This window comes from Carcharhinus amblyrhynchos, chromosome 16, assembly GCF_965287045.1.
Source record: "Carcharhinus amblyrhynchos chromosome 16, sCarAmb.v2.hapA, whole genome shotgun sequence".
NCBI classification, from domain to species: Eukaryota; Metazoa; Chordata; class Chondrichthyes; order Carcharhiniformes; family Carcharhinidae; genus Carcharhinus; species Carcharhinus amblyrhynchos.
Window position 1 is genome coordinate 60,046,277 of NC_137339.1, and position 288,358 is coordinate 60,334,634.

The 288,358-nt window shown below is 47.6% G+C and overlaps 4 protein-coding genes across 13 annotated transcripts; 2 read left to right on the plus strand and 2 right to left on the minus strand.

The window, feature by feature from the left end:
- Window positions 1–1,382: 1,382 nt before the first annotated feature.
- Window positions 1,383–98,513, plus strand: grik5 (glutamate receptor, ionotropic, kainate 5). Of its 7 annotated transcripts, none has more exons than XM_080205159.1 (19): window positions 1,383–1,510; window positions 20,847–21,011; window positions 46,765–46,862; window positions 48,326–48,491; window positions 51,945–52,123; window positions 53,590–53,643; window positions 54,398–54,559; window positions 59,393–59,545; window positions 62,572–62,676; window positions 65,960–66,067; window positions 68,829–69,032; window positions 69,543–69,656; window positions 74,819–74,928; window positions 82,390–82,563; window positions 86,068–86,233; window positions 89,949–90,174; window positions 93,812–93,940; window positions 94,549–94,676; window positions 97,874–98,513. In XM_080205159.1, the coding sequence occupies exons 1-19, from the start codon at window positions 1,429–1,431 to the stop codon at window positions 98,249–98,251; spliced, it is 2,901 nt and encodes a 966-aa protein (XP_080061285.1). In that variant the 5' UTR covers window positions 1,383–1,428; the 3' UTR covers window positions 98,252–98,513. The 7 variants fall into 7 exon arrangements, 6 of the variants coding, with proteins under 6 accessions (XP_080061285.1, XP_080061286.1, XP_080061287.1 ...); XM_080205160.1 differs by having other exon boundaries at window positions 94,549–94,670; XM_080205161.1 differs by having other exon boundaries at window positions 94,612–94,676.
- A 14,036-nt stretch (window positions 98,514–112,549) lies between these two features.
- On the plus strand, window positions 112,550–236,483 carry LOC145354049 (sodium/potassium-transporting ATPase subunit alpha-3). Of its 3 annotated transcripts, none has more exons than XM_080205166.1 (23): window positions 112,550–112,646; window positions 189,492–189,614; window positions 194,018–194,077; window positions 195,159–195,362; window positions 196,041–196,154; window positions 196,758–196,892; window positions 197,153–197,270; window positions 198,485–198,753; window positions 200,354–200,552; window positions 201,231–201,340; window positions 201,654–201,788; window positions 205,497–205,689; window positions 208,380–208,555; window positions 208,969–209,105; window positions 216,146–216,296; window positions 218,025–218,193; window positions 218,695–218,849; window positions 220,389–220,512; window positions 221,421–221,566; window positions 225,623–225,753; window positions 231,141–231,242; window positions 231,358–231,449; window positions 233,507–236,483. In XM_080205166.1, exons 1-23 carry the CDS (start codon window positions 112,605–112,607, stop codon window positions 233,533–233,535), a joined length of 3,114 nt encoding a protein of 1,037 aa, XP_080061292.1. In that variant the 5' UTR covers window positions 112,550–112,604; the 3' UTR covers window positions 233,536–236,483. The 3 variants fall into 3 exon arrangements, with proteins under 3 accessions (XP_080061292.1, XP_080061294.1, XP_080061293.1); XM_080205168.1 differs by lacking the exon at window positions 112,550–112,646 and adding an exon at window positions 125,473–125,573; XM_080205167.1 differs by lacking the exon at window positions 112,550–112,646 and adding an exon at window positions 174,418–174,570.
- Window positions 236,484–246,919: 10,436 nt separating this feature from the next.
- Window positions 246,920–260,486, minus strand: rabac1 (Rab acceptor 1 (prenylated)). 2 transcript variants are annotated; one of them, XM_080205169.1, is made up of 6 exons: window positions 260,425–260,486; window positions 260,050–260,150; window positions 257,732–257,944; window positions 257,035–257,132; window positions 250,194–250,295; window positions 246,920–249,788 (listed from the first exon to the last, which is right to left on the minus strand). In XM_080205169.1, exons 2-6 carry the CDS (start codon window positions 260,115–260,117, stop codon window positions 249,700–249,702), a joined length of 570 nt encoding a protein of 189 aa, XP_080061295.1. In that variant the 5' UTR covers window positions 260,118–260,150; window positions 260,425–260,486; the 3' UTR covers window positions 246,920–249,699. The 2 variants fall into 2 exon arrangements, with proteins under 2 accessions (XP_080061295.1, XP_080061296.1); XM_080205170.1 differs by lacking the exon at window positions 260,050–260,150 and having other exon boundaries at window positions 260,425–260,478.
- Window positions 260,487–270,918: 10,432 nt separating this feature from the next.
- On the minus strand, window positions 270,919–277,269 carry LOC145353747 (uncharacterized). Its single transcript, XM_080204518.1, has 3 exons — window positions 276,936–277,269; window positions 272,076–272,235; window positions 270,919–271,923 (listed from the first exon to the last, which is right to left on the minus strand). The coding sequence occupies exons 1-3, from the start codon at window positions 277,164–277,166 to the stop codon at window positions 271,103–271,105; spliced, it is 1,212 nt and encodes a 403-aa protein (XP_080060644.1). The 5' UTR covers window positions 277,167–277,269; the 3' UTR covers window positions 270,919–271,102.
- Window positions 277,270–288,358: the final 11,089 nt, after the last annotated feature.

Below are 288,358 nucleotides of genomic sequence, written 5' to 3' on the forward strand. Positions count from 1 at the left end.
CCAGGGCATTGAGTTTAAAAATTGGCAAGTCATGTTGCAGCTGATAGAACCTTAGTAAGGCCGCACTTGGAATGTAGTGTTCAATTCTGATTGCCACATTACCAGAAGGATGTGGAGACTTTGGAGAGGGTACAGAAAAGATTTACCAGGATGTTGCCTGATATGGAGGGCATTAGCTATGAGGAGAAGTTGGAGAAACTTGGTTTGTTCTCACTGGAACGAGAGGTTGAGAGGCGACCTGATAGAACTCTACAAGATTATGAGAGGTACGGACAGAGTGGATAGTCAGAAGCTTTTTCCCAGTGTGGAAGAGTCAATTACTAGGGGACATAGGTTTAAGGTGCGAGGAGCAAGGTTTAAAGAAGATGTACAAGGCAAGTTTTTTACGCAGAGGGTAGTGGGTGCCTAGAACTCGCTGCCTGGCAGGTGGTGGTAGCAGATACGCTAGTGAGTTTTAAGGGGCATCTGGACAGGTACATGAATAGCATGGGAATAGAGGGATATGGTCCCTGGAAGGGTAGGGGGGTCTTAGTTCAGTCGGGCAGCATGGTTGGTGCAGGCTTGGAGGGCCGAAGGGCCTGTTCCTGTGCTGTAGTTTTCTATTATTTGACACAAGTCAGGAGTGTGATGGAATACTTTCCACTTGCCTGGATGAAGGCAGCTCCAACAACACTCAAGAAGCTCAACACCATCCAGGACAAAGCAACCCCACTTGACTGGCACCCCAGTCACAAACATTCACTTTCTCGAACAACAACATGCAGTGAGAGCCATGTGTACCATCTACAAGATGCACTGCAGCAACTCACCAATGCTCCTTAGGCAGCACCTTCCAAACATACAATTACTACCATCTAGAAGGACAAGGGGAGCAGACACCTGGAAACACCAGCACCTGGAGGTTCCTCTCCAACTCATTCACCACCCTGACTGGGAAATATGTCAACTGTTCCTTCACTAACACTGGGTCAAAATCCTGGAACTCCTGCCCTAACAGCATTGTGGGCGTACCTACACCTCAGGGACTGCAGCGGTTCAAGGAGATGGCTCATCCACCACCACCTCAAGAAGTTAGGGACGAGCAATAAATGCTGGGCCTAGCCAGTGATGGCAAATTCCTAGAATGAACACTAAAAATCAGTTGCTACTATTGGAATAAGCTGAATGCTGACTGAAGAATATTAACTAGAAAGTGACTAAATTCATTAGCAAAGAGGTGTATAATGGAGGGTCAGAGAATGAAGGGTCTTGGTGGAAGGATCAGACAAGGATTGAGGGGGAGTTTATTTCCAACCTGGAGGTGGGGGGGAAACATGGGGGAGGGAACATTGAGCTGTCAGTTACTGATGGGAAGCGGTTGTTTTTGTGTTTTGTAGGTGGGTGTCGTGGGACTGCAAACCAAACAATTTCCATGAGGAGCGGACGAAGATGCAGCTTCTGCCAGCCCTGCTGCTTCTCCTAGTGATGTTTACCAAACGGAGCCGGCAGGTCTTGTCAACACTGCGCATGGGTCTGTGAAATCACCCTCACTCTCTAAATACCCGTCCATATCCTCACTACTCACTAATCACTGCCATGTACCCTCACTGAATAATCACTGCCATGTACCCTCACTGAATAATCACTGCCATATACCCTCACTGAATAATCACTGCCATATACCCTCACTGAATAATCACTGCCATATACCCTCACTGAATAATCACTGCCATATACCCTCACTGAATAATCACTGCCATATACGCTCACTTGATAGACATCCCATATAACCTCACTGAATAATCACTGCTATATATGCTCACTTGATAAACACACCATATACCTTCACTGAATAATTACCCGATACGCCCTCACTGGATAAACGCCCCATATACCCTCATTGTATAATCACTGCCATATATGCTCACTGGATAAACACCGCATATACCCCCACTGGATAAAAAACACATATACCCTCACTGGATAAACATTCCATACACCCTCATTGGATAAACACCCCATATACCCTCACTGGATAATTACCTTGTATACCCTCACTACCATGTACTCTCACTGGATAAACACCCTGTAATATCCTCACTGGATAATTACCCAATATACTATCGCTGGATAATTACCCAATATACCATCAGTTAGTAATTACCCCATATAATATTACTGGATAATTACCCTATTTACCCTCACTGGATAAGCTCTGCCATATACCCTCACAGGATAAGCTCCCCATATACCCAAACTAGATAAACATACAATATATCCTCCCTGGATAATTATCCCATATGCCATCACTAGGTAATTACCCCATATACCAATATTAGATAATTACCCCATATACTCTCGCTGGATAAGCACGCCATATACCATCACTGGATAATCAGTACCAAATACCCTCATTGGATAATCACCCCGTACATCCTCACTGGATAAGCACTCATGTACCCTCATTGGATAAGCACACAGTATACCTTCACTGGATAAACACCCCTTATATCCTCACTTTATAACAACCCCATGTATTCTCCCTGGATAATTACTCCATGTAGCATCACTGGATAATTATCCCATATATCATCTTTGGAAAATCATCCCATAGATCCTCACTGGATAATTACCCCGTATACTCTCACTGGATAACTACCCCATATACTATCACTGGATAAGCACCCCGTATACCATCACTGGATCATCACTCCGAATATGCTCCCTGATAATTACCACGGGTACCATCACTGGATAATTATCCCATGCATTCTCACTGGATGATCACTCCATGTACCCTCACTGGATAAAAACCCTATATACCCTCACTGGATAAGCACCCCGTATACTCTCATTGGATAAGCACCCCATATACCCTCACTGGATCAGCACCCCGTATATCCCCCCTGGATAAATCATATACCATCACTGGATAAGCACCTGATATACCCTCATTGGATCAGCATCCTTTATACCCTCACTGGATAAGCACCCAATATACCCTCACTGGATAAGCACCCCATATACTCTCACTGGATTAGCATCCCATATGCCATATGATGAGTGCATGGGACTTAATAGGATTGAGGGTTATAGATAAGCCTAGTAGGTAGGGATATGATCGGTGCAACTTGTGGGCCGAAGGGCCTGTTTGTGCTGTAGTTTAATTTTCTATATTCTATGTTCTATACCGTCACTATCCAGTAATTATCCACCCTGTATACCATCACTGGATAATCAGTACAACTTATCCTCATTGGATAATCACCCTGTATGCCCGCACTGGCTAAGCACCCATGTAACCTCACTGGAGAAGCATCCGATATACCTTTACTAGTTAAACACCCTGTTACCCTCACTGGATAAACACCCCATGTACCCTCAGTGGATAAACACCCCATGTACCCGCACTGGATAAACACCCCATATACCCTCACTGGATAAACACCCCATGTACCCTCAGTGGATAAACACCCCACGTACCCTCACTGGATAAACACCCCATGTACCCTCACTGGATAAACACCCCATGTACCCTCACTGGATAAACACCCCATGCACCCTCACTGGATAAACACCCCATGTACCCTCACTGGATAATCACCCCATGTACTCTCCCTGGATAATTGCAGCATGTAGCATCACTGGATGAGCACTCCTTGTACCATCACTGGATGAGCACCCCATATACACTCACTGGAGACATACCTCATACACCCTCACTGGATAAACACCCAATATACCTCACTGGGTAAGCATCCCATATACCCTCCCTTGATAATTACCCCAGATACCATCACTGGATATTTACCCTGTATACCATTAGTGGATAATCAGTACCAAATACCCTCACTGGATAATCACTCTGCATACCCTCACTGGATAAGCACCCCATGTGCATTCACTAGATAAAAACACTATGTACCCTCATTGGATAAACACCCCATGTGCCCTCACTGGATAAGTACCCCATGTAGCATCACTGGATAATCATCCCATCGATCCTCACTGGATAATCACCCCATATACCATCACTGAGTAATCATCCCACATACCCTTCCTGAATAATCAGCCCCATATATCATGGCTGGATAATTAACCCCGCTAAATCGCCAGGCAATTACTCCATATACCATTGCTGGATAGTTACCCAAGATATCATCCCTCACTAATTGACCAAGATATCATCACTTGCTAAAGCGCTCAGATATTATCACTCCCTAATTTCCCCCATATGTTATTGCTACCTACTACCTCTGAAACATTATCACTCATTAATTACTCATGTATGCTGCAAAATTGCCCCCAAACTTCATAACTATTATTGCAGTCCTATATATCAATATTCACTCATTATGATCCACGCATCATTACACTCCACATATAATTGTTGATTAATTACAGCCCTGTCTGCCATTTCTCTCTAATTACAGACCCATTTATTAATTGATGCCACATATAGCTAATTACAATCCCATATATCATTACTTGCTATTCTGAGCATCATATATTATTCATTATCCTCATGTTATGAGCTCATTACTACTCATATATCATTGCTCTTTAATTAGCCGATGTATCATTAATCTATATACCATTACTGGCTAATATCTTCCCCTCCAAATATTTGTCCATATGAGATACATTATCTTTCATTTTGTTTTGCTCTTATATCAATGTTTCCAATTCCCCTCCCTTATATCAGAAGTCTTTAACCAGAAAAGCCAAGCCGATAATCCATCTTAACCTCTTACTAGGATCCCTTAGATCACAGATATCAGTCTTCAGCCAGTTTAATTCACTCCACGTGAAATCAAGAAATAGCTGAAGACATTGGAAACTGCAAAGGCTATGGGTCCTGACAATTTTCCTGCACTAGTACTGAAGACTTGTGCTGCAGAACTTGCCATGCCCCGAACCAAGCAGCTCCAGTGCGGATACAGCACTGGCATCTGCCCAGCAAGATGGGAAACTGCCCAAATATGTCCTATACAAAGAAAAGGACAAATCTCCTCATAGCCAGAAGGTGTCAGTGTCAGCGCTATCAAATATCACTTACTGAGCAATAACTTGCTCAGGTTGGGTTCAGCCAAGGCCACTCAGCTCTTGATCTCGTTATATCCTTGGTTCAAACATGGACATCGTGGTGGAGTGAGCAATAAAGAAATAACTGATGCATGTAAAAATTGTATGGAAATTATCATGGGGGATTTTGTTTGGTCAAATCAGGTTGGTCAAACCAGCCTTGAGGAGGAGTTCATAGATTGTATCCGTGATAGTTTCCTCAAACTGTAACGTAATGTAATGGGTTGGCCCACTCAAGGATAGTGGAGGGATTGTATGCATGGAATCAGAGGAAATGGGCGAGGTAACAAATGAATACTTTGCCTCAGTATTCACAAAGAGAAGGACTTGGTGGATGAGGAGCCTTCTTAGGTCTGTAGATATTTTGGGTCATGTTGATGTCAAAAAGGAGGCGTCTTAAAAAGCATTAAAGTAGATAAGTCCTCAGGGCCGGATGGGATCTATCCCAGAACACTCAGGGAGGTAAGGGTGGAAATTGCTAGGGCCTTGACAGAAATCTTTGCATCCTCATTGGCTACAGTTGAAGTTCCAGAAGTATGGAAAATAACCAATGTTTTTCCATTGTTTAAGAAGGGCAGCAGGGATAATCCAGGAAATTATAGACTGGTGAGCCTTGTGTCAGTGGTAGGGAAATTATTGGAAAAAATTCTTAGGGACAGGATTTACTCATATTTGGAAACAAATGGACTTAGTAGTGATAGGCAGCATGATTTTGTGAAGAGGAGGTCATGCCTCACTAACTTAATTGAGCTTTTCAAGCAAGTGATGAAGATGACAGATGAGGCAATGGATGTTGTATACATGGACTTCAGTAAAGCCTTTGACAGGTTACCTCATGATAGACTGATACAAAAGGTGAAGTCACACGGGATCAGAGGAGAGCTGGCAAAATGGAAACAGAACTGGCTTGAGCGTAGAAGACAGAGGGTAGCAGTAGAGAGGTGCTTTTCTGAATGGAAAGCTAAGACTCGCGGTGTTCCGCAGAGGTCAGTTCTGGAACCTTTGTTGTTTATAGTGTATATAAATAATTCGGAGAAGAATGTAGCTGGTCTGATTAGTAAGTTTGCAGATGACACAAAAATTGATGGAGTTGCAGGTAATGAAAAGGATTGTCAGAATATAAAAAGATCGGCTGGAAAGTTGGGCAGAGAAATGGCAGATGGAGTTTAATCTGGATAAATGTGAGGTATGCATTTTGGAAGGTCCAATGCATGTATGAATTATGCAGTAAATGGTAGAACCTTTGGTAGTATTGACAGGCAGAGAGATCTGGGTGTACGTGTCCACCGATCACTGAAAATGGCAATGCAGGTGGATAAGTTAGCCAAGAAGGCAAATAACAAGCTTGCCATCATTGGTCAGGGCATTGAGTATAAAAATTGGCAGGTCATACTGCAGCTGTACAGAATCTTAGTTAGGCCTCATTTAGAATATTGTGTACAATTATGGTCACCACACTACCAGCAGGATGTGGATGCTTTGGAAAGGGTTCAGAAGAGGTTTACCAGGATGTTGCCTGGTCTGGACGGTATTAACTATGAGGAGAGGTTGGATAAACTCAGTTTGTTCTCAATGGAGTGATGAAGGTTTAGGGGTGACCTGATAGAAGTCTACAAGGTAATGTGTGGCATGGATATAGAGTGGATAGACAGATGCTCTTTCCTAGGGTAGAAAAATCAAGTACTAGGGGAGAAGGCTTTAAGATAAGTGGGGAAAAGTTTAGAAGAGATGTGCGAAACAATTTGGATGGTGAATGTCTGGAACGCACTACCTGGGGAGGTAGTGGAAGCAGATACAGTAGTGTCATTTAAGGGGAGTGGAAGGATCTGGACTCCATAGCTTCATACGGTTTTAGTTTAGGCAGTGCAGGCTGTGCTGTACTATTCTCTCTCTTTGAACCTATGAGGTACAAGCTATCCGAAACCTGGTCCTATGTAACGAGACAGGAATAATTAAGGATCTCACAGCTAAGGATCCTTTGAGAAGGAGTGATCATGGTATGATTGAATTTAAAATACTGGTGGAGCGTGAGAAGGTAAAATCCAATACCAGTGTCTTGAGCTTACGTAAAGGAGACTACAATGGGATGAGGGAAGTGTTGGCTAAGGTAGACTGGGAGCAAAAACTTTACGGGGGACGATTGAGGAACAGTGGAGGATTTTCAAAGCATTCTTTCACAATGCTTAGCAGAAGTATATGCCAGTGAAAAGGAAGAACTGTAGAAAAAGGGATAATTAGCTATGGGTATCTAAGGAAATAAAGGAGGGTATGAAATTAAAAGAAAATGCATACAAAGTGGCAAAGAGGAAACTAGAGGATTGGGAAATCTTTAAATGTCAACAGAAAACCATGAAAAAAGCTGGAAAGGAGAGTAAGATAAATTGAGAATAAACTAGCTCAGAATATAATAACAGATAATGAAAGTTTCTACAAATATATAAAACGAAAAAGAGTGGCTAAGGTAAACATGGTCCTTTGGAGAATGAGAAGGGGGTTAAGTAACGGAATTAAACAGGTATTTTGTGTCGGTCTTTACAGTGGAAGACACAAATAACATGCCAAAAATTGATGACAAGAAGGCTATGGCAGTTAAGGGCTGAGAAATTATCGTTATCACTAAAGAGCTAGCATTGGGCAAGCTAATGGGCTAAAGGTAGACAAGTCTCCTGGCCCTGATGGAATGCATCCCTGGGTGCTGAAAGAGCTGGTGGGCAAATAGCAAATGTACTAGTGGTAAGTTACCAAATTTGCTGGACTCTGAATGGTTCCGGCAGATTGGAAAACAGCAAATGTGATGTCACTGTTTAAAAAAGGAGGTAGACAAAAAGCAGGTAACTTGATTGTGGCTTGTTAGCTTAACTTCTGTAGTGGAGAAAATGCTTGGGTCACTGTCTGTGTGGAGTTTGCACATTCTCCTCGTGTCTGCATGGGTTTCCTCCGGGTGCTCTGGTTTCCTCCCACAGTCCAAATATGTGCGGGTTAGGTTGATTGGCCATGCTAACATTGCCTCTTAATGTCTTGCGATGCGTAGGTTTGAGGGATTAGCAGGTAAATATGGATATGGGGGTAGGGCCTGAATGGGATTGTGGTTGGTGCAGACTCGGTGGGCCAAATGGGTCTCTTTCTGCACTGTAGGGTTTCTATGGTTCTATCATCAAGGAAATAGCGAGACATCTGGATAGAAATTGTCCCATTAAGAAGACGCAGCATGAGTTCTGCCTCATGAAAGCAGGTCATGTTTACTTGATTTAGTGGAATCCTTTAAGGACGTTATGAGCGTAGATAACGGGGAACCGGTGGATGTGGTGATTTGGATTTCCAGAAGGCATTTAACCAGGTGCCACACAAAAGGCTGCTATATAAGATGAAGATGCATAGTGCCACGAGTAATATATTAGCATGCATAGAGGATTGGTTAACTAATGAAAAGCAAAGAGTTGGAGTAAATGGGTGTTTTTCTGGTTGGCGATCACTGACTAGTGGTGTGCCTCAGGGATCAGTGTTGGACCCGCAATTGTTTACAATTTAGACAGATGATTTGGAGTTGGGGACCAAGTGTAGCATGTCAAAATTTGAAGATGGCACTAAGATGAATGGTAAAGCAAAGTGTGCAGCGGAATAATTTGGTAGGAATGACAACAAAATGGACTATTATTTAAATGGTAAAAAATTGCAGCATGCTGCTATGCAGAGAGACCTGGGTGTCCTTGTGCATGAAATTGGTTTGCAGGTGCAGCAGGTAATTAAGAAGGCAAATGGAATTTTGTCCTTCATTGCTGGAGGGATGAAGTTTAAAAACAGTGAGGTTATGTTGTAGCTGTATAATGTGCTGGTGAGGCCACACCTGGAGTACTGTGTACAGTTTTGGTCTCCTTATTTGTGAAAAGATATACTAGCACTGGAGGGGGTGCAGAGGAGATTCACTAGATTGATTCCAGAGTTAAGAGAGTTGACTTATGAGGAGAAACTGAATAGATTGGGACTGTAACTCTTTGAATTTAGAAGAATGAGGGGGCATCTTATATGAACACACAAAATTGTGAAGGGAATAGATAAGATAGAAGCATGGAGGTTGTTTCCATTGGCGAGGGAAACTATAACTAGGGGGCATAATCTCAAAAAGGGGGAGCAGATTAAGGACTGAGTTGAGGAGGAACTTCTTCACACAAAGGGTTGTGAATCTATGGAATTCCCTGCTCTGTGAAGCGGTTGAGGCTACCTCATTGAATGTTTTTAAGGCAAAGATAGATTTTTGAACAGTAAGGGAATTGAGGATTATGGTGAGTGGACCTTCTTAATTACCTGCTGCGCCTGTAAATCAACTTCTAATGATTCATGCACAAGGACACTCTGGTCCCTCTGCACAGCAGCATGCTGCAAGTTTTTTACGATTTAAATAATAGTCCCTTTTGCTGTTATTCCTACCACCAAGTTATTCCTCTGCACACTTTGCTCAACCACTCATCTTAGTGTCCCAAGTGGGCAAGTGGAGCTGAGTCCATGAAAAGATCAGCCATAACCTTACTGAATGGCGGAGCAGGCTCAAAGGGCCAGATGGCCTCCTCCTGCTCCTAGTTCTTATGTTCTGTATTCCAGAAGTGAGGTGGGAGTGACTGCCCTTCACATCAAGGCAGCACTTGACTGAGTGTGATATTAAGGAACCCTTGCAAAGCTGGAGTTAATGGGAATCTGGAGGAATACCCTCTGCTGGTTGGAGTCATATGTAGCACAAATGAAGATTGTTATCGTGGCATTTGAGTTCAATCATCTCAGCTCCAGGACATCACTGCAGCGGTTCCTCAGAGCAGTGTCCTAGGCCCAATAACCTTCTGTCCAACATAAGGTCAGAAGGTCAGATTGCACAATGTTCACCATTTATGTCTCCTCAGATGCTGAAGCAATCCATGCCCAAATGCAGCAAGGACTGGACAATATCCAGGCTTGGCTGACATGTGCCAAGTAATATTTGAACCACGCAAGCGCCAGGCAATGACCATCTCCAACAAGAGAGAATCTAACCGTTGCCCCTTGACATTCAATGGCATTATCATTGTTGAATCCCCCACAATAAACATCTTGGGGGTTACCATTAACCAGAAACTCAACTAGACTAGCCATATATATACTGTGGCTCCCAGGGCAGGTGAGAGGCTAGGAATCCTGCAGAGAGTAGTTCACCTCCTGCCTCCTCAAAGCCTGTCCAACTCCTACAAGGACACAACTCATGAGTGTGATGGAATACTCTCCACTTGCCTGGAAGCTCCAACAATACTCAATAAACTCAACACCATCCAAATCAAAACAGCCCTGCTTGATTGCTGTTCTTTCCACAAACATCCTCTCCCTCCGCCAATGATACACAGTGGCAGCCTTGTGTGCCATCTACAAGATGCACTGCAGGAGCTCTTTAATGTTCCTTTGACAGTACCTTTTGACCCACAACCTCTACCATCTAACAAGTCACTCACACCCTGACTGGGAAATATATATACACTGTTCCTTCACTGTTGCTGAGTCAAAATCCTGGAACTTCTTCTCTAACATTTATTACCACAGAGACTGCAGTGGTTCAATAAGGCAGCTCACCATCACCTTCTGAAGGGGCAGCTGACAATTAATTTACACTTGCCAGTCGCTTTCCAAGAACAATTAAGAAAAAACTTGCTAATTAGCCACATATATCATCAACCTACTATATATCATTGCTCTTCAATTAGCTTGATGTATCATTGTTTGTTAATGACTGCCATTTATCATCTCTTGCTAATTCTTCCATATATTACTAATTTTGCCCCATTCACCAATCGTTATTATCACTATATCTGCTCACTTACTGATTGGTTTCTAAATGTATCATCATCACTAAATATCCCCTATTGCAGAAACACTGCATGGTCTCACAACACCAGGTTAAAGTCCAACAGGCTTATTTGGTAGCACGAGCTTTCGGAGCATTACCCCTTCATCAGGTGAGTGAATAGTTGGGTTCACAAACAGGGCGTATATAGACACAGAGTCAATTACAAGATAATGATTGGAATGCGAGTCTTAACAGGAAATCAAGTCTTTGCAGGGACAGGCAATGTGAGTGGAGAGAGGGTTAAGCAGAGGTTGAAGAGGTGTGAATTGTCTCAAGCCAGGACAATTAGTAAGATTTTGCAAGCCCAGGCAAGTCATGGGGATTACACATAGTGTGACATGAACCCAGGATCCTGATTGAGGCTGTCCTCATGTGCGAAATTTGGCCATCAGTTTTTGCTCGACGATTCTGCTGTTGTCTTGTGTCTTGAAGGCTGCCTTGGAGAATGCTTACCCGAAGATCAGAGGCTGAATGCCCTTGACTGATGAAGTGCCTCCCAACAGGAAGGGAACACTCCTGCCTGGTGATTGTCGAATGGTGTCCATTCATCCATTGTCGTAGCGTCTGTGTGGTCTCCCCAATGTACCATGCCTCGGAACATCCTTCCCTGCAGCGTATCAGGTAGACAACGTTGGCCAAGTTGCAAGAGTATGTACTGTGTACCTGGTGGATGTTGCTCTCACGTGAGGTGATAGCATCCATGTCGATGATCCGGCACGTCTTGCAGAGGTTGCTGTGACAGGGTTGTGTGGTGTCGTGGTCGCTGTTCACCTAAAGGTTAGGTAGTTTGCTGTGAACAATGGTCTGTTTAAGGTTGCGCAGTTGTTTGAAGGCAAGAAGTGGGGGTGTGGGGATGGCCTTGGCAAGATGGTCGTCTTCATTGGTGACATGTTGAAGGCTCCAAAGAAGATGTCATACTCCGGGGAAGTACTGGACGATAAAGGGTACTCTGTCTGCCGTGTCCTGTGTTTGTCTTCTCAGGAGATCGGTGTGGTTTTTTGCTGTCGGAACTGTTGGTTGATGAGTCAAGCGCCCTATCCTGTTCTTATGAGGGCATCTTTAGGTGTCTGTAGGTGTCAATTGCATTCCTCCTAATCTAAGCAGATCCTGTGTATATGGAGGGCTTGTCCATAAAGGATGGCTTCTATAGCATGTTTCAGGTGGAAGTTGGAGAAGTCAAGCATCACGAGGCTTATGGTACAGTTAAGTGCTGAGGTGACCGTCCTTGATGAGCATGTGTCCAAGAATGCAACCGAATCGGGAGAGTAACCCATGGTGAGTCCAATGGTGGGATGAAACATGTAGTTGATTTAGTGATTGTTCACTGTGAGTCCAAAGGGAAAAAATATCATTGATATATCTAGTGTATGACGTCAATTGAAGGTCTGTGTGGTGAAGAAGTCTTGTTTGAACCTGTGCATGAAGATGTTGGCATATTGAGGTTCGAATTTGGTCCCCATGGCTGTTCCGTATGTCTGGATGAAGAACTGGTTGTTGAAAGTGAAGACGTTGTGGTCCAGGATGAGGTAGATGAGTTGTAGAATTGCGTCTGGAGATTGTCGGTGTTGAGTATTGAGGCATTTGCAGCATTGATGTGAGGGTTGCTGGTGTAGAGTGCCGAGACATCCATTGTGACGAGAAATGTTCCTGTTCAACTGCTCCGTGAGTGCTGAGTTTCTGTAGGAAGTCCGTAATGTCGCGACAGAAACTGGGGGTTCTTTGTACAATGGATTTCAGGATGCCCTCGATGTAGCCAGAGAGGTTTTCACACACGGTCCTATTGCCTGATACAATGGGATGGCTGGATGGTTGGCCTTGTGTATCTTCCGGAGACAGTAGAGATTTCCAAGGCAGGGAGAACGTTAAATGAGAGCACCAAGGATGCTCTGAAGGTCCTGATCCAAGATCTTGATCAGTCTGTTGAGTTGAAGGGTGTGTTCTTTGATTGGATCTGTGGGTAACAGTCTGTAGTGTTCCTCGATGTTAAATGTTGGTACACTTCTTTGCAGTAATCTGTTCTGTTCATTTGGGCAGTGGCCCCTCCTTTTTCTGCTGGTTTGATGACAATGTTGCAGTTGGTCTTGAGAGCGTGGATAGCATTGCGTTGTGCTTGGGTGATGTTCGGGGCTGTCTTGTGAGTGCGGCTGGTGAATCTGGCATTGACGCACCTCCTGAGGTTTGGGCATACATGTTGAGCCGCAAGCCGCGCCTTCCAGAGGAGTCCAATTCGACCCTTTCCTCTTCATTTGCTGCACCACAGATCTTTCTATCGGTTCATTGGCTCATTGGGTTCATTGTTGGCCTCTTGGAATTTGTGGAAGAACTCCCGTAGCCTCATTTGCCTGATGAATTCCTCTGTGTCCGCTGCAAAATTGATGAGGCCCATTTTGGTGGTGGGGCAGAAATTGAGCCCTTGGCTGAGAACTTTGATTTCCTCTGGTTGAAGGGTGTAGTCCGACAAGTTGACAATGGACTTCCCTGGTACTGTTTTCTACTGTAGTATTGAGGGAGGCTTGGTTGCTGCTGGTGATGATGCCAAGTTTCTCAAGTTTCCTGTTCTTGGTGTGCATGAAAGTGGTGCAGTTCCATTGTCTCATCTTCTTGGCAGTGTTTTGCAGCTGGTCTGCTGCATCCTGAGTGCAAGTTGAGAATATGGATTCTACCGCGGTTTCCAGGTTGCGGTGTCTGCTGTAGTCCTGCTATATGAGTGGGTTGAGGAGTGTGAGAGAGGTGCAATAGGAAAGTCTCTCAGTGTAGTGTTTGTTATAGGATGACCTGAGTGGGTTCGTGATCTGTAGTTCTTTCAGTATCTTGTCTGCTTTTTTGCATCTGTGCAGAAACTTGATGTCTGTCGGTACGCAGAATCTTTTTGGACATCCTCTCCATTTGGAGCCGGCAGTTTGACGTGTCGGTAGTAGCCATAATGCGGAGATGTTCATAACACATCTCTACGTCATATCCCTTGTTATATAAACGAGCTGCATTAGTCCATTTGATTCATCAAGCGACCAGTTAGCAGCATCATGGAGATGCCTCTTAGCTCCATCTTCCTGATAAACATATCCCTTCATTTTCTATGTTCCCAAAAATCTATCAGCTGGAATTCTCTGGCCTCGCATGCTCCACAGCTGCTGCCAGCCGGAACAAGGAATTTAGTGCTCAGCCAAGTCTCCGTTCACTGCAGCGGGACTGGAGAATCCCGGCCATCAAGTTTTGTCTCTGTGTATTCAGCAACAACAGAGTTCACATCGCTTTGAGTTGCTGAATGTCACACGCCCGTACCCAATTCGAGTGAAGAATGTTCTCCTGCTCTTGGTGTTGAATAACTACATGTGTTGTAAAATGGAAGAGGGGATCACCTTTCCAGGGTTTACCCTGTTGGATCCAGGATGGGCAATAAATGCTGAGCCACCCGGTGATGCCCATGTGCCCTCAGTAAATAAACAAAACGAACCTGTTGCAATGTGCGTGCTTTAATTAGAGTAAAGGAACATGGGGGAAGGGTTAGGCTCCTTGAGCCTGCACCATCATTAGATCATGGCAGACATGCCTCAACATTATCGAACTGTAGAACCACAACAGTGCAGAAGGAGGCCATTTGGCCCATTGAATTTGCACTGACCGTCCAAAAGAGGTCCAGTGACGCCTGATCTCTGTTGGTGGAGATCATACTTGAGTCTCGTCGGGGGAACTCGACAGGCGAGATGGGAAAGATAAGTGAGCTTGCAGGGGAGCACCTGGGACTGCTTACCAGGGCCACACTGTCCCACCATATCCCCTCACATTTACCATAGACAATCCATCTTCCTGCTCCATCCCCAACTCCCTTAATGTCATGGGCATCTAGAAATCCATTGACCTCTGTTTTGGACATACTCATCAACTCAGCTTTCACAGACCTTAGGGACAGACAATTCCAAAGGTTCACCCACCCTCTGAGTGAAGAAATTCCTCCTCACCTCAGTCCTAAATTCAGAGACCTTTATTCCTAGACCCCTTCCCCTCCTTCAGCCAGGGAAAACAGCCTTCCTGCCTCTACCCTGCCAAGCACTGTAAAAGTGTTGTTGTGCGGTTAATGTTAAAATTATATGCACAATAATATCATCATTATTCCATGGAACTTGGCATATCACCCTGGCTTACTTACTCTCCCCTCACAGAGCAACAGCCTCATTCTAGGATGTGGTCTGGTGTACCTTTGCTGGGTGCCCCATCTTAGGCCACTTTGTCGCTTGAAGGTGATAGACTTGTACACAGCAGTCCAGCTGTGGACTTGCGTAATTGCAGTGGAATCTCTTTTGTCTCGTTCGATCCTCCTCTTGGAACACAAGCTGACATTGACTTGTTAATTTCTGGCTGTACCTGCGTGTTCGCTCGCTGCGATCCATTTGCCAGGACACCTAGCTCCCTCGCAACTGAAAGCAAACATTTCTCACTCTCTGTTGCAGTACTAAAAATATCCTGTTCTTTTGTCTTTTTCCTCCTAACTGCTTTCCAAAGTGTTTGACTTCATACTTCGCTGCGCCGCATCCCAGCTGTTGAGTTCGTGCCCGCTCACTCACTGAACCTGTTTGTGTCCCCCTACCGTACTGTGGATCTTGCCAGTGGTGGCGGGGTGGGTGGGGGGAGGCCGGGGGGGGGGGGGGGGGGGGGGGTGTAGAGTCTGAGCTTGCCAGGAAGCCGGCTGTTGAACGCTCGGGGTGCTAGTGCGCAGGCACCCCAAACTCCCCGTATACAGTGTACCTCATGAACACACCAGCATGGACATCAATTCTCCCCCACCCCCATGGACATTTCTCCCCCCACCTCCCCATGATAACTCCACCCCCCCAACTGATCGCTGCCCACTCCCCGCCAATCACCTACCATTATCCCCTAAATTTAGAATTGCCAACAAAGTTTGGATCCATTACAGTCAGCCCCCTCATCTCAGTGACGAATATAGATTGGAAATAGTTAAGTGCAAATTAAAAGCAAATTGTGCGGAGGGTGTGGAAAGTCTGCAGAGGGATCGAGATAGACTAAGCGAGTGGGTGAGGACCTGGCAGATGGAGTACAATGTTAGCAAGTGTGAAGTTATCCACTTTGGCAGGAATAATAGTAGAAGGGATTACTATTTAAAGGGCGAAAAGCTGCAGCATGCTACAGTGCAGAGGGACCTGGGGGTCCTTGTGCATGAGTCACAAAAACTCAGTCTGCAGGTGCAGCAGGTGATCAAGAAGGCAAATGGGATGCTGGCCTTCATAGTGAGGGGGATAGTATATAAAAGCAGGGAGGTCTTGCTGCAACTGTACAGGGCACTGGTGAGGCCGCAGCTGGAGTACTGTGTGCTGTTTTGGTCGCCGCACTTACGCAAGGATATTTTGGCCTTGGAGGGAGTGCAGAGGGCGTTCACTAGGCTGATACCGGAGTTGAGGGGGTTGAACTATGAAGAGAGGCTGAATAGACTGGGCTTATACTCGTTGGAGTTTAGAAGGATGAGGGGGGATCTTATAGAGACGTATAAGATGATGAAGGGGATGGATAGGGTAGAGGTAGAGAGATTCTTCCCGCTCAGAAAGGACTGCAGGACTAGGGGGCACAGCCTCAAGACAAGGGGGGGGGCAGTTTAGAACGGAGTTGAGGAGGAACTTCTTCACTCAAAGGGTGGTGAATCTCTGGAATTCTCTGCCCATTGAAGTGGTGGAGGCTACCTCGCTAAATATATTGAAGACATGGGTAGATAGGTTTTTGGTAGGCAAGGGGAATTAAAGGTTATGGGGAGAAAGCGGGAAAGTGGAACTGAGCCACGACAGATCAGCCATGATCTTATTGAATGGCGGGGTAGGCTTGAAGGGCTAGATGGCCTACTCCTGCTCCTATTTCTTATGTTCTTATGTTATATAGGGGATATTTATGAAGTGGTGACTTGGGGATATTTAGGAAGTGATATGGGTGTATTTATGAAGTGGTGATATGTGGGAGTATTCATGAAATGGGGATATGGTAGGGTATTTATGAAGTGGTGATATGGGGGGGAGTTATGATGTGGTGACATGGGGGTATTTATGATGTGGTGATATAATGGGGTAATTATGACATGGGGTATATTTATGAAATGGTTTATTGCAATTTTCCGGCACTGTCAAGTAGTCTTTCTGATGTGGAGATGCTGGTGTTGGACTGGAGTAAACACAGTAAGAAGTCTGACAACACCAGGTTAAAGTCCAAGAGGTTTATTTGTAGCAAATGGCACTAGCTTTTGGAACTGGCTGTTCCTTCGTCAGGTGATCTGTTGGACTTTAACCTGGTGCTGTGAGACTTCTTACTGTAGATAGTTTTTCTGACAGCTGGGAGCTTTGTGCTGGTACGGAGAAGGGTGGTGGGGAAGGAGGGAGGTTGATGGAGACGGAGCCTAAATACTCTGAGGAATATGGCTTCAGAGCGCTTGGGTGCCATTTCACAGGGTACCCTGATTTGCCGCTAAACTGGGAGACCACCTCCCTCCCCACGGACATTGCCAACCCCTCCCCACAATCAGCAGCTTTGTTTACCCTCCCCACTCTAACAGCTCACACACAACCAACCGGGGCTTCCAAATTCAACCCCTGTCAACACCCCCGCACGGCCATGGAGCAGAGCAGTAGTGATTCCCACCAATGTGACGCCTTGCTAGCAGATGGGAAGCATCCTGGAGGGGGGAAGCAGCCATGCTGGACTTCCTAATGAAATGAAGATATGAAAGGGCGTGAAGCCGTTCTTGTCAGTAAAATGGAGCTGGGAAGTTCGCAATTTAATTTGTACCGGGTACAGATCAGATTTTTGGTCCCTCATGCCATCATCCCAGTTCGCACCCCTGAACAACAGGCACGGCGAGCTGGGATGAGAGGCTAAAAATATCTTACCTTGGTCCTTATAGAATCATGCAATTATACAGTGCAGAAGAAGCCCTTCAGCTCATCGAGTCTGCACTGACACACACCTAACCTCCCACCTAGTCCGGTTTACCAGCACTTGACCTTGAATGTTATGACATGCCATCCAGGTATGTTTAAAGGATATGAGGAAATCTGCCTTTAAGCCCTCCCCCCTGCCGTCCCAGGCAGCGCATTCCAGACCGTCTCCACCCTCTGCATAAAAATGTTTTTTACTCACATTCCCCTGAACCTCCTGTACCTTACCTTGAATCTAGACACAGATACAACTGAGCTAATTTTGAATCCACTTTATCAAATTACCCCGTTTACACATGCATTTCTCTTTCAAACCTCACATATGGAACCTTGTCAAAGGTTTTGTTAAAATCCACATAAACTGCATTGACTGCACTTCCCTCACCTCCTCACATATTAAATGCTAAAATCTCTGCAAACCGATGACTTTTTTATAAACATTATAAAGCTCTTCATTTGATCTAGTGTTACCGTCAACTCCCCTTGTCAGCCACTGTTTTTGTCTCTTTAAAGGAATGTATAATAAGTGTAAATAAGGTACTAATCCTTTCAGTGTTTGCCATTGCATTTTTACTGTCAACTCTCTCCAGATTTGCCTGAACCAACTTGCTGTTTGACCTCACTGTGAACAGCTTTGAAAATCAAGTTTTGGACTTTGTTAAGTCACTTCCACACCCAATGCAACACTCTACAATAAATAAAAACAGAAAATGCTGGAAACACTCAGCAGGCCACGGCAGCACCTGTGGAGAGAGAAAGGGTCAAAGTTTTAGTCAAAGACTTTACAACGCTGCTTGCTTGCTAATTACCCACAGTTATCATCGTTCACAAGGTACTCCCCGGACATCAACACTGATTAATTATCCCCCATGTCACTACTAGCTCTGCGAGATCAGCACTCGCTAATTACCCTCTATATATCACCAATCATTAATTAACCCTATATACCATTGCTGAGTAATTAAACTGAAATATCCTCACTTGTTAACTCCCCACCAACCATAATCAAATCCCAAATAGCTGCAAGATACCATTTCATGACCACCCCATGTATCACTACTTAATAAACACCCTTATATATCGTCACTTCGTAAATACCCCTGTATATCACAACTTTGTCAATATCCCGTATATCATCACTTTGTAAAAACCCCCATATGTCACCATTTCATAAATATTCCTGTACATCATTTCATATATATCCCTGTATATCACCACTTCCTAAAAACCCCCGTATATCACCACTTCATAGATACCCCCGCCTATATCACCACTTCATAGATACCCCCGCCTATATCACTACTTCATAGATACCTCCCATATATCACCACTTCATAAATACTCTTGTATGTCACTTTTTAAATACCCCCATATGTCATCATTTCATAAGTATCCCCGCATGACATCACTTCCTAATCGCCTTCATATATGATCACTTCATAAATACCCCATATATCACTCCATCACATCTACCCCTACAGATTGTGTGTGGACATGCCAAACCAGACCTATCACCAAAGCAGACCATGCTTGAACCAGATGTACCTATACGACCAATTCAACCAGTCCATATCTGGATCAGACCGATTCAATCAGACTGTATCCAGACCAGACCGATTCAACCAGTCCGTATCTGGACCAGACTGATTTAATCAGCCTGTATCTGGACCAGACCGATTTAATCAGACTGTATCTGGATCAGACCGATTCAATCAGACTGTATCCGGACCAGACCGATTCAATCAGACTGTATCCGGACCAGACCGATTCAGTCAGACTGTATCCGGACCAGATCAATTCAATCAGACTGTATCTGGATCAGACCGATTCAATCAGACTGTATCCGGACCAGACCGATTCAGTCAGACTGTATCCGGACCAGATCAATTCAATCAGACTGTATCCGGACCAGACCGATTCAATCAGACTGTATCCGGACCAGATCAATTCAATCAGACTGTATCTGGATCAGACCGATTCAATCAGACTGTATCTGGACTGGACTGATTCAATCAGACTGTATCCGGACCAAACCGATTCAATCAGACTGTATCTGGACCGGACTGATTCAATCAGACCGTATCTGGACCAGACCGATTCAACAAGAGTTTGCCTGTACCAGACCAATTCAGTTTAGAACAAAGAACAAGGAAAATTACAGCACAGGAACAGGCCCCTTGGCTCTCCAAGCCTGCACTGACCATGCTGCCTGACTTAGCTAAAACCCCCTACCCTTCAGGGGACCATATCCCTCCATTCCCATCTCATTCACGTACATATTAAGACAACTCTTAAAAGTCACTACTTATCCGCTTCCACTGCTTCCCCCGGCAACGAGTTCCAGGCACCCATCACTCTCGGTGTAAAAAATCGGCATTGTCCATCTCCTTTAAACCTTGTCCCATGCAGCTTAAACCTATGCCCTCTAGTAATTGACTCTTCCACCCTGGGAAAATGTTTCTGACTATCTACTCTGTCCATGCCTGTCATAATCTTGTAGACTTCTATCAGGTCTCCCCTCAACCTCTGTCGCTGCAGTGAGAACAAACCAAGTTTCTCCAACCTCTCCTCATAGCTAATGCCCTCCATGCCAGGCAACATCCTGGTCAATCTTTTCTGTACCCTCTTGAAAGCCTCCACATCCTTCTGGTACTGTGGCAACCAGAATTGAACACTATATTCCAACACTAAAGTTCTGTAAAGCTGCAACATGACTTGCCAATTTTTAAACTCAATACCCTGGTCGATGAAGGCAAGCATTGTTCACTTAAACCATGTCTTGTTAAGACTGCTTTTCAAGGCGGGTACCTTCTGTCTGCCTCCAGTCTTCAGTCCAGTCTCTCCAGAACCAGAATCCCCACCTATCTCTCCCCACCCCGGCACTTATCAGGCACTCAGCAGTCGGGGTTGCGTTGCTACTGAGTGGCAGCAATGGTGGAGGAATTGTCCCCTGTCCCCCTTTACTTACTCCTCCATGTGTTTTGTTACAGCTGCTATTTTGGATGACCACACTACATGCGGCAGGGGAGAGAGGTTAGCACTGGCGCTCGCTCGAGAAAAAATCAACAGCATCATCGAAGTCCCTGCCAAAGCCCGTGTGGAAGTGGAAATCTTTGAGCTCCAACAGGATAGTCAGTACGAGGCAACAGATATGAGTATGTTCTACACTCACATAAATGTCTGTGATAAACTACAACTATCGAGCTAGCTCGAAACAGAGTGACTGTCTTCATTTGCATCTTATCAAAATGTCCCTGTCAATGTGTTCCAAACACTCTGTGCATGTCTATTGGTCATCAATTTGCCAGATTCTAATCAATCTGTGTCTGATTCAGATCAGTCTGTGTCTGTTTCCATTCGGTCTGTGTCTTATTCTAATCAGTCTGTGTCTGATTCTAATCAGTCTGTGTCTGACTCTAATCAGTCTGTGTCTTACTCTAATCAGTCTGTGTCTCATTCTAATCAGTCTGTGTCTGATTCTAATCAGTCTGTGTCTGATTCTAATCAGTCTGTGTCTCACTCTAATCAGTCTATGTCTGATTCTAATCAGCCTGTGTCTGATTCTAATCAGTCTGAGTCTTACTCTAATCAGTCTGTGTCTCATTCTAATCAGTCTGTGTCTGATTATGATCAGTCTGTGTCTGATTCTAATCAGTTTGTGTCTGATTCTAATCAGTCTGTGTCTTACTCTAATCAGTCTGTGTCTCATTCTAATCAGTCTGTGTCTGATTCTAATCAGTCTGTGTCTTATTCTAATCAGTCTGTTTCTGATTCTAATCAGTCTGTGTCTTATTCTAATCAGTCTGTGTCTTATTCTAATCAGTCTGTGTCTTATTCTAATTAGTCTGTGTCTGATTCTAATCAGTCTGTGTCTTATTCTAATCAGTCTGTGTTTGATTCTAATCAGTCTGTTTCTGATTCTAATCAGTCTCTGTCTTATTCTAATCAGTCTGTGTCTGATTCTAATCGGTCTGTGTCTGATTCTAATTGGTTTGTGTCTGATTCTAAACAGTCTGTGTCTGTGATTCTAATCAATCTGTGTCTTATTCTAATCAGTCTGTGTCTGATTCTAATCGGTTTGTCTCTGATTCTAATCATTCTGTGTCCTATTCTGATCAGTCTGTGTCTGATTCTAATCAGTTTGTGTCCGATTCTCATCAGTCGGTCTCTGATTCTCATCAGTCGGTGTCTGGTTCTAATCAGTTTGCCTCTGCATCTCATTCTAATCAATCTGTGTTTGATTTTAATCCACTTGCCTTTGTGTCTGATTCTAATCAGTCTGTGCCTGTGTCTGATTCTAATCAGTCTGTGTCTGATACTAATCAGCCTGTGTCTGATTCTAATCAGTCTGTGTCTGATACTAATCAGTCTGTGTCTGATTCTAATCAGTCTGTGTCTGATTCTGATCAGTCCATGTCCGATTCTGATCCGTCTGTGTCCGATTCTGTTCAGTCTGTGTCTGATACTAATCAGTCTGTGTCTGATTCTGATCAGCCTGTGTCTGATTCTGATCAGACTGTGCCGGATTCTGATGAATTTGTTTCTGCATCTGATTTGAATCAGCCTGAAGCTATGTCTGATACTCATCAGTCTGTGTTGGATTCTCAAGAGTCTATGTCTGTGTCCGATTCTGATCAGTCTGTGTCCGATTCTGATCAGTCTGTGTCCGATTCTGATCAGTCTGTCTCCAATTCTGATCTATCTGTGTCCGATTCTGATCAGTCTGTGTCCGATTCTGTTCAGTCTGTATCTGATTCTAATCAGTCTGTGTCTGATTCTGATCGGTCTGTGTCCGATTCTGATCAGTCTGTGTCCGATTCTGATCAGTCTGTGTCTGATTCTAATCAGTCTGTGTCTGATTCTGATCAGTCTGTGTCCGATTCTAATCCGTCTTTGTCCGATTCTGATCAGTCTGTGTCTGATTCTGATCAGTCTGTGTCTGATTCTAATCAGTCTGTGACTGATTCTGATCAGTCTGTGTCCGATTCTGATCAGTCTATGTCCAATTCTGATTCTAATCATTCGATGTCTGTGATTTTAAACAGTCTATGGCTGTTTCTCATCAGTCTGTGTCTGTGTCTGATTCGAATCAGTCTCTGTCCGATTCTGATCTGTCTGTCTGATTCTAATCAGTCTGTGTCTGATTCTCATCAGCCTGTGCCTGATTCTAATCAGTCTGTGTCCGATTCTGATGAATTTGTTTCTGTGTCTAATTTGAATCAGTGAGAGGCTATGTCTGATACTCATCAGTCTGTGTCGGATTCTCATGAGTCTATGTCTGTGTCCGATTGTAATCAGTCTCTGTCCAATTCTAATCCATTTGGTTCTGTGTCTGATTCTAATCATTCCGTGTCTGAATTTAATCAATCTCTGTCTGTGTCTGATTCTAATAAGTCATTGTCCTAATTCTAATCAATCTGTGTCTGATTCTAATCAGTCTGTGTCTGAGTCTAAACTGTTGGTGTCTGATTCTGAACTATTGGCGTCGGATTCTAGTCAGTCGGTGTCTGATTTTACTCAGTCGGTGTCTGATTCTGATCAGTCGGTGTCTGTGATTCTAATCAGTCTGTGTCTGATTCTAATCAGTCTGTGTCTGTGTCTGATTCTAAACTGTTGGTGTCTGATTCTGAAGTGTTGGTGTCTGATTCTCGTCAGTTGGTGTCTGATTCTGATCAGCTGGTGTCTGTGATTCAAATCAGTCTGTGTCTGATTCTAATCAGCCTGTGTCTAATTCTAATCAGTCTGTCTGATTTTAATCAGTCTGTGTCTGATTCCAATCAGTCTGCGTCTGATTCTCATCAGTCTGTGTCAGTGTCCGATTCTGATCAGTCTGTGTCTGTGTTTGATTCGAATCAGACTCTGTCGCATTCTGATCAGTCTGTGTCTGATTCTAATCAGCCTCTGTCTGATTCTCATTAGTCTGTGTCTGATTCTAATCAGCCTGTGTCCGACTCTGAGGAATTTGTTTCTGCGCCTGATTTGAATCAGCCTGAGGCTATGTCTGATACTCATCACTCAGTGTCAGTGTCTGATTCTGACCAGTCTGTCTTTGATTCTAATCGATCTGTGTCTGAATCTAAATAATCTGTGCCTGTGTCTGATTCTAATCAGTCTGTGTCAGAATATAATCGGTCTGTGTCTGAATCTACTCAATCTGTGTCTGTCTGATTGTAGTGGATCTGTGTCTGATTCTAATTGGTCTGTGTCTGATTCTAACTACTCTGTGTCTGATTCTAATTGTTCTGTGTCAGTGCCCGATTCTAATCAGTCTGTATCTGATTGTAATCAGTCTCTGTCCTTGTCTGTTTCTAATCAGTCTGTGCCCTTGCCTGATTCTAATCAGTTTGTGTCTGTTTCTGATTCTAATCAGTCTGTGTCTGATACTTATCAGTCTGTATCAGTGTCCTATTCTAATCAGTCTGTGTCTGATTCTAATCAGTCTGTGTCTGAATCTCATCAGTCTGTGTCTGAATCTCGTCACTCTGTGTCTGATTCTCGTCAGCCTGTGTCTGATTCTCGTCAGTCGGTGTCTGATTCGCATCAGTTGGTGTCTGATTCTCATCGATTTGCCTCTGCGTGTGATTCTAATCAGTCTGTGTTTGATTCCAATCCATTTGCCTTTGCGTCCGATACTAATCAGTCTGTGAATGATACTAATCAGTCTGTGTCCGATTCTGATCAGTCTGTGTCTGATTCTGATTCTAATCAGTTGATGTCTGTGATTTTAATCAGTCTGTGTCTGATTCTCATCAGTCTGTGTCGGTGTCCGATTCTGATCTATCTGTGTCCGACTCTGATTCTAATCAGTCGATGTCTGTGATTTTAATCAGTCTGTGTCTGATTCTAATCAGTCAGTGTCTGATTCTAGACTGTTGGTGTCTGATTCTAGTCAGTCGGTGTCTGATTCTGATCAGTCTGTGTCTGTGTCCGATTCTAATCAGTCTGTGTCGATGTCCAATTCTAATCAGTTTGTGTCTGTGATTCTAGTCAGTTGGTGTCTGATTCTAATCAGTCTGTGTCTAATTCTAATCAGTCTGTTTGATTTTAGTCAGTCTGTGTCTGATTCAAACACTGTGTGTCTGATTCTCCAGTCTGTGTCAGTGTCCAATTCTGATCAGTCTGTTCCTGTGTTTGATTTGAATCAGTCTGTGTCGGATTCTGATCAGTCTGTGTCTGATTTTCATCAGTCTGTGTCTGATTCTAATCGGTCTGTGTCTGATTCTCTTCAATCTGCGTCCGATTCTGATGAATTTGTTTCTGTGTCTGATTTGAATCAGCCTGAGGCTATGTCTGATACTCATCGGTCTGTGTCGGATTCTCATGAGTCTATGACTGTGTCCGATTCTAATCAGTCTCTGTGCGATTCTAATCCATTTGGTTCTGTGCCTGATTCTAATCATTCTGTTTCTGAATTTAATCAATCTCTGTCCATGTCTGATCCTAATAAGTCATTGTCCTAATTCTAATCAGCCTGTGTCTGATTCTAATCGGTCTGTGTTGGTGCGGTGCCCGATTCTCATCGGTCTGTGTCTGAATCTCATCAGTCGGTGTCTGATTCTCATCAGTCTGTGCCTGATTCTCATCAGTCGGTGTCTGATTCTCATCAGTCTGTGCCTGATTCTCATCAGTCGGTGTCTGATTCTCATCGATTTGCCTCTGCGTCTGATTCTATCAGTCTGTGTTTGATTCTAATCCATTTGCCTTTGCGTCTGATACTAATCAGTCTGTGAATGATACTAATCAGTCTGTGTCCAATTCCGATCAGTCTATGTCTGATTCTGAAGAGTCTGTGCCCGATTCTGATCAGTCTGTGTGTGATTCTGATCAGTCTGCGTCTGATTCTAATCAGTCTGTGTCTGATTCTAATCCGTCTGAGTCCGGTTCTAATCCCTCTGAGTCCGGTTCTAATCAGTCTGCATCCGATTCTAATCAGTCTGCATCCGAATCTGGTCAGTCTGCTTCTGATTCTGACTCTAATCAGTGTGCATCTGGTTCTAATCCGTGTGCAGCTGCTTCTAATCATTGTGCGTCTGATTCTAATCAGTCTGTGTCTGATTCTCATCAGTCTGCGTCTGATTCTAATCAATCTGCGCCTGATTCTAGTCAGTCTACGTCTGACTCTACTCAATCTGTGTCTCATTCTAATCAGTCTGCGTCTGATTCTAATCAGTCTGCATCTGATTCTAATCAGTCCATGTCTGATTCTCATCAGTCTGTGTCTGACTCTGATCAGTTTGTGTTTGATTCTAATCAGTCTGTGTCTGATACTAATCAATCGGTGTCTGACTCTAATCAATTCGCCTCTGCGTCTGATTCTAGTCAGTCTGCGTCTGATTTTAGTCAGTCGGTGTCTGATTCTAATGAATTTGCCTCTGAATCAAAACAATTTGCCTCTGAATCTAATCAATTTGCCTGTGCATCTGATTCTAATCAGTCTGTGTTTGATTCTAATCAACCTGTGTCTGTGCCTGATTCTAAACTGCTGGTGTCTGATTCTAGTCAGTCGGTGTCTGATTCTGATCAGTCGGTGTGCAATTCCGATCAGTCAGTGTGTGATTCTTATCAGTCAGTGTGTGATTCTGATCAGTCGGTGTGTGATTCTGATCAGTTGGTGTGTGATTCTGATCAGTCGGTGTGTGATACTGATCAGTCAGTGCATGATTCTGATCAGTCAGTGCATGATTCTGATCAGTCAGTGTGTGATACTGATCAGTCGGCGTGTGATTCTGATCAGTCGGCGTGTGATTCTGATCAGTCGGTGTGTGATACTGATCAGTCAGTGTGTGATTCTGATCAGTTGGTGTGTAATTCTGATCAGTTGGTGTGTGATACTGATCAGTCGGTGTGTGATTCTGATCAGTTGGTGTGTGATTGTGATCAGTCGGTGTGATTCTGATCAGTCGGTGTGTGATTCTGATCAGCCGGTGTGTGATTCTGATCAGTCGGCGTCTGATCCTGATGAGTCTTTGTCTGATTCTGATCATTCACCATCTGATTCTAATCAGTCCGTGTCTGATTCTAGTCAGTCCGTGTCTGATTCTAGTAAGTCGGTCTCTGATTCTTGTCAGTTGGTGTCTGATTCTAATCAATTTGCCTCTGCATGTGTCTGATCAGTCTCTGCCTGTGTCTGATTCTCATGAGTCTGTGTCTGAATCTAATCAATTTGCCTCTGAATCTGATTCTAATTAGTCTGTGTCTGATTCTAGTCAGCCTGTGTCTGATTCTAGTCAGTCTGTGTCCGATTCTAGTTAGTCTGTGTCCGATTCTAGTCAGCCTGCATCCGATTCTAGTCAGTCGGTGTCTAATTCTAATCAGTCTGTGTCTGATTTTCATCAGCCTGTGTCTGAATCTAATCAATTTGCCTCTGAATCTGATTCTAATTAGTCTGTGTCCGATTCTAATCAGTCTGCATCTGATTCTAGTCAGTCGGTGTCTGATTCTAATCAGTTTGTGTCTGATTCTAATCAGTCTGCGTCTGATGCTATTCAGTCTGCATCTGATTCTAACCAGTCTTTGTCTGAGTCTAATGAATTTGCCTAATCAATGTGCCTCTGAATCTAATCAATTTGCCTGTGCGTCTGATTCTAATCAGTCTGTGTTTGATTCTAATTAATTTGCCTGTGTGTCTGATTCTAATCAGTCTGTGTTTGATTCTAATTAATTTGCCTCTGCATCTGATTCTAATCAAGCTGTGCCTGTGTCTGATTCTAATAAGTCTGTGTCTGATTCTAATCAACCTGTGTCTGTGTCCGATTCTAAACCATTGGTGTCTGATCCTAAACTATTGGTGTCTGATTCGAGTCAGTCGGAGTCCGATTCTGATCAGTCGGTGTGTGATTCTGATCAGTCGGCGTGTGATTCTGATCAGTCAGTGTCTGATTCTAATCGGTCTGCGTCTGATTCTAATCAGTCTGCATCTGATTCTAATCAGTCCACATCAGATTCTAATCAGTCTGTGTCTGATTCTTCTCAGTCTGTGTCTGATACTCATCAGTCTGTGTCTGAATCTAATCAATTTACCTGTGAATCTGATCAATTTGCCTCTGCGTCTGATTCTAGTCAGTCTACATCTGATTCTAGTCAGTCGGCGTCTGATTCTAGTCAGTCGGTGTCTGATTCTAGTCATTCTGTGTCTGATTCTAGTCAGTCTGCTTCTGATTCTAGTCAGTCGGTGTGTGATTCTAGTCAGTCGGTGTGTGATTCTAGCCAGTCGATGTGTGATTCTAGTCAGTTGGTGTGTGATTCTAGTCAGTCTGTGTCTGATTCAAGTCAGCCTGTGTCTAATTCTAGTCAGTCTGTGTCCGATTCTAGTCAGTCTGTACCCGATTCTGGTCAGTCTGTGTCTGAATATAGTCAGTTGGTGTGTGATTCTAGTCAGTCAGTGTGTGATTCTAGTCAGTCAGTGTGTGATTCTAGTCAGTTGGTGTCTAATTCTAGTCAGTCGGTGTCTGATTCTAGTCAGTCTGTGTCTGATTGTAGTCGGTCTTCATCTGATTCTAGTCAGTCGGTGTGTGATTCTAGTCAGTCGGTGTCCGATTCTAGTCAGCCTGTGTCCGATTCTAGTCAGTCTGTGTCCGATTCTAGTCAGTCTGTGTCCGATTCTAGTCAGCCTGCATCTGGTTCTAGTCAGTCGGTGTTTAATTCTAGTCTGTCAGTGTCTGATTCTAATCAGTTTGTGTCTGATTCTAATCAGTCTTTGTCTGAATCTAATGAATTTGCCTCTGAATCAAATCAATGTGCCTCAATCTAATCAATTTGCCTGTGCGTCTGATTCTAATCAGTCTGTGTTTGATTCTAATTAATTTGCCTCTGCATCTGATTCTAATCAGTTTGTGCCTGTGTCTGATTCTAATAAGTCTGTGTCTGATACTAATGGGACTGTGTCTGATTCTAATCAGTCTGTGTCTGATTCTAATCAGTCCACGTCAGATTCTAATCAGCCTGTGTCTGATTCTTATTGGTCTGTGTCTGATACTCATCAGCCTATGTCTGAATCTAATCAATTTGCCTCTGAATCTAATCAATTTGCCTCTGCGTCTGATTCTAATTAGTCTGTGTATGATTCTAGTCAATCTACATCTGATTCTAGTCAGTCGGTGTCTGATTCTAGTCAGTCTGCGCCTGATTCTAGTCAGTCTGCGTCTGATTCTAGTCAGCCTGTGTCTGATTCTAGTCAGTCGGTGTGTGATTCCGGTCAGTCGGTGTGTGATTCCAGTCAGCCGGTGTGTGATTCCAGTCAGCCGGTGTGTGATTCCAGTCAGTCGGTGTGTGATTCTAGTCAGTTGGTGTCTGATTCTAACCAGTCTGTGTCTGATTCTGATCAGTCTGTGACTGATTCTGATCAGTCTGCGTCCGATTCTAATCAGTCTCTCTCCGATTCTAATCCATTTAGTTCTGTGTCTGATTCTAATCATTCCGTGTCTGAATTTAATCAATCTCTGTCTGTGTCTGATTCTAATCAGTCTGTGTCTGATTCTAATCAGTCTGCGTCTGATTCTCATCAGCCGGTGTCTGATTCTAATTAGCCTGTGTCTGATACTAATCAGTCTGTGTCTGATACTAAACAGTCTGTGTCTGATACTAATCTCTCCGTGTCTCTGTCCGATTCTAATCCATTTGGTTCTGTGTCTGATTCTAATCATTCCGTGTCTGAATTTAATCAATCTCTGTCTGTGTCTGATTCTAATAAGTCATTGTCCTATTCTAATCAGTCTGTGTCTGATTCTAATCAGTCTGTGTCTGATTCTAATCAGTCTGCGTCTGATTCTAATGAGTCTGTGTCTGATACTAATCAGTCTGTGTCTGATGCTAATCTCTCTGTGTCTCTGTCCGATTCTAATCCATTTGGATCGGTGTCTGATTCTAATCATTCCGTGTCGGAATTTAATCAATCTCTGTCTGTGTCTGATTGTAATCAGTCTGTGCCTGATTCTAAACAGTCTGTGTTTGATTCTAATCAGTCTGTGTGTGATTCGAATCAGTCTGTCCGATTGTAATCAGTCTGGGTCTGATTCTATTCAGTCTACGTCTAATTCTAATCAGTCTGCGTCTGATTCTAATCGGTCTGTGTCTGAATCTAATCATTTTGCCTCTGAATCTAATCATTTTGCCTCTGAATCTAATCATTTTGCCTCTGAATCTAATCATTTTGCCTCTGAATCTAATCACTTTACCTCTGAATCTAATCAATTTGCCTCTGTGGCTGATTCTAACCAGTCTGTGTTTGATTCTGATCAGTCTGTGTCTGATACTAATCAGTCTGTGTCTGATCCTAATCAGCCTGTGTCCGATTTTTATCAGTCTGTGTCCAATTCTAATCAGTGTGTGGCTGATACTAATCAGTCTGTGTCTGATTCTAATCAGTCTGTGTCCGATTCTAATCAGTCTGCATCTGATGCTATTCAGTCTGCATCTGATTCTAATCTGTCTTTGTCTGAATCTAATGAATTTGCCTCTGAATCTAATCAATTTGCTTCTGAACCTAATCAATTCGCCTCTGCGTCTGATTCTAATCAGTCTGTGTTTGATTTGAATTAATTTGCCTTGGCATCTGATTCTAATCAGTCTGTGCCTGTGTCTGATTCTAATAAGTCTGTGTCTGATTCTAATCTGTCTGTGTCTGATTCTAGTCAGTCTGTGTCTGATTCCAATAACTCTGCGACTGATTCTAATCAGTCTGCGTCTTATTCTAATCAGTGTGTGTCTGATTCTAATCAGCCTGTGTCTGATTCTGATCAGCCTGTGACTGATTCTGATCAGTCTGTCTGATTCTGATCAGTCTGTGACTGATTCTGATCAGTCTGTGTCTGATTCTGATCAGTCTGTGTCTGATTCTAATCAGTCTGTCTGATTGTAATCAGTCTGTGTCTGATTCTATTCGGTCTGCGTCAAATTCTAATCAGTCTGCGTCTGATTCTAATCGGTCTGTGTCTGAATCTAATCAATTTGCCTCTGCAGCTGATTCTAACCAGCCTGTGTTTGATTCTGATCAGTCTGTGTCTGATACTAATCAGTCTGTGTCTGATTCTAATCAGTCTGCGTCTGATGGTATTCAGTCTGCATCTGATTCTAATCAGTCTTTGTCTGAATCTAATGAATTTGCCTCTGAATCTAATGAATTTGCCTCTGAATCTAATCAGTTCACCTCTGCATCTGATTCTAATCAGTCTGTGTTTGATTCGAATTAATTTGCCTCGGCATCTGATTCTAATCAGTCTGTGCCTGTGTCTGATTCCAATCAGTCTGTGACTGATTCTACTCACTCTGCGTCTGATTCTAATCAGTGTGTGTCTGATTCTAATCAGTCTGTTGATTCTGATCAGTTTGTGACTGATTCTGATCAGTCTGTGTCTGATTCTGATCAGTCTGTGTCTGATTCTGATCAGTCTGTGTCTGATTCTCATCAGTTGGTGTCTGATTCTAATTGGTCTGTGTCTGATACTAATCTCTCTGTGTCTCTGTCCGATTCTAATCCATTTGGTTCTGTGTCTGATTCTAATCATTCCGTGTCTGAATTTAATCAATCTCTGTCTGTGTCTGATTCTAATAAGTCATTGTCCTATTCTAATCAGTCTGTCTGATTCTAATCAGTCTGCGTCTGATCTGAATCAGTCTGCGTCTGATTCAAATCAGTCTGCGTCTGATTCGAATCAGTCTGCGTCTGATTCAAATCAGTCTGTGTCAGATTCGAATCAGTCTGTGGCAGATTCTAATGTTTCTGTGGCAGATTTGAATTGGACTGTGACTGATTTGAATCAGTCTGTGACTCATTCAAATCAATCTGTATCTGTGTCTGATTCAAATCAGTCTTTGTCTGATTCAATTCAGTCTTTGTCTGATTCATAGAATCAGAGAAACATAGAAACGCTACACTACAGAAAGAGACCATTCGGCCCATCGAGTCTGCACCGCCCTCAATCCCACCCGGGTCCTACCTTCATATCCCTACATACTTACCCATTAATCCCTCTAACCTATGCATCTCAGGACACTATGGGGCAATTTTTTTAGCATGGCCAATCAACCTAACCCGCACATTTTTCAATTGTGGAAGGAAACTGGAGTACCCGGAGGAAACTCACGCAGACACGAGGAGAATGTGCAAACTCCACAGACAGTGACCTAAGCTGGGAATCGAACTCTGTTCCCTGGAGCTGTGAAGCAGCAGTGCTAACCACTGTGCTACTGTGCCACCCTGATTCAAATCAGTCTGTGTGTCTGATTCGAATCAGTGTGTGTCTGATTCTAATCAATCTGTGTCTGATTCGAAGCAGTGTGTGTCTGATTCTAATCAATCTGTGTCTGATTCTAATTAGTCTTTGTCTGATTCGAATCAGTTTGTGTATCTGATTCGAAGCAGTGTGTGTCTGATTCAAATCAGTGTGTTTCTGATTCTAATCAGTCTGTGTCTGATTCTAATCAATTTGTGTGTGTGTCTGATGCTAATCAATTTGTGCCTGTGCCTGATTCTAATCAGTGTTTGATTGTTATCTGTATGAGTCTGATTCTGATCAACTTGTGTCTAATTGGAACCTGTCTGTTTCAAATCGATCTGTGTCTGTCTGATTCTAATGAGACTGTGTCTGATTCCCATCGTCTGCGTCAGATTCTAATCAGTGTGTGTCTAAATCTAATCAGTCTGTGTCTGTGTCTGATTCTAATCAGTCTGTCTGATTCTAATCAGTTTGTTTCTGATTCTAATGTGGCTGTGTCAGTTTCGAATCAGACTGTGACTGATTTTAATCAGTCTGTATCTTTGTCTGATTCTAATCAATCTGTACCTATATCTTAATCTAGTCAGCCTGTATCTGTCTTATTCGAATCAGTGTGCGTTTGATTTGAATTGGTCTGTGCATGATTCTAATCGGTCTGCGTCTGGTTCTAATCTGTCTGCGTCTGATTCTAATTAGTCTGCGTCTAATTCTAATCGGTCTGTTTCTGATTTGTTGTCTGATTCTGATCAGTCTCTGTCTGATTCTGATTAGTCTGTGTCTGATTCTGATTAGTCTGTGTCTGATTCTAATCAGCCTGAGTCTGATTCTGATCAGACTGCGCCTGATTCTAATCAGTCTGTGTCTGATTCTAATCAGTACGCATCTAGTTCTAATCAGTATGTGTCTAATTCTAATCATTCTGTGTCTCTGTCTGATTCTAATTAGTCTGTGACTGATTCTAATCAGACTGCATCTGATTCTAATCAGTCTGTGTCTAATTCTAATTAGTCTCTTTCTTTGTGATTCAAATTATTCTGTGCCTGATTCAAATCAGTCTGTGTGCCTGATTCTAATCAGTCTGTGTCTGATTCTAATCAGTCTGTGTCTGATTCTAATTAGTCTGTGTCTGAATCTAATCAGTCTCTGTCTGATTCTAAAAAGTCTGTCTGATCCTAATCAGTCTGTCTGATTTGAATCAGTCTGTGTCTCAGATTCAAATCAGTGTGTCTGTGTTTCATATTACTCTGTATCTGATTGGGATCTGTCTGTCTGTTTCGAATCAGTCAGTGTCTGTCTGATTCTAATCAATCTGTGTCTCATTCAAATCAGTCTGTGACTGATTCTCATCAGTCTGCGCCTCATTCTAATCAGCCTGTGACTGATTCTAATTAGTCTGTGTCTGATTCTAATCTGTCTGTCTGATTGTAATCAGTCTGTACCTGTCCTCTTCAGATTATTCTGTGTCTTGTTCGAATCAGTCTGCATGTCTGATTCTAATCAATCTGCATTTTATTCTAATCAGTTTGTGTCTGATTCAAAGCTGTTTGTGTCTGATTCTAATCAGTCTGTATCTGTCTGATTCTAATTCTGTGTCTGATTCAAATCAGTCTGTGCCTCTGATTCGAATCAGTGTATCTCTGATTTGAATCATTGTGTCTCTGATTTGAATCAGTGTCTGATTTGACTCAATGTGTGTCTGATTTGAATCAGTGTGTGTCTGATTCTAATTAGTCTGTGTCTGATTCTAATCAGTCTCTGTATCTGATTTTAATCAGTCTGTGTTTACTGGTTCTGATAATTCTGCGTCTGATTCTAATCAGTCTGCACCTGATTCTAATCAGTCTGTGTCTAATGCTTATCGGTCTGCAACTGTCTGATTCGAATCAGTCAGTGTCTCAGATTCGAATCAGTGTGTCTCTGTTTCATATTACTCTGTGTCTGATTGGGATCTGTCTGTCTGTTTTGAATTAGAGTGTGTCTGTCTGATTCTAATCAGTCTGTGTCTCATTCACATCCGTCTGCGACTGATTCTCATCAGTCTGCGATTGATTCTCATCAGTCTGCGCCTCATTCTAATCAGCCTGTGACTGATGGTAATCAGTCTGTGTCTGATTCTAATCTGTCTGTCTGATTGTAATCAGTCTGTACCTGTCCTCTTCAAATTATTCTGTGTCTTATTCGAATGCATGTCTGATTCTAATCAGTCTGCGTTTGATTCTCATCTGTCTGTCTGATTCAAAGCTGTTTGTGTCTGATTCTAATCAGTCTGTATCTGTCTGATTCTAATTCTGTCTCTGATTCGAATCAGTGTGTCTCTGATTTGAATCAGTGTCTGATTTGAATTAGTGTGTGTCTGATTTGAATCAGTGAGTCTGATCCTAATTAGTCTGTGTCTGATTCTAATCAGTCTGTGTATCTGATTCTAATCAGTCTGTGTCTGATTCTAATCAGTCTGTGTCCGATTCTAATTAGTCTGTGTCTGATTCTAATTAGTCTGTGTCTGAATCTAATCAGGCTCTGTCTGATTCTAATCAGTCTGTGTCTGATTCTAATCAGTCTGTCTGATTTGAATCAGTCTGTGTCTGATTCTAATCAGGCTTGTGTGTGATTCTAATCAGCCTGTGTCTGTGTATGATTCTAATCAGTCTGTGTCTGATTCTAATTAGTCTCTGAGTGTGATTCTAATCAGTCTGTGTCTGTGTATGATTTTAATCAGGCTGTGTCTGAATCTAAGCAATCTGTGTCTGATGCTAATGAGTCTGTGTTTGATGCTAATCAGTTTGTGTCTCATGCTAATGAGTCTGTGTTTGATGCTAATGAGTCTATGTTTGATGCTAATCAGTCTGTGTTTGATGCTAATCAGTCTGCGTCTGATTCTAATGAGTCTGTGTCTGTTTGTAGTTAATGTGTGTCTATGATTCAAATTGTTCTGTGCCTGATTCGAATCAGTCCGCATGCCTCATTCTAATCAGTCTGAGTCTGATTCTAATCAGTCTGCGTCTGATTCTAATTGGTCTGTGTCATATTCTAATCAGCCTGTGTCTGATCCTAATCAATTTGTGTCTGATTCTGATAAGTCTGTGACTGATTCTAATCAGTCTGCATCTGATTCTAATCAAACTGTGTCTGATTCTAATCAGTCTGTATCTGATTCTAATCAGTCTGCATCTGATTCTAATCAAACTGTGTGTGATTCTAATCAGTCTGTGTCTAATTCTAATTGGTCTGTGTCTGTTTCTATTCAGTCTGAGTCTGATTCTAATCAGTCTGCTTCTGATTCTAATCAGTCTGCGTCTGATTCTAATCCACCTGTGTCATATTCTAATCTGCCTGTGTCTGATTCTGATCAGTCTGTGTCTGATTCTAATCAGTCTGAGTCAGATTCAAATCTCTGTCTGATTGTAATCAGTCTGTACCTGTCCTTTTTGAATTATTCTGTGTCTTATTAGAATCAGTCTGTGTGTCTGATTCTAATCAGTCTGTGTCTGATTCTAATCAGTCTGTATCTGATTCGAAGCTGCCTGTGTCTGATTCTGAGTGGAAAATAAGTGAGATGAGTGGAAAATCGAATTGCGGGATGGAAGTGTGGAGACATTTAAATAATAGTCCTTCCTACTGTTATTTCTACCAAAATGGATAACCTCACATTTGCCAACGTTGTACTCCATCTGCCAGGTCCTCACCCACTCACTCCACCTATCCAAATCTCTCTGCAGACTTCCCGCGTCTTCCATGCAATTCGCTTTTCTACTCATCTCACTCATTTTCCACTCAGAATCACAGACAGCTTCAAATCAGACACAGACTGATTAGAATCAGACACAGACTGATTAAAATCAGACACAGACTGATCAGAATCAGACACAGGTGGATTAGAATAGGATGCAGACAGATTAGAATCAGATGCAGACAGATTAGGATCAGAAACAGACTGATTAGAATCAGACTCAGACTGAGTAGAATCAGACACAGACACAGACTAATTAGAATTAGACACAGACTGATTAGAATCAGATGCAGACTGATTAGAATCAGACACAGACTGATTAGAATCAGATGCAGACTGATTAGAAGCAGACACAGACTGATTATTATGAAAAGCTGCAGCATGCTATGGTGCAGAGGGATCTGGGGGTCCTTGTGCACGAATCGCAAAAACCCAGTCTGCAGTTGCAGCAGGTGATCAAGAAGGCGAATGGGATGCTGGCTTTTATAGCGAGGGGGATAGAATATAAAAGCAGGGAGGTCTTGCTGCAACTGTACAGGGCACTGGTGAGGCCGCAGCTGGAGTACTGTGTGCAGTTTTGGTCCCCTTATTTGCGTAAGGATATATTGGCCTTGGAGGGAGTACAGAGAAGGTTCACCAGGCTGATATCGGAGATGAGGGGGTTAGCTTATGAGGAGAGATTAAATAGACTGGGGCTGTATTCGTCGGAGTTTAGAAGGATGAGAGGGGATCTTATAGAGACGTACAAGATAATGAAGGGGATAGATAGGGTAGAAGTAAAGAGATTCTTTCCGCTTAGAAAGGAAAACAGAACTAGAGGGCACAGCCTCAAAATAAGGGGGGACAGTTTAGAGTTGAGGAAGAACTTCTTCACTCAAAGGGTGGTGAATCTCTGGAATTCTCTGCCCGTTGAAGTGGTGGAGGGTACCTTGTTGAATATATTTAAGTCACGGGTAGATAGATTTCTGATAGACAGGGGAATTAAGGGTTATGGGGAAAAAGCGGGAAAGTGGAACTGATCCACTTCAGATCAATCATGATCTTATTGAATGGCAGGGCAGGCTCGAAGGGCTAGATGGCCTACTCCTGTTCCTATTTCTAATGTTCATATGATTCGAATCCGTCGGTGTCTCTGATTCGAATCCGTGTGTGGCTGATTCAAATCAGTGCGTGTCAGATTCAAATCAGTGTGTGTCTGATTCTAATCAGTCTCTGTATCTGATTCTAATCAGTCTGAGTCTGATTCTAATCAGTCTGTGTCTGATTCTAATCAGTCTGTATCTGATTCTAATCAGTCTGTCTGATTCAAATCTGTCTGTCTGATTGTTATCAGTCTGTACCTGTCCTTTTCAAATTATTCTGTGTCTGATTCTAATCAGTCTGTCTGATTCAAATCTGTCTGCCTGATTGTAATCAGTCTGTACCTGTCCTTTTTGAATTATTCTGTGTCTTATTTGAATCAGTCTGCGTGTCTGATTCTAATCAGCCTGCGTGTCTGATTCTAATCAGTCTGCATCTGATTCTGATCAGTCTGTGTCTGATTCTAATCAGTCTGCATCTGATTCAAAGCTGTCTGTGCCTGATTCAAATCAGTCTATGTCTCTGATTCGAATCAGTGTGTCTCTGATTCAAATCAGTGTATGTCTGATTCAAATCAGTGTGTGTCTGATTTCAATCTGTGTGCCTGATTTGAATCTGTGTGTGTCTGATTTGAATCAGTGTGTGTCTGATTCTGATTAGTCTGTGTCTGATTCTAAACAGTCCGTGTATCTGATTCTATGATGTGGAGATGCTGGTGTTGGACTGGGGTAAACACAGTAAGAAGTCTGACATCACCAGGTTTAAGTCCAACCAATTGTCTGTCTGTTTGTAATCTATCTGTCTGATTGTAATCAGTCTGTACCTGTCCTTTTTGGATTATTCTGTGTCTTATTCGAATCAGTCTGTGTGTCTGATTCGAATCAGTCTGCATCTGATTCTAATCTTTTTGTGTCTGATTCTAATCAGTTTGTGTCTGATTGTAATCAGTCTGTGTCTGATTCAAAGCTGTTTGTCTGATTCTGATCAGTCTGTATCAGTCCGATTCGAATTATTCTGTGTCTGATTCGAATCAGTCTGTGTCTCTGATTTGAATCAGTGTGTCTCTGATTCGAATCAGTGTGTCTCTGATTTGAATCAGTGTGTGTCTGATTTGAATCAGTGTGTGTCTGATTTGCATCAGTGTGTGCCTGATTCTAATTAGTCTGTGTCTGATTCTAAACCGTCTTTGTATCTGATCCTAATCAGTCTGTGTCTAATTCTAATCAGTCTATGTCTGACTCTAATCAGTCTGTGTCTGATTCTAATTAGTGTGTATCTGATTCTAATCAGTCTCTGTCTGATTCTAATCAGTCTATCTGATTCTAATCAGTCTTTGTGTGTGATTCTAATCAGTCTGTGTCTGATTCTAATCAGTCTGTGCCTGATTCTAATCAGTCTCCATCTGTGTCTGAGTCAAATTAGCCTGTGCCTGTATCTGATTCTAATCAGTCTGTGTCTAATTCTAATCAGTCTGTGTCTGATTCTATTCAATCTGTTTCTGTGTCTGATTCGATTCTGTTTGTGTCTGATTCTAATCAGTTTGTGTCTATATCTGATTCTAATCAATTTGTTTCTTTGTCTGATTCTAATGAGTCTGTTTGGCTTCTAATCAGTCTGTGACTGGGTCTGATTCTCATCAATCTGCATCTGTGTCTGATTCAGTCAGTCTGTGTCAATTCTAATCTGTCCTTGTCTGATTCTAATCAGTCTGTGTCTGATTCTAATCAGTCTTTGACTGATTCTAATCAGTTTGTATCTGTGTCTGAGTCAAATTAGTCTGTGTCTGTATCTAATTCTAATCAGTCTGTGTCTGACTCTAATCTGTCTGTGTCTGTGAGTCAAATTAGTCTGTGTCTGTATCTAATTCTAATCAGTCTGTGTCTGATTCTAGTGAGTCTGTGTCTAATTCTATTCTGTGTCTGATTCAAATCATTCTGAGTGTCTGATTCAAATCATTCTGAGTGTCTGATTTGAATCAGTCTGTGTGTCTGATTCAAATCAGTGTGTGTCTGATTCGAATCAGTGTGTGTCTGATTCTAATCAGTCCGTTTCTGTGTCTCATTCTAATCAGTCTGTTTCTGAGTCTGATTCTAATCAGTCTGAGTCTGATTCTAATCAGTCTGTGACTGGGTCTGATTCCCATCAATCTGTGTCTCTGTCTGATTCTGTCAATCTGTGTCTAATTCTAATCTGTTTGTGTCTGATTCTAATTGTTCTGTGTCTGATTCTAATAAGTATGTGTCTGATTTTTATCAATCTTGGTCTGATTCTAATCAGTCTGTGTCTGATTCTAATACACCTTTGTCTGATTCTAATCAGTCTGTGTCTGTGTCAGATTCTAATCAGTCTCTATCTAATTCGAATCAGTCTGTGATTCTATTCAGTCTGTGTCTGTGTCTGAATCTAATCAATCTGTGTCTGATTCTAATCAGTCTGTGTCTGATTCTAATCAATCTGTTTCTGTGTCTGTTTCTTATCAGTCTGTGTCAGATTCTAATCAATCTGTGTCTTTGTCTGATTCAATCAGCCTGTGTCTGTGTTTGATCCTAATCAGTTTGTGTCTGTCTGATTCTAATCAGCCTGTCACAGAGTCTGATTCTCATCAATCTACGTCTGTGTCTGATTCAATCAGTTTGTGTCAATTTCTAATCATTCTGTGTCTGATTCTAATCAGTCTGTGTCTGATTCTAATCATTCTGTGTCAGATTCTAAGCAGTCTGTGTATGATTTTGATCAGTCTGTATCTGATTCTAATCAGTCTGTGTCTGATTCTAATCAATCTGTGCCTGATTCGAATCAGTCTATTTTTGTGTCTGATTCTAATAATTCTGTGTCGGATCAGTCTGTACCTGTACCTAATTCTAATCAGTCTGTGTCTGATTCAAATCAGTCTGTCCGATTCTAATCAGTCTATGTCTGATAAGGTTCACCATGGAAGGCTTCTGCAGAAAATGCAGATGTATGGGATTGAGGGTGATTTAGTTAATTGGATCAGGAATTCGCTGGCGGATAGGAGACAGAGGGTGGTGGTTGATGGTAAGTATTCGTCATGGAGTTCAGTTACGAGTGGTGTGCCTCAGGGATCTGTTTTGGGGCCACTGCTGTTTGTAATTTTTATAAATGATCTGGATGAGGGCATAGTTGGGTGGATTAGTAAATTTGCTAATGACACCAAAGTCGGAGGTGTGGTAGATAGTGAGGAAGGGTGTCTTAGTTTACAGGGAGACTTGGACAAGTTGCAGAGCTGGGCCGAGAGGTGGCGGATGGAGTTTAATGCGGAAAAGTGTGAGGTAATTCACTTTGGCAGGAATAACGGATGTGTAGAGTATATGGCTAACGGTAGGACTCTGAATAGTGTGGATGAACAGAGGGATCTAGGTGTATGTGTACATAGATCCCTGAAAGTTGGGAATCAAGTAGATAAGGTTGTTAGGAAGGCATACGGTGTCTTGGCGTTTATTGGTAGGGGGATTGAATTTAGGAGCCGCAGCGTCATATTGCAACTGTACAAAACTCTGGTGCGGCCGCACTTGGAGTATTGTGTGCAGTTCTGGTCCCCACATTATAGGAAGGATGTGGAGGCTTTGGAGAGGGTGCAGAGGAGGTTTACCAGGATGTTGCCTGGTACGGAGGGGAGGTCCTATGAGGAGAGACTGAGGGTTTTGAGGTTGTTTTCGTTAGAAAGAAGGCGGCTACGAGGGGACCTTATTGAAACATATAAGATGATTAGAGGTTTAGATAGGGTGGACAGTGATAGCCTTTTTCCTCGGATGGAGAAAGCTAGCACGAGGGGGCATAGCTTTAAATTAAGGGGTGGTAGTTATAGGACGGATGTCAGAGGTAGGTTCTTTACCCAGAGGGTGGTGAGGGATTGGAATGCCCTGCCTGCTGCGGTTGTAAATGCGCCTAGTTTGGGGGCGTTTAAGAGATCCGTGGATAGGTTTATGGATGGAAAGGGTTTGGTTTAGGTTAGAGGGTCATTGCTTTTTAACTGGTTGGCGCAACATCGTGGGCCGAAGGGCCTGTTCTGCGCTGTAATGTTCTATGTTCTATGTGTCTGAGTCGAATCAGTCTGTGTGCAGTTCTAATCTGTCTGTGTCTGGTTCTAATTAGTCTGTGTCTGATTCTAATCAGTCTGTGTCTGCGTCTGATTCTTGTCAATCTGTGTCGGATTCTTATCAATCTGGGTCTGATTCTAGTCAGTATGTGTCCGATTCTAATCAGTCTGTGTCTCGTTCTAATCAGTCTGTGTCTGATTCTAATCAGTCTGTGTATGATTCTCATCAATTTGTGGCTGTGCCTGCTACTAATCAGTCTGTATCTATGTCGGATCCAAATCAGTCTGTGTCTGTGTTTGATTCTTATCAGTCTGTGTCAGAATCTGATCGTCAGGTTCTGATCCTAATCAGTCTGTGGCTGGGTCTGATTCTAATCAATCTGCATCTGTGTCTGATTCAAATAGTCTGTTTTAATTCTAATCTTTCTCTGTTTGATTCTAATTGTTCTGTGAATGATTCTAATCAGCCTGTGCCTGATTCTAATCAGTCTGTCTATTCTAAACCGTCTGTATCTGATTCTAATCAATTTGTGTCGGTGCCTGATTCTCATCAGTCTGTGCCTGATTCTAATCAGTCTGCTTCTGCGTCTGAGTCAAATTAGCCTGTGTCTGTATCTAATTCTAATCAGTCTATGTCTGATTCTCTTCTGTCTGTGTCCGTGAGTCAAATTAGTCAGTGTCTGTATCTAATTCTAATCCGTCTGTGTCTGATTCTAATCCGTCTGTGTCTAATTCTATTCTGTGTCTGATTCAAATCAGTCTGTGTGTCTGATTCTAATCAGTCTGTGTCTGATTCGAATCAGTCTTTATCTGATTCTACTCAGTCTGTGTCTGAGTCTAATCAGTCTGTACCTGTCTGGTTCTACTCAGTCTGTGTCTGATTCTAATCAGTCTGTGTCTGATTCTAATCAGTCGGTTTCTGTGTCTGATTCTAATCAGTCAGATTCTGATTCTAATCAGTCTGTGACTGGGTCTGATTCTCAATCTGTGTCTCTGTCTGATTCTGTCAATCTGTGTCTAATTCTAATCTGTCTGTGTCTGATTCTAACTTCTGTGTCTGATTCTAATCGTTCTGTGTCTGATTCTAATGAGTCTGTGTCTGATTTTTATCAATCTGGGTCTGATTCTAATCAGTCTGTGTCTGATTCTAACACACCTTTGTCTGATTCTAATTAGTCTGTGTCTGTGTCAGATTCTAATCAGTCTCTGTGTAATTCGAATCAGTCTGTGTCTGATTTTTATCAATCCGGGTCTGATTCTAATCAATCTGTGTCTGATTCTAATACATCTTTGCCTGATTCTAAACTGCCTGTGTCTTTGTCAGATTCTAAACAGTCTCTAATTCGAATCAGTATGTGTCTGGTTCTATTCAGTCTGTGTCTGTGTCTGACCGTAATCAGGCTGTGTCTGCCTGATTCTAATCAGTCTGTGACTGGGTCTGATTCTCATCAATCTGCATCTGTGTCTGATTCAATCAGTTTGTGTCTATTTCTAATCTGACTGTATCTGATTCCAATTGTTCTTTATCTGATTCTAATCAGTCTGTGTCTGATTCTAATCAGTGTGTGTCTGATTCTAATCAATCTGTGTTTGGAATCAGCCTGTGTCTGATTCTAATTTGCCTGTGTCTTATTTTCATCAAGCTGTGTCTGTTTTTGATCAGTCTGTGTATGTGTCTGAGTCGAATCAGTCTGTGTCTGTATCTAATTCTAATCTGTGTCTGTGAATTCTAATCTGTGTCTGATTTTCATCAGTCTGTGTCTGATTCTAATCAGTCAGTGTATGATTCTCATCTGTTTGTGGCTGTGCCTGCTACTAATTGGTCTGTATCTATGTCGGATCCAAATCAGTCTGTGCCTGTGTCTAATTCCAATCAGTCCGTGTCTTATTCAAATCTGTCTGTCTGATTGTAATCAGTCTGTACCTGTCCTTTTTGAATTATTCTGTGTCTTATTCGAATCAGTCTGTGTGTCTGATTCTAAACAGAATGCATCTGATTCTAATCAGTCTGTGCCTGATTCTAATCAGTCTATTTTTGTGTCTGATTCTAATAATTCTGTGTCTGTGTTTGTTTTTAATCAGCCTGTGTCTGATTCTAATCAGTCTGTGTCGGATCAGTCTGTGCCTGTACCTAATTCTAATCAGTCTGTGTCTGATTCAAATCAGTCTGTCCAATTCTAATCAGTCTGTGTCTGAGTCGAATCAGTCTGTGTGCTGTTCTAATCTGTCTGTATCTGATTCTAATCAGTCTGAATCTCATTCTAATCAGTCTGTTTCTGATTCTAATTAGCCTGTGTCTGATTCTAATCAGTCTGTGTTTGTGTCTGCTTCTAATCACTCTGTGGCTAGGTCTTATTCTCATCAATCTCCGTCTGTGTCTGATTCAGTCAGTCTGTGACTAATTCTAATCGTTCTGTGTCTGATTCTTATTCTGTTTCTGATTCTGATCAGTCTTTTTCTGACTCTAATCAGTCTGTTTCTGATTCTAATCAGTTTGTTTCTGATTCTAATGAGTCTGTGTCTGATTCTAATCAGTCAGTGTTTGATTCTAATCAGTCTATATCTGTGTCTGATTCTAATCAGTCTGTGAGTGATTCTGATCAGTTTGTGTCTGCGTCTGATTCTTATCAGTCTGTGCCTATGCCTGATTGTAATCAGTCTGTGTCTGCATCTGATTCCAATCAGTCTATGTCCGATTCTCATCAAGCTGTGTCTGATTCTGATCAGTCTGTGTCTGTGTCTGAGTCGAATTAGTCTGTGTCTGTATCTAATCGTAATCAGTCTGTGTCTGATTCTAATCAGTCTGTATCTAATTCTAATCAGCCTGTGTCTGATTCTCATCAATTTCTGGCTGTGCCTGCTACTAATCAGTCTGCATCTATGTCACTTCCAAATCAGTCTGTGTCTAATTCTTATCAGTCTGTGTCTGATTCTAATATTCTGTGTCTGATTCTAATCTGTCTGTGTCAGAATCTGATCAGTCAGGGTATGATCGTAATCAGTCTGTGTCTGTATCTGCTTCTCATCAGTCTGTGGCTGTGTCTGATTCTAACCAATCTGCGTCTATGTCTGGTTCAAATAGTCTGCGTCTAATTCTAATCTTTCTCTGTCTGATTCTAATCATTCTGTGTCTGTGTCAAATCAGTCTGTGTCTGATTCTAATCAGTGTCCGATTCTCATCAGTTTGTGTCCGACTCTAATCCGTCTGTGTCTGCTTCTAATCACTCTGTGGCCGGGTCTTATTCTCATCAATCTCCGTCTGTGTCTGATTCAGTCAATGTGTGACTAATTCTAATCGTTCTGTGTCTGATTCAGTCAGTCTGTGACTAATTCTAATCGTTCTGTGTCTGATTCAGTCAGTCTGTGACTAATTCTAATCGTTCTGTGTCTGATTCTAATTGTTCTGTGTCTGATTCTAATCGTTCTGTGTCTGATTCTTATCATTCCGTTTCTGATTCTGATCAGTCTTTTTCTGATTCTAATCAGTCCATGTCTGATTTTAATCAGTCCTGTGTCTGCGTCTGATTCTAATCAGTCTGTGTCTGATTTTAATCAGTCTGTGTCTGATTCTAATCAGTCCTGTGTCTGCGTCTGATTCTAATCAGTCTGTGTCTGATTTTCAGGTTTTCATCATTCTTGACAGTTCTTGATTATTTTTATGAATACCTCAACCTCCCCCAGCACCCTCTCCTCTGTGGCCCTTTTCTTCCTTCCTTCTCTGTATCCAGGGATATTTAGACTTCTCTCTGCCACCTTTTTGAACCAGTTCTCCAATGTCATCCTAACATATAACCTGCAGCCCACACTCATTCTTTAACTCACACCGGGTTCATAGGTCTTTGCTTTGAAGCTATTTTCTAACTGATTTTATTTCTGTTTTCTCTGTTGCCCTGATCCCACCCAGCAATGTACAATTTGTAATGCTAACTTTACCTTCCTCTCTCCGTCCGTTCTATACCTTTGCTTTTTTTTCCCTCCCGTCTGTTGGTTCTCATTCTCCAGCCAAATTTAAATTTCAAACCCTTTCCTATATTGTAACAGCCCCCAGTTGGTCCCAGCTCTGTTGATGTGGAAACCATCCAACCATTGTAGGTCCTATACCCTCCCCCCTGCACCCCAGGACTAGCCCTAATGTCCAAGGGGTCTAAAGCATTTCCTCCGGCGCTCTGACTAACCACTGCACCCCCCCCCATCCTATTTTGAGGCTTGTATCTGAGTATTGCCTGACAGCTTTCTTTCTCACTTGTTGATTGCTGCCTGTAGGTCTGTCAGACACCCCTCTTCCTTTGCCTGTGCAACATGCATGAAATATCGGAAATAGGAGCTGAGGATGGCCATTCGGTCCTTCTTGCCTACTCTGCCATTCCCTATGATCACGGCTGATCCTCTTTCTCAACACCATACTCCTGCACTCTCCCCATAGCCTTTGATGCCTTTAGATGCTAGAAATCTATCTCATTCCTCCTTAAATATACTCAGCCATTTGGCCTCCACAGCTTTCTGTGGTAGAGAATTCCACACATTCACCGCCGTCTGAGTGAAGATATTTCTCCTCACCTCAATCCCAAATAGTTTACCACACATCCTGAGTTTGTGATCCCTAGTTCGAGATACTCCTAGCCTTCGGAAACAACATCCCCGCAAGTCTGTCCAACCCTGCTAGAGTTTTAAATGCTCCAATTAGATCCCCTCTCATTCTTCTAAATTCCCACGAATACAGGCCCATTCCACCCAATCTCAAATGACATTTCTGCCATCCCACCAGCCAGTTTGGTGAAGAGTCACTCCTTGTATGGCGATAAAATCATTTCTCAGATAAGGAGACCAACACTGCATACAATAATCCAGGTGTGGTCTTATCAAGGCCCAATACAGCTGCAATGAAACTTTCTTTGATTTGATTTATTATTAGTATACAGCAAAAAGTATTGTTTCTCGTGCCCTGCAGACAAAGCATAGCATTCATAGACAAGGGAACAAGAGAGTGCAGAATGTAGTGTGACCGTCATAGCTAGGGTGTAGAGAAACTTAATGTGAGATATGTCCATTCAAAAGTCTGATGGCAGACTTCCTCCGGCCCCTACAACCCTCCCATCTCTGTAACCTCCTGCAGCCCCTACAACCCTCCCATCTCTGTAACCTCCTCCAACCCCTACAACCACCCCCCCATCTCTGTAACCTCCTGCAGCCCCGACAACCCTCCCAATCTCTGTAACCTCCTCCAGCCCCTACCACCCCCTCTATCACTGTAACCTCCTCCAGTCTCCACATCCCTCCCTATCTCTGTAATGTCCTCCAGCCTCTGCAACCCTCCCTATCTCTGTAACCTCCTCCACCCCCTCTATCTCTGTAACCTCCTCCAGTCCCTACATCCCTCCCCATCTCTGTAACCTCCTGTAGCCTGCAGAGATCTCTGCGCTCCTCTAATTCCAGCCTCTTGAGCATCCCCTGATTCCCATTGCACCACCACTGGTGACCATACCTTCAGCTGCTTGTGGACCCTGAACTCTGGAATTCCTTCCCTAAACCTCTCCGCCTCATCACCTTCCTCCGCTTTAACGGTTCTCCGTAAACCCTTTGTCCAACCTCTTGTTCAGCGGCCCTGATGTCTCTGGATGTGTTTTGGTGTTAAACTTTGACAGGTTCTGCTCCTCTGAAGTGTCGTAGGATGTTTCACTTTGTTAAAGGCAATGTATGTGTATAAATTCAAGGTGGATTTGTTGTTATTCAACCACACCGGACTGATCATATATGAGAACTCTTTATCATCTTCACCTTTATCATCCTCACCCTCACAAGATTCCTCTCCATCTGCTTACCTTCTTTTACAGTGTGCCAGATTCTTCCCAAAGGCGTGGCGGCCATCTTGGGCCCATCATCAAGTCCAGCGTCCGGATCATTCATTAGTCACATCTGTGGAGAGAAAGAGGTAAAGGGAAAATATGCGGCAAGGTCGGGGTAGGAGATGGCTGAATTGTGAGCAAAAAGCATGTGAAACGGATGTAGGAATGGTGCCTGAAGAGGAGGGCCAATCCCCAGGCAGGGAGGCAGGTCCATGCCCCGTGAATGGGAGGGGAGGGCAGCCCCGCGAACGGGAGGGGAGGGCCGCCCCGCAAATGGGAGGGGAGGGCCGCCCCGTGAACGGGAGGGGAGGGCCGCCCCGCGAACGGGAGGGGAGGGCCGCCCCGCGAACGGGAGGGGAGGGCCGCCCCGCGAATGGGAGGGGAGGGCAGCCCCGTGAACGAGAGGGGAGGGCCGCCCCGTGAACGGGAGGGGAGGGCCGCCCCGTGAACGGGAGGGGAGGGCCGCCCCGCAAATGGGAGGGGAGGGCCGCACCCCCCCCAGGAGGGAGGGGAGAGCTGGCTCATCCTTCCTGGGTGGAGGGAAGAGCACCCCCCTCACCAGGCAAGAGGGGAGGGCCGGCCCACCTCATCACCCGACTCGGGACAGGGCGGCTCACACCCCAACTTTGGGCAGGAGGGAGCGGCCCAACCCTGGACCGGAGTGGACGGCCCCAGCCCCACCCCCTCCGGGCGGAACAGGCGGCCCCACTCTCCGGGGTGGGAGGGGTGGCCACGCTCACACTCTCCCCCACACCCCAGGGTGGGAGGGAGCAGTCCACCCCCACCCCGGGTGCAATGGGATCTGACCACCATCCCTCCTCCCCCCCCCTGGGTGGGATGGGGTCTGTTGAAGAGGGTCAGGAGAGAGATCTCTGGGTGGGACAAGGTCTGGGCAGGATGGAGGTATTTCTGGGATATAGTGAGGGTGAGGGGCAATTTCTGGGAGAGGGTAAGAGTGACGGGCAACTTCTGAGTGAGAGTGAGGGGCAGTCTCTGGGAAAAGGTGAGGGTGAAGGACAGTTTCTGGGTGAGGGCAAAGGGCAGTTTTTTAGTGAGGATGAGGGGCAGTTTCTGGGTGAGGGTGAGGGGCAGTTTCTGGGTGAGGGTGAGGGACAGTGTCTGGGTGAGGGTGAGGGACAGTTTCTGGGTGAGGGTGAGGGGCAGTTTCTGGAAGACGGTGAGGGTGAGGGGCAGTTTCTGGGTGAGGGTGAGGGGCAGTTTCTGGGTGAGGGTGAGGGGCAGTGTCTGGGTGAGGGTGAGGGGCAGTTTCTGGGTGAGGGTGAGGGGCAGTTTCTGGAAGACGGTGAGGGTGAGGGACAGTTTCTGGAAGACAGTGAGGGTGAGGGGCAGTTTGTGGGAGAGGGTGAGGGAGAATTTTAAGCATGTGAGGTTTGGATGTATTTGAGGTGATAAATCGGGATTGGATCAAGTATTGGTGTGATGGTTAAGTTTCGGATGAAGTTTTGTCCCCAGGTTGGGGTGAGGTTAAGGTCGAGTGTTTGAATGATAGCTTGGTACTCAGTCCAATCTTTCCTTCTCTCCTGTGCAGATTCCTCACATTAAGGTTGGCCCCGAGGAAACACCAAAATTACAGTACCTGAGATTTGCCTCTATCAGCCTTTACCCAAGTAACGAAGACATTAGTCTGGCTGTGGGAAGTATCCTAAAGTTCTCCAACTGCCCCTCCAGCAGCCTTGTCTGTGCGAAAGCTGAATGTAAGGACACAGTTTTGCTGGCAGTGTGTGGTCACTCACTGTGGGCTAAAATCAGATATGTTTCTAATCTCTCTCATCTGCACTTACTCGGCGATTTCCATTTCAGAAACCCTGCCTGTTTCTTCACTCACTTTCCTCTCTCCATTCTCACAAAACCTTTCCCTCCCTGAAACTTCGAGCAGCAAATTTGCAGCCATCAGTCTCCCGTGGCAACTCTTCTACTGCCCACTCATTCTATGCTCTTGAGCACAAAATGTGTGGGTGGCAAGGTAGCACGGTGGTTAGCACTGCTGCCTCACAGCGTCAGGGACCCGGGTTCGATTCCAGCCTTGGGTCACTCTCTGTGAGGAGTCTGCATGTTCTGTGTGAGTTTCCTGCGGGTGCTCCAGTTTCCACATTCCAGAGATGTGTGGGTTAGGTGGATTGGCCATGCCGAATTGACCCTAGTGTCAGGGGGACTAGCTAGGGTAAATGCACGGGGTTATAGGGATAGGGCCGGGGTGGGTTTGTGGTTGGTACAGACTCAATGGGCCGAATGGCACTGTAGAACTCTATGATTCTATCTTATCTCTGGTTCCATCCACTTATCTCTCACTCGCCTCTTCCCTCCACCCTCTCTGTCTCGCCCTGAAATAAACCATAACAATTTGCGTTAGGAGTAGGCCACTCGGCCCCTCGGGTCTGCTCTGCCATTCGATAAGATCATGGCTGATCTGATCATGGCTTGAACCCCAAATTCCTTACACATCCTCCTGATAACTTCTAACACCTTTGCAGTCAGGAATCTATTCATCTCGGCCTTAAACGTACTTCCCAGTCTTTGCCCTCTCTGGGTAAGAAAGCTCCACAGATTCACAATCCTCTAAAAGTAAAATATCCCCCTCACCTCCGTCCCAGCCTTCCCCTTATTTCAAACTTGTTTTAGTCTGGATGTTTAATCTCTGCCCCAAGTGGGGCCATCCTCTCAGCACCCACCCTCTCGCATCCCCTCAGGATGCCCCATGTTTCATAAGATGGATTACAAGCCTGTCATTGAATCCCTACACTGCATAATGAGGCCATTTGGCCCATTGAACCTGCACCAACAACAACCCCATCCAAGCCACATCCCCGTGACGAGAACCCACCCATTTACCCTTCTAATCCCCCTAACCTGCTCATGGACACTGAGGGGAATTTAACATGGCTGATCTACCTAACTGGCACATCATTGAACTGTGGGAGGAAACCAGAGCACCCTGAGGAAAGCCACGCAGAGATGGGGAGAATGTGCAAACTCCACACAGAGATTTACCCAAGGCTGGAATTGAACCCAGGTCCCTGGCGCTGTGAGGCATCAGTGCAAACCACTGTGCTGCTATGCATTCCACTATCCAAACTACCCTTTGATTTGATTTGATTTGTTATTGTCATATGTATTAGTATACAGTGAAAAGTATTGTTTCTTGCATGCCATACAAAACATACTGTTCATAGAGAAGGAAAGGAGAGACTGCAGAATGTAGTGCTACAGTCATAGCTAGGGTATAGTGAAAGATCAACTTAATGCAAGGTAAGTCCATTCAAAATCTGATGGCAGCAGGGAAGAAGCTGTTCTTCTGTCAGTTAGTGTGTGATCTCAGACTTTTGTATCTTTTTCCTGACAGAAGAAAGTGGAAGAGAGAGTGTCTGGGGTGTGTGGGGTCCTTAATTATGCTGCCTGCTTTGCCGAGGCAGTGGGAAGTGTAGCCAGAGTCAATGGATGGGAGGCTGGTTTGAATCATAGAACCCTGCAGTACAGAAAGAGGCCCTTCGGCCCATCGTGTCTGCACCAACGACAATCCCACCCAGGCCCTACCCCCAAATCCCTACATATTTTACCCACTTATCCCTCTAACCTAAGCATTTCAGGACACCAAGGGGCAATTTTTTTAGCATGGCCAATTAACCTAACCTGCACATCTTTTGACTGTGGGAGGAAACCAGAGCACCTGGAGGAAACCCACGCAGACACGAGGAGAATGTGCAAACTCCACACGGACAGTGATCCAAGTCGGGAATTGAACCCAGGTCTCTGGAGCTGTGAAGCAGCAGTGCTAACCACTGTGCTACTGTGCTGCCTGGCACAGTAGCACAGTGTGTGATGGATTAGGCTACATTCATGACCATTTGTAGTTTGTTGTGGTCTTGGGCAGAGCAGGAGCAATACCAAGCTGTGGTACCACCAGAAAGAATGCTTTCTATGGTGCATCTGTAAAAATTGGTGAGAGTTGTAGCAGCCATGCCAGATTTCCTTAGTCCTTTCTTTAGTCTTAGTCTTCTTTGTCTTTGTAAGATAATCCCACTCGCCCCAGGAATCAATCATGTGAATTTTTTCAGAACTGAACTCAGCTCTGTCTCTCGAGCCGCCTTTGGTGGTTATCGATTAGCCTGGCCACTTGCTGGGAAGTTCCTGTGGTGATGTGGAGATGTCGGCGTTGGATTGGGGTAAGCACAGTGAGAAGTCTTACAACACCAGGTTAAAGTCCAACAGGTTTATTTGGTAGCAAACGCCACAAGCTTTCGGAGCGCTTGCTGCTCCTTTGTCAGGTGGGTGGGAGATCTTTTCACAAAAACGGCATATAAAGGCACAAACTCAATTTACAGAATAATGATTGAAATGTGATCTTTACAACTAACCAAGTCTTAAAGATGCAGACAGTGTAAGTGGAGAGAGGGTTAAGCACAAGTTAAAGAGATGTGTGTTGTCTCCAGATATGACAGTTAGTGAGATTTTGCAAGTCCAGGCAAGTCATGGAGGTTACAGATAGTGTGACATGACCAAGATCCCGGGTGAGGATGTCCTCATGTGTGGGGAACTTGGCTATAAGTCTTTGCTCAGCGACTTTGCACTGTTGTGGGCCATGAAGGCCGCACAGTGGGTAGTGTCGTGCCTCTGAACCTCAGATTGAGGGATCGAGTCCCAGTCTGCCGCCTGAGGGTCAGGGAAGGTCTGATCAAACAGACTGATTCTGCTGGAATGCTGGAGGTTCGCAGCAGGTCAGGCCGGCATGAACAGAGTTAACATTTCCGTCAAGATGATGTTTTATCAGAGCCCGTGTCCCATTCACTGTCACTGCTCTTCCAGGAATGTGGACATGAAACGAATTCTGCCCTTCCCTCCCTTTGTCTCCTTGATCTTGTTCAATTCTCAGAATCCCTCAGGCTCTCTCTTCATTTCTGTCTTCTATATTGTGCTTTTATAATTATATAATATCTTGAACTTATTTACTGCACAACACACAATGCACCAGGCGTTCACAGTGCCAGTCTCCGCCCGGGGTGCCGGTCTCCCTGCAGTGTTCTAGTCTGTATTGGTTTTGATGAAGTGGTTTGATCTTTTCCCATGCTGTTGCTAATTCTGCGAGTTACTGCACCTTGTTTTGGGTGGAAATAAGCGTGAATATTTCTGTTTCTATTGCCTTTCCTATCTAGGCTTGCTTCGCCTTGAAGAGTTAGTGCGGCAATTCCTCATTTCTAAGGAGTCGCTCTCAATACGAATGCTGGACCATTCCAATGATCCCACCCCACTATTGAAGGAAATCCGCGATGACAAGATCTCCACCATCATCATCGATGCCAACGCTTCAGTGTCCTATCTCATTCTGAAAAAGGTTACGTGTGGGTGGAGGGGTGTCCTGTTACATGGGGACAACATGTGAAGTGACTAGCTTTCCAAGATTAGGGGTTTAATAACTGCCCCCGGTAAGGGAAAGAAATTAATTCATTCTAGACTTGGTGCATTTGGGGAAAGCTCTATTTTCCAACAATTTTCAACATGTAGGAACCCAGTTCAGACTGAAGAATGAGGTTGAAGCCAGGAATATTGGTTAGAGGGGGAGCGAGAGATGGAGAGGGGGAGCAAGAGATGGAGGGGGAGCAAGAGATGGAGAGGAGGAGTGAGAGATGGAGAGGGAGAGCGAGAGATGGAGGGAGAACGAGAGATGGAGAGGGGGAGCGAGAGATGGAGAGGGGGAGCGAGAGATGGAGAAGGGGAGCGAGAGATGGAGAGGGGGAGCGAGAGATGGAGAGGGGGTGCGAGAGATGGAGAGGGGGAGCGAGAGATGGAGAGGGGGAGCGAGAGATGGAGGGCGGTGCGAAAGAGGGAGAGCGAGAGATGGAGGGGTAGCGAGAGATAGAGAGGAGGAGCGAGAGATGGAGGGGGGAGCGAGAGATGGAGAGGGGAAGCGAAAGATGGAGAAGGGGAGTGAGAGATGGAGGGGAAGCGAGAGATGGAGAGGAGGAGCAAGAGAAGGAGAGGGGGAGCGAGAGATGGAGGGGGGGCAGGGACAGAGGGAGAGTGGGGAGAGAGAGAGAAATAGTCACACAGGCAGAAAGAGAGAGAAAACCACACACACACACACACACACACAGATAGAAAGACTGATAGAGATTGACAGAGAGAGGGTGATGGGAAGTTCTCTTCACAAGACTTGCGCGATTTTGTCATTTGATTCTTGTCAGCAGCTCCAGGCTTTGACTGGTGAAAATACTGACCTCTCTGCACCTGACGTCTCCATAGACGTGGAAAAGTGGTATTATCACAGGACCCAGTAATCCAGAGGCCTAGGTTTAATCTTCTCGGGGCGGAGGGAGGGACAGGCAGTAGATTCAATTGATAGATGTGGAATTGAAAAGAAAGTCTGAGTGATGGTGACCATGTCCATTGGTGTAAAAATCCTTGTGCTTCGATGAAGGAGATCTGCTAGTTTTAACCCTAACAGGGCAGTCAGTTGAGAGCCAATTGTTAGTGCCTGATGGAAATGGGCAAACAAAGCAATCCATCCATGGGCAGTGAGGGATTGGAGGAATTGCTCGCCTTGCCAGCGATGAGCACATCCCCGGAAAGGATGAAATTCTTCCTGGAACTCCTCCTGAGACAGTAGATTGTGAGTTTGAGAACCGGAGAGGGGGAGCCATGTTGAATGCTGACATACCAGAGCAATACCAAGCTAATGTTGCTCCGTCACGGGACCCACTTTCACAATCTGCTGTGTTAAACTGAAGCTCTTCCTGTCAATCAGATTAAATGATCTGGCTAGTATCAATCAAATCACATGACTATTCATTTCCATTGCAGGCTGCTGACCTGGGAATGACTTCAGCGTACTATAAGTACATTCTGACCACAATGGTAAGTTAGGGATAACAGTCACTTAACATAAGCTAAATTAACCATCATCAGATGGTAAAAACACTGAACCTCCTGAGTAAGTACTGTACAGAGTCTCTGTGTATTAAGGATTACAGTACACATTTTCTGTGTATTCAGGATAAGGATTACTGTACAGAATCTCTGAGTATTCAGGATAAGGATTACTGTACAGAGTATCTGTATATTCAGGGTAAGGATTACGGTACAGAGTCTCTGTGTATTCAGGATAAGGATTAGTGTACAGAGTATCTGTGTATTCAGGATAAGGATTAGTGTACAGAGTCTCTGTGTATTCAGGATAAGGATTAGTGTACAGAGTATCTGTGTATTCAGGGTACAGAGTCTGTATATTCAGAGAAAGGATTACTGTACAGGGTATCTGTATATTCAGGGTAAGGATTATGGTACAGAGTCTGTATTCAGAGAAAGGATTACTGTACAGAGTCTCTGTGTATTCAGGATAAGGATTAGTGTACAGAGTATCTGTGTATTCAAGGTAAGGATTATTGTACACATTCTCTATGTATTCAGGATAAGAATTACTGTACAGAGTCTCTGTATTCAGGGTAAGGATTACTGTGCAGATTCTCTGTGTATTCAGGATAAGAATTACTGTACAGAGTCTCTGTGTAGTCAGGGTAAGGATTACTGTGCAGAGTATCTGTGTATTCAGGGTAAGGATTACTGTACATTGTCACTGTGGTCAAACCTCTCTTTCTTTCTCTCTCTACAGGACTTTCCTGTCTTACAGCTCAGTGAGATTGTGGATGACCATGCAAACATCATTGGCTTCTCCATGTTGAATCCAAGGCATCCCTTCTTCCTTGAGTTTATCCGTAGCCTTAACATGTCGTGGCGGGAAAACTGTGATACAGCTCATTTCCCTGGAGCTGCGGTAAGTTTTGGCAACACACACATTAGGCCGCGTAGCTACCTGGAGAAAGTATTTACATACATATGGTGACCCGGGGAGTAGCGTCACTGGGGTGGGACCTCTTGCACTCCTGCCAGCTCTCTCACTACACTTTGGGAATGATTGTGATGCCTCTGGAGATAGAAGAGATTCTGAGTGATTATGAGGAGGAGGGATTTTGGTTCATTTGGAGAGTTGGCTCGCAGTGGGCTGAATTCTCTTCAACCTCAGAAAGTGGAGAAGAGACTAAATCGAGCTTTCTAAATGGCCATTGTTCGAGTGAAGAAGGAGAAACCGTTTCCAGTTTTCCATTGGAGGGGGAGGTGAGGACCTCTACAATGAGGTGCTGTGATCTAGAACACACAGGGCCGAAGCAAATTCAGCAGCTGCTTCCGAAAGGGAAGTGGATCCATGAATGAAGGGAGCTGGATTTACCAGCTATTGGGAATGAAATTCATTGGATAACTCTAACAAAGAGCCAGCAGGGCAATAGTGGCTGAATGGCCTCCAGCAGTGATGTAAAATTCAATGATGGTACAATTCTCTGTCTCTCTCTGGGTCTCTCTGTGCCTCCCTCTTTTCCTCTGTCTCTTTCTGTGTCTCTCCCTATTTGGATCTCTGTCACTCTCTGTCCCACCCTCTCTCTCCCCCTCTCCCTTTGTCTATCTTTCTGTTTCTTTGTCTGTCTCCATACTTGCCTGTCTCTCTATTTGACCCTTGCTTTGTCTCACTACTCTGTCCACCTCTCTCTTTCGCTGTGTGTTTGTGTCTTCCTGTGTGTGTGTGTGTGTGTGTGTGTGTGTCTCCCTCTGTGTATGTGTGTCCCCCACTCTCTCTGTGTTTGTGTGTGTGTGTTTGTGTGTGTGTGTGTGTGTGCGCGCGTGCGCGCCACTCCTCCTCTGTGTGTGCGTGTACCACTCTGTGGGTGTGTGTGTCTCACTTGCTCTGTGTGTGTGTATGTGTCTCATTCCCTCTGTGTGTGGGGGCCCCACTCCCTCTATGTGTTTGTGTGTGTGTGCACGTCCCACTCCTGTGAGTGTGTGTGTGTGTGTCTGTCTGTCTGTGTTCCACTTCCTCTGCATATATGTGTGTACCACTCCCTCTGTGTCTGTGTGTGTGTGTGTGTGTGTGTTCCCCCCCTCCCTCTCGATGCGTTCCCCTCCACCACTCCCTCCCAGTGCATTACCCACGCCCCCACCTCCCTCTCGGTCTGTTCCCTCCACCTCCCTCTCGGTGTGTTCCCCCCACCTCCCTCTCAGTGTGTTCCCCCCACTCTCTCTCAGTGTGATCCCCCCACTCCCTCTCGGTGTGTTCCCCCCACCCACTCCCTCTCGGTGTGTTCCCCCCACCCACTCCCTCTCGGTGTGTTCCCCCCACCCACTCCCTCTCGGTGTGTTCCCCCACTCCCTCTCGGTGTGTTCCCCCCGCTCCCTCTCAGTGTGTTCCCCCCACCTCCCTCTCGGTGTGTTCCCCCCACTCCCTCTCGGTGTGTTCCCCCCACCTCCCTCTCGGTGTGTTCCCCCCACCTCCCTCTCGGTGTGTTCCCCCCACCTCCCTCTCGGTGTGTTCCCTCCACCTCCCTCTCGGTGTGTTCCCTCCACCTCCCTCTCGGTGTGTTCCCTCCACCTCCCTCTCGGTGTGTTCCCTCCACCTCCCTCTCGGTGTGTTCCCCCCACTCCCTCTCGGTGCGTTCCCCCCACTCCCTCTCGGTGCGTTCCCCCCACTCCCTCTCGGTGTGTTCCCCCCACCTCCCTCTCGGTGTGTTCCCCCCACCTCCCTCTCGGTGTGTTCCCCCCACCTCCCTCTCGGTGTGTTCCCTCCACCTCCCTCTCGGTGTGTTCCCTCACTCCCTCTCGGTGTGTTCCCCCCACCTCCCTCTCGGTGTGTTCCCCCCACCCACTCCCTCTCGGTGTGTTCCCTCCACCTCCCTCTCGGTGTGTTCCCCCCACCTCCCTCTCGGTGTGTTCCCCCCACCCACTCCCTCTCGGTGTGTTCCCTCCACCTCCCTCTCGGTGTGTTCCCCCCACCTCCCTCTCGGTGTGTTCCCCCCACCTCCCTCTCGGTGTGTTCCCCCCGCTCCCTCTCGGTGTGTTCCCTCCACCTCCCTCTCAGTGTGTTCCCCCCACCTCCCTCTCGGCGTGTTCCCCCCACCCACTCCCTCTCGGTGTGTTCCCTCCACCTCCCTCTCGGTGTGTTCCCTCCACCTCCCTCTCGGTGTGTTCCCCCCACCTCCCTCTCGGTGTGTTCCCTCCACCTCCCTCTCGGTGTGTTCCCTCCACCTCCCTCTCGGTGTGTTCCCTCCACCTCCCTCTCAGTGTGTTCCCCCCACCTCCCTCTCGGCGTGTTCCCCCCACCCACTCCCTCTCGGTCTGTTCCCTCCACCTCCCTCTCGGTGTGTTCCCCCCGCTCCCTCTCGGTGTGTTCCCCCCACCTCCCTCTCGGTGTGTTCCCCCCACCTCCCTCTCGGTGTGTTCCCCCCACCTCCCTCTCGGTGTGTTCCCCCCACCTCCCTCTCGGTGTGTTCCCTCCACCTCCCTCTCAGTGTGTTCCCCCCACCTCCCTCTCGGCGTGTTCCCCCCACCCACTCCCTCTCGGTCTGTTCCCTCCACCTCCCTCTCGGTGTGTTCCCCCCGCTCCCTCTCGGTGTGTTCCCCCCACCTCCCTCTCGGTGTGTTCCCCCCACCTCCCTCTCGGTGTGTTCCCTCCACCTCCCTCTCGGTGTGTTCCCTCCACCTCCCTCTCGGTGTGTTCCCTCCACCTCCCTCTCGGTGTGTTCCCTCCACCTCCCTCTCGGTGTGTTCCCCCCACCTCCCTCTCGGTGTGTTCCCTCCACCTCCCTCTCGGTGTGTTCCCCCCACCTCCCTCTCAGTGTGTTCCCTCCATCTCCCTCTCGGTGTGTTCCCTCCACCTCCCTCTCGGTGTGTTCCCTCCACCTCCCTCTCGGTGTGTTCCCTCCACCTCCCTCTCGGTGTGTTCCCTCCACCTCCCTCTCGGTGTGTTCCCCCCACCTCCCTCTCGGTGTGTTCCCCCCACCTCCCTCTCAGTGTGTTCCCTCCACCTCCCTCTCGGTGTGTTCCCTCCACCTCCCTCTCGGTGTGTTCCCTCCACCTCCCTCTCGGTGTGTTCCCCCCACCTCCCTCTCGGTGTGTTCCCTCCATCTCCCTCTCGGTCTGTTCCCTCCACCTCCCTCTCGGTGTGTTCCCCCCACCTCCCTCTCGGTGTGTTCCCTCCATCTCCCTCTCGGTCTGTTCCCTCCACCTCCCTCTCGGTGTGTTCCCCCCACCTCCCTCTTGGTGTGCTCTCCCCCCCACCCCCCCGGCCACCTTGGTGTCCCCCCCTACTCGGTGTGTTCACCCCCCTCCCCTCGGTGTGTTCCCCCCTCCCTCTCAGTGTGTTCCCCACACACTCGGTGTGTTCCCCCCCTCCCTCTCGGTGTGTTCCCCCCCACTCCCTCTCAGTGTGTTCCCCCTCCACCCACTCGGTGTGTTTACCCCCTCCTTCTTGGTGTGTTTCATCCCCCCCTTGGTGTGTTCAGCCCTCTCCCTGAGGAATTAAGTTTAGGAGTCGGGAGATAATGCTGCAGCTGTATGAGACCCTGGTCAGACCCCACTTGGAGTACTGTGCGTCTCATTACAGGAAGGATGTGGAAGCCATAGAAAGGGTGCAGAGGAGATTTATAAGGATGTTACCTGGATTGGGGTGCATGCCTTATGAGGATAGGTTGAGAGGGCTCGGTCTTTCCTCCTTGGAGAGACAAAGAATGAGGGGTGACCTGATAGAAGTGTACAAGATGTTGAGAGGTATAGATTGGGTGGATTCTCAGAAGCTATTTCCCAGGGCTGAAATGGCTGCCACAAGAGGACACAGGTTTCAGGTGCTGGGGAGTAGGTACAGAGGAGATGTCAGGGATAAGTTTTTCACTCAGGGGGTGGTGGGTGAGTGGAATCGGCTGCCAGCAGTGGTGGTGGAGGCGGATTCAATAGGGTCTTTTAAGAGACTTTTGGATAAATACATCGGACTTAGTAAGATTGAGGGTTGTAGGTAAGCCTTGTAGGTAGGGACGTGTTCGGCGCAACTTGTGGGCCGAAGGGCCTGTTTATGCTGTTTTCTAAGTTCTCCCCACTCAGCGTGTTTCCCCCCCCCCGTCTCTTTCTTTCTCCCTCTGTCCATCTCTCTCGGTACCTCTCACTGTTTCTGTCCCTGATCCATCTCTCTGAACTAAATCTCTCACTCTCTCCTCATCTTTCTCTCAGATTGTCACTTTCATGTTCTCTCACTCCTTGTCTGCTCTTTTAGTCAGTGTACTCCAGTTATATCTGTGTACTCTCAGTCAGTGTACTCCAGTTATATCTGTGTACTCCAGTTATATCCGTGTATTCTCAGTCAGTGTACCTCAGTTATATCTGTGTACTCTCAGTCAATGTATTCCAGTTATATCTGTGTACTCTCAGTCAATGCATTCCAGTGGTATCTGTGTACTCTCAGTCAGTGTACTCCAGTTATATCTGTGTACTCCAGTTATATCCGTGTACTCTCAGTCAGTGTACTCCAGTTATACCTGTGTATTCTCAGTCAGTGTATTCCAGTTATATCTGTGTACTCTTAGTCACTGTACTCCAGTTATATCTGTGTACTCTCAGTCAGTGTACTCCAGTTATACCTGTGTACTCTCAGTCAGTGTATTCCAGTTATATCTGTGTACTCTTAGTCACTGTACTCCAGTTATATCTGTGTACTCTCAGTCAGTATACTCCAGTTATATCTGTGTACTCTCAGTCAGTATACTCCAGTTATATTTGCTGTCTCTGATTGCAGCTTCCGTCAGCGCTGATGTTTGATGCGGTCCATGTTGTAGTGAATGCTGTCCGGGAGCTGAACCGTAGCCAGGAGATTGGTCTGAGACCTCTGTCATGTGCAACTTCCCAGATCTGGCAGCATGGGACCAGCCTGATGAACTACCTGCGCACAGTGAGTACAGGTGGCGTGCGCAGTGAGTACAGGCGGCACGCGCAGTGAGTACGGGCACGCGCACAGTGAGTACAGGCGGCACGCACAGTGAGTACGGGCACGCGCACAGTGAGTACGGGCACGCGCACAGTGAGTACAGGCGGCACGCACAGTGAGTACGGGCACGCGCACAGTGAGTACGGGCACGCGCACAGTGAGTACAGGCGGCACGCACAGTGAGTACGGGCACGCGCACAGTGAGTACAGGCGGCACGCACAGTGAGTACGGGCGGCGCGCGCAGTGAGTACGGGCACGCGCACAGTGAGTACGGGCGGCACGCACAGTGAGTACGGGCGGCGCGCGCAGTGAGTACGGGCACGCGCACAGTGAGTACAGGCGGCACGCACAGTGACTACGGGCGGCGCGCGCAGTGAGTACGGGCGGCGCGCGCAGTGAGTACGGGCACGCGCACAGTGAGTACAGGCGGCACGCACAGTGAGTACGGGCGGCGCGCGCAGTGAGTACGGGCACGCGCACAGTGAGTACAGGCGGCACGCACAGTGACTACGGGCGGCGCGCGCAGTGAGTACGGGCGGCACGCGCAGTGAGTACGGGCGGCACGCGCAGTGAGTACGGGCGGCGCGCGCAGTGAGTACGGGCGGCACGCGCAGTGAGTACGGGCGGCGCGCGCAGTGAGTACGGGCGGCACGCGCAGTGAGTACGGGCGGGCGGCGCGCGCAGTGAGTACGGGCGGGCGGCGTGCACAGTGAGTACGGGCGGCGCGCGCAGTGAGTACGGGCGGCGCGCGCAGTGAGTACGGGCGGCGCGCGCAGTGAGTACGGGCGGCGCGCGCAGTGAGTACGGGCGGCGCGCGCAGTGAGTACGGGCGGCGCGCGCAGTGAGTACGGGCGGCACGCGCAGTGAGTACGGGCGGCGCGCGCAGTGAGTACGGGCGGCGCGCGCAGTGAGTACGGGCACGCGCACAGTGAGTACAGGCGGCACGCACAGTGAGTACGGGCGGCGCGCGCAGTGAGTACGGGCACGCGCACAGTGAGTACGGGCGGCACGCACAGTGAGTACGGGCGGCGCGCGCAGTGAGTACGGGCGGCACGCGCAGTGAGTACGGGCGGCACGCGCAGTGAGTACGGGCGGCGCGCGCAGTGAGTACGGGCGGCGCGCGCAGTGAGTACGGGCGGCGCGCGCAGTGAGTACGGGCGGCACGCGCAGTGAGTACGGGCGGGCGGCGCGCGCAGTGAGTACGGGCGGGCGGCGTGCACAGTGAGTACGGGCGGCGCGCGCAGTGAGTACGGGCAGCGCGCGCAGTGAGTACGGGCGGCGCGCGCAGTGAGTACGGGCGGCGCGCGCAGTGAGTACGGGCAGCGCGCGCAGTGAGTACGGGCGGCGCGCGCAGTGAGTACGGGCAGCGCGCGCAGTGAGTACGGGCGGCACGCGCAGTGAGTACGGGCGGCACGCGCAGTGAGTACGGGCACGCGCACAGTGAGTACAGGCGGCATGCACAGTGACTACGGGCAGCACGCGCAGTGAGTACGGGCGGCACGTGCAGTGAGTACGGGCGGGCGGTGCGCGCAGTGAGTACGGGCGGGCGGCGTGCACAGTGAGTACAGGCGGCGCGTGCAGTGAGTACGGGCGGCACGCGCAGTGAGTACGGGCGAGCGGTGCGCGCAGTGAGTACGGGCGGGCGGCGTGCACAGTGAGTACAGGCGGCGCGTGCAGTGAGTACAGGCGGCGCGCGCAGTGAGTACGGGCACGCGCATAGTGAGTACGGGCGAGCGGTGCGCGCAGTGAGTACGGGCACGCGCATAGTGAGTACGGGCGGCGCGTGCAGTGAGTACAGGCGGCGCGCGCAGTGAGTACGGGCAGCGCGCGCAGTGAGTACGGGCGGCACGCGCAGTGAGTATGGGCGGCACGCGCAGTGAGTACAGGCGGGCGGCGTGCACAGTGAGTGCGTGTCGTGCACACACAGCCAGGAGCGCGCACGGTACGTGCAAAAATTGGCGGCTGATCGCACTGAGGGCAGAATACCGACATCAGTGACCACACTGAAATAATCATCCATGTTCTGTGTGTCCCTGGGACATCCATGTCCTGCTGTGAGGTGCGTCCCAAGTTGAGGCCTGCCCCCACCCATTGAGGCCTGTCCCTCATCCCCCCTCCACTTGGTGCCTGCCCTCCCACCCCTGCTAAGGCCTGCAACCCCCCAGCTGAGACCTTCCCCTGCTGAAGCATAACTCTCCCCTCCCCGCCCCCCGCTGAGGCCTCTGCCCCTCCCCCTGCAGCCTTCACCCCCAAGATTAAACCTAAGCTAAGGCCTGTCCACTGCTGAGGCCTTCCCCCACCGCTGATGCATGCCCCCCCCCCTCTACAGCTGAGGCCTGCAATCTGCCCCCACACCACACCCTCTGCTGAGGCCTGCCCCCCAGCACCCAGGTGAGGTCTGGCACCCCCTCCCCTAGCTGAGGCCTGCCCCCCACCACCCCCAGCTGAGGCCTGTCCCCCACTGCTCAGGCCTGCCCCACTCACCACCACCCCCTCCACCCCCACCCCCACTGAGGCCTGCCCCCTTCCCCCGCTAAGGCCTGGCCCCCTCCCTTCCCCGCTGAGGCCTGTCCCCATATGAAGAACGTTGATACATGTGCCTGTTGGTCTCCTGTGTGAGACAGGGTTAGTGGGTGCACATTCAGTCTGGGTTAATATAAAAGCTGTTTTTTGACAATGAGCAGGAACTGGTGAACACTCTGGGTAACAGTAACTCATCACTGATGTTTCACCTTCTCCCCAAAAAACATGTCCTGATTTGTCTTTCTTTTCTATATATTTTTGCTTTCCCTCTCTCTGTTTCCCTCCTTCTTTTGGCCTATGTCTCTGTTTGTCTCATTTCTCTCTTAATTGTTCTGTATCATTGTCTCTGCCTGTTATGGCCCACTCGGTCTCTCACTCTCTTTCTCCCTCTGCCTATTTCCCTATCTCTCTATCTCTGTAACTTCTCCTTGCTGTCTGTCCCCCTCTCTCCCTCTTTCCTGGATAGGTGGAGTATGAAGGGTTGACGGGTCGTGTGGAGTTTAACAGTAAAGGCCAAAGGATGAATTACACACTGCGGATCCTCGAGCAGGGAAGGAATGGTCACAAACAGGTAGGAGCAGGGCCCTGAGTGGGGGCCGGGCGAAATCACCGGAATGTCTACTGATGGATGGCGAATAACTTCCTTACTCATGTTCCCAGTGGAGCAAGAAACAGATTTAAGTGTAGAGCCCTTCCCTTGAGATGCTGATTCTCTCTCTCCCCTGAAGGTTCTGCCTCTCTTTCTTCTGTCCACTGAAAGTGCCGACTCTCCCTTGCTCCCCTGAATGTGCTGACTCTCTTTCTCTCTCCCCCCTTAAGGTGCTGACTCTCCCTCCCCAGAAGGTGAACGTAAGAACGTAATAATATTAGAACTAGGAGCAGGAGTAGGCCATGTGTCCCCTCAAGCCTGCTCCGCCATTCAGTAAGACAATGGCTGATCTTTTTGTGGACTCATCTGCTCACCATAACCCTTACTTCCTTTACTGTTCAAAAATTTATCTATCCTTGCCTTAAAAACATTCAATGAGGTAGCCTCAACTGCTTCACTGGGCAGGGAATTCCATAGGTTCACAACCCTTTGTGTGAAGAATTTCCTCCTCAACTCAGTCCTAAATCTGTTTCCCCTTATTTTGAGGCTATGCCTCCTAGTTCTAGTTTCACCCACTAGTGAAAACAACTTCCCTGCTTCTATCTCATCTATTCCCTTCCTGATCTTATATGTTTCTATAAGATCTCCCCTCATTCTTCTGAATTCCAATGAGTGTAGCCCCAGTGTACTCAGTGTCTCCTCATAAGCTAACCCTCTCAACTCAGGAATCAACCTAGTGAATCTCCTCTGCACCCCCTCCAGTGCCAGTATATCCTTTCTCAAGTAAGGAGACCAAAACTGTACACAGTACTCCAGGTGTGGCCTCACCAGCACCTTATGCAGCTACAACATAACCTCACTGTTTTTAAACTCTATCCCTCTAGCAATGAAAGACAAAATTCCATTTGCCTTCTTAATTACCTGCTGCACCTACAAACCAACTCCTTGAAATTCCTGCACAAGGACACCCAGGTCTCTCTGTACAACAGCATGCTGCAGCTTTTAACCATTTAAACAATAGTCCATTTTGCTGTTATTCCTACCAAAATGAATGACCTCACATTTACCAACATTGTAGCCCATCTGCCAGACTCTTGCCCACTCACTTAGACTATCTGTAACCCTTTACAGACTTTCAGTGTCCTCTGCACTGTTTGTTCTTCCACCCATCTTAATGTCATGTGTGAATTTTGACACTACACTCGGTCCCCAACTCCAATTCATCTACGTAAATTGTAAATAATTGCGGTCCCAACACTGATCCCTAAGGCAGACTAGTCACTGATTGCCAACCTCTCTCTCTCTCTCTGTCTCCCCTGAAGGTGCTGACTCTCCCTCTCCCTCCCCTGAAGGTGCTGACTCTCTCTCACTCTCTCTCACCTGAAGGTGCTGATGCTCTCTCTCTCCCCTGAAGGTGCTGACTCTCTCTCTCTCTCTCCCCCCTGAAAGTGCTGACTCTCTCTCTCTCTCTCTCTCTGCCCCTGAAGGTGCTGACTCTCTCTCTCTCCCTCCCCTGAAGGTGCTGACTCTCTCTCTCTCCCCTGAAGGTGCTGACTCTCTCTCTCCCTCCTCTGAAGGTGCTGACTCTCTCTCTCTCTCCCCTGAAGGTGCTGACTCTCTCTCTCCCTCCCCTGAAGGTGCTGACTCTCTCTCTCCCTCCCCTGAAGGTGCTGACTCTCTCTCTCCCTCCTCTGAAGGTGCTGACTCTCTCTCTCTCTCCCCTGAAGGTGCTGACTCTCTCTCTCCCTCCCCTGAAGGTGCTGACTCTCTCTCTCCCTCCTCTGAAGGTGCTGACTCTCTCTCTCTCTCCCCTGAAGGTGCTGACTCTCTCTCTCCCTCCTCTGAAGGTGCTGACTCTCTCTCTCTCTCCTCTGAAGGTGCTGACTCTCTCTCTCTCTCCTCTGAAGGTGCTGACTCTCTCTCTCTCTCTCCTCTGAAGGTGCTAATTCTCTCTCTCTCTCCTCTGAAGGTGCTGACACTCTCTCTCTCCTCTGAAGGTGCTGACTCTCTCCCCTGAAGGTGCTGACTCTCTCCCCTGAAGGTGCTGACTCTCTCTCTCTCTCCCTCTCCCCTGAAGGTGCTGACTCTCTCTCTCTCTCTCTCTCTCTCTCTCTCCCCTGAAGGTGCTGACTCTCTCTCTCCCTCCCCTGAAGATGCTGATTCTCTCTCTCTCTCCCTCCCCCAAAAGTGCTGACTCTCTCTCTCTCTCTCTCCCCCCTCTGAAGGTGCTGACTCTCTCCCTCCCCCAAAGGTGCTGACTCTCCCTCCTCTGAATGTGCTGACTCTCTCTCTCCCTCCTCAACGTGCTGACACTCACTCCCTCCTCTGAAGGTGCTGACTCTCCCTCTCCCTCCCCTGAAGGTGCTGACTGTCTCTCTCTCCTTCCTCTGAAGGTGCTGACTCTCTCTCTCTCTCCTTCCTCTGAAGGTGCTGACTCTCTCTCTCTCCTTCCTCTGAAGGTGCTGACTCTCTCTCTCCCTCCCCGGAAGGTGCTGACTCTCTCTCTCCCTCCTCTGAAGGTGCTGACTCTCTCTCTCCCTCCCCTGAAGGTGCTGACTCTCCCTCTCCCTCCTCTGAAGGTACTGACACTCACTCCTTCCTCTGAAGGTGCTGACTCTCTCTCTCTCCTTCCTCTGAAGGTGCTGACTCTCCCTCTCCCTCCTCTGAAGGTGCTGACTCTCCCTCTCCCTCCTCTGAAGGTACTGACACTCACTCCCTCCTCTGAAAGTGCTGAATCTCACTCCCCATCCCCAGAAAGTGTGAGGCAAACCAGGTTCCAGGACAGCAGTGTGTCTGTTTGATTTTGGGCAGCACAGTAGCACAGTAGTTAGCACTGTTGCTTCACAGCCCCAGGGACCTGGGTTTGATTCCTGTGTTGGGTCACTGTCTGTATGGAGTTTGCACATTGTCCCCACGCCTTTGTGTGATTCCTCCGGGTGCTCCGGTTTCCTCCCACAGTCTAGAGATATGCAGGTAAGATGGGCTGGCCGTGCTAGATTGTCCATACTGTCCTGGGATGTGTGGGGTAAATCTGTGGGATTGTGAGGATAGGGCCTGGGATGGGATTACTGTCAGTGCAGACTTGATGGACTGAATGGCCTCATTCTGCACTGTAGGGTTTCTATGATCTGTTACCCTCTCCCTCTCCCCTGAAGGTGCTGACTCTCTCTGTCCCTGTTGGGGTTCTGGCTCCTAGACTCTGGGTGTGAATGTGGGTGCATTGTTGATGGTGCTGGTTAATTCTCTCTCTCTCTGTTTCTCTCAGATTGGGAGTTGGCACTCAAATCGAGGCCTTATCATGGACGCTACTTTCCTCGATATTAATGTTTCTGAGACACTCATCAATAAAACTCTTATTGTCACCACCATCTTGGTGAGTTCACCTGCTCTACCCTCCCAGTCCCTGCCCCTCCCAGTCTCTGCCCGTCCCAGTCCCTGCCCCTCCCAGTCCCTGCCCCTCATTACTGCCCCTCTCCGTCGTGCTCTGACCACCCCTGTACATTGCAGCACAGTGGTTAGCACTGCTGTCTCACAGTGCATGTTCAATTCCTGGCCTTGGATCAGTGTCTGTATAGAATCTGCACGTTCTCCCCATGTCTGCGTGGGTTTCCTCTGGGTGCCCTGGTTTCCTCCCACAATTCAAAAGCCGTGCTGGTTAGGTGCATTGGCCATGCTAAATTCTCTCTCAGTGAACACAAACAGGTGCCAGAGCATGCTAACTCGGGGATTTTCACAGTAACTTCATTGCAGTGTTAATGTAAGCTGACTGGTGACACTGATAAATAAACATAAAAAGCCCATATCCAACTCTTAATTCTCCATTCCCCAGCACTTGCCCTATCCTGCCTGCCCCTATCTCCCCACACTCCTGGCTGCAAATCCACACCTTCAGACACAGCAGCCACCCTTTGCCTTCCCCAATCCGATGCCCTCTTACCCTCCTACCCCTGCCCGTCTCACACTCACAAACCCTCACAATTGCTGCCCAACAGACAATTTCTGACCTCTGTGAGCATGGAGGTGTGAATGGTTGAGTGTGAGAGCGGAAGTGTGAATCGGTGAGTGTGAGAGCGAAGGTGTGAATCGGTGAGTGTGAGAGCAGAGGTGTGAATCAGTGAGTGTGAGAGCAGAGGTGTAAATCAGTGAGTGTGAGAGCGAAGGTGTGAATCGGTGAGTGTGAGAGCGAAGGTGTGAATCAGTGAGTGTGAGAGCAAAGGTGTGAATCGGTGAGTGTGAGAGCGAAGGTGTGAATCGGTGAGTGTGAGAGCAGAGGTGTGAATCAGTGAGTGTGAGAGCAGAGGTGTAAATCAGTGAGTGTGAGAGCGAAGGTGTGAATCGGTGAGTGTGAGAGCGAAGGTGTGAATCAGTGAGTGTGAGAGTGAAGGTGAGAATTGGTGAGTGTGAGAGCAGAGGTGTGAATCGGTGAGTGGGAGAGCAGAGTTGTGAATCGGTGAGTGGGAGAGCAGAGGTGTAAATCGGTGAGTGTGAGAGCGAAGGTGTGAATCAGTGAGTGTGATAGTGAAGGTGAGAATCGGTGAGTGTGAGAACAGAGGTGTGAATCGGTGAGTGGGAGAGCAGAGGTGTAAATCGGTGAGTGTGAGAATGAAGATGTGAATCAGTGAGTGTGAGAGCGAAGGTGTGAATCGGTGAGTGTGAGAGCGAAGGTGTGAATCAGTGAGTGTGAGAATGGAGGTGTGAATCAGTGAGTGTGAGAGCGAAGGTGTGAATCGGTGAGTGTGAGAGGGAAGGCGTGAATCAGTGAGTGTGAGAGCGAAGGCGTGAATCAGTGAGTATGAGAATGGAGGTGTGAATCAGTGAGTGTGAGAGCAGAGGCGTGAATCAGTGAGTGTGAGAGGGAAGGCGTGAATCAGTGAGTGTGAGAGGGAAGGCGTGAATCAGTGAGTGTGAGAGGGAAGGTGTGAATCAGTGAGTGTGAGAGCGAAGGCGTGAATCAGTGAGTGTGAGAGCAGAGGTGTGAATCAGTGAGTGTGAGAGCAGAGGTGTGAATCAGTGAGTGTGAGAATGGAGGTGTGAATCAGTGAGTGTGAGAGGGAAGGTGTGAATCAGTGAGTGTGAGAGGGAAGGCATGAATCAGTGAGTGTGAGAGCGAAGGCGTGAATCAGTGAGTATGAGAATGGAGGTGTGAATCAGTGAGTGTGAGAGCAAAGGTATGAATCACTGAGTGTGAGCGTGAAGGTGTGAATCAATGAGTGTGAGAGCAGAGGCGTGAATCAGTGAGTGTAAGAATGGAGGTGTGAATCAGTGAGTGTGAGAGCGAAGGTGTGAATCAGTGAGTGTGAGCGTGAAGGTGTGAATCAGTGAGTGTAAGAGCGAAGGTATGAATCAATGAGTGTGAGAGCACAGGTGTGAATCAATGAGTGTGAGAGCAGAGGTGTGAATCAGTGAGTGTGAGAGCAAAGGTGTGAATCAATGAGTGTGAGAGCAGAGGCGTGAATCAGTGAGTGTGAGAGTGAAGGTGTGAATCAACGAGTGTGAGAGCAGAGGCGTGAATCAGTGAGTGTGAGAGTGAAGGTGTGAATCAATGAGTGTGAGAGCAGAGGCGTGAATCACTGAGTGTAAGAATGGAGGTGTGAATCAATGAGTGTGAGAGCAGAGGCGTGAATCAGTGAGTGTGAGAGTGAAGGTGTGAATCGGTGAGTGTGAGAGCAGAGGCGTGAATCAGTGAGTGTAAGAATGGAGGTGTGAATCAGTGAGTGTGAGAGGGAAGGCGTGAATCAGTGAGTGTGACAGCGAAGGTGTGAATCAGTGAGAGCAGAGGCGTGAATCAGTGAGTATGAGAATGGAGGTGTGAATCAGTGAGTGTGAGAGCGAAGGTGTGAATCGGTGAGTGTGAGAGCAAAGGTGTGAATCGGTGAGTGTGAGAGTGAAGGTGTGAATCAGTGAGTGTGAGAGCAGAGGCGTGAATCAGTGAGTGTAAGAATGGAGGTGTGAATCGGTGACTGAGAATGGAGGTGTGAATCAGTGAGTGTGAGAGCGAAGGCGTGAATCAGTGAATGTGAGAGCAGAAGTGTGAATCGGTGAGTGTGAGAGCAAAGCTGCAAATTGGTGAGTGTGAATGCGAAGTTGTGTATCACAAGCATGCACACTCACATTTCGGTTCTGTGTCCCAACAGGAAAATCCGTATGTGATGAGGAAGCGTAATTTCCAGGAGTTGACGGAGAATGATCGATATGAGGGGTTTTGTGTGGACATGCTGAAGGAGCTGGGAGATATCCTGAAGTTTAATTTTAAGATCAAACTGGTGGAAGATGGATTGTATGGAGCTCCCGAGTCAAATGGTTCATGGACTGGCATGGTTGGGGAACTCATCCAGAGGGTAGGTGTCCTGCACTGGGCAGGACAGGCACTGGCTAACAACGGCACATCAAACAGCTTGGAGTGGGGTAACTCAGGGCATAAGGAGGCCAATCAGCTCCTGGTACACAGGAACTGGAGGGGGTAATTCACCCCTCTTGATCCTGTTGGATTGAATCAGAGAGAGGACCATTCAGCCCCTCGGTCATATGCCATTTAGCCACTCAAGCATGTCTCACAGGAACAGCGGGAGACCCATTCACCCCTTAAGCCTGTTAAACAGATGGAGGCAGAGTGTGAGAGACAGAGTGAGAGAAGGAGACTGAGAAAGAAACACAATTAGAGCAATACAGTGAGAGAGACAAGGTAAGCAAGAGAGAGAGGAAAATGACAGAAAAACAAAGAGTTGTGGAGTGAGGGAGAGAGAGTGAGAAATACAGAAAAGAACAGACAGAAAGACAGAGGGAGGGAGAGAGAGAGAAGGTGCGAGATGAGAATTGTGTGGGATGACACTGTGTTTGTGTACTTTTAGAAAGCTGACCTTGCTGTAGCTGCCTTTACAATCACCGCAGAGAGGGAGAAAGTGATTGACTTCTCCAAACCCTTCATGACGCTGGGGATTAGCATCTTGTACCGAATGCACATGGTAAGAATGATCAGTCTTCAACACTATCTCTGGATCCAGGAAACTCAGGCGAGAATATAATCACAACATCCAGTAAAGCTCAATGGGAATTTCAACATACACAAGAACACAAACATCACTTAAAAAGTTGCCTACAAATTTGCTTGATCACAAAAAATAGTCTTTAAGATTTTATTGGAAGTAGTGCTTGATTTACAGTTAAAATTCAAGTAACAATGATAACTAATTTTTAGAACATGAGGCATCAATTAAACACACACCACAGGTCAGGGCCAATGTAATCACATTCTGACACGTAGAGGTCACACACCCTGTCACACACACACTGTCCCAAATTAAACATCACCCCATTCACACACACTGTCTCTAATTAAACATCACCCCATTCACACACACACTGTCCCTAATTACACATCACCCCATTCACACACACACTGTCTCTAATTAAACATCACCCCATTCACACACACACTGTCCCTAATTAAACATCACCCCATTCACACACACACTGTCCCTAATTACACATCACACCATTCACACACACACTGTCCCTAATTAAACATCACACCATTCACACACACACTGTCCCTAATTAAACATCACCCCATTCACACACACACTGTCCCTAATTAAACATCACCCCATTCACACACACACTGTCCCTAATTAAACATCACACCATTCACACACACACTGTCCCTAATTAAACATCACCCCATTCACAAACACACTGTCACTAATTTCACATCACTCCATTCACACACACACTGTCCCTAATTACACATCACCCCATTCACACACACACTGTCCCTAATTACACATCACACCATTCACACACACACTGTCCCTAATTAAACATCACCCCATTCACACACACACTGCCCCTAATTAAACATCACCCCATTCACACACACACTGTCCCTAATTAAACATCACCCCATTCACACACACACTGTCCCTAATTACACATCACACCATTCGCACACACACTGACCCTAATTAAACATCACCCCATTCACACACACACTGACCCTAATTAAACATCACACCATTCACACACACACTGTCCCTAATTAAACATCACACCATTCACACACACACTGTCCCTAATTAAACATCACCCCATTCACACACTGTCCCTAATTAAACATCACCCCATTCACACACACACTGTCACTAATTACACATCACCCCATTCACACACACACTGTCACTAATTACACATCACCCCATTCACACACACACTGTCCCTAATTAAACATTACACCATTCACACACACACTGTCACTAATTACACATCACCCCATTCACACACACACTGTCCCTCATTAAACATCACACCATTCACACACACACTGTCCCTAATTAAACATCACACCGTTCACACACACACTGTCCCTAATTAAACATCACCCTATTCACACACACACTGTCACTAATTACACATCACTCCATTCACACACACACTGTCACTAATTACACATCACACCATTCACACACACACTGTCCCTAATTAAACATCACCCCATTCACACACACACTGTCCCTAATTAAACATCACCCCATTCACACACACACTGTCACTAATTAAACATCACCCCATTCACACACACACTGTCCCTAATTAAACATCACCCCATTCACACACACACTGTCCCTAATTAAACATCACACCTAACACACACACTGCCCCTAATTAAACATCACCCCATTCACACACACACTGTCACTAATTAAACATCACACCATTCACACACACACTGTCCCTAATTAAACATCACACCATTCACACACACACTGGCCCTAATTAAACATCACACCATTCACACACACACTGTCCCTAATTAAACATCACCCCATTCACACACACACACTGTCCCTAATTAAACATCACACCATTCACACACACACTGTCCCTAATTAAACATCACCCTATTCACACACACACTGTCCCTAATTAAACATCACCCCATTCACACACACACTGTCCCTAATTAAACATCACCCCATTCACACACACACTGTCCCTAATTAAACATCACACCATTCACACACACACTGTCCCTAATTAAACATCACCCCATTCACACACACACTGTCCCTAATTAAACATCACACCATTCACGCACACACTGTCACTAATTACACATCACACCATTCACACACACACTGTCACTAATTACACATCACCCCATTCACACACACACTGTCCCTAATTAAACATCACACCATTCACACACACACTGTCCCTAATTAAATATCATACCATTCACACACACACTGTCCCTAATTAAACATCACCCCATTCACACACACACTGTCCCTAATTAAACATCACCCCATTCACACACACACTGTCCCTAATTAAACATCACCCCATTCACACACACACTGTCCCTAATTAAACATCACACCATTCACACACACACTGTCCCTAATTAAACATCACCCCATTCACACACACACTGTCCCTAATTAAACATCACCCCATTCACACACACACTGTCCCTAATTAAACATCACCCCATTCACACACACACTGTCCCTAATTACACATCACACCATTCGCACACACACTGACCCTAATTAAACATCACACCATTCACACACACACTGTCCCTAATTAAACATCACCCCATTCACACACACACTGACCCTAATTAAACATCACACCATTCACACACACACTGTCCCTAATTAAACATCACACCATTCACACACACACTGTCCCTAATTAAACATCACCCCATTCACACACACACTGTCCCTAATTAAACATCACCCCATTCACACACACACTGTCACTAATTACACATCACCCCATTCACACACACACTGTCACTAATTACACATCACCCCATTCACACACACACTGTCCCTAATTAAACATTACACCATTCACACACACACTGTCACTAATTACACATCACCCCATTCACACACACACTGTCCCTCATTAAACATCACACCATTCACACACACACTGTCCCTAATTAAACATCACACCGTTCACACACACACTGTCCCTAATTAAACATCACCCTATTCACACACACACTGTCACTAATTACACATCACTCCATTCACACACACACTGTCACTAATTACACATCACACCATTCACACACACTGTCCCTAATTAAACATCACACCATTCACACACACACTGTCCCTAATTAAACATCACCCCATTCACACACACACTGTCACTAATTAAACATCACCCCATTCACACACACACTGTCCCTAATTAAACATCACCCCATTCACACACACACTGTCCCTAATTAAACATCACACCTAATACACACACTGCCCCTAATTAAACATCACCCCATTCACACACACACTGTCACTAATTAAACATCACACCATTCACACACACACTGTCCCTAATTAAACATCACACCATTCACACACACACTGGCCCTAATTAAACATCACACCATTCACACACACACTGTCCCTAATTAAACATCACCCCATTCACACACACACACTGTCCCTAATTAAACATCACACCATTCACACACACACTGTCCCTAATTAAACATCACCCCATTCACACACACACTGTCCCTAATTAAACATCACACCATTCACACACACACTGTCCCTAATTAAACATCACACCATTCACACACACACTGTCCCTAATTAAACATCACCCCATTCACACACACACTGTCCCTAATTAAACATCACACCATTCACACACACACTGTCCCTAATTAAACATCACACCATTCACGCACACACTGTCACTAATTACACATCACACCATTCACACACACACTGTCCCTAATTAAACATCACACCATTCACACACACACTGTCCCTAATTAAACATCACCCCATTCACACACACACTGTCCCTAATTAAACATCACACCATTCACACACACACTGTCCCTAATTAAACATCACACCATTCACACACACACTGTCCCTAATTAAATATCATACCATTCACACACACACTGTCCCTAATTAAACATCACCCCATTCACACACACACTGTCCCTAATTAAACATCACCCCATTCACACACACACTGTCCCTAATTAAACATCACCCCATTCACACACACACTGTCCCTAATTAAACATCACACCATTCACACACACACTGTCCCTAATTAAACATCACCCCATTCACACACACACTGTCCCTAATTACACATCACACCATTCACACACACACTGTCACTAATTAAACATCACCCCATTCACACACACACTGTCCCTAATTAAACATCACCCCATTCACACACATACTGTCCCTAATTAAACATCACACCATTCCCACACACACTGTCACTAATTAAACATCACCCCGTTCACACACACACTGTCCCTAATTAAACATCACCCCATTCACACACACACTGTCACTAATTAAACATCACCGCATTCACACACACACTGCCCCTAATTAAACATCACTCCATTCACACACACACTGTCCCTAATTAAACATTACACCATTCACACAGTGACAAATCTCTAAACATCACACTATTCGCCAACATCCATCTCTAAACATCACAGTTTTCACAATCTCTTTTTATGGAATGTATTATTTACAGATATTGTAGGTTTATAGATGGAAGTATTTGCTCCCGCTGGTCTACACTTCCTGCTCTTTCACAGCTTTTCTGGTGACTGAATAATATTTGCTCCTTTCTCTTTTCCACTTTGGCTCACTCTCCCATCATCTCCCTCTGCTCTTTGTCACTCTTACACTCTCTCCATCTGTTCGTTACTGTGATCTCCCCTATCTTACTCCTCTCCTCACTCCTGTTACCTTTTGCCTCTTACTTCTTTTTCTGTTCTTTCTTCATTTTCCCCCTCATTCCTCTCATTCCTTCTCCTATCTCCCCTCTTTTCTCTCTCAATTCTCCAATCCTCACGCTCTCTCTCTCCACTCTGTCGTCCTTCTTTCTCTCTTCTGTTTGCCCCTGTTCCCTTCCCTCCCTCTCTTCACCTTCACTTTGCCAATGACATTTAATGCTCCCTTTGTCCTCACTCGTTGCCATGTATCTCTTCATCAACCCCCCTCCCTTTCCCACATCTCTGTGCCTTTCCCCCCTTACATTCCTCTTTCACTCTCCCATTCCCCTTTATCCCCCATCCTCTGCCCTCCCTCCTTCCCTCCCTTAGGGTCGGAAGCCGGGTTACTTCTCCTTTCTGGACCCTTTCTCTCCAGCGGTCTGGCTCTTTATGCTCCTGGGCTACCTGGCCGTCAGCTGTGTGCTATTCCTCGCAGCCAGGTAAGCTGTACAAGCTGCCCTCTCACCCCCTCTCCCTCACTGGCTCTCTCATATAATACTTCCCCTGTTTTACTCAATGACCAAGGGCAGAATCCACCTCTCAGTTTTCCAGGGCTTTGTGGGTTCCATGGGGATCGGGAGGAATGGGGTTGGGGATTTGGGGGGGCGGTGGTGAGATTCTTGCTCCTTGCCATTGAGGTTCCTCCACTTTTTGCCCACATTCTAAGGGACCAGTGAGGTTTCAGGAAATCGATACAGAAAGAAAGCAGATGTTAGAACATGATCATCGATCCAGTGCTGTGAGATTCTCTTTAATTCCCCTTCCAATCTCCATCATCTTTCGCTTTGTAATTTGGATTCAGGCATCCGGTTACCATAGAACCAGAGAACCCCTACAGTTTAGAAGGAGGCCATTCAACCCATTGAGATTGCACCAAATCTGCAAAAGAACATCATACCCAAGCCCTAACCCATACCCTACACATTGACCATACCTTTGGATACTAAGAGGCAACTTACCACAGCTAATCCACCTAACCTATACATCTTTGGACACTAAAGGGCAATTTTTCATGGCTAATCTGCCTAACCTGCACATCTTTGGACACTAAGCGATAATTTACTATGGCCAATCCACCTAATCTACACATCTTTGGACACTAAAGGGCGTTTTAGCATGGCCAATCTACTTATATGCATATCTTTGGACTGTGGGAGGAAACCGGAGCACCCGGTGTAAACCCGCGCAGACACAGGGAGAACATGCAAAGTTCACACAGAGAGTCAGCCCAGGCCAGAATGGAACCCATGTCCCTGGCTCTGTGAGGCAGCAGCACTAACCACTGTGCCATCATTGCCACCCAAAGTGCTTATGCTGAGGATAGGGCTCAGAGGACTTTGGGAGGGAGGGGAGTGCAACTAAGAGTCAAATCAGTCATCACGCTGGAGTGGGCTAGAGGGGTATTCACCTGTGGCAACGCTCCTAGGAACTGGCTTGAAGGAGTTATCTCTGTCAGGAGTGAGTTCAGAATCTCGTTCCTTAGATAATGGTGAAAATGAGAATGGACATCGGGGGGAATTTCTCAGCAGACCAGGCAGCATCTCCACACAGGAAGAAACAGATCCAAAATATCAGGCCAATGATCCGCTCTCCTGACAGGTAAAGGTGGGAGGTTGAGCAAGCGCTGAGCAAAATGGGAGGGAGGAGGGATTAACAGGAAGTGAGGACGTTGGAGAGAGGGCACAACCTCAGGCTGAAGGGGTGATTTTTTAAAACCAAGATGAGGAGGAATTTCTTCAACTGTGCTGAATCTGTGGAACTCTTTGCTTCAGAAGACGTGGAGGCCAGGTCGTTGAGTGTCTTTAAGACAGAGTTAGATAGGTTATTGATTAATAAGGGAATGAGAAAAATATCAGCTTTGATTGAGTGGCAGAGCAGACTCGATGAGCTGAGTGGCCTAATTCTGCTCCTATGTCGTATGTCTTATTGTCTTATAGGGGATTGCTGATGGCAACAGAGCGAGAGGGAAAGAAACATGCAGATCATAACAGCAGAATTATTACTGCTGCTGCTCTCTGAGAAAACAGGAGCCATGTTACACAAGAAATAGAGACAGGAGGAGACATTCAGCCCATCAACTGTCCTGCCCTGCTTTTCAGTAGGTTTATGACAGATTTTAGGGATTCAGCTCCATGTTCCTGTCCGCTCCCTGTATCCCTTAATTCCCAAGACACCAAAAATCTTTCTATCCCACAGCCTTAAATGTCTTCAATGATGAAGCATCCACTCCCTCAGAGGGCATGTTGTGAATGCACTTTGACTGAAGACATTTCTCCTCACCTTAGTCCAATATGGCCACCCCCTTTATCCTGAGATTTTGCCTCCGTGTTTTAGATTCCCCGATCAGTGGAAACAATCTCTATGTCCACTCTGTTGAAGCTCCTTCAGAATCTAGTAAATGCCAATGAGATCCCCTCTGATTTTTCTAAATCCAGAGAATATAGCACAATTTCCTCAGCCTCTCATCATAGGACAACTTTCTCCATCGAATCCCTACCGTGCAGAAATAAGGCATTCGGCCCATTAAGTCTGTATCCCATTCAGGCCATCCCCTCGCCCTATCCCTGTAATCCCGTGGCTAATCTGAACATCCTTGGGCACTAATAGGAAATTTAACATGGACAATCCACTAACCGACAAATCTTTGGACACTCAAGAACAATTTAGCATGTGCCACACTCATCCCAGGAAGCAATCCAGTGAACCTTGGCGTCCAGTGCAAGTAAATTCTCTTTTAAACATGGAGACCAAAACTGTGAAGAGTCAGTGATTCTGATAATTAGATAATGATGTTAACAAAGGTGTGATCATGACATTGAGGGAAATGGCCAAGAGATTCTAAGTGAGTAAGACAGTCTGCGTCCAGAGGACAATATACTTACCAAGAGATCTTACATGTAAGTAGTTGCAAATGAATAGTTTCAAGAAGAACTTAATACTGGCTTTCTCCAGGTCTGTCAGAGTGAATGAAAGGATAGGCCCTGTATAATTGCAACAACACATTCCTGCTCCTGTACTCAACCTCTCGCTATAAAGGCCAACATGCCATTTGCTTTCTTTACCGCCTGCTGCACCTTCAGTGACTGGATACACAAGGACACCCAGATCCCACTGCACACTCCTCTCTCTCAATTTATAGCCGTTCAGGTAGTAATCTGCCTTGTTTTTGCTTCCAAAGTGAATAACCTCACATTTATCCAAATTATACTGTAGCTGCCATTGATTTCCCCACTCACCCACTCTGTCCAGGTCATTTTGAAGGATCTCTGCATCCTCGTCACAGTTCACCCTCCCACCCAACTGGGTGTCATCTGCAAACTTTGAGATGTTACAGTTTTGTTCTATCATCCAAATCATTCATATATGTTGTGACTAGCTGGGGTCTCAGTCCCCTGTGACACCCCACTAGTTACTGCCTGCCAATTTGAACATCAAGCCAAGCTATGTTGGCTCTGTCCGAGGCTACAGTTTAAGAAAACGGAGACCACAGATCAGAACTGAGAGCACAGATCGGTAATCCATGGGCGAAGATCTAGGAGCAGCTTGACTTTGCAAAGAAGGTCAAAAATAAGATGTAGGGGGCAGTGAGCAAAACATTCGATGACGATAGTCATTGAATGGCCATTACCTCTTCCACAGCCTTTCCAACAAATCAAAGATCCATAGCAGAGACAGCAGTGGGAGCTCTGGCGCCGGAAGTTTCAAAGGGTTCTGGGCTTAACAGAAGGTAAAATAAACTTGTTCAGCACCCTACTATATGCAGTTGGGGAGATTACTGATGATGCCTAGGTGAGGCAAGGAGTCCAGAGCTGAGGAGGGGGGAAATCTCACTGCCTCAGTGTCCTATTACATCAACCCTTAAAGAATGCAGTCATTGAACAGGCGAGTTTGATCCAGAGACCAGGTGAATTCATTGATTTGTTCACTGCTGACCAGCCAATAGTTGCAGGTACAGAGGTTTAAAATGTGAGTTGATCCCTGATCGTGTTGTGTCAGGGAGGATTTGATGTTGGAGGAAGCTGAAAGTTTGCCAGTGCTTCAGGGAGACGGAGAGGCTTGGGTGGGGCCAAACCAATAAAGTAGGCCCAAAATCAGGAGCTGTGCCCAGCGAGAAAACCCCGCAAAAGAGCCTGCCAGAGGGACAGGAGGGGTCTGTCCAGCGTGCTTTAACATGTTCATTAAAGCAGCATCGCCACAAAGAATGTCCAGCAGGGGGAGCCAATTGTTTTCTGTGGCAAGACCAGACATTTTAAACAATTCTGCAGATCTCTTTGTACCCAACAGAATCAGTAATTCTGTCTGCTCGGCAGGGCAGTGTGGGATGATGGGCTAACACAGGACGATAGTGGAGCCGTATTTAGGATTGAATTTCCTGAGTTATTCCAGGGACTGAGAAAGTATAAAGGGACCATCATGTCACTGTCCTCCCAGTGTACAAAGCCATCTGCTTATTTATTTATCTCTGGGAGGGGGTGCCTCACCCACTGATTGAGTCACAAAGGAAGTTGACAGGATGCTACATCGAGCAGCGGCCTCTCCTATCACGGTGCCTACGAGAAGGTGCTTACATTTAAATGACTGTCCCTGAACCTCATGGCAAAATCCGTGTCAACCCGACAGGGCTAAATGAAGCCATTCAAAAGGGGTAACATGGAGTAAACCTTGGATGTTTGCACCCATGGGATAGTGTAGGACCATAGGGCATAATCAAAATAAGGTGGCGCTCATTTGAGATGGATTTGGGAAAGAATTTCTCTCAAACAGTGATAAGAACATAAGAACATAAGAAATAGGAGCAGGAGTAGGCCATCTGGCCCTTCGAGCCTGCCCCGCCATTCAATAAGATCATGGCTGATCTGTCGTGGCTCAGTTCCACTTTCCCGCCCTCTCCCCATAACCCTTAATCCCCTCTCTTATCAAAAACCCATCAACCCGCTTCTTAAAAATATTTAGCGAGGCAGCCTCCACCACTTCAACGGGCAGAGAATTCCAGATATTCACCACCCTTTGAGTGAAGAAGTTCTTCCTCAACTCCGTTCTAAACCGCCCCCCCTTTATCTTGAGGCTGTGCCCCCTAGTCCTACTGTCTTTTTTGAGCGGGAAGAGTCTCTCCACCTCTATCCTATCCATCCCATTCGTCATCTTATACGTCTCAATGAGATCTCCCCTCATTCTTCTAAACTCTAACGAGTACAAGCCTAGTTTATTCAGCCTCTCCTCATAGCTCAACCCCCTCAACTCCGGTATCAGCCTAGTAAACCTCCTCTGCACTCCCTCCAGGGCCAAAATATCCTTGCGCAGGTGCGGCGCCCAAAACTGCACACAGTACTCCAGCTGCGGCCTCACCAATGCCCTATATAGCTGCAGCAAGACCTCCCTACTTTTATATTCAATCCCCCTCGCTATGAAGGCCAGCATCCCATTCGCCTTCCTGACCACCTGCTGCACCTGCAGGCTGGGTTTTTGCGACTCATGCACAAGGACCCTGAGGTCCCTCTGCACCGTCGCCTGCTGCAGTTTTTCGCCACGTAAGTAATAGTCCTTCCTACCATTCTTCCTACCAAAGTGGACCACCTCACACTTGCCAACATTAAATTCCATTTGCCATTTCCTGGCCCATTCGCCCAGCCTATCTAGATCCTTCTGCAGACTCTCCACACCCTCCGCACAATTTGCCTTTCCCCCAATCTTGGTGTCATCAGCAAATTTCGACACCCTACACTCGGTTCCCTCCTCCAGATCATCTATATAAATGGTAAATAGCTGAGGCCCCAGCACCGACCCCTGGGGCACCCCACTAGTCACCAACCGCCAATCCGAATAGCACCCATTGACCCCCACTCTCTGCCTCCTATTTGACAACCAATCCTCTATCCACGCTAACACCCTACCCCCAACTCCATGTCCTCTGACCTTCTGCAGTAACCTCTTGTGAGGTACCTTATCAAACGCCTTCTGAAAATCCAGAAAGACCACATCCACCGGCTCTCCTCTATCCACCGCCCTAGACACATCCTCATAGAACTCCAGTAAATTTGTCAGACACGACTTCCCTTTAATGAAACCGTGTTGCGTCTGCCCTATCAAGCAATTCCCTTCAAGATGCCTCGCAATTTCCTCCTTAATGACGGATTCTAACATTTTACCTACCACAGACGTTAAACTAACCGGCCTATAATTCCCCGCCTTTTGCCTGGCACCCTTCTTAAACAACGGCGTAACATTAGCCGTTTTCCAATCTTCCGGCACTTCCCCGGAATCCAGCAACGTCTGGAAAATAACCACCAAGGCATCCACTATAACCTCCGCCATTTCTTTCAGAACCCTCGGATGCATTCCATCCGGTCCTGGGGACTTGTCCACAATCAGCCCCTCCAGTCTGTCGCGCACCACCTCTCTAGTAACAGTAATGTCATTAAGACCCTCCAGTCCTACCACCTTTCCATCGCTAACACCCGGCAAATTATTCACGTCCTCCTCCGTGAAGACAGAAACAAAAAAGTTATTCAAGACCTTAGCCATATCCCCATCCCCTACCACTAGGTCCCCTTTCTCATCCTCTAAGGGACCAACGTTCACCCTAGTCAGCCTCTTCCTTTTTATATATTTATAAAAACTCTTGCTATCCTTTTTTATATTAAGCGCTAGCCCAGCTTCATAGCTTCTTCTACCCTTCTTTATCAACTTTTTTGTCAATCTTTGTTGACATTTAAACCTTTCCCAATCCTCTTCTCGCCCACTGCTCTTAGCTACTCTAAATTCCTCCGCTTTTAATTTAACACTTTCCTTCACCTCCTTCGTTATCCACGGCTTATTACCTCTCTTCCTACTGTCCTTTTTAACCATCGGAATAAATTTCTGCTGAGCACCAAGAAAGATCTCCTTAAAGATCCTCCACTGCTCCTCAGCAGACCTACCTTCCAACGCGCTCCCCCAGTCCACATTCGCCAATTCTTCTCTCATCCTACCGTATTCCCCTCTATTCAAACAAAGGACAGATGAACAGTGGACGGCAGGGTGGCACAATGGCCAGCACTGCTGCCTCACAGCACCAAGTTCGATTCCAGCCTTGAGTGACTGTGTGAAGTTCGCATGTTCTCTCCGTGTCTCCTTGGGTTTCCTCTGGGGTATTCCAGTTTCCTCCCACACTCCAAAGGGTTATGTGGATTGGCCACACTGAATCGCCCTTTAATATTCAGCGATGTGTAGGTTAGGTGGATTAGCTATGGTAAATGCACAGGGTTACAGGGATAGGGTGGGGAGAGTCGGTGTAGACTCGATACACTGAATGACCTCATTCTGCACTGTAGGGTTGAACTTTTGGAATTCTTTACCCCCAGGGATGGTTGGATTTGATAGGCTTTTTTAATCAGTTGGAGGATTCAGGGTTACAGAGATAAGAAGGCACTTAATGAGTGTCAATTCAGCCACGATCTTATTAAATGATGGAGCAGACTCGAAGGGCTGAATGGCCTCCTGTTCCTATTTCTTATGGTCTTACACTGGGCATGTCACCGGGAGCAGTCCACAACAAGGGGAATGGTATCTTAAATTTGGAGCCAGCCCATTGCAGGGTGATGTCCAGGAGCACTTGCTCATACTAAGTGGAGTGGGAGTCTGGAACTCTGCCCTGTAAATAGCTTCAATGAGTTAACTGGACATTTCAAGGGTGATCAGTAGATTTTCATTACAAGAGTGATTAAGGGTTGCAGAAGCAAGGTGTGTAGGTGGAGCAGAGGGACAGATAGGCTGTGCTCGAATTAGCTGGTGGAATGGGCCCCAAGGGGCTGAATGGCCTCCTGTTCTTGTGCTGCCATGTCCCCTTGTCGCGCACACGGGGAAGCCAATCCATTGCCATCCCCCTGAGTTCTCACCATGTCTCCTTCTCTTCTCTCTGCAAGAATGAGTCCGTATGAATGGTACAACCCCCACCCCTGCCTGAGGGAACGGATGGACATCCTGGAGAACCAGTACACACTGGGGAACAGTCTCTGGTTCCCTGTCGGAGGGTTCATGCAGCAAGGCTCAGAGATCATGCCCCGTGCCCTCTCTACGCGCTGTGTCAGCGGAGTCTGGTGAGTGCTTGGCAGCCACAGAGGAGAAGAACCGGACCATTACGGCAAAGCTCCCATTTCCCCCAAAGACAGCATCACCTCATTTCATTTCCTATTAACACAATGAACAGATGAAGGGATCCCGGGCTCACCATCTGAAGAAATATCTTTCTGCTTAAATACATCCTCCGCCACATCTCCAGTGAGATCCAGTCGACAAGAATCATCAGGTCAAATGAGATTCTACGTTCCATCAGTCAGTTGATCCAATTGGGATCATATAGACAGGCGGACAATGGGTGTTCTGATTTTACATGATAGATGACTAGGTTTTATTGAGTAATTCCGGGTATAATCATGGTGTTCCTTAGACAGGAGATAGTTTGGCTCATTGGGGAATTCATTGACTGAAACAAGACTCAGACCCACATGTGGTTGGGGGAGTGGGGTTGTGGTTTAAGGTTTCATATTTTGGGGGCACTTTGTTCTCTTGAGATTTTTTTATTCATTCGTAGGACATGGAGAAGGTGATAGCTTAGTGGTATTGTTGCTTGACTATTAATCCAGAAACTCAGCTAATGTCCTGGGGACCCAGGTTCGAATCTGCTATGGCAGGCACTGGAATTTGAATCCAATAAACAAATCTGGAATTAAGAATCCACTGATGACCATGGAATCATTGTCGATTGTCAGAAAAACCCATCTGGTTCATTAATGTCCTTGAGGGAAGGAAATTTGCCATCCTTACCTGGTCTGGCCTACATGTGACTCCAGAGCCACAGCAATGTGGTTGACTCTCAATTGCCCTCTGAAATGGCCGAGCGAGACACTCAAGTTGTTCAAGAAGGCAGCTCACCACCAACTTCTCAAGGGCAAATAGGGATGGACAATAAATTCTGACCAGCCAGCAATGCCCATATCCCACCAATAATGAAAAGAAATGTGGGCACCGTATTGCTGTGGCTCTAGAGTCACATGTAGGCCAGACCGGGTAACAAAGAAACATAGAAGCTAGAAGCAGGTGGAGGCCGTTTGACCCTTCAACCTGCTCCGCCACTCATTGCAGTAATAGCTGATCATCCAATTCAATAGCCTAATCCTGTTTTTTTCCCCATAACCTTTGATCCCTTTTGTCCAAGTGCTATATCTAACCGCCGCTTAAATACTTTCAATGTGTTGGCATCAACTACTTCCTGTGGTGATGAATTCACAGGCTCACCACTCTTTGGGTGAAGAAATGTCTCCTCACCTCTGTCCTAAACGGTCTAACCTGAATCCTCAGACTGTGACCCCCTGGTTCTGGACTCCCCCACTATCGGGAAAATCCTCCCTGCATTTCCCCTGTCTAGCCCTGTTAGAATTTTGTAAGTCTGTATGAGATCCCCCCTCATTCTTCTGATCTCCAGTGAAAACAATCCTAACCTAGTCAATCTCTCCTCATAGATCAGTCCCACTATCTCCAGAATCAGCCTGGTAAACCTTCATTGCACTCCCTCGAGAGCAAGAATATCCTTCCTCAGAGAAAGAGACCAAAACTGCAATTTTCTAGCTGTGGCCTCACCAAGGCCCTGTGTAATTGCAACAACACATCCCTGCTCCTGTACTCAAAACCTCTTACAACAAAGACCAGCATATCAATTGCCTTCTTTACCACCTGCTGCACCTGCATGCTTACCTTGAGTGACTGGTGCACAAGGACACCCAGATCCCACTGCACACCCCCCTCTCCCAATTTACAGCCATTCAGGTAGTAAGCTGCCTTGTTTTTGCTTCCAAAGTGAATAACCTCACATTTATCCAAATTATACTGCATCTGCCATTGATTTGCCCAATCTGTCCAGATCATCCTGAAGGATCTCTGCATCCTCATCACAGTTCATCTTCCACTCAACATGATATCAGCTGCAAATTTTGAGATTTTATATTTTGTTCTCTCATCCAAATCATTAATATATATATATCCCTGTGGTACCTCACTAGTTACTGCCTGCCAATTTGAAAACCACCTGTTAATTCCTACTATTTATTCCCTCTCTGCCAACCAGTTTTCTATCTATTTCAGTACACTTCCCCCAATCCCATGTGTTTTAATCTTGTATGATAATCTTTGTGAAAGTCTTCCTGAAAGTCCAAATATATCATATCGACTGGCTCCCCCTTGTTAACTCCACTAGTTACCTCTTCAAAGAATTCCAACAGATTTGTCAAGCATGATTTTCCCCTTCATACATGTGTGCTGACTCTGTCTGATTCTGGCACTGCTTTCTAAATGCTCTGCTATAATTCCCTGTTTTCTCTCTACTTCCCTTTATTAAATATTGGAATGACATTCGCTACCCTTCAAACTGCAGGGACTGTTCCAGAGTCTATAGAATCCTGAAAGATGACCACCAATGCATCCACTATTTCTAGAGCCACTTCCTTAAGTAGATTATCAGGCCCCAGGGATTTATCTGCCTTCAATCCCATCAACTTTCCCAGCACCACTTCTCTACTAATATTGATCTCCCTCAGTTCTTCCCTCTCACTAAATCTTACTTTCGCCAACATTTCTGGCATTTGATTTGTGTCCTCTTGTGAAGACAGAACCAAAGTACATGTTCAGTTGCTCAGCCATTTCTTCCTCCGTATTACACATTCTCCTGTTTCTGTCTGGAGGGGCCCGATGTTTATCTTCACCAAACTCTTCCTCTTCACATGTCTATAAAAACTCTTAGTGATGTTCTTTATGTTCCCTGCAAGCTTTCATTTGTACTGCATTTTCCCCTTGTTAATCAATCCCTTGGTCCTTCTTTGCTGAATTCTACACTGCTCCCAATCCTCAGACCTCTTATTTTTCTTGGCCAATCTGGCTGCTTCTTCCTTAGATTGGATACTCTCTCTAATTTCTTTTGTAAGCCATGGATTGGCCCTCTTACCCATTTTCTTTTGATAAGGATGGCAGATTTCCTTCCCTAAAGGACATTAGTGAACCAGATGTTTTTTTCCAGCAGTTGACAATGGTTTCATGCTCATTAGTAGACGCTTAATTACAGATTTAGTTTTTATTAAGTTCAGATTTGACCACCTACCATGGCAGGATTCAAACCTGGGTTCCCAGAACATGAGCCGAGATGCTGGGTTAATAATCTAGTGATCTTTTGATCCCATGATCACCTCTCCTGGTGGATATGACTGGGGGTCTTTTGGCATTCTGTGAACTGGTTGGGATTTGATTGGGATGAGTTTGCGGAGGGGAATAGCCAGATCACTGGGATCAGAGAGATTGTAGGTGGTGATGAACTGGTCCGCTGTGTGGGGTGGTTCTGGAGACTGGAGAAACCAATGAGGAACCATATCTGATCCATTAAGGTATCTAGACATCAGGCAGATTTGATCTATCAGTGATCCATCAGTTCAGGAAGACAGGATCCTTTAGAAGGGCAGAGATTCCATCCACTAACGTTCCACCGATCGGCAAGTTGCGCTGAGTAGATACTTTGTTCCTATCCCGTTGCTAGTCTGAAAGCTGTGCCTGTTCATTAGGTGGGCCTTCACACTGATCATTATCTCCTCGTATACTGCGAATCTCGCTGCTTTCCTGACAGTGCAGAGGATGGAGGTCCCCATCGAATCTGCCGACGACCTCGCTGATCAAACCAACATCGAGTACGGAACAATACAGGGCGGCTCAACAATGACATTTTTCCAGGTACGGGCAGGGTGTTTATGACCACCAGGCAACACATTCTTTGCCCTTGTCAATGGTTGTGGGAGGCCAAAAGGGTTGGGGTGGAGAAGGGTGGGGGTGGGTGGTGAGGGTGAAGAGCGTGAGAAATAAGCCAGTCTGACATATATTGAGTTAAGAGGGTTAATCAAATGAGGAACCAAATTCTCATAGCCTAAGGATTAAAGTGGATAAGTTGTGAGCACACATTCAGTTTAAAGGGACGGAACTTCCATTGTTGACCTGGGCATGGCTTGGGGTTTCATATTCCACACCACAGGTTTGTGTGGCACAGTAGGGTAGCACCCCTATCTCTGAGCCTGGAGCTTTGGTTTCGAGTCCCACCTCAGGACTTGATGACCAAGGAAGATGTGTTAGAAAAGCAGTCAAAAAAGTTGAGTGCCAGCCTGCAAAATCCTTCCAACAAGCGCTGATGGCAGACAGTAAGAGTGGGAGAGACTCCTGGTCAGTCACCTCAAAGAAAGAACAATCTACCTTACTGCAATTACTGGGGGGTAACTGGAGATGAGCCAGGGTAGTAAAATATTGATAAAAGATAGAATCACACCAGCGGAGAGACAGTGAGAGAGAGAGCATCTTAATGTCAACTATCTGGCTTAAAGGAATGACTGTGGATGGAAGGTGGCATCTGCCTCAGTCCTGCTTGTTTAGCTTTTATTTATTCATTCGCAGGCTGCAGGCTTCATTGGCAAGGGCAGCATTTATTGACCATAAAATTGCCCGTTGAGAAGGTGGTTATGAGCTCCCTTCTTGAACTCACAGTGGTGTTCAGGAGAACATAAGAACTTAAGAAATAGGAGCAGGAGTAGGCCATCTAGCCCTTCGAGCCTGCCCCGCCATTCAATAAGATCATGGCTGATCTGAAATGGCTCAGTTCCACTTTCCCGCTTTCTCCCCACCCTTAATCCTCTTGCCTATCAAAAACCTATCTACCCGCGGGAGGGGATACAACCCTCAAGAAGGTGTGAGTGGGGTCAACCCCTTGAGTCAACTGAATGGCCAATAGACTGCAGCTGGTGGTGGGAGGGGGGGTGGGGGGGGGAGGTGCATTAGAAGTCAACCACATTGCTGTGGGTCTGGAATTATGTGTTGGAGGGTGGGGGAAGGGCAGATTTGCTTCCATTGAAGCAACCGGTTTGTGGTTGACATGATTGATCTGGGTGGTGCTGGAGTAAGGGATGCGCAAATATGGAGATCAGGGCAGCACAGAGACAGCCAGCAGCACATTTATACATCCACATAAACCCAGAGAAGGAGAATAGCTCAACGTGCGAAGGTGACTGGTTTCTAGAGTGCGTATAGGAGAGTTAACTAGACAATATTGTCAGTTTGCCCAAGAGGGAATAAGTGGCAGTGGATGCGGTGAGTTGTGATGAGGAGGTGGGTGGGGGGGCTACTGGGGAGGGAGTGTCACAGCGTGAGGTTTACACAATGAGAAACAAATTGAGCAGAGTTATGCTGCCAAATAGCGGGAGCGAGACAAAGTCTTTCCTACAACATTCAATCTTTTAGATTCAAAGGCTCCATTTGTTAGGCACCTGTACCCAAAGCAGCCTGAGACACGGAGAGAGGGGCCACGGGGAGAGGGGGCATGGGGAGTGGGGGCCACAGGGCAGTGGTACGGGAGCGAGGAGGAGTCGGGGACACAGGGAGATGGGGGCACGGGGGAGACAAACACAGTGAGGTGGACGTGCTGAGAAAGTGGGGGCCAGGAATCCAGGATTGATAGGCAACTGATTTTCATACTTGAGAGCTGATGAATTTTGTCTGTTTATTGCTCCCCTCCCCGCTGCCCTCTGCCTGCCCCGCTCCCCTCCCCCCACCCCTCTCCTCCCCACCCTGTTCCCCTCCAAACCCCGCTCCCCTCACCTCTCCCCTCCCCTCGCCTCCCCCTTCCCTCCTCTTCCATCCCCACGTTCCCACTCCCCTCTCCGCTCCCCCTCCCCTCTCCGCTCCCCCTCCCCTCTCCACTCCCCTCCCTGCTCCCCTCACCTCTCCCCTCCCCTCGCCTCCCCCTTCCCTCCTCTTCCATCCCCACGTTCCTACTCCTCTCTCCGCTCCCCCTCCCCTCTCCACTCCCCCTCCCCTCTCCACTCCCCCTCCCCTCTCCCCTCCCCTTCCCCTCCCCTGCCCTTCCCTTCCTCTTCCAATTCTTTTCTCCCCCCCCTTCTCCTCCCCTCCCTCCCCACTCCCCTCTTCCTCCCCACTCCCCTCTTCCTCCCCACTCCCCTCTTCCTCCCCTCCCTGTTTCACTCTCTTGCCTCCCACCTCCCCTCCTCATTCTCCTCCACTCCCCACTCTTCTCCCCATTCCACTCCCCTCCCCTCCCTGCTTCCCTCCTTCCCTCCCCTCTTGTCCCCTCCCTCCTCACTCCCCTCCCCCTCCCTGCTCCTGTCCCCCTCCCTGCTCCTCTCCCCTCTCCTCCCCACCTTCCCCACTGCCCTCCCCCCTCCTCTTCACTCCCCTCCCCCTTCACTCCCTGCTCCACTCCCTCCCCTCCTTTCGTACTCTCCTCCTCTCCTTCCCCACTCCCCTCCCCTCCACCTCCACTCCCCTCCCCTCCTCCTCACTCCCCTCCCCGCTCCCCTACTCTCCCTTCCTGATCCCCTCCCCTCGCTGCTTCCTTCCCCTCCCCTCGCCATTCCCTTCCCCGCCCTCCTCTCTGCTCCCCTCTCCTCCCCACTCCCCCCTCCTCCTCACTCCTCTCTCTTCCCTGTCCCTCCTCTCCCCTACCCCTGTCCACTCCCCTCCCCTCTCCCTTCCGTCACCTCTCCGCTCCCCTCTTCCCCCCTCCCCCCTCCCCACCCCCTCCCTCCACTCCCCACCCCCTCCCTCGCCCTCCCCTCCACTCCCTGCTGTCCTTGCTTCCCCACTCCCATCCCTGCTCCTCATCCCGTTTTCCTGCCCTCTCCCCACTTCCTCCTCCCCTCCCCTCCCCCTCTGTGCTCCCCCCTTCTCCCTTCCCCCCTACCCTGACACTCCCCTCTCCCCTCCCTACGCCCTTCCCTCCCCACTCTCTCCTTGTTACCCGCCCCCATGGCTTACCCCCTCACTCCCCCCCTCGCTCCCCCCACACACCCCCCTCTTTCTCCTTGCTTTCCCCACCCACCCCCCTCGCTCCCCCCTCACTCCCCCCATCACTCTTCCCCGTTGCTAACCCCCCTTGCTACCCTCCCTCACTACCCACCCCTCGATTCCGCCTCTTGGTTCCCCATTCGCTCCCCTCCCACACCGCCCTCGCCCCTCCCTCACTCCCTCCCTCGTTCCCATCTTGCTCCCGCCTTCACTCCTCCCTCACTAACCTCTCGCTCCTCCCCTCGCTCCCCCTCTTGCTGTGCCCCTCACTCTCACCCTTGCTCTCCCCATCTCGGTCCCCTCCTCGATCCCCCTCTCGCTCCCCACCTTGGTCTCCTCCTCGCTCCTCTCCCTGCTCCCCCCACCTCGCTATGCCCTTCACTTCCCACTCACTCTCCCCCTTGCTCTCCCTCTCGCTCTCCCCCTCATGCTCCTCCTCGCCCCCCCTCCTCACCCCCCTCCTCGCTCCCCTCCCGCTCCCCCCTCGCTGTGTCCCTCACTCTCACGTTCACTCTCCCCCTCGCGCTCTCCTCCTTGCTTCCCTCCCTGCTCCCCCCTCGTCTCCCGCAACCCCCGCTCCCCTCTTCCCCCTCTCCCCATGCAGAATTCCCGCTATCAAACCTACCAGCGGATGTGGAACTACATGCACTCCAAACAGCCCAGTGTCTTTGTAAAAACCACAGAAGAAGGAATCGCTCGAGTCTTAAACTCCAAATACGCCTTCCTGCTGGAGTCCACCATGAATGAGTATCACAGGAAGAGGAACTGTAACCTTACCCAGATCGGAGGTCTCCTCGACACCAAGGGCTATGGCATCGGGATGCCACTGGGTAAGTGTGAAGAAGCAATGCCCCCAGAGGCCACAGGGGCACTGACTGCACTGCCCGGGTACAGTTCATTCAGCCCCCTGAATGAAAGCTTTCAACAAATCACATTCATCCCTCTCTATCTCTCACCCACTGTCACCCTCTAACCCCCTGTCACCACCTCCCCCCCGACACTCTCTCCCCCCGCCGTCACCGTCTCTCTACCCCACCCCCGTCACCTTCTCACTCCCCGTCAACCTCTCTCCCTCCCATCACGCTCTCCCTCCCATCATGCTCTACCCCCCATCACCCTCACCCCCATCACAGTGTCACCCTCACCCCCCATCACCCTCTCTTCCCGCGACACCCTTTTCCCCCGTAACTGCATCCCCCATCACCCTCTCCCCCCATCATTCTCTCCCACTGTCACCCTCTTCCCCCTTCACCCTCTCCCCCCCACCCCCCATCATCCTCCCCCCTCCTCCAGTCACCCTGTCTCCCCAGTACCCTGTCTCCCCCGGTCACCCTGTCTCCCCCATCACCCTCTCCCTTGCCACTCTCTCTCCCTCCCACCTGTCACCATCACTACCCCCCGTCACTCCCTCTCTCCCCCGTCACTGTCTCTCTCTCCCCATCACTGTCACTCTCCCCCGTCACTGTCTCTCTCTCCCCATCACTGTCTCTCTCTCCCCGTCACTGTCACTCTCCCCCGTCACTGTCACTCTCCCCCGTCACTGTCACTCTCCCCCGTCACTGTCTCTCTCTCCCCGTCACTGTCTCTCTCTCCCCGTCACTGTCACTCTCCCCCATCACTCTCTCTCTCTCCCCATCACTGTCTCTCCACCCCATCACCTTCTCTCCACCCCCTCATCACCCTTTCTCCCCACCTTCGCTCTCTCTCCCATCCCGGCTCCCTCTACACCCCCCCATCACCTCCCCGCCCCTGTCAGCCCTCTCGCACTCCCCCTTCACCCTCCCTAACCCTCGGCACTCTCTCTCCCACCCCCATCAGTCTCTCTCCCCTCAAACCCCACCACCCTCCCCTCTGTCATCCTTCCCCCACCCACCCGTCACCCATCTTCACCCTCTTCCCCCCAGTCACCCTCTCCCCGTCACCCTTTCCCCCCGTCACCCTTTCCCCTGTCACCCCATCCCCCGTAACACCCTCCCCATCACCTCCTCCCCCACGAACCCCCTCCCCGTCACCCCTTCCCCTTTCACCCTCTCCTCTCCGTCACCTCCCCTCCACCCATCACCCTCTCACCCGCCGTCACCCTCTCCCCCCGCCATCACCTTCTCTCTCTTCCCCATCACCCACTACCCCCCATCACTCCCTCTCCCCCCCCCGTCACCCTGTCTCTCCTCCGTCACCCTCTTCCCCACCCCTCACCCTCTCTCCCCCGTCACCCCGTCACCCTCTCCCCCCATCACCCTCTTCGCCCCTGTCACTCTTTCCCACCGTCATCCTCTCCCCCCCGTTACTCTCTCTCTCCCCCTTGTCACCTCATCTCCCCCCCCGACACCCTCTCCCCCACCCATCACCCTCTACCCCCACATCACTCTCTCCCCGTCACTCTCTCTCTTCCCCGTCATCTTTTCCCTGTCACCATTTGCCTGTCACCCTCTCCCCCCGTCACCCTCTCCCCCCGTCACCCTCTCCCCCCGTCACCCTCTCGCCCCGTCACCCTCTCCCCCCGTCACCCTCTCCCCCCGTCACCCTCTTCTCCCACCACCCTCTTTTTCCGTCACCCTCCCTTGCCCCATCAGCCTCTCCCCCGTCACATCACTCCCTCCCGTCACCCACTAACCCATCACCCTCTCTCCCCCCACAGCCACCCTCTCTCCTCCCATGTCATCCGCTCCCCTCTCCATCACCCTCGCCTACTCCCTCCGTCACCCCTCCCCGTCACACCCTCTCCCCATCATCCTCTCCCCGTCACCCCCCCCCCCCCAGTCACCCCCACCCCACCATCCTCTCCCACCCACCCCGTTGCCTTCTCCCTCTTCCCCCATCACCCACTACCCTCCGTCACCTTCTCTTCCCCCCGTCACCCTCTCTCCTGCCGGCACCCTCTCCCCACCCCCGTCATCATCTCCCTACCGCTTACCCTCTTCCTCCTCCCGTCTCCCTCCTCTCCCCGTCACCCTCTACTCCCCCGTCACCCTGTCCCTCCCCGTCACTGTCTATCCCTGCCCCCGTCACCCCCTCCTCTCTACCCCCCCATCACTTCCTACTCTCCTGTTATCCTTTAACCCCCGTCACCCACTACTCGCCCCATCACCGTCTCTCCACGTCAGCCTCTTACCCCCGACACCTTCTACCCCCAACACCCTGTCCCCTGCCACCCTCTCCTCCTTGTCACCCTCTGCTGCCCCTGTGACCCACTCCTCCCCCTGTCACCTCTCTCCCCCCCATCACCCTTCTCTCTCCCGTCACACACTCTGCGCCCCCCCCGTCAGCCTCTCTCCCCCGCCATCACCGTCTTTCCCAATCAACTTCTTCCCCGTCACCCACGCCCCATCAACCTCTCCCCCGTCACCCTGTCCCCCGTCACCCTCTCTGCCCCCCCGTCACCCTCTTCACCCTGCCCAGTCACTCTCTTCGCCCCCCCGTCACCCTCTCCCCCCGTCACCCTCTCCCCCCCGTCACCCTCTCCCCCATCACCCTCTCTCCTCCCCGTCACCCTCTCTCCTCCCCGTCACCCTCTCTCCTCCCCGTCACCCTCTCTCCTCCCCGTCACCCTCTCTCCTCCCCGTCACCCTCTCTCCTCCCCGTCACCCTCTCTCCTCCCTGTCACAATCCCTCCTCCCCGTCACACTCCCTCCTCCCCGTCACCCTCTCTCCCCCGTCATCCTCTCTCCCCGACATCCTCTCTCCCCCGACATCCTCTCTCCCCGTCACCCTCTCTCCCCCGTCATCCTCTCTCCCCGTCACCCTCTCTCCCCGTCACCCTCTCTCCCCCGTCATCCTCTCTCCCCATCACCCTCTTCCCCCTTCACCCTCTGAGTGTCATCCTCTGAGTGTGTATGCGTCAGTGTGTGTGTGCATGTGTTAGAGTGTGTGTGTGTGTCAATGTCTGTGTGTGTGTGTGTGTGTGTGTGTGTGTAAGTCAGAGTGTGTGTGTCAGAATGTGCATGTGTGTGTGTCAGTGTGTGTCTGTCAGAATGTGTGTATGTGTGCGCATGTGTATCAGAGTGTGTGTGTCAGAATGGGCATGTGTGTACCAGAATGGGCATGCGTGTGTCAGAATGTGCATGTGTGTGTGCATGTGTGTCAGAGTGTGTGTGTCAGAATGGGCATGTGTGTTGCAGAATGTGCATGTGTGTGTGTCAGAGTGTGTGTGTCAGAATGTGCATGTGTGTGTGTGTCAGAATGTGCATGTGTCTGTGTGTGTGTCAGAGTGTGTGTGTCAGAGTGTGTGTGTGTCAGAGTGTGTGTGTGCGTGTGTGTGTCAGAATGTGCATGTGTCTGTGTGTGTGTCAGAGTGTGTGTGTCAGAGTGTGCGTGTGAGTGTGTGTGTCAGAATGTGCATGTGTCTGTGTGTGTGTCAGTGTGTGTGTGTGTCAGAGTGTGTGTGTGTCAGAGTGTGTGTGTGTCAGAGTGTGAGTCCTGGGGTTTGTGCAGCAGCTGAGCTGAGCTCAGGTTATTTTCTTTCCCTAGGTTCACCATTCCGAGATGAGATCACGTTGGCAATCCTTCAACTCCAGGAGAATAACCGACTGGAAATCCTTAAGAGGAAGTGGTGGGAGGGCGGCAAATGTCCTAAAGAAGAAGATCACAGGGCAAAAGGTGAGAAATCGAATCCACATCCCATAAACAGGGTTCAGATCCACAAACAGAGCGCAGGCGCAACAAAGAGAGTGTGCACACTAGTATAGATTGTATAAACAGAATAGACACTATTATCAGTGCCCGGATCCGAAAGCGAAACCAGGACCCGGAGCTCTGTTACTGGCAACCTTCCTTTCTGCTCTCTTTCTCTGTTTTCCTCTCTGTCTTCCTCCCTCTATCTATTCCTTTATTTCTTGGTCTTTCCCTCACTGTTTTTCTCTCCTCCCTTTTTTTTTCTCTCTCCATCTATCTATCTCTCTCTCAATCTTTTCCTTTATCTCTCCATCTCTCTCAATATCTTTATCTCACTGTCTCTATCTCTCTCACTCTATTTCTCGTACTGTTTCTATTTCACTGTCAATCTATATCTCGGCACCTCACTCACACTCTCACTCTCGGTTTGTCTGTCTCTACATTTGTATATTTCTCTCTGTCCCTGTGCATCCCTCTACCCTTCTGTTTTCTCTCTCCTGCAGTTTCTTTCTCCATGTGTCTGTCTCAGACAGTCTCCAGCATTAATATGAGCAGTAACACTCTTTCTCTGTCTGTCTGTGTCTCCCTGTCAGGTTTAGGAATGGAGAATATCGGTGGAATATTTGTGGTCCTAATCTGCGGTTTGATCATTGCAGTGTTTGTGGCGGTCATGGAGTTTGTGTGGACCACCCGACGATCAGCGGAATCGGAGGAGGTATCGGTAAACACATCTTTCATCTCCAAGCCGTTCTCTAGAGTCAGACCACAGGATGGCGCCTAACTTTGCTCAGAGAGAGAGGAACAGGAGGAGCTGGCGACACAGCACGATGCTATCGTAGAATCATGAAAACATAATATCGCGGCAGTGCTGAAGGAGGCCATTCGGCCCCTTAATCCCGCACTAACAACAATCCCACCCGGCCCGTAACCCCTAATATTTACCCTGCCAATCCCCCTTAACACTGAGGGGCAATTTAGCATGACCTAACCTGCACATCCTTGGACTGCAAGAGGAAACCGGAGCACCCGGAAGAAACCCACGCAGACAAGGGGAGAATGTGCGATCCCCACACAGACAGTGACCCGAGCCGGGAATTAAACCCGGGTCCCTGGTGCTGTGAGGCAGCAGTGCTAACCACTGTGCCACCCATTGATTGGAAAAAAATGTCTCCCCCAGGGTCAGTGAGTGACCACAGACTGTCTCCAGGGTCAGTGAATGACCACCGTCTCTCCCCAGGGTCAGTGAGTGGCCACAGTCTCCCCCAAGATCAGTGAGTGAACACAGTCTACCTCAGGGTCAGTGAGTGACCACAATCTGTCCCCAGGGTCAGTGAATGAACACAGCCTGTCTCCAGGGTCAGTGAGTGACCACAGCCTACCCCAGGGTCAGTGAGTGACCATAGTCTGTCCCAGGGTCAGTGAGTGACCACAGTCTGTCCCAGGGTCATTGAGTGACCACAGTCTGTCCCAGGGTCAGTGAGTCACCACAGTCTGTCCCAGGGTCAGTGAGTGACCACAGTCTATCCCAGGGTCAGTGAGTGACCACAGTCTGTCCCAGGGTCAGTGAGTGACCACAGTCTGTCCCAGGGTCAGTGAGTGACCACAGTCTGTCCCAGGGTCATTGAGTGACCACAGTCTATCCCAGGGTCAGTGAGTGACCACAGTCTGTCCCAGGGTCAGTGAGTGACCACAGTCTGTCCCAGGGTCATTGAGTGACCACAGTCTATCCCAGGGTCAGTGAGTGACCACAGTCTATCCCAGGGTCAGTGAGTGACCACAGTCTGTCCCAGGGTCAGTGAGTCACCACAGTGTCCCCCAGGGTCAGTGAGTCACCACAGCCTACCCCAGGGTCAGTGAGTGACCACAGTCTGTCCCAGGGTCAGTGAGTGACCACAGTCTACTCCAGGGTCAGTGAGTGACCACAGTCTACTCCAGGGTCAGTGAGTGACCACAGTCTGTCCCAGGGTCAGTGAGTGACCACAGTCTACTCCAGGGTCAGTGAGTGACCACAGTCGGTCCCAGGGTCAGTGAGTGACCACAGTCGGTCCCAGGGTCAGTGAGTGACCACAGTCTGCCCCAGGGTCAGTGAGTGACCACAGTCTGCCCCAGGGTCAGTGAGTGACCACAGTCTACCTCAGGGTCAGTGAGTGACCACAGTCTGTCCCAGAGTCAGTGAGTGACCACAGTCTGTCCCAGGGTCAGTGAGTGACCACAGTCTCCCAGTCAGTGAGTGACCACAGTCTGTCCCAGGGTCAGTGAGTGACCACAGTCTCCCAGAGTCAGTGAGTGACCACAGTCTCCCAGAGTCAGTGAGTGACCACAGTCTGTCCCAGGGTCAATGAGTGAATCAGTCTGTCCCCAGCGTCAATGAGTGACCACAGTCTGTCCCAGGGTCAGTGAGTGACCACAGTCTGTCCCAGGGTCAGTGAGTGACCACAGCCTGCCCCCAGGGTCAATGAGTGACCACAGCCTGTCCCCAGGGTCAATGAGTGACCACAGCCTGTCTCCAGGGTCAGTGCGTGACCACAGTCTCCCCCAGGTCAGTGCGTGACCACAGTCTCCCCCAGGGTCAGTGTGTGAGAGGTGAATTAGGGGGGTATATTTTGGCTCTGTGGGATCTCACGGTCAGCTCTATAACTTGTCTTTTTGCTTGCGGTGTATTTAACATTGTCTCTGTATCTCTTTCTTGCATCCTCTGTCACTCTCTCTCTCTCGTCTCTGTCTCAACCTGACGCTGTCTGTCTCTCTCTCTCTCTCTCTCACACCCATTGCCACTGTGTCTTTCACTCCCCCTCTCTTTCCCTGACTGTCTGTCTCTGTCACTCTTCCTCTTTATTCCTGTATCTCTCTCTCCCCCTCTCTCTTTCTCCCTATCTGTATCTCTCTGTCACTCTCAATCTCTTTGACTCTCCCTCGGTCTCTCTCTCTTTATGTCTCTTCCTCTCTCACCCTGTGATCCCCATCTCTCTCACTCTCTGTGTCTCATTCATTATCTCCCCCTCTTTCTCTCTGTCTTTCTCTGTCTATCTCTGTCTCTCTTTCTCTGTCTCTCTCTCTCTGTGTCTCTCTCTGTGCTGCTCTCTGTGTCTCTCTCCGTCTGTCTGTCTGTCTCCCTCTCTCTCTGTCTCTCTCTCTCTCTCGGTATATTTCTCTCTCTCTCTCTCTGTGTCGCTGTCTCTCTCTGTGCCGCTCTCTGTATTTCTCACTCTGTCTCTGTTGCTTTCTCTGTCGCTGTCTCTATCTCTGTCACTCTCTCTATCTGTCTGTCTCTCTCTGGCTGTTTTTCTCTCTCTCTCTCTTTGTATCTCTGTTTCTATCTCTCTGTTTCTCTCTGTCTCTCTGTTTTTCTCTCTCTCTCTCTCTCTTTCTATGTCTCTATTTCTTTTTATCCCTGTTTTTCTTTGGCTCTGTCCCTCTTTGTTTCTGTCTGTCTCTGTCTCTCTCTCTCTGCCTCCCTTTATGTTCTCTCTCTCTCTCTTTGTCTATCTTCCTCTCTCTCTGTCTTTCTCTGTCTCAATCTCGTGTCTCTCTCTCTCTCTCTCTCTGTCTCTCTCTCTCTGCCATTCTCCCACACCCCCCTCTCTCTACCTTGCTCCCTCTCTGCTCTTTCTGTTTATCTTTCTCTCGGCCTCTCTCTCTGTGCCTCTCTCTCTCTCTGCCTTGCTCTCTCTCTCTGCCTCGCTGACTCCCCCTCTCTCTCTCTGTCTGTCTGTCTGTCTCTGTCTCTCTATCTTCTTGCTCTCTGGCTGTCTTTCTCTCTCTGCCTCGCACTCTGCCTCGCTCTCTCTGCCTCGCTCTCTCTGCCTCCTACTCTCTACCTTGCTCTCTGTCTTTCTCTGTCTCGTTCTCTCTCTGTCTCTCTATCTCTGTTTCTCTCTCTCTCTTTCTCTCTGTCTCTCTCTCACTCCGCTCTGCTAGATTTCCATGTGTCAGGAGATGCTGAGTGAGCTCCGCCACGCCGTGTCCTGTAAGAAGACGTCACGATCCAGACGGCGTCGGAGACCTGGCCGTGTTGGGGTCTCGGTGTCCAAGCAGCTACGGGCAGGTCGGGAGCTACGGCTCAGCAACGGCAAACTGTACTCGGGGGCCTCGGGGGTGGAGCCGGGACTGGGTCCAGGGCCACAGCGACTGCTGGACGACGTGGCCCCCCTGCGGGGCTGCACCCACATTCGTATCTGCCAGGAGTGCCGCCGGATACAGGGCATGAGGACCACCCGAATCCCTCGCATCGCTGTGCAGGCAGACGAGCAGCCGCCTATATCGGGGCCTCAGGCTGATGGAGAGGCCCAGGAGTGACTAAAGTGCCACTGCTGCTGACCAGCTGTCACCCCCGCCTGCTCTCCGACCCTGACCCGCCCGCCTGCCCGCTCACCAACCTCTCTCTCTCTCGACGCCAACTTGTCTGGAAATGTGTGCCGTGCAGATTTGTGGGGGAGGCATTCTGCCCCCGACCACCCCCTTCAGCCCACCACCGACCCTTAACCTTGGAACTCTCTGCCTCAGGAGGCAGGTTGACTGACTATTTTACAGCTGGAGGAGGCGGATTCTTGTTGGGCAAGGGGGGGGGGTCAAAGGTTATCGGAGGAGTGGGGTGGGGGGTGTGTGCGGGGAGGATGGGGAACGTGGAACTGGAAAACCCAAACAGTTCGGCCCTGTGCGGGTTGAATGGCAGCGGGACAGGCTTGAGGGGGGTCTAAGTGGCCTGTCCTTGCTCCATATGTTCCCCAACTTGGCCACTGGCTGTGACTCATTGACGCTGTGACCTGCAGGCCCCACGAATACCCTCCCCCCAGCGCCGAGCTGTCTCGCTGAGGGTCCCTGGTTTCGTTTCGACATCAGGACAGACAAGAATGGAGAGTGCAGGCATAGAGAGAGAGAGAGAGACACGGGACGCCAGCTGCTGGGAGGTCGGGAGAGGGGGAGCGGTCAGTGCCGAGGGACAGCGCCCAGACGGTGGGCTTGCCTCAGCTCCCAGGACCATATCCGCCCTCGCAGAACTCAGGGTTCTTAACTGCCTTGTCGAAGGGTTCAGACGAAGAGGAAAAGAAAACTTAAAAACAGACACACACACTGCGTGCTCCGCACTTTTAACCGAACAATGGGCTCCCTGTTTGGAGCAGACGGAGCCCTTATCCGGAAAATTCCGTGGAGATCTGAACTTTTCTTTCCGTTAATCTTTTTTGTCCTTCCTTTTACTTTGCTAATTTCTATGTATAGTTACCAAAAAAACCCCACAAAAACTAGCAACTCAAAAAAACAGCAAGGACACATCTGCTAGATTGAGTAAATAAAGGACTCTACTATGCAATTGCGGCTGCTATTCAGTCAGTGCTTGCCCTGGGGCAGTTGGAGAGGGCTATCCATTTACTGCCCCAGTGTACTCTGTAAAATGCTGCTTATCTCTCCTTGCACACCTATCTCCAGGAGGCCCCCTACCCAGCAAGCAGGTATACCTGAGGGCAATAGAGCCAGGCATAGTGAGGGAATGTGAGCAGGAGGTTGGGACTTGGACCGATGGGTTGACACCAGCCTAGGGTTGGAAGTGCTGGATGGAGGTAGGGAGAGATTGATCGTGTGGAGGTTTCAGTGGCAAAGGAGAAAGAGCTAGGCGGCATAGTGGTTAACACTGCTGCCTCACAGCGCCAGTGATCTGGGTTCACTTCCAGCCTTGGGTCACTATCTGTGTGGCATCTGCAGGTCATGTTTGTGTGGGTTTCGTCCGGGTTTCCTCTCACAGTGTAAAGATGTGCGGGTTAGATTGATTGGCCATGATAAATTGCTGATTCGTGTCAGGAGGATTAGTTGGTGTTATGGGGGAAGAGTGAGATATCAGACTGGGAGATTATGGCATCAGAATGATGGAGTGGGATATCAGATTTTGGGAGCGGTATATGAGATTGTGCATGCATTATAGTGGATTGGAAGAGTGGCCTCCTTCTGCACTGTAGGGTTTTTATGAATTCTATGTCAGTGACACCCTTTTCTACACGTAGAGGGTTCAGCAAGAAGTCTTAAGGTTGAGCAGTTGGGTGAAACAGGGAGGCCTGAGGGTAGAACAGATTTCAAGGGAGGAAGAGTAGAGCCTGGTCAGCAGCCCAGAACAGAATTGTGATGCGGCCCCTCTTTAAGCTGTGGAGAACAAGGATTTGCTGTGAGATATCCTCTCTGGCAGGACAAGAAAGCACCGGAGTGTTTTACAGAAAATATAGTAATTTAGAACTGCTGGGATCTGGGCCAAGGCTTGGATTCTGGGCAGGCAGAATAGAAAGATGGACATCAGACTGGAGTGGGGGGAATATGAGACACGGGAAATGGGATATCAGAGTGGAAGGAAAGGATGTCAGACTGAGGAGTGGGAACATTAGACTGGGAGAGTGGGGACTGGGGAATGTAATATCAGACAGGGAGCATGGGACGTCAGACTGAGAGAATTAGATATCAGATTGGGATAGTGGGATACCAATTTGGGTGGTCCAACTTGAAAAGTGGGATATCTGACTGGGGGACTGGGTTAGCAGATTGGGAGTGTGGGCTATCAGACTGGGCGAGTGGGATATTGGAGGTGTGAGATATCAGATTGGGTGCATGTTATATCAGACATGAGTGGGATATCAGAATGGTGAATGGGGTATCAGAGTAGTGTAATGGGCTATCAGACTGGGAGAGAGGTGTATCAGACTGGGAGAGAGGTGTATCAGACTGGGAGAGAGGTGTATCAGACTGGGAGAGAGGTGTATCAGACTGGGAGAGAGGTGTATCAGACTGGGAGAGACGTGTATCAGACTGGGAGAGACGTGTATCAGACTGGGAGAGAGGTGTATCAGACTGGGAGAGACGTGTATCAGACTGGGAGAGACGTGTATCAGACTGGGAGAGACGTGTATCAGACTGGGAGAGACGTGTATCAGACTGGGAGAGACGTGTATCAGACTGGGGGAGAGGTATATCAGACTGAGAGAGACGTGTATCAGACTGGGGGAGAGGTATATCAGACTGAGAGAGACGTGTATCAGGCTGGGAGAGTGGTACATCAGACTGGGACAGTGCTACATCAGACTGGGACAGTGGTACATCAGGCTGGGAGAGTGGTACATCAGGCTGGGAGAGTGGTACATCAGGCTGGGAGAGTAGTACATCAGACTGGGACAGTGCTACATCAGACTGGGACAGTGGTACATCAGGCTGGGACAGTGGTACATCAGGCTGGGACAGTGGTACATCAGACTGGGACAGTGGTACATCAGACTGGGACAGTGGTACATCAGACTGGGACAGTGGTACATCGGGCTGGGACAGTGGTACATCGGGCTGGGACAGTGGTACATCGGGCTGGGACAGTGGTACATCAGACTGGGACAGTGGTACATCAGACTGGGACAGTGGTACATCAGGCTGGGACAGTGGTACATCAGGCTGGGACAGTGGTACAACAGGCTGGGACAGTGGTACAACAGGCTGGGACAGTGGTACAACAGGCTGGGACAGTGGTACAACAGGCTGGGACAGTGGTACATCAGACTGGGACAGTGGTACATCAGTCTGGGACAGTGGTACATCAGACTGGGACAGTGGTACATCAGACTGGGACAGTGGTACATCAGATTGGGACAGTGGTACATCAGGCTGGGACAGTGGTACATCAGACTGGGAGAGTGGTACATCAGACTGGGACAGTGGCACATCAGGCTGGGACAGTGGTACAACAGGCTGGGAGAGTGGCACAACAGGCTGGGAGAGTGGTACAACAGGCTGGGACAGTGGTACATCAGGCTGGGACAGTGGTACATCAGTCTGGGACAGTGGTACATCAGGCTGGGACAGTGGTACATCAGGCTGGGACAGTGGTACATCAGACTGGGACAGTGGTACAACAGGCTGGGACAGTGGTACATCAGTCTGGGGGAATATGGTATCAGACAGGTGGAGTGGGATATCAGATTCAGCGAGTGGTACATGAGATCGGGTTCCTGAGATTCAACGTACATTATATTAGATTGGAAGATTGGGATATCAGACTGGAGGAGTGTGATATCAATCTGCGGGAGCGAGATTTACAGACGGGGGAGGGGATATCAGATGGGAAAAGGGAGACCAGATTTCCAGCGACTGATATCAACCCCTGGAATAAGACATCAGACTGGGTGAATGCGATATTAGATTTAGGTTATGGGATATCTAACTTGTTGAGTATGATATCAGACTGGGGAATGTGATAGATTGGGAGTGGGGGATATCAGACTGGGTGGTTGTGATAACTGAGTAAAGGTGTGTATGTGAGATTAGGTGTGTTTTATATCAGACTGGGAGAGTGAGATATCATGACTGGGGGAGTGGATATCAATTTGGAAAAGGGATATCAGATTTCCAGATTGGGATTTCAGGGTGTGGCATGGTCTATCAGACTCAGATAGAACAAAGAACAGTACAGCAGAGGAACAGGCCCTTCGGTCCTCCAAGCCTACGCCATATCATGGTGAATGCCTAAACTAAAACCATATACATTTATGAAATCCGTATACTTCCATTCCCATCCTATTTATGTATTTGTCTAGTTGCCCCTTAAATGCTGCTGTTGTACCCGCTTCCACCACAGCGGGACATTCACCACCCTCTGTGTAAAAAACTTGCCTCGTAAATCTCCTCTAAACATTTCCCCATGTACTTTACACCTATATCCCTTGTACTAGCCGAGGAAAGAGCATCTGACTATCCACTCTGTCCATGCTCCTCATAATCTTGTAAACCTCTATCAAAATACTCCTTGACTACTTCATACCAGTGAGAACAGAGCTTAGCCAACCAATACCCTCCAGACCAGGCAACATCCTGGTAACCTTTTTTTGTATCCTCTCCAAAGCCACATCCTTCTGGTAGTGTAGCGACCAGAATTGTACACACTATTCTAAATGAAGCCTAACTAAGGTTGTGTACAGCTGCAGTATGACCTGCCAATTTTTGTACTCAATGCCTCAACTGATGAAGGTAAGCATGCCATATGCCTTCTTGACTATCTTATCCACCTGTGTTGCCACTTTGTGATCAGTGGATCAGATCAAGTACACCCAGTTCTCACTGCCTGTCAATACTACTAAGGGTTCTACCATTTACTGTACAATTCCCACATGCATTGGATTTTCAAAAATGTATTACCTCACACTTGTCCAAATTAAGCTCATCTGCCATTTCCCTGCCCAAGTGTCCAAATAGTTATATCTTGTATTCTCTGACAAGCCTCTTCATTATCTGCAATTCCACCAATTTTTATGTCGTCTGCGAAATTACTGATCAGACCAGCTACAGTTTCCTCCAAATCATTACATATACTACAAACAACAAAGATTCCAGATCCCTGTGGAACACCGCTAGTCATGATGTGGAGATGCCAGTGTTGGACTGGGGTAAACGCAGTAAGAAGTCTCACAACACCATGTTAAAGTCCAACAGGTTTATTTGGTAGCAAAATCCACTGGCTTTTGGAGCGCTGTTCCTTCATCAGGTAAGTGGGAGTTCTGTTCACAAACAGGGCATATAAAGACACAAACTCAATTTACAAAATAATGGTTGGAATGCAAGTCTTTACAGGTAATCAAGTCTTTAAGGTACAGACAATGTGCTTGGAGAGAGCGTTAAGCACAGGTTAAAGAGGCATGTATTGTCTCCAGCCAGGACAGTTAGTGAGATGTTGCAAGTCATGGGGGTTACAGATAATGTGACATGAACCCAAGATCCTGATTGAAGCCATTCTCGTGTGTGGAACTTGGCTATCAGTCTCTGCTCAGCGACTCTGCGCTGTCATGTGTTGTGAAGGATGCCTTGGAGAACGTTTACCCGAAGATCAGAGGCTAAATGCCCATGACCGTTGAAGTGTTCCCCAATAGGAGGAGAACACTCTTGCCTGGTGATTGTTGAGCGATGTTCATTCATCCGTTGTTGTAGCTTCTGCATGGTCTCCCCAATGTACCATGCCCCTGGACATCCTTTTCTGAACACTGCTCAACAATCACCAGGCAAGACTGTTCTCTTCCTGTTGTGGAACACTTAAGCAGTCATGGGCATTCGGCCTTTGACCTTCGGGTAAGCGTTCTCCCGAGGCGGCCTTCACGACACACAACAGCGCAGAGTTGCTGAATAGAGACTGATAGCCAAGTTCCGCACACATCAGGAAGGTCCCAACCGGGATCTTGGGTTCATGTCACACTATCTGTAACCCCCATAACTTGCCTTGGCTTGCAAAATCTCACTAACTGTCCTGTCTGGAGACAATACACATCTCTAACCTGTGCTTAACGCTTTCTCCACTCACATTGTCTGTACCTTTAAGAATTGATTACCTGTAAAGATTCACATTCCAACCATTATTTTGTAAATTGTGTTTGTGTCTTTATATGCCTTGTTTGTGAACAGAACTCCCACTTACCTGATGAAGGAGCAGCGCTCCGAATGCTAGTTGATTTTGCTACCAAATAAACCTGTTGGACTTCAACCTGGTATGAGATTTCTTACTGTGAGCACCACCAGTCACAAACTTCCATTCAGAAAAGCACCCCTCTACTGCTACCCTCTGTCTTACATGGCCAAGCCAGTTCTGTATCCACCTTGCCAGCTCTCCTCTGATTCCATGTGACTTCACCTTTTGTACCAGTCTACCATGAGGTACCCTGTCAAAGGCTTTACTGAAGTCCATGTATACAACATCCACTGCTTTTCACTCATCTTTCATCTTCATCACTTCCTTGAAAATCTTGACCAAGTTAGTGAGGCACGACCTCCCCTTTACAAAACCACATTGTCTATCACTAATAAAGCCATTTGTTTCTAATTGTGGATAAATTCTAAGAATCTTTTCCTATAATTTCCCTACCACTGACACAAGACTCAGCATCTATAATTTCTTGGATTATCCTTCCTGGCCTTCTTAAACAATGGAACAGAAGTTCCAGTCCTCTGGAACTTCACCTGTAGCCAATGATACCAAGATTTCTGTCAAGACTCCAGCAATTTCCATCCTTGCCTCCTTCACATTCTCAGGTAAATGCCTTCAGGCCCTGGGGACTTATCTACTTCAATGCTTTTTAAGACGCCAATACCACCTTCATTTTGATATCATCATGACCCAGAATATCTACACATCCTACCCTAGGCTCCTCATTCACCAACTCCCTCTCTTTGATGAATACTGAGGCAAAGTATTCACTTACTATCTCACCCATTTCCTCTGGCTCCATGCATAGATTCTCCCCACTATCCTTGAGTGGACTAACCCTTTCCCTGGCTACCTTCTTGCTCTTTACATACATATAAAATGCCTCAGGATTTTACTTAATCCTGTTTGCCAAGGACTTTCATGACCCCTTTTAGCCCTCCTAACTACTTTGTTAGGTTCTTTCCTATGTTCTTTATATTTGTCAATGCCTTTATCTGTCTTAAGCCTTTCAGACTTTGCAAAGGCTTCCTTTTTTTTTGACAAGGCTTGTAATATCCCTTATTATCCAAGATTTCTGATGCTTGCCACAGTTAACCTTCATCCCCACAGGTCCATGCAGGTCCTGAAATCCATTCAACTGACATTTGAAAGACTCCCAAATGTCAGATGTTGGTTTACCTTCAAACAGCCTCCCACAATTTAATATCTTCACCTGAGGACCACTTTTGTCCTTATCCACAAGCACCTTAAAACTTATGGAATTATCATCACTGTTCCCTCAATGCTCTCCCACTGAAACTTCAATCACCTAGCCGGGCTCATTCCCCAATACCAGGTCTAATAAGACTCCTTCCCGAGTTGGGCTATTCACACACTGTTTCAAGTGGGATTACAGAATCGGGAGGGGATATCAGGTTGGAAGAGAGATATATTGCCAGCATGGAAATCAGACAGTGGATTGGGAAATCAGGCTGTGGATTGGGATATCAGATTGTGGATGAGATATCAACTAGGAAAGGGGATAACAGATAAGGATGTGGGATATCCCACTGGGAAAGTGGATAAATGGGAAATTGGATAACAGACTAGGGGAAGTGGGATATCTAAGTCTGATATCAGACTGGGAGAGTCTAACAAATTTGATAGAATTTTTTGAGGAGGTGACCATGGAGGGCAGCACAGTTGATGTAATCTATACTACAAGGTCCCGCAAGGGAGACATATAAAGAAAGGAAATGCACATGGAATACGTGGTAATTTGATACAGTGCATTCAAAATTGGCTCAGTTGTAGGAGACAGAGGGTGATGATGAGGAGCTGCTTTAGTAACTGGAAGCCCAGTGTCCAGTGGCATATGACAGGGATCTGTGCTGAGTTCCCTATTTATGTCATCTATATAAATGACATCTATATAAATGACATAGATGACTATCTGCGAGGTAGGATTAGTAAGTTTGTGAATGACACATGAGGCTGAGTGCCTGGGCAACAAGAAGATATAGATGAGATGGTCAAATGGGAAAATAAGTGACAGGTGGAAACTAACCCTAAAAAGTGTGAGGTGATACACTTTGGAAAGTGTAACTTGACAAGGAAATATTCAATGAATGGTGTAACAGTTGGAAGTCCCGTGAAACAAAGTGACTTCGGTGTGTTTGTCTATAGATTTCCGAAGACACAAGGGCATGTTAGTTGGGTGATGAAAAAGGTATATGGGACACTTGCCTTTATGAATCGAAGGTTATCTGACTTGGTGAGTGGGACATCAGGTTGAGGGAGGGGGATTTCAATTTGGGAAATGTGATATCAAATTGGGAGTTTGGGGTATCAGTCTAAGAGAGTGGGATTTCAAACTGACTGAGTGGAATACGTGACTGGATTAATAGGATGTAAGACTGGGGCAGTGGGATTTCAGACTGGGGGAGTGTGATATTGGACTGGTGGATTGAGATTTAAGATTGTGGAGTGGGATATTGGACAGGAAAGTGGGACATCAAACTGGGGGATAGGATATCCAACTTGAGGAAGTGGGATATCAGACTGAGAGAGTGGGATATCAGACTGAGAGAGTGGGATATCAGACTGTGAGAGTGGGATATCAGACTGTGAGAGTGGGATATCAGACTGAGAGCGTGGGATATCAGACTGAGAGCGTGGGATATCAGACTGAGAGAGTGGGATATCAGACTGAGAGAGTGGGGTCTCAGACTGTGAGAGTGGGGTCTCAGACTGTGAGAGTGGGGTCTCAGACTGTGAGAGTGGGGTCTCAGACTGTGAGAGTGGGATATCAGACTGTGAGAGTGGGGTCTCAGACTGTGAGAGTGGGGTCTCAGACTGTGAGAGTGGGATATCAGACTGTGAGAGTGGGGTATCAGACTGTGAGAGTGGGGTCTCAGACTGTGAAAGTGGGACATCAGACTGAGATTAGGACATCAGGCTGGGCTTGTGGGATACCAAACATTGTGGGAGTGGTATAGTGGGAGTGGTATAGTGGACAGTGGAGTGAAATATCAGGGCCTTAGAGTGGGATACCAGACAGGGAATGTAGGATATCAAACTCCAGGATTGGAATGTTGTACTGTGGGAATGGGATATCAGACTGCGAGAGTGGAAGTTTAGAATGGCAGAGTGTGATCCACAGTGGGGAGTGGAATACCATAGTGGGGTTTGGGATATCAGACTGGGAGAGTGAGATATGAGACTGGGAGGGTGAGATACCTGATGGAAGAGTGGGATATGAGGGAATTTGATATTGGGCTGTTGACGTGGACTACTGGTTTGGAAGAGTGGGATAGCAGACTAGGAAACCTGACTTTGAAATCCAACCAGGGTGTGGAATATAGTATTAGGAGAGTGTAAGATCAGATGGGGGAGTTGGCTTTCAGACTGAAGTAGTGAGATATGGGACAAGGTTAGTGGGATATCAGTCTGCTGAAGCAGAATATCAGATGAGGGGAGTGGGATATTGAACTGGGAAGTGGAATATCAAATGGGAGAGTGGAATATCAAACTAGGGATTTGGCATATCAGACTGATGAAGTGGGATATCAGACCGACGGAGTGGGATATCAGACCGACGGAGTGGGATATCAGACCGACGGAGTGGGATATCAGACCGATGGAGTGGGATATCAGACTGATGGAGTGGGATATCAGACTGATGGAGTGGGATATCAGACTGGGGAAGTGGGATATCACACTGATGGAGTGGGATATCAGACTGGGGAAGTGGAATATCAGACTGATGGAGTGGGATATCAGACTGATGGAGTGGGATATCAGACTGATGGAGGTGAAAGAGAGAGAAGCAGAGAAAAAGTGCGAGAAGCAGAGAGAGCGACAGGTGAGAGAGGGGTAGGTCAGAGGGATTTGCATAGGTTGAAGGAATTAGTGGGGTAAATAGGTGGGGTTATGGGGATAGCACCTGGGTAGGATTGTTATCAGTGCAATCTTGATGGGCCAAATGGCCTCCTACTGCACTGTACGGTTTCTATGATTCTATGACTCTGCTACAAGATTCAATGAGATTATGACTGATCTGTTATGATAATCCGAACCCCCACACTCCCGCTTTATCCCCATAACTGCAGATTCCAATGATGATTAAAAATTTGTCTCTCCCAGGTAGATATCTGACCCAAACAGCCTAATTTCCCAGCAAGGCTGCCAGTACTGCAATGACATACCCCAGCGAGATATCTGATGAGAGTATGTGTGAAGAGACAGGCCGTGTGAATAACAGAAATGGAAGAGTAAGCTATCAGATGGGAAACTGGGATATTGAAGCTGGAGCTGGGATTCAAATCTTTGAAAGAACAAAGAAAATTACAGCACGGGAACAGGCCTTTCGGCCCTCCAAGCCTGCACTGACCATGTTGCCTGCCTTAACTAAAACCCCCTACCCTTCCGGGCACCATATCCCTCCATTCCCATCCTATTCATGCCTCTTAAAATCAATGCCTTATCAGCTCCCACTACCTCCCCTGGCAACAAGTTCCAGGTATCCATTACTCTCTGTGTAAAAAAACCTGCCTCGTACATATTCTTTAAACCTTGCCCCTCACATCTTAAACCTGTGCCCCCTAGTAATTGACTCTTCCACCCTGGGAAAAAGCTTCTGATTATCCACTCTGTCCGTGCCTCTCATAATCTTATAGACTTCTATCAGGTCTCCCCTCAACCTCCATCGCTCCAGTGAAAATAAACCAAGTTTCTCCAACTTCTCCTCTTAACTAATGCTCTCCATATCAGGCAACATCCTGGTAGATCTGTTCTGCACCCTCTCCAAAGCCACCACACCCTTCTGGTAATGTGGCAATCAGAATTGAACACTATATCCCAAGTGCGGCCTTAATAAGGTTCTATAAAGCTGCAATATGACTTGCCAATTTTTAAACTCAATACCTCAGCCGATGAATGAAAGCATGCCGTATGCCTTCTTGACTACCTTCTCCTCCTGCATTGCCACTTTCAGTGACCTGAGTACCTGTCCTCCCAGATCCCTTTTCCTATCAATACTCTTAAGGATTCTGCCATTTACTGTATATTCCCTATCTGTATTAGACCTTCCAAAATGATTACCTCTCATTTGTCCAGATTAAACTCCATCTGCCATCTCTCCGCCCAAGTACCCAACTGATCTATATCCTACTGTATCCTCTGGTGGTCCTCATTGCTATCCGCAAATCCACCAACCTTTGTGTCATCCACAAACTTACTAATTAATCCAATTACAATTTCCTCCAAATCATTTATATATATTACAAACAGCAAAGGTCCCAGCACTGATCCCTGAGGAACACCACTTGTCACAGCCCTCCATTCAGAAACACACCCTTCCACTGCTACCCCCTGTCTTCTTTGACCGAGCCAGTTTTGTATCCACCTTATCAGCTCACCTCTGATCCCATGCAACTTCACCTTTTGCACCAGTCTGCCATGAGAGACCTTGTCAAAGGCCTTCCTGAAGTCCATGTAGACAACATCAATCCTTTTCGTCACTTTCTCAAAAAACTCAATCAAGTTTGTGAGACACCATCTCCCCTTCACAAAACTCACTAATATGTCCATCTATTTCCAAGTGGGAATAAATCCTGTCTCGAAGAATCCTCTCCAATAACCACTGATGTAAGGCTCCCTGGCTTGTAGTTACCTGGATTATTCTTGCGAACCTTCTTAAACAAAGGAATAACATTGGCTATTCTCCAATGCTCTGGGACCTCCTCTGTAGCCAGTGAGGTTACAAAGATTTCTCTCAAGGCCCCAACAATTTCCTCCCTTGTCTCTCTCAATATTCTGGGGTATTTCCCATCAGGCCCTGGGGACTTGTCTACCTTAACATTTCTCAAGAATCCTATTACCTCTTCCTTTTTGATCTCAACATGACTCAAACTATCTACATATCCTTTCCCAGACTCATCATCCATCAAGTCTTTCTCTTTGAAGAATGCTGACGAAAATACTCATTTAATACCGCGTCCATATCTTTTGGCTACTCACCCATTTCTTCTGGCTCCACGCATAGATTCCCTCCCTTGTCCTGTACAGTGCAGCACTCCCTCAGTACTGACCCTCTGACAGTGCAGCACTCCCTCAGTACTGACCCTCTGACAGTGCAGCACTCCCTCAGTACTGACCCTCTGACAGTGCAGCACTCCCTCAGTACTGACCCTCTGACAGTGCAGCACTCCCTCACTACTGACCCTCTGACAGTGCGGCACTCCCTCAGTACTGACCCTCTGACAGTGCGGCACTCCCTCAGTACTGACACTCTGACAGTGCGGCACTCCCTCAGCACTGACCCTCTGACAGTGCGGCACTCCCTCAGTACTGACCCTCTGACAGTGCAGCACTCCCTCAGTACTGATCCTCTGACAGTGCAGCACTCCCTCAGTACTGACCCTCTGACAGTGCAGCACTCCCTCAGTAGTGACCCTCTGACAGTGCAGCACTCCCTCAGTAGTGACCCTCTGACAGTGCAGCACTCCCTCAGTACTGACCCTCTGACAGTGCAGCACTCCCTCAGCACTGACCCTCTGACAGTGCAGCACTCCCTCAGTACTGATCCTCTGACAGTGCAGCACTCCCTCAGTACTGACCCTCTGACAGTGCAGCACTCCCTCAGCACTGACCCTCTGACAGTGCAGCACTCCCTCAGCACTGACCCTCTGACAGTGCAGCACTCCCTCAGCACTGACCCTCTGACAGTGCAGCACTCCCTCAGCACTGACCCTCTGACAGTGCAGCACTCCCTCAGTACTGATCCTCTGACAGTGCAGCACTCCCTCAGCACTGACCCTCTGACAGTGCGGCACTCCCTCAGCACTGACCCTCTGACAGTGCAGCACTCCCTCAGCACTGACCCTCTGACAGTGCGGCACTCCCTCAGTACTGACCCTCTGACAGTGCGGCACTCCCTCAGTACTGACCCTCTGACAGTGCGGCACTCCCTCAGTACTGACCCTCTGACAGTGCGGCACTCCCTCAGTACTGATCCTGTGACAGTGCAGCACTCCCTCAGTACTGACCCTCTGACAGTGCAGCACTCCCTCAGTAGTGACCCTCTGACAGTGCAGCACTCCCTCAGTACTGACCCTCTGACAGTGCTGCACTCCCTCAGTACTGACCCTCTGACAGTGCAGCACTCCCTCAGTAGTGACCCTCTGACAGTGCAGCACTCCCTCAGTAGTGACCCTCTGACAGTGCGGCACTCCCTCAGCACTGACCCTCTGACAGTGCAGCACTCCCTCAGTACTGACCCTCTGACAGTGCAGCACTCCCTCAGCACTGACCCTCTGACAGTGCAGCACTCCCTCAGTACTGACCCTCTGACAGTGCGGCACTCCCTCAGCACTGACCCTCTGACAGTGCGGCACTCCCTCAGCACTGACCCTCTGACAGTGCGGCACTCCCTCAGTACTGATCCTCTGACAGTGCAGCACTCCCTCAGTACTGACCCTCTGACAGTGCAGCACTCCCTCAGCACTGACCCTCTGACAGTGCAGCACTCCCTCAGTACTGACCCTCTGACAGTGCAGCACTCCCTCAGTACTGACCCTCTGACAGTGCAGCACTCCCTCAGCACTGACCCTCTGACAGTGCAGCACTCCCTCAGTACTGACCCTCTGACAGTGCGGCACTCCCTCAGCACTGACCCTCTGACAGTGCGGCACTCCCTCAGCACTGACCCTCTGACAGTGTGGCACACCCTCAGTACTGACCCTCTGACAGTGCAGCACTCCCTCAGTACTGACCCTCTGACAGTGCAGCACTCCCTCAGCACTGACCCTCTGACAGTGCAGCTCTCCCTCAGCACTGACCCTCTGACAGTGCAGCACTCCCTCAGCACTGACCCTCTGACAGTGCAGCTCTCCCTCAGCACTGACCTTCTGACAGTGCAGCTCTCCCTCAGCACTGACCTTCTGACAGTGCGGCACTCCCTCAGTACTGACCTTCTGACAGTGCAGCACTCCCTCAGCACTGACCCTCTGACAGTGCGGCACTCCCTCAGTACTGTAGTGATCTCGCCTTTCTTTTGAGGACTGAGATGTGAGATTGTGTTCCGCCAGTTTATCAGTTTATTTTTGGAGTGTGAGTACCATATGTGTATTTGTTTTGTCAGTCCATTAATCCAGAATGAATGTCACGTGACCCAGTTACCAGCACCAATTCTCGAGTAGGAAGTGGAAGCTGCCTTGTTTGTGTGTGGAAGGAGCAGTTTGAAAGATGTTGACCGAGCCCTTGGATCAGTCGATGACCGATGATCAGGTAATGTATTCGATCTGCTCCTGCCTGCCAGCCCGGGTAACAGTCGCTGGGTTCAGCTGTGTCTCTGGACTGGGACAGAGGTCAGTCTTTAAGATGCAAAGCACAATACGATGCTGCCTGGAAGTCTCAATGCTGCACACTCTATTTCCATTCAGCATCAGGCGCTGCTCACTCAGCCTGTTCCGTGTCTCACACTCGCCTCTCAAACACCCTGCCCACACGCTGCAGTTTCCTCCCTGCTCACTGGCCTACTGACAACTACTTGAACCTCCGTCACGCTGTATCTCTCTCCCTGCCTCAGTCACCCCCCCTCTCTCTCTCAGCCTCTCTCACCCTGCTCTTTGTCTCGCTCTTTCTGCCTCTCTCACATTGTCTTTCTTTCTCTGTCTCTCTCTCTGTCTCTCTGTTTCTCACCTTCTGCCTCTCCCTTTCTCTCTGCCTCTTTCATCCTCTCTCTGTCCGCCTCTCTCCCTTCTGTCTTTCTCCCTGCCTCTCTCACCTTGTCTCTCTCTGTCTCTCGCACTTTTTTTTCTCTCTCTCTTACCTTGTGTTTCTTTCTCTCTCTCTGTTCCTCTCTGACCCTCTCTCCCTTATGATTTTAACTTTTCTATTAGTCTAGCTCTTTCTCATGTCAGTCTTTTAATCTCCCTCTGCCATTCTCTAAGTCTCTGTTACTGCCATCCTATCTGTCTCTGTCTCTCTCTGTCTTTCTGCATCTCTATTTTTCCTGTCTCTGCCTCCATGTCTTTTTTTATCTGTCTTCTTTCTCTCTGTTTCTCTATGTCTTTGCCTTACTGTTTCTCACCCTCTCTGTCCCATTTTCTCATTCACTTTCTCATTCAGTAACTGGCTGAGTTTTTGTCTCTGTGTAACTCTTTTCTCTCTCTCTCTCTCTCTCTGTCAAATGTCCTTTCTGTATCTCCTTGTCCCTGTAAGATTTATCTACCTCTTGATTACCTTTTTTCCCTCAATTGTAACTCTCTGTCTGTCCTCACTCTGTCTTAATATCTGTCTCTACCTCACCATTCCTATCTCTATCTCTTTCTCTATTTGCATATCTCACACTCTGTCAGGATTAGAGCTATGTGCTATATCCTTTTGTCCAAACACCGTCTATTGCCACTCGGTGTCTCTTTCTCTTGCTCTATTTCTCTCCATTTCTGTCTTTCCCTGCCTCTCCTCCTCTCTTTCTCTCTCTCACCCTCACACCATTCTCCTCCATCACAAGACATTGACAAGGTCATGGTCTCCGATAAGGGAAATATTTCAGTTTGCTGGGTATAGATTAGAGTTTGATGTGATGGAGTGTGAGTGAGCAAGGGAACTGATTGCAGGGACATTCCAGACATGGCGGGCGGAGGGGGGCACAAGCAGCTCGAGGGAGTGAGCAGCTGCACACAAAAGCCTGGAATGAGATCGGAGAAAAGTGATAGTGTGACTGACATTAAACCAGAGGCACTCACAGAACCAGTGACATTCAGGCAGAGGTGGGAACTGTGCTCCTTGGAGAAAAGAAGGCTGAGAGGAGATTTGATAGAGATGTTCAAAATCACGAGGGGGCTGGACAGAGTAAACAGGGAGAAATTGTTCCTGCTTGGAAAAAGACTGAGAAAGAGAGGGCAGAGATATAAAGGGCACAGTCTGACTGCAGCGAGGCCAGAGAATTTGGCAACTCGGCCAGATCTCGGTTTACTGCAGCTGGATGGGAAAATCCAGCTGGCCTGAATAGCCATAACAGTCTGGCTAAAGTATTTAACAAAAGAAGCAAATGTGCTGTGAAGAAGGTCCTTTTCACACAGGGAGTGTTTGTGATCTGAAATGTTCTGCCTGGGAGTGTGGTGGAGGCAGGTTCAATCGAGGCTTTCAAAGGGGCATTAGATGATAATGTGAACAGAAACAAGGGGTTACAGGGGAATGGCACTAAGTCATGATGTTGGTTTGGGGAGCTGGTGTGGACACAATGGGCCGAATGGCCTCTCCCCATGATTCTCTGATTTTGAGTCTAAATCAGGCTGATCTGTCAGAGTCTGATTGCGCACCTCCCAGCTGGGATTCGCCCAAAAACATTCTAAATTCCCAATGTGTGGGAAAATGGGAGTAAATCGCACCAGTTTGTTCAGTGTGATTTCCAGAATGAATCTCTGACAGTTTGTGTGAGCGGGAGCGTGGCGGGCTGGGAGAATCACCCCTCCCCCAGATTTTCAATGTGTTTTGGCCTGCACATTGAAGTTCCATTTCGTTATCATATCCCCAGGTTACAAATATAGAAAACATCCCAGACAGATCCACTGGGAAATTAATACTCATATTGTGACAGTAAAATCCATCCATTGCCTTATTCATTCCTATACTGCACCATCCTCAAATCCTACAATGATCCCTTATCTCAGTAATCTCCTCCAGCCCTGAGAACCCTCCACATCTCTGTGACCTTCTCCAGTCCCTACATCCCTCCCTATCTCTAACATCCTCCAGTCCCTACATCCCTCCCTATCTCTGTAACCTTCTCCAGCCCCTACAACCCCCTCTATCTCTGTAACCTTCTCCAGCCCCTATAACCCTCCCTTCTTCTGTAACCTCCTCCAGTCGCTACAACCCTCCAACCTCTGTAACCTTCTCCAGCCCCTATAACCCTCCCTATCTCTGTAACCTTCTCCAGCTCCTATAACCCTCCCTATCTCTGTAACCTTCTCCAGCTCCTATAACCCTCCCTATCTCTGTAACCTTCTCCAGCTCCTATAACCCTCCCTATCTCTGTAACCTTCTCCAGCTCCTATAACCCTCCCTATCTCTGTAACCTTCTCCAGCCCCTATAACCCTCCCTTCTTCTGTAACCTCCTCCAGTCGCTACAACCCTCCAACCTCTGTAACCTTCTCCAGCCCCTATAACCCTCCCTATCTCTGTAACCTTCTCCAGCTCCTATAACCCTCCCTATCTCTGTAACCTTCTCCAGCTCCTATAACCCTCCCTATCTCTGTAACCTTCTCCAGCTCCTATAACCCTCCCTATCTCTGTAACCTTCTCCAGCCCCTATAACCCTCCCTTCTTCTGTAACCTCCTCCAGTCGCTACAACCCTCCAACCTCTGTAACCTTCTCCAGCCCCTATAACCCTCCCTATCTCTGTAACCTTCTCCAGCTCCTATAACCCTCCCTATCTCTGTAACCTTCTCCAGCTCCTATAACCCTCCCTATCTCTGTAACCTTCTCCAGCCCCTATAACCCTCCCTTCTTCTGTAACCTCCTCCAGTCGCTACAACCCTCCAACCTCTGTAACCTTCTCCAGCTCCTATAACCCTCCCTATCTCTGTAACCTTCTCCAGCTCCTATAACCCTCCCTATCTCTGTAACCTTCTTCAGCCCCTATAACCCTCCCTTCTTCTGTAACCTCCTCCAGTCGCTACAACCTTCGCTATCTCTGTAAATTCCTCCAATCCCTACACTCCTCCCTATCTCTATAACCTGCTCCAACTCCTACAGACCTCCCTATTTCTGTTATCACCTCAAACCACTACAAGCCACACTTTCTCCGAAAGTTCCTTCAGCCTCTCCAACTCTTTCAATCTCTGTAAGTTCCTCCAGCCTCACAACACTCCACATCTCCCTAATCTCCTCCAGCCTCACAACACTCCACATCTCCCTAATCTCCTCCAGCCTCACAACACTCCACATCTCCCTAATCTCCTCCAGCCTCACAACACTCCACATCTCCCTAATCTCCTCCAGCCTCACAACACTCCACATCTCCCTAATCTCCTCCAGCCTCACAACACCCCACATCTCCCTAATCTCCTCCAGCCTCACAACACTCCACATCTCCCTAATCTCCTCCAGCCTCACAACACCCCACATCTCCCTAATCTCCTCCAGCCACACAACACTCCACATCTCCCTAATCTCCTCCAGCCTCACAACACTCCACATCTCCCTAATCTCCTCCAGCCTCACAACACTCCACATCTCCCTAATCTCCTCCAGCCTCACAACACTCCACATCTCCTTAATCTCCTCCAGCCTCACAACACTCCACATCTCCCTAATCTCCTCCAGCCTCACAACACCCCACATCTCCCTAATCTCCTCCAGCCTCACAACACTCCACATCTCCCTAATCTCCTCCAGCCACACAACACTCCACATCTCCCTAATCTCCTCCAGCCACACAACACTCCACATCTCCCTAATCTCCTCCAGCCTCACAACACCCCACATCTCCCTAATCTCCTCCAGCCTCACAACACCCCACATCTCCCTAATCTCCTCCAGCCTCACAACACTCCACATCTCCCTAATCTCCTCCAGCCTCACAACACCCCACATCTCCTTAATCTCCTCCAGCCTCACAACACTCCACATCTCCCTAATCTCCTCCAGCCTCACAACACCATATCTCCCTAATCTCCTCCAGCCTCACAACACTCCACATCTCCCTAATCTCCTCCAGCCTCACAACACCCCACATCTCCCTAATCTCCTCCAGCCTCTACAACATTTCCTTTCTGTGTAAATTCCTCCAGCCCCTACAATCTTCCCTATCTTTGTAACTTCCCCTGGTCCCTACAACTATCTCTGTAAAGTCCAGCACCTTCAACCCACCTTACCTGTAACCTCCTCCAGTCTTCCTGATCTCTGTAGCCTCCTCCAACCTCCCTATCTCAGTAACCTTCTCCAGTCACTACATACCTCCTTATCTCTGTATCCAACTCCAGCCCTTGCATCCTTCCCTATCTCTGTAAATTCCTCCAGTCCCTACACCACACTCCTTCTCTCTGTAACCTCCTCCAGCCCCTACACCACACTCCTTCTCTCTGTAACCTCCTCCAGCCCCTACACCACACTCCTTCTCTCTGTAACCTCCTCCAGCCCCTACACCACACTCCCGATCTCGATAATTTGCTGTAATTCCTACCACAATCCTTTTCTCTGTAACCTCCTCCAGCTTCACAACCCTTCCCATCTCTGTAACCATTTCCAGCCCCTAGAACTGTCCGTATCTCTGTAACCTCCTGCGACTATTAAAAATCACCAAATAAAAGCAAAATATTGTGGATGCTGGAATATGAAACAAAAACAGAAAATGCTGGAAAATCTCCGCAGATCTCTCAGCATCGGTGGAGAGAGAAAAGAGCCAACATTTCACTTCTGGAGCTGAGAGTAAAGAAGAAGTCATAGAAGGTGCAACATCTTCTCCTTTACCTGCTCCCGGGTCGCCATCCCAGGTAGTAGAGTCATAGAGGTTTACAGCGTGTAAACAGGCCCTTCGGCCCAACTTGTCCATGCCACTCGTTTTTTTTTTAAACTCCTAAGCTAATCCCAATTGCCTGCATTTGGCCCATTTCCCACTATACCCATCTTATCTATGTAATTATCTAAATGCTTTTTAAATGACAAAATTGTACCCACCTCCATTACTACCTCTGGCAGCTTGTTCCAGACACCACCCCCTATGTGAAAAAATTGCCCCTCTGGACACTCCTGTATCTCTCCCCTCTCATTTTAAACCTGTGCCCTCCAGTTTTAGACCCCCCTATCTTTGGGAAATGATATTGACTATCTACCTTGTCTATGCCCCTCATTGTTTTAAAGACCTCTATAAGGGGTCATCCCTTAGCCTCGTATGCGCCAGAGAAAAAGTCCCAGTCTGTCCAGCCTCTCCTTATAACTCAAACCATCAAGTCCTGGTAGCATCCTAGTAAATCTTTTCTGCACTCTTTCTAGTTTAATAATATCCTTTGTATAATACGGTGACCAGAACTGCACATTTTATTCCGAGTATGGTCTTACCAATGTCTTGTACAACTTCAAAAAGATGTCCCAACTCCTGTATTCAATGAAACCAAGCATGCCAAATGTCTTCTTCACCACTCTGTCCAGCTGTGACTCCACTTTCAAGGAGCTATGAACATGTACCTGTAGGTCTCTTTGTTCTGTAACTCTCCCCAGTGCCCTACCATTAACTGAGTAAGCCCTGCCTTGGTTTGATCTACCAAATTGCATCAACTTGCATTTGTCTAAATTAAACTCCATCTGCCATTCGTCAGCCCACTGGCCCAATTGATCAAGATCCCATTGGTGGCATAGTGGACAGTGAAGAAAGTTATTTCAGAGATAACTGTCCACTATGTCACCAATCGATCCTAAACACCCTTTTCAGGTGAATCAGTGCTTCACATGCACCTTCTTCAGTTTGGCCTATTGTATTCACTGCTCCCAATGTGATCTACTCTATATCGGAGAGACCAAACACAGACTGGTATAATTATCATTTTAATGTAATGTATATTGAGACCAAACACCTTCGGTCCATCCGAAAGCAGGACCCAGACCTTCCTGTCATTTTCTCCTGCCCACATGTCGGTCTTTGGCCTTTTGCAATGTTCTAGTGAACCCCAGCGCAAACTGATGGAGCTCATTTTCCAAATGGTCACTTTACAGCCTACTGGACGAAACACTAAGTTCAAAAACTTCAGAATATGAACTCTCCCCACCACTGTCACAACATTTTATTTCATTTCTTCTTTTCATCTCATTCATCCATTTTTATCCCCCTTCATTCTCACTTCCATTTTTCCACTTCTCCATTCTGACTCTCCATTGCTCTCCTCCCCCCGACTTCAGGACAACTCTCACGTTCCTCAGGCAATCTCTTTACGATCTGTACCTCTGTTCTGCCATTCACACATTCTGACAACTTAATGGACATTTCTAATGCCTTTCTCAGTCTTCTTTATCATCATCATTTACATTCCCTTTGTCCAATTACAGCCCCCTCCCCACCTTCATAGTGTAAATCTCTTCTGATTTTATTTGCTCTTAGCTCTGATAAAGAATCATCCAGATTCGATCTGAAATGTTGCCCCTATTCTTTTTGATTTGATTTGATTTGATTTATTATTGTCACACGTATTAGCATACTGTGAAAAGTATTTTTTCTTGCGCGCTGTACAGATAAAACATATCGTTCATAGAAAGGAAACAAGAGAGTGCAGAATGTAATGTTACAGTCATAGCTAGGGTGTAGAGAAAGATCTTCTTAATGCAAGGCAAGTCCATTTGAAACTCTGACAGTAACAGGGAAGAAGCTGTTCTCGAGTCGGTTGCTAAGTGACCTCAGACTTGTATATCTTTTTCCAGATGGGAGAAGGTGGAAGAGAGAATGTCCAGGGTGTGTAGGGTCCTTAATTATTCTGGCTGCTTTGCTGAGGGAGTGGGAAGTGCAGACAGAGTCAATGGATGGGAGGCTGGTTTGCTTGATGGATTGGGCTACATTCATTCTCCACAGATGCTGTCAGACCGTTGAGAATTTCCGGAATTTCCTGTTTCTGTTGTGTAAAAGTCAGCAAATCCTCACTATTAATGGCAGACATCATAGGTTTTATACAGGAACTGTATCACAGTGGGGTTTATACAGGAACTGTATCACAGGGGGGTTTATACAGGCACTGTATCACAGTGGGGTTTATACAGGCACTGTATCACAGGGGGATTTATACAGGCACTGTATCACAGCGGGGTTTATACAGGCACTGTATCACAGTGGGGTTTATACAGGCACTGTATCACAGTGGGGTTTATACAGGAACTGTATCACAGTGGGGTTTATACAGGAACTGTATCACAGCGGGGTTTATACAGGCACTGTATCACAGTGGGGTTTATACAGGCACTGTATCACAGTGGGGTTTATACAGGCACTGTATCACAGTGGGGTTTATACAGGCACTGTATCACAGTGGGGTTTATACAGGCACTGTATCACAGTGGGGTTTATACAGGCACTGTATCACAGCGGGGTTTATACAGGCACTGTATCACAGCGGGGTTTATACAGGCACTGTATCACAGCGGGGTTTATACAGGCACTGTATCACAGTGGGGTTTATACAGGCACTGTATCACAGTGGGGTTTATACAGGCACTGTATCACAGTGGGGTTTATACAGGCACTGTATCACAGTGGGGTTTATACAGGCACTGTATCACAGTGGGGTTTATACAGGCACTGTATCACAGGGGGATTTATACAGGAACTGTATCACAGCGGGGTTTATACAGGAACTGTATCACAGCGGGGTTTATACAGGAACTGTATCGCAGCGGGGTTTATACAGAAACTGTATCACAGGGGGGTTTATACAGGAACTGTATCATGGGATTTACAGTAAAAAGTCTGACAACACCAGGTTTTAGTCCAACCTATTTATTTGATAATATACTCGCAAGCTTTCGGGTTAGCCCCTTCGTGAGGTGAATGGAGAGTTCTGGCCTCAGACAGAGCATATAAAGCACAGACAGTTTAGAGATTACTGATTAGAATGCGAATCCTTACACCTAACCTGCTGTTCAAGACCTGAAGTGGCTGATAATGTGAGTGGAAGGAGCACTGATCACAGTTTAAAGAGATGTGTATTGTCTCCAGACAGTACAGTAAGTGAGGTTTTGCAAACCCAGGTAGGTCACGGGGGTTACAGATAGTGCGACATGAACCCAAGATCCCTGTTGAGACCGTCCTCATGTGTGTGGAACTTGGCTATCAGTCTCTGTTCAGCGACTCTGCGCTGTCGTGTGTTGTGAAGGCCGCCTTGGAGAATGCTTACCCGAAGGTCAGAGGCTGAATGCCCGTGACCACTGAAGTGTTCGCCAACAGGACGGGAACAGTCTTGCCTGGTGACTGTCGAGCGATGTTCATTCATCCGTTGTCGTAGCGTCTGCATGGTCTCCCCAATGTACCATGCTTCGGGACATTCTTTCTTGCAACGTATCAGGTAGACAATGTTGGCCGAGTTGCAAGAGTATTTACCATGTACCTGGTGGACGGTATTCTCATGTGTGATGATGGTATCCATGTCGATGATCCGGCATGTCTTGCAGAGGTTGCTGTGGCAGGGTTGTGTGGTATTGTGGTCACTGTTCTCCTGAAGGCTGGGTAGTTTGCTGCGAACAATGGTCTGTTTGAGGTTGTGTGGTTGTCTGAAAGCAAGAAGTGGGGGTGTGGGGATAGCCCTGGCGAGATGTTCGTCTTCATCAATGATATGTTGAAGACTCCGGAGAAGATGTCGTAGCTTCTCCGCTCCGGGGAAGTACTGGACGACGAAGGGTACTCTGTCCACTGTGTCCTGTGTTTGCCTTCTGAGGAGATCGGTGCGGTTTTTCGCTGTGGCGCATCGGAACTGCCGATCTATGAGTCGAGCACCATATCCTGTTCTTATGAGGGCATCTTTCAGGGTCTGGAGGTGTCTGTCACGATCCTCCTCATCTGAGCAAATCCTGTGTATACGGAGGGCTTGTCCATAGGGAATGGCTTCTTTAACATGTTTAGGGTGGAAACTGGAGAAGTGGAGCATTGTGAGATTGTCTGTGGGCTTGCGGTACAGTGAGGTGCGGAGGTGACCGTCCTTAATGGAGATGCGTGTGTCCAAGAATGCAACTGATTCTGGGGAATAGTCCATGGTGAGTCTGATGGTGGGGTGGAATTTGTTGATATCATCATATAGTTGTTTCAGTGATTGTTCACCATGAGGCCAAAGGAAGAAAATGTCATCGATGTATCTAGTGTATAGCATCGGTTGAAGATTCTGTGCAGTGAAGAAGTCTTGTTCGAACCTGTGCATGAAGATGTTGGCATATTGAGGTGCAAATTTGGTCCCCATGGCTGTTCCATGTGTCTAGATGAAAAACTGGTTGTTGAAGGTGAAGACATTGTGGTCCAGGATAAAGCGGATGAGTTGTAAAATTGCATCTGGAAACTGGCAGTTGTCAGCATTGAGTACTGAGGCAGTCGCAGCAATGCCATCGTTGTGGGGGATGTTGGTGTAGTGCGCTGAGACATCCATTGTGACGAGGAGTGTCCCTGGTTCAACTGCTCCGTGTGTGCTGAGTTTCAGTAGGAAGTCCGTAGTGTCGCGACAAAAGCTGGGGGTTCTTTGTACAATGGGTTTCAGGATGCCCTCGACGTAGCCGGAGAGGTTCTCACACAGAGTTCCATTGCCCGATACGATGGGACGGCCAGGTGTGTTTGCCTTGTGTATCTTTGGGAGGCAGTAGAGATCTCCAATGCGGGGAGTACGTGGAATGAGAGCACGGAGGGTGCTCTGAAGGTCCGGATCAAAGGTCTTGATCCCACATCATGGGATTTATACAGAAACTGTATCACAGGGGGCTTTTTTTGGAACTATATCACAGAGTGGTTTATACAGGAACTGTATCACAGGTGGTTTATACAGAAACGATATCACAGGGTGGCTTTTTTTGGAACTATTTCACAGGGGTGGTTTATACAGGAAATTTGGTCTGCACTGACTTTCTGAAAGAGCAACTCTCCCCCACGCTGCCCCTGTCACTCCACACATTTCCATCTAACCTACACATCTTGGGACACAAAGAGTAATTTAACATGGCCAATCCACCGATTGTGCACATCTTTGGCCATCTTTGTGGGAGGAAACCTCAGCACCCAGAGGAAACCCGCACAGACGCAAGGAGAACGTGCTAACTCCGCAGTCACCTAAGGCCAGAATTGAACTTGGCTCTCTGGAGCTGCCTTTGTGACACCCCAGGTGGGTTTTAAATTGTGTATTGATGGTGGGGAATTCAGTGATGATACTGTCACTGAATGTCGAGGTGCCATGGTTCGATCCTCTCTTGTTTGAGATGGGTGTTGCCTGACACTTGTCACTTGTCAGCCCAAGGCTGGATTTTGTCCAGGTCTTGCTGCATTTGGACTTGGACTGCTTCAGTATCTGAGCAATTGGAAATGGTGCTGAGATATTGTCAGGGCCCATAACAGTATTCAGTGCTTTTTTTGATATCACGTGGAGTGAATGGAATTGGCTGCAGACTGACGTTTGTGAAGCTGGGGACCTCAGGAGGAAGCTGAGATGAATCAAGCACATGACACTTCTGGCTAAAAATTGCTGCGAATGTTTCAGCCTTATTTATCTTTTGCACTGATCCACTGGGCTCCTGTGACGTTGAGGACGGGGATATTTGTGTAGCCTCCTCCTTAAGCGAGTGAGTTAATTGTCAGCTACAGTTGGTCACCATGGAGGAGTACTGTTCCATTCACTGTCTGAAGGTGTGGGAGGTGACTGGGAGTTGGCAATCTGCAGGAGACCTCCTTGCCCATGTTTGACCTGGTGCCAGGAGACTTCATGCGGTATAGATTCAATGTTGAGGACTCCTGGAGCAAACCTATCCCACTGCGTGCAGGGCTTGTCCTGCCACTGAGACAGGACATACCCAGGGATGCTGGTGTCTGGGACATTGTCTGTCAGTTGTGATACCACAGAACCATAAATTCTCTAACGTGCAGAAGGAGGCCATCAAATCTGCACTGACTCTCCAAAAGAACATCCCCCCCCACCGGCCCAACACCTCTGCCCTATCCCCTTAACCCTGTCCAATTTAGTACGGCCAATCTAATCTGCACATCTTTAGACATGAAGGGGCAATTTGACATTGCCGATCCACCTGACCTTCACACTTTTGGAGTGTGGGAGGAAACTGGAGCACCTGGAGGAAACCCACGCAGACACGGAGAGAATGAGCAGACTCCACACCATCTTTGTTTGAATTTATTGAATTTGATTTATTATTGTCACATCTATTCGTGTACACTATACAAAGCATACCATACATAGAGAAGGAAAGGTGAGAGTGCAGAATGCTGTGTTACAGTCATAGATAGAATGTAGAGAAAGCTCAGCTAAATACAAGGCAGATCCATTCAAAAGTCTGATGGCAGCAGGGAAGAAGCTGTTCTTGAGTCGGTTGGTACATGTCCTCAGATCTTTTTTCTGATGGAAGAAGGTGGAAGAGAATATGTCTGGAGTGCGTGGGCTCCTTAATTATGCTGGCTGCTTTCCTGAGGCAGCAGGAAGCGTAGACAGGGTCAGTGGGTGGGAGGCTGGTTCGCGTGATGTCTTGGACTACATTCACGAGCCTTTGTAGCTTCATGTGGTCTTGGGCAGAGCAGGAGCCATACCAAGCTGTGATACAACCAGAAAGAATGTTTTCTATGGTGCATCTGTAAAAGTTAGTGAGAGTCGCCCGAGGCTGGAATTGAAACCGTTCCCTGGTGCGATTGGATAGCAGTGCTAACCACAGTGCCACTGTTGACTGACCAGGCTGTGGGACAGCTCTCCCCGTTTTGACTCTAGCCCTTCCACACGTCAGTGAGGAGGAATTTGCAGTGTTGACGGGGCTGAGTCGGCTGCTGTTGTGCCTGGTGCCGAGGTCGAGGCCGTGGGTGGTCTACCCGGTTTTATTTCTTCCTGAAGTTTACACGATTTGATAGAGCTAAGGGTGTCTCTGGGCCGTTTCAGAGGGGCAGTAAAAAATCACCCACATTGATGTGGCTCTGGAGTCACATGTAGGCCAGACTGGGTAGGGATGGCAGGTTTCCTTCCCTAAAGGTTATTTGTGAACCAGATGGGTTTTTAATGATAATGTGCCAGTTTCCTGGCACTGTTGCTGATACTGTTTTGGATTTATTAATGTATTGAACTCAAGCGGCACCAGCTGCCATGGGAGAGATTTGAAGCCATGCCCTAGAACGTGATGTCCAGGCCTCCAATTGACTCACCCAGTGACATTGCTAATAGCCAGTCATGGCGTAGCACAGAGGACATCAGTATCACACTGGGCATTGTACAAGAGCTTGTGCCAAGCTGTTTGACAGGAACAGTCCCAGCACAAAGTGCGAGTGGTGTATGTGAGGAATTCCCAGATCAGTGTGGGGGAGACAGATGGGATCTGTGGATTCAGGTTGAGAGGATTATGTTCTCAGCCTTGTCTCTGAGGCACAGGCAACAGCAGGGGATAAATCCGTGCATCTAGTGGTCATGACACTGACTGCCCCAGCACGCAGAGGCGGAGAGAGGGAGCGACAAGGAGAACGGCAAGTCACAAAGGTTCAATCCTTGTAATGGTGAGTCCGCCGTGGGAGCCGCTGAGGGATTATGTCGCCCGGCGACTGGGGTAGCGAGACGTGGAGGCCGATGCGGGAAGTGGCCCAGAAGCAGCAGCTGATGGAGAAAGAGAGTTTTGAGGAGCTCTCGTTAGGGCAGGAGTTCGGGAAGCTGGGATTAGTCTCCCGAGCACAGCCAGGGTTAAGAGGAGATTCCCTGGGACAGTACGCAACTCAAAAAGGGGATGGTGATCGAGGGGAGTAAAAGAAACACGGTTTCAGGGCAGCAAGAATTCTCCATGTTAGTGAAAGAACAGAAGGAAGGCCTGAGAATTGAGTCCAGTCTGCCTGTAGTTGTTGTGATCCAGTAGGCGCTGCCTGTCAATTTTCCAGAGCACCCAGATGAATATGTGAGGAGGGGGCAGTGGGTGGGTGGGCAAGTATGGGCAGAGAATGACAGAGTGATGAAGGGAAGGGCTAGCTTTTTCCAAAGAACCAGGACTGGCATGACGGGCCGAGTGGACAGCCCCACGCTGTCAGATCCCCCGAGCCTCCCCAACATAGGACATCCCCTCCCAGATGTGAGGAGGGTGAGCTTGGTGTATGTGGGGGTTGGGGGGAGTCACTTGCCAAAACTTCTTCCCTTGCACTCGGGATACACAGCCTGGGATTGGTCTCGCTCAGATTTACATCTTGTTGCTCAGTTGCTGACATCGTCTGCAGACAAAAAAAACCACTGCCCCACTTCCCGCTACCACCCCTCCCACCCCACCCTGGCACTCTGCCCCCTTCTCCACTTCCCCACTAGCACGCCACCCCATCACCATCTCTCCCCCTACCCTGCTGCCAACAAGGGCTCTCTCCACCCCCACCTGGCTGAGCTAGGGCAATCGAACACAAACTAGGGTTCATTTGGAGTTCGGGGCTGATCTAGGGAAGAAGACACAGCTTTAGCAAACGGGGAGGCGGCTGGGGGAAGGGGGAGGGACGATGGTGGGAGGAATGGGGGGTTGGATGGGGTGGGTTGGTCCCCCGATGATCTCCATTGGAGATACAGTGCTGATTAGCCACTCAATAAGGGAATCCACGAATGCAAATTAGCTCGTGACATCACCAGCATGCGTGAAAGAAAATATAAAATGTTAATGCAAAATGGAGTTTGAAGTTACTTTATTAGTCACAAGTAAGCTTACATTAACACTGCAATGGAGTTACTGTGAAGATCCCCTAGTTGCCACACTCTGGTGCCTGTTCGGGTACACCCAGGGAGAATTTAGCATGGCCAATGCACCCAACCAGCAGGTCTTTTGGACTGTGAATCATAGAATCAAGAATCATAGGACCCTACAGTACAGAAAGAGGCCCTTCGGCCCATCGAGTCTGTTCCGAACACAATCCCACCCAGGCCCTACCCCCATATCCCTACATATTATACCCACTAATCCCTCTAACCTACGCAATCCTCGACACTAAGGGGCAATTTCTTAGCATGGCCAATCAACCTAACCCGCCCATCTTTGGACTGTGGGAGGAAATCGGAGTACACGGAGGAAACCCGTGACCTTCCAGGGTATCACTCTGTATGGCTGGTTCAGCCAGATTGCCACAAGACCCCCTCTGTCCCCTATGGACCTGCTCATACTTGCAAAGACTGAAATCACAGTGGTTAGCACTGCTGCCTCACAGGGACTCAGGTTCAATTCCAAGCACAGAGAACGAACAGACTCCACATGGACAGTGACCCATGCTGGGAATTGAACCTGGGTCCCTGTGAGGCAGCAATGCTAACCAATGTGATTTCTGTCTTTGCAAGTATGATTAGGTATAGTTTGGAATTGTGTGGGACACAGGGAGTTTCGTGGTAATCTCACTGGACCAGCCATACAGCCTGGTGGTCACGGGTCCGAACTCCACCATGCCAGCGCTAGGATTGAAACTTAACGAATAAATCTGGAATGTAAAGTTAGTCTCAGTAATTGTGACCATTAAATCTCTCATCGATTGATGTAAAAAGCCATGTGATTCACTGATGTCCTTTCGGGAGGGAAATCTGCTGTACTTACCTGGTCTGGCCTACATGTGATCCCAGACCCACAGCAATGTAGATGACTCTTAACTACCCCTCTGAAATGGCTGAACAACTCACTCAGTTCAAAGGGCAATTAGGGATGGGTAATAAGTGCTGGACCAGCCAGAGATAACAATACCAGAACAAAGAGATTTGGTGGTCCAGAGATGGAAATGAATAAGATGGATAAGATGAATATTTCAAAAAGCAAATGGAAAGCTGGCCTTTATTCCTTGATATTGATCATACAAGGAGGTTAAAGGCAATTAGCTCACAAAATCTCAGGGTGCACGAGGCATATTTGGCAGTGTGTGTACTCAGGATAAGGATTACTGTACAGAGTATCTGTGTATTCAGGATAAGGATTACTGTACAGAGTATCTGTGTATTCAGGGTAAGGATTACTGTACAGAGTCTCTGTATATTCAGGATAAGGATTACTGTACAGAGTATCTGTTATTCAGGGTAAGGATTACTGTACAGAGTATCTGTTATTCAGGGTAAGGATTACTGCATGGAGTATCTGTTATTCAGGGTAAGGATTACTGTACAGAGTATCTGTACATTCAGGGTAAGGATTACTGTACAGAGTATCTGTGTATTCAGGGTAAGGATTACTGTACAGAGTATCTGTGTATTCAGGGCAAGGATTACTGTACAGAGTCTCTGTATATTCAGGGTAAGGATTACTGTACAGAGTATCTGTGTATTCAGGGTGAGGATTACTATACAGAGTCTCTGTGTTCAGGGTAAGGATTACTGTACAGAGTCTCTGTGTATTCAGGGCAAGGATTACTATACAGAGTCTCTGTGTTCAGGGTAAGGATTACTGTACAGAGTCTCTGTGTTCAGGGTAAGGATTACTGTACAGAATCTCTGTATTCAGGATAAGGATTACTCCTTAGAGTGTCTTTGAGTTCAGGGTAAGTTTCATGTATGATGTTAAATGTTGTGTTTTAAACAAGAAGAACAAGATGTGTTTTGCACACCTAGCTTCAAAGTAACGCAGGATTATTGAAAGAAATTTCTCTGTGCAAAACAGAAAAAGACAGAAGCCTTTGACGCACCTGAATGACATCACTATCAAATGAATGCTTAAAGCAATCATGCAACCTCTTAAATATGTAACAACCATTCACCTTTACTTTTGTGGTCATGAGATCAAATTACTATGGTGTTATACATTGGATCAATAATATTTAGACAAAGTAGGATGCATCATTATTATTATACTCAGTCAATATTTGATTTGTTTTATTATTGTCACATGTATTATGCACTGTGAAAAGTATTGTTTCTTGCATGCTATGCACAGAAAGGCATACCATTCATAGAGAAAGAAAGGAGAGAGTGCAGAATGTAGTGTTACAGTCATAGCTGGGGTGCAGAGAAAGATCAATGTAATGCAAGGTTGTTCTATTCAAAAGTCTGATGGCAGCAGGGAAGAAGCTATTCTTGAGTTGAGTGGTACATGACCTCAGACTTTTGTATCTTTTTTCCAATGGAGGAAAGTGAAAGAGAGAATGTCCAGGGTATGTAGGGTCCTTGACTATGCTAGCTGCTTTGCCGAGGCAGTGGGAAGGGTAGACAGAGTCAAAGGATGGGAGGCTGGTTTTTGCGATGGAATACACCTCATTCATGACCCTTTGTAGTCTCTTGAGGTCTAGGACAGAGCAGGAGCCATACCAAGCTGTGATACAACCAGAAAGAATGCTTTCTATGGTGCATCTGTAAAGGTTGGTGAGAGGACATGTCAAATTTCCTTAGCCTTCTGAGAAAGTAAAGGCATTGGTGGGCTTTCTTAACTATAATGCCAGCATGGGGGAGATCAGGACAGGTTGTTGCTGATGTGGACGCCAAAATACTTGAAGCTCTCGACCATTTCTATTTCATCCCCACTGATGTAGTCAGGGGCATGTTCTTCACTGTGCTTCCTGAAGTTGATGACGATCTCTTTCATTTTGTTGACATTGAGGGAGAGATTATTGTTGTCGAACCAGTTCACCGGATTCTCTACCTCATTCCTGTACTCAGCCTCGTCATTGTTTGAGATCTGACCCACTACGGTGGTGTCATCAGCAAACTTTAAAATCGATTTGGAGAGGAATTTGACCACACATAGGAGTATAGTAGGGGGCTGAGGACACATCTGTAATGGTGTTGAGGATGATCGTGGAGGAGGTATTGTTGCCTGGTCCTTGTTGCAGTCTGTGGGTTAGGAAGTTCAGGATCTAGTCGCAGAGGGAGGAGCCGAGGCTCAGGCTATCCGGTTTGGAGGTGAGTTTTGTGGGAATAATGGTGTTGAAGGCTGAGCTGTATTCAATAAATAAGAGTCTGACATAGGTGTTCCAGGATTGATGCAGGGCCAGGGAAATGGCGTCTGCTGTGGACCTATTGCTGCAGTAGGTGAACTGCAGTGGATCCAGGCAATCTGGGAGGCCAGAATTGATCCATGCCCGTGACTAGCCTTTCCAAGCATTTCATAATGATGGATGTCAGAGCCACCAGACGATAATCATTAAGGCACGCTGCTTGGCTTTTCTTTGGCATCGAGCTGGTGATCCTCTTGAAGCAGATAGGGACTTCAGATTGTTGTAAAGAGAGTTGATATAAAGAAGAAAATAAGAGTAAGAAAATAAATATAAAAAGAAAGTCGACCATGTGGATTTCTAATTCACTTTCTGGACATTCTGGAGTTTGGTTATCTTCGACCCTAGAGTACGATTTGAAACTTCAGTAGACACTTCTTCTTTTGGGACTAATTCTGTATCATTCTTGCTTTTATAGTAGCAAAGATATAATTTTCAGGCAACTGAGATTCAACCGAGTCTTCACAACACTGAGGACTAAAGAAGTTGCTATTTCTGGAGATGATTCTGAAAAGTCATTTTGACTTGACAACAATTGGTCAGCATGACATCACCAATCTAGTTCATCTTGAGTTTGAATCATGTAAGAAATTGGACCTGTTTTTGCTAAAACTATGGCTGGTCCCCCATTCTCATTTGTGGCCTAATTACACACTAACACCCGATGGTACAATATGCATTGTCTTTTTTTTAGAATTTGTTTCACTGATTATCAGAAGGAGATAAGAAACAAAGTCCAATACAATGAACAGCCCCCACCCCCTCAGTGAACAAGCAACAAACAAAAATGATGCTAAAGAGAAAAATAGAAGCTTCAAAAATTACAATTTGACTGTTATTAACTAGAATCATAGAATCACTGCAGGGCAGATAGAGGCCATTCGGCCCGTTGAGTCTGTACTGACTCTCTGACAGAGTATCTTACCCAGGACCTTTCCCCTATCCTATCCCTATAACATGTCCCATGGCCAATCCACCTAACCTGCACAAGGACAATTTAGAATGGCTAATCTGTCTAACCTTCACATCTTTGGACACCAAGGGGCAATTTTGCATGACTAATCTACCCAACCCACAAATCTTTGGACTGTGGGAGGAAACCAGAGCACCCGGAGGAAACCCGGGCAGGCATAGGGAGAACGTGCAAACTCCACAGTAATCTGAGGCCGGAATTGATACCAGGCCCCTGGCACTTGGAGGTAGCATGCTAGCCACTGTGCCACTAATTCCTTAAAAAAACGGAGCAAAAGGCTACCAAACGCAAAAATATTTCTCAGTGGATTCTGGTACGCGTAATCCACTCCAAATACACACAAAAAAATGTTCGGACTTGTAACCAGGGTGGAGAAGTTCGCTAAGGGGAAATTTACAGTTTGATAGATCCCTCCTGTGAACTATTAATGAAGCAAAGGCAGTTTCATCTGCCTTAAACTTAGTGAAACTAGCCAAATATTGCTATCAAAGAACTAGGGAAAAGTCAATATTTCAAGCCTTGGAGAAAGTATCAAAGACAAGGGACCAGAAACCAGTTAGCATTGGGCATGACCAGAACATGTGGGTTCAGTCTACGGGGGCAATTGAACAGCTGTACCATTTGTTGCTTGTGCAGGAACACGAACATACTATTTCTAGACTTGAAATGAATTCTGTGCAGAAGGTTAAACTGAATGAAGCTGAAGTGAGCACAGGAGGAGTTAACCCTGAGAAGGACCTCCTCCCAGCAGCTATCTGCTAAGTCAAGCTCAAACTCTGCTTTCCAATCGTTGCTTGTCTTGTGGAGAGGAGAGGGACCAGAGCGAGACCATACCATCTTCAAATCAGACCTCAGCGGGTTTGAGGCAATGATAAAAATCCCTTCCAATAATGTGTTTGGAGGCAGCTGAGGAAAGGGTGAGCAGTGGTTAGATTTACACACGTCCTTGTCAGACAGTAAGTTTGTGCTAAATCCCCATTGAATCTGACCTTTATCTCTGGGCGTGAGAACCATGTCGAAGGGATGAGGTGAATGGTCTGATAGAACAATGCTAGCATAATCAGCAGCTTAAACTATGCGGAGAGCTGCCCTGTATAAAAGAGAGTGGTCGATCCATGAGTAAGAAAGGTGGACATGAGATAAATAGGAAAAGTCCCTTATGACTGGATAAACACCAAGGGTCAACACAACCTATTTGAGTCATAAAAATGGGATGGCATGGTGGTACAGTGGTTAGCACTGCTGCCTCATCGTGCCAGGGGCTCAGGTTGATTCCTGGAGTCCCTGGAGTCTGCACATTCTCCCCGTGTCTGCATGGGTTTCCTCTGGATGTTCCAGTTTCCTCCCCACAGTCCGAAAAACATGCCGGTTAGGTGCATTGGCCATGCTAAATTCTCCCTCAGTGTACCCGAACAGGCGCTGGAGAGTGCCGACTGAGGGACTGTCCCAGTAACTTCATTGCAGTGTTAATGTAAGCCTACTCATAACGCTAATAAATAAACTTTAAACTTTGTAAAGAGGGTCCTGGACATGCTGAGAAGGGTGAAAGTTGTTGGACTTGAATGGCCCAGCCTTGGGTCCAAGGTGCAATTCAGATCCGCTCCCAAAAATAAGACGGTTGGTGCCCAGGTTATGAAGAGAGGATAGGAGCAACGTAATAAATTTAGCATCGTCCCAGTTAGGGTCACAGATATTCATCAAAATGACCGGTGTTTGAAAACGTGTGTCACTAACTATTGTGTAGCCAACTCCAGGGCCTTGGTCCAGGGGAAGTTCTGTATTGTTTTGTTGAATGTAATTACCATTCCCACTAGCTTTGCCCTTGAAATTGGAATGGACCACTGGCCAATCCACGCTTTGCACAATGTTCTTGGCAAAACCAGCCCAAGGACAGTGTTCTGGCTAAACGTCAATCTACGCCTGCCCTTCCATCCTGTAGTTCTGACAGTTGTTTCCTGTTCCTTGAGCTGAATTAAGAGTGATTCTTAACACGAAGGTGCATCTCCTGAAGGAAAGCAATCTCAGTGCTAAAACTCTTGAGATGGCAGGGCACTTTGAGATGTTTTACTGCGCTTCAATCCTCTAACAAACCATCCGATTGAGAGTCCCAATCCACCCTGACCGTCTGTGCCATGCGTGCAGCAAGACTTAAAAAAACAGGTCAGTGACTTCAATGGAGAAGAAAACAAGGCCAGAGGATAATTACAACATAAGAACTAGGAGCAGGAGTAGGCCATCTGGCCCTTCGAGCCTGCTCCGCCGTTCAATAAGATCATGGCTGATCTTTTTATGGACTCAGTTCCATTTACCCGCCTGCTCACCATAACCCTTAATTCCTTTACTGTTGAAAAATTTATCTATCCTTGCCTTAAAAACATTCAATGAGGTAGCCTCAACTGCTTCACTGGGCAGGGAATTCCACAGATTCATAACCCTTTGTGTGAAGAAGTTCCTCCTCAACTCAGTCCTAAATCTGTTCCCCCTTATTTTGAGGCTACGCCCCCTAGTTCTAGTTTCACCCACCAGTGGAAACAACTTCCCTGCTTCTATGTTATCTGTTCCCTTCATAATCTTACATCTGTCTATAAGGTCTCCCCTCATTCACATAATGGAAATTACCAAACACAAAAAGATTTTTAATTACTGCCAACATAGAGAATCTCTCCCATCTTCCCCCCATTCCCAAAACAGCCACCACACTTCCACACACCGGAACAAAAACCAAACCATAGTAATAAACTGTTAAATAAATGAAACCATGAATCAAGCCCTAAGCTCGCCATTAGAAGCAATTGTTTTATCCGTCTTACTTGGCATCCATTGACTAAACAAGCTTGATAGTGAGGCATGTCCCTGGTATGTGACCTATAGTATCTAACACTATTATACAAACCTTGCTCATTACATCCATATAGATAGAGCTCAGATGCATTGGACCAAGTGAACATGGCTGTAATTTGGAGCTTATTAGGTGCAGGGATTCAGATACAGGATTCTCAGAACAACACCCAAAATGTATCGATCTCTCGGCTAGCTCAGTAACTAGATTCATCTAACATTCCGGCTTGAATCAGGATAGCCCAATATTTTAACCGCAATTGAAAGAATCAACAAGATCACCCTGCGGGAATGGGGATTTCCGTGGAATAAATAAAATCCAATATTGTTGGTTCCCCCCCAGCCAGAGTACGAACCGAGACATGAGACTAGTCTGTGGGTCCACATTCAACAGGACTACTTATAATGACTCTGAATATAAACAACAAGGAGCAGTATTGAAAGAGTTTGCTCCCATCAAATAAACCAAGGCAGCCAAGAATCAGCCCAACAAGCATTAAGTATGTGTCACTGGAGGGAGGTCTCATCTGGTGTGTCAAAGAAGTGATTTTCTCCATTAAATGTGACTGGGAGATGGGCAGAGCGAGTCAATCTGAAAGTTACTCCTCTCTTGTACAGTGTGGAGTTGTTGTTAAATGCTGCTTGCCTCCTCTGCACTGAATGTCCTGATTGTGTGGCCAAGTGACATTGGGGTGTTCCCTGGCCCACCTGAGGGCAAGTTCCTTCTCCTTGTAAGGATGGACCCATACTAGCTATGGCTGGTGGGGGCATGATGTGGAGATGCTGGCGTTGGACTGGGGTAAACGCAGTAAGAAGTCTCACAACACCAGGTTAAAGTCCAACAGGTTTATTTGGTAGCAAAAGCCACTAGCTTTCGGAGCGCTCGTTTCCCCTTCGTCATCTGACACTAAGGATCAGGTGATGAAGGAGCAGCACTCTGAAAGCTAGTGATGTTTGCTCCCAAATAAACCTGTTGAACTTTAACCTGATGTTGTGAGACTGTCTCTTATGGTGGGGGCATTGGCAGAGCAGTTTTGGCTGAAGGGTATGGTGAGCTGGGGGGGGTGGTTTGAGGAAAGTTTCCTGGCCTACACCCTTTCTGAACAGTTCCGGCACAAACTGTTTTGTCATCTTCACTGGTTTTTCCACTCATCCATCGACTTTGGCTCGCAACAGCGCACTTTCCTTAATCAGCCAGTCAGCTTGGTGTGTAGCGTACAGCTCTCGTCGCTGTGGTCCAAGAGGGCCACCTCAGTACTGGCGTGGAAATTGAGAGCTGAACGAACGGTGTTGAAGGAAGACCAGAAAGGACCCAATGATTCTTCCAGTAAATGTTTCAGCTCCAGACCCAAGCTTTGTTGGGATTTGTCAAGCTCAGTGACAAGAATTTCCCATAAGCTTCAAAGGTTCCTGAGGGTAAACTTGGTTTTAATCCAAGCAGCAAATAGGAATATATCAGGATGGTGAAAGGAAGCTAATGAACACCCATCAGGAGAGACGCTGTGAGTGATTCTTCCTACACTGCTCAACCCAAAATCCACAAGCGTTATTTTGCCCTCACTTTTCATTGAGAAACTTGAGCTTGTTGCTTTGACAAAGGGTCATGAAGCGTTGGCTCCATTCTCTCCCTGCGGATGCTGTCAGACTTGCTGAGATTTTCCAGCACTTTCTGTTTTTGTGTGAGATTGTTATTGAGGCTTTTATTGAGAGGTTTCTGCAGGTATTAACAAATCAAACATAGTTTTCATCTTTCTTTTCAATCCAGGTGAACTTTGGGTAGTCACGTGAGTAGTGTTTCTATTAAATGCCAAAAGATTATTCATAGATTGTGATAATGAATCTTGCTCTCCTAAAGCTTTTAAAAAAAAATGTTTCAAGGACTGTATGAATCTTTCAGATAATCCATTGGTTCATAGCATCCCTGCAGTTCAGAAGGAAGTTATTCAGCCCATTAAGCCTGCACCGACAATAATCTCACCCAGGCCCTATCCCTGTAACCATCATGATGTTTCAGATTCCAGCATCTGCAGGAACTTGCTTTCACCTTTTACTCCTATTCCTGTAACCCCATGTATTTACCCTGCTAATCTCCCAACGCTAAGAGTCAATTTAGCGAGGCTAATCCACCTAGCCTGCACATTGGTTTCCTTCGGGTGCTCTGGAAACCAGAGCACCCAAAGAAAACTGACACAGAGACAATGTGCAGATTCCACGCAGGCAGTGACCCGAGGCTGGAATTGAACCCATTTCCTTGGAGCAGTGAGGCAGCAGTGCTAACCACTGTGCCACCATGTTGATGGATGATAAGGTGTGGCTTTTACATGTTGAATACCATTTACTTCGAGAGAATCCTCAAACTCGTGTGAGGTTGAACCATTATTACTAACAATCAGTTCCAGTTTTCCAAATCTTGCAAACATTTTGTCAAACTTTTGAATGTTTGTTGTGAGAATCTCATGATAACAAATTCTGGCTCAATTATGGCTAAGAACATGAAACCTCCAGCAGAATTTATATGCATTCATTGCCATGACATTTTAGGCCACTCCCATGGGTGTAACGGAGACAGTGATGGTTTCTCATTCATGCATAGAATTGACACTGTCCCACTCGTTCTTCAACCTGAGCCCCCAAAACACAGTAATCAAAAATATCCAAGTGTTACATAGAACACCACAGCACAAACAGGCTCTTCGGCCCACAAGTTGCGCCGATCATATCCATATCTACCAGGCCTATCGAAAACTCTCAATCCCATTAAATCCCATGTACAATGTGTTATTCCTTAGTTCTGACTATACCAGGATGTTCTTCAAGTAGTTGTTCAACAGCTCCTCCATGCAGATGAGGGGGAATGATCACTCAGATTCCCCATAATAAACATGCACCTTGGACAGTCAACTTAATCTTTTGATTCACATCTGGTTTCAAATCAAGATGTGTGTGATGTGATCTAACTATCAATCCTTTCAGTACTATATCCATCACATTCTCCCGCACAGGATCATTTCTGGTGTGTCTCTGAATTTGAGAAGCTGTCATAGGCAAATATTGACAAAACTGATTGGTGCTGTCTGCTCAGTAGGTAAAAATAAGTGTGATAATGCATCAGAATGGCACTCTGATTGACAATACTTTATATCATAGGAGTGTTAAGATAAAATGAGTGTGTGCCTTTGCAATTAGCTAACAGCTAATGATGGTATACCTTTATATACCTAACAATAGCAGTTCAGGGTAGATGTTATTACAATGTTTTATACAAAGCAATGTTTTATAATGCAAAAGACCTTTATGAGTAACAATGGTAAGCAATGGTTGAGATTCAGCAGCTACATTCATTGGTGAATATACATGTGAAAGATCATTCTTGCTGAATTTCTGCCCACCTGATAATCCACCAAACAATTCTTCTATTAATGGAAGTGAATATTGATTAACTCACAACACTGGATTTAGAGTTGTTTTAAAATCACCACAAATACAAATTGAACCATCTGATTTCATGACAGGTACAATGGAGGTAACCCAATCATTCACTGTAACTGACTCTAACACAACAGTATTAACAAGTTGTACTAACTCTCCTTCAGGCTTGGGAAAAATTGCATATAGCACCACTCTTGATTTGAGACTTTTTGATTGACTAGTAGGCTTTAATCCTGAGTTTCACTTGAGCTCTCTTTATTGGGCAGCACCGTAGCACAGTGGTTAACACTGTTGCCTCATAGCACCAGAGACCCAGTTTGGATTCGCGGCTTGAGTCACTGTCTGTGTGGAGGTTGAACATTCTCCCCATGTCCGTGTGGGTTTGCTCCGGCTTCCCTTCACATTTTGTTGGGTAGGTACATTGGCCATGCTCAATTCTCTCACAGTGTACCTGAACAGGCGCCAGAGTGTGGCGACTAGGGGATTTTCACAATAACTTCATTGCAGAGTTAATGAAAGCCTACTTATGACACTGATAAATAAGCTTAAACTTAAGCTTGAGCCAAGTGTCTTTTTGAACACATTTTTGTACTTATCCAGAAGGTCTGTTCTGGTATCTGTTGATAGCGCTCCTCCAGTTAAGCTTTATCTTCTCCAACCATCATCTCCAAAAAAGAGCTGGAAAATTCCCATTGCCCATGTGGAGAGGCAACTCCACCATTTATCCACTCAAATCTACGTTAACCATGATGGCACGACCTCTCTGTAAGTCCTTAAAATCATATCAGCTGGTTCTCAAGGTAGATGCTTGAGCTTTTGTCGGTATGTAGCCTCAGGAATTAAAGATACAGCAGCTTCAGTATCAAGTTCTATCCTAATTGCCTGATACGACGTCCAGCCAGACCTCTTCTTCATATTTCTGGACATTTGCTTCTTCACAATCATAATTCTTTTTCTTCCATGTTATGTTTTTGTAGAATGCAACTTGTTCTTCTTGAAGTTACTCAGATTCTTCTTCTGAATTTTCTTCTCAGGGGAATGATCTAGCTCAACAAGCTTTTGCAATGTGACCCATTTTGCCAGAGTTCTTGCATTGACTATCCTTGCTTGAGTGTTCACTCACTGAATGACCCATTTTGGCACATCTGTGACATGCTTGTTGCTGTTTTGTTTTTTTTTATGGGCAACTTGAGGTTCTTCAATCCTGCAGTTCATTCCTGTGAAGCCCCTTTAGCAGCCAATTCCATCAAAGCTGTGATTTCTACTGCTGACTTTAAAGTCAAAGCTTGTTCAGTAAGCAATTTTCTTTGGCTAGCCTCTTTTTGGAGGCCACAAACTAAATACTCTCGAAGAGGGTCTTCTAATAACTCACAATGCCAGCAATTTTAGGTTGTCCCAATGCTTTGGCCTTCCACTTGAAGTGAAACCTGTACTGTTCCATGATGATCAGTGGCTTTGAGAGTAATGTTCTTCAAGGATCTTTGTCAGATCATTGTGACTTTCGTTTCCTGGCTTTGCTGTGTGAATAAATTTCCAGAGCAAATTAAAGGTTTTATTTCCTATTGTACTGAGAAAACCTGATACGAGCAACTGGTTTGCAGTTTTATTTGCTTTTACAAAGTAAAAATGCTCAGCATAGGAATTCCATGATTTATTTTCTTCATTGAAAGGGCAGATAGATTCTAATTATCCTGCAGTTCTCTTGATGACATTAGCAACTTAAGGCTATCAGTATCTATATATATATATTTCTAACTGTCTTCCCAGTATTCCCCTTTTTACCATGGAAACCGTTAGCTTGATATCTACTTTTCAAATGACCCAAGCCATGTAGTAAAGCATCTGTGCCAGATTTGCCCTGCATCTCACACTTCTCTAATTGGAAAAAAACCTTGTAAGCATGGAAGAAAATGTGGAAGTAAAGCAGTAGCCTACAACACCCTATTGACATCACCATGGAATCATGTGATCAGCACCTAAAACAACTGTCAAAACAATGAAATATATAACAGTTAATGTACAGAATCTCTGTATTCATTGTAAGGATTACTGTCCATATTCACTGCATATTCGTGGCAAACATTACACTACAGTCTCTGTGTATTGGGTAAAGATTACTGTATAGATCCTGTGTATTCAGGGTAAGGATTACTGTACAGACTCTCTGTGTATTCAGGGTAAGGATTACTCTACAGAGTCTCTGTGTATTCAGGGTAAAGATTACTGTACAGAGTGTGTATTCAGGGTAAGGATTACGGTACAGAGTCTCTGTGTATTCAGGGTAAGGATTACTGTACAGAGCCTCTGTGTATTCAGGGTAAGGATTACTGTAGAGTCTCTGTGTATTCAGGGTAAGGATTACTGTACAGAGTATCTGTGTACTCAGGGTAAGGATTACTATACAGAGTCTCTGTATTCAGGGTAAGGATTACGGTACAGAGTCTCTGTGTATTCAGGGTAAGGATTATGGTACAGAGTCTCTGTGTATTCAGGGTAAGGATTACTGTAGAGTCTCTGTGTATTCAGGGTAAGGATTACTGTATAGACCCTGTGTATTCAGGGTAAGGATTACAGTACAGAGTCTCTGTGTATTCAGGGTAAGGATTACTGTACAGAGTATCTGTGTATTCAGGGTGGATTACTGTACAGAGTCTCTGTGTATTCAGGATAAGGATTACTGTACAGAGTATCTGTGTATTCAGGGTAAGGATTACTGAACAGAGTATCTGTGTATTCAGGGTAAGGATTACTGTACAGAGTATCTGTGTATTCAGGGTAAGGATTACTGTACAGAGTATCTGTGTATTCAGGGTAAGGATTACTGTACAGAGTCTCTGTGTACTCAGGATAAGGATTACTGTACTGAGTGTCTGTGTACTCGGGGTAAGGATTAAGTACAGAGTCTCTGTGTATTCAGGGTAAGGATTACTGTACAGAGTCTCTGTGTACTCAGGGTAAGGATTACTGTACCATCTCTGTGTACTCAGGGTAAGGATTACTGTACAAATTCTCTGTGTATTCAAGGTAAGGGTTACAGTACTGAGTCTCTGTGTACTCAGGGTAAGGATTATTGTACCGAGTCTCTGTGTACTCAGGGTGAGGATTACAGTACAGAGTCTCTGTGTACTCAGGGTAAGGATTATTGTACCGAGTCTCTGTGTACTCAGGGTAAGGATTACAATACAGAGTCTCTGTGTATTCAGGGTAAGGATTACAATACAGAGTCTCTGTGTATTCAGGGTAAGGATTACAATACAGAGTCTCTGTGTATTCAGGGTAAGGATTACAATACAGAGTCTCTGTGTATTCAGGGTAAGGATTGCTGTACAGAGTCTCTGTGTTTTCAGGGTAAGGATTGCTATACAGAGTCTCTGTGTATTCAGAGTAAGGATTACTGTACTGAGTCTCTGTGTATTCAGGGTAAGGGTTACTGTACAGAGTCTCTGTGTATTCAGGGTAAGGATTACTGTACTGAGTCTCTGTGTATTCAGGGTAAGGATTGCTGTACAGAGTCTCTGTGTATTCAGGGTAAGGATTACTGTACAGAGTCTCTGTGTATTCAGGGTAAGGATTACAATACAGAGTCTCTGTGTATTCAGGGTAAGGATTGCTGTACAGAGTCTCTGTGTTTTCAGGGTAAGGATTGCTGTACAGAGTCTCTGTGTATTCAGAGTAAGGATTACTGTACTGAGTCTCTGTGTATTCAGGGTAAGGGTTACTGTACAGAGTCTCTGTGTATTCAGGGTAAGGATTACTGTACTGAGTCTCTGTGTATTCAGGGTAAGGATTACAATACAGAGTCTCTGTGTATTCAGGGTAAGGATTACTGTACAGTGTCTCTGTATATTCAGGGTAAGGGTTACTGTACAGAATATCTGTGTATTCAGGGTAAGGATTACTGTACTGAATCTCTGTGTATTCAGGGTAAGGGTTACTGTACAGAGTATCTGTGTATTCAGGGTAAGGATTACAGTACAGAATCTCTGTATATTCAGGGTGAGGATATGTTGCGACGTGATTCTTTTCCTGATTCTGTTGTGTTATCTCAACAATCTGCTGTGGTTTGGCAATTTAACAGAATATCTTTTGGCGATGATTTCCTGTCCATATTGCTGTTTTGCATTTCCTGTCTCTTCCCATTTCCCCTTCTGTATCTATTTCAATCTATCTTTCGACCACTTTCTTGCTGTGCTGTTCTTTTTTTCTCTCTTTCTCACGTTCCCTCTCTCCTTCTCTGTTGTTCTTTTTTTCCTCTACCTCTGTGCCTCCCTTCAACCTGTTCTTTCTTTCTACCTCCCTGTGTCTAGTTTTCTTTCTGTATCACTCTCTCTTCCTTTTCTCTTACTCTCTGCCTCTTTATCTCCTAAATGACTGCCGCTGCACTCAGTCTCTGCAATCTCCCTCACCCCCTCTCTTCTCTTTGTTGAACTTGTTCTTTCCCAGACTCCCTGCTGATTCCTCACTGACTCTCACTGGCTGAAATTCTCCAAATTCACACACCAAGGCTCTGATTTTACCGGCATGGCCTCCCAAGGTTTGTAAGATCGTGCCCAAGACCAAGGGGGAATGCAGTTCTGTGAGCCTTGCCCACCCTGATTTCAGGGAGGCTGTACTGGTAAAATCAGGGCCCAAATCTCTGTTCACTGCAGCTAGGCCAGACAATCCCAGCCACGGATGAGATCAGAAAATACCGGCCTCCGACCTTTTCCTCTATTTATAACCGCTCTCTGTCACTGTCTCTCTCTCTCTCTCTCTTCCTGCCTCACACTGACTTCCTCTCTGACTCTCTGTGTCTGTGCTTCTCACTTTCTGCATCTCTCCCTCCTTCTGTATCTCTCTGGGGCAGCATTGTGGCACAGTGGTTAGCATTGATGCTTCACAGCGCTAGTGACCCGGGTTCGATTCCCAGTTTGGGTCACTGTCTGTGTGGAGTTTGCACATTCTCCCCGTGTCTGCATGGGTTTCCTCCCACAGTTCAAAAATGTGCGGGATAGGTTGGTTGGCCGTGCTAAATTGCCCCTTAGTGTCCCAAGATGTGAAGGTTAGATGGATTTGCCATAGTAAATACATGAGGGTATGGGGATAAGGTGGGAGAGTGTCTGTCAGAGAGTCGGTGATGGGCCTCGTACTGTACTTGTAGGGATTTTATGATTCTTTCTATTACTGCTAACAACCTCAGGAACACCGTGCAGTCACACACCAGTGCAGTACAGAAGGAGCATCATACTGTCAGAGGTGCAACTTTCCGCACGAGAACTAAATCAAGGCACCTACTACTGTCTTCTGTGGGTGTATAGTGATGCTATTCAAGAGGGTATTGGGGAGTTTTCCTTAGTGTCCTGACCAATATCTATTTCAATCAGCATCACTAACAAGCAGGTTATCGGAACATTTATCATGTTGCTGTTTGTCAGATTTCGCTGAAGGTAAACCTGGCTACATTAAAAAAGTCAGTGACTAGGCTGGCGGTAAACCTCTTACAGAAAGGAGCAGCACGGTGGCACAGTGGTTAACACTGCTGCCTCACAGCGCCAGGGTCCCAGGTTCAATTCCCCGCTTGGCTCAGTCTGGAGTCTGCACTTTCTCCCCGTGTCTGTGTGGGTTTCCTCCGGGTGCTCCCACAGTCCAAAAGACATGCTAGTTAGGTGCATTGGCTATGCTAAATTCTCCCTCAGTGTACCCGAGCAGGTGCCGGAGAATGGTGACTGGGGATTTTCACAGTAACTTCATTGCAGTGTTAATTTAACTATTATTGTGACAATAATAAATGAGCTAAAAACTCTCTGTCTGTCTTCCTCTGTTGCTGCATGTACCTCTCTCTGTATCTCTCTCTCACTTCCCACTCTATTTCCCCTCTCTCTCTACCACCCTCTACATCTGTTCCCTCTATCTGTACCTCCCTCTATGTCCATCCTCCTGACTCTTTGTCTCTTTTTCTGTATCTCTCTTTCTTTCTTTCTTTCTCTCTCTCTCTCTATATCAGTGTCTAAATTTTTTGCATCTGCCTCTCTCTATCTCTTGCTCTGTCATTCTTTTTCCGTCTCTGCCTTATTCTATGCATTCAATTTTTAAGATTTGTTGAGAGGATGTGGGCATTGCTCCGTCCAGCATGTATTGCCCATTCCTAGTTGTCCTTGTGAAGTTGCTGTGAGCTGACTTCTCGAGCCATCCCAGACCCTGAGGTATTGCTACACCCACAGTGCTGAGCTCTGCAATGAATCGAAGATGTGGTGAGATCTGTGGTCTCTGGTTTCTGCCTATCCTGCATGAATTCTACATTCGCTTCCCTGAATTGTTGAATCATTTCACGTGTAACAGCATCTATATTTCACCTCCCCCACACCCACAGGGTCCATTCCATACAGCACAGAGCACAGGAGAGTCAGAGAGAGAGAGCACAGGACAGAGTGAGAGAGAGAGCACAGGAGAGACAGAGAGAGAGAGCACAGGACAGTCAGAGAGAAAGAGCACAGGAGAGACAGAGAGAGAGAGCACAGGAGAGACAGAGAGAGAGAGCACAGGAGAGAGAGCACAGGACAGAGTGAGAGAGAGAGCACAGGACAGTCAGAGAGAGGGAGCACAGGAGAGAGGGAGAGCACGAGAGAGAGAGAGAGCACAGGAGAGACAGAGAGAGAGAGCACAGGAGAGACAGAGAGAGCGAGCACAGGAGAGACAGAGAGAGAGAGCACAGGAGAGAGAGCACAGGACAGAGTGAGAGAGAGAGCACAGGACAGTCAGAGAGAGGGAGCACAGGAGAGAGGGAGAGCACAAGAGAGAGAGAGAGAGCACAGGAGAGAGAGAGTGAGGGAGAGAGCACAGGAGAGAGAGAGAGTGAGGGAGAGAGCACAGGAGAGAGAGAGTGAGAGAGAGAGCACTGGAGAGACAGAGAGAGAGGGAGAGCACGAGAGAGAGAGGGAGAGCACAGGAGAGAGAGAGAGAGCACAGGAGAGAGAGAGAGAGAGCACAGGAGAGTCAGAGAGAGAGAGCACAGGAGAGACAGAGAGGGAGGGAGAGCATGAGAGAGAGGGGGAGCACAAGAGGGAGAGAGGGAGAGCACAAGAGAAAAAGAGAGGGAGAGCACAGGAGAAAGAAAGAGACGGAGATCACAGGAGAGAGAGAGAGAGCACGGTGACAGAAGGTATATATCTGGGGTTATGCTGCAGTATGGGGATAAGGCCTGGGTGGGACTGTTGTTAGGGCAGTCTTGATGCGCCGAATAGCCTCTTTCTGCACTGTAGTGTTACGACACAGATGTTAATCCCCTTTATCTCGCTTCGTAATCTGGTAAAGTGTTTGGGAAGATGTCAACTGCTTGTATTAATGTTCAGAGGTTAATATAAAGATCTGACACTCACTTTAAGTAAATAATTATTTAACCAACCAAGCATTTTAACAAAACAAGGAATTTCTCAATTAAAGTTCAACTGGAATGCTGTTCAAATAAATGCAAAGACCATTCACGACCAAAAAATAATAATACTAACTTAGTCACTGTTAAAAAATATATACAAACAGGGTTTGTGACTGGAAAAAATCTTTGGAGTTCTCTTGTCAATGACGCTGTCGGTAAACTCTTTCTGATTTGGTACCTTCTGATAGATAGATGGAGGGTTCTCTTAAGAAATATTTATAGCAGGCAGAGATCCGCTCTTGCCCTCTCTATGTGGTGAGGGATGGCAGCTTTTTAGTTCAACTCAACTGAACTAACTAGCTGAACTACTGAACTGAACAGAACTGACTAAACTGACCTGAACTAACTAGCTGAACTACTGAACTGACTAAACTGAACTGAACTAACTAGCTGAACTACTGAACTGAACTCACTAAACCACACTGAACTAACTAGCTGAATCACTGAACTGACTAAACTGAACTGAACTAACTAGCTGAACTACTGAATGGAACTGACTAAACTGAACTGAACTAACTAGTTGAACTACTGAACGGAACTGAACTGACTAAACCGAACTGAACTAACTAGTTGAACTACTGAAGTGAACTGACTAAACCGAACTGAACTAACTAGCTGAACTGAACTGAACTGACTAAACTGAACTGAACTAACTAGCTGAACTACTGAACTAAACTGAACTGACTAAACCACACTGAGCTAACTAGTTGAACTACTGAAGTGAAGGCAGGCAGTTGAGTTCCTATTTCTCTGTCTCTGTTGATCTGTCCACTTTCTTACACCAGGATTGGTCGGATGGTGTCAACAACAGCAAATTCAAATTTGATAGGTTCCTGATTGTTGAGTGACTTCTTTAAACTGATAGGCTATCAAAATGCAAAAGCCTGCTACCAAAGCAACCCTGATGCATGGTCCTCAATACAATTATTGGCAATCCGTGTACCCTATATTTTAAACATACAAGCACTGAACACAAATCCAGCTTTTAAAGGGACCACACAATGTTTTTTCCCTCTAACGGTTTTTACAATTCTTTTATATCTTTACAAACTCAGCTTTGCAACAGTAGGGATTCAATGAGAGCAATAAGACCATAAGAAATAGGAACAGGAGGAGACCATTCAGCCCTTCGAACCAACTCCATAATTCAGTAAGATGATTCCTGATTTATACTCATTAACTTGACTTTCCCGTCTTTTCTCCTTAACCCTTCATACCCCAACTGATAAGAAATCTGTCGATCCCAACCTTGAAACATGGAAGGATTCGACTTCCTGGAATAAAGAGTTCCAAAGATTCACTAGTGGAAAGAAATTCTTCCTCAAACCTGTCTTAAATGAGCCGCCTCTTATTCTGTGACTGTGTTCTGTGGTCCTACACTCCCCCATGAGCAGAAACATCGGAATCTTCTACCTTTGAATTATATCACCTTTCATTCTCTGGAACACCAAGGAGTACAGACCCCGCCTGTTTAATCTTTTCTCAAATGGCCATTCCTTTGTGTCTGGGGTTATCCCAATAACCCTTCTCTGTACTGCATCCAATGATTATATATCTTTCTTCGATTTGATTTGATTTATTATTGTCACATGTATTAGCATACCATGAAAAGTATTGTTTCTCGCGCTATACAGACAAAACATAATGTACACAGAGTAGGAAAGGAGAGAGTGCAGAATGTAGTATTATAGTCTTAGCTAGGGTGTAAAGAAAGATCAACTTAACGTGAGATAGGTCCATTCAAACGTCTGACGGCAGCAGGCAAGAAGCTGTTCTTGATTTGGTTGGTATGTGACCTCAGACTGTTGTATCGTTTTCCTGACCAAAAAAGATGGAAACGAGTATGGCCAGTGTGAGTGGGATCCATAAATATGCTGGCTGCTTTGCCAGGTAGACACTGCCCGGTGGGCGCCTGTAGTGATTCTCGTCAGTGTGATTTCTTGCCGGGGGGTGGGGGGGAAGTAGCCGGGAGGCTGGAAGATGCCATGTGGAGAGCAGGCAAAGTCTTTTACCTCCCGCTGATAGACCTCGCACCAATCTCACCGGCAAACCAGGGCTAAGGGAATCCAAAACTAGTTCATGCCTGGCACACATCGGATCCATAACGTCCCACACAATCTTCCCAGACTGCATGCTGAACACCCAGAGCGTCATAGAATCCCTACTGTGCAGAATGAGGCCATTCAGCCCATTGAGTCTGCACTGACCACAATCGCACCCAGGCCCCATCCCTATAACCTCATGCATTTACCTTAGATCCAGGGTGATTTAGCATGGCCAAACCACCTAACCTGCACATATTTCAACTGTGGGAGGAAACTGGAGGAAACCTACACAGACACGGGGAGAACATGTAAACTCCGCACAGACTGTGACCCAAGCCAGGAATCAAACCCGTGTCCCTGGCACTGAGAGGCAGAGTGCTAACCACTGTCATCCTAAAGTTTATTGATTAGTGTCACAAGTAGGCTTACATTGACACTGCAATGAAGTTACTGTGAGGAGCCCCTAGTAGCCACACTCTGGAGACTGTTCGGATACATTAAGGGAGAATTTAGCATGGCAATGCACCTAACTAGCATAACTTTTGGATATGGATGGAAACCAGATCACCTGGAGGAAACCCAAGCAGACACGGGGAGAACATGCAAACTCCACACAGACAGTGATCCAAGCTGGGAATTGAACCCAGGACCCTGGCGCTATGAGACATGCCCACCCTGTCAATATCTGCTGGTTAGGTGGATTGGCCAAGCTAAATTCTCCTTCAGTATACCCAAACAGGTGCCAATGTGGCGACTAGGGGATTTTCACGGTAACTTCATTGCAGTGTTAGTGTAGCCTACTTGCTACACTAATAAATAGCTTTAAACTTTAATATTGGTCTGTAAATGATTTATATCCTCGTAACGTCCTGTTTTCTTTCCCACCTTTATCATTCACAAATCTGGCCACAGTACATGTTGTTCCTTCCTCCAAATCATTAATATAGATTGTGGTAAAAATGAATTACTGCAGATGCTGGAATCTGAAACCAAAAGAGAAAATGCTGGAAAATCTCAGCAGGTTTGGCAGCATCTGTAAGGAGGGAAAAGAGCTGACGTTTTGAGTCCAGATAACCCTTTGTCACAGCTAAAAGGCACAGAAGTGGGAGATATTTATAGGCCATGCTAAATTAGCGCTGAGTGTGAGGGGGACTAACTAGGGAAAGTGCATGAGGTTTCAGGGACGGGACCTGGGTGGGACTGTGGGCGAGGCGAGGGAATGAAGTTGAGTCATAACCACAAAAATAAGGGGAAAGGCTCCTCATGGCAATTCATAGCAGCTGAAATCAGAGGTTGTGACAGATGAAGATGTAGGGGGATATATATTGTGAAAAGCTGCAGTCCCAGTAATGATCCCTATGGGATTCCACTGCTTAATAGAATCCTGACAGTGCAGAAGGAGGCCATTCAGCCCATCGGGTCTGCATTGACAACAATCCCAGCCAGGCCTATCCCCGTAACCTCACATATTTACCCTACTAATTCCTCTAACCTACGCAGCCTGGGTCACTAAGGGGCAATTTAGCATGGTCAATGCACCTAAGCTTTGGACTGTAAGAGGAAACTGGAGGAGCTGAAGGAAACCCAGGCAGTCATGGGGAGATGTGCAAACTCCACACAGACGGTGACCTAAGCTGGGAATTGAATCCAGCTCCCTGGAGCAGAGACAGCAGTGCTGACCATCGTGTCACCAGCCACCCTCCTTAAATTTCATGCTGACTCTGATCAGATTCTAACTTTCCAAATGCACTGCTATCTGTCCTTTATAATCGATTCTAATATCTTTCCAACGACTTAAGTTGGACTAAGTGGCCTGCATAATCCTCGGCACAGGGGAGGAGGAGCGAGAGAGAGAAAGAGAGGAAGCACAGGCGAGAGAGGGAGAGGGGTGAAGTGAGAGACTGAGGGGGGATGGAGGAATGAAAGCGAGAGTATAGACAAGAGAGAGAATCAAGAGAGAGAAGGCACAGGAGAGAAAGAGGGAAAGAAAGAGAAAGAGAGACAGGAGGGGAGAAAGTGAAAGAATCTGAGAGAGAGAGAAGTGAGGAGAAAGAGATGGAATGAGATAGAAACAGGTGGAGAAAAAAAGTGATGGTGGAGATAGTGGCAATTGGTAATCCAGAGCACCAGGCTAACATTTGGGTAACCAGTTCAAATCCCACCCGGCATTTGAATTCAGTGAATAAAATCTAAAATTAATCTCAGTAACGGCTACCTTGAAACTCTCATCGATTGTCTAAAAACCCATCTGGGTCACTAATGGGAATGGAATCTCCTGAACTTACCCATTCTGGCCTGCAGGCAACTCCAGGCCCACTGCTGTGTGGTCAACTCCTAGCTGCCCCTCTGGTTGTCCGAGTGGGACACTGAGTTCGAGGGGCAATTATGGATGAGTAATAAACACTGGAGCTGCCAGAGACACCCACATCACATGAAAGAATTTTAAAAATGAAAGAGCACAGGAGAGAGGAAGACAGGGAGAGAGAGATATTTTGAACATAGGACACTACAGCACAAACAGGCCCTTCAGCCCACAAGTTGTGCCGATCATATCCATACCTACCAGGCCTATCTATAACTCTCAATCCCATTAAATCCCATGTACTCAGTGGAGGAGAGGCTGAATAAACTAGGCTTGTACTCGTTAGAGTTTAGAAGAATGAGGGGAGATCTCACTGAGACGTATAAGATGATGAATGGGATGGATAGGATAGAGGTGGAGAGACTCTTCCTGCTCAGAAAGGACAGTAGGACTAGGGGGCACAGCCTCAAGATAAAGGGGGGGGTGGTTTAGAATGGAGTTGAGGAAGAACTTCTTCACTCAAAGGGTGGTGAATCTCTGGAATTCTCTGCCTGTTGAAGTGGTGGAGGCTGCCTCGCTAAATATTTTTAAGACGCGGGTTGATAGGTTTTTGATAGGCAAGGGGATTAAGGGTTATGGGGAGAGGGCAGGAATGTGGAACTGAGCCACGACAGATCAGCCATGATCTTATTGAATGGCGGGGCAGGCTCGAGGGGCTAGATGGCCTACTCCTGCTCCTATTTCTTATGTTCTTATGATGGGAAGCTGGTTTGCGTGATGGATTGGGCTACATTCATAGCCTTTTGTAATTCCTTGCGGTGTTGGGCAGAGCAGGAGCCATACCAAGCTGTGATACAACTGGAAAGAATGCTTTCTATGATGCATCTGTAAAAGTTGGTGAGAGTCATACTAGACATGCCAAATTTCCTTAGTCTTCTGAGAAAGTAGAGGCATATCTGGGTGTTCTTAACTGTAGCATTGGCATTGAGGGACCAGGATAGGTTGTTGGTGATCTGGACGCCTAAAAACTTGAAGGTCTCGACTCTTAGTACTTCGTCCCCACTGATGTAGACAGGAGCATGTTCTCCAATTTGCTTCCTGATGTTGTTGACTTTCCCCTTTGTTCTGTTGATATACAGAAAGACAGAGAGGGAGAAACAAAGGCACAGAGAAAGAGAGAGGGAGAAGAGAGAGAAAGGGAAAAAGGGAGGGAGAGAGAAAGAGGGAGGGAGAGAAAGAGAGATAAACAGGGATGTGGGGGGCGAAGAGAGAGAGAGTGAGAGACAGTGAAACAGGGGGAGAGAGAGAGACTCACAGGGAACAGGCAGGGGGGAGGCAGAGAAATAGAGAGAAAGGGAGTGAGAGAGGGACACAGAGAGACAGTGAGAGAGATGTACAGGAAGAAGGAGAGAGAAAGGGGGAGAGAAAAAGTGGGAGAGAGAGAGAGGAGAAAGAGGGAGGGAGAGAGGGAGAGTCAGGAAGAAAGACAGAAACAAGGAGAAAGAGAGGGAGAAAAAGAGAGCAAGAGAAGGAGAAAGAAAGAGAGCAAGAGAGAGAATGAGAGGGACAGGGAGAAGGGAGAGAGAGAGAGACAGAAAGCACAGGAAGATAGTGGGAGTTTAAAATCAGAAAAAAGACTGACTGAGCCACAGTTTATCAATCCTAAAAGTTGTACCACACCCAGTAAACTGAAGCACTCAGCTTAAGTAAGTCATTCTGGAAATCTGAAATAAAAATGGGAAATGCTGGAGAAACCCAGCAGGTCTGGCAGCATCTGTAGAGAGAGAACCTGAGTTAACGTTTCAATTCCATGTGAATTTTCCTCACAACACGAGGGAAGGGTTTTAGTGCCACTCCTACCCAGTGGCAGAGTCCGGTCACAGCAAAGTAAATGGCAATTTAAATGGCCAATCTACCAAGGAGACAAAGACTAGAATCCAAACCCAGGTTTCCTTCCCACTGGGATTGAACTGAGAGCAGTGAGGTGATGTTATCCTGTAGTGAACCTGCATTGATCACAATGAGAGTGCTGTGTACAGACTGCTCTCCACATTACAGGAAGTATACAGAGACAACTGGAGAGGGTGCAGAGGAGATTGACAAGGATAATACCAGAAATGTGAGTGTGTGACACTGTGTATGACTGTATCAGTGCGTGTGTGTCAGCGCATGCACGTCAGAGTTTGTGTGTGTGTGTGTACGTGTGAGAGAGAGACCATATGTGCCTCAATGTCTGTGTGTGTACATGACTGTGTGTGAGGATGTGACTGTGTGCATATCAACGTATGTATGTGTCATTGTGTGAGAGTGTGTGTGTGTATGTATCAACATGTATGCATGTGTCATTGAACATAAGAACATAAGAAATAGGAGCAGGAGTAGGCCATCTAGCCCCTCGAGCCTGCCCCGCCATTCAATAAGATCATGGCTGATCTGTCGTGGCTCAGTTCCACATTCCCGCCCTCTCCCCATAACCCTTAATCCCCTTGCCTATCAAAAACCTATCAACCCACATCTTAAAAATATTGAGCGAGGCAGCCTCCACCACTTCAACGGGCAGAGAATTCCAGAGATTCACCACCCTTTGAGTGAAGAAGTTCCTCCTCAACTCCGTTCTAAACCGCCCCCCCTTTATCTTGAGGCTGTGCCCCCTAGTCCTACTGTCCTTTCTGAGCGGGAAGAGCCTCTCCACCTCTATCCTATCCATCCCATTCAACATCTTATATGTCTCAATGAGATCTCCCCTCATTCTTCTAAACTCTAACGAGTACAAGCCTATTTTATTCAGCCTCTCCTCATAGTTCAACCCCCTCAACTCCGGAATCAGCCTAGTAAACCTCCTCTGCACTCCCTCCAAGGCCAAAATATCTTTACGTAAGTGCGGCGACCAAAACTGCACACAGTACTCCAGCTGCGGCCTCACCAGTGCCCTATACAGCTGCAGCAAGACCTCCCTACTTTTATATTCAATCCCCCTCGAGTGTGAGTGTGAGTGTGTACGTGTTAATGTGAATGTGAGTGTGTATGTGTTAATGTGAGTTTGAGTGTGCATGTGTGTTCATGCCTGTTCATGAGCATGTGCATGAGAGAGTGAGTGTGTTAATGTGTGTGTATGTTTCAGTGTGTGTGTGAATGTGGGTGTGAGATCAAGTATGTGTGAGTGTTTGTGTGAGTGTTAGTGTATGTCAGTGTGAATGAGGATGTGAGTAGGTGTGTGTGCAATTGTGTGATTGTGAGTATTTGAGTGGGTTTGAGTGTCTGTGTGTGTGTGTGTGTGTGTGTGTGTGTGTGAGAGAGAGAACTAGTGCTGATATATATGAATTTGCCTGTATGCATGCCTGACTGAACGTTTTGTTGTGTGTATGTCATTACTGTGTTAATGTGTATATGTGTGTCAGTGTGTGCCTTTGTATCGTATGTGTGTGAGTACATGTTAATATGTGTGAGCATATCTGTGTGTGTATTAGTGTGTTTGTGTGTGTGTGTGTATCTGTGAGGGTGTGTGTGACAGAGAGACAGTGTGAATGTGGGTGTGAGTCAGTGTGTGTGTGTGTGCCTGTCTGTCTGTGTGGGTGTATGTGAGAGAGAGACAGAGTGTGAATGTGGAGTCAATGTGTGTGTATGTTTGTGTGTGTGTATATCAGTGTGTGTAAGGGAGTGTGTGTCAATGTTGTGTGGGTGTGAGGGAGTGTCTGTGTAAGTGTCCATCGGTATTGTGTGTGCAAGGGAGTGTGTGTCAGTATGGGGGGTGGGAATCAAAGTGAAATGACTGGGAGGGAGGAGGTTAGCTCACAAATGGAGAGAGCTTGTCGACAGTGTGAGAGGGAGGATGGGCAGGTGATGGAGAAGGGGAGCACTCAGACTGAAGGTTTGAGATGTGTCTATTTTAACTCAATGAGTGTTGTGAACAAAGTGGATGAGCTTAGGGCGTGGATTGCTACTTGGAAATGTGATGTGGTGGCCATTACATAGACTTGGATGACTCAAGGACAGGACTGGATACTTCAAGTGCCTGGTTTCAAATGTTTCAGGAGGGACAGGGAGGGAGGAAAAAGAGGGGGTGGGGTGGGTAGTGGCACTGTTGATCAGAGATAGTGTCATGGCTGTAGAAAAGGTGGACGCCATGGAGGGATTGTCTACAGAGTCTCTGTGGGTGGAGGTTGGGAACAGGAAGGGGTCACTAACTTTACTGGGTGTTTTCTATAGGCCGCCCAATAGTAACAGGAGTGTTGACGAACAGATAGGGAAAGAGATCCTGGAAAGATGTAATAATAACAGAGTTGTCGTGATGGGAGATTTTAATTTCCCAAATATCGATTGGAATCTCCCTAAGGCAAGGGGTTTAGATGGGGAAGAGTTTGTTAGGTGTGTTCAGGAAGGTTTCCTGACACAATATGTGGATAAGCCTACAAGAGGAGAGGCTGTACTCGATCTGGTATTGGGAAATGAACCAGGACAGGTGTCAGATCTCTCAGTGGGAGAGCATCTTGGGGACAGTGATCATAATTCTATCTCCTTTACAATAGCATTGGAGAGAGATAGGATCAGACAAACTAGGAAAGTGTTTAATTGGAGTAAGGGGAATTATGAGGCTATCAGGCAGGAAATTAGAGGCATAAATTGGAAAGAGGTTTTCTCAGGGAAATGTACAGAAGAAATGTGGCAAATTTTCAAGGAATATTTGTGTGGCGTTCTGTACAGCAACGTTCCAATGAGACAGGGAGGTCATGGTAGGCTAAAGGAACTGTGGTGCATGAAAGCTGTAATGAATTTAGTCAAGAGGAAAAGAAAAGCTTACAATAGGCTGAGGGAGCTAGGTAATGCTAGAGATCTAGAAGAGTATACGGCTAGTAGGAAGGAACTCAAGAAGGAAATTAGGAGAGCCAGAAGGGGTCATGAGAAGGCATTGGCAGGCAGGATTAAGGAAAACCCCAAGGCATTCTACAAGTATGCAAAGAGCAAGAGGATAAGACGTGAAGGAATAGGACCTATCAAGTGTGATGGTGGGAAGGTTTGTATGGAACCTGAAGAAATAGCAGAGGTACTCAATGAATACTTTACTTCAGTATTCAGAGTGGAAAAAGATCTTGGTGGTTGTAGTGCAGACTTGCAGCGGACTTAAAAGCTTGAGCATGTAGACATTAAGAAAGAGGATGTTTCGGAGCTTTTGAGAAGTATCAAGTTAGATAAGTCACCGGGACCAAATGGGATGTACCCCAGGTTACTGTGGGAGGCGAGGGAAGAGATTGCAGAGCCTCTGGCGATGATCTTTGCATCATCAATGGAGACAGGAGAGGTTCCAGAGGATTGGAGGATTGCGGATGTGGTTCCTTTATTCAAGAAAGGGAGAAGAGATAGCACAAGAAATTATAGACCAGTGAGTCTAACCTCAGTGGTTGGTAAGTTGATGGAGAAGATCCTGACAGACAGGATTTATGAACATTTGGAGAGGTATAATATGATCAAGAATAGTCAGCACAGCTTTGTCAAAGGAACATCATGCCTTACAAGCCTGATTGAATTTTTTGAGGATGTGTCTAAACACATTGATGAATGAAAAGCAGTAGATGTGGTTTATATGGACTTCAGCAAGGCATTTGATAAGATGCCCCATGCAAGGATTATTGAGAAAGTGAGGGGGCATGGGATCCAAGGGGACATTGCTCTGTGGATTCAGAACTGGCTTGCCCACGGAAGGCAAAGAGTGGTTGTGGATGGGTCTTTTTCTGCATAGAGGTCAGTCACCAGTGGAGTGTCCCAGGGATCTGTTCTGGGACCCTTGCTCTTTGTGATTTTCATAAATGACCTAGATGAGGAAGTGGAGGGATGGGTTAGCAAGGTTGCTGATGACACAAAGGGTGGAGGTGTTGTGGATAGTGTGGAGGGATGTCAGAAGTTGCAGCGAGACATTGATAGGATGCAAGACTGGGCAGAGAAGTGGCAGATGGACTTCAACCCAGATAAGTGTGTGGTGATTCATTCTGGCAGATCAAATATGATGACAGATTATAATATTAAGGGTAAGACTCTTGGCAGTGTGGCAGATCAGAAGGGGTCTGGGTTCACAGGACACTCAAAAGTAGCTTCTCAGGTAGAGGCTGTGGTTAAGAAGGTGTATGGTGTACTGGCATTCATCAATCGAGGGATTGAGTTTAGGAGTTGGGAGATAATGCTGCAGCTGTATAAGACCCTGGTCAGACCCCACTTGGAGTACTGTGCTCAGTTCTGGTCGCCTCATTACAGAAAGGATGTGGAAGCCATAGAAAGGGTGCAAAGGAGATTTACAAGGATGTTACCTGGATTGGGGAGCATGCCTTATCAGGATAGGTTGAGGGAGCTTGGTCTTTTCTCCTTGGAGAGACAAAGGATGAGAGGTGATCTGATAGAGGTGTATAAGATGATGAGAGGTATTGATCGAGTGGATTCTCAGAGGCTTTTTCCCAAGGCTGAAATGGTTACCACAAGAGGACACAGGTTCAAGGTGCTGGGGAGTAGGTACAGAGGAGATGTCAGGGGTAAGTTTTTCACTCAGGGGGTGGTGGGTGAGTGGAATCGGCTGCTGGCGGTGGTGGAGGCGGATTCGATAGAGTTTTCAAAGAGACTTTTGGATTAGTACATGGAACTTAGTAAGATTGAGGGTTATAGGTAAGCCTAGTAGGTAGAGACATATTCGGCGCAACTTGGGGGCCAAAGGGCCTGTTTGTGCTGTAGTTTTTCTATGTTTCTATATGTGTGAGAGAGTGTGTCAGTCTGTGTCTGTGCGTGGGAGTATGTACCGGTGTGAGTGTGAGTTTGTGTGTGTCAGTGAATATGAGGGAGTGTATTAGTGTGTCGGTATTGTGTGTGAGGGAGTGTGTCAGTATTCTGTGTGAGGAAGTGTCTATCAGTGTGTGTCTGTTTGTGTGTGTGTGCATGAGAGGGAGTGTGTGTCAGTATTCTGTGTGTGTGTGTGTGTGTGTAAGGGGGAGTGTGTGTCAGTATTGTGTGTGTGTGTGTGTAAGGGGGAGTGTGTGTCAGTATTGTGTGTGTGTGTGTGTGAGGGGGAGTGTGTGTCAGTATTGTGTGTGTGTGTGTGAGGGGGAGTGTGTGTCAGTATTGTGTGTGTGTGTGAGGGGGAGTGTGTGTCAGTATTGTGTGTGTGTGAGGGGGACTGTGTGGCGGTGATGTGTGTGTGTGTGTGAGGGGGAGTGTGTGTCAGTATTGTGTGTGTGTGTGTGTGTGAGGGGGAGTATGTGTCAGTATTGTGTGTGTGTGTGAGGGGGAGTGTGTGTCAGTATTGTGTGTGTGTGTGTGAGGGGGAGTGTGTGTCAGTATTGTGTGTGTGTGTGTGAGGGGGAGTGTGTGTCAGTATTGTGTGTGTGTGTGAGGGGGAGTGTGTGTCAGTATTGTGTGTGTGTGTGTGAGGGGGAGTGTGTGTCAGTATTGTGTGTGTGTGTGTGAGGGGGAGTGTGTGTCAGTATTGTGTGTGTGTGTGTGAGGGGGAGTGTGTGTCAGTATTGTGTGTGTGTGTGTGTGTGTGTGAGGGGGAGTGTGTGTCAGTATTGTGTGTGTGTGTGTGTGTGTGTGTGAGGGGGAGGGTGTGTCAGCATTGTGTGTGTGTGTGTGTGTGTGAGGGGGAGTGTGTGTCAGTATTGTGTGTGTGTGTGTGAGGGAGAGTGTGTGTCAGTATTGTGTGTGTGTGTGTGTGTGAGGGGGAGTGTGTGTCAGTATTGTGTGTGTGTGTGAGGGAGAGTGTGTGTCAGTATTGTGTGTGTGTGTGTGAGGGGGAGTGTGTGTCAGTATTGTGTGTGTGTGAGGGAGAGTGTGTGTCAGTATTGTGTGTGTAAGGGAGAGTGTGTGTCAGTATTGTGTGTGTGTGTGTGTGAGGGGGAGTGTGTGTCAGTATTGTGTGTGTGTGAGGGAGAGTGTGTGTCAGTATTGTGTGTGTGAGGGAGAGTGTGTGTCAGTATTGTGTGTGTGTGGGAGAGTGTGTGTCAGTATTGTGTGTGTGTGAGGGAGAGTGTGTGTCAGTATTGTGTGTGTGTGTGTGTGTGAGGGGGAGTGTGTGTCAGTATTGTGTGTGTGTGAGGGAGAGTGTGTGTCAGTATTGTGTGTGTGAGGGAGAGTGTGTGTCAGTATTGTGTGTGTGTGAGGGAGAGTGTGTGTCAGTATTGTGTGTGTGTGAGGGAGAGTGTGTGTCAGTATTGTGTGTGTGTGAGGGAGAGTGTGTGTCAGTATTGTGTGTGTGAGGGAGAGTGTGTGTCAGTATTGTGTGTGTGTGTGTGTGAGGGGGAGTGTGTGTCAGTATTGTGTGTGTGTGTGTGTGAGGGGGAGTGTGTGTCAGTATTGTGTGTGTGTGAGGGAGAGTGTGTGTCAGTATGGTGTGTGTGTGTGTGAGGGGGAGTGTGTGTCAGTATGGTGTGTGTGTGTGTGAGGGGGAGTGTGTGTCAGTATTGTGTGTGTGTGAGGGAGAGTGTGTGTCAGTATTGTGTGTGTGTGTGTGAGGGGGAGTGTGTGTCAGTATTGTGTGTGTGAGGGAGAGTGTGTGTCAGTATTGTGTGTGTGTGAGGGAGAGTGTGTGTCAGTATGGTGTGTGTGTGTGTGTGAGGGGGAGTGTGTGTCAGCATTGTGTGTGTGTGTGTGAGGGGGAGTGTGTGTCAGTATTGTGTGTGTGTGTGTGTGAGGGAGAGTGTGTGTCAGTATTGTGTGTGTGTGTGTGAGGGGGAGTGTGTGTCAGTATTGTGTGTGTGTGAGGGAGAGTGTGTGTCAGTATTGTGTGTGTGAGGGAGAGTGTGTGTCAGTATTGTGTGTGTGTGTGTGTGAGGGGGAGTGTGTGTCAGTATTGTGTGTGTGTGTGTGTGAGGGGGAGTGTGTGTCAGTATTGTGTGTGTGTGTGTGTGTGAGGGGGAGTGTGTGTCAGTATTGTGTGTGTGTGAGGGAGAGTGTGTGTCAGTATTGTGTGTGTGAGGGAGAGTGTGTGTCAGTATTGTGTGTGTGTGAGGGAGAGTGTGTGTCAGTATTGTGTGTGTGTGAGGGGGAGTGTGTGTCAGTATTGTGTGTGTGTGAGGGAGAGTGTGTGTCAGTATTGTGTGTGTGAGGGAGAGTGTGTGTCAGTATTGTGTGTGTGTGTGTGTGAGGGAGAGTGTGTGTCAGTATTGTGTGTGTGTGTGTGAGGGGGAGTGTGTGTCAGTATTGTGTGTGTGTGTGAGGGGGAGTGTGTGTCAGTATTGTGTGTGTGTGTGAGGGGGAGTGTGTGTCAGTATTGTGTGTGTGTGTGTGTGAGGGAGAGTGTGTGTCAGTATTGTGTGTGTGTGTGAGGGAGAGTGTGTGTCAGTATTGTGTGTGTGTGTGTGTGGGAGAGTGTGTGTCAGTATTGTGTGTGTGTGTGTGTGTGAGGGAGAGTGTGTGTCAGTATTGTGTGTGTGTGTGTGTGAGGGAGAGTGTGTGTCAGTATTGTGTGTGTGTGTGAGGGAGAGTGTGTGTCAGTATTGTGTGTGTGTGTGTGTGAGGGAGAGTGTGTGTCAGTATTGTGTGTGTGTGTGAGGGAGAGTGTGTGTCAGTATTGTGTGTGTGTGTGTGTGAGGGAGAGTGTGTGTCAGTATTGTGTGTGTGTGTGAGGGAGAGTGTGTGTCAGTATTGTGTGTGTGTGTGTGAGGGGGAGTGTGTGTCAGTATTTTGTGTGTGTGTGTGTGAGGGAGAGTGTGTGTCAGTATTGTGTGTGTGTGTGTGTGTGTGAGGGGGAGTGTGTGTCAGTATTGTGTGTGTGTGTGTGTGAGGGAGAGTGTGTGTCAGTATTGTGTGTGTGTGTGTGTGAGGGAGAGTGTGTGTCAGTATTGTGTGTGTGTGTGAGGGAGAGTGTGTGTCAGTATTGTGTGTGTGTGTGTGAGGGGGAGTGTGTGTCAGTATTGTGTGTGTGTGTGAGGGGGAGTGTGTGTCAGTATTGTGTGTGTGTGTGAGGGAGAGTGTGTGTCAGTATTGTGTGTGTGTGTGTGAGGGGGAGTGTGTGTCAGTATTGTGTGTGTGTGTGTGAGGGGGAGTGTGTGTCAGTATTGTGTGTGTGTGTGTGAGGGGGAGTGTGTGTCAGTATTGTGTGTGTGTGTGAGGGGGAGTGTGTGTCAGTATTGTGTGTGTGTGTGTGTGAGGGGGAGTGTGTGTCAGTATTGTGTGTGTGTGTGAGGGAGAGTGTGTGTCAGTATTGTGTGTGTGTGTGTGAGGGGGAGTGTGTGTCAGTATTGTGTGTGTGTGTGTGAGGGGGAGTGTGTGTCAGTATTGTGTGTGTGTGTGAGGGGGAGTGTGTGTCAGTATTGTGTGTGTGTGTGTGTGTGAGGGAGAGTGTGTGTCAGTATTGTGTGTGTGTGTGTGAGGGGGAGTGTGTGTCAGTATTGTGTGTGTGTGTGAGGGGGAGTGTGTGTCAGTATTGTGTGTGTGTGTGAGGGAGAGTGTGTGTCAGTATTGTGTGTGTGTGTGAGGGGGAGTGTGTGTCAGTATTGTGTGTGTGTGTGAGGGAGAGTGTGTGTCAGTATTGTGTGTGTGTGTGTGTGAGGGAGAGTGTGTGTCAGTATTGTGTGTGTGTGTGTGAGGGGGAGTGTGTGTCAGTATTGTGTGTGTGTGTGTGTGAGGGGGAGTGTGTGTCAGTATTGTGTGTGTGTGTGAGGGAGAGTGTGTGTCAGTATTGTGTGTGTGTGTGTGAGGGGGAGTGTGTGTCAGTATTGTGTGTGTGTGTGAGGGGGAGTGTGTGTCAGTATTGTGTGTGTGTGTGTGAGGGGGAGTGTGTGTCAGTATTGTGTGTGTGTGTGAGGGGGAGTGTGTGTCAGTATTGTGTGTGTGTGTGTGTGAGGGGGAGTGTGTGTCAGTATTGTGTGTGTGTGTGAGGGAGAGTGTGTGTCAGTATTGTGTGTGTGTGTGTGAGGGGGAGTGTGTGTCAGTATTGTGTGTGTGTGTGAGGGGGAGTGTGTGTCAGTATTGTGTGTGTGTGTGAGGGAGAGTGTGTGTCAGTATTGTGTGTGTGTGTGTGAGGGGGAGTGTGTGTCAGTATTGTGTGTGTGTGTGTGAGGGGGAGTGTGTGTCAGTATTGTGTGTGTGTGTGTGAGGGGGAGTGTGTGTCAGTATTGTGTGTGTGTGTGAGGGAGAGTGTGTGTCAGTATTGTGTGTGTGTGTGTGAGGGGGAGTGTGTGTCAGTATTGTGTGTGTGTGTGAGGGGGAGTGTGTGTCAGTATTGTGTGTGTGTGTGAGGGAGAGTGTGTGTCAGTATTGTGTGTGTGTGTGTGAGGGGGAGTGTGTGTCAGTATTGTGTGTGTGTGTGAGGGAGAGTGTGTGTCAGTATTGTGTGTGTGTGTGTGTGTGTGAGGGAGAGTGTGTGTCAGTATTGTGTGTGTGTGTGTGAGGGAGAGTGTGTGTCAGTATTGTGTGTGTGTGTGTGAGGGGGAGTGTGTGTCAGTATTGTGTGTGTGTGTGAGGGAGAGTGTGTGTCAGTATTGTGTGTGTGTGTGTGTGAGGGAGATTGTGTGTCAGTATTGTGTGTGTGTGTGTGAGGGGGAGTGTGTGTCAGTATTGTGTGTGTGTGTGTGTGTGAGGGAGAGTGTGTGTCAGTATTGTGTGTGTGTGTGTGAGGGGGAGTGTGTGTCAGTGTTTGTGTGTGAGGGGGAGTGTGTGTCAGTATTGTGTGTGTGTGTGTGTGGGGGAGTGTGTGTCAGTATTGTGTGTGTGTGTGTGAGGGGGAGTGTGTGTCAGTGTTTGTGTGTGAGGGGGAGTGTGTGTCAGTATTGTGTGTGTGTGTGTGTGAGGGGGAGTGTGTGTCAGTATTGTGTGTGTGTGTGTGAGGGAGAGTGTGTGTCAATATTGTGTGTGTGTGTGTGAGGGAGAGTGTGTGTCAGTATTGTGTGTGTGTGTGTGAGGGAGAGTGTGTGTCAGTATTGTGTGTGTGTGTGTGAGGGGGAGTGTGTGTCAGTATTGTGTGTGTGTGTGTGAGGGAGAGTGTGTGTCAGTATTGTGTGTGTGTGTGAGGGAGAGTGTGTGTCAGTATTGTGTGTGTGTGTGTGAGGGAGAGTGTGTGTCAGTATTGTGTGTGTGTGTGAGGGAGAGTGTGTGTCAGTATTGTGTGTGTGTGTGTGAGGGAGAGTGTGTGTCAGTATTGTGTGTGTGTGTGTGAGGGGGAGTGTGTGTCAGTATTGTGTGTGTGTGTGTGAGGGGGAGTGTGTGTCAGTATTGTGTGTGTGTGTGTGTGGGGGAGTGTGTGTCAGTATTGTGTGTGTGTGTGTGAGGGGGAGTGTGTGTCAGTATTGTGTGTGTGTGTGTGTGGGGGAGTGTGTGTCAGTATTGTGTGTGTGTGTGTGAGGGGGAGTGTGTGTCAGTGTTTGTGTGTGAGGGGGAGTGTGTGTCAGTATTGTGTGTGTGTGTGTGTGTGTGTGTCAGTATTGTGTGTGTGTGTGTGAGGGGGAGTGTGTGTCAGTATTGTGTGTGTGTGTGTGAGGGAGAGTGTGTGTCAGTATTGTGTGTGTGTGTGTGAGGGAGAGTGTGTGTCAGTATTGTGTGTGTGTGTGTGAGGGGGAGTGTGTGAGTTGACTGCTTGCTGCATCTCTAATCCCGTCCATTGAACTTGATCCTCAGGCAGTTTATAGAATGGAATTAATTTCCCTTAATCTCCCAGCAGTACAGTCGAGGATGGGAGAACAGGGGATAAATGAGCGGGACTAAATTTAGTCTGGTTTGTCATTGAGTGAGGAGGGAGCCGAGTGATGAAAGGAAGAGGGGGGAGGTGAAAGATAACAGCCTGTATTCATTCCAGAGGAATCACTGCTCTGACTCAGGAGAATGTGGGTTTAATCATCAACTCATAATCCAGGCTGAAAGAGCTAAAGCCAGAAATAGATACTGCAATGTCACAAGGTCAGTACGAGGGAGTGCCACACTGTCAGAGGGTCAGTACTGAGGGAGTGCCGCACTGTCAGAGGGTCAGTGCTGAGGGAGTGCCGCACTGTCAGAGGGTCAGTGCTGAGGGAGTGCCGCACTGTCAGAGGGTCAGTACTGGGGGAGTGCCGCACTGTCAGAGTGTCAGTACTGAGGGAGTGCCACACTGTCAGAGGGTCAGTACTGAGGGAGTGCCGCACTGTCAGAGGGTCAGTACTGAGGGAGTGCCGCACTCAGAGGGTCAGTACTGAGGGAGTGCCACACTGTCAGAGGGTCAGTACTGAGGGAGTGCCGCACTGTCAGAGGGTCAGTACTGAGGGAGTGCCGCACTCAGAGGGTCAGTACTGAGGGAGTGCCACACTGTGAGAGGGTCAGTACTGAGGGAGTGCCGCACTGTCAGAGGGTCAGTACTGAGGGAGTGCCGCACTGTCAGAGGGTCAGTACTGAGGGAGTGCCGCACTGTCAGAGTGTCAGTACTGAGGGAGTGCTGCACTGTCAGAGGGTCAGTGCTGAGGGAGTGCTGCACTGTCAGAGGGTCAGTACTGAGGGAGTGCCGCACTGTCAGAGGGTCAGTACTGAGGGAGTGCTGCACTGTCAGAGGGTCAGTACTGAGGGAATACTGCACTGCAGAACAGTCCCAAACTCTCCAATCTAACTTTGTAACTGAAGGCCTCCCTCCCTGGATTCATTCCTGAGGATCTTCTCAGCTTTTTCTCTAACATCTTCACATCTTTCCTATAGTGTGGGTCCCAGAACTGGTCACAATATTCCCGCTGAGGTCTAACTAGTATCTTCTTCAACATAACCTCTTGGCTCTTGTATTCTGTGTCCCCATTAATAAAGCCCCCAGGATACTGTTTATTTTCTGAACCGTGCTCTCAAGCTGTCCTCAATGCTGAGTTCTACATGTGTACACTCAGATTTCTCTGGTCCTGCAGTCCCTCTCATGTTGTCCCCTTTACACTTGCGAGAAAATTAATCTTCACTTTTATCTGCGTTAACTTCATCTGCCCTCCCCGCCTATTCCACCGCTTTATCTTTTGAGGTTCCACAATGTCCTCCTGTCCGTTTCATAATGTCTACCTTCCCCCATGGAGTCCTGGAGTCCTGGAGTCCTGGAGGTTTACAGCATTGAAACAGACCCTTTGGCCCACCTTGTCCATGCCACCTTTTCTTTTTAACCACCAAGCTCGTCCCAATGGCCTACTTTTGGCCCATGTCCCTCTATAGCTATCTTACCCAGGAAACTGTCTAAATGATTTTTAAAACACAATCTCTACTACCAAGAGATTGGTAAGGCCACACTTGGAATACTGTGTACAGCTCTAGTAACCTATTATAGAAAGGATATTATTAAACTAGAAAGAATGCAGAAGAAATTTACAAGGATGCTATCGAGACTTGATTGTTTTGAGTTACACGGAGAGGCTGAATAGACTGGAACTTTTTTCTCTAGAGCTTAGGAAACTTAGGAGTGATCTTTTGGAGGCCTATAACACTCACCACCCTGTCTGTCAAAAAATTGCCCCTCTGGATCCTTTTCTACCTCTTCCCTCTCACCTTAAACATATACCCTCTAGTTTTAGACTCCCATACCTTTGGGAAAAGGTATTGACTATCTGGGTGATCTGTGCCCCTCATTATTGTATTGACCTCCATAAGTTTCCAACACTCTGGAGAAAAAAGTCCCAGTCTATCCTGCCTCTCCTTGTAACTCAAACAACCAAGTCCCGGTAGCATCCGAGTAAATCTTTTTGGCACTCTTTCTCGTTTAATAATATCCTTTCTATAATAGGGTGACCAGAATTGCACACATTATTCCAAGTATGGCCTTACCAATGTCTTGTACAACTTCAACAAGACGTCCCAACTCCTGTGTTCAGTGTTTGGCCATTGAAACCAAGCATGCTGAATGCCTCCTTCACCACTCTGTCCACTGTGACTCCACTTTCAAGGAGCTATGAATATGTACCCCTAGATCTCTTTGCTCTGTAACTCTCCCCAACGCCCTACCAACAACTGAATAAGCCCTGCCCTGATCCGATTGACCAAAATGCATCACTTTGCATTTATCTAAATTAAACTCCATTCATCGGCCCACTGGCCCAATTGATCAAGATCTCGTTGCGGTCCTAGATAACCTTCATCACTGTCCACTATGCCACCAATCTTGGTGACATCTGCAAACTTACTAACCATGCCTCCTAAATTCTCAAGCAAATTATGAATATAAATGAGAAGTCAGTGGACCCAGCACTGACCCCTGAGGCACACCACTGGTCACAGGCCTCCAGTTTGAAAAACAATCCTCGACAGCCACCCTCTGTCTTCTGTTGTCAAACCGATATAGCTGAGGACACACACCAACTGAGTCAAGAACATCCCTGCTGCATCAGACTTTTGAATGGACCTACCTCGCATTAAGTTGATCTTTCTCTACACCCTATGACTGTAACACTACATTCTGCACTCTCTCATTTCATTCTTTATGAATGGTATGCTTTGTATGGCACACAAGAAACAATACTTTTCACTGTACACCAACACATGTGACAATAATAAATCAAATCAAATTAGCCAGTCCTGTCCATTTCCCATTACTTAGCCAATTCTCTCTCCAGGAGTTGTCATTTTGTTCAATTCAGCCCCTTTGAGTCTGCTACAAAGGAACAGGGGAGGCCATTCAGCCCTTTTAACCTGTTTTTCAGGAACAGGAGGAGTCAACTCATGTCCTGCACTACAGATTTCTGTTCTTCATTGTGTGAAGAAATGTGTGGAGTCTCTCTCTCTCTCGGGCCTATTGTATCTCGTAATCATCTCAGTCCTATCCTGTGTTAACCAATGGGCTATAAGACTGGCCTGCGCGACCTGTCCTTGCAGTTTAACTCTTTCCACCTTGGCTACGGAAGGATTTTGATCACACATCTGACCACAGTCCAGTCAGGAGGTAGTCCTGTTGATAGGCCCACCTCTATTTCAGCTGGAAAGGTATAGCCACAGCCGATTATGGACACACAAACAGAACAGGAGAGAACAATCAGCTCTTGGGCCTGGATCTTCCACATCCATCCTGAGGGCCTAGCAGTTAGGCTCTCACTTCAAGCAGAGTTCTCCTGACAGTGCAGCCCTCCCTCAGCGCTGCTGCACTTGCAGCCTGGCTCAATTCATCCCTTCACCCATTCACGGGATGTTGGTGTCACCGGCAAGTCCGCCATTCGCTGTCCCTCCCCTATAATTACTCCCGGACTGAGTGACTTCCAGAGAGGGGAGGAGCGGTGGGGAGCCAGGTCGCTGTGGGCCTGGAGTCACACATAGGCCTGACTGACAGGAGTAGGTTAAGTTGACCCATTTCCTTCCCCGAAAAAGGGTATTTATTTTCAAATGACAATCTGTGGTAGCTGCCAGGGTCGCCTTTACTAAGACTAGCTTTCTGATTCCAGATTGTGTTTGATGAATTTAAATTTCACCAACTGCCATACTGGGATTTGAACGACTGTCATCGTTTCCCCTGAAAGGAGTTAGCCGGGAAAGCAGAATAGAATATTACTACAGTGCAGAAAAGGCCCCTCAGCCGTCTGCACAGACCATACCAGTCCACCTCCCCCTGCTGTCTGCTGCAGATGTGTCTGGAGGGGGACGTGAACCCAGGACCTTGTGACTCAGGAGGTGAGAGCAGTAATGACTGAGCCACAGGGCTGGAGCTTCTCAATCCAGCGAGTGTTTGTCCCTCTGAGAAACAATCAGCCTCTCCTTCTTGTTCGAACCTTGTCAGAATGCAGCACCATTTCCCCTCCTGGTGAGGTGTGAGGGGAGATTCTGATTCAGCCAGCCTCATGTCCCAACCCCCTCCACCCACCGCAGCCTCTCCTCCAGGTGCTCCCTGCCCCGATTTCGGACGCTCCCACTGGATTGGAGCACAGGATTGAAGATCGAGGTGCAGAAGGGGCGAATGTGAGAATTCTTCCTCATTTTGTTGCCTCTCCCAGCAGTGGGAAAGTGAGGGGGGGTGGGGGGTTAGCAGGTGAGGTAGCCTGGGGTTCCCCAGCTCCCTGACTCACTCGCTGACACAGCCTGGGAGACAGCTTACTTGCCTGCTCCAGTGTGCGCACACACACACACACACACACACACACACACACACACACACACACACACACACACACACACACACACACACACACACACACACACACACACACACAGGCTCCAGAGGACATGTCAAGGTTAGAGGCAGTACTGCGTTAGTGGCTGATATAGAGATGCCCAGAGATAAAGGAGAAAGGGAGATGGATTGAAGAAGAGAGAGAGACAGGAAGAGAGAGTGTGAGGGAAACAGAGGAAGAGAAAGAGAGACAGATAGAAAGAGATAATATGAAAGCGAGAGACACAAAGAGAGAGATTCAGGGAATGAGAGACAGAGATAGAGGTAAAAAGAGAGAGAGAGACAATATGAAAGAGAGACACGGAATCAGATTGACAGAGAGAGGGAATGAGATAGAGAATGAGAGAGAGACAAAGAGAGAGAGAGAAACAAAGAGACAGGCAAGCAGAGAGAGAAAAATAAGAGAGAAGCAGAGCAACAAAGGGACAGAGAGACAGTGAGAGATAGAGTTAGAGAGATTAACAAGCAATTAGCCACAGACACACACAGAGCAAGGAGAAAGATTGAGATGGGAGGAGGGAGAGGAAAAAAGAGAAAGGTACAGAGAGAGAAAGAGACAGGAGAGAGAAGCAGAGGTACAAAGGACAGAGAGAGATGCAGCGAGTTAGAGAGGGAGATTACCAGGCAGAGAGATCTTGAGAGAGAGAGAGACTTAGAGAGACACAGGAGATGGCCATACACAAAGAGAAGGAAAAACTCAGCAATATGACCATGTGACAAAACCAAAGAGAGAAATCTAATATGTCAGCTGATCTCACAGTGTGTGAGAGAGGAAGCTGCAAACACAGGCAGGAGAATGGAGGCCACACCTCCCAGCAATTTTTTTAAAACTCAGTCGGTTGGTGCTTGCTGTTCCACCTCTCTGCTCTGAGTGAACAGGCATTTCTGTCAGAGGAAAGCAGCCCAGGTGTGGTAATAATATTAAAAGTACAATTCCAAATCTGGGACCTGAGGACAGATGTGTAAAACTTATTAAAGGTGACAGGTGGAGAGAGAGCAGTTCAGAAAGCAAACAGTATCCTGGGCTTTATTAATAGGGACACAGAGTACAAGAGCCAGGAGGTTACACTGAACTTATACAAGACACGTGTTAGACCTCAGTGGGGGTATTATGTCAGGTTCTGGGCTCCACACTGTAGGAAGGATGTGAAGGTGTTGGAGAGAGTGTAAAAAAGGCCCATGAGAATGAGTTCAGGGATGAGGGACTTCAGTTATAAAGGTAGATCGGAGAGCTCTCGGGATTGTCCCTGGAGAACACTGAGGGAGATTTAATCGAGATGTTTAAAATCACAAGGGGTTTGGGCAAAGCAGAGAGGGAGAAACTGTTCCCATTGTGGAAGGATGGAGATCCAGGGCAGGGGAGGGCGCAGATTGAAAGTGATCGGGTGAAAGAAACAATGGAGGCACAAGGAGAACATTTTTCACCCAGCGAGTGGTCAGGATCTGCCCGAGAGTGTGGGGGAGACGGGTTCAGCCCAGACATTGAGGAGGCAATTGGATTGTTATCTGAAAAGGAAACACAAAATGGCAGGGGAGAGGGCAGCGGAATAAATAATGTCTTCAGAGAACCCCAGAAATAAGGGCCTCTTTCTATTCTTGCAACCATTCCGTCATTTTCCTGGGAGCGCACATCATTGGAACTGGCCTATCTCTCTATCAGCACCGGGAAGGTTTCCAGGAAAGGAATCCCACTCCCAAGGACAGACACAGGGATGGGCAATAAATGCTGACCAAGACGCTCATTTCGGAGCAAGAGGAAAAGGAGCGATGGAATGGCTGTGGGATTGTCATTGGAAAGCAATCCGGAGTGCCAGGCTCTGGGCTGACACGGGTTCAAATCCAACCAGGGCAGTCAGCGAAATTTAAATTCAGTTCATAAAATCAGAAATGTGGTTAAATAAGAGAAGTTAATCTCAGTAACGGTGACCATGGAGCTCTCATCTATTATGAAAAGCCACCTGGGTCACTAATGTCCTTTAGGGAGGGCAATCTGCCATCCTTACCTGGTCTGGCCTACATGCAACTCCAGAGCCACAGCAATGTGGTTGCCTCTTAACTGCCCTCTGTAACGTCCAAGCAAGACACTCAGTTCAAGGGGCAATTAGGGATGGGCAATAAATATTGGCCTTGCCACATCCCATGAGAGAATTTTAGTGAAGGAATGACAGGTGGGGGTGCTGACCTTTCTCATTGTATCCACCCTGATGTTTATTAATTCAATCAAAGGATGTGGGTGTCGCTGGCTACACCAACATTTATTTCCCACCCATAATTGCCCCGTGAAAACGTGGTAGGTGAGCTGCCTTCTTGAACCAGTGCAGCCCCTGAGGTGTAGGTCCACCCACAGTGCTGTAAGGGATGGAATTCCAGGATTTTGACCCGGCGACAGTGGCCGATATATTTCCAGGGTGGTGCATGAGTTGGAGGGGAACCTCCATGGGGTGGTGTTCTCAGCTATCTCTTGTCCTTCTAGACGGTAGAGGTTGTGGGTTTGGAAGGAGTCTTGGTGAGTTGCTGCAGTGCATCTTGTAGATGGTACACACGGCACTCCTTGTGCATCGATGGTGGAGGAAGTGAAGGTTTGTGGATGGGGATCACGCAGGCCTGCTTTGTCCTGGACTATTTGCTATCGGACCCAGTTTGCTGAGGAGAGGAAGTAGAGGGGTCCATCATCCCGAAACCTCAGCCAACCCTGTCAAAAGCAACATAGTCCCGGGTTGAGAATAGCAAATTATATTTATTTGACAACTGGAAGGTAATCGAACATCCCGCAGAGGTTTGGGACAGCCTCAAGCTTCATTGGACATTCAATCGCACAGGAAGGAGTGATTTTGAGGAAAAAGCTGATGTGATGTGTCTGCACGCGACAGTGAGATAATCCGAGAGCTCGGCGTTCCAACACTGAAGGCACAGCCACCAACGGTGGAGCGATGGGAATCGGGGGATGCTCGAGAGGCTGGAATTAGAAGAGCACAGGGATCTCGGAGGGTTGCAGGAGGCTACAGAGATAGGGAGGGTCGTAGGGGACTGGAGAAGGTTACAGAGATAAGGAGAGCTGTAAGGGTTGGAGGAGGTTACGGAAATAGAGAGGGTTGTCGGGGATTGGAGGACTTTACAGCAATAAGGAGGGTTGTAGGGGACTGGAGGAGGTTACAGAATTAAAGAACGTTTTAGGGGTTGGAGGAGGTTACAGAGATAGGGAGTGTTTTAGGGGCTTGAGGGGGTTCCAGAGATAGAGAGTGTTTTAGAGGCTGGAGGGGGTTACAGAGATAGGGAGTGTTTTAGAGGCTGGAGGAGGGTCCAGAGATAGGGAGTGTTTTAGGGGCTTGAGGGGGTTACAGAGATAAGGAGTGTTTTAGGGGCTGGAGGAGGTTACAGAGATAGGGAGTGTTTTAGGGGCTGGAGGAGGTTACAGAGATAGGGAGTGTTTTAGGGGCTGGAGGAGGTTACAGAGATAGGGAGTGTTTTAGGGGCTGGAGGAGTTACAGAGATAGGGAGGGTTTTAGGGGCTTGAGGGCGTTACAGAGAGAGGGAGTGTTTCAGGGGCTGGAGGAGGTAACAGAGATCGGGAGTGTTTTAGGGGCTGGAGGAGGTTACAGAGATAGGGAGTGTTTTAGGGGCTGGAGGAGGTTACAGAGAGAGGGAGTGTTTCAGGGGCTGGAGGAGGTAACAGAGATAGGAAGTGTTTTAGGGGCTGGAGGAGGTTACAGAGATAAGGTTACAGAGATAGGGAGTGTTTTAGGGGCTGGAGGAGGTTACAGAGATAGGGAGTGTTTTAGGGGCTGGAGGAGTTACAGAGATAGGGAGGGTTTTAGGGGCTTGAGGGCGTTACAGAGAGAGGGAGTGTTTCAGGGGCTGGAGGAGGTAACAGAGATAGGGAGTGTTTAAGGGGCTGGAGGAGGTTACAGAGATAGGGAGTGTTTTAGGGGCTGGAGGAGGTTACAGAGAGAGGGAGTGTTTCAGGGGCTGGAGGAGGTAACAGAGATAGGAAGTGTTTTAGGGGCTGGAGGAGGTTACAGAGATAAGGTTACAGAGATAGGGAGTGTTTTAGGGGCTGGAGGAGGTTACAGAGATAGGGAGTGTTTTAGGGGCTGGAGGAGGTTACAGAGATAGGGAGTGTTTTAGGGCCTGGAGGAGGTTACAGAGATAGGGAGTGTTTTAGGGGCTGGAGGGGGTTACGGAGATAGGGAGTGTTTTAGGGGCTGGAGGAGGTTACAGAGATAGGGAGTGTTTTAGAGGCTGGAGGGGGTTACGGAGATAGGGAGTGTTTTAGGGGCTGGAGGATGTTACGGAGATCGGGAGTGTTTTAGGGGCTGGAGGAGGTTACAGAGATAAGGTTACAGAGATAGGGAGTGTTTTAGGGGCTGGAGGAGGTTACAGAGATAGGGAGTGTTTTAGGGGCTGGAGGAGGTTACGGAGATAGGGAGTGTTTTAGGGGCTGGAGGAGGTTACGGAGATAGGGAGTGTTTTAGGGGCTGGAGGAGGTTACGGAGATAGGGAGTGTTTTAGGGGCTGGAGGAGGTTACGGAGATAGGGAGTGTTTTAGGGGCTGGAGGAGGTTACAGAGAGAGGGAGTGTTTTAGGGGCTGGAGGGGGTTACGGAGATAGGGAGTGTTTTAGGGGCTGGAGGAGGTTACGGAGATAGGGAGTGTTTTAGGGGCTGGAGGGGGTTACAGAGATAGGGAGTGTTTTAGGGGCTGGAGGAGGTTACGGAGATAGGGAGGGTTTTCGGGGCTGGAGGAGGTTACAGAGATCGGGAGTGTTTTAGGGGCTGGAGGAGGTTACAGAGATAGGGAGTGTTTTAGGGGCTGGAGGAGGTTACAGAGATCAGGAGTGTTTTAGGGGCTGGAGGAGGTTACGGAGATAGGGAGTGTTTTAGGGGCTGGAGGAGGTTACGGAGATAGGGAGTGTTTTAGGGGCTGGAGGAGGTTACGGAGATAGGGAGTATTTTAGGGGCTGGAGGGGGTTACAGAGATAGGGAGGGAGGCTGGAGGAGGTTACAGAGATAGGGAGGGAGGCTGGAGGTAATGAAAGGCAAGGCCCAGGAGGAATTTGCAATGATGGGTGAGAATTTGAAGATGCATTGTGGGGGAGTGAGATGGCTGAGCGCTGGGTGAACGAGTGTGGGCGTGTGTCAGGAGAGATTTGGATCATCCTGAATCTGTGAAGCTCACAACTAAGATTTCAAAGAAGGAACATTGCAGGTGTTACAAAGTACTGAAGTCACAGGTCAAGATGTCGCTGTTCCTTTGAGAGTGTTTGGAAGGAAGCTTTGAACTCAATGTGTGAGCGCTGACAAGCTGTCAGCTATTTATTTTTAATATTGGGTCAGAGGGTACAGTCACCTGTCTTTGCCAACTCACATGGTATGGGCATCACTGGCTGGGCCAGCATTTATTACCCATCACTAAGTGCCCCTTTTGAGTGTGTCACTTGGACAGTTCAGAGGAGCAGTTAAGCGACGGCCACATTGCTGTGGCTCTGGAGTCACATGTTGGCCAGACTGGGTAAGGACAGCAAATTTCCCTTTGTAAAGGGCATTAGTGAAGCGGATGGGTTTTCTAAAGGGGATTCAGGCACCATAATGCAGTTGCTGTCTCCCTCACGGTGCCAGGGCTGACGGGGAGAGGGAAAGGTTTGAGAAATGTTGCAGCAGGTCAGAACATCTGAAGTTTCAAACTGTTTCAATGGCAACATACTGTGTACTGAGTGAGATTTATTTGGGTAACTGGTTCCTTTACCTGCTTACTCCGTACCAAACAGCCTTGTAGCAAAGAAATAGCTCACATGGGGACTAACATCACTAGTATCCACTCTCCATTCCTGTCTCACTCTGTCTCTCTCTCCTATCTCTCTCTCTCAATCTCTCCCTCCTTCACTCTCATTTTCTTTTTTTCCATATCTGTCAGTTGTCTTTCTCTCTCTCTCTATCTCTCTCTCTCTCTCTTCCTTTCTCCCTCTACAGTTTATCTATCTCTCAATCTTCTCTCTTTATCTCTCTATATCTATCTTTTTCCATCTCCGTCCAATCTATTTCACTATATCTCCCCTCCTCTATCTCTCTCACTCTCTTATTTTCTTTCACACTCTCTCTCCATATCACTCTCTCTCTATTTATCTATCACTCTATCTCATCCCAGTCTGTCTCTTGTTCTCTGTCTCATTCATGTCTCCCTCTCACCGCATCTCTTTATATCGTCACTCTCTCCCCATCACTCTCTCTATATCTTTCTGTATCCCACTGTCTCTTCATCTTTCTCTGTTCATGTCTCTCTGCTATCACTTCATCACTCCCTTACTCCATTTCTCCCTTGCTCCATCTCTCCCTCACTGCATCAGTCCCTCACTGCATCACTCCCTCTCTCCATTTGTCCCTCGCTCCATTTGTCCCTGGCCCCATCACTCCCTCACTCCATCACTCCCTCGCTCCATCTCCCCCTCGCTCCACCTCTCCCTCACTTTTGCCTCTATCTGTCCCTCCCCCACACCCTCTATCCATTCTTCCAATTCTCCCTCCTATCTCTCCCTCAATCCAATACTCGCTCCATCTGCCTCCACTCTGCCTCTCCTCACTCCATCTTCCTCTCCCTCCACATCTCCTTCCCTCTTTTTTTATCACTTGCTTCCTCCCTCTCTCTCCTCTGCATCACTCTTTCAATCTCTGCATTTCTACGTTCTGTTTTTCACTGCATCTCTCCCTCCAGTTCTCCATCCCCCGTTCATTCATCCCTGTGATGTGCTCCATCCTGTCCATCTGTTGTGCAAGCCCTCTGGTCACTATGGCGACAGAGTCGGTACAAATTACATCCCATTGTCTCACTGTAACAGCAGAGAGAGCGAGAGAAAAATAGAGAGGGCGGGGGAGAGCTGGAGGGAAAAAGAGAAAAACTAAGAGAGACAAAGAAAGAAACAGGGAGGGGGAGAGACAGAGAGAGAGAGTGTGAAAGAGAGAGCCAGAGAGAGAGAGAGACAGACAGACAGAGAGAGATACGGAGAGACATATGGAGAGAGACAGAGAGAAAGAAAGAGGAAGGGAGACCAAGAGAGATAGAGAAACAAAGAGAGGGAAATAGAGAGGAAGAGAGGCTGACAGAGAGAAAGAGAGAGAGAGACAGACAGAGATAGTGAGCAAGAGACACCGAGAGAGATAGCAAGATAAGGAGAGAGAGAGATGAGAGAGAGGGGGAGAGTCAAAGGGAGAAGATAGAGAAAGAGAGACGGTTAGAGAGGAAAGTAAATGGAGAGGTAGAGGGATTGCGAGACAGGGATACAAAGGTGGATAGAGAGATGGAAACAGAGAAGAAATGGAGAGGGAGGGATTGAGAGACAAGGATACATAGACTGGTAGAGAGGGAGGTGGAGAGAGAGAGAGAAATATGGAGGAAACAGAGACAGAGAGAAATAGAGGGGGAGAGAGAGACAAGCAGAGGAAATAAAGAGGGGGACTGACATATACAAATGGCAAAATAGCCAGAGATATACTTAGAAAGAAAGGGATTGACAGAGAGAGAGCAATAATGAGACAGAGAAAAAGAGATAAAGAGACAAAGAGGTAAAGAGAGAGACAGACAGACAGACAGACAGAGAGAGACAGAGCCAGAGAGAGAGAGACAGAAACAAAGCAAGACAAAAACAGAGAGAGAGAGACGAAAACAGAGAGAGAGAGACAAAAAGAGAGTCAGAGAGAGAAAGAGAAGGGAAGACAGTGAGAGAGGGGGAGACAGCGAGAGGGAGAGACAGAGACTGAGACAGAGAGACCGACAGAGAGCGACAGGGAGGGAGAGAGGCAGAGATGGAGACAGAAAGGGGATGAGGGAGAAAGATAGAGAGAGGATCAGGGAGAGAGATAGAGAGAGGAAGAGGCAGAGTGGGGGTGAGGGAGAGTTAAAGATCGACAGAGAGGGAGAGAGATAGAGAGAGAAGAGAAGAATGAATGAAAGAGAGACAAAAGAGAGGAGAAAGATAGACAGGAGCGTAGAGAAAGAGAAAAGAGAGGGACAGTTAGAGAGGGTGAGAGAGACGGAGAGAGAGAAAGAGAGCCAAAAAGAGAGATGGATAGAGAGAAAGGGACAGAGAGAGGGGCAGAAATAGAGACAGAAAGAGAGACAGAGAGAAAGATAGCGAAAGAGAGAGAGAGATGGAGAGATAGAGATGGGGATAGAGACAGAAAGAGAAATGTGAGAGCCAGAGAGAGAGAGAGAGGGAGATTAGTGAAGTACAGTTCATCCTTTCACAAGGTGATTTGGACAAGGTGATTTCAGCAGTGGGAGGGGCCAGCCTGTTCAGCAGCAGCAATCTGCCAGCTGATTGGCTGGGAGGGGGGATGCAGGAGGATCCCGATGCTGCTCTCCAGTGCCTACTGAATTTGAGTCATAGCAAAGACGGTGAGTCAGACGCAGACATCTTCTCCAGTGTGTGAAGACGGGCAGCAGGACAGCCTGGCTCTCTCCTGAAGCAGCTCAGACAGCCAGAGGCAACTCCAGATTCTTCTTCAGTCAGCACTGGCAGTGTCGCACTCGGCACCGTCACCATGGGGGTAAGTTATCCCCCGAGTGTGGGGCAACATGCGTGTGTGCCATCGCCGGTGACAACACTGAAGAGCTGTCAGCAAGATGGGGAACGCAGTGGGAAGAATTGCAGGGCTGCAGTGCGGGAGCAGAGATAGCGTGATGGTGGATACAGAGGTATCAGAGAGAAAGAGGCAGCGTTAGGGACAGGAGGATGGAAATAAGCTGAAATCAAGAAGAAGACAAGAAATAAGAAAATGGAACCAATCAACTGAGCAAGGGACAAAAAGAGAGACAGACTGAAATAGAAAGAGAGACAGTGACCGAGAGAGAGAAATAAAACCACAGAGATAGACAGGGAATGTGACAAAGAGAGAGATAGACAAACAGAGAGAGACAGATAGAGACAGACAGACAGGGAGAGTGACAGAGACAGAGAGAGAGACAGCGACATAAATAGACAGAGACAGAGAGAGTGTGTGGATGATAGACAAAGATACAGAGAGAGAGAGACAGATCAAGAGTAGTAATAAACAGAGAGAAAGATAGGTGGAGAGTGAGAGAGACAGAAACTGAGAGAGAGAGAGACGGAGAAAGCAATAGAGAGGGATAGAGAAAGACTGAGGGAACAATAGACAGACAGATTGCAATTAGGTGGAGAGAATTGATGAGGGCAAAGAGATGGAGAAATTGAAAGAGTCAGAGACGCAGGTGGAGGGATGGAGAGAGGCGGTAGATTGACAGGAAGAGACAATGAGAGAGACAATCTGAAACGAATGTGCAAAATGGGACCTGACACTGTCTCCCTCTCTCACTCCCTCTCCCCCTCTCTCTCCATACCCCTCTCTATCTCTCCTGCCTCCTCCTCTCCATCCATCTCTCTCCCCCTCTGTATCCATTTCCCTTTCTCTCTCCCCCTTTCTCTCCATTTCTCTCCCTGTCCTCCCCCCCCTCCCCGTCTGTATCTCTCTGTTTCTCTCCATCTGTCTCTTCCTCGTCCCTGAATTTCTCTCTTTGTCTCGCCCCCTCTATCTCCATCTCTCTCCATCCTTCCTCCTTCTCTCTCTCTCCATCTCTCTAACTTTCCCTTCCTCTCTCCCCCCTCTCTCTCTGGAGCAGAAGCTGGTGCTGTCAGGTTGGAAATGCCAGCCATTTTGACTGGGTGAGAGAATGTGAGTGGTGCAGAGAGAACGCTGCCCTCTCTCTCTCTGTACGTGAGTGGGGAAGGTGGCGGGCTGCAGATGCTCCATCAGTGAGTGCTGCAGAGCTGGCATGCAGCCAGACCCTCCCTCCCGCCCAGCACCACTGCAGAGATGAAGGGGGATGGGAATCAGTCAAGGTCACCCAGGTTCAGCTTTACATGTTATCTCCATACACATCTGGCTGCTTGCTTACTGCAGACACCCAAAGGGCTGCCCAGAATGAAAACAATTCAGCCTCTCCCTCCTCTTTCAGCTCCAATCTATCTTGCTGTTATTTTCTACATCAGTTTTCCCAGAGAAAAAATATTTACAATCTGTCTGTGCTGATGTTCATTGCTGCTCTTTCTGTTCCCTCCTCTATCTCTCTCTCTCTCTCTCTTTCCCTCTCTGTCTTCGTGTCCCCTTCTATCTGTCTGTCTCTTTGTTTTCTCTTTCTTTCTGTCTCTCCTGCTGTCACATTCTAGCATTCTCTCCTTCTGCCTACCTCTCTATCTCTCTGTATATTTCTTTCTCTCTCTCTATCATTCTTTATCTCTCTCTCTATCCCTCTATCTATCTCTACCTTTCTTTCTCTCTCTTTCTTTCTGTCTCTCTCCCTCTCCCTATTTTTCCTTTCTTTGTCTATCTCTTTGTTTTTTTCTGCCTCTCTATTTCCTATCCCTCCAGCTCTTTTTCTTATTTTGCATTTCTCTCTTTCTGTCTGTGTCTCACTTCATCACCCATTTTATCTATCTTTCTCTCTGCCTCTCTGTCTCTCATTCTTTATTTCACTCTCACACTCTGTCTCTCTCTGTCTCTCTCTTTCTCCCTCTTTCCTTCTATGCGTCTCTCTCTTTTTCTTTCTTTGTCTGTCTTTCTGTCTCTCTCTCAATCTCTCCCTGTATCCCTCTCTCTGTTTGTCTCAACCTGTCTACCTTTCTGTTTTTCTCTCTCTCTCTCTTTCTGTCTCTCTGTTGCTTTCTCCCTGTCTCTCTCTCTCTTTCTCTGTCTCTGTTTCTGTCTCTCTCTTTCTTTCTGTCCCTGTCTCTCCTTTCTCTCTCTCTCCTTTTGTCTCTGTCTATCTGTCTTTCTCTCTCTGCGTCTGCCTCTCTCTCTCTGTGTCTGCCTCTCTCTCTTCCTCTCTCTGTCTCTGTCTCTTTCTCTCTATCCCTGTGTCTTTCTTTGTCTCTCTGTCTCTCTCTCTCTGTGCCTATCTCTTTATTTCATTCCCCCTCACACTCCTGCCTGGTACCGGTGTATTACCAGCTGTGTGTGATCTCTCTGCTCTCCTGCAGAGTGTGCCAATCTGCGAGCTGGCACGGTGGTGTGGGTTTTGCTGCAGAGTGCCGATGCGGCAGTCCCTCCTGATCCGCAGTGCCTCACCACCAGTTGCTGGCACCTGCAAATTCATCACGCGATGGCCAGGCACGGAGGCAGCGCGCTGTTAACCCTTGAGTGCCCAGCACAGCTGTAAGCCCGGGCTGGTGGGGATAGGTGAGCGAGTGACGGGGGTGCTGGTCGGCTGGGATGACTGGGGGAGTGGGGGGGGGGGGGTTGCGTAGAGAATGGGTATCCCCTGCGACAATCCTTTGCACGTTTGCAGGTGATAGACAGTGACAGGTTCCTGTAGTCTGCCAGGAATCTGCCAGCCCTCACATCGCTGCACATTCTGCTGTGGCAATATGGACACCAGCACTTGCTGTGCTGCAACTCATGGTCGATTGGCTCGACATGGAGCTGACGTAGCCTGTGACTGATATCTTGGTGCATTGTACTACAACAACAAGCTGGATGCAGAAAGATGCCTTTAACACGGCATAACTCCCCCAGGGTGTATCGTGCAGGGGGTGGGGAATGCATAACTCAAACCAATTTAACACTAAGACAGGCAAACAGATATGAGACCAAGTCACCAAACACAACATCAAAGAGATGGTTTAGATACAAGTCTTTACTGAGGGAGGGGGACACGAGGGAGGGAGCCAGAAAGAGAGGGGGGTGGGAAGAGAGACAGAGTGAGGGGGAAAGAGGAAGAAAGAGGAGGAGAGGGAGAGATAGAGAGAGATATAGGAGAGAGATAGAGAGCTAGAGGGAGGGAGAGATGAAGGGGGGCAAGAGATAAGGAGAAGGAGAGAGGGAGAGATGATGAGAGGAGGAGAGAGAGATAGGGAGAGTGAAAGAGAGAGGGAGAGATAGAAAGAGAGATAGATAGAGATGCAGAGAGATAGGGAGAAGGAGGGAGAGGTTGAGGGAAAGAGTAAGAGAGTGCAAGGGAGAGAGAGAGAGAGGGTGGGGGAGACAGAGATAGACAAGATTAGGAGGGAATTCTACACTTTTGGCATCTGGCAAGTGAAGGCACTGCCCCAGTGGTGGAGCGATAGGGATCTAAAGCTGAAGAGGCCAGAATCGGAGGAGCACAGAGATCTCGGGGGGGAGAGGGGGGGTCTCATAGAGGTATAGAGATAGGAAGAGTTGGAAGTTGCAGAAATAGGGAGCAGTATAGGGGCTGGAGGAGATTGCAGAGAAAGGGAGGGTTGTAGGGGCTGGGGGAGGTTACAGAGATAGGGAGGGTTGTAGGGACTGGAGGGGATTACAGAGATAGGGAGGTGTTTTTGGTTTGGAGGAGGTTACACAGATAGGGAGGGTTGCAAATGCTGGAGGAAGTTACAGAGATCGGGAGGATTGTAGGGGCTGGAACAGGTTACAGAGATAGGGAGGATTGTAGGGGCTGGAGGAGGTTACAGAGATAGGGAGGATTGTGGGGACTGGAGGGGATTACAGAGATAGGGAGATGTTTTTGGTTTGGAGGAGATTATACAGATAGGGAGTGTTGCAGGTGCTGGAGGAAGTTACAGAGATCGGGAGGATTGTAGGGGCTGGAACAGGTTACAGAGATACAGATGGTTGTAGAAGCTGGTGGAGATTACAGAAATAGGGAGAGTTGTTGGATTTGGAAGAGATTATAGAGCTAGAGTGAGTTGTGGGGACTGAAGGAGGTTACAGATATGGAGGGGATGAAGGGGCTGGAGAAGGTTCCAGAGATAGTGAGTGGTGTAGAGACTGGAGGAGGTTAAAGAGCTAGGGAGGGATAAAGGGGCTGGAGGAGGTTACAGAGATAATACGTGGTGTAGAGGCTGGAGGAGATTACAGAGATAGGGAGGTATGTAGGGGCTGGAGGAGGTTACAGATATGGGGGGAATGAAGGGGCTGGAGGAGGTTGCAGAGATAGGGAGGTATGTAGGGGCTGGAGGAGGTTACAGATATGGGGGGAATGAAGGGGCTGGAGGAGGTTACAGAGATAGGGAGGTATGTAGGGGCTGGAGGAGGTTACAGATATGGGGGGGAATGAAGGGGCTGGGGGAGGTTACAGATATGGGGGGAATGAAGGGGCTGGAGGAGGTTACAGAGATAGGGAGGTATGTAGGGGCTGGAGGAGGTTACAGATATGGGGGGAATGAAGGGGCTGGAGGAGGTTGCAGAGATAGGGAGGTATGTAGGGGCTGGAGGAGGTTACAGATATGGGGGGAATGAAGGGGCTGGAGGAGGTTGCAGAGATAGGGAGGTATGTAGGGGCTGGAGGAGGTTACAGATATGGGGGGAATGAAGGGGCTGGAGGAGGTTATAGAGATAGGGAGGGATGTAGGGGCTGGAGGAGGTTACAGATATGGGGGGGAATGAAGGGGCTGGGGGAGGTTACAGATATGGGAGGTATGTAGGGGCTGGAGGAGGTTACAGAGATAGGGAGGTATGTAGGGGCTGGAGGAGGTTACAGATATGGGGGGGATGAAGGGGCTGGAGGAGGTTGCAGAGATAGGGAGGTATGTAGGGGCTGGAGGAGGTTACAGAGATAGGGAGGGAAGAGAGTATTAAAATGGAGGCATCATCATGCTGCAAGACAGTAAAATGTAGCAGGAAGAGGGCTCATGGATGAGCAAGACTGGATGTGAATCAGTGTAATGGACAGACGAAATAGGTGAATTATTCAGAGAGTGGGAGAGGGGAGCCAGCCAGGAGCACACTGGAACAGCCCAAACCAGAGCTGATGACGTCCTGGACCAGGATTGCATCTGTCGATGGACTGGGGCAATCACCATCAGTCCTAGGGGGGGCATTCTCCCACTGACTGGTGAGGAAGACCTCCTCACCCCCTAGGGCACAGAGTCCTTGGCATGGTGCCCGGCGGGTGAGTCCTGCGGAGAGCCCCATGCCTCTGAGAAGGCTGACGTGAAGTGTGACATGAACACCATTCTGTTCAGAGTGATCGAATCACAGTTCATGCATAATTTATCCTGATTTCCTTCATAATTTACCAGGCAGCAGTAGGAGCCATTTCCAGAAATGAGTAAACACTCTGCGGGCTGTTGGGATGTGGCAGGCTATGTATTTATAGGTGTTTGAACATCACTGTGGGGAGTGAGTTAGCCAATTTATGCACAGCAAGATCCCATAGATTCCAACTGAGAACAACCCAGATCATAGGAGATGGCATCTGCCATCTGCCCCCCCCCCGCCCCAACCCTTCCACCCCTCTCCCACAAGCTTGGTCCTCCATTTAATCTTACCATGGCTGATTCCTGGCACTATCTCCCTAACCTTTGACATCTTTATGGATCAGGAGTCTCTCTGTCCGCATCTGGGACAGAGATTTCTTATTGGTAAGGATCATGGGGATAAGACGGGAGAATAGGAGGCAAAGACCATCACATCAGGTCAGGCACTATCTCATTGAGTGGCAGGCAGGCCCAGCGGGGCCTACTCAGATTCAAATCCCAGCCTGACAACTGGAGGAATTTAAATGCAATTAATCAAAATGTGGAAATTAAATGCTTGTCTCAGGGATGGTGATCATCGATTATTGTTCAAAGCCCATCTGTTTCACTAATAAGCAGGAAATCTGCCATCCTTACCCGCTCATGCGACCCCGAACCCACGGCAATGTGGTTGTCTTTCAAATGGCCCCATCTCGGAAATGGCCGAGAAGGACAGCCAGATGTATCAACAAGGAATGCTGCGGTTCAAGGAGGTAGCTGACCATCGCCTTCTCAAGAATAATTAGGAACATGCAATAAATACCGGCCTAGCCAACGATCCCACACCCAGGGAATAAATACATTTAAAGAAATGTATTTTTCCAATTGCCTGGGGTGGTGGTCCTGGTCCAAGGGTTGAACAGCAACAGGAAAATAAACCATTCACACACACCCGGCCTAATAACAAGACCATTGAAGAGTGAAATTTGTTCTCAGGTGAGAGGACAAAATGGTGAAGGCCTTACCTGACCCCCACTTCCACTGATCGTGTTCATTCCATTAAGATTCCAAAAGTGGGAACATAGTTAGTCCTCTGAGAATCAAGAGAATGGTAACTGATTTCATCCATTGGGAATCTACAGAATGGTAACTGGTTTGATCCATTGGGAATCTATACAATGGTAATTGACTTAATCCATTGGGATTCTGTAGAATGGTAACCGGTTTGATTCATTGGGAATCTGGAGAATGGTAACTGGTTTGATTCATTGGGAATCTGGAGAATGGTAACTGGTTTGATTCATTGGGAATCTGGAGAATGGTAACTGGTTTGATCCATTGGGAACCTGGAGAATGGTAACTGGTTTGATCCATTGGGAACCTGGAGAATGGTAACTGGTTGATCCATTGGGAACCTGGAGAATGGTAACTGGTTTGATCTGTTGGTATTCTATAGAATGGTAACTGGTTTGATCCATTGGGAATCTATAGAATGTCAACTGACTCAATCCGTGGGATTCTATAGAATAGTAACTGGTTTGATCCATTGGGAATCTGGAGAATGGTAACTGATTCAATCCGTGGGATTCTATAGAGTGGTAACTGGTTTGATCCATTGGGATTCTATAGAATATTAACTGGTTCAATCCGTGGGATTCTATACAATGGTAATTGGTTTGATCCATTGGGAATCTATAGAATGTTAACTGATTCAATTGACTAGGGAATTGCACATTTGGCATTGCTTCATTGGATTATTTAGAATGGTCTCTGATTTGTTCCATTAGGATTGAATAGAATGTTAACTGATTTCATCGATTGGAAATCTGTAGAGGTTACAGATTTAACCCATTGGGAATCTATAGAATGTTAACCGATTTTCTCCATGGAGTTTCTATAGAATGTTAACAGATTTGATCCATTGGGAATCAGTTACCATTTTATAGATTCCCAATGGATTAAGCTAGTTACCGTTCTGTAGATTGCCAATGGAATAAGCTAGTTACCGTTCTATAGAATTTCAATGCATCACTCAATTTCATATATTAGTATTCGGTAAAATGTTACCCAGGTTGACCCTTTGGGATTGTACTGATTGGTAACTTATCTTGTTAAGCATACCCCTATCAGATGGAAACTGATTTGATTCTTGGCGATTCTACCAATGGTTATTTCAGGTTTTTTTTTGTGCTTCCATTGAATGAGATCTGCTGTATTCCATTGGGAATCTGTGGAATAGGAAGTGATTTAATTGTTTGTGCTGCTATTGGATGAGATTTGGTTTGATTTGATGCGGTGTTATTTGGATACTGACTTGATTCTTTGGCATTGTATAATGGCGGTTGCTTTCATTCTGTCCAATATGAAAGAATGGGAGCTGTATTTAGTCTTTGGGATGTTACTGAGTGTAAATGATTGTTGTTGATAAAAGAAACATGCAGTCAAAGCTTTCCACCTTGCACTCATCAGATGCAAAAATGCCAAATTTCAAACGGATCAACATTTTATCCTGCATCATAGAAGGGGTGCTGAGTAGTTGACATGTGAGCTCTAAGTGGTTGAGACATTGCAAGGGTAAATGCACCAGGGAGCTAATGCCATCTTCTCTTGCCCCCTCTCCCACCCTGCAAGCTTTTCTTTATTCAAAAAAGCTGCAACATAGGATCATAGAATAGAACAATGGAATCCCAACAGTGCAGAATGAGGCCACCCCCCCCCCCACCCCCAAGTCTTCCCCGACTCTCTGAAAGAGCATCCCCCCAATCCCTCCTTACTGCCCTATCCCTGTAACCCTACACATTTACCATGGTCAATCTACCTAACCTACACTTCTTTGGACATTAAGGGGCAATATAACATGGCTAATCCATCTAGCCTACACATCTCTGGACTCTAAGGGGCAATTTACCTAGGCCAATCCATATAACCTACGGATCCTTAGACACTAAGGGACAATTTAACATGGCTAATCCACCTAACCCGCACATCTTTTGACTGTGGGAGGAAAACGGAATATACGGAGGAAACCCATGCAGACATGTGGAGAACATGCAAACTCCCCACCGACAGTCACTTGAGACAGAATCAAATTTGTGTCCCTGATGCTGTGAGGCAGTAGTGCTAACCATCATGCCAGTGTGCCATACCATGATCCCTTTTTCCTTCAGAAGATGCTACCTGCACATAAACATGTGTAGTTCCTAATAACTATAAGTGAGTTACGTTGCAAACCTGATTGATAATCTTCAGTTGGTTGTCAGTGTAATTTTTAGCACACTCGGGATTATTCACCAAGTGCTGTCCATTGGGAATGCGGAATCACATCTAATGTCAGACATTACATTCTGGAATGATTAACCTCCTACCCCTTACATTTTTCAGATATGTATCTGGATCTCCATTCTGTGCTCACACTTGATATATAAAATGGCTGAAGCAGCCCAGAGAGCTCCCTTTAAGTACTAGTCGAGAAATAATTCTACCCACCATCCACCACAAGCCTACCTGCACAGGACAATCTATGCTTTATGGATCCTATAGATCCCCACACTATAATATTATCTTATTGACAATCTCATCAACAGGGCATGATTATTAATCACTATACAAGCTTGATGCAGAAACAACACACTTCAAAATATCTCTCACAGGATAATGGCTACCATACGGATCAAAGTGGGGCCCAACAATTATACACCAACTCTCCCAAAGGGCGTCTTACCCAGGCCCGGTCCTCTACCCTATCCCATAAGCCTCCATATTTATCATGGCTAATCCCCAAATCTTTGGAGACCAAGGGGTAATTTAGGATGGCCAATCCACCTAACCTGCACATTTTGGACACAAAGGTGTAATTTCGCATGGCCAATTCACCTAATCTACTCATCATTGAACACTAAAGGGCAATTTAGCATGGCCAATCCATCTAACCTGCACATCTTTGGACATTATGGGGCAATTTAGCATGGCAAATTCACCTAACCTGCACATCGTTGGGTCCCCAGAAGAGTAGCTGAGTTTCTGGATTAATAGTGTAGCGATTGTACCACTAAGCCATTGCCTCTCCCATGTTTGACCCATGAATATTCTACAGATTCCTTTGATTTGAAATCAGTTGAAACTGAATGAGGTAACTGATTTGATTCGTCCGAATTCTAAATCACCAGAACTGGTTTGATCAGTTCCAAAAATCCATAACTATTTCCCGCCATTGTCTTCGTTTGGTTTGGTTTGTTGCAATAGGAATGAAGTTTGCTTTATAGCAGTTTTACTCATGTTTAATATGTTCATTGTTTGAGATGCTAAAAATTAGCAACTTTTTAAAAATATATTCTGTCATGGAATGTGTGCATCACTGGGCAAGGACGGCGTTACCCATCCCCAATTACCCCTTGAACTGAGCAGCTTAGTCAGACATTTCAGAGGGCAGTTAAGAGTTGACCACATTTCTGTGGGTCTGGAGTCACATGTAGGCCGGACCAGGTAAGGACGACAGATTTCCTTCCCTAAAGGAATTGGTGAATCAGATGGGTTTTTCTGACAATCAATGAGAGTTGTGTGTCACCATTACTGAGATTAACTTTATATTCCAGATTTTATTAATTGAATTTAAATTCCACCAGCTGCCAAGGTGGGGTTTGAACCCGTGTCTCTTGGGTATTAGCCTTGGTCTCTGTTGTGTTTCATTGGAATTCTATAAGAAGTAAACTGATTCTATAAATTGTCAATTGATTCTACAGGAGGTAAATTGATTCTATGTGATGTGATTCTGTAAGATGTAAGCTGATTCTATAAGAGGTAAATTGATTCTATATAATGTGATTCTGTAAGATGTAAGCTGATTCTATAAGAGGTAAATTGATTCTATATAATGTGATTCTACAAGATGTAAGCTGATTCTATAAGAGGTAAACTGATTTTATAAGAGCTAAACTAATCTGATTTATTGAGATTTTGGAGAATGGAAAGTGATTTTGGGCCATTGTAGTTCCTATAATGGATAGGGAGAGTTTAGGTTCATGGGGAATTATAAAGTAGGAACTTGTTTCCTCCAGTGCTATTCTACAAAATGAGAACTAGTTTGATCCATTTGGATTCAACATACTGAAAACCTTGATTGATTTGATGGCCCTATACACTGTTTGGATCATTGGAATTCAGTAGTCTGGTCATTGTTTTCTTTATCAGCATTCTAAAAGTCGTTAACTTGTTGGAGACTATTAACTTTTTCTTTATCCATTCGTCATGTGGGCATTGCTGGGTAAGTATTTATTACCCATCGCTAATTGCCCATGAACTGAGTGTCTCACACAGCCATTTCAGAGGAGCAGTTAAGAGTCAAACACTGTGGGTCTGGAGTCACATGTAGGCCAGATTGGGTAAGGACAACAGATTTACTTCCCTAAAGGACGTCAGTGAACCAGATGGGTTTTAACAATTGATGAGAGTTTCATGGCCATCAATACTAAGGTTAAGTTTATATTCCAGATTTTGCTCATTTAATTTAAATTCCACCAACTTCCATGGTAGGATTTGAACCTGCGTCCATCCGGATTGCTGTAATCCCAGCACATTTCCACTATCTCCCCACAATGAATGAGTGAACACGTGCAAGTGCATGAGTGAAGCAAGCTAGCTGTGGCCTCAACCATTTACGATCTCTGGGTGGGAATCTTGGAACAACCCCATCCCCGTCGCTGCTGCCAATGAGAGCGGAAAATTTGGCAGTCAACCAGATCTCCATTCATTGCAGCAGGACCAGAGAATCCCAGCCCTGAGCGAGTTTTCTGGTGCACTTGGGCATCAGGACTGAAAGGTGCGGTTGCTAATTTAGCTGAGAATATAAAGATAGGAAAGTAAATTGTGAAGAGGATGTAAGGAGCAATATTTAGTCTCTGCTCCCATCTCTGCACAACCAGTCATTTACATCCCAACCAGCAGAAATAGTTTCCCTCCCATTCTGCCTTCAATCCAGTAAAATTTGGAATGGATGATCAAATCACCCATTAATCCATCGAGTTTCCGGGGAACCTAAGCCTGGTGTGTGTAATCTCTCCCTGTAAAGTAACGCTGGAGTCAAGGTATCATCTGGTAAATCTACACTGCGCTCGATCCGAGGTTAAGATATCCCTACCTAAGATTCAGTGCCCAGAACTGCTCACAGTAACTCCAGGTATTGAATAACCAGGGGCTCTGTTTAACTGAAGTATGTCTGGTGTATTGTAGTCCATAAATAGAAAAGCCAGAATTGCGTTTATCTTTTTTTCTTGCCTTCTGGACCTATTCTGGACATTTTAATGACCTCTGTATTCTTGGGATCGTCACCTTCCAGCATCTCGAAAAATACCCTATTCTGTCATCCTTAGGTCCAAAGTGGAGAGTCTGTCATTTTTCCACACATTGTTTTGCCTGTTCACTTAGCTATATTAATATCGCTTTCTAATTTTATCATCTGCATTGCTTACAATGCTGTCTATCTTTCGATCATTGCCAAATTTGAGTCTGTGGCCTTTTCTATCTCATCATTTGAGTTACTAATGAATTCAATGAACAGCTGAGACCCCTGATAGTCACAGGCAGCCAATTAAATTATCTGAAATTATTCTTCTGCTGTTGCCTATCATTTGGTCAATTCCATCGAGTTTTATAGCGCAGAAAGAGGTCCCCTCGGTCCATTGTATCTGTGCAGGCCATCTATTTTCCAGCTGAGGCCTTGTATGCGATGGCAATTTAAATGCTCATCTAAATACTGCTTAAATGTTGTGAGGCTTCCCCCTGCTACCCCCTGTGGTAACTTGAGACCTTAAATAAATGTCATCATGTGTGTTGTTTGCAAGAAGGATCTTCTTTATAAAAGTGAAAGAATTTACCAATAACAGAAGCTCAGCAGATGGTTATGACAGTCATAACTATAAAAACATTAGCACTAGTAGTCTTGCTTAGGAACACTCCCTTACAGACTGAAAAGTCCGCCAAAACCCACACATGCTTTGAACCCTCAACAGAGGCCAATAAAACATTTCCGTAGGAGAATCATAGGATGCCACAGTGGTACTGTGGTTAGCACTGCTGCCTCACAGTGCCAGGAACCCAGAGACGATTCCCAGCTTGGGTGACCGTCTGCGTGCACATTCTCTCCGTGTCTGCGTGGGTTTCCTCCCACAGTCCAAAGATGTGCGAGTTAGGTGGATTGACCATGCTGAATTGCCCCTCAGTGTCAGGTGGACTAGCTAGAGTAAATGCATGGGGTCGTGGGGACAGGGTCTGGCTGGGGTTGTGGTCAGAGAAGATTTCCTTTTGCACTGTAGGATTCTGTGAAAAGACTTATAAGAACACTCTGTACTCAAAATGACATTCTAACAATTGCTCTTCAGGCAGTGAGATCCAGATTTCCACCATCCTCTGGGTGAAAATGCTTTTCCTCAAATTCCTTCTAAATCTCCTGACTTTAAGTCTGGGCCCCCTGCTATTGACCCCTCTCCTAAGGAGAAATATTTCTTCCTATCTACCCTATTGTCCCTGATAATTCTATACGCCTTGATCGGATCTCTCCTCTCAGCCTTCTCTGCTCTAAGGAAAACAATCCCAGCCTAACAAGCATCTCTTCATTGTTGAAACGCTCCAGCCCAGGCAACACTCTGGTGAATCTCCTCTGCACCCTGTGTTTAGCTAGCCCGTTAGAAGGCATTGGATAAAGTACCTCAGAAGAGACCATTAAAGTTGAAGTGAATGGGATATAAGGCCTGGCCTGGAGAGGGTGCAGAGGCAATTCACCAGGACATTGCCTGAAATGGAGCATTTCAGCGATAAAGAGAGGCTTGTGAGGCTTGGGTTGTTTCCCTTAGAGCAGAGAAGGCAGAGGGAGATTTGATTAAGGTGAACAGAATTATGAGGGATAGAGAGATGGTTCAATAACCAGGCGAATGGTTTGGAATTCACTGCCTAAAAGGGGGATTGAGTCAGAAACTCTCTTGACATTTAAGAAATATTTAGCTATTCACTCGCACTATCGTAACCTCCAGAGTTATAGGTCCAAGTGCTGGAAAGTGGGATTAGATCATTGTTGGCCAGAGTGGACAGTGTGAGCTGTAAACATCTATGAGTCTAATCTGTCTAATGAGCTGGAAGATCTCCAGAGTTCTGATAGCATCAGTGCAGAGAGAAATAGAGATAATGTTTCACGTCCAATGTGGCTGCTCTGCAGAAGACGATCTGTGACATACAGGCTGATGATCAAACTGTTTGGCCGCATTGCGGAAGTAATTTCCATGTCCTTCAGGTGCTGGAGTGGGATTCAAACCCAGAGCTTAAGGGCTCAGAGGTAGGGACATTACCCACTGCACCACAAGGCCTTGAATGACTCACCTTTATCCATAATAATAGACTGGAGCACTTTGCCCATAGTGGGTGTTTGACGAATGAATCACGGATTCTCATTACTAAGGCATGTGACTTGTACTGGGGTTGGGAACCCGAACCCCAAGTTATATTGTGAAGCCAGGCTAGACAGCCAATAATTTTTTTATTTTGGCATTAATGAGGGGATAGGATCTGTCATTCCAAAAGTACTTCTGCTGACCTACTAATCATCTTTTATCAAAGCAAGTTTTATTCATAACACAGTTTAAATATAACTAACAAAATAAAGCAGCCTAACCTTTAACAGTTGACTATTAGCTTCAGATAAAAGGAAACAACACTAATTTCTAACTTACCATTATTTCAGTTCCAAATAAGCAACATTTCTCTTACAGACTCAAATTCCACTTCAAATACAGTTAGCAAACCCAGGCATGATTGCTATAAAATGTCAACAGCCTCGAGGTTTTCAGAGAGGATTTCATTTTCAGAGCCGCTTGCAGACTTCTGTCTTCGAAAACTAGCCAGAAACCAAAAACTGTTTCTCTGCTTAAAAACTAGCTCTTCCCAGTAAGCATATTATCACATGACCCTGCATGAATAATCAAAAACCCCAGCTTCCATTCCTTTACTCAAAAAATCCCAGGGAACTTTTTCATCTATAAACAAAAATCCATTAGCTCTATCCTGCATGGATAAAATGAGTAATTATCCTGCTTTCCCAGCATCTGTATTCCCTCCAAGCATACTGACTGCCTGTAAGAGAAAAAAAACAGAATTTTAAAACAGTCTGCTTACTCATAAAAAATAGATGTCGCTCTCACAACTATTATCAACACACTTGGAAATTTGGGGAAGAGTGTGGGGCATGGGTGGGGGGGAAGAAGGGGCATGAGGCTGGAGAATTTTAATGAGAAAGGGGATTGAGGGTTATGGGGAAGCGAGGTTTATCACATCAGGTCAGTTATGAGCTTGTTGAATAGCAGAGCAGACTCAATGGGCCAAATGGCCTCCTTCTGGTGCTAGAGTTATGGTCTTGTCTGGGTGTGAGTGTGGTTGGATGATATTATCCAGGTAGGATTCAGGCCTCTGATCTGAGGCTCGGTAAAGAGTCAGCACTGGCGATGCTATCCCTAACTCGCTCTGTTTCCTGTGTTGCAGTATGGGAGATCGGACAGCTATCGTGTGGCCACCACACAGGGTGACAAGGATGACAAACTCTCGCCAAAAAAGGGCAAGGGCCAAAAACGGGATATGGATGACCTCAAGAAGGAGGTCGCTCTGGTGAGTAGAGAGGACGCAATGCCATGAGATCCAGCTGACGAAAGTTAGCAGGGGGGCGTGGAGTGGTGGGGTGGGGGAGGAGAGGGGCTGCGGTGGGGATGGCTGTGAGCTCGTTGTAAACAGCCGCTGCACCTCTAACAACCTGAGGCCCTGACAAGCTGCATCTGCAGCTCAAGCTCCTGACGCTTCCCAGATGTTTAGTGTCTGGCTTCAGGAGACTCCCAGCCGACCAGCACCTGGCACTGGAATCTTCGGATCGACGCCTGCCGGTGGACGTTCTGACCGGAGACTCAAGCATTCGATTCAGGGAGAAACAGAACTGAACCCTGTCACACGAGTATTTTGGCTACAAGAGCAGCTCAAAGGATAGAAATGTAACTCATCTCCTGACTCCTGTCCACTATCTACAAAAACACAAGGCAGCAGTGTGATGGAATACTCCTCACCTTCCTGGATGGGTGCAGCTCCAACAATACTCAAGAAGCTCGACACCATCCAGGACAAAGCAGCCCCACATGATTGGCACCCCATTCACAAACACTCACTCCCTCCAATACTGACGCACACTGGCAGCCGTGTGTACCATCTACAAGATCCATTGCAACAACTCACTAAGGCTCCTTGGACAACACCTTCTAAACCCATGACCACAACTATCTAGAACTCCCTCAGTACTGACCTTCTGACAATGCAGCACTCCCTCAGTACTGACCTTCTGACAATGCAGCACTCCCTCAGTACTGACCCTCTGACAGTGCGGCACTCCCTCAGTACTGACCCTCTGACAGTGCGGCACTCCCTCAGTACTGACCCTCTGACAGTGCAGCACTCCCTCAGTACTGACCCTCCAACAGTGCAGCACTCCCTCAGTACTGACCCTCTGACAGTGCAGCACTCCCTCAGCACTGACCCTCTGACAGTGCAGCACTCCCTCAGCACTGACCCTCTGACAGTGCAGCACTCCCTCAGTACTGACCCTCTGACAGTGCAGCACTCCCTCAGTACTGACCCTCTGACAGTGCAGCACTCCCTCAGTACTGACCCTCTGACAGTGCGGCACTCCCTCAGTACTGACCCTCTGACAGTGCGGCACTCCCTCAGCACTGACCCTCTGACAGTGCAGCACTCCCTCAGCACTGACCCTCTGACAGTGCAGCACTCCCTCAGCACTGACCTTCTGACAATGGAGCACTCCCTCAGTACTAACCCTGTCATAGTGCTGCATTCCCTCAGCTGACCCTCTGACAGTGCGGTGCTCCCTCAGCACTGACCCTCTGACAGTTCAGCACGCCCTCAGTATTGTTCCTCCAGCAGTGCCCAGCTCTCTCAGTACTGACCCTCTGGCATTGCCCAGCTCTCTCAGTTATGTCCATCCGGCAGTGCCCAGCTCTCTCAATCCTATGCCTCCATCAATCCTGCTGGCTTTAACTCTTCCATTTACTGAGTTGGAACTTTGAACTGTGAATTATTCTTCTGGGCCTGATCAAGTCCGTTAGCAAAGCCCTCAATATCAGTCAGCTCGTGTGGTGACTAAAGCTGTCCACAGTTGTCAAACCAGGGCCTAACTAAGCTCTCTTAGCAGAACCAAATGCTAAGTGCTGTCAGTGTGCTATGAATACACTCGAGAACTGGAACCACATCAAAAACTGCTCCATGACGTTGGCATGAATCCTTTGAGATTAATGCGGCCTAACACCATCAAACCCCACACTTTGATGATGATTTCTGCAGGGAGGATCTATATTTAGTTGCAGATGTGCCCACGTGCACTAAGCTCCTCAAGGTGAAAGATAATGTTTTGAAGGAGGACAGAATTCTCCATTGTAATGTACTAGTGTTGTGTTCACAATTAGGCTGCATCCTCCAGCAGTCTGATTCAGACACACATCATCATGTTATCTACAGGGCAGTGAATCATTCTCTCTGAAAACCTGCTGCAGCTAATAGAGAGGCAGAACTGGGGGAAGGTTACACAGGCTAGAGAGGATCGCTGTGTAAGGAGTTTTACTCTGTATACCTGCCCTTGGAGTGTTTAATGAGGACAGTGTAGAAGGAGCTTTACTCTGTATCTAACCCCGTGCTGTCCCTGTCCTGGGGTGTTTGATGGAGACACTGTAGAAGGAGCTTTACTCTGTATCTAACCCCGTGCTGTCCCTGTCCTGGGAGTGTTTGATAGGAACAGTGTAGAGGGAGCTTTACTCTGTATCTAACCCCGTGCTGTCCCTGTCCTGGGAGTGTTTGATAGGAACAGTGTAGAGGGAGCTTTACTCTGTATCTAACCCCGTGCTGTCCCTGTCCTGGGAGTGTTTGATGGGGACAGTGTAGAGGGAACTTTACTCTGTATCTAACCCCGTGCTGTCCCTGTCCTGGGAGTGTTTGATAGGAACAGTGTAGAGGGAGCTTTACTCTGTATCTAACCCCGTGCTGTCCCTGTCCTGGGAGTGTTTGATGGGGACAGTGTAGAGGGAACTTTACTCTGTATCTAACCCCGTGCTGTTGATGTGCTGGGAGAGTTTGATAAGGACAGTGTAGAGGGAGCTTTACTCTGTATCTAACTCTATGCTGCAGCTTTCCTGGGAGTGTTGGATGGGGATAGTGAGTGCCTGAAGTATTTGGCACACTTCTACTTGATGGGAATTTGTTCCCAGTCTCTGAGGACCTGCCAGATGTGGGGAGGAAGTCTGTTGCCAGCAGGAGAGACCAGCTGCCTGGTTCTGTTGTTTAATATACAGAAAGCAATTGGTGCTTTTGATTGAGGAGGGAGAGCGTTTCCAGTCCAAAGCCTGATTAAATCTTTCCGAGCAAACATTTCTGATTCCCCCTTGGCCTCATTTTACATCTCAGTGAACATCTGCCAGCCCCCTGCTATTTGAATGGAGGTAGACAGTGCTCATGTTTAATGTTGGTTCCAGACTGCTTCCTCATTAGGAATTTTTTCATGGGAGCGCCAGGAGGGAGGCGTGACTAAACATTCCTAGCTGTCTCTGTCTCTCTCTCTCTCTGTATTCCCATCCCAAACTCCTGCAGTGGGTATCTCACCTTCTCACAGCCTGTCCACCATCTACAAGGCACAAGTCAGGAGTGTGATGGAAAGCTCCCCATTTCACCCTGGATGAGTGCAGTTTGAAGAACTTTCAAAAAGCTGGACATCATCTAGGACAAAGCAGCCCCGCTCCATTGCCCATTCAGCCCCTCTCGAGACTGTTATACAGGAACAGGAGGCCATTCAGCCCCTCTTGAGACATTTACACAGGAACAGGAGGCCATTCAGCCCTTTTCAAGACTGTTACACAGCAATAGGAGGCAATTCAGTCCCTCTCGAGACTGTTACACAGCAATAGGAGGCCGTTCAGTCCCTCTTGAGACTGTTACACAGGAATAGGAGGCAATTCAGTCCCTCTTGAGACTGTTACACAGCAATAGGAGGCCGTTCAGTCCCTCTCGAGACTGTTACACAGCAATAGGAGGCCATTCAGTCCCTCTTGAAACTGTTATACAGCAATAGGAGGCCATTCAGCCCCTCTTGAGACTGTTACACAGCAATACGAGGCCGTTCAGTCCCTCTTGAGCCTGTTGCACTGGAATAGGAGTCCGTTCAGTCCCTCTTGAGCCTGTTACACAGCAATAGGAGGCCATTCAGCCCCTCTTGAGACTGTTATACAGCAATAGGAGGCCATTCAGCCCCTCTTGAGACTGTTACACAGCAATACGAGGCCATTCAGTCCCTCTTGAGCCTGTTGCACTGGAATCGGAGTCCGTTCAGTCCCTCTTGAGCCTGTTACACAGCAATAGGAGGCCATTCAGCCCCTCTTGAGACTGTTATACAGCAATAGGAGGCCATTCAGCCCCTCTTGAGACTGTTATACAGCAATAGGAGGCCATTCAGCCCCTCTTGAGCCTGTTACACAGGAATAGGAGGCCGTTCAGTCCCTCTTGAACCTGTTACACAGGAATAGGAGGCCGTTCAGTCCCTCTTGAGCCTGTTACTCAGGAATAGGAGGCCGTTCAGTCCCTCTTGAGCCTGTTGCACTGGAATAGGAGGCTGTTCAGTCCCTCTTGAGCCTGTTGCACTGGAACATGAGGGGATCATTCAGCCCACAAACCTGGTCCAGCCAGGCTATCATTGACGTAACTGAACCCTAATTCTTACATAGTGCTCCAATGTTTCCAAATCATCCCGTTCATTGAGGGAACAATCCCGCTGTAAGAATTCAGAATGTGAGGAGTTGTTAGTCTGGGAATGGACAGGGTTTAGGGGCTGGATGCTTTGAAGAGGATAGTTTGTGCCTAAATACTGTGGATTGTGTAGGAGCTCCTGCTTCTTCAGGGACTCCTCCCGTTCCAGTTTGGAATGAGTTAAAATTGGGGATTCCTCATCTCTGTCTCTCTGTCTTTCTCTGTAGACTGAGCATAAGATGTCAGTGGAAGAGGTGTGTCGGAAGCACAATGCTGATTGTGTACAGGTTAGTGAGAGACTGCAGTTAGCATTGCACACACCACTCTAACATCGACCCTCACTGTGTAACCAGCCAATCCCACCCTCCGACCCTCACTGTGTAACCCAGCCAATACCACCCTCCGACCCTCACTGTGTAACCAGCCAATACCACCCTCCGACCCTCACTGTGTAACCCAGCCAATACCACCCTCCGACCCTCACTGTGTAACCCAGCCAATACCACCCTCCGACCCTCACTGTGTAACCCAGCCAATACCACCCTCCGACCCTCACTGTGTAACCAGCCAATACCACCCTCCGACCCTCACTGTGTAACCAGCCAATACCACCCTCCGACCCTCACTGTGTAACCCAGCCAATACCACCCTCCGACCCTCACTGTGTAACCCAGCCAATACCGCCCTCCAACCCTCACTGTGTAACCCAGCCAATACCACCCTCCGACCCTCACTGTGTAACCCAGCCAATCTCCCCCACCCTCAAGCCTCACTGTGTAATCCAGACAATCCACCCCCCCAACCCTCACTGTATAACCCGGGCAATCCTACCCCTAACCCTCACTGTGTAACCCAGACAATCCTACGCCCAACCCTCACTGTGTAACCCAGCCAATCCAACACCCAAAGCTCCTTCACCAGAATCTCACTCCACCGGATCCTCCCTCGCCCCCCCCCCCCCCCCCCCCCCCCAAAGCCTCACTGTGCAACCCAGTGTCCCTCCATCCCTGCCTCCCACCATATGAACCTCCCTCCATCGAACCCCTCCCCCATCAAGATACAAACTCTAGTCCAGTTCACCATCAATAATTTTCCTGTGATCTCCTGTCTCTCTTTCCCTCTCTCTTTTTCTCTCTCCCTCTTTGTCCATCTCTCTCTCTCTCTCTGTCTTGATCTGTCTCGTTCTCTCTGTCTCCATGTCTCTATATCTCTCTTTCACTCTCTCTCTCCCTCATTGTTCATCTCTCTCTCTCTTTCTGGCTCTGTTTGATTCTCTCCCTGACTCCATGTCTCTCTCTGGCTCTCTCCCCCATGTTGTCCCTCACCCTTTGACCTTGCCTGGACCATGTTGACCTTTGCTCTCCACAGGGTCTCACCCATGCCAAGGCGGCTGAGTTCCTGGCCCGCGATGGGCCCAATGCCCTGACCCCACCCCCCACCACCCCGGAATGGATCAAGTTCTGCCGCCAGCTCTTTGGGGGTTTCTCCATCCTCCTGTGGATTGGTGCCATCCTCTGTTTCCTGGCCTATGGCATCCAGGCTGCAACTGAAGACAGTCCAGCCGGAGACAACGTGAGTAGGGGTCAGGGGTCATGAATCGGGTGGGGTGGGGGGGAGGGGGCAGCTTTGTCATTCCAAACCCAAAACCCTCCAAATGGTGGGGTCAATTGATAGCTTTGATGGACTGAATGGCTTCCTCCTGTTCTTGTGAACAACTCAAAATGTGCCCTGGGTCAGTCTAACTCTGTATCTAATGGGGGTGCTCTGAGTCGGTCTAACTCTGTATCTAATGGGGGTGCTCTGAGTCGGTCTAACTCTGTATCTAATGGGGGTGCTCTGAGTCGGTCTAACTCTGTATCTAATGGGGGTGCTCTGAGTCAGTCTAACTCTGTATCTAATGGGGGTGCTCTGAGTCAGTCTAACTCTGTATCTAATGGGGGTGCTCTGAGTCGGTCTAACTCTGTATCTAATGGGGGTGCTCTGAGTCGGTCTAACTCTGTATCTAATGGGGGTGCTCTGAGTCAGTCTAACTCTGTATCTAATGGGGGTGCTCTGAGTCGGTCTAACTCTGTATCTAATGGGGGTGCTCTGAGTCAGTCTAACTCTGTATCTAATGGGGGTGCTCTGAGTCAGTCTAACTCTGTATCTAATGGGGGTGCTCTGAGTCAGTCTAACTCTGTATCTAATGGGGGTGCTCTGAGTCAGTCTAACTCTGTATCTAATGGGGTTCTGTTTCTCCTTCCCCTGCAGTTATATCTGGGCATTGTGCTGTCGGCTGTAGTCATCATCACCGGCTGTTTCTCATACTACCAAGAAGCTAAGAGCTCGAAGATTATGGAATCCTTCAAGAACATGGTACCCCAGGTAAACAAGAGAGGAAATGTCCTGAGTAATCTTCGTCAGGGACTGGAGTTAACAGACATGAGAGAAACAGTAGCTGAGCAGAAAGGAACTGGTCCAGGATGAGGGAAGGGTGCAGGGTGAAGGATGGACAAAGGGTATGTGAGGGGTACAGGGTGAGGGACGGATACAGAGTGAGTGACAGGTACAGAGTGTAGGACTGGGTACAGGCTATGGGACAGGTACAGGGTATGGGATTGGCTACAGGTGTGGGACAGGGTAAAAGTGTGGACTGGTACAGGGTGTGGGAGGGTACAGGGTATGGGACGGGTACAGCGTGAGGGACAGGTACAGGGTATGGGATTGGCTACAGGTGTGGGACAGGGTAAAAGTGTGGGAGGGTACAGGATGTGGGACTGGGTGTGGGATGGGTACAGGATGTATGAGGGGTACAGGGTAAGGGACGGGTATAGCGTGAGAAACGGGTACAGAGTGTGCGAAGGCTACACAGTGAGGGACGGGTACAGGGTGAGGGACAGGTACAGGGTGTATGATGGGCATAGGGTGTTTTGAGTCACCCTCACCCTTCACGTTGCCCTCACCATGCCCCTGTCTGTCTCCTTGCAGCAAGCGATGGTGATTCGAGAAGGTGAGAAAACGCAGGTTAATGCGGAGGAAGTTGTGGCTGGTGACCTGGTGGAGGTGAAAGGTGGAGACCGAATACCTGCTGATCTGAGGATTATCTCTGCTCACGGCTGTAAGGTTTGTGACCTCCACTCTCTTACTCTGGTGTGTTCAATTATTCTGGGGATTTATTGCTCCTGATTCATGTTTTCAATGTCTTTCTCATCCCCTCGCTCCTCACTGCTTCCCCCTTTCTGTATCACATTGAAATTCTCATTTACCCCCTCGCTCCTTACATGCCTTCTTCTCCCTTTCTCTGTCTCCTTCTCCCTTTCTCTGCCTCCTTCTCCATGACTCCTTGCAATGACCTTCCTGCCATTCCCCTCTCTATCTCTCAGGTTGATAACTCCTCACTGACTGGTGAATCTGAGCCTCAGACCCGTTCACCCGACTGTACCAACGACAATCCACTGGAGACCAGGAATATCGCCTTCTTCTCAACCAATTGTGTGGAAGGTACAGAGTGCTTGTAATTTATTTATTAGTGTCACAAGTAGGCTTACATTAACACTGCAATGAAGTTTCTGTGAAAAATCCCCTAGTTGCCACACTCCGGTACCTGTTCGGGTACACTGAGGGAGAATATAACATGTCCAATGCACCCAACCAGCACATCTTTCGCACTGTGGAAGGAAACCAGAGAAATCCCATGCAGACATGGGGAGAACATACAGACTCCACACAGCTAGGGATCCAAGCCGGGAATTGAACCCGGGTCCTTGGTGCTGTGAAGCAGCAGTGCTAAGCACTGTGCCACCCATGATCAGTCTGGGTGTGGATGTGAGCATGCTCAGTGTGAGTGTGGGTGTGAGCGTGCTCAGTGTGGGTGTGAGCGTGCTCAGTGTGGGTGTGAGTGTGCTCAATGTGGGTGTGTAAGCATGCTCAGTGTGGGTGTGAGCGTGAGTGTGCTCAGTGTGGGTGTGAGGATGAATGTGCTCAGTGTGGGTGCGAGCATTCTCAGTGTGAGTGTGAGCGTGAGTGTGCTCAGTGTGGGTGTGAGTGTGCTCAGTGTGAGCGTGAGCATGCTCAGTGTGGGTGTGAGTGTGAGCGTTCTCAGTGTGGGTGTGAGCGTGAGTGTGCTCAGTGTGGGTGTGAGTGTGCTCAGTGTGAGTGTGAGCGTGAGTGTGCTCAGTGTGGGTGTGGGCGTGAGCGTGCTCAGTGTGGGCGTGAGCGTGCTCAGTGTGGGTGTGAGTGTGCTCAGTGTGAGTGTGAGCGTGAGTGTGCTCAGTGTGGGTGTGGGCGTGAGCGTGCTCAGTGTGGGCGTGGGCGTGAGCGTGCTCAGTGTGGGCGTGAGCGTGCTCAGTGTGGGTGTGAGTGTGCTCAGTGTGAGTGTGAGCGTGAGTGTGCTCAGTGTGGGTGTGGGCGTGAGCGTGCTCAGTGTGGGCGTGAGCGTGCTCAGTGTGGGTGTGAGTGTGCTCAGTGTGAGTGTGAGCGTGAGTGTGCTCAGTGTGGGTGTGGGCATGAGCATGCTCAGTGTGGGCATGAGCGTGCTCAGTGTGGGTGTGAGCGTGAGCGTGCTCAGTGTGGGTGTGAGTGTGCTCGGTGTGAGCGTGAGCGTGCTCAGTGTGAGCGTGAGCGTGCTCACTGTGGGTGTGAGCGTGCTCGGTGTGAGTGTGAGCGTGCCCGGTGTGGGAGTTTCACCGTCTCCCTGTCCTCCTCTCGCTCTCCAGGCACAGCCCGAGGAATTGTGATTTTCACCGGTGACAGAACAGTGATGGGACGCATCGCTACCCTGGCTTCGGGATTGGACACTGGGAAAACCCCCATCGCTAAGGAGATTGAACATTTCATTCACATCATCACTGGAGTGGCTGTCTTCCTGGGAGTCACTTTCTTCATTCTTTCCATCATCCTGGGTTACACCTGGCTGGAGGCTGTCATCTTCCTGATTGGGATCATTGTCGCCAACGTACCTGAAGGCTTACTGGCTACAGTAACGGTGAGTGTTGGTCTGACCCTCCCCTGAATTGTGATTCCTGGACCAGCAGGTTCAGTGTCAGCTCAGAGAGAAAACTAATTCGAGGGCAGAGAGCAGCAGGTTGTGGTAAATGGTGATATTTCAGACTGGAGGATAGAAGACAATGGTCTTCCCTCAGGGTCAGTGTGAGGACCACTGCTTTTTCCTGATAGCTAAAGAAATATCTTCAACATTGGAACACGGAATAAAATTTCAACACTGCCTGATGTTACCAAACTTGGAAGAATGCTGGGCGGTAAGCATGATGCCAATTAATCACAACAGATAGATTGGCAGAACGGACAGGAGAGTGGCAGCTGGAATTGGACACAGGGAAGTGTGATGGATTTGGACAGCTGGGATAGGGAGAGGCTAGACAGGCTGAATGGACCATTTAGAGAGAGAGTGCAGGGCCAAAGGGAGCTTGTGGGGGAGGGGGACGTGCGGTTAGCATACAGATCTTCAAAGTTGGCGGGATGTACTGAGAGTGCGGTGAGCAAAGTATACGGGATCTAGAGTTTCAAAACTCGAGGGACTGAGTTCAAAAGCAGGACGTTATACTGAACCTTTTGAAAGTTCTGGTTAGATCACAAACTACAGCATTGTGTCCCGGTCTGGGCACAGCACTTTAGGAAGGATGCAAGGGTCCTTGAGAGGGTGCAGGGCGAGATTGACCAGAATGGAGAAGAGGCCATCCAGCACCTATCTGTTCTAAACCCATTTTCCAGCACTTGCTGTGTAGCCTTGTATGCTATGGCATTTCAAATGCTGCTTAAATTGTCATAGTCTCCGCCTCTCTCACTCTTTCAGGCAGTGAATTACAGATTCCCATCATCCTCTGGGTGAAAGAGGTATTCCTCAAAATCTATCTCCTGTGGTTATTGACCCCTTTACTAAGGGGAAAAGTTTTTTCCTATCTGTCCTATTTACATCCCTCATAATTTTGTATGCCTCAATCAGGTCCCCTGTCGGCCTCTCTGCTCGAAAGAAAACAACCTCAGCTGAACTAGCCTCTCATCATAGCAGAAACATTCCAATCCAGGCAGCATCCTCTGCACCCTCTCCAGTGCAATCACATCCTTCCTATGATGTAGTGACCAGAACTGACATAGCACTCTGTAGCTGTGGCCTAACCGGTGTTTTATATGACTCCTTCGTAACCTCCCAACTCTTACATTCAATGTCTCAGCTAATAAAGGCAAGTATTCATATTCTTTCCTAACCACCTTACCTATCTGTCCTGCTGCCTTCAGGGATCTTTGGACATGGTTCATTGGAATAATGGAAATTGGGGGGCAGAATCTGGTAGAGGTGTACAAGATGATGACAGCTTTAGATAAAGTTATGTACAGGAATGGGATTAATTTAAGTCATACTGATTTCTCCTCTCACCACCCTGGAGTATATAAGCGATGGTCTATTTCTCAACCCCTAGGTTTTGCTAATGTCCAATTTCCTATTCATCTTTTGTGATAGGAAGAACTCAGAGGGTTAGTTTATTTGCACTCATTTAAAACACCGGAGTTACTGAGCCCTGCTTGCAGTGGCCCTTTCAGCTAAAGGTTTGTTGCTCCTCCTACAGGTCTGCCTGACCCTGACTGCAAAGCGCATGGCTCGGAAAAACTGTTTGGTGAAGAATTTGGAGGCCGTCGAGACTCTGGGATCGACCTCAACCATCTGCTCGGACAAGACTGGCACACTGACCCAGAACCGAATGACCGTGGCCCACATGTGGTTCGACAATCAGATCCACGAGGCTGACACCACTGAGGATCAATCTGGTAAAATAATTGGGAAGCTCAGGCAGAGGGGATGCCTGCCACCCTCACCATGCCCACCCTCACCAACCTCACCGTGCCCACCCTCACCAACCTCACCGTGCCCACCCTCACCAACCTCACCGTGCCCACCCTCACCATCCTCACCGTGCCCACCCTCACCATGCCCACCCTCACCAACCTCACCGTGCCCACCCTCACCACCCTCACCGTGCCCACCCTCACCACCCTCACTGTGCCCACCCTCACCGTGCTCATTCTCACCAATATCACCACCTCGCCCTCGCCTGCCTTGCCCTCACCACCTCGCCCTCGCCGCTTCACCCTTGCTGCCTCGCCACCCTTGCCCTCGCCACCCTCACCCACCTCTCCATGCCTATCCTCAAAAACACCCTCACCAATCTCACTATGCCTGCTCTTACCAGCCTCACTAAGTGATTCTCTGTGGGACCAGGGGCTTATTTGCTGCAATTCATTACATTCTGGTGAGATTTCTGTCGCCCTGTCTCCTTTTCTCACTCTCACTAGATCTGTATCTGTTGTCCAAACTCTCTCTCTTCCACCCCCTCTCTTTGTCACGCTCTCTCTGTCACTCCGTGGCCCGCGCTGTTGCTCTGTTTCTTACGCGTAGCCTCTTAGCATTGGATATATCTTGAGTTTTATTTCCCTCTGTGTTTCTAGGTGCTTCCTTTGACAAGAGTTCTATCACATGGGCTTCTCTGTCACGGATTGCTGCTCTGTGTAACCGAGCTACATTTAAACCTGGACAAGAAAATATCCCCATTCTGAAGGTAGGTCAGAAACAGACCAGCATAGGGGTCTGCACCGGCAGAGAAAAAGAGGTGGCAGAACAGGGCGGGCGCCCCCTCTCCCTGGGCAGGTGCCCCCTCTCTCAGGGCAGGCGCCCCTTTCCCTGGGGTCTTTACAGTATCCCAGGATATGCCACATTTTCCACAGGCATTCTTTTCCCGGGCATGTTTCACTCTCCCCGGGTGTGTGAACTCTCCCCAGGTTATATATTGCCACTGATAGCTGTATGCTCTGGATAAACCTTCCGTTTTATGAGCTTTACCCTGAACACTGCCTCTGTCCCCTTCCTCACAGCGAGATGTTGCTGGTGATGCCTCGGAGTCTGCTCTGCTGAAATGTATCGAGCTTTCCTCTGGATCGGTGAAAGCCATGCGGGACAAGAACAAGAAAATCAACGAAATCCCTTTTAACTCCACAAACAAATACCAGGTGAGGCTATTGCGACTGTTAGATTACTGCATCTCACAGCAGCGACACACTGCGGAAAGCTGAACTGAATACCACAGTCCAAGCTATGTTAGCAGTTGTGGGTTTCAAACAAAAAGATGTTGTTTTCACATGGAGATTGAAACTAACAACAACAGATAGATCGCAGGAGCTGTGAAAGTGAGTCAAAACTGTAGCCTGTGAAACAGCCCAATGACATCAACATCAAATCATATGACTGGCTCTTGAAGTAATCATGCAACCCCTTAAATATATAACACAGTTAAAATGCTAAGCAGGTCAGAGGGTAGAGACAGAGAGTTGGACACGTTTAGCACTGCTGCCTCACAGTTTCAATTCCCGGCTTGGGTCACTGTGCAGAGTCTGCACATTCTCCCCATGTCTGCATGGGTTTCCTCCACCTGCTCCGGTTTCCTCCTAAACCTGAAAGACATGTAGCTTAGGTGCATTCGCCATGCTAAATTCTCCCACGTTGTACTCAAACAGGCACCAGAGTGTGGCGATTAGGGGATTTTGACAGTAACTTACTTGTGACACCGATAAATAAACTTTAAACTTAATAATTCAGGCTGATACCTTTTAGAGTACAAGAGCAAGGAGGTTACACCTCAGCTGGTGTCCTGTGTACAGTTCTGGGTGTCACACTATAGGAAGGATGGGAACACATTGGAGAGAGTGCGGAAGAGGTTTACAAGAATGGTTCCAGGATGAGAAACTTCAGTTAGGAGGATGGATTGGAGAAATGGGGAGAAGGAGGCAGAGAGGAGATTGGATAGAAATGTTTAAAACCATGAGGAGGCTGCACAGAATAGACAGGGAGAAACTGTTGTAGTAAAAGGATCAAGAATGAGAGGGAACAGATTTAAAAAGAAGCAACTCTGATGTAAGCAACAACATTTTCACACAGCATGTGGTTGGGGCCTGGATTGTTCTGCCTGGAAGTGTGGTGGAGGCAGATTCAGTTGAGGCTTTCAAGAGGACCACCAGTGGATGGGAGGCATTTTATCATTGTTACGGACCACAAACCACTCCTGGGTCTTTTTAAAGAAGACAAGGCCATCCCACCAATTGCATCAGCAGGAATTCAGTGTTGAATGCTAATTCTGTCACTCTCTGAACACACATTCAAGCACTGGCCTGGAACACATTGTAATTGTGGATGTGCTTAGTCACCAGGTACTATCAGAGAGTGTAACACCTCCCCCAGTACCACAAGAAATTGTCATAACATTGAATTTATTCATTACCAGTTTCAACTCAGCAAATCAAATGTTGGATCAGCAGTGATCCGCTGTTATCCAAATGAGGCACAGTGTGCTAATAGGTTCGTCCAGTGAGCCAGTATCTGAAGAGAAGAAACCATATTATATACAAAAGGATGAACTGAGTTGTAAAAGTGGCAACAAACTTTGGGGATCCAGAGTAGTCATTCCTGTAACAGGAGGAGAGTTTCTCCTAGCTAAATTACTCACCTGAGTGCTCCAAAAGCTTGTTATTTAAAATAAACCTGTTTGACTTTAACCTGGTGTTGTGAGACTTCTTACTAGCTAAATTACTCAGTGCCTATCTGGGTACATCTAAGATGAAGATGCTCACCAGGAGTTGTGTCCAGTGGCCTGGTATCGATGCCAGCACTGAGAGTTGAGGGAACAGTGCCAATTGCAACAAAGGTTGCCTGCTGCAACCGTACTGCACCTTTGGGAGTGGCCGGGGTGTCCATGGGTATGAGTTCATGTCAATGATGTGGGACCATTCTTGGGCACAATGTTGATGCCCATTCAATGTGGATGGCAGTGTTTGAAAGGAAGTCAATGGCTTTGCACACTACAGTTTAGAAATTACGTCAGTATTTTTCAACAAATAGGATACTTGTAGTAATCATTTGAGATAATGGAACAGCCTTCACGAGTGCTGAACTTCAGCTCCTTAAATGGCATCAAGCACATCAAGATTGTGCCTTTCTGTACACCGTCTAAAGGATTGGTGGAATGAGCAGTCCAAACCTTCAAGAGAGGTCTTAAGAAGCAGTTAAGGGGATGAACCTGGAGAGCAGAATCTCATAGTTCCATCTGGGCTATAGAACCACTCTGCACAGTACTCCAGGGGTGCTGCCAGAAGAATTATCAATGGGCCTGTTAGACCATAGGACCATTAGAAATAGGAACACGAATAAGTGGGAGGTGGCATAGCTGATGGAGTGCTCCAGCCTGGTGAGTGGATTTGAGATTGGAAACAGAGTTATGATGTTTTTAATGGTGGTGGACCTGGGCTGTCATTGCTAAGTCCAATTGGGAATGGATGAGGACTGTACGTGATTAAATGGGTAGCAGGTTGTGGAGATTGTTAGAGATGAGGGGAAGTTGGTTGACTATATGAGAGACAGGGAGGAATAGAGGAAGGTAAATGGAATGCTGGCTTTCATTTCACTTCAAAAGTAAAGAGGTGTTTCTGCAATACTACAAGGTGCTAGTGAGGCCACATTTCGAATACTGAGTACAATTGTGATCCCCTTATCTAAGGAAAGATTATCATTGGAGGCAATACAGAGAAAGACTTGCTTTGGTTTGATTTATTATTGTCACATATATTAGTATACAGTGAAATGTATTATTTCTTGCATGCTAAGCATCCTGTATGTAGGAAAGGAAAGGAGAGGATGTAGAATGTAGTTTTGCAGTCAAAGGTTTACTAGGATGATCCCGGGTATGGAGGGACTGCCCTATGAGAAAACATTAAACAAGTGGCACAGTGGTTAGCACTGCTGCCTCACAGCACCAGGGACCCGGGTTCAATTCCAGCCTTAGGTGACTGTCTGTGTGGAATCTGCACATTCTTCCCTTGTCTCCATGGGTTTCCTCCAGGTGCTATGGTTTGCTCCCACAGTCCAAAGATGTACAGGTTAGGTTAATTGGTCATGCTAAATTGCCCCTTAGTATCCAACACTGTGTGAATTAGTTTGATTGGCCATGCTAAATTGCCCCTTAGTGTCAAGAAGATTTACAGGGAAAATACGTAGGGTTACGGAGATAGGATCTGGATGGGCTAGTTTCGGTGTGGGCTCGATGGGCAAAATGGCCTTCTTCTGCACTGGAAGGATTCTATGATTCTATCCTAGATTGAGTCTGTACTCCTTGGAGTTTGGGAGAATGAGAGATGATATAATTGAAATGTAGAAGGTTCTGAAGGGGTTAAACAGGGTAAGTGTTGGAGGGATTTTCCACTCATGGGGACGTGATGGACCAGAGAACACAGTCACAGAATAAGGGTTGCTCATTTTTGAGGAAAAATTTCTTCTCTCTGGTGAATCTTTGAAATTCTTTACCCCAGGAAGCTGTGGAGGTCGAATCCTTGAAAGCTTTTGAGGTTTGGGATCGATAGGACTTTAATCCGTCGGAGGATTAAGGATTAGTGAGAAAGTGACTCTACGATCAGCCATGATTTTATTAAATGGGGGAGCAGGCTGGATGGGCTGAATGGCATCTTCCTGTTCTTATTTCACATTGCAGTGAGAGGCAATACTCTGACTGGGAGGAGGAAGGTGTGGAGGGCTGGTGTGGCAGGTTGGTCAGTGAGGCCGTTTTATATGTAACAGATAGTCTCAGCTGCTCAGTGGATGGCCAGCCTGATGTTTTGGAAAGATTTTGAGGCAGTTCGGTTTGTATTAAATGGGGGTTTCCTTTGTGCCTGCAGCTCTCCATTCATGAGACAGAGGACCCGAATGAGAAACGCTACCTGCTGGTCATGAAGGGAGCGCCCGAGAGAATCCTGGACCGATGCTCGACAATCATGCTACAGGGTAAAGAGCAACCACTGGATGAGGAGATGAAGGAGGCCTTTCAGAACGCATACATGGAGCTGGGAGGACTGGGAGAACGTGTGCTGGGTAAGTGCAAGGAGAAGCAGAGAATGGAGAAGAGGGTGTACCGACCGTCAGTACTCAACCTCTGACAGTGCGGCACTCCCTCAGTACTGACCCTCTGACAGTGCAGCACTCCCTCAGTACTGACCCCCTGACAGTGCGGCTCTCCCTCAGTACTGACCCTCTGACAGTGCGGCACTCCCTCAGTACTGACCCTCTGACAGTGCAGCACTCCCTCAGTACTGACCCCCTGACAGTGCGGCTCTCCCTCAGTACTGACCCTCTGACAGTGCGGCACTCCCTCAGTACTGACCCTCTGACAGTGCGGCACTCCCTCAGTACTGACCCTCTGACAGTGCAGCACTCCCTCAGTACTGACCCCCTGACAGTGCGGCTCTCCCTCAGTACTGACCCTCTGACAGTGCGGCACTCCCTCAGTACTGACCCTCTGACAGTGCAGCACTCCCTCAGTACTGACCCTCTGACAGTGCAGCACTCCCTCAGTACTGACCCCCTGACAGTGCAGCACTCCCTCAGTACTGACCCTCTGACAGTGCAGCACTCCCTCAGTACTGACCCCCTGACAGTGTGGCACTCCCTCAGTACTGACCCTCTGACAGTGCAGCACTCCCTCAGTACTGACCCTCTGACAGTGCAGCACTCCCTCAGTACTGACCCCCTGACAGTGCGGCTCTCCCTCAGTACTGACCCTCTGACAGTGCAGCACTCCCTCAGTACTGACCCTCTGACAGTGCAGCACTCCCTCAGTACTGACCCTCTGACAGTGCGGCACTCCCTCAGTACTGACCCTCTGACAGTGCGGCACTCCCTCAGTACTGACCCTCTGACAGTGCGGCACTCCCTCAGTACTGACCCTCTGACAGTGCAGCACTCCCTCAGTACTGACCCTCTGACAGTGCGGCACTCCCTCAGTACTGACCCCCTGACAGTGCGGCACTCCCTCAGTACTGACCCTCTGACAGTGCAGCACTCCCTCAGTACTGACCCTCTGACAGTGCAGCACTCCCTCAGTACTGACTCTCTGACAGTGCAGCACTCCCTCAGTACTGACCCTCTGACAGTGCAGCACTCCCTCAGTGTTGATCCTCTGACAGTGCAGCACTCCCTCAGTACTGACCCTCTGACAATGCAGCACTCCCTCAGCACTGACCCTCTGACAGTGCAGCTCTCCCTCAGCACTGACCCTCTGACAGTGCAGCATTCCCTCTGTACTGTTACTCTGACAGAGCAGCACTCCCTCAGTACTGACCCTCTGACAGAGCAGCACTCCCTCAGTACTGATCCTCTGACAGTGCGGCACTCCCTCAGCACTGACCCCCTGACAGTGCAGCACTCCCCCAGCATTGATCCTCTGACAGTGCAGCACTCCTTCAGTACTGACCCCCTGACAGTGCGGCACTCCCTCAGTACTGACCCTCTGACAGTGCAGCACTCCCTCAGTACTGACCCCCTGACAGTGCGGCACTCCCTGAGCACTGACCCTCTGACAGTGCAGCACTCCCTCAGTACTGACCCCCTGACAGTGCGGCACTCCCTCAGTACTGATCCTCTGACAGTGCGGCACTCCCTCAGCACTGACCCTCTGACAATGCAGCACTCCCTCAGCACTGACCCTCTGACAGTGCGGCACTCCCTCAGTACTGACCCCCTGACAGTGCGGCACTCCCTCAGTACTGACCCCCTGACAGTGCGGCACTCCCTCAGCACTGACCCTCTGACAGTGCGGCACTCCCTCAGTACTGACCCCCTGACAGTGCGGCACTCCCTCAGCACTGACCCCCTGACAGTGCGGCACTCCCTCCGTACTGTTACTCTGACAGAGCAGCACTCCCTCAGTATTGATCCTCTGACAGTGCGGCACTCCCTCAGCACTGACCCTCTGACAGAGCAGCACTCCCTCAGTACTGACCCTCTGACAGTGCAGCGCTCCCTCAGTATTGACCCTCTGTCAGTGCAGCACTCCCTCCGTACTGTTACTCTGACAGAGCAGCACTCCCTCAGTACTGATCCTCTGACAGTGCGGCACTCCCACAGTACTGACTCTCTGACAGTGCAGCACTCCCTCAGTACTGACCCTCTGACAGTGCAGCACTCCCTCAGCACTGATCCTCTGACAGTGCAGCACTCCCTCAGTACTGACCCTCTGACAGTGCAGCGCTCCCTCAATAAGTCTTTACTTTACATTTGTGTGAGCCAGTCCAGTGGAGGTTCACCGCGCTGATCCCTGGGATGAAGAGGGTTTGTTTGAAGGGGACAGGTTGAGCAGGTTGGGCCCATGCACGCTGTTGTTTCGTAGAACGAGCGAATCATCTTACCGAAATGTCTAAAATTCTGTTCGGTGCTCGACTGGGTGAGAGAGTGTATCTCTGTTGGTGGTGGGGAAGCCAGGACAGTGTTTAAAATGAGGGGTCTCCCACTGAAGATGGAGATGAGGAGGAATTTCTTCTTTGTGTGCAGTGATTCTGTGGCATTCGCTTCCCCCAAAGAGCGTGCGGAGCTGTCACAAAAATTGAAAGCTTAATTGGAGGGATTTTGGGTGTTGAGTGTTATTGGGGCACAGGCAAGAAACTCGATTGGAGACCAGAACCAGATCAGCCATGATCAGATTGCCACGATCTTACTGAGTGGGGTTGCAGGCTCCTATTTCTAGTGATGTGCTGACCGTATGCTGTCTGTGTACCTCCTCTCTGCAGGTTTCTGTCATTTCTACCTCCCAGAGGAGCAGTTCCCAAAAGGATTCGCCTTTGACACCGATGATGTGAACTTCCCGACAGAAAACCTGTGTTTCATTGGCCTGATGTCCATGATCGACCCTCCCAGGGCGGCTGTGCCAGACGCTGTTGGCAAGTGCCGCAGTGCGGGCATCAAGGTACCCGACAACTAGTTCTAGAGCTGGCGACAGCCAGTGGGGAATTAATGGGGAAATAAGAGTTTGAATTGGTCTCAGTGAAGAGAGGGCAGAGAGATAGGGTGAGACGGAGTGCGAGAGAGGCAAAGGGAGCGAGAGACAGAGGGTGGAATTTTCCTCTCCCGTCCATCACGGGGATTGTAGTGGACTGGGGGACAGACCGTGCAAAGGTCCATTGACTTTGGGCAGGATTTTCTGGTCTTGGGGCGAGCGCAGCTGAAAAATCCCATCCGGGGAGCACGCGGCGGGGAGCGTGAGGCGGGGAGTGTGAGGCAGCACCTTCAGGTGATGGGTTGGGGGATTGGAAGCTGATTTGGACCCTGGTTAGGAGTTTCTCTTACGAAGCCTGTGGCCTAACTCTCGGTTACCTGCAGGTTATCATGGTGACTGGTGACCATCCAATCACAGCGAAGGCCATCGCAAAGGGAGTGGGAATCATATCGGAAGGGAACGAGACAGTGGAGGATATCGCTGCTCGACTGAATATCCCTGTCAGTCAGGTGAACCCACGGTGAGTCCTGGGAGACGGCCAATCGAAAAGGCTGCATTTTCGTTTCCATCTCGTTTCCCAACTTTGGCTTAGGAATCACTTATAATGCTCAGAACACGAGGATAATAGAGTCATAGAGATTTACAGCATGGAAACAGACCCTTTGGCCAACTTCTCCATGCTGCCCGTTTTTTGCCTGCTTTGGCCCTTTATACCCATCTTACCCATGTAACTGTCTAAACGCTTTTTAAAGACAAAATTGTACCCACCTCTACGACTACCCCTGACTGCTTGTTGCAAACACTCACCACCCTCTGTGTGAAAAAATTGCCCCTCTAAACCTTTTTATATCTCTCCCCTCTCACCTTAAACCCACGTCCTCTAGTTTTAGATTCCCGTACCTTTGGGAAAAGATATTGACTATCCAGTTGATCTATGCCCCTCATCATTTTATAGACCTCAATAAGATCACCCGTAAGCCTCCTATCCTCCAGAGAAAAATGTCCCAGTCTATTCAGCATCTCCTTATAACTCAAACCATCAAGTCCCAGTGGCATCCTAGTTAATTTTTACTGCATTCTTTCCAGTGTAATAATATCCTTTCTACAATAGCGTGACCAGAACTGTACACCATAATCCAAGTGTGGTCTTACCAATGTCTTGTACAACTTCAACAAGACATTTCAATTCCTGTATTCAATGTTCTGACCAATGAAACCAAGCATGCCGAATGCCTTCTTCACCACTCTGTCCACCTGTGACTCCACTTTCAAGGCGCTGTGAACCTGTACCTCTTGATCTCTCCCCAACGCCCTACCATTAACTGAGTAAGTCCTGTCCTAGTTCGATCTATCAAAATGCATCACCTCGCATTTATCAAAATTAAACTCCAGCTGTCATTTGTCAGCCCACTGGTCCAATTGATCAAGATTCCATTGCAATCCTAGATAACCTTCTTCAATGTCCACTATGCCACTAGCCTTGGTGTCATCTTCAAACTTACTAACCATGCCTACTAAATTCTCATCCAAATCATTAATATAAATGACAAGTAACAGTTGAGCCAGCACCAATCCCTGAGGCACACCACTGGTCACAGGCCTCCAGTTTGAAAAACGTCCCTCTACAACCACCTTCTGTCTTCTGTCATCAAGCCTATTTTGTATCTATATGGCTACCTCATCCTCGATTCTTAAGATTTAACCTTATGCAACAACCTACCATGTGGTATCTTGTCAACGGCCTTGTTAAAGTCCAAGGAGACAACATCAACTGCAGTGCCCTCATCCACCTTCTTGGTCACCCCTTCAAAAAACTCAGTCAAATTTATGAGACATGATTTTCCACAAAGCCACGCTGACTGCCCCTAATCAATCCTTACATCTCTAAATGCCTGTAGATCCTGTCTGTCAAAATACCTTCTGACAACTTATCCACTACAGAAATGGGGCTCACCAGCCTGTAGTTCCCAGGCTTTTCACTGCAGCCCTTCTTAAACAAATGTTGTCTTCTACAACATTTGCCACCCTCCAATCTTCAGGAACCTCACCTGTGACTATCGATGATTCAAATATCTTTGCTAGGGGAACTGCAATTCCCTCCCTAGCCTCCCACAATGTCCTGGCATACACTTCAGCAGGTCCCGGGGATTTATCTACCTAGATGTGCTTTAAGACTTACAGTACCTCCTTCTCTGTTATTTGTACACTCCTCAAGACATCACTATTTATTTCCCCAAGTTCCCTAATATCCAGTAAATACTGATGAGAAATATTCATTTAAGATCTCATCCATGTCTTGTGGATCTGCGCATAGATGACCTTGTTGATCATTAAAAGGCCCTACTTTCTCCCTTGTTACTCTTTTGCCCTTTATGTATTTGTAGAAGCTCTTTGGGTTCTCCTCTTTTTTGAAGCAAAAGGCAATCTTGTGCCCCCTTTTTGCTCTCTTGATTTCTTTCTTTACTCCTAAACCTTCTTACTGTTCAAAGGATCCATTTGAGGCATGTCATGTGCCTCCTCCTCCTTCTTCTTGACTAAGGCCTCAATATCCCAAGTCATCCAGGGTTCCCTATTTCTACCAGCCTTGCCCTTCACTCTAAATGGAATATGCTTACCCTGAACACTGGTTAGCACAGCTTTGAACGCCTTCCACTTACCAGACATCCCTTTTCCTTCCCACAGAGTCCCCCAATTAACTGTTGAATGTTCCTGCCTGATACCATCAAAATGTGCCTTGCCCCAATTTAGAATTTTAACTTTTGGGCCAGACCTAGTATTCTCCATAGTTATCTGAAAACTAATAGATTTATGGTCATTGGTCCCAAAGTGATCCCTCACTAACATTTCTGTCACCTGCCCTTCCTTACTCCCAAGAGGAGGTCAAGTTTTGCCCCCTCTCTAGTTGGGCCATCTACATACTGAATGAGAAATTCCTCCTGAATACACCCAACAAATTTCTCTCCATCCAACCCTCTAATACTATGGCTGCCCCAACCAATGTTGGGAAAGTTAAAATCCCTAGTATTACTACCCTGTTTATCTTGGAGTTATTTGTAATCTTCTTACATATTTGCTCAATTTCCTGTCAACTATTTGGGGACCTATAGTACACCAGCAAAGTGATTTCCCTTTTTTTATTTCTCAGTTCAACCCATATAGACTCAGTGGATGAATCCTTGGATATATCCCCTCTCAGTACTGCTGTGAATTTTTGCCTTAATCAAAAGTGCAACGCCCCCTCCTCTCTTACTTCCTGTTCTGTCTTCCCAATAGCACCTGTACCTTGGAACATTGAGCTGCCATTCCTGTTCCTCCCTTAGCCATGTTTCAATAATAGCTATAATCCCAGTCCATATACCCATCCATGCCCTGAGTTCATCTGTCTTGCCCGTCAGGCCTCGTACGTTGAAATAAATGCAGTTTAATCTGGACTTCTCTTGCTAGCTGTTCTGTTCTTGTCTGATCTGTTTAGTACTAGGATTACTGACACTGCCTTTACTACTTAATGTGCTCTCTTTAACGTCTGTGCTGTCCTCAAGCTTCTCTTTTGTCTCCCTCCTGCTTTGGGTCCACCCCCTGCCAAACTAGTTTAAATCCTCCCGAGTAGCTCTAGCAATCTCCCTGCCAGGCTATTCAACCTTCTCCAGTCCACCCGTCCCCCCTGAACAGGTCAGCCTTTCCCCAGAACAGATCCCAATGATCCAGAATTCTAAATCCTCGTGCCCTGAACTAGCTCTCAAGCCTGGCATTCATCTGCCTAATCTTCTTATTCCTACCTTCACTAGCACGTGGCACTGGTAGTAGTCCAGAAATTACTACCTTCGAGGTCCTGCAGTACAGCCTTCTGCCTTACTCTCTATATTCACACTTAAGGACCTCATCCCTTTTCCTACGTACGCTGTTGCTACCAATATTTACAACGACTTCTGGCTGCTCACCCTCCCCCTTTAAGAATGTCCTGAAACTGTTCAGAGACGTCCTTGACTCTGGCACCAGGGAGGCAACACACCATCCTAGAGTCTTGACTGTGGCCACAGAAACACCAGTCTGTGTCTCTAACTAGCAAGTCCCCTATTACGACTGCTCGCTTGCTCTTTGCCTGATCCTGCTCTACAGCAGAATCAGTGTGGGGCCATAGACCTGGTTGCTGCTAGTATCTCCCTTCAACAGTATCCAAAATGATATACCTGTTTGAACGGAGAATAACCACAGGAGATTCCTGCACTACCTGCCTGCCGCTCCTGGTGGTCACCCAGCTACCTGACTGAACCTATGATGTGACAACCTCCCTGTAACTAGTGTCTATCACACTCTCTACCTCCTGTATGCCCTGTAGTGTGTCCATCTGCTGCTCCAACTGAACAATACATTCTGTGAGGAGCTGGAGGTGGACACACTTCCTGCAGACAAAGTTGTCAGGGAGACTAGATTGCTCCCTAATTTCCCACATTTGGCAGGAGGAGCATACCACTGCCCTAGCTGCCATACTGCTCTTATACACGTAAAAGGATAAGAGAATCCCAACTCACCTTTCCCCTCCTTGTCGTCTTCCCAGTGATTTTTTTTCGTTAGAGGAGGAGGTAGGGAGGTGGTCTTCAGTGGAGTAATCTTCCCTCATCTTCTATTGAGAGTCCTACATATCCAAGCAAAATGACAAACAAGGATTAGACTTAACATCTCACTGAGAAATAGCACTTTCAAAATTGCAGCACTCCCTCAGCACTGATCCTCTGACAGTGCAGCACTCCCTCAGTACTGACCCTCTGACAGTGCGGCACTCCCTCAGTACTGACCCTCTGACAGTGTGGCACTCCCCCAGTACTGACCCTCTGACAGTGCGGCACTCCCCCAGTACTGACCCTCTGACAGTGCGACACTCCCTCAGCACTGACCCTCTGACAGTGCAGCACTCCCTCAGCACTGACCCTCTGACAGTGCAGCACTCCCTCAGTACTGACCCTCTGACGGTGCAGCACTCCCTCAGTACTGATCCTCTGACAGTGCGGCACTCCCTCAGCACTGACCCTCTGACAGTGCGGCACTCCCTCAGTACTGACCCTCTGACAGTGCAGCACTCCCTCAGCACTGATCCTCTGACAGTGCAGCACTCCCTCAGTACTGACCCTCTGACAGTGCGACACTCCCTCAGCACTGACCCTCTGACAGTGCAGCACTCCCTCAGTACTGACCCTCTGACAGTGCAGCACTCCCTCAGTACTGACCCCCTGACAGTGCGGCACTCCCTCAGCACTGACCCTCTGACAGTGCGGCACTCCCTCAGCACTGACCCTCTGACAGTGCAGCACTCCCTCAGTACTGATCCTCTGACAGTGCAGCACTCCCTCAGTACTGACCCTCTGACAGTGCGACACTCCCTCAGCACTGACCCTCTGACAGTGCAGCACTCCCTCAGCACTGACTCTCTGACAGTGCAGCACTCCCTCAGTACTGACCCTCTAACAGTGCGACACTCCCTCAGCACTGACCCTCTGACAGTGCAGCACTCCCTCAGCACTGATCCTCTGACAGTGCAGCACTCCCTCAGCACTGACCCTCTGACAGTGCGGCACTCCCTCAGTGCTGACCCTCTGACAGTGCAGCACTCCCTCAGTACTGACCCTCTCACAGTGTGGCACACCCTCAGTACTGACCCTCTGACAGTGCAGCACTCCCTCAGTACTGACCCTCTGACAGTGCAGCACTCCCTCAGTACTGACCCTCTGACAGTGCAGCACTCCCTCAGTGCTGACCCTCTCACAGTGTGGCACTCCCTCAGTACTGACCCTCTGACAGTGCAGCACTCCCTGGTTTTGAATGTCTCTGACAAATCTGTCTGTGAAGCTTCTCTGCTCTAAGGAAAGCCAGCTTTGTGTCTTGAGTCTCTCCGTATAAATCAAGCTCCTTAATCCAGGTACTATTTTACAAAATCCTCTCTGTGAGGCCTGGCCCTCCTTCCTGAAGTGATGTGGCCAGAATTAGGGTATTGTTTTGCAAAGAGTTTAATGTGACTAGTCGCCTTTTTACTCCCACTGTTAATAAAGTCAACAATACCTATGACTTGGGTAACCTCTCTCTCCTTATCTTGCCACATCAAAGACTTATACCAATCCGTCCCTTCAAAGCCAAACTCCCTTTGCCCCTTTTAATATTCTGCTCTTCAAATAGTCCTTTAGTACTTTGGAAATTGAACACCGCGATAAAAAAGTGATATGCTGTATTTTGACTTGGACTCATCATCAGCTTAGTTTGCAAGCATGCCCTCAAATGTAAACAACACTTTATACTTCCTGGCAAGAGAGGGCAGTTGAGAGTCAGTCACATTGCTTTTGCTCTGGATGTATATGTAGGCCAGACCGGGTAAGGATGGCAGATTTCTTTCCGTAAAGGACATCAGCAAACCAGATGGGTTTTTCTGGCAATCTACAGTGGTTTTCATGATCGTCAGTAGATTCTTAATTCCAGATTTTTTTTTAATTGTACTCAATTTCCCCATCTGCCTTGGCAAGATTCGAACTCGGATCTCCAGAACATTAGTTGAGTCCCCTAATTAATAGTCTAGCGATAATACCACTAAGCCACGATAATACCACTTGCTTCCCCAACTCTGGGCAAGGCATTGCCGTGGAGAATGAAGTAGGGAGTATCTACCACAAGCTTTTGATTTGTTGAAAAATGAGCAGTGTGTGCAGAAATTTATAAGTGAATCTGCCAATATTTGGCAGGTGCAACTTGGCATCGCAACGGCATTGTTATCCATATACCACATTTCATTGTTATTCATATACCACATTTCATTGTTATTCATATACCACATTTCATTGTTATTTATATACATTTCATTGTTATCCATATATCACATTTTGTTGTTATTCAAATATCACATTTTGTTGTTATTCATATACCACATTTCGTTGTTATTCATATACCACATTTCATTGTTATTTATATACATTTCATTGTTATCCATATATCACATTTTGTTGTTATTCAAATACCACATTTTGTTGTTATTCATATACCATATTTCGTTGTTATTCATATACCACATTTCGTTGTTATTCATATACCACATTTCATTGTTATTCATATACCACAATTTGTTGTTATTCATATACCACATTTCGTCATTATTCATATACCACATTTCATTGTTATTCACATGCCACATTTCGTCGTTATTCATATGCCACATTTCGTCGTTATTCATATACTTCATTTCGTAGTTATTCATATACCATGTTTCGTTGTTATTCATATACCACGCTTCACTGTTATTCATATACCACATTTCATTGTTATTTATATACCACATTTCATTGTTATTCATATACCACATTTCATTCTCCACAGCAACACTTTGACCAGAGTCCATTTGCTAACCAATCAATGCGTTCTTCCCATGCAGTGTAAATTGTTGTTCCCTTTACTACTGCCAATCTTGTGTATCTATTGTGTTGAGTCGAAGATGTCAATCTTCGATGGTGTGTCTGTTTTCTCTGTTCAGCTATTTGGTTTCTATTGGCTGTCTTCAATCATCCTGTCCTGGTCTTGTTGTTCCAGAGATGCCAAAGCCTGTGTGATCCACGGCACTGACCTGAAGGATCTGAGTGGCGAGCAGATTGACGACATTCTGCGCAATCACACGGAGATTGTCTTTGCTCGGACCTCCCCTCAACAGAAACTCATCATCGTGGAGGGCTGTCAGAGACAGGTCAGAGTTCAGAGTTCAACTAAGCAGCCAACCCAGGGGCAATATGGAGATGCAGTCAGAATTCAGAGAACAAATCTACTGCTAAAGGAAAAACCAGAGACAGGTCAGAGTTCAGATTGCGAGTAACCGGCCAGTGTGGAGGCCAGAAACGGGGTCAGAGTTGAAGGTGTGAACTACTGGCCTATGGGGAGATCAGAGTTTAGAGGGTGAGTAACTCGGCCATGGAGAGACCAGAGACAGGTCAGAGTTCAGAAATTGATTAACTGGCCAAGGGAATGGCCTGAGACAGATCAGAGTTCAGAAAGTGAATAACTGACCAATGGGGTGGCCAAAGATAGGGTCAGAGTTGAGAGAGTGGCTTATGGAGAGGTCAGACAGGTCAAAGTTCAGTGAACGAATAACAGGCCTGAGACAGGTCAGACTTCGGAGGGTGAGTAACCCGGCCTATGGAGAGGTCAAGGTCAGAGTCCAGAGAGTGAGTAACCCGGCCTATGGAGAGGTCAGGGTCAGAGTCCAGAGGGTGAGTAACCCGGCCTATGGAGAGGTCAAGGTCAGAGTCCAGAGAGTGAGTAACCCGGCTTATGGAGAGGTCAGGGTCAGAGTCCAGAGGGTGAGTAACCCGGCATATGGAGAGGTCAGGGTCAGAGTCCAGAGAGTGAGTAACCCGGCCTATGGAGAGGTCAGGGTCAGAGTCCAGAGAGTGAGTAACCCAGCCTATGGAGAGGTCAGGGTCAGAGTTCGGAGGGTGAGTAACCCGGCCTATGGAGAGGTCAAGGTCAGAGTCCGGAGGGTGAGTAACCCGGCCTATGGAGAGGTCAGGGTCAGAGTCCGGAGGGTGAGAAACCCGGCCTATGGAGAGGCCAGGGTCAGAGTCCGGAGGGTGAGAAACCCGGCCTATGGAGAGGTCAGGGTCAGAGTCCAGAGGGTGAGTAACCCGGCCTATGGAGAGGTCAGGGTCAGAGTTCGGAGGGTGAGTAACCCGGCATATGGAGAGGCCACGGTCAGAGTCCAGAGGGTGAGAAACCCGGCCTATGGAGAGGCCAGGGTCAGAGTTCGGAGGGTGAGAAACCCGGCCTATGGAGAGGCCAGCGTCAGAGTTCGGAGGGTGAGTAACCCGGCCTATGGAGAGGCCAGGGTCAGAGTCCAGAGGGTGAGAAACCCGGCCTATGGAGAGGCCAGGGTCAGAGTTCGGAGGGTGAGTAACCCGGCCTATGGAGAGGCCAGGGTCAGAGTCCAGAGGGTGAGTAACCCGGCCTATGGAGAGGCCAGGGTCAAAGTCCAGAGGGTGAGAAACCCGGCCTATGGAGAGGCCAGGGTTAGAGTCCGGAGGGTGAGTAACCCGGCCTATGGAGAGGCCAGGGTCAGAGTCCAGAGGGTGGGAAACCCGGCCTATGGAGAGGCCAGGGTCAGAGTCCAGAGGGTGAGTAACCCGGCCTATGGAGAGGCCAGGGTCAGAGTCCAGAGAGGGAGTAACCCGGCCTATGGAGAGGCCAGGGTCAGAGTCCGGAGGGTGAGTAACCCGGCCTATGGAGAGGCCAGGGTTAGAGTCCGGAGGGTGAGAAACCTGGTCTTTGGAGAGGTCAGGGACAGGGTCTAAGTTCAGAGGATGAATAACCACATGGCTAAAGGAATGGCCTGAGACAGGTCAAAGTTCAATGGCCTTAGCCCTAGGGTCTTTGTGATTAGGGCCAGTCCCTTACATTCTGTTCTCTCTGCCTGTCTGCCTAGGGTGCCATTGTAGCTGTGACTGGAGATGGTGTCAATGATTCTCCGGCGTTGAAGAAGGCTGATATTGGGGTGGCAATGGGAATTGCTGGATCTGATGTGTCCAAACAGGCTGCAGACATGATTCTACTCGATGATAACTTTGCTTCCATTGTCACAGGAGTGGAGGAAGGTATGAGATCAGAATGCAGAGTGAAGGGTCAGTTTAAGCACTCTACCTCTGAGGGAGAGTGTAGTCTCTCTCACTCTGTCTCTCTCTGTCTCTCTCTTTCTCTCTGTCTCTGTCTCTGTCTCTGTCTCTCTCTCTCTCAGGTTCAGTGTGATCACTCTAAATGTGTCTCTGTCTATTTCTCTCTCTCATTCCCTGCCTCTCATTCTTTGTTTCTCTATTTACCCCTTGCTCACTGCCTGCCTCTCTATTTCTCGCTCTCCCTTTCTGTGTCTCTTCCTCTCTATTGCTACCTCTCTGTCTCTCCCCCCCTCCCTCGTTCTCTGTCCCTCGCTCTCTGTGTCTCCCCCCCTCCGTCACTCTCTGTCCCTCACTCTCTATGTCTCCCCCCCTCGCTCGCTCGGTGTCCCTCGCTCTCTGGTTCAGTGTGATCTCTCTCTCTCTCTCTGATTGGCTATAACTGTGTTACATCTCTGATAGGATATAATTGTGCTCCATCCACAGGTCGATTAATCTTTGATAACTTGAAGAAATCCATCGCCTACACATTGACTAGCAACATTCCCGAAATTACCCCCTTCCTGCTTTTCATCATGGCTAATATCCCACTGCCACTGGGAACCATCACCATTCTGTGTATCGACTTGGGCACTGACATGGTGAGTGCAGGGGAACGTGATCCCTGGCAGTGGGATTTTCAGTGAGGAAGGGTGGAGTGTGTGTGTGTGTGTGTGTGTGTGTGTGTGTGTGTGTGTGTGTGTGTGTGTGTGTGTGTGTTGGTCTGGGGTGAATGTGGGTAGGTTCAATGTGATTGTGTATCAGAGGGCAAAAGCTGCACTGTCAGAGGGTCAGTACTGAGGGAGTGCCGCACTGTCGGAGGGTCAGTGCTGAGGGAGTGCCGCACTGTCGGAGGGTCAGTGCTGAGGGAGTGCCGCACTGTCAGAGGGTCAGTGCTGAGGGAGCGCCGCACTGTCAGAGGGTCAGTGCTGAGGGAATGCCGCACTGTCAGAGGGTCAGTACTGAGGGAGTGCAGCACTGTCAGAGGGTCAGTGCTGAGGGAGTGCCGCACTGTCAGAGGGTCAGTGCTGAGGGAGTGCCGCACTGTCAGAGGGTCAGTACTGAGGGAGCGCCGCACTGTCAGAGGGTCAGTGCTGAGGGAGTGCCGCACTGTCAGAAGGTCAGTGCTGAGGGAGTGCCGCACTGTCAGAGGGTCAGTGCCGAGGGAGTGCCGCACTGTCAGAGGGTCAGTGCTGAGGGAGTGCCACACTGTCAGAGGGTCAGTGCTGAGGGAGTGCCGCACTGTCGGAGGGTCAGTACTGAGGGAGTGCCGCACTGTCGGAGGGTCAGTGCTGAGGGAGTGCCGCACTGTCAGAAGGTCAGTACTGACGGAGTGCCGCACTGTCAGAGGGTCAGTGCTGAGGGAGTGCCGCACTGTCAGAGGGTCAGTACTGAGGGAGTGCCGCACTGTCAGAGGGTCAGTGCTGAGGGAGTGCCGCACTGTCAGAGGGTCAATGCCGAGGGAGTGCCGCACTGTCAGAGGGTCAGTGCCGAGGGAGTGCCGCACTGTCAGAGGGTCAGTGCCGAGGGAGTGCCGCACTGTCAGAGGGTCAGTGCCGAGGGAGTGCCGCACTGTCAGAGGGTCAGTACTGAGGGAGTGCCGCACTGTCAGAGGGTCAGTGCTGACGGAGTGCCGCACTGTCAGAGGGTCAGTACTGAGGGAGTGCCGCACTGTCAGAGGGTCAGTGCCGAGGGAGTGCCGCACTGTCAGAGGGTCAGTGCCGAGGGAGTGCCGCACTGTCAGAGGGTCAGTGCTGAGGGAGTGCCGCACTGTCAGAGGGTCAGTGCTGAGGGAGTGCCGCACTGTCAGAGGGTCAGTGCTGAGGGAGTGCCGCACTGTCAGAGGGTCAGTGCTGAGGGAGTGCCGCACTGTCAGAGGGTCAGTGCTGAGGGAGTGCCACACTGTCAGAGGGTCAGTGCCGAGGGAGTGCAGGAAACCACAATCCTGGTGGTGAGGGTTCCTGGTAGCTCCAGATGAGGGGTTGCTCTGAGCATGGATCACTCCTCACTGGAGGAGATTCCTGTCCCAGTTCACTACTCTCTCTGCTCGTGACCTGCTTTAATTGGACAGATACTTTTGGGTGTTGGCTGGCAGGACCAATCACTGATGCCACCCCTGGGACATGTGACTTGCTTTGCAGGTTCCTGCCATCTCATTGGCTTATGAAGCCGCAGAGAGTGACATCATGAAGCGACAGCCCCGAAACCCACGAATGGACAAACTGGTAAACGAGAGGTTAATCAGCATCGCGTACGGTCAGATAGGTAAGTACTGTCCAGGGAGTGAGAGACGGGAGTCAGAGTGACGAGGGAGTGAGATACAGGGGTCAGAATGACGAGGGAGTGAGAGACGGGGTCAGAGTGACGAGGGAGTGAGAGACAGGGGTCAGAGTGACGAGGGAGTGAGAGACAGGGGTCAGAGTGACGAGGGAGTGAGAGACAGGTGTCAGAGTGACGAGGGAGTGAGAGACAGGGGTCAGAGTGACGAGGGAGTGAGAGACAGGGGTCAGAATGACGAGGGAGTGAAAGACGGGGTCAGAGTGACGAGGGAGTGAGAGACAGGGGTCAGAGTGACGAGGGAGTGAGAGACAGGGGTCAGAGTGATGAGGGAGTGAGAGACAGGGGTCAGAGTGATGAGGGAGTGAGAGACAGGGGTCAGAGTGACGGGGAAGTAAGAGACAGGGGCCAGAGTGATGAGGGAGTGAGAGACAGGGGTCAGAGTGACGAGGGAGTGAGAGACAGGGGTCAGAGTGACGAGGGAGTGAGAGACAGGGGTCAGAGTGATGAGGGAGTGAGAGACAGGGGTCAGAGTGATGAGGGAGTGAGAGACAGGGGTCAGAGTGACGGGGAAGTAAGAGACAGGGGCCAGAGTGACGAGGGAGTGAGAGACAGGGCAAAAGAGCGACTGGGGTAAAAGTAAGGCATCACCATTGGAAGAACGGATAGAGGGAGGCATGGAGGGGAAGATGGAGTGTCAGCTTGGTGGAGGGAGGGATGAACACAGATTGATAATCCTTCTGCCTCCCTATCGAAGGCGGAGAGAGGGTCGGAACAGATTGTTAATTCCTCAGTATCCTAGTTGGAGCTGTGGAGAGGTATGGAAGCAGATTGATAATCATCCTGTATCCCAGTTGGAGATTAATCATCCCTTCGTATCCCTATCTGTTTTACAGGAATGATCCAAGCATTGGGAGGGTTCTTTTCCTATTTTGTTATCCTGGCTGAGAATGGCTTCCTCCCGAGACAGCTGGTGGGAATCCGACTGCACTGGGATGACAGAAACGTCAATGATCTGGAAGATAGTTACGGCCAACAGTGGGTGAGTTACAGACAAATCCTGACCACCTTGTCCCGATCCTCACCCCCTGTCCCGATCCTCACCCCCTGTCCTGTACTCGCCCTCTCTCCCGTACTCACCCTCTCTCCCGTACTCGCCCTCTCTCCTGTACTCACCCTCTCTCCTGTACTCGCCCTCTCTCCTGTACTCACCCTCTCTCCCGTACTCACCCTCTCTCCTGTACTCGCCCTCTCTCCTGTACTCGCCCTCTCTCCTGTACTCACCCTCTCTCCTGTACTCGCCCTCTCTCCCGTACTCGCCCTCTCTCCCGTACTCGCCCTCTCTCCCGTACTCGCCCTCTCTCCCGTACTCGCCCTCTCTCCCGTACTCGCCCTCTCTCCCGTACTCGCCCTCTCTCCCATACTTGCCCCCGCCCTCTCCCCATCCTCCCTCGCCCCCTCCCCATTCTCCCTCACCCCCTTATTTCCTCTCTTCTCACATTCCCTCCTGCAAAATAAATCTCTTTGCTTTTATCTGCACTGAACTCCATCTGCCACCTCTCTGCCCATTCCACCACCTTACCTGTGTCCTTTCAAGGCTCCATGCTGTCCTCCTCTCTGTTTCACAATGCCTCTGAGTTTTGTATCAACTGAAAGCATTGAAATTGTCCCCTGTATATCAAACTCTAGCTCATTAACGTACATCAGAAAAGGTGAGGGTCCCAACACTGACCCATGGGGAATTCCATGACAAACCTTCCTCCATTAACCAGTCCTGTCCATTTCCCACCACTGAGCCAATTCCCTACCCATCTGCTCCTGTTCCTTTGATTTCAGGAGCTGTCACTTTGCTCACAAGTCTGTTTGGCACTGTATCAAGTGTCTTTTGGACCGTACAAACATAAAAATTAAGAGAAGGACAAGGCCATTTGGCTCCCCTAGCCTGCTCCACTATTTTATAAAACCGCAGCTGGTCTCTTCAGCTGGAATTTTACCGGCATGTCCACCCAAGGCTTGTAAGATCATGCGCAAGGCCAACGAGGAATGCCATTCTGCGAGCCAGTAAAATCAGGACCTTTGTGTTTTGGATTCTATATTCCCCATTGATCTCGGCCTATAATCTTTAATTCCCTCATCAACAAGAATCTATCTACCTCCCCATTTAAAAAATAATTCAATTACCTCACCTCCATCACTTGAGGCAGGGAATTCCAAAGTCTCACAACCCTCTGAGAGAGAACAATTCTCCTCATCTCTACCCGAAAACCCCTACCTTCAAAACAGTGCCCCTAGTCTTGGATTCTCCCACAAGAGGAAACATCCTTTCCATATCCACCTTGTCAAGACCATTCAGGATCTTATAGACTTCAATCAAGTCATCCCCTCACTCTTCTAAACACCAGCGAAAACAAGCTCAGTCTGTCCAACCTTTCCTCCTAAGACAACCCACTTACTGCAAGTATCAATCTATTAACCGTCTCTGAAATGTCTCCCATGCAATTACATTCTTCCTTAAATAAGGAGACAAAAACTGCACATATATTTGCAATGTGATCTCACCACTGTCATAGGATCCTACAATGCAGAAGGAGGCCATTCAGCCCATCATGTCTGCAGTGACCGCAATCCCACCCAGGTGCTATCCCCGCAACTCCATGCGCCTACCCTAGCTACTCCCCCTGACACTAAGGGGCAATATTGCATGGCCAATCCACCTAACCCACACATCTTTGGACCTACATAACTGAAACATAACATTCTTATTTTTGCGTTCAATTCCTCTGGTAATAAAGAATAATGTTCCATTAGCCTTCTTATTTACTTGCTGCACCTGCACACTACCTTTGGTGGCTCATGTATTAGAACACTCCAATCCCTCTGCACCTCAGGGTTCTGCAGTTGTTCTCTGTTTAAGTAATGCTCTGCTTCTTTTATTCTTCCTGCCAAAGTGAACAACTTCACACTTCCACTCCATCTGCCAGATTTTGTCCATCTACTCACCCCATCTAAATCCACCTGCAAATTAATTATGTCTTCACAACTCTCTTGCCTATCTTTGTGCCATCTGCAAATTTAGCCACCATTCCTTTGCTCTCCTCATCTAAATCATTGATATAAATTGTAAAAAGTTGAGGTCCCAGCAGAGACCCTTCAGACTGCACTCATCACATTCTGCCAGTCAGTAAAATACCCATTTATGCATGTTACCCTGACACCAAGCGCTACTTTGGGAGACAGTGATGTAAAACTGCCAAACAAAATAGAAACAGGCAGCGAAGCAATGATTTAGAAATGTTTCTGAGAACGTGCAGTTACAGCAGCAGAAAAGGTTCACTGCAACAAGGGAACTTTACTCTGTATTCACTCCAGAGAGAGAACTTTACTCTGTATTCACTCCAGAGAGAGAACTTTACTCTGTATTCACTCCAGAGAGGGAACTTTACTCTGCATTCACTCCAGAGAGAGAACTTTACTCTGTATTCACTCCAGAGAGAGAACTTTACTCTGTATTCACTCCAGAGAGAGAACTTTACTCTGTATTCACTCCAGAGAGAGAACTTTACTCTGCATTCACTCCAGAGAGAGAACTTTACTCTGTATTCACTCCAGAGAGAGAACTTTACTCTGCATTCACTCCAGAGAGAGAACTTTACTCTGCATTCACTCCAGAGAGAGAACTTTACTCTGCATTCACTCCAGAGAGGGAACTTTACTCTGTATTCACTCCAGAGAGAGAACTTTACTCTGCATTCACTCCGGAGAGTGAACTTTACTCTGCATTCACTCCAGAGAGGGAACTTTACTCTGTATTCACTCCAGAGAGAGAACTTTACTCTGCATTCACTCCGGAGAGTGAACTTTACTCTGCATTCACTCCAGAGAGGGAACTTTACTCTGCATTCACTCCGGAGAGGGAACTTTACTCTGCATTCACTCCAGAGAGGGAACTTTACTCTGCATTCACTCCGGAGAGGGAACTTTACTCTGTATTCACTCCAGAGTGGGAACTTTACTCTGCATTCACTCCAGAGAGAGAACTTTACTCTGCATTCACTCCGGAGAGTGAACTTTACTCTGTATTCACTCCAGAGAGAGAACTTTACTCTGCATTCACTCCGGAGAGTGAACTTTACTCTGTATTCACTCCAGAGTGGGAACTTTACTCTGCATTCACTCCAGAGAGAGAACTTTACTCTGCATTCACTCCGGAGAGTGAACTTTACTCTGTATTCACTCCAGAGAGGGAACTTGACACTGCATTCACTCCAGAGAGGGAACTTGACACTGCATTCACTCCAGAGTGGGAACTTTACTCTGCATTCACTCCAGAGAGGGAACTTTACTCTGCATTCACTCCAGAGAGGGAACTTTACTCTGCATTCACTCCAGAGAGGGAACTTTACTCTGCATTCACTCCAGAGAGAGAACTTTACTCTGCATTCACTCCGGAGAGTGAACTTTACTCTGCATTCACTCCAGAGAGGGAACTTTACTCTGCATTCACTCCAGAGAGGGAACTTTACTCTGCATTCACTCCAGAGTGGGAACTTTACTCTGCATTCACTCCAGAGAGGGAACTTGACACTGCATTCACTCCAGAGTGGGAACTTTACTCTGCATTCACTCCAGAGAGGGAACTTGACACTGCATTCACTCCAGAGAGGGAACTTTACTCTGCATTCACTCCAGAGAGGGAACTTTACTCTGCATTCACTCCAGAGAGGGAACTTTACTCTGCATTCACTCCAGAGAGGGAACTTTACTCTGCATTCACTCCAGAGAGGGAACTTTACTCTGCAGCTAAGCCAGTGTTGTACCTATGCTCAGGGTGTTGGACGGGGACAGAGTAGAGGGAGCTTTACTCTGTATCTAACTCCGTGCTGTACCTGTCCTGGGAGTGTTTGATGGGGACAATGCAGTGGGAGCTTTACTCTGTATCTAACTCCGTGCTGTACCTGTCCTGGGAGTGTTTGATGGGAACACTGTAGAATGAGATTTAAACTGTATCTAACCCTGAGCTGCACCTATTCTGGGAGTGTTGTGCACTGTGTGAATCTGAACTGCCTATGTGATCCAATTTTCTGCTGTACCCTCACAGACATACGAGCAGCGGAAGATTGTGGAATTTACCTGTCATACTGCGTTCTTCGTTAGTATTGTGGTCGTTCAATGGGCTGATCTGGTGATCTGTAAGACAAGGAGGAACTCCATATTCCAGCAAGGCATGAAGTGAGTCCGCAACACTGAGGGAGAGCTGCACTGTCAGAGTGTCAGTACTGAGGGAGTGCCGCGCTGCCAGAGAGTCAGTATTGAGGGAGTGCTGCACTGTCAGAGGGTCAGTACTGAGGGAGTGCCACGCTGCCAGAGAGTCAGTATTGAGGGAGTGCTGCACTGTCAGAGTGTCAGTACTGAGGGAGTGCTGCACTGTCAGAGGGTCAGTGCTGAGGGAGTGCTGCACTGTCAGAGAGTCAGTACTGAGGGAGTGCTGCACTGTCAGAGTGTCAGTACTGAGGGAGAGCTGCACTGTCAGAGAGTCAGTATTGAGGGAGTGCTGCACTGTCAGAGGGTCAGTACTGAGGGAGTGCCGCGCTGCCAGAGAGTCAGTATTGAAGGAGTGCTGCACTGTCAGAGTGTCAGTACTGAGGGAGTGCTGCACTGTCAGAGGGTCAGTGCTGAGGGAGTGCTGCACTGTCAGAGAGTCAGTACTGAGGGAGTGCTGCACTGTCAGAGTGTCAGTACTGAGGGAGTGCTGCACTGTCAGAGAGTCAGTATTGAGGGAGTGCTGCACTGTCAGAGGGTCAGTACTGAGGGAGTGCCGCGCTGCCAGAGAGTCAGTATTGAGGGAGTGCTGCACTGTCAGAGTGTCAGTACTGAGGGAGTGCTGCACTGTCAGAGGGTCAGTGCTGAGGGAGTGCTGCACTGTCAGAGAGTCAGTACTGAGGGAGTGCTGCACTGTCAGAGTGTCAGTACTGAGGGAGAGCTGCACTGTCAGAGTGTCAGTACTGAAGGAGTGCTGCACTGTCAGAGGGTCAGTGCTGGGGGAGTGCTGCACTGTCAGAGTGTCAGTACTGAGGGAGTGCTGCACTGTCAGGGGGTCAGTACTGAGGGAGTGCTGCACTGTCAGAGGGTCAGTACTGAGGGAGTGCTGCACTGTGAGAGGGTCAGTACTGAGGGAGTGCCGCACTGTCAGAGGGTCAGTGCTGGGGGAGTGCTGCACTGTCAGAGGGTCAGCGCTGAGGGAGTGCTGCACTGTCAGAGTGTCAGTACTGAGGGAGTGCTGCACTGTCAGGGGGTCAGTACTGAGGGAGTGCTGCACTGTCAGAGGGTCAGTATTGAGGGAGTGCCGCACTGTCAGAGGGTTAGTGCTGGGGGAGTGCTGCACTGTCAGAGGGTCAGTGCTGGGGGAGTGCTGCACTGTCAGAGTGTCAGTACTGAGGGAGTGCTGCACTGTCAGGGGGTCAGTACCGAGGGAGTGCTGCACTGTCAGAGGGTCAGTGCTGGGGGAGTGCCGCACTGTCAGAGGGTCAGTACTGAGGGAGTGCCGCACTGTGAGAGGGTCAGTGCTGAGGGAGTGCCGCACTGTCAGAGGGTCAGTACTGAGGGAGTGCCGCACTGTCAGGGGGTCAGTACTGAGGGAGTGCCGCACTGTCAGAGGGTCAGTACTGAGGGAGTGCCGCACTGTCAGAGGGTCAGTGCTGAGGGAGCGCCGCACTGTCAGAGGGTCAGTACTGAGGGAGTGCCGCACTGTCAGAGGGTCAGTACTGAGGGAGTGCCGCACTGTCAGAGGGTCAGTACTGAGGGAGTGCCGCACTGTCAGAGGGTCAGTACTGAGGGAGTGCCGCACTGTCAGAGGGTCAGTACTGAGGGAGTGCCGCACTGTCAGAGGGTCAGTGCTGAGGGAGCGCCGCACTGTCAGAGGGTCAGTACTGAGGGAGTGCCGCACTGTCAGAGGGTCAGTGCTGAGGGACTGCGGCACTGTCAGAGGGTCAGTACTGAGGGACTACAGCACTTTCAGAAATGTAACCAAGAGGGCAGCATCATGAATCACGTGGGGTAGGAGGAATCATTTCTGAGAGCAAGGCTGAGACAGAAAGAGAAACTGAGACAGAGGTAGTGAAGTCCATCGGGAGAGAGTGAAGAAGAGAGAGACTAGAGTGAAGCTCAGGAAAAGTGGAGATGGAAAGGGAAAGGGAGACGGAGATGGAGAAAGAGACTGAGACAGAGATGGAGAGAGAACAGAAATGGGAAATGGTGAAGGAAGCAGACACTATACCACTGACATCAGGAGCAATGGAAGAAGAGACAGAGAGAGGTGGAGAAAGAGACAGAGGCAGAAAGAGGTGGAGAAAGAGACTGAGAGACAGAGAGAGGTGGAGAAAGAGACTGAGAGACAGAGAGAGGTGGAGAAAGAGAATGAGAGACAGAGAGAAGTGGAGAAACAGAATGAGAGACAGAGAAAGGTGGAGAAAGAGACTGAGGCAGAGAGAGGTGAAGAAAGAGAATGAGAGACAGAGGGAGGTGGAGAAAGAAATTAAATGATGGAGAGAGGTGGAGAAAGGGATTGAGAGACAGAGAGAGGTGGAGAAAGAGATTGAGAGACAGAGGGAGGTGGAGAAAGAGATTAAATGATGGAGAGAGGTGGAGAAAGGGATTGAGAGACAGAGAGAGGTGGAGAAAGAGATTGAGAGACAGAGGGAGGTGGAGAAAGAGATTAAATGATGGAGAGAGGTGGAGAAAGGGATTGAGAGACAGAGAGAGGTGGAGAAAGAGATTGAGAGATGGAGAGAGTCAGTGTACGTGGAACCCCTATCCCAGTGAGAGTCAGTGTGTGTGAGTGGAACCCCTATCCCAGTGAGAGTCAGTGTGTGTGAGTGGAACCCCTATCCCAGTGAGTGTCAGTGTGTGTGTGGAGCCCCTATCCCAGTGAGAGTCAGTGTGTGTGAGTGGAACCCCTATCCCAGTGAGAGTCAGTGTGTGTGAGTGGAACCCCTATCCCAGTGAGAGTCAGTGTGTGTGAGTGGAACCCCTATCCCAGTGAGTGTCAGTGTGTGTGTGGAGCCCCTATCCCAGTGAGAGTCAGTGTGTGTGAGTGGAACCCCTATCCCAGTGAGAGTCAGTGTGTGTGTGTGGAACCCCTATCCCAGTGAGAGTCAGTGTGTGTGAGTGGAACCCCTATCCCAGTGAGAGTCAGTGTGTGTGAGTGGAACCCCTATCCCAGTGAGAGTTCCACTCACACACACTGACTCTCACTGGGATAGGGGTTCCACTCACACACACTGACTCTCACTGGGATAGGGGCTCCACACACACTGACTCTCTCCATCTCTCAATCTCTTTCTCCACCGCTCTCTGTCTCTCAATCTCTTTCTCCACCTCTCTCTGTCTCTCAATCCCTATCCCAGTGAGATTCAGGTGTGTGGAACCCCTATCCCAGTGAGAGTCAGTGTGTGTGAGTGGAACCCCTATCCCAGTGAGAGTCAGTGTGTGTGAGTGGAACCCCTATCCCAGTGAGAGTCAGTGTGTGTGTGGAGCCCCTATCCCAGTGAGAGTCAGTGTGTGTGGAACCCCTATCCCAGTGAGAGTCAGTGTGTGTGTGTGGAACCCCTATCCCAGTGAGAGTCAGTGTGTGTGTGGAGCCCCTATCCCAGTGAGAGTCAGTGTGTGTGAGTGGAACCCCTATCCCAGTGAGAGTCAGTGTGTGTGTGAGTGGAACCCCTATCCCAGTGAGAGTCAGTGTGTGTGGAACCCCTATCCCAGTGAGAGTCAGTGTGTGTGGAACCCCTATCCCAGTGAGAGTCAGTGTGTGTGGAACCCCTATCCCAGTGAGAGTCAGTGTGTGTGGAATCCCTATCCCAGTGAGAGTCAGTGTGTGTGGAACCCCTATCCCAGTGAGAGTCAGTGTGTGTGGAATCCCTATCCCAGTGAGAGTCAGTGTGTGTGGAACCCCTATCCCAGTGAGAATCAGTGTGTGTGGAACCCCTATCCCAGTGAGAGTCAGTGTGTGTGGAACCCCTATCCCAGTGAGAGTCAGTGTGTGTGGAATCCCTATCCCAGTGAGAGTCAGTGTGAGTGGAACCCCTATCCCAGTGAGAGTCAGTGTGTGTGGAACCCCTATCCCAGTGAGAGTCAGTGTGTGTGGAAGCCCTATCCCAGTGAGAGTCAGTGTGAGTGGAACCCCTATCCCAGTGAGAGTCAGTGTGAGTGGAACCCCTACCCCAATGAGATTCAGTGTGTGTGGAACCCTACCCCAGTGAGAGTCAGTGTGTGTGAGTGGAATCCCTATCCCAGTGAGAGTCAGTGTGTGTGGAATCCCTACCCCAGTGAGAGTCAGTGTGTGTGGAACCCTACCCCAGTGAGAGTCAGTGTGTGTGGGATCCCTACCCCAGTGAGATTCAGTGTGTGTGGAATCCCTATCCCAGTGAGAGTCAGTGTGTGTGGAACCCCTACCCCAGTGAGAGTCAGTGTGTGTGGGATCCCTACCCCAGTGAGATTCAGTGTGTGTGGAACCCTACCCCAGTGAGATTCAGTGTGTGTGGAACCCTACCCCAGTGAGAGTCAGTGTGTGTGGAACCCCTGTTCCAGTGAGATTCAGTGTGTGTGGAACCCCTTTCCCAGTGAGATTCAGTGTGTGTGGAACCCCTACCCCAGTGAGAGTCAGTGTGTGTGGAACCCCTACCCCAGTGAGAGTCAGTGTGTGTGGAACCCCTATCCCAGTGAGAGTCAGTGTGTGTGGAACCCCTTTCCCAGTGAGATTCAGTGTGTGTGGAACCCCTACCCCAGTGAGAGTCAGTGTGTGTGGAACCCCTATCCCAGTGAGAGTCAGTGTGTGTGGAACCCCTTTCCCAGTGAGAGTCAGTGTGTGTGGAACCCCTATCCCAGTGAGAGTCAGTGTGTGTGGAACCCCTTTCCCAGTGAGATTCAGTGTGTGTGGAACCCCTATCCCAGTGAGAGTCAGTGTGTGTGGAACCCCTTTCCCAGTGAGAGTCAGTGTGTGTGGAACCCCTATCCCAGTGAGAGTCAGTGTGTGTGGAACCCCTTTCCCAGTGAGATTCAGTGTGTGTGGAACCCCTATCCCAGTGAGAGTCAGTGTGTGTGGAACCCCGATCCCAAAGAGAAAGAGACTGAGAGACAGAGGTGGAGAAAGAGACTGAGAGACGGAAAGAGATGGAGAAAGAGACTGAGATGGAGAGAGGTGGAGAAAGAGACTGAGAGACAGAGGGTGGGAATTTTCGGTCTCATTTGTCCCGAAACAGGAAAATCCCACCCAAATCAATGGACCTTTCCATGGTCCATCCGGTGCCTGCTCTGATTCCCGTGGTGGGTGGGATGGTAAAATTCCAGACAGAGAGAGAGGTGGAGAGAGATCAAAAGAATGTGACAGAGATGAGAGAGATGGAAGGAAGTAATGGGTGAGAGGGAAAAAAGCTATACGTTGAGAGGCGTGGAGAGAGATAGAGAGGCATGGAAGGAGGAGGGAAAAAAAGTGATAGTGGTGAGAGGTGGAAAGGTGAGTTGAGACAGAGTGAGATGATGGGAGATGGGGAAGAAGAGAATCAGAAAAAGATCTAAAACATCTTCCCCTGTAAGCCTGCAATTAACTGACTGTTTTCTTCTAGGAACAAGATCCTGATTTTTGGTCTGTTTGAGGAGACAGCTCTGGCTGCATTACTCTCATACTGTCCTGGGATGGATGTAGCCCTCAGGATGTACCCTCTCAAGTAAGTGACAGATCAGTTACTGTGGTTTTAAAGACATTATATGGATATGGAAGGCACTATATAAATTCAGGTTTCACTCTCTCTCCCTGAACTAACAATCTCCCTTTCACCTTAGGCCAAACTGGTGGTTTTGTGCCTTTCCCTATAGTTTCCTGATCTTCGTGTACGATGAAATTCGCAAACTCATCCTTCGCAGGAACCCTGGAGGTAAGGACCAAACATCACTACCTGTCTGAACGCATACCACAGTGAGAGTCAGTGTGTGTGGAACCCCTATCCCAGTGAGAGTCAGTGTGTGTGAGTGGAACCCCTACTCCAGTGAGAGTCAGTGTGTGTGAGTGGAACTCCTATCCCAGTGAGAGTCAGTGTGTGTGTGGAGCCCCTATCCCAGTGAGAGTCAGTGTGTGTGGAACCCCTACCCCAGTGAGAGTCAGTGTGTGTGGAACCCCTATCCCAGTGAGAGTCAGTGTGTGTGGAACCCCTATCCCAGTGAGAGTCAGTGTGTGTGGAACCCCTACCCCAGTGAGAGTCAGTGTGTGTGGAACCCCTACCCCAGTGAGAGTCAGTGTGTGTGGAACCCCTACCCCAGTGAGAGTCAGTGTGTGTGGAACCCCTATCCCAGTGAGAGTCAGTGTGTGTGGAACCCCTATCCCAGTGAGAGTCAGTGTGTGTGGAACCCCTATCCCAGTGAGAGTCAGTGTGAGTGGAACCCCTATCCCAGTGAGAGTCAGTGTGTGTGGGATCCGTACCCCAGTGAGAGTCAGTGTGTGTGGGATCCGTACCCCAGTGAGAGTCAGTGTGTGTGGGATCCATACCCCAGTGAGAGTCAGTGTGTGTGGGATCCATACCCCAGTGAGAGTCAGTGTGTGTGGGATCCGTACCCCAGTGAGAGTCAGTGTGTGTGGAACCCGTACCCCAGTGAGAGGCAGTGTGTGTGGGATCCATACCCCAGTGAGAGGCAGTGTGCGTGGGATCCGTACCCCAGTGAGAGGCAGTGTGCGTTTGATCCGTACCCCAGTGAGAGGCAGTGTGTGTGGGATCCATACCCCAGTGAGAGGCAGTGTGCGTTTGATCCGTACCCCAGTGAGAGGCAGTGTGTAGGACCCCTACCCCAGTGAGAGTCAGTGTGTGTGGAACCCCTATCCCAGTGAGAGTCAGTATGTACGACCCCTACCCTAGTGAGAGTCAGTATGTAGGACCCCTACCCCAGTGAGAGTCAGTTTGTAAGACCCCTACCCCAGTGAGAGTCAGTATGTAGGACCCCTACCCCAGTGAGAGTCAGTATGTAGGACCCTTACCCCAGTGAGAGGCAGTATGTAGGACCCCTACCCCAGTGAGAGTCAGTATGTAGGACCCCTACCCCAGTGAGAGGCAGTGTGTGTGGAACCCTTACCCCAGTGAGAGATTGTGTGTAGGACCCTTACCCTAGTGAGAGGTTGTGTGTAGGACCCTTACCCCAGTGACAGTCAGTATGTAGGACCCCTACCCCAGTGAGAGGCAGTGTGTAGGACCCCTAGCCCAGTGAGAGGCAGTGTGTAGGACCCTTACCCCAGTGAGAGTCAGTATGTAGGACCCTTACCCCAGTGAGAGTCAGTATGTAGGACCCCTACCCCAGTGAGAGGCAGTGTGTGTGGAACCCTTACCCCAGTGAGAGGTTGTGTGTAGGACCCTTACCCCAGTGAGAGTCAGTATGTAGGACCCCTACCCCAGTGAGAGGCAGTGTGTGTGGAACCCTTACCCCAGTGAGAGATTGTGTGTAGGACCCTTACCCTAGTGAGAGGTTGTGTGTAGGACCCTTACCCCAGTGAGAGTCAGTATGTAGGACCCCTACCCCAGTGAGAGGCAGTGTGTAGGACCCCTAGCCCAGTGAGAGGCAGTGTGTAGGACCCTTACCCCAGTGAGAGTCAGCATGTAGGACCCCTACCCCAGTGAGAGGCAGTGTGTGTGGAACCCCTACCCCAGTGAGAGTCAGTGTGTAGGACCCTTACCCTAGTGAGAGTCAGTGTGTAGGACCCTTACCCCAGTGAGAGGCAGTGTGTAGGACCCCTACCCCAGTGAGAGGCAGTGTGTAGGACCCCTACCCCAGTGAGAGGCAGTGTGTAGGACCCTTACCCCAGTGAGAGTCAGCATGTAGGACCCCTACCCCAGTGAGAGGCAGTGTGTGTGGAACCTGAACCCCAGTGTGAGTCAGTGTGTGTGTGAGATGTCAGTTGGTAGGGTAATGTCTAACCCTCTGTCCCTTTCTGTTTGATTTGCTTTCCCAGGTTGGGTTGAACGAGAAACATACTACTGAATCATTCACCACCTCGACCTGTCTGCCACTCTCAGTCCACGCACTTTCACCTCCGAACTACGACCCCCAGCTTGTCAATGGAATGGGAGAACAGTCAAGAGAAGCTTCCAGCTGGGAGGGCTGTCCCAGAATCACCCACCTTCCCCTCGCACCGTTCACTTAACCCCCACCCCGTCACTGTCTCCCCTCCTCTGCTATGTCGAGATGCAGTTTGACGGTAGCTATACCTTCACTGGGTCTGTGGGACAGGGTCTTCCTCAACGAGAATCTGGTCTGCAGGGGGTTCAGTGCGTGGTGTTGACGCGGGACTGGGGGAGGGAAGGGGTGACACTGTGTTTTTATCTTCCCTGTCGAAGCCCGCGTTCCCGGTCTGGGAAGATGGCGAGACTGGTTTCTCTCGGAGTTTTGTCTCCCTTCTCTCACCCACTCCATCATCGTTCCTCTTTAATTTTGTCATCATTATTGAAGTTTGATTGAAAAGTGAGCAGCAGGGAGCGTGAGGGAACGAGGGAGAGGCAGAGTGAAGGCGGGGTGAGGAAGAGTGTGTGGGAGGCAAAGGAAGAGGGAGGTGAAAGCGAGAGGGGGCTGGGAGCAGGACAGGAAGAGAGAGAGAGCGCAAGTGAGATAGAGCGTGTGGACGAGAGGAACAGCGGATAGAGATCAGGGTGGGAAGAGAGAGAGCATGAGGGAAAGAGAATGCACGACAGGGAAGAGAGAGATTGAAATGGAGGAGAGAGTTGTGGGAGGGTGGGGAGACAGAGCAGGATGGAGAGAAAGAGGGGAAAGAGGATGGAACGGGGAAAAAGAGAGGAGAGACAGAGAAGGCAGGAGAGGGAGAGAGAGCAGATGGGGAAGAGAGGGTGCAAGTGTAAGGGAGTACAAAGAGATTGAGATGGAGGTGAGAGAAGGAGCAGAAGAGGGGGGAGAGAGAGAGATTTAGAAACGTACAGAGGACCCTTAGCAGCACTCCCCCAAATCCTCCCCAGTAAGCTCCAGATCCTCTGATGTTTGACACGTGTGTCTCTCTCTGCTGCGAGTAATGCACTCAGTGTACATCTCATTTCCAAGTCTGAGAGTTGGAAACTTGTACTTCATCTGGGACTTACTACTCCTCCAAACACCTCTGAGAGATTATAGAAAGATCCAGTAGGTGTGCGAGGGAGTGGGAGCTTGTGTATGCATCTGTAAGGGTGTGTGCGCATGTGTGGGTGTGTGCCTGCACGTGAGGGGGTGGGTGCATGTACATGAGGGTCTGTGCACACGCACAAGAGGATCTGTGTACATGAACGGGTGTGAGTGGTTGTGTGCACGAGGGGATATGCACATGTTTTGGGGGGTGGGTACCTGTACATGAGGGACTGCGCACATGCACAAGGGTGTGTGCATACGTGAGAGGTGTGAGCGCTTGCATAAGGGCGTGCGCATGCATGTGTGCACTCGCGTATGTGTGCACAAAGGTGTGAGTGTGTGTGGGTATGTTTGTGTATGCACACTTAAGGGTATATGTGAATGTGGGTGCATGGGAGTGAGTGAGGATGCACAGGACTGAGTGCATGTGCAAGGAGTATGTATGAATGAACAAGAGATTGCACATGTGTGCAAATGTGTGTGCTCGGATGGGTGGGTGTAGATGGATGTGCGAATGATGTTGATGATTTGTGCCCTGACTGTGATACGTTGGAGGGAGAGATGCCACAAAGCAACCAAATTTCTAATCTCTCAGCTTGTTTGCAACCCTCCCAGCCCACATTTAATCCCCTAGCCCGATGCAACCCTCCCAGCCTGTGTTTAGTCACCCAGCCCGTACTTAGTCCCTCAGGTTCATGTTTGACTCCTTGGTCCATGTTCAGTTCTCCCCACTGTCACCCTTCACCCCTGCCCCTCTCCCACCCAGGCCTGTGCTCAATCCCCCTCAGGCTCTGTACTGTATCCCACTATTGGTATTTCGTACCCTGGCCTGTATTTCAACTCCTGGCCCATGTTTTGAATCCCCTTCGGCCTGCGTTTCAGTCAGCTCCACCTGTGTTTGGATCCTCCTGGCCTGTGTTCAGTCCCCCATTGAAGGAGAGGTTTGTGGTTAAGCTCTGAAGCATGCCTTTGACCCAACTATGTCTCTGTATGAGACTCTGGATCTGTTTATGATCCCCTCTCCCCACGGGAACGGTGTTTGATCGCTTGTTGCATTTATCATGAGGTCCCCATCAGGCCTTTGCACCCTCCAACCAAGCTGATGGAATACAGACCTCTGACCAACCCAATACAGTCTCACATTTCAACTGTGTGTAAATGTTCCAGCAGAGAGAGGGAGAGAGAGTGAGTGCGATTAAACAGGATCTTCAAGACACTCGCTCACTCCTTCCTGCATTTCCACGTGCCCAACAGAGGAAAATCTCTCCATCCAATCCAGAGACAGCATGTCAGAGATGGGGAGGAGAGAGGGAGAAAAACAGATTGGAGAGAGAGACATAAAAAGACGGACACCAGTGGGGAGAGAGGGAGACCGAGGGAGAGAGATAGAGAGAGAGATAAAGAGGGAGAGTCAGCGAGGGAGGAAGAGAGAAAGGGAAAAGGTGAGACAGGGACAGACAGAGGATGCAAGGGAGAGACAGGGAAAGAGGGGGTGAAAGGGGGAAAGAAGATGAGAGGGGAAAGAGGGTGAGAGAGGGAGAAGCAGAGAGGTGCTCAATGGAGGAATGGTGTTGAATTGAAGACCTCGTTCCCGGGATTGCTTGGGGTCCCTGTACCCAGCTCTGAGCTGCTGAGACTCTTTGTCCTGTGTGTGAGTGTGTGTGTGTGCGTGTGTGTGCGTGTGTGTGATGTTGTGATGTCATTCTCTCCCTACTCCCCCCCATTCCGCTTGCACACTGTTCAAAATTCCTGTCATAGAAACTGAAACCTCACTGTAATCTTCGATAACAAAATAAACTGGACAATTTAATACAACCAAACTCTGCTTCTCACACCTGTTTTCATTCTCAATCTGTGTGTGTGTGCCTGTGCATTTAAAATCAAGCGTCAATCATATACTTCGACTCAAGTGGAACGTCTCTATTTACTTCACATATTTGATTTTGATTTATTATTGTCACATAAGAATATAAGGAATAGGAGCAGGAATAGGCTATCTAAACCCTTGAGCCTGCTCCGCCATTCAATATGATCATGGCTGATCTGATAGTGGTTCAGTTCCACTTTCCCGCCTGCTCCCCATAACCTTAATTCCCTTTTTGGTCAAAAATCTATTTACTGTGACTTAAGCACAGTTAATGAGGTAGCCTCCACCGCTTCAATGGGCAGAGAATTCATAAGAACATAAGAAATAGGAGCAGGAGTAGGCCATCTAGCCCTTCGAGCCTGCCCCGCCATTCAATAAGATCATGGCTGATCTGTTGTGGCTCAGTTCCACTTTCCCGCCCTCTCCCCATAACCCTTAATCCCCTCTCTTATCAAAAACCCATCAACCCGCTTCTTAAAAATATTTAGCGAGGCAGCCTCCACCACTTCAACGGGCAGAGAATTCCAGAGATTCACCACCCTTTGAGTGAAGAAGTTCCTCCTCAACTCCGTTCTAAACCGCCTCCCCTTTATCTTGAGGCTGTGCCCCCTAGTCCTACTGTCTTTTTTGAGCGGGAAGAGTCTCTCCACCTCTATCCTATCCATCCCATTCATCATCTTATACGTCTCAATGAGATCTCCCCTCATTCTTCTAAACTCTAGCGAGTATAAGCCTAGTTTATTCAGCCTCTCCTCATAGCTCAACCCCCTCAACTCCGGTATCAGCCTAGTAAACCTCCTCTGCACTCCCTCCAGGGCCAAAATATCCTTGCACAGGTGCGGCGCCCAAAACTACACACAGTACTCCAGCTGCGGCCTCACCAATACCCTATACAGCTGCAGCAAGACCTCCCTACTTTTATATTCAATCCCCCTCGCTATGAAGGCCAGCATCCCATTCGCCTTCCTGACCACCTGCTGCACCTGCAAGCTGGGTTTTTGCGACTCATGCACAAGGACCCCGAGGTCCCTCTGCACCGTCGCCTGCTGCAGTTTTTCGCCCCGTAAGTAATAGTCCTTCCTACCATTCTTCCTACCAAAGTGGACCACCTCACACTTGCCAACATTAAATTCCATTTGCCATTTCCTGGCCCATTCGCCCAGCCTATCTAGATCCTTCTGCAGACTCTCCACACCCTCCGCACAATTTGCCTTTCCCCCAATCTTGGTGTCATCAGCAAATTTCGACACCCTGCACTCGGTTCCCTCCTCCAGATCATCTATATAAATGGCAAATAGCTGAGGCCCCAGCACCGACCCCTGGGGCACCCCACTAGTCACCAACCGCCAATCCGAATAGCACCCATTGACCCCCACTCTCTGCCTCCTATTTGACAACCAATCCTCTATCCACGCTAACACCCTACCCTCAACTCCATGTCCCCTGACCTTCTGCAATAACCTCTTGTGAGGTACCTTGTCAAACGCCTTCTGAAAATCCAGAAAGACCACATCCACCGGCTCTCCTCTATCCACTGCCCTAGACACATCCTCATAGAACTCCAGTAAATTTGTCAGACACGACTTCCCTTTAATGAAACCGTGTTGCGTCCGCCCTATCAAGCAATTCCCTTCAAGATGCCTCGCAATTTCCTGCTTAATGACGGATTCTAACATTTTACCTACCACAGACGTTAAACTAACCGGCCTATAATTCCCCGCCTTTTGCCTGGCACCCTTCTTAAACAACGGCGTAACATTAGCCGTTTTCCAATCTTCCGGCACTTCCCCGGAATCCAGCGACGTCTGGAAAATAACCACCAAGGCATCCACTATAACCTCCGCCATTTCTTTCAGAACCCTCGGATGCATTCCATCCGGTCCTGGGGACTTGTCCACAATCAGCCCCTCCAGTCTGTCGAGCACCACCTCTCTAGTAACAGTAATGTCATTAAGACCCTCCATTCCTACCACCTTTCCATCGCTAACACCCGGCAAATTATTCACGTCCTTTTCCGTGAAGACAGAAACAAAAAAGTTATTCAAGACCTTAGCCATATCCCCATCCCCTACCACTCCAAAGATTCACTACCCTCTGGGACAGGAAGTTCCTCCTCAACTCTGTTCTAAATTGACCCCCCGTTATTTTGAGGCTCTGCCCTCTAGTTCTTGTTTCCATTCTAAGTGGAAATACTCTCTCTACCTCTACCCTATCTAGCCCCTTTATTATCTTACATGTCTCTATAAGATCTCCCCTCAGCCTTTTAAACTCCCAACGAGTACAGGCCCAGTCTACTCAATTCTCCTCATAAGCGAACCCCTTCATCTCCGGTATCAACCTGGTGAACCTTCTCTGTACTCCCTCAAAGCCAATAAATCCTTTTGCAAATAGGGGGACCAAAATTGCACACACTACTTAGTTGCGGCCTCACTAGTGCCCTGTACAGTTGCAGCTAGACCGCCCTGCTTTTATACTCCATCCCTCTTGTGATAAAGGCCAACATCCCATTCACCTTTTTGATCACCTGCTGCACCTGCAGACTGAGTTTTTGCGATTCATGCACAAGGATCCCCAGGTTCTTCTGCACAGTAACATGCATTAACACACAGTGAAAGGTATTGTTTCTTGCACGCCATGCAGACAAAGCATATCGTTCATCGAGAAGGAAACGAGATTGTTCCTCTCTTGGGTTGAGATCTCCAGACTACTCATTCGCTATGGGAATGAGGCCTACAGAATGGAGGGGGAAAGGTTGAGCCTCCATCCGAAGCCAGCGAGGTGGGGTGGGGGGGTCGGGGGGGGTGATGGGTGTTGAATTTGACCTTAGTATTCATGAGTCTGAGTGGAAATTGTCAGCCAGAACCATGTCCTCTTAGTTTCCACGTTGTCCTCCTCCGAGTGAGGCCACGAGGCAATGGCTCTATGCACCCTGGGTTACAGCACTACCCACACTCAGTATCTGGGCTGTTGGCTAAGGCACCCTGTGATACTCAAGACCTTTGATACATGACAGGAGGGGAGGAGTGAGGGCGAAGGGAAGTGGGTCAACGCTGTCTCCATCAAACACTCCCGGGCACCCGGGGTTAGATATAGAGTAAATCTCACTCTACACTGTCCTCATCAAATATGCCCAGGAAAGGTACAGCCCGGGGTTGGATAGAGAGCAAAGCTCCTTCTACATTGTCCCCATTAATCACTCCCAGGACAGGTACAGCATAGGGTTAAATAAAGAACAAATTTCCATCTACACTGTCCTCATCAAACAATCTGAGGCGGACACTGTACAGGGTTAGATGCAGGGCAAAGTTCCCTTCCTCATCAAGCTGTCCCAGATCAGATACAGCACAGCTCCAGATATAGAGTAAAGCTTCCTCTGCACTGTCCCAATTAAACACACACTGGATGGGTACAGCATGGGGTTAGATACAGAGTAAAGTTACCTCTACACTATCCTACACCAGGCTTTGTTTAGGGTGGTTGTTTGAGATTGTTTCTCAGAGAGGGCCCTGGGGATCTTACTGCATCATGAAATGGAAAGCACTGGGTGTTGCATTGGGATATTGGAATTCGCTCCGGAGGTGATGAATTCTGGAGAGCGTCGCCTAGTCTGTGTGCGTGGGTGTGGCCAGGGGGGGGATGCTGTGGGGGGAAAGGAAAGACAGCAGGGGGAAGGTGCGGGGCACCAGCTCGGAGATTAATGCATCCAAACAGCTGGATAGCCCTGGCAAGGCCATCTCCTTGACAACAGTCTGGCACCATGGTAACAGTTGGGATGAGGCAGCAAGTAGTTTGTTTGCAGTTTCTATCTCGGTCAGTCAGATTGCAGACTGACACTGGCCTCACAGCGAGGGTGACTATGCTTAGTTACTCACTTGGCACTGCTCCTCTGGCCTCTCACCACTCTCCCCACACCTTACAGCCCCAGCCTTTCACCCCAAACTCATCCATCACACCTCCCTGTCCCTGCAACATCAGGGTTACTGAGAGCGCAGCACACACACAGCATAATTAGTTTCATGACATTGTTTAATTTCCACGAGAGAGAGGGAGAGAGGTAGAGAGAGAGAGAGGTGGAGAGAGAGGGAAGCAGAGTGTTGCGAAGTTGGGGAGAGAATAGATTGGGAGGTAGGAAGTTAGTATTTGTAAGAATGGTAAAACTGTAAAATGCTGGGGGAGGGGGTGTATGGTCCCTTTAAAAGGTGGTGCTTTTCCTGTGCTGGGAGCTAAAACAGACAAGTACATAGGAAGCCAAACTGAAACATATTGAAAGGCCAAGCAGCAGTTTTTACCAAAACAATGTTTTGAATTTAGCCAATCAATTTGAATCAGACACTTCGATACCAAAAGCCTATTAAATTTAAATCCTGATGGTTTTGACAGCCTAGATCAATCCCATTGTGGGAAATATTGATGTGTCATCACTGATGTAAAAGAGGGGGGGGGGGAATCGAACAAAGGGTGGAACAACTACCACCTGCCAGAGCTCTCAGCTCTCTCAAGACAGAATCACTGGCTCACATAGCTTATCTATGTCAGGAAAGCAACATCTAGATAATAAAGGTACCAAAGATGAAAGAAGATCCAGATGGAAGAATCAATAGAGAAAGCCCAGAATACTTCAGAAGACACAAACCCTGGTTGTAATATATATATATATATGTAAATATATATAAATGATTTGGAAGAAGGTGTAACTGGTGTGATCAGTAAGTTTGCGGATGACACTGAGATGGCTGGACTTGCTAATAGTGATAAACATTGTCAGACAATACAGCAGGATATAGATAGGCTGGAAAATTGGACAGAGTAATGGCAGATGGAACTTAATCCAGATAAATGCGAAGTGATGCATTTTGGTAGAACTAATATAGGGTGGAGTTATACAATAAATGGCAGAACCATCAAGAGTATAGAAACACAGAGGGACCAAGGTGTGCAAGTCCACAAATTCTTGAAGGTGGCAGCACAGGTGGAGAAGGTGGTAAAGAAGGCATATGGTATGCTTGCCTTTATAGGACGGGGTATAGAGTATAAAAACTGGAGTCTGATGTTACAGCTGTATAGAATGTTGGTTAGGCCACATTTGGAGTACTGCGTCCAGCTCTGGTTGCCTCACTACCAGAAGCACATGGAGGCTTTGAAGAGAGTGCACAGGAGGTTTACCAGGATGTTGCCTGGTATGGAGGGTCTTAGCTAGAGGAAAGATTGGGTAAACTGCAGTTGTTCTCCCTGGAAAGATGGAGAATGAGGGGAGACCTAATAGAGGTGTACAAAATTATGAAGGGTATAGATGGGGTGAACAGTGGGAAGCTTTTTCCCAGGTCGGAGGTGACGATCACGAGGGCTCACAAGCTCAAGGTGAGAGGGGCGAGGTTTAATTCAGATATCAGAGGGACGTTTTTTACACAGAGCGTGGTGGGGGCCTGGAATGCGCTGCCAAGTAGGGTGGTGGAGGCAGACACGCTGGGATTGTTTAAGACTTACCTGGATGGTCACATGAGCAAACTGGGAATGGAGGGATACAAACGAGAGGTCTAGTTGGACCAATGAGTGGCACAGGCTTGGAGGGCCGAAGGGCCTCTTTCCTGCGCTGTACTGTTCTTTGTTCTTTGTAATTTAGAGAGTGACTAAATTCTATTTTTGTTACTGAGTGGGAAATGTATTTATTTGAATAGTTAGAAGGGATTTATTTGGTTTGTGAATAGTTTAATTTATTCACTATTAGTTAGATAAATACATTGTTACATGTTGCTGTTAAAGTGAGTGTCAGAACTTTATTTTGTATATAACCACTAGAAGTTGCTGAAGAGCTGGTCACACCACTTCACACTTTTTACAGACTATAAGGTGAGATACTCCTCTTTGGATGTTCGGTGTTAGTTCACAGGGTGTGGGCGGGGGAGCCAACCTCCGCTTTATAGTAGGTTGGGGGCTTGGGTCCGGGATTTGAATGATGATGGAGTTGAGGTCCAGTTAGCTGACACTCTGTTTGATGAGAAGGTAAAGGGAAAACCTAAGTAGGTAAAGGAGCAGGCAGAGGTGTTTCGTTCAGAAAGATTAATGAAGTTACGACAGAAACATGAGACAATAAAGGATTTATATCATAAAGCACATGTGGAAAAGGAATCAAAAGTGTATTGCAGAATGCAGATAAAATCTTAAGGTAGAAATGCAGGTTAGTGCAGACGAGAAATGGGTGGAAGTTTATCAGGTTGTCTTGACGGTAAAATACAGACATTGCAGGTAGTATTGCAGGTAGCACATTACATGTAGAAGATCATCTAGGAGTGAGGAAGACTCAGGCTATGATACAGAAGCATCTTCATTGGGCCTGGATTACATAAAGATGAGATTGAATTTTTACTTTATTCCAATCCAATCAAGTCAAATTAAAGCCAATTCAGAGTCCCAACAAGTTGGGACATTCCCGATCCAAGCTGACAAGACAGGGCTCTCACCTCCTGTCTTGGGCTTGATCTACATGATCCAAGCTGATTGGAGTAGGTGTAGCTCCTCCTCCGAGGCTTGATCTCAAACAACAAAGAACAAAATTATTCTCCCCTTAATCTGGTTTCCAATGGGGGTACCATAAGCATAGACATGGGTCAAGGGTGGAGGAGGAAAAACACATTGTTAAGATGGCAGTGCGGGTTCGTTGGGCAGAAGGGCCTGTTCCCCGTGCTGTGTTCTTTAAAACAGCCTGGGAAACAGGCCCTTCGGCCCAACAAGTCCGCGCCGCCATCTTAACATGAGCCCCCTCTCCACCCATGACCCTTGTCTATGCTTATGGCATTCCACATTGAGGGAAGACTAACTTAGGGACAATTTGTTACACCAATTAGCCTAAAAGCACATCTTTGGGGTGCAGGAGGAAACCGGAACACCCGGAGAAAACCCACGCAAGCACAGGGAGAATGCGCAAACTCCCACAGACACTGGCCCAAATCCATGTGTTTGCACAGCAAACAGCAAATCTCATTTGCATCTTAGCCAAAAGGTCGAGATGCTGCTTGAAAAAATTGCTTCAAATGAAGCTGAAATGTAACCTAATGATTTCAACCAAGTGCAGCATGTCAATACTACACTTGATCTTGAATTTTGCCATACCTGCCATACATGCAGATGGTAGGAAAGCCATCAACAGTGAGAAAACTGGCGCCTTTGATGTGAATTCCCACATTTGAAGAACACTTTAATTGATTATGTAGGTCCCCTCCCTAAAACCAAAAGGGGGAACGAGTATTTGCTAACTGTAGTGGATGTGTCTACCAGGTTTCCAGTGGCAATTCAAGGCAAAAAAAGATTGTGGAGTTGATTGCTTTCTTTACCTGTTATGGGTTACCCAGGGAGGTGCAATCAGACCAAGGGTCCAATTTTACTGCCAAATTAATTAGGGGGGGTAATGGATAGTTTTGGCATCAGACACTTTATATCTAGTGCGTATCATCCTGAATCCCAGGGAGCATTGGAAAGGTGGCATCAGGCCCTAAAGACTATGTTGAGGCCTTATTGAGGGCTTACTGCCAGGGATAAAGGTATCCCATTTATATTATTTGCCATTAGAGATGCTCTAAATGAATTGATACAGTTTCTCCATTTGAATTGATATGCCAAAACTAAGTAAGAGATCCTTTAAAATTAAGGAGAAGTTGGTAGGTCTGGAAAGAGGTCTCACAGTTGGATTATGTATCTTTTTTTGACTTGATTTGTCATATGCATTAATTTACAGTGAGAAGTATTGTTTCATGTGCACTATACGGACAAAGCATACTGTTCATAGAGAAGGAAATGAGAGATTGCAGAATGTAGTCATAACTATGGTGAGAAGATCAACTTACTGCATGGTAGATCCATTCAAAAGTAACAGGGAAGAAGCATTTTTGAATTGGTTGGTACGTGACCTCAAGAGTTTTCTTTCTTCATCCCGACGAGAAAAGGTGGAAGAGAGAATGTCTGAGGTGCGTAGGGTTCTTATTTATGCTGGTTGCTTTGCTGAGGCAGTGTTAAGTGTAGACAGAGTCAATGAATGGGAGGTTGGTTTGCGTGATGGATTGGGCTACATTCACGACCTTTTGTAATTCTTTGCGATCTTGGGCAGAGCAGGAGCCATATCAAGCTGTGATACAACCAGAAAGAATGCTTTCTATGGTGCATCTGTAAACAACGGTGAGAGTCGTAGCTGTCAAGCCAAATTTCCTTAGTTTTCTGAGGAAGTAGTGATGTTGGTGGGCTTTCTTAACTATAGTGTCGGCATGGGGGGACCAGGACAGGTCGTTGGTGATCTGGACACGTAAAAACTTGAATCCCTCAACCTTTTCTACTTCATTCTCGTTGATACAGACAACAGCATGTTCTCCTCTACACTTCCTGAAGTCGTTGACAATCTTCTTTGTTTTGTTGACATTGAGGGAAGAGTATTGTTGCTACACCAGATTCTGTATCTTATTCCTGTACTCTACCTCATCATTGTTTGAGATCTGTCCCTGGTGTCGTCAGCAAATCTGAAAATCGAATTGGAGGAAAATTTGGCCACACAATCATAGGTGAGAGAACTTTTAAACAGAGTGGGTGAATTAGCTAGACAACATTTGAAGGTGGCACAGCACCTAATGGAGCCAGCTCAGAAATCTATAATTTGCACATTTGTTCATGGGGATAAAATATTGGTGCTATCAGCTGCGGTCGGAGATCCCTTCAAAGCAAGATTTAGTTGTCTCCATCAAATTGAGAGGTCAGGTGATTTAACAAAGAACAACACAGCACGAGAAACAGGCCCTTCGGCCCAACAAGCCCGCGCCGCCACCTTAACAATGTATTTTTCCTATACCTCCCTTGAGCCGTGTCTATGCTTATGGTACCCTCATTGGAAACCAGATTCAGGGAAGAATAATTTAGGGACAATTTATCTGGTAAAGATGCCAGATAGTTAAAAAAAAAGGGTATGTAACAAGAAAATGCTAAAACAACACTGTCAGGGAAAGGGAATTGGAGAAACAGGTATTAGTTACTGCCACTCAGAGTGAGGAAACAAATATAGATGATGTGGATGTTGATGGGCTTCAGAATAAATTGAATAATTAATAAATCCTTAAGGAATGGAATAGGGTAGCGAGTTATCTGCCCCAGGAACAGAGAATTGAAATGAAAGACTTGTTTCAGTGCTATGAGAACCTATGTAGATACAGAGGGAGGACTAATGTCATGGTACATGAGGTTGATATAGGGAATGCTGTTCTGATAAAACAACACCAGGTTAATCCTCTCAAAGCAGCATAGGTTCAGAAGGAAGTGGAAGCGATGCTACAAGAAGGCATCAGAGTTCAGTCAAAGTGAACAGGGTTTACTGATTGTCCTGGTTCCCAAACCTGATGTATTCAATGATTCTGCGTAGGTTAATTGGCAGGTCAATGCTGTAACTAAATCTGACTCGTACACAATTCCAAGGCTTGTGTGGAAAAAGTAGGACAGGTTAATTACATCCACAAAGTTAGACTGACTTCACAGTTACTGGCAATTACCTTTGTTGGAGATGCAAAATAAATTTCTGCTTTTGTAATCCCAACTGGGCTATAGCAATTTAAAGTAATACCCTTTGGGATGAAAAACACACTAGCCACTTTTCAAAGGCTTACAAACAGAGTTGTTGCAGGATGGACTGATTGTGCTGTCTGCATGAATGACTTAGTGATCTTTAGCCATTCGTGGAAAGATCATATAGAGAATTCGGCAGAGCTCTTCACGAGACTACAGAAGGCAAAGGTGGTCATAAACTTGGCAAAAACCGAACTTGTGAAGACAGAAGTGAAATTCTTAGGGCATAACATTGGATATGGATGGATGACACTGAGAAACCTGAAAACAAAGGCCATCGAGGAATCCCCAAGACCATCCTCAAAGAAAGAACTGCTAAGATATTTCAGATTGAACAGATTTAGAGGAAATTTAGTAGCACAGTGGCACAATTGACAGATTTGTTTAAAAAAACACCAAATTTTGGTGGACAGACCAATGTCAGGAGGCATTTGAGAATTTAAAAGCAGTGTTAACCACCACACCTGTTTTAGCCATACTAAATTTTTTGAAACCCTTCGAAGTTGCTATTGGCGTAGGAGTCGAAGCTGTGTTGTTACACAAGAATGATTGTGGAATTGAAAGGCCAATGTATTTTTTTTTAAATATCCAGCAGAAAAAATATTCAGCCACTGAAAGTTATTGAGTTTGGTAATAGCCATACAATATTTGAATATTTATGTTGCAAACAGTTCATCAGAGATGATTGGGTATACCAATCATAATCCTTTGACATTTCACGAAAGATCTAAAGATAAGAACACTTGATACTCGATTATTTCATTGGAATTTCATGTCACATACAATTTACAGACAGTGCATGTTGCTGATGCTTTATTGCGAATTTAAAGGAAAAATGTTTTGTATAAGAGAGAATTGGTAGTGCTTAATGTTATATAGGGAATGTTAAAAACAGTACCAATGTTATACAGGGGGGGAAAGCAATGCATGGTCCCTTTAAAGGGTAGTGCCTTTTCTGTGCTTAGACATTTAAAATGCAAGTACATAGAGCACCCAAACTGAAACATTTGTATCAAAAGTACAAGCAGCAGTTTCTACCATTTCAAATTTAGCCAATCAATTTGAATCAGGCATTTGGATACAAAAAACCTATTAAATTTAAATCTGATGGTTTTGACAACCTAGAACCAATCCTATTGTGGGAAATACTGATATGTCAACACGAGTATAGAAGAAGGGGGCAGTGGAACAAAGAACGGAGAACAACTGCCACCGGTCAGAGCTCAGTCCTTGAGGGAGAATCCCTGGCTCCTATACCTTCATCTATGTCTCAGAGAAAGCACTGCCTTAATCCCAAGAAGAAAGAAGTTCCAGACAGAAAAATCAGAAGAAACACAGCATATTCTGGAAGACACAAAACCTGGCTGTAATTTAGAGTGACTAAATTCTATTTTTGTTAATGAGTGGGAACTATATTTGAACAGTGTATCATTAGATTTTGTTTTATCAGGGAATAGTTAATAGAAGGGATTTATTCAGTTTGTGAATAGTTTAGTCAATTTGTTCATTGTTAGTTAGATAAATAAATAGTTACATTTTGATTTTAGAGTGGCTGGGATTTATTTTGTATTTAACCATTAGCAGTTGCTGAAGAGCAGCTCACACCATTTTACAGTTTATAAAGTGAGGTACTCCTCTTTGGGTGTTTCAGTCTTAATTCTCAGAGGGGTGCTCAACCTCTGCTTTATAGCAGAGAGAGAGAGAGCGCACGAAATATATTTAAGACGCGTGTAGATAGGTTTTTGGTAGGTAAGGGGATTAAGGGTTATGGGGAGAAGGCGGGAAAGTGGAACTGAGCCACGACAGATCAGCCATGATCTTATTGAATGGCGGGGCAGGCTCGAAGGGCTAGATGGCCTACTCCTGCTCCTATTTCTTATGTTCTTATGAGATGGGGGGTGGGGGGTGGTGAAAGGCCAGAGAGAGAGACAGAAAAACAAAGGGACAGAGACGGACACAGGGATAGACATACACAGAGGGTGGCAGGTACAGGAAGACAGGGAATTAAGGGTTATGGGGAGAGGGCGGGAATGTGGAACTGAGCCACGACAGATCAGCCATGATCTTATTGAATGGCAGGGCAGGCTCGAGGGGCTAGATGGCCTACTCCTGCTCCTATTTATGTTCTTATGAAAATGAGAGTGAGAGACAGAGAGAGAAAACCAGAGACAGAAAGTAACAGAGAGAGTATAGTTGCCAACTGTGATTCAATGTATTCTGGAGGTTTTATCACATGACCTGACTCCCATAACCTCCCACTCCCCCACAGCCATTAGTTGATGCAAACCCAATTGTTGTGACATATGGCCTTCTTACGCCAGTTATAAAAAGACTCATTACTCAAATAGATGAAGCTTGACTATCAGCCAAATGATGTCCCCCACTGCATCCCCATTTCTTTAGAGAAAATTCACATATATTATATTGGCACCCTAAGACAGAGGGGGAGAGAGAAAGAGACAGGGATAGAGGCAGGGAGAGATGGATAGAGAAAGAGAGAGAGAGAGAGAGAGGCAAAACTGAGAGACACAGCAAGAGAAACAGAGAGAAAAGGAGATAGAGAGACGGAGACACAAGAGAGACAGAGAGAAATGGAGAGGGAGAGAGACAAATAGAGAAAGTGAGACAGACAGAGAAAGAGAGACAAGCTGAGTGAGACACAGGGAGGAGGACAGGGATAGAGACACAAAGTGATCAGGGACAGAGAGAAAAACGTAACACCACCCCCCTCCCACCCCAGAGTTGAGGAATCAGCCTAGCCCCTGAGCCGGGAGGGGGTCTAGCCTAGCCTCTCCTCTGGCCTGGGGGGCGCTTCAGTCTAGCCTCTCTGCTAGTCTGTCCAATGCTGCTTTGTTCTATCCCTCCTGGTTGACTAAATGAGATAGTGACCAGATTTTATTCAATTCCAGCTATAGTAAGCAAGGGGGGCAGAGAGACAGAGAGAGAGAGAGAGAGAAAAAAAAACAGAGAGAGAGAAACAGAGAAGGTTCAGATGGGAGTAAAGTGGAAACGTTCTTGATGTGATAGTGAGCAATGAGTTTCCGTATCAGGTCACATCTAGTGACTGAGTTCAGAAGAGAGACGCTCAGTTGACTTTGATCAATCCAGGTTTTTATACATACAAAGTGGAAACACAGTGACATCAGAAAATATCAGCCCACACCTCCACCAAGTGGCTGGAGGTGGCAGTCGCATCGTTACATCCCCCATTTACATAGAAATTTCCCAAGTGTTTATAATGTCAATTAAAATGTAAAACATCAAGGTCAAAATCAAAAATTCAAAAGCAACTTCATAGACTATCTAAATGTGCATCCAATACTGATTTATCAATATTGGTGTCATGTATGGAGTGTGCAGGGACAGCGTGAGATTATATAAAGATACAGATTTCTATTGCACAAGGATTCAGACTGAGACACACAGCTGGATAACTGAGGAAATAAACAGACTGGATTTACTATGGCGAGCTGAGTGACTAAATTCTCGTCGGCACCCTCTGACCCTCGATATAAAGTGCTGTGTCCATAGCTGAGCTCTCAGTAACGGAAACCATTCTCTGTTCTTGCCAGTGCCCGTTACACCGACTCCATTTGAAGCTCATCGCCCTCTGCAGACTCCAGCTCATGGAATCCAGCATGACCACCGATTATCACCAATGTGGCACCTACCGAGAGAGGACAGGGGCAGAATTAGTGCCATGCACAAAGGGGCGGGGGCCCGGAGCGAGAGCCCGCAGGGGCAGGGGCCCGGAGCGAGAGCCCGCAGGGGCAGGGGCCCGGAGCGAGAGGCGAGCAGGGGCCCGGACAAGCAGGGGGGAGGGGAGGAATGAGAGGGACAAGCAGAGAGAAAGTCAGGGGGAGAGCCAAAGAGGAGCAGGTGGAGCTCGTATAAGGGAGTGGGACTGGGCAGAGAGGACAGGAGCTGAGGAAAAAGGAAGGAACAGGAGGAGGAGGAGCAGAGGAAGGATCGGGGGGAGAGGTGGTGAGGTGTCAGGGTGTCGATGAGGAGCTGCACGATGCGCTGGTTCCTCAGGATGTCCGCTCCCTCCCCCCATCCGGCTGATACTTACCCAGCACCCAGAATACAGCAGAGCCTGCACCAGCAAGCCAGAAGAAGGGGAAGGAGACGGCTCCAGCCACTCCGTACTGGTGAGCGGGACTCAGCTCCCGACCTGCAGAAAGACAGAGACACGAGACTCAGCGTGCATTGTGGACAATCCAGAGACCAATACAGAGTATAGGGCGAGTGCCCAGGGCCACACAGAGACTGACACAGGACACATCAATGTGCCGGGGTGAACTTCTGTGGCGGGGAGGGGAGAGAGACAGAGAGAGAGAGAGAGAGAAAAAAAAGAGGAGAAACTGGAAGCAATTGCCCCTTAAGGTACTGGCGACACTGACTGCTCTCCAGTCCGGCATAGATGGACCGTGGAGTCAGTATTGACACTGATTCAGAGAACGTACATTCCCACAGCATCACTCACCGCCTCCTGTCATTCCTAACTCCATCGCACAGTGAAGCACATATTGAAGTGTAGTCACTGTTGTCATGTTGGAAACACTGCAGCCAATTTACGCAAAGCAGGATTCCACAGCCAGCGATTAACTCACACAACTCCAGTTTTCCAGCCCTGACAACATTCTTGTCTGCTCTCTCCAAAGCAATTATGTCCTTCCTGTAATGTAGTGATCAGAACTGCAGACAGTACTCCAGTTGCGGCCTCACTGCTGTTTTATACAATTCCAGCATTACATCTTTACTTTCATATTCTAAACCTCTGCCAATGAAGGAGAGCTTTCTAAAGGGACAACACGGTGGCACAGCGGTTAGTGCTGCTGTCTCACAGCACTAGGGAATCCCATTCCCGACTCGGGTCACTGTCTGTATGGAGTCTGCACGTTTGTCCCCGTGTCAGCATGGATTTCCTTTGGGTGCTCCGGTTTCCTCCCACAGTCCAAAAAACATGCCAGTTAGGTGCATTGGCCATGCTAAATTCTCCCTCGGTGTACCCAACCAGATGCCAGAATGTGGTGACTAGGGGATTTCACAGTAATTTCATGACAATGTTAATGTAAGCCTACTTGTGACTAATAAATAAACTTCACTTTAAATATCTTCTTTACAACCTCGACTATTTAAACTGCTGCCTTTGGGGCCCTGTGTTCTTGTACGCCAAAATCTATCACTTCATCTATCCCTCTCAGAATATTCCCATTTATTGTACATTTCCTATAACTGTCTTATCTCCCTAAATGCATTACTTCACACTTCTCTATTAAAATCCATCTACCACCCACTCCACCAGCATGTCAATATAATTTTAGAGATTATAGCTATCCTCTACACTTTCTAATACTCGGCCAATCTCTGTGCCGTCTGAAAATTCCACATCCAAATCATTACAATTTTGTACACTGTCCTTTCCGGCAATGCTGGTTGGGCCACAGCTCGAGTAACTTTTTTAAAAGGAAGTTTATTTATTAGTGTCACAAGCAGGCGTACATTAACATTGCAACGTACTTCCTGTGAAAATCCCCTAGTCACCACACATTCTGGCGCCTGTTTGGGTACACCGAGGGAGAATTTAGCATGGCCAATGCACCTAACAAGCACATCTTTCAGACTGTGGGAGGAAACCAGAGCAAACCCACGCATATACAGCGAGAATTTGCAATCTTTGCAGAGCGACCCAAGCCAGGAATTGAACCCAGGTCCCTGGTGCTGTGAAGTAGCAGCACTAACCACTGTGCCACCCAGGTCAGGTCACAGCTGGAGTAGTGTGTGTCATTCTGGTCACCTCACTATTGGAAAGATGTGATTGCACTAGATGGGACACAGAGGAGATTCACCAGGATGTTGCCTGGGATGGAGCATTTGAGCTAGAAAGAGAGATTGGATAGACTTGGATTGTTTTCTCTAGAGCAGAGGGGGTACATAATATTATGAGGGGTTTGGACAGGGTGATTAAGAAGCACTGTTCCCCTTGTTGTGGGGTCAATCATGAGGGGGTCATTGTTTTAGGACAAGGGTAGGAAATTCCAGGGGATTTGAGACATGTTTCTTCACTCAGAGGGATGCGGGAATCTGGAATGCACTGCCTGGAAAGAGGCCAGAAACCTTACAACCTTTAACAAGTATTTGGATGAACACCTGAAATGTCATAACATCCAAGGATACAGGACAAGGTCAGGAAAATATGGTTAGTGCCACTTTAGTGTCAGTTATTGCTGGTGCAGACTTGACGGGCCAAAGACCCTTTTCTGCACTGCAAATCTCTATGAGGGGTTTGTCATACAAAGAAAGATTGGGCAGTTTACAACTATGCTCCTTGGAGTTTAGAAGAATGAGGGGCAAGCTAATTGAGATGTACAAGGTGATGAAGGGGATTGACAACGTATATGTGGAGAGGATGTTTCCTCATGTATGGCTATCTATAACAAGAGGTCATAGTTTTAGGATAAGGGGTAGCAGATTTAAAATACAGATGAGAAATTACTTCTCTCAAAGGGTGCTGAATCTGTGGAATTTATTACTCCAGAGTGAGGTGGATTCACATTGAGTAAATTTAAGGAGATAGACAAGTTTTTGTTTAGTCAGGATTTGAAGGCCAAGGTGAATGGGAAGGAAAGTAGAGTTGAGGCTGAGATCAGATCAGCAACGATTGTAATAAATGTGGGAACAGGCTCGAGGGGCTGAATTCTCTACTCCTGCTCCTAGTTCTGATGTAAAAACAGAAAATGCTGGAAAATCTTAGCAGGTCCAACAGAATCTGTGGGGAGAGAATACAGCCAACATTTCGGGTCTACATGACCCTAGTTTTGATGTAATGTGCCCAATGCCAATTTACTCGTGCCTCAGGTAGTAGCCCCAGAAATTATTAACCTTTAGCATTCTACTTTTTTATAGTTTAGACCCAAATTCTTTCCACACGCCCTCCTTCCAAGTCCTATCCACATGGACCATGACAACTAGATCCCCCTGCATGCCGACTACCAAGTTCCTTTCTCTGAGCCAGAGCAGATGTCCCAAAGCCTGGTATTAGGTAGGTGCCTTTATATGCTCTGTGATCAGAATTCCCCATTCACCTGACGAAGGGGAAAAGCCCCGAAAACTAGTGGTGTTTGCTACCAAGTAAACCTGTTGGACTTTAACCCCGTGTTGTGAGACTTCTAACTGTGTTTACCCCAGTCCAATGCCGGCATCTCCACATCATGGCAATGCAGCATCTGGGCGCTCTCGGCTGACCCCCCTGAATAAACTGCCGACAACCACTAGATTCCCATGAAGTCCCCCAAACCTCCCTGCACTTGACTTACTAAGGTGGTCAATTTGCGCATCCACTTTGCAGCCACCAGCCACCCCCCTGCCTCCATCACACATCCCCCCACAACCCCCCACCCTTCCCCCTCCCATGCAAAGCGTCTTCAAGGAGATTTAGACTGGCTACGCCAGTGTACAAGAACCTCGCCAATGTAATATTCTGCGGGAAAGACGCAGTTACCTGCTATGGGAGGGGAAAAAGAATAACAAATGTAGAGAATTTAATAATTGAGAAATTCAGGAGAGTTGATGTATTAAGGGTGTCATTGTCCATGAGTCTCCGAAAACGATCGGAGCAGAGAATCAGCTGGATGTCGCATCCGAGATCAAATGTCAGGCGATTCCTTTTCACACACAGCCAGACAACTCGGCACGCCCATTCCCAATGGCTCTGAAATAACCTTCCAGGATTCCTGATGCAGCACTGCCTCCTTGTGGTCATTTCGTGAATCCGTCAAGATCATGCACAAGGGGTGCAGTCAGCATGGGAGTGAGGAATGGTGATAGCAGTGACAGGCAACTCAGGCTAGTGAATGTACTGTGTGCAGAGCATGTTCGCATGTAAAATAGGGGCAGGATTAGGCCATCCAGCCTGTTCCACCACCATTTAATAAGATCATGGCTGATCTGTTTGAGTTTCGAATGCCACATTTCCCATCGACCCTGATAAGTTTTTCACTCCCTTGTCCAGCAAGAATCTGTTCACCTCCGCCCTCAGAATCTTAAATGCACTCCTTGTGGAAATTCAGTCAAGCCAAACTATGTATTTCGTTGGAAACTCTCTACTCCACACCTCGGGATTCCTGTCTTTGTGAATAACATCAACCTGCCCCATTCTGCCGTTTTCATACCACTAGTTAATTTAACCCATAATAAGAGTCTAATCCAATACACAGGTCCTGTATTTGGCTACAAAGGGTCTTGGTCTATTCTTCCTCCTGGTTCACTGGTCTATAGTGTAGGTAGACACATTCCCTTTTCTGTCTCTACCTCAGGAGCTTGGTGACATGCCCTACTGTCACCTCCTATCAGCGTGTTGACGACAAGCTGAGTTGATGACACTGTGCCTTTTACAAATGTATTTTAGTCATGTTTCTGTGCAAGATGTTTTGAGCAGTCCTTTTCATTTTATCGATGCTATTCTCTCTTATTGGCATCCTCCATTTTTACTGCAGCAGCATAACTGATCTTAACTGCTACAATGTTTGTTTTAATCTGGACTAATGCTGTTCTGTCGTTTTAAGTCTGTTTCCCTGGGGCTTTGCACAGTAGGTCTTGATTATGTTGATTGACAGGTAGGGTCATACGATTGGGTGGAGCTAGGCTTCCACGAAGAATTCAAACTCAGTTGCTGTTTAGATGCTGCTTGGAATTTTCCTCTCTCTAAAACTGGAGACTGGAATTTGTCAGGAGATAAGACTCTTTCTCTGAGATTCTGCTGTATGAGAATGGATCTCTCTCTGAGAGTTGCTGTTTGAAAACTGCGGTTTGGATCTCTGTCCAGAAGTGTTAAAAGGCTGGAAATTTAGCACTACATGCGCATAGTATTTTCTACGCTAATTAATTCCAAAGAAGGGTATATGTCTGTGGAAACATTGTCTTACATTGGAATTATCAAGGAAGCTAATTAAGAATTATACCTTTGTCCTGTTTAAATTTAATTGGTAAAAGTTATGCTAATTCTGTGTGTTATATTTTGTGTTCTTACATAAAGTTTGTTTTGATAAAAGCTTCCTTGTGGGTCACTTGAATCATACCTGGAGTGAAACACCTTATTCTCATCCAAATGTCAAAATCACAAGGAAAAATTAGGTTCTAGCTAACTTCAGAATATACCTTGGAGTTTCTGGTTTTCCTAACATTGAGGCAGTGATCCCAGACCAGGAAGGTAGCGGCATCATTCCTCCATGGACAAGGCTCAAGGGGCTATGCTCAGGAGCCTGAAGAGCCATATGAGGTTGCCCACCACTGTCCTAGTAAGCCTTTCCTCAACAGATTCCAACGGAAGTGAATTCCCCCTTAAAGAAGTTAACCAGCACTGTACATAGCACTCAAAAAGATGGACAGGGGATGCCACATGCTAACATTTTGTGACTCGTGGAGAAGGACATCCAGAACCCTTCGTATCATTCTGCACACACTGTCTCTATTTCAGTAACTCTGTGGTTTTCCATTCTTCCTGCCAATGTGGTGAACCTCACAATTTCCCCACATTATACTCCATCTGCCAGACTTTCACCCTCTCACTTAGCCTATCCCCGACCCTCACAACTTGCTGACCCATCCATCTGTGATGTGTCGCCGGCAAGTTTGGCTGGATTACTGCCAGCGCCTTTGTCTAGGTCATTAATATAGATCGCAAGTAGTTGACCAGAAGACACAGGAGCAAGAGAAGGCCGTTTAGCCCATTGAGTCAGCTCCACCATTCAACGACATTGCGACTGATTTGATGTGATAATCCTCAGCTCCACTTTTCCATGTTGTCCCCACGACCCTCAATTCCCTGATTAAAAATCTGTCTCTCGCAGCCTTGAACATACTTAACAACTCCGCCTCTATGGTAAAAAATTCTACAGATTCACTACCCTCAAGGGAAGAAAGTCCTCCGTACTTCTTTTTCAAATGTGCTACCTCTGCCTTGAGTCGAGGCCGCAGCACTGATCCCTGCTGCACTCTACTTGTTATAGCTTGCCAGTGACCCCGTTATCCTGACTCTCCGTTTCCTGTTAAGTTAGCCACTCCTCTATCCAAGTTAATTTATTGTCAGCTCCAATTTTATGCAGCAACTTTTTACCTGGCACCTTCTCAAATGCCTTCTGGAAATCCGAATACAGCACATCTACTGTTACCCCTTTACCCACATTCTTTGTAACATCTTCAAAAGAGCTCCAACAAATGAGGCAAATAAGACTTCACTTTCACAAAACCACATTATAATCAAGCAGAGTCAATGTGATTTATGAAATCCCACCTCTTTGATAATGGAATTTTCCCAGTGACACACATTAGGCTAACTGGCACATAGTGTCAGGCTTTCTCAAATAGCTTGCGGTTTTCCAATTGGCTGGAACTTTCCAAGAATCGAGGGGAATTTTGGAAGATTACAACCAATTTCACCATTTCTGCAGCCAATTCTTTGAAGACCCTCGGTTACAGCAGATGATGACTAGAGTATTTATCAGCCTTGAGTCCCATTAGTTTTCCCAGTACCTTGTCCCCAGTAACCATGACTTAAGTTCCTCTCTCACACTTCCCCTTTTGAACTTCGACTATACTTCGGATGCATCTCTTACACTATGAAGACAAATACTAAATACTTGGTCAAAATTGCCACCATTTCCTTGCTGCCTCTTATTCTTTCCCTACTCTCACCCTCTAAAGGGACTGATGCTCACTTTAGCTACTCTCCCCTGTTTTTAAAAAAAGGCACTCACAGAAGCTCTTCCTGCCTGCTATAACTTTCCAGCTGGTTTCCTCTCAGTCTGCTCCCTCGTTGATGAACATTTGTTAGGTAGTGAGGTTCAGTATCACACAGGGTGGATGGAGTTAAAAAACATACCAACAGCATCCGGAATAATGGGACCACTTACCAAAGAGGATGAGGCGGGACTGAGCAGCTCGGAGGTGAACAATGTAACAGGCACCAAAAAACACCACCAAGGCGATGAGCAGCATCGGAGAGGTGATCCTGACAGAGACACACACAGAGAAACTAAACTATCGGGTTCAACAAGAAACAGATTAAAGCGATTCACATCATTGGGGAGGCTTGGGTTCTCGCCACTGGGGTCAGGGGAGTAGGGCAAAGAACACCTCCCAGCATTTGGGGACATTTCAGGAGTGTTTCCCTCGTGTTGCCGGGAATATTAACGATGTCATTTCGGGAGAGTAGGTGGAGTCAATCCCAGGACATGTGCCCAGTCACGGGGAACCTGCTGCCCAGTCCCAGGCCTCACATCTCCTTCCTGACCCTTATCCAGGTTGATAACACCGCAAGTCTATCCTCCTAAGGAGGGCGTTCCTCTGGCATTTCTCACATTCCCCTCCATCATATCCCTTCCCTCACCCACTCTGTGCCCCCTCACTCCTCAACTTCCTTCCCTCCCTCACCTCCTCCCATAACCATGCTCCCTCCCACACGCTGCCCTCCCCCTCTCTCTCCCCATCTCGACCCCTTCCTCCCACACACACCTAACCTCCTCCACCCCTCCTGCACCAACCTGTGATCCCTTCTCCTGCCCTACCCACTTCCTTCCTCCCCTCCCTCAGCACACACCAGTCACTTACACACAGTACACAATCAGCCCCAGGAAGACGAACACATAGTTGCTCTGAAAATACTCCACGTTCTTCACTAGTCGTTTACACATCTCGCCGAAGTTCTTGGGCCTGGAGAAGCGTTTCTGGTCGATAAAGGAGGCCCAGGGGCGGATGGTGAGTCTGCGGCGCTCAATCCACTCCTTAGCTGGGCCCTGAGAGATGATTTTTGGGATGTACATCCTGTGGGAGGGGGCCAAGGAGGAAAACAAAGAATGGTTACAGTGCAGAGGGAGGCCATTTCACTCATCATGTCTCTCATAGAATCATAGAAACCATACAGTGCAGAAAGAGGCCATTTGGCCCCTTGAGTCTGCACTAACCACAATCCCACCCAGACGCTACCCCCATATCCCGACATATTTACTCACTTATCCCTCTAACCTACGTTCTCAGGACACTAAGGGGCAATTTTAGTATGGCCAATCAACCTAACCCGCAGATCTTTGGACTGTGGGAGGAAACCAGAGCACCCGGAGGAAACCCACGCAGACACAGGGAGAATGTGCAAACTCCACACAGACAGTGACCCAAGTCCAGAATCAAACCCAGGTCCCTGGAGCTGTGAAGCAGCAGTGCTAACCACTGTGATACCATGCTCCCCAACATGAACTGTGCTATTCCCCTATCTTTTTCCTGTAACCCCTGCACATTGTTTCTTTTCATATAATTATCTAATGCCCTCTTGAATGCCTCGATTGGACCTACCTCCACCACACTTCCAGGTAGAACATTCCAGGCCACAGCCACTCACTGTATGAAAAAGACTTTTCTCACATCACATTTGCCTCTTTTGCAAATTACTATACAGCTGTCTTCTCTTCACAGAATCCTACAGTGCAGAAGAGGCCCTTCGGCCCCTCGGGTCTGTACCAACGCATAAAAAACCCTGGCCTGCACACCTAATCCCACTCGCCAGCACTTGGCCCGTTGCTTCGAAAGTTATGGTGCACCAAGTACTCATCCAGGTATTTTTTAAAAGGATGTGAGGCATCCCACCTCCACCACCCTCCCAGGCAGTGCATTCCAGACCATCACCACTCTCTGACTTCTTGGTCTCGATCCTTTTATGAGAGTGAATAGTCTCTTCCTATCTAGTCTGTCCAGCCCCCTCATAACTTTGAACAGCTCTATCAGAATTCCTTTCAGCCTTCTTCTCTCCAAGGAGAATAGTCCCCACCTCTCCGATCTATCTTCATAACTGAAACTTTTCATCCCCAGAATATTCCTTTAAGCATCTTCTGCACTCCCTCGAATGCGTTCATATCCTTCCTATAGTGTGGTGCACAGAACTGTACACAATACTCCAGCTGACATCTGACTAGTATCTTGTATAAGTTCAGCATAACCTCCTGTGTACATAGAGCTCTTGTACTCTGTGCCCCTATTAATAAAGCCCAGAACACTATATACTTAATTAACTGCTATCCATCTGTCCTGCCATCTTCAATGATCAATGCACATTTACACCCAGGTCCTTCTGCTCATGCACCCCTTTACAAATTCTACACTGTCTTTCCATGTTCTTCCGAACAAAATGCATCTCCTTACATTTCCCCATGCTGAACTTCATGTTACCTATCCGCCCACTCCATCAACAGCTGGGAAAGTCATCCCCCTGCGTACTTGCACTGTCCATTAAAGGCCCTATAGACAGGTACGTTATAACATATGAATTAGGGGCAGGAATAGGCCCCTCAAGCCTGCTCCATCATTCAATATGATCATGCTGATCTGATTGTAACCTCAACCCCACATTCCTGCTGACTCCCCAAAGACCTTTCAATCCTTCGTTAATCAAGAATCTATCTAGCTCTGCCTAAAATATAATCACTCGTCTTGTCTCTGCCACTCTCTGTGGAAGGGAATTCCACAGACTCATGATCCTCAGAAATAAATTCCTCATCTCCAACTGAAATGGGAGACCCTCATTTTTAAACCGTGTCCCCCAGTTCCAGTCTCTCCCACAACGGCAAACATCCCTTCAGCATCCACCCTGTCATGTTGTCTCAAGGTATGTTTCAATACGATTGCCCTCTCACTCTTCTGAGCTCCAGTGGATACAAACCCAACTGGCCCAACCTTTCCTCAAAGAATAACCCCCTCATCCTCAGAATCAGCCAAGCATCCCCCATTCCAACACCCCTCCTGTTCCTGAGATTAGCAAACATAGCTAGAGGCAACAACCAGTCACTGAGCCACTGGGGCTCAAGGGCCATCAGCCTGAGCTCGCAGGAAGACAGCAAGCCATAGCTTGCTCAGTGGGACAGTGGGCTGGGAGATGTTACCTGCCAGTCACTCCTGCAGCTTCATCCTCCTTCGTCAAGGAGAACACATCCTCAGCATTGGAAGTCATGATCACCTAATCAGGTCACAGATGCAAGAAATCCTGAGGAAAAGCAGCAATAAAAATTAATCCAGAGATAACCATGGACCCTCACCAGAGCTATGGATACTTTAGATATCGCAAGTAAATCACACAGTATATATGGTGCTGATAAGAGATTTCTATACTGATGTTCCACACAGGGCGCTGATTGGTACGGGGACCTATACAGTCCCTATACCTGTCTAAGCGGGGAACTGCACTGATCTACAGGGCATATGCATTGATCTATAGGTATTTACAATGATCTACAGGGTGTATATTGGGAGCTTTTTACCTGTTTCTTCACCGTTTCCGTTGTCTTGTTGGCAGCGGAAGTGATGTCAGAACTCCTGCACTCTGGTTGGTGGGATAATTTTTAATTTCCTTTTAATTATCAGCCAATCAGCGACCTGTTGCTGGGTCAGTCTCTCCGTATTAGCCAATCAACAAGCGGACGCCGGGTACTGCAGCAATCAGCGGTCGACTCCCGGACGACTAATCAGCGGCGGTAGAAAAACTGCTGGTCCAATCAGCGGAGGGCTTCTAGGCGCCAATCAGCTGTGGAGATAACCGGGCCGCTCCACCAATCACTGAGGGGTAACCAAGGCGACTGACTGGATGGACCAATCCCCTGCGGGAGGGGTGATTCTTGTCCCATGTATTGGATACAGTGAAAAGCTTTGATTCTGGCGAGGTGTACACTCAAAGCATACTGTTCATAAAGTATATGAGGGAGAAGGAAAGGAGAGCGTGCAGAATGTAGTGTTACAGTTATAGCTAGGGTGTAGAGAAAGATCAGCTATGAGATAAGTCCACTCAAAAGTCTGATGGCAGCAGGGGAGAAGGTGTTCTTGAGTTGGTACATGACCCCAGAAGCTTGTATATTTCTCCCGATGAAAGAAGGTGGAAGAAAGAATGTACAGGATGCGTAGGGACCTTAATTATGCTGACTGCTTCGCTGAGGCAGTGGGAACTGTAGACAGAGTCAATGGATGGGAGGTTGATTTGCATGATAGATTGGGCTACATTCACGACCTTCTGTAATTCTTTGCAGTCCTGGGCAGAGCAAGAGCCATACCAAGCTGTGATACAACCAGAAAGAATGGTTTCTACGGTGCATCTGTAAAAGTTGGTGAGAATCGTGGCTGACATGTCAAATTTTCTTCATCTTCTGAGAAAGTAGAGGCATCGGTGGGCTGTCTTAACTATAGTGTCGGCATGGGGGGACCAGGACAGGTTGTTGGTGATCTGGATGCCTAAAAACTTGAAACTCTCAACCTTTTTTACTTCGTTCCCGTTGATGTAGACAGGAGCATATTCTCCATGCTTCCTGAAGTCAATGACAATCTTCTTTGTTTTCTTGGCATTGAGGGAGAGAGTATTGTTGCTGTACCAGATTCTCTATCTCATTCCTGTACTCTGTCTCATCATTGTTTGAGATCAGTCCCACTACGGTGATGTCTTTGCAAACTTGAAAATCCCCTCCTCTCCAAATGGAGACACTAAGGGGCAATATACCATAGCCAATCCACTTAACCTACATATCTTTGGACACCAACAGGCAATTTAGTATGGCCCATCCTACTAACCTACACGGCTTTCGTCGGGTATGATCTTCCCTTTCATGAAGCCATGCTGATTCTGCTCAATTAGATTATCTTTGTCTAAATGCTCTACTATGGCATCCTTTCTAATGGACTCGAACAGCTTTACAAATGTTAGGCTAATTGGTCTAATAATGTCTTCCTTGGTTGTTTGTGTAGATGAAGTCTCAATCAATATCGCAGCATTTACAGATGTATGAACCGTACTACACCTGGAGTCTTACAAATACAGGGGAAATTTTTTTTTTGACTAGTTGCAGGACAGTTATCATCTTTCTTTGTATCATGCTATGACTTTTGTGTCTATGAAGGAAGGACTGGTTTGCATAAACCACGCAACGAGATTGATTTTGCCTCTAGATCATAAATTTGTCATAGTGTCAGTGGTCCTGGAAAGCAAGAGAGGGGAAGCCAAGAGATACTCGGGGTGAGAGAACATTTGGATTGGGCTTTTCTGGATCATGGCACTATGTTACCTGGAGGTTACATTGCAAGGAGATTCACTCATCATAGTTAGATATCGTAACACCCATAGCAATCTGCTTCAGGATTCTGTGAATGTTCACTCCAAAGGTCCTCGCCACATTTCTCAGCCCCTTTGCATTCTGTGAAAACCCTCAGCCTTGTTCAACCGCCTGAAACACATCACCTCACACTCCTTTGGGTTGAATCTCGTTTGCCACTTTCCTGACCAGCCCACTGCTTCCCCCCATCCCCTCCTTGCAGGTCTGCTGCTATCCCCCTTGCAGGTGGGCAGTTTTTGTGTACTCTCTGAACTTACTGATCATTAAACCTCCCCCGCTGCACTTACATTCAAATCATCTATATACACCATGGGAAGCCAACACAGCAAGTGCTGAGCACAGCTGGAAACCCCATTAGAAACATTCGTTCCATCACCAAATCGCACTCATCCACCATCAAACACAATTTTATATCCAGCTTGCTAACTTCCGCTGCGAGCCAAAGGCTTCAACTTTGCTAAACAGTCTGCAGTCTGGAACCTGCTCCAGAGCTTTTTTTGAATCGGAATGTCCCTGAAAATACCCCAGGGATTTATCCATTCTAATCCTCAAACCCTCAGGACATTGGTCCATTCTGACCCCGAACCACTACTTCCTCCTCCTCCCAAACCTCCCCCCTCAATTCCCATCCAGGAGATTGGTCTATTCTGACCCTTACAACCCCCCCCTCCCTTCATTCCCCCCTCCTCCCTCCATTCCCCCCCTCCCACCCAGGAGTGAGGGGTTTGGGAGTGAGAGGAACTGAGGGATTTGGGAGTGAGTCAGAGCGAGAGGTTTGGGACTGAGGGGGCTGGGACGAGTGAGGGGATTGGGAGCGAGAGGGAATGAGGGGGTTGGGAGCAGGGGAGAGTGAGAGGATTGGGGTGTGAGGGAGTTGGGAGTAAGAGAGAGTGTGGAGTTAGGGAGTGGGAGGGAGTGATAGGATTGGGAGAGTGAGGGGGTTGGGAATGAGAAGGAGTGAGGGGCTTATGAGTGGGAGGGAGTGAGAGCATTGGGAGAGTGAAGGAGTGCTGGGTTTGGGAATGGGGAATGGGAGAGGGAACCAAGTTTAGAAATTGCAGACTTGTGCACAGTTACATTGTGGTTCCCTGTCGCCTGTGCAGTAACTGCATTAAAACAGTGTGCTTTAAACAGGGAATATATTTACACTTTGAAAATAATTCATTGTCCTTATTCAGTGTGCTTTATAACTGTATATTTTCTTAACCTTAATTAACTGACAAGTTGTCAAAATTCTCCCTTCAAGAATGAAGCTCAGTCACTTCTAAAGTTTATTATTTAATTCCTGCCTACTAATTATGTTGAGACCAATGGCGATATTGCCTTGACAAGTACACCTCTGAGGTTTTCTCTCTCTGCTTGCCCTTGTTAGATGACGTCATATTGTTGTTGTATGCCTCGATGCAGTGGCTAGTGTTTGAAGATGAGAACACAGCAGCTATACGGATGATTGCAGGTGACAATGTTGAAATCAGTCGTTGCCTGGATACAGTGACTATGACTCAGTATATTCCTGTTGCCAACTTCCTTCACCGCAGGTAAAGTATTCCAGCAAAACCCTCACACTTCTACTTGGCACTTCAGGTAAGCTGTAAAATCAGCATTAGCAGAAAACCAACCATCGTCAGTGGGAAAGTAGTTATTTCTCTTTAAAACTCAGGTGAACAGGAAAAATGAAATTAATGGAACCTATGAATATATATCTGACATCAAACATATTAGAAGGAGGTACACTGCAGTTCAGTCAGAGCCCAGACCTCACCCCAGACTAGGCACAGGACAGGATAGACACTAACCCAGACTGGATACAGCACAGGGCAGACACTAGCCCAGACTGGACACAGCACAGGTCAGACACTACCCCAGACTGGACACAGCACAGGTCAGACACTACCCCAGACTGGACACAGCACAGGTCAGACACTACCCCAGACTGGACACAGCACAGGTCAGACACTACCCCAGACTAGACACAGCACAGGGCAGACATTACCTCAGATTGGAGACAACACAGGACTGACTCTACCCCAGACTGGATACAGCACAGGTCAGACACTACCCCAGACTGGACATAGCACAGGGCAGACACTACCTCGGATTGGAGACAACACAGGACTGACTCTACCCCAGACTGGATACAGCACAGGGCAGGCACTAACTCAGACTGTACACTGCACAGGGCAGACACTACCCCAGACTGGACACAGCACAGGGCAGGCACTAACCCAGACTGGACACAGCACAAGACAGACACTACCCCAGACTGGATACAGCACAGAGCAGACACTAGCCCAGACTGGACACAGCACAGGTCAGACACTACCCCAGACTGGACACAGCACAGGTCAGACACTACCCCAGACTGGACACTGCACAGGGCAGGCACTAACCCAGACTGGACACAGCACAGGACAGACACTACCCCAGACTGGATACAGCACAGAGCAGACACTAGCCCAGACTGGACACAGCACAGGTCAGACACTACCCCAGACTAGACACAGCACAGGGCAGACACTACCCCAGACTAGACACAGCACAGGTCAGACACTACCCCAGACTGGACACAGCACAGGGCAGACACTACCCCAGACTAGACACAGCACAGGACAGACACTACCTCAGATTGGAGACAACACAGGACTGACTCTACCCCAGATTGGATACAGCACAGGGCAGGCACTACCCCAGACTGGACACAGCACAGGGCAGACACTACCTCGGATTGGAGACAACACAGGACTGACTCTACCCCAGACTGGACACTGCACAGGGCAGGCACTAACCCAGACTGGACACAGCACAGGACAGACACTACCCCAGACTGGATACAGCACAGAGCAGACACTACCCCAGACTGGACATAGCACAGGGCAGACACTACCCCAGACTGGACACTGCACAGGGCAGGCACTAACCCAGACTGGACACAGCACAGGACAGACACTACCCCAGACTGGATACAGCACAGAGCAGACACTACCCCAGACTGGACGTAGCACAGGGCAGACACTACCCCAGACTGGACACTGCACAGGGCAGACATTCCCTCAAACTGGAGAAAGCACAGGACAGACACTAACCCAGGCTGGGCTCAGTAGACACTAACTCCTGGTCCAGTTGCACCTGGGTAGGGTTGGACTGACTGCTAGGGGGAGTATTTGCTTGAGTGAATGGGAATAAAATAGCAGAGCATCAAAAATGGGGAATCAAGGACAAGAACAAAAGACAAGGAGAATAGGAAAAATGATAGGCAGAGAAATCAAGGGCAGAATCAAAGAGGGCCACAGTGAAAACTAATTAGAATGGGACAAGTAATGTTATGAAAAAGAAATATTTGGCAATATAATTGTGCAAGACCCCCTGTGGATGAGCGATTCTTCATTAAGATGGGGAGTGGGGTAATTGATTCTGAGACTAGAGTTCTGAATCTTAATAAAGGGAATTACAATGGTATGAAATATGTGTTGGCTATGATGGATTGGAAAATGATGCTTAAAAGGATGACGGTGGATAGGCAAAAGCAAATATTCAAAGAGTTCACGGATGAACTACAACAATTGTTTATTCCTGTCTGCCACAAAATTAAAATGGGTCGGGGACCAAACCATGGCTTACAAAGGAAACTAGGGGTAATATTAGATCTGAGGAAGATCCAAGGTTGCCAGAAAAAGAACGGACTTGAGGATTGAGAACATTTTAGCATTCAACAAAGGAAGACCAAGGGATTGATTAAGAGTATGCGTGCAAGCCTGTGGGAAACATAATAACTAACTGTAGAAGTTTCCATAGATATGTAAGAGAAAAAGATTGGTGAAGACAAATGTAGGTCCCATACAGTCAGAAACAGGGGAACTTATAATGGGGAGCAAAGAAATAGCTAACCATAAAATAGAGGAGCAGAATTAGGCTATTAAGCCTGTTAAGTCTCTTTCGCCAATCAGTCATAGCTGATATGTTTTTCAACCCCATTCTTCCGTTTTTTTTCTCCATAACATTTGATCCTTTTACCAATCAAGAACCTTTCTGTCTTAAATGCACTCAATAACCTGGCCTTCACAGCCTCCTGTGGCAATGAATTCCATAGATTCACCACCCTCTGGCTTAAGAAATTTCTCTTCATCTCAGTTCTAAAGGGCTGTGCCTTTATCCTGAGGCTATGCCCTCAGATCCTAGTCTCTCCTACTGATGGAAACATCTTCCCCACTTCCACTCTATCCAGGCCTTTCATTATTCTGTAAGTTTCAATGACAACCCTTCTCATCCTTCTATATTCCATCGTGTACAGACCCAGAGTTTCATTCCCAGGATAATTCTCGTGAACAATTAAACATATATGTTGGTTCTGCCTTCACAAAGGATACAAATGACATCAAAAGTGTTTGGGAATATAAGGTTTAGTGAGAGGGAAGACCTGAAGAAAATCGGTATTAACAGAGAAATTGTGCTGGGGAAACTGATGGAATTGAAAACCGATAAATCCCAGGGACTGATAATCTGTATCCCAGAGTATTTAATGAAGTGGCCTGAGAAATACTGGATGCATTGCTGGTCATCTTCCAAGATTCTATAGAAATTGGAACAGTTCCCACAGATTGGAGGGTATCTAAAGTAACCCCCTATTTTAGAAAGGTAGGTAGAGAGAAAAAAGGGAATTGTAGACCTGTCAGCCTGACGAAGGTAGTAGGGAAAATTCTAGAATCCATTGTATTAGATCAGGTAACAGAATATTTGGAAAACAGTGGCAGAATTGGGCAGTCAGCATGGATTCACAAAAGGGAAATCATACTTGATGAATCTAATGGAATTTTTTGAGGATGTAACTGGTAGGGCTGATGAGGGGAGCCAGTGGATGTGGTTTGTTTGGACTTTCAGAAGACTTTTGACAAAGTCCCACAGACAATGACATGCAAAGTTAAAATGTGGGATTGGGGGTAGTGTTACGGAAATGGATAGAAAACTGGTTGGCAGACAGGAAACAAAGACTAGGGATAAACAGGTCATTATTCTAAATGGCAGCCAGTGACCAGTGGGGTACCAGAGGGATCTGTGCTCTGACCCCTCCTATTCAAAATATATATTAATGACTTAGAAAAGGGAATTAAATTAATATTTCCAAATTTGCAGATGATACTGTTGAAGGGAGATTTAAAGAATAGCTTTAGAGGGAATAATATCATTGGTTTGGGTGCATGTACAACAATTTATATTTGTGGGTACCTGTATAGTAATTTATATTAGAAGGGATAGATAGTACATAATAAATGTGTATGAATTTATTGTTACACAATCACAAAAGGCATGCATATAAGTTCCACCATGTTAACAGAAGTTCAGAATATTAAATGACACAAAATGGATATGAGCTGGGTTAGCCACATTCCTGAACACAATTAGCTGGCTTAATCACAAGCTTATGTTCAACAACAGAAACAGTTACCATAGATATTGGTGGCTGGGACCAGCCTATGGTCCAAGGTCTCAGATGGAAGCCAGACATATAAGATTAGGGAGGACATTCATAGAAGACGATAAGGAGGCCCACTGGACAAGAAGCATTATAAATTCAAGGACTCCAGATGGGAGAAAGGAAGATAATATTAATGAGTTCTGTCCATGAGACCACGAGTTGATCATGCACAAGCCCACCTTATGTAATGCCTTTTCATTGGATATGTGACAAATCTATAATCGATATTATTGGATAAGGTCCAGCCATGATGGGCTGTGTAGATATTTGAAAAATGTATAAGAATGGATGTTTTTCCTTTGTTCGTCAGAGAGAGGCACTGGACTTTACCAGACGCCACCTCCCTGTCGGCAAAAATAAACCATTTGATGCAAGAACCAACCCTGAGTGTTGAATGATTTCTTTGACATTCTCTCCCGCTAACAACACAAAGCTGGGTGGGAGGATGAGCTGTGAGGAGGATGCAGAGATGCTTCAGTGTGATTTGGGAGAAGTTGAGTGAGCGGTCAAATGCATGGCAGCTGTGGTATAACATGGACAAATATGAGGTTATCCACTTTGGTAGTAAAAACAGTAAGCTATTATCTGAATGGCTTTAAATTAAGAGTGGGGAATGTGAAGGAGACCTGGGTGTACTCGTGTGCCACTTGCTGAAGGTAAACATGCAGATGCAGTGGGTGATAAAGAAGGCCAGTTGCGTGTTGGCCTTCATAGCAAGAAGATTTGAGTACAGGAGCAGGGTTGTCTTGCTGCAATTGTACAGGGCCTTGGTGAGGCCACACCTGGAATATTGTATGCCGTTTCGGTCTCCTTATCTGAGGAAGAATGGCCTTGCTCTCGAGGGAGTGTAGAGAAGGTTTACCAGGCTGATTCCTGGATGTTGGGACTGATGTATGAAGAGATTTGAGTCATTTAAGTTCATATTCACTCTAAGTCAGAAAAATTAAGGTGATCTCATAGAAACGTACACAGTTCCCACAGGACTAAACAGAGTAGGTGCAGGAAAGATGTTCTCGATTATCAGGATCCAGAACCAGGGGTCACAGTCTGAGGATAAGGGGACTGAGATGGAAAGAAATGTCTTCACCCAGAGAGTGGTGAATCTGTGGGAGTTGCTACCATAGAAAGCAATTGAGGCCAAAAATTGTGTTTCCAAGAGACAGTTATTTATAGCACTTGAGGTGAAGAGGATCAAAGGATATAGGGGAAAGCAGAATCAGGCTACTGAGTTGGGTGATCAGTTGTGATCAAAATTAATGGCAGAGTAGACTTGCAGGGCAAATCACGTAACTTGTTAACCCAATTTAGCATGGCCCATCTAATTAGCACATCTTTGGAGTATGAGAGGAAACTCCACACAATGACCCGAGGGTGGAATTGAACCAGGGTCCCTGGTGCTGTGAGGCAGCAGTGCTAACCACTGTTCCATCCAACATCTGCTCCTAGTTTCCATGTTTCTCCGATAGAGCATTGGCTAACTGATAGAACACTGAGACTTCTGATAAGAGGGGTATTTTCAAGATGGCAACCTATAACTATTGGAGTGCTACAGGAATTATTTACAATATATATTAATGACTTGCACAAGGGAAGTAAATATACTATTGCCAAGTTTGTGGATGACACAAAAATAGGTGGGAAGGCAAATGGTGAGGAGAAACACGGAGTGTACCGGGATACATAGACAGGTTAAATGAGTAAAAACTTGACAGATGAAATATAAGGTGGAAAATATTAATTATGCACTTTGGTAGGAAGAATAAAGGAACTGAATTTATTTAAATTGAGAAAGACTGCAGAAAGCTGCAGTGCAGAGGGATTTGGGGGTTTTCATGTGTAAGTCACAAAAAGCTAGCCTGCAAATTCAGGTAATAGGAAGGCAAATGGAATGTTGTCCTTTATTTCAAAAGGAATAAAGTGTGTATCAAAAAGGGAAATTTATACAAAACACAAGTTAGACCACGCTTGGAATACTGAGAACAGTTTTGGTCCCCTTATCTAACAATATACTGACTTTGGAGGCAGTGCAGAAATGGTTTACTAGGTTGCTCCCGGGAATAGAGGGATTTTCTTATGAGAGGTTGGACCTGTACTCTTTGGAATTTAGAATGCGAGGCAGCCTTTCTGCGACATGTAGGATTCTCAGGGGGCTGAGAGATTGTTCCGCCTCATGGAACAGTCTAGGAACAGAGGGCATTATCACAGAGTAAGGGGTCACCCTTTGAAGACACAGATGAAGAGGAATTTCTTCTCTCAGAGGTAGTGAATGCGTGGAATTCTTTACCACAAAAGGCTGTAGAGGCTGGGTCATCAAGTTTGTTCAAGGCTGAGATAGATGTTTAATCAATAAGGAATCAAGCTTTCCACAGTATTTTTCTTTTATCTAAAGGAATCAAGGAGTATGGGGATAAGGCAGGAGTTGAGGATTATCACATCAGATCAGGATTAGACTTGATGGGCTGAATACCCTACTGCTCTTATTTATTTTGAGAGTTTGTGCCTGTATTTGTGATTGTGCATTAGTCATTGTGTGTTTGTAATTATATGTGAGAGCTTGTTAATGTGTAGATGTTTGTGACTGTGCATATTGGTGTTTGAGTTAGTTTGTGAATGCGTGACTGTGCACATTGGTGAATGAGTTTGTTTGTGAATGCGTCTTTGTGCGAGTATTATTTATTAGTATCAAAAATAGGCTTACATTAACACTTCAAGGAAGTTATTGTGAAAATCCCCCAGTTGTCACACTCTGATGCCTGTGCAGATACACTGAGGATTTAGCATGGCCAATGCATCTAACCAGCACATCGTTCGGAGTGTGAGAGGAAACTACAGCACCCGGAGGAAACCCACGCAGACACAGTGCACACTCCGCACAGACAGTGACCCAAGCCGAGAATCGAACCCAGGTCCCTGGCACTGTGAGGCACTGTGCCACTAGTTTGTGAATATATGGTGTGTGTTTGTAAATGTTGGTTTTTATGGTTGCGTGAGTCTGTGTGAATGAATCTGAGTATGTGAGTTTGAATAATGTGTGGCACGTGACTACGCGGTGCGTACGTCTGCACACGTTTGTGTTCATGTGTATTTGAGACAGTGTGAACGTATGTGGTGTGCCTGACACCTCAGTGCAATGTACTTCAGTCAGAATGCAAGCAGCCACCAGGTTAAGTCAGATTTGTTAATGGGTAACACTTTATTGATTTATACAAATGCTGTGAAATGACATTATCACCATGTACTGTTCTCCTCCCAGCCCATTCCCTGGCTTCCTGCAGTCTTTGCTACACTACTGTTCCTATAATTCAATATCCCCATCCTTCCCCTGCCTTTTCAATACGTGCCAAATGAGGTACAGTCCAGCCCCGGGTGAGAGGCTCATGTCCGTCGATCTCTTGCAGCTCGGACACGAGGGGCCTTGACTTCACCCTGCAGCATCGCTCCTGCCTCCAGGGCAGTGGGCGTTTGGCGATGGGCCGAGGCAGCTGGCGGACTGGTGTCCCGTGTGAGGCCGGCAGGCACCCCTCCTGCTGCCGTGCCGGCTTCGAGTTGTGGAAGGGCAGCCTGCAGGAGGTCAGTGACCCGCCCAAAGCCCCGGTCGACGCGTGTGCACAGCCTCTCCAGGCCGGAGGAGATGGCACAGGTCAGGCTCTGGATGGCACCAGTCTGGGCCTCGATCAACGATGCCAGGGCTGGCGCGGCAGGCTCCTGGGCCGGGGGACGGGTCACAGCCTCCACTGAGCTGACCACCCGCTCCATGGTGGACTGCAGGGCGCTGATACCCTGTGCCACGACACCACACAGGATGGAGGCCGACTCCTCCATGCTCTCTGATAGAGTGAGGCAGCTCCTGGGCAAGCTGTCCAAAGCCTCCAGCAACTGGTGGTGTTCATGGAAGATCCTTCGCTTGAAGGCCGGGCCACTCAAGTCAGCGTCTCTGTCCTCATCGGCGTAGCTGGATTCTGAGCCAACCCCATGGCCGTCTGCCTCCTGCACTGTCCTCTCCAGGATCAGCTCCTGCTCCCGATGGCCAAATAACTCGCCCGGTGCCGATTCTTCCAGCTCGCTGTCCCTGCCGTCAGAGACGCTGATCTCTCTGCTGGGGTACTGGAAGGACAGAGCCGGCGAGGGGGCTTCTTCCATCAGGTGGTGCTGCTCCTCCAGTTCCTGTCCTGTGAGCGTCAAGTAATGAGACAGACCTGGAACGAGAGGGAGAAGGAGGACAAGGGTCAGCCAGGTGGAAGCAACTTGTAGGAGACGCTCAGTGCCTAACACCACCCCACCCCCCCCGCGGGCATCCTTGGTGATAAAATCAGTAAGTGAGCGCAGATGAAGAGAATCTGGAAGCCACCCTGTGGGACTCGGCCTCCTGCCTCGCCGTTCTCCACACTTCTCCGGCTGTTGGGTCCGATGATGTCTAGAGCCTCCTGCTCCATCTGGGTGAGGTCCAGGATGGAGGGCAGCCGCTCCCCGCTGCTGGTCCTCTTGCGCGCCCTTCGAGCCAGCTTCTCCTGGGGACAGAAATGAGAGCCACATTAGTGCTCGCTCGCCATCTTGATGCTTTAATGCAGGGAAGGGGCAGGTTGGTGGGGAGGGGAGGTTGCTGGGAGAGCGGGATGGCGAAGGCTCGTGTTCATGGGGCAACACGTGGAAGAGAGGTTCATCTTTCGAATGGCACCCGTTGATGAGATCTCCATGGGAAAGAAACCCTTTGCAGCCAATCAATGTTCTGCAATTGTGGCCCTTTGCTAGAACAGTGGGAACCCAGCATCTAATTCACACCCATGTCTCAATTTTGGAGAGAATATAATTCATAGAACCCCAACAGTGCAAAAGAAGGCAATTCAGCCCATCAGGTGTGCACCAACTCTCCACCCAGGCACCCTCCCCACAATCCCACGCATTTACTATGGCTAATCCATCTAACCTACACGTTGTGGGACACTAAGGGGCAGTTTAGCATGACCAATCCACCTAAGCTGCATATCTTTGGAGTGTGGGAGGAAACCGGAACACCCAGAAGAAACCCACGCAGACATGGGATGAATGTGCAAACTCCACACAGACAGTAACCCAAGGCTGGAATCTGGGTCCCTGGTGCTGTGAGAAAGCAGTGCTAACCACTGTGCCACCCCAATCCTGAGACCTCTACAACCTAGAAGTACACAGGAATGTCATGACCTGGTTGTTCCCCCACTGCTCCATCCACTTTATCGCCATCTAGACTTGGAGATATATCAACTGTTCCTTTGGATCCAAATCATGGAATTCCCTTTCTAGCAGCACCGTGGGTGTACACCGGGACTGCAGCAGATCCAAGACGGTGGCTCACCATCTTGACGGCAATTAGGGATGGGCATTAAACCATGGGCATGCCAGTGACCTCATCGTTTCATCAACAAATTAAATAAAATGACACCAGCTCCTTCCAACTGCCTTGTAGAAGGAGAAGATAGTCTGGATATTGTTTGAGGGATGAATGTTGGCCTAGGAAACAGGTTTGGGTTAGGTGACCCATTCAGGACAATTGCTTTAGCTGCAGCGGGCATACAATGTGAGGGTGAGCACACATCGAGAGGGCAGACACCAGAACTGAATCTGATGGAAGGAGGGTCAAGCTGGCTTAGTGTTGGTGTAGTGTCGGCGCGGCGTTGATGCTGTGGTTACTCAGTGTGGGTGCTGTGTTCACTCAGCGCGGTGCTGTGTTGACTGGGTGTTACAGAGTCATAGAGGTTCACAGCGTGGAAGTAGGCCCTTCGACCTAACTTGTCCATGCCACCCTTTTTTTTAAAACCCCTAAGCTAATCCCAATTGCCCGGATTTGGCCCATATCCCTCTATACCCATCATACCCATATAACTAAATACTTTTTGGAAGTCAAAATTGTAGCTGCCTCTATTACTACCTCTGGCAGCTTATTCCAGACACGTGGTACCTTGTCAAAGTGTTCACTCAGTGTCAGCGCAGTGTTGACTGGGTATAAACTCAGTGTCGGGATGGTGTTCACTGGGTGTTCACTCACTGTCACTGCGATGTTGACAGGGTGTTCAGTCAGTGTCGCTACGGTTTCCACTGGGTGTTCACTCACTGTCAGGGCAGTGTTGGCGCTGTGTTCACTCAACGTGGGTGTGATGTTGACGCTATGTTTGTTCAGTATCACTAAGGTATTGACAGGGTGTTCATGCTGATGCATGTGTTGATGCTGTGTTCGCTCAGTGTCGCTGCGGTGTTACTCTGTGTTCACTCAGTATGGGTGTGGTGTTGATACTGTGTTCACCCAGTGTCGCTGTGGTTTTGAAGTTTTGTTCACGCAGTGCCAGTGCAGTGTTGACTGGTGTTCACTCACTGTTGGTGCAGCGTTGATGTTGCGTTCACTCAGTGTTGGTACGGTGTTGACGCTGTGTTCACTCAGCGTTGAACAGGTATTGACGCTGTGTTCGCTCAGTGACCGTGCAGTGTTGACTGGATGTTCACTCAGTATCACTGTGGTTTTGACTGGGTGTTCATTTATTGTCGGCGCGGTGTTGACGCCGAGTTCCCTCAGTGTCAGCGCGGTGTTGACGCCGAGTTCCCTCAGTGTCAGCGCGGTGTTGACGCCGAGTTTCCTCAGTGTCAGCGCGGTGTTGACGCCGAGTTTCCTCAGTGTCAGCGCGGTGTTGACGCCGAGTTCCCTCAGTGTCAGCGCGGTGTTGACGCCGAGTTCCCTCAGTGTCAGCGCGGTGTTGACGCCGAGTTCCCTCAGTGTCAGCGCGGTGTTGACGCCGAGTTCCCTCAGTGTCAGCGCGGTGTTGACGCCGAGTTCCCTCAGTGTCAGCGCGGTGTTGACGCCGAGTTCCCTCAGTGTCAGCGCGGTGTTGACGCCGAGTTCCCTCAGTGTCAGCGCGGTGTTGACGCCGAGTTCCCTCAGTGTCAGCGCGGTGTTGACGCCGAGTTCCCTCAGTGTCAGCGCGGTGTTGACGCCGAGTTCCCTCAGTGTCAGCGCGGTGTTGACGCCGAGTTCCCTCAGTTCAGCGCGGTGTTGACGCCGAGTTCCCTCAGTGTCAGCGCGGTGTTGACGCCGAGTTCCCTCAGTGTCAGCGCGGTGTTGACGCCGAGTTCCCTCAGTGCCAGCGCGGTGTTGACGCCGAGTTCCCTCAGTGCCAGCGCGGTGTTGACGCCGAGTTCCCTCAGTGCCAGCGCGGTGTTGACGCCGAGTTCCCTCAGTGCCAGCGCGGTGTTGACTGGGTATTCATTCAGTGTCAGTGTGGTAATGACGCTGTGTTCGCTCAGTGTCGGGGCGGTGTTGACTGGGTGTTCGCTCAGTGTCGGGGCAGTATTGAGGCTGTGTTCGCTCACTGTCGGTGCAGTGTTGACACTGTATTGACTTGGTGTCGTGCGGGATTGATGCTGTGTTCACTCAGCATCAACATCACACCCACAGAGTGAACACAGTAACAATCCCGCATGATACCAAGTAAATACAGCGTCAACACCGCACCGACAACGACTGAGCACAGCCTCAATAACGCCCCGACACTGAGTCAAAACAGCGTCAACACCAGCCTAACACCGAGTGAACACCCAATCAACACCGCACAGATACCATCAACATAGCATCAACATCACACCCACACTATGTTGACAGCATCTGTGCAGTGTTGACTAGGTGTTCACTCAATGTCGGCGCAGTGTTGACGCTGTGTTCGCTCAGTGTCAGTGTGGAATTGACTGTGTGTTCACTGACCTTTGGTGCGTGTTGACGCTGCGTTCACTCAGTGTCAGTGCAGTGTTGATGCTGTGTTCACTCAGCATCGGTGTGAGGTTGATGCTGCATTCACTCAGTGTCTGTGAGCGAATGCAGAGTCAACACCGCGCCGGCGCTGAGCGAATGCAGAGTCAACACCGCGCCGGCGCTGAGCGAGCGCAGCGTCAACACCGCGCCGGCGCTGAGCGAGCGCAGCGTCAACACCGCGCCGGCGCTGAGCGAGCGCAGCGTCAACACCGCGCCGGCGCTGAGCGAGCGCAGCGTCAACACCGCGCCGGCGCTGAGCGAGCGCAGCGTCAACACCGCGCCGGCGCTGAGCGAGCGCAGCGTCAACACCGCGCCGGCGCTGAGCGAGCGCAGCGTCAACACCGCGCCGGCGCTGAGCGAGCGCAGCGTCAACACCGCGCCGGCGCTGAGCGAGCGCAGCGTCAACACCGCGCCGGCGCTGAGCGAGCGCAGCGTCAACACCGCGCCGGCGCTGAGCGAGCGCAGCGTCAACACCGCGCCGGCGCTGAGCGAGCGCAGCGTCAACACCGCGCCGGCGCTGAGCGAGCGCAGCGTCAACACCGCGCCGGCGCTGAGCGAGCGCAGCGTCAACACCGCGCCGGCGCTGAGCGAGCGCAGCGTCAACACCGCGCCGGCGCTGAGCGAGCGCAGCGTCAACACCGCGCCGGCGCTGAGCGAGCGCAGCGTCAACACCGCGCCGGCGCTGAGCGAACGCAGCGTCAACACCGCGCGCGGCGCTGAGCGAACGCAGCGTCAACACCGCGCCGGCGCTGAGCGAACGCAGCGTCAACACCGCGCCGGCGCTGAGCGAACGCAGCGTCAACACCGCGCCGGCGCTGAGCGAGCGCAGCGTCAACACCGCGCCGGCGCTGAGCGAACGCAGCGTCAACACCGCGCCGACGCTGAGCGAGCGCAGCGTCAACACCGCGCCGGCGCTGAGCGAACGCAGCGTCAACACCGCCCCGACGCTGACCGAGCGCAGCGTCAACACCGCGCCGACGCTGACCGAGCGCAGCGTCAACACCGCGCCGACGCTGAGCGAACGCAGCGCCAACACTACAGTGTCGGTGCAGTGTTGACACTGCGTTCACTCAGTGTCAGCACAGTGTTGACGCTACATTCGCTCAGTGTCAGCACGGGGTTGACGCTGCATTCGCTCCATGTCGACGCAGTGTTGACGCTGTGTTCACTCCGTGTCGGCGCAGTGTTGACGCTGTGTTCACTCCGTGTCGGCGCAGTGTTGACGCTACATTCGCTCAGTGTCAGCACGGGGTTGACGCTGCATTCGCTCCGTGTCGACGCAGTGTTGACGCTGTGTTCACTCCGTGTCGGCGCAGTGTTGACGCTGTGTTTGGTCACAGTGGGTACGGTGTTGACGCTGTGGTCACTCACTGTGGGTGCAATGTTGATGCTGTGTTTTTATACAAGGTGTCGCTGCGGTTATACTTGCTGCCCTCTTACCTTGGCCGTCCATGTCAGTCCATTGAATTTCTTCCTGCACTGGAGCCACGTTTTTGGGACCTCGCTCCGGGCGTTCACACTCAGAGCCACATCCATCCAGGCTTGGTGAACCATCTCCCTGGGAACATTCCTGCCCTCCCAAGGGAACAGGATCTCCCGGTGAGCCCTCACCCTCTCCAGCAGAACCTCCACTGCTCCATCACTGAAGCGGGGAGTTCGACCTTCCCTCATCGCTACCAACCTGTCCCGCCCAGACCCCCCTACGCCCGCTCTGCCTCTCCCACAAGGACACCGCTCAGCGCGCCGCCAGCGCAAACCCGCTCGATTCAGAGACAAAGCGGCGGCAGAGCAGCGAGAATCTCGCCGGAAATCCCGCCCCTATCCCACACCACGTGGTGCACTGGCCAATCACAGAGCGGCTATCCCTGTCCGTCAGAGCGATTCCAGCCATTCAGACAGCGGGAAGGTAGCGGACTGGGAGAGGATAGAGCAGCGAGAGAGAGACTGAGACCTAGACAGACAGACGGAGTGAGACTGAGACTGAGACACAGACTGAGAGAGGGAGAGAGAGACTGGCTGAGACACAGACTGAGAGAGAGACTGGCTGAGACACAGAGAGAGACTGACTGAGACACAGACAGAGAGAGACTGACTGAGACAGAGAGAGAGAGACTGGCTGAGACAAAGACTGAGAGAGACTGACTGAGACACAGAGAGAGAGAGACTGGCTGAGACAAAGACTGAGAGAGAGACTGAGACACAGACTGAGAGAGGGAGAGAGAGACTGATTGATACACAGACTGAGAGAGAGACTGGCTGAGACACAGACAGAGAGAGAGGGAGAGAGACTGGCTGAGACACAGACAGAGAGCGGGAGAGAGACTGGCTGAGACAGACAGACTGGCTGAGACACAGACTGAGAGAGAGACTGGCTGAGACACAGAGAGAGAGACTGAGACAGAGAGAGAGAGACTGGCTGAGACACAGAGAGAGAGAGAAACTGGCTGAGACACACAGAGAGAGAGAAACTGGCTGAGACACAGAGAGAGAGAAACTGGCTGAGACACAGAGAGAGAGAGAAACTGGCTGAGACACAGAGAGAGAGAGACTGGCTGAGACAGAGAGAGAGAGAGACTGGCTGAGACACAGAGAGAGAGAGAAACTGGCTGAGACACAGAGAGAGAGAGAAACTGGCTGAGACACAGAGAGAGAAACTGGCTGAGACACAGAGAGAGAGAAACTGGCTGAGACACAGACTGAGAGAGAGAGACTGGCTGAGACACAGACTGAGAGAGAGACTGGCTGGGGACAGTGTAGAGGGAACTTTACTCTGTATCTAACCCCATGCTGTACCTGTCCTAGGAGTGTTTGATGGGTTCAGTGTAGAGGGAGCTTTGCTCTGTATCATGCTCAAATCAGAATTTGCAGACGATTAAGAAATCAATGGATATGATCAATGTGAAAGTAAAGAAATCATAGTCCCAGATGATCATCAGCTGTTCTATGAGGGGGAGAGCTGAGTGGTAGTGAATTAAGAAGGTTGACAAGACAATAAATAATCATGAATAATCTCAGCCAGTACGGGAATTGAACCCACACTTGGGATAGTGCTGAAAAATGGTGTTGAGGGAAGAGAGAATCCATGATCTAGTTGAAGCATGGGGCTGGATAGTCTATTCTTGCTCTTATCACCCTAAATGTGGATGTTATAAAAAGTCTGGAGAAGGGGTATCTTATCCTGGGGGTTTGGCTGGGGTCGGTGTAGGGGTGTATGAGGGGAGTAATGGAGCTATGTTGGAAATAAATGAGTATCATTAGTCCAACAGAGCAGAGGGACCTCCTCATCTTGGGAAATTGATGGATTTTCTGAATTGCTGGAGTGAATGGCATCTAAGAATCAACCTAAGACAATAAATTGCCTTGTAGCTCCATTAGTTTCTCTGGCGACTTTACCAAATTCCTCACTCGCTCCACTTTCTGATTCACATCTACCACTGGAATGTTTCACAACATAGTTCAACAGTGAAAGATACTGGTGATAGTTGGATGCTGCAGAGGGGATCAGGTATTCCTGTCTGGAAAGTGAACATTGGGCCATTTAGTGTATCACTGATTGTCCTTATCACCAAGATGATTCAATGTTATCAGATACACAGCAGAGGGCGGCGAGCACACAGACACTTGCTATCCTCACTTACCAGGGACACCAATAACAGCAATAATCATGTAATAGACTTTATCCACAATGGTAAATACCTTGAGCGTCTTCAACCCCACCCCCCACCCCCCACCACCACCACTCCGGAGTATCTGTACTGCAGCCAATCATTCCGAGTTCAGTTCAAGGTCTCTGCGTTTGTAGACGTGTGATTTTATAATCCTGTGGGATCACCACAGGGGACTGGGAAGTTGCGACAGTCTGATTTAAGAAGAAAACAAATTGAGTAACTGAGTTACGACAGCCAGGTTAATTTCCTCTTGTGATGGAGAGATACTTGTTGCTGAGGTTAAATCAGAGAACTCCAGTGAAATTGCTGAAGCCACTTAACTGTCTGATAATGGGACAAATCCCCTGATTCAGGGTGGCAGAAATGACCCAATCAACATCTCAAACCACCAACAAGTCTCAAATCCTCAGACTAATGAGAGCACCTGTAACTACCCTCAAATACATCACCTCAGAATATACACCCTCCCAAATTAATATCGTGACATTAGTGTACCATTAGGAAAAGTTTTATTTTATATAAAACCCTGTTCTGTGCAGCTATCAGAGCTTAAATGTTTTCATTGTGACACCTCCTGCCTAGTAGCAGTCCTTTTATTGCTGCTTCAGTGATTTAAATGGGGATTTTGTTTATTTTTACTATCGCGGTCAGGTACTTGGAGAATAATAGGTCTGGCCCAAAAGTTGAAATTCTAAATTTGGGCAAGGCCAGTTTTGATGGTATTCAGGCAGGAACTTTCAACAGTTAAGTGGGGGAGTCTGTGGGAAGGCAAAGGGACGTCTGGTAAGTGGGAGGCTTTCAAAAGTGTGTTATCCGGGGTTCACGTAAGCACATTCCTATTAGAGTGAAAGGCTGGTAGAAATAGGGAATCCTGGATGATTCGGGACATTGACGCCCTGGTCAAGAAGAAGGAGGAGGCACATGGTATGCATAGGCAGCTGGGGTCAAGTGATTCCTTTGAAGAGTATAGGAGGTGTAGGAGTACAGTTAAGAGATAAATCAGAAGGGCAAAAAGGGGACACCAGATTGTTTGGTAGATAAGGCAAAGGAGGATCCAAAGAGCTTCTACAAATACATAAAGGGCAAAAGAGTAACTAGGGCGAGAGTAGGACCTCGTAAGGATCAACAATGTCATCTATGTGGATCCACAAGAGATGGGTGAGTTCCTAAATCAATATTTCTCATCAGCTTTTACTGTTGAGAAAAGCATGGTTGTTAGGGAACTTGGGGAAATAAGTAGCAATGTCTTGAGGAGTTTACATATTACAGAGAAGAAAGTGCTGGAAATCTTAAAGCACATCACAGTAGATAAATCCTGAAGACCTGATGAAGTGTATCCTGTGGGAGGCTGGGGAGGAAATTGCCAGTCTGCTATCAGAGATAGTCACAGGTGAGGTGCCTGAAGATTGGAGGGTGGCAAATGTTGTGCCTTTGTTTAAAAAGAGCTGCAGTGAAAAGCCTGGGATCTACAGGCCAGTGAGCCTCACATCTGTGGTGTGTAAGTTGTTGGAAGATATTTTGAGAGGTAGGATCTACAGGCATTTAGAGACGCAAGGATTGATTAGGGTCAGTCAGCATGGCTGTGGAAAATCATGTTTCACAAATTTGATTTGAGTTTTTTGAAGGGGTAATCAAAAAGGCAGATGAGGGCAGTGCAGTTGATCTTGTCCACATTAACTTTAACAAAGCCTTTGACAAGGTACCACAGGTAGGTTGTTGCATAAGGTTAAATCTCAAGGAATCCAGGGTGAGGCAGCTAAATGGAAACAAAATTGGCTTGATGGCAGAAGCCAGAGAGTAGTTGTAGAAGGTTGCTTTTCGAACTGGAGGCCTGTGACCAGTGGAGTGCCTCAAGGATCAGTGTTGGGTCCACCGTTATTTGTCATTTATATTAATGATTTGGATGAGAATATAGGAGGCATGCTTAGTAAGTTTGCAGTTGACACCAAGATTAGTAGCATGGTGGACAGTGAATATTATTTCGGATTGCAACAGGATCTTGAACAATTGGGCCAATGGGCTGACGAATGGCAGATGGAGTTTAATTTAGACAAATGCGAGGTGTTGCATTTTGGTAGATTGAACGAGGGCAGGAATTACTCAGTTAATGGTAGGGCATTGGGGAGAGTTACAGAACAAAGAAATCTCGGGGTACAGGTTTATAGCTCCTTGAAAGTGGAGTCACAGGTGAACAGGGTGGTGAAGAAGGCATTCAGCATGCTTGGTTTCATTGGTCAGAATATTGAACATAGGAGTTGGGACGTCTTGTTGAAGTTGTACAAGACATTGGTAAGGCCACACTAGGAGTATAGTTCTGGTCACCCTATTATAGAAAGGATATTATTAAACTGGAAAGAGTGCAGATAAGATTTATAGGATACTACTGGGACCTAACGGTTTGAGTTATAAGGAGAGACCAGATAGTCTGGGACTTCTTTTTCTGGAGCGTAGAAGGCTTTGGAGTGATCTTCCAGAGGTCTGCAAAATAGCAAGGGGCATAGATCATCTAGATAATCAATATCTAGATAGGGGAATCTAAAACTAGTGGGCGTAGGTTTAAGGTGAGAGGGGTGAGATACAAAAGGGTCCAGAGGGGCAGTGTTTTCACACAGAGTGTGGTGAGTGTCTGGAACAAGCTGTCTGAGGTAGTAGTAGAGGTGGGTACAAGTTTGTGTTTTAAAAAACATTTAGACAGTTACATGGGTAAGATCGGCATCGAGGGATATGGGCCAAATGTGGGCAATTTGGACTAGCTTAGGTGTTTAAAAAAAAAACGGGCGGCGTGGACAAGTTGGCCCAAGGGCCTGTTTCCATGCTGTAAACCTCTATGACTCTATGACTTTCTGGGATTTGTTTCATGATCCTGGAGGAAGATTGAATAACAAGTCAAAATCAGGTGGTTCCTCCCCAGCAAAATCTAAGGATTCATTTTCAGTTTTAGTTTCGAAGTGGGTGACCATCAGACTGAAAGCAGTGTTTTTCACTCTCCCTGGAATTGGACAGTTGGAAGCAGGCCTCCTGGAGCAGAAAATCTGCTGTCGGTGGTTATCTCCCCTGGAGTCTCTGTCCCCCTGGTGTTTTGGGAGGCTGGTCTGGGTGTATACCTAGAGGGCTGGTTGAAGTTACAAGGCTGAGAAGTCAGAGTTTCAATTCTTCACCCAAAAAACTAAGTTCCAGCATCATGTGAGCTTTTTTATTTGCTGTATTAAACCTGTGACAAGAATGGAATTTGTTTGACTGGAACATTTCCCATATTCATAAGAGTTATATAAATAATTGTTTATTTTTTGTCATTGCTAAACATTATTGCTAATTTTCTTTCTATACATGCTAACTGTGTACTTAAACTTTGATGACAGCTCCTGGGTCAGTCAAACCATACCTGAAGTGAAAGATCTTATGGTCACCCTAGCCAAATTCAAAGTATAAAACTGATGACCCCGGAAGACTTAGTAGAACTCTTTGAGTTTCTGACCTGAATTATAACAATACAGTCACTTAATCTCATGCTAAACTCAACCTGAGACAGCACAATAGACATTACACTCCCACCCCCCCACCAAATTAATAGTTATTCAAACTGATTCTAAACTTAACCTGATACTGCACCTCAATTAAACAAGCGAACTCAAATTCAATTCATAGAACATAGAAAAAAAACTACAGCACAAACAGGCCCTTTGGCCCACAAGTTGTGCCGATCATCTTATGGAACTCTGGATTTTTCCATTCATTATAGTTCCTGAAAATGTCTCCACACCTCACATTAAACTTACCGACCCGCGTTATGAGAAATCTCCTTATACCCAAAATTTGAAATGTTCTCTCCAATCCATTGGCAGCATTTCTGCCCATGGATTGGGAGATTATCTCCAAGAATAGTGGTGAAAGGATGTTTTTCACAATGGAGATCTGTAGCTAGTGGTGTTCCACAGGGATCAGTGCTGGGATCTCTAGGGGAACATGTAGGAGTTTGATTAATAAGTTTGCGGATGACACGGAGATTGGTGGAGTTGCTGATAGTGTTGGGATTGTCTGAGGATACAACAGGATTTGGATAGATTGGAGACTTGGGCCCAGAAATGGCAGATGGAATTTAATCCAGACAGATGCAAGGTGATGCACTTTGGAGATCAAATTTAGGTATAGATTATATTGTAAATGGCAGCACCCTTAGGAACATTAACATATAGAGGGATCTGGGCGTGCAGGTCAACTAAAAGTGGCAACATAGGTGGCCAAGGTGTTTATGAAGGCATATGGCATGCTTGCCTTCATCAGCTGGGACATTGAGTACAAGAGTTGGAAAATCATGTTGAAGCTATATATAACCTTGGTTTGGCTGTATTTGGAGCATTCTGTACACTTCTGATCATTACGCTACCAGAAGGATGTGGAAGCTTTGGAGAGCGTGCAAAGAAGCTTCACCAGGATGTTGTCTGGTCTTGAGAGCGTTGGCTATCAGGAAAGGCTGAATAAATTAGGATTGTTTTCACTGGAAAGACAGAGGCTGAGGGGAGACCTGAGAGAGGTCGTCAAAATTATGAGAGGCATAGACTGGATAGATAGACTTTTTCCAAAGGTGGAAGTGTCAATTACAACGGTGCACAGGTTCGAGGTGAGAGAGGGAAAGTTTAAGGGAGATGTGCGGGGGAGGTTTTTCACACAGAGAGTGGTGGGTGCTTGGAATGCGCTGCCAGAAGGTGGAAGCAGGCATATTAGCAACACTTAAGAGGCATCTGAATGGATGCATGAATAGGGAGGAAATAGAAGGATATGGACAGAGTAAGGCAGGGTTTTTTTTTTAAGTTTAGTTAAAGCATCATGATGGCAGAGGCTTGGAGGGCTGAAGGGCTTGTTCCTATGCTGTATTTTTCTTTGTTTTTTGACATCTTTACCGGCCTTTTCTTTTAATGTGTTGACAATTTGCTGCTTTGGAATGAGCAGTCACATTGTAACTACACCCGCTGAAGTAGTGCTCACTGTGTCTGGTGACACAGGCCAGAGAAAGGGTACTATCTCTATCTTCAAAGCCCATGTTTTGGTCTCCTTGAGAAAGAATATACTGGCATTGGAGGGGGTGCAGAGGAGATTCACTAGGTTGATTCTGGAGTTGAGAGGGTTGGCTTATGAGGAGAGACTGAGTAGACTGGGACCATACTCATTAGAATTCAGGAGAATGAGAGGAGATCTTATAAGGTTATGAAGGGAATAGATAAGATAGAAGCAGAGAAGTTCTTTCCACTGGTGGGTGAAACTAGAATGAGGGGGCGTAGCCTCAAAATAAGGGGAAGCAAATTTAGGACTGAGTTGAGGAGGAACTTCTTCACACAAAGGGTTCTGAACCTATGGAATTCCCTGCCCAGTGAAGCAGTTGCGGCTACCTCATTGAGTGTTTTTAAGGCAAGGATAGATAAATTTTTGGACAGTAAAGGAATTAAGGGTTATGGTGAGCAGGCGGGTAAGTGGAACTGAGTCCATGAAAAGATCAGCCATGATCTTATTGAACGGCGGAGCAGGCTTGAGGGGCCAGATGGCCTACTCCTGCTTCTAGTTCTTATGTGGGACCCAGGAAAGGTTCCGCAAAGATGAGAGCTGTGGATGAACATCATGGCGATGTCAAGAGTATCTTCAAGATGTAAGTTGGTGTTCTGTCATTTTTAAAGTTCAGAAGAGGTTATCTATTGCAGCACGGGGTATCCACACTGGTCAGTTTATTGGCTGTGGCCAGAATGCTCAGTTGAACATTGGAAGTGCCCTCTGTGTGGGTACTGTGCCAGTTAAAGTACCATTGTATGTTACCTGCAAGTCACCATGGGAAACGTGCACATTCTTCTGTTCATTAACGGGAGGTGGGCATCGCTGGCCCCTCCTTAATTGCTCCTAATGTCCAATTGCCCTGAATGTCCCTCCATTTCAGTTACCTACACAGCAATGGAGACCAGACTGGGTTAGGAAGGCAGGTCTCCTTCCCTCCCTAAAGGAAATTAGTGAACCAGATGTGTTTTATTTTACAACATTACACCATTCCCTCATTCCAGACGATTTTTTAAATTGAATTCAGATTTCACCAGCTGGCATTGTGGGGATTGAACCCAGGTCCCCCAGGTCTTGCACTGGGTCTCTGGATGGCTGGTCACAATACCGTGATGCCACTGGTGATTATGCTCAGAGTAATCACCCACAGTTCTGAGTCCAAGAAAACTCATCTTGATTCACCAACAGGTTGTAAAGAAGTGGTTTCCTCAGCTAGTATAGCTCTTGTTGGTGCTGTTGTTGGAGGTGGCAAACACATATGGAAGATGGGTTGGGGTTCCCACATATACAAGGTAATCACTGGCCTCATGTCCGTGGAGTGGCAATTGATCCTGTCAAACACCCTTTTGCTGATGATGGCAACTGTCAGCACAAAAAGCAGCCATGAACCATCAACACTGCTCCAACTGATCACATTGCCTGTCTCATTGCCTCTCATGTTATTGGTAGACAGCATGGTACGAAGACTGTCCTGGAAATAGGAACTAATTTCTGAGTGTTTATGCACAAATTTGTCACAATGAAGATTTTTTTTAAGGAAACTAAGGCACATGTGGGCATTCCCCTGTACAATATGTGACATAGGTAGATACTGCATGTTGGGGCTTGCAGTGTGGATTGCCTTTTTGAGAGAGTGGGTCAGGTGACCCACTGGGCAATTAACTCCAGCCAGTGTGGGCCTCAGTTGGGCAATCTGAGATCTGACTGTGGAAAGTTCACATCTCCAATAAAGAGCTCTTAGTGTTCAACTTACCCAGCCTACCTCCTGCTTCTTTATACACCCTTAGTCCATAATAATTAGCGATGAGGTTGCTTCATGGCCCACGCATTTGCTGGCGTTCCATTGTGATGAAGTGGGAGGAGATTGATCACTGCCCCAGACTATGTAGGACAGTGCTTGTTGTAGGTAAAAGATACCTCTGAGACCAATTGTGAGTCAAAGTATAGCAAGTTTATTCAAAAGCTTTTGGGAGATACACCTGGTACCCAGCAGCGTTTCCTCAGGCATCTCCCCGAACACAATTTAAGAGCATATATTTATACCTCCCAGTATGTATCTTCTCAGTCTCAGCAGTTTCCCAGGCTGTGCATTGTCCTCCATCGTGGGAACATGGCTGCCTCAGCGTTTCTTCATGGTTATCTCAAGGCCGTAATTGTCATGTGTGATTAGCCCATAGCTAACATACAGGCCGACAAGACAAGTTAAAATTAATGGGCCGGTATAACCGTCTATGTTTATAAGTTATATAGCATATAATATGTGTAATATGTTGGTACATGACACATAAACAGTGCATAACGAATATATATATGAATATATATTTAGGACATGAAAGCTTCACTATGTTAGGCAAAGTCCATGAAATTAAAGACACAAACATAGATATGAGCTGGGTCAGCTACATTTCTGAATGGACTGTCATAAACTTATGTATAACAGCAAGGACAGCTGCAGTCTCTTTGTCTGAGCACACAAAAACAAATCTTGCGTCTATTTGAGAAACATGAAAACAAGCTGCAGCACCAATTGTACAATACTTTTTACCATTCTCCAAGTATTACAAAATTCATTAACCCATTCCCTACTGCAGTGCTGAAAAGGAACAGCAACATATCAACCCCGCAGTGAATGGGTAAGACTGTTTCCACCACTGTTACTTTGTTTAAACAGTCCATTCAAATGGAAGGTAGAACTTGCCCAGGAGCCGGCTGAAAACTTTGTGGGAAGCGATCACCAAGGGGACTCCATAGAACCACAGAATGATGCCATTGAACCTACCTTATCCATGCCAGATTGAGGACACCCTGGCACCCTTTCTGACATGCAGAAGGATTTGGGCATACACATATCCCTGAAAAGAAAGGGCGGCATGGACAAGTTGGGCCAAAGGTCCTGTCCTGTTTCCATGTTGTAAACCTTGATGACTCTATGACCAGTGAACTTGACGTCAGTAGTTGTGAGAGTCCATTTTCAAGGATTTCATAACTCTGCATTTGGAAGGCAGTGGTATAATCAGACAAAGTCAGCAGGGATTTATAAAGGGGAAATCATGCTTGACAAATCTATTGGAAGTCTCTGAGGATGTAACTCATAGAGCTGACCGAGGAGAACCAGTGGATGTGGTTTATTTAGACTTTCAGAAAGCTTTCAACAATGTTTCACATAACAGACTACTATGTAAACTTAAAGCACGTGGGATTGCAATAATATCTCGAGATGGATAGAAAGCTGGTTAGCAGATAGGAAACATAGATTGGCATAAATGGATCTTTTCCTGATTGGCAGTCAGTGACTAGTGGGGTACTGCAGGGATCTCTGATTGGCCCCCAACTGTTCACATTATATATTAATGATTTGGAAGAGGGAACTGAATGTATTATCTCCAAGTTTGCCAATGATACAAAGTTGGGTGGGAGGGTGAGCTGTGAGAAGGATGCAGAGATGCTTCAACATGTTTTGGACAGGCTGAGTTTGTGGGCATATCCATGATAGATGCAGTATAGTATGGATAAATGATGATAGGAACAAGTTGAGAGAGGTGGATAGTCAGCGAGATCTTGATGTCCTTGTGTTATCAGTTGTTGAAAGTAAGCAAGCGTGTACAACAGGCAGTAGAGAAGGCGGATGGTATTTTGGCCTTCAAAGCAAGAGGATTTTAATATAGGAGTAGAGATGTTTTGCTGCAATTGTATAGGGTGTTAGTACGGTCACACCTGGAGTATTGTGTGTACGTTTGGTGTCCTTTTCTGAGGAAGGATGTCCTTGCTATAGAGGGACTGCAGTGAAGGTTTACCAGACTGATTCCTGGGATGGTAAGTCTGTCATATAGGAAGAGAATGAGTTGGTTAGGATCATGTTCACTGGAGTTTAGAAGAGAGAGAGGGGCTCTCATAGAAACTATTGGGGTTGTCCAGAACTAGGGGTCATCATTTGAGGATAAGGGGTAAGTCTTTTAGAATTGAGGTGAGGAGAAATGTCTTCACCCAGAGAGTGGTGAATATGTAGAATTCACTACCACAGAAAATATTTGAGGTCAAAACATTGTCTGGTTTCAAGAATAAATTAGATATAGTTCTAAGGGCTAAAGAGATCAAGGGATATAGGGAGAAGGGGGAATTATTATATTGAATTCAAAGATCAACCTTGATCAAAATGAA

Coding starts and splice junctions, on each gene's coding strand:
- grik5 (XM_080205159.1), top strand. CDS start 1,429: ATGCAGCTTCTGCCAGCCCTGCTGCTTCTCCTAGTGATGTTTACCAAA. Junction 21,012..46,764: donor GTACGAGGCAACAGATATGA/GTATGTTCTACA, acceptor CTTCTTTTACAG/TGTGCCAGATTCTTCCCAAA. Junction 46,863..48,325: donor ACATCTGTGGAGAGAAAGAG/GTAAAGGGAAAA, acceptor TCTCCTGTGCAG/ATTCCTCACATTAAGGTTGG.
- LOC145354049 (XM_080205166.1), top strand. CDS start 112,605: ATGTTGACCGAGCCCTTGGATCAGTCGATGACCGATGATCAG. Junction 209,106..216,145: donor GTCAGTCAGGTGAACCCACG/GTGAGTCCTGGG, acceptor TTGTTGTTCCAG/AGATGCCAAAGCCTGTGTGA. Junction 218,850..220,388: donor TCGACTTGGGCACTGACATG/GTGAGTGCAGGG, acceptor CTTGCTTTGCAG/GTTCCTGCCATCTCATTGGC.
- rabac1 (XM_080205169.1), bottom strand. CDS start 260,117: ATGACTTCCAATGCTGAGGATGTGTTCTCCTTGACGAAGGAGGATGAA. Junction 257,945..260,049: donor GCTGCAGGAGTGACTGGCAG/GTAACATCTCCC, acceptor CCCCTCCCACAG/GATGTACATCCCAAAAATCA. Junction 249,789..250,193: donor TGCTGTATTCTGGGTGCTGG/GTAAGTATCAGC, acceptor CTCTCTCGGTAG/GTGCCACATTGGTGATAATC.
- LOC145353747 (XM_080204518.1), bottom strand. CDS start 277,166: ATGAGGGAAGGTCGAACTCCCCGCTTCAGTGATGGAGCAGTGGAGGTT. Junction 272,236..276,935: donor GACTGACATGGACGGCCAAG/GTAAGAGGGCAG, acceptor TTCTGTCCCCAG/GAGAAGCTGGCTCGAAGGGC. Junction 271,924..272,075: donor AGGAGGCCGAGTCCCACAGG/GTGGCTTCCAGA, acceptor CTCTCGTTCCAG/GTCTGTCTCATTACTTGACG.